Source organism: Cupressus sempervirens, chromosome 3 (genome assembly GCF_028749045.1).
Source record: "Cupressus sempervirens isolate cs-2001-9-10 chromosome 3, ASM2874904v1, whole genome shotgun sequence".
In the NCBI taxonomy this organism is placed as follows: Eukaryota; Viridiplantae; Streptophyta; class Pinopsida; order Cupressales; family Cupressaceae; genus Cupressus; species Cupressus sempervirens.
This window is the reverse complement of record NC_143120.1, coordinates 716,666,064-716,954,421: the sequence shown is the minus strand read 5'-3', so window position 1 is coordinate 716,954,421 and position 288,358 is coordinate 716,666,064. Positions and strand designations below refer to the sequence as shown.

At 35.0% G+C, this 288,358-nt stretch overlaps 3 protein-coding genes across 3 annotated transcripts; 1 reads left to right on the top strand and 2 right to left on the bottom strand.

The window, feature by feature from the left end:
- The first annotated feature begins 65,795 nt into the window (after positions 1-65,795).
- Positions 65,796-255,295, top strand: EBS1 (EMS-MUTAGENIZED BRI1 SUPPRESSOR 1). The gene is made up of 37 exons (XM_089821668.1): positions 65,796-66,259; positions 101,836-102,264; positions 102,433-102,586; positions 130,757-130,928; positions 131,098-131,171; positions 131,280-131,376; positions 131,626-131,738; positions 131,909-132,024; positions 154,812-154,869; positions 159,168-159,320; positions 159,520-159,618; positions 159,797-159,970; positions 183,468-183,536; positions 188,790-188,869; positions 196,078-196,240; positions 196,587-196,727; positions 196,887-196,992; positions 197,121-197,215; positions 197,338-197,462; positions 197,627-197,843; positions 212,174-212,242; positions 212,589-212,731; positions 212,971-213,072; positions 214,992-215,139; positions 215,840-215,896; positions 216,018-216,148; positions 216,285-216,373; positions 216,505-216,866; positions 217,061-217,153; positions 235,376-235,440; positions 235,824-235,926; positions 236,115-236,273; positions 240,594-240,734; positions 240,888-240,931; positions 241,024-241,138; positions 249,649-249,801; positions 254,859-255,295. The coding sequence occupies exons 1-37, from the start codon at positions 66,087-66,089 to the stop codon at positions 255,015-255,017; spliced, it is 4,941 nt and encodes a 1,646-aa protein (XP_089677794.1). The 5' UTR covers positions 65,796-66,086; the 3' UTR covers positions 255,018-255,295.
- Positions 243,256-244,436, bottom strand: LOC149568777 (uncharacterized). The gene is made up of 2 exons (XM_089821670.1): positions 243,934-244,436; positions 243,256-243,791 (listed from the first exon to the last, which is right to left on the bottom strand). Exons 1-2 carry the CDS (start codon positions 244,321-244,323, stop codon positions 243,375-243,377), a joined length of 807 nt encoding a protein of 268 aa, XP_089677796.1. The 5' UTR covers positions 244,324-244,436; the 3' UTR covers positions 243,256-243,374.
- On the bottom strand, positions 244,441-244,957 carry LOC149568776 (uncharacterized). Its single transcript, XM_089821671.1, has 2 exons — positions 244,744-244,957; positions 244,441-244,628 (listed from the first exon to the last, which is right to left on the bottom strand). Exons 1-2 carry the CDS (start codon positions 244,955-244,957, stop codon positions 244,456-244,458), a joined length of 387 nt encoding a protein of 128 aa, XP_089677797.1. The 3' UTR covers positions 244,441-244,455.
- Positions 255,296-288,358: the final 33,063 nt, after the last annotated feature.

Sequence of the window (288,358 nt, the reverse complement as noted above, 5' to 3'; positions counted from 1 at the left end):
GATTGCACTTATCTAGTATGGGAGATTCCACATCTTACTACCTAGACAATGAGTACACTAAGGTACCAAGATGTATGACAGTTGAATAGATGAAAGAAAAGTAGAAGCACAACCAAATGATGATTGGACTTGTATCAGCCTTGAGTTGTGCATAATTTGATGATGTGAAGGAATGCACTACTACTAAGCAAATATGGGACAAGTTGGAAAAAATATATGGAGGAGACAAGAATTTTTTAAGAGCAACTGCCAAAATCTTGAGAGGAAAGTTTGATGACATGAGAACAAAAGAATGTGAGACTATTGAACAATATTGTGGCAAAATCAAAGAAGTTGTGAATGCTATTAGAGGATCTTAAGGAAAAATAATTGATGAGACTATGATAAGTAACGTATTGAGGACTATACTTCCCATCTATGCAATTAGATTATCTTCTATTCAAGAACTAATATGTACACCTGGTAATGATCTAACCCTGGATAGTCTGATTGGTAGACTTATTGCATTTTAATTATCAAATTTTGATAATTATTCCCCTACTAGTGTTGAATCTACATTCAAAGAAAAACTAACCCTTGATGGATCTAAGAAAGAGAAGAAAAGAAAGTATGCATAAAGTGACATTGGGTCTTATGATATCCTTCATGATCTTGAAGCATTATTGGCAAGAAGACTTCCTAGAGGAAAAGGAAAATACAAAGGTAAGCTTCCTATTATTTATTTTAAATGTAACAAAGTTGGACATAATGCTACTAGATGTCTTGATAGAGATGACAAAGAGGAAAGGAAAGACTTAAAGTACAAAGGAAGAAGAGATGACATAATCAATAGAGACAAAAGAGACTACAAGGACAAAGGTTTAAGAAATCTTACTATATTTTTGAAGAGGATGGTTCTGACAATGATTCTGATGATCATGATGAATATGTTGTTTATGTTGCAATGAAAGATGATTCTGATGAAGATGAGAAAATTACATTGATCTCACATGTGAGTAAGAATGATATATGGATAATTGATAGTGATTTCTCACTTCATATGATTGGTGATATAAGTAAGTTTGATAAGCTAGAACATTATAATGAGATTAGTGTTAAGTTTGGCAATGATGCACCATGTTATGTGAAAGGTAAAGGATCAATTAAATAGAATGAAAAGATAAAAAGTGACAATGCATATTGGGTTGATGGTTTGAAATATAACTTGTTGAGTGTGGCAAGGTTGCTAAGTTCAAGCTATAGAGTTTATTTCAAAGATCTATGATGCTACTGGTGAACTTCTTGGAAGTGGAGAACAAACAAGAGGTAACTTGTTCTATCTAGACCTATATGAAGATACTTGTCTATTTGCACAATGTGAATATGTTTGGCTATGGAATAAGAGGTTAATTCATGTGAACTTTGATAATTTGGTAAGTATAAGTAAAATGAAAAGAGTTAGAGGATTACCAAGGCTAAGAAAACTTGATAAAGTGATGTGAAAACAATTTCAAATGGGTATAATGACAAACTCTAGTTTCAAGAGAAAAACCTATTCTTCTGATGATATTTTGGAGTTGGTTCATACTAACTTGTTTGGTCCTATTGGAATTAAAAGATATTGTGGTGAAAAATACTTCATTTTATTTGTTGATGGCTTTTCTAGAATGATGATTTTGATGTTTCTTAAGGAAAAATCTAATGCATTTGAAATTTTTAAGTGGTGTCTTGCTAGAGTAGAGAAATACATAGGAAAGAGTCTAAAATGTTTGAGGTCAAACAAAGGTCAAGAATTCATCTCAAAAAAATTCAGCATATTTTGCAATGACAAAGGAATCAAGAGGCAAATTAGTGCACCAAGGACACTACCACATAATGGTATAGTTGAGAGAAGGAATAGATCTATTATGGATTGTGCAAGAACACTAATGATGGAGAAGAATGTTTGACATAAGTATTGGAGAGAGAGAAGTTGTTAGCACTGTAGTATATACTCTGAACCAAGTACAAGAGAAGAAAGGTACTAATGAATACCTTTTGAACTTTGGTATGAATACACACCAAATGTGAATTATTTCAAAGTCTTTGGAAGCTAGTGTTACATATTGAAAGATGCAAGAAAAGGTAAACTAGATGCAATAAGTGATGTTAGGCATATTCCTAGCTTATTCCACTAAGAGTAAATCTTATAAGTGTTTGAATTATGACACTAGCAAAATTGTGGAAAGTGAAAATGTTAGAGTTGATAAATTTGTAAAGAAAAATAAAGAAGAACGCAATAAAGAACCTAAAGATTATAGATATTGTATCTATATTTATGAAGGTGAACCTAACACCTCGCTTAAACCATAAAAGGTGGTTGTTGAGCATTAACAACCAAGTACTGTCGAGGTTCTGCAAAAGACCTTTGTTGAGCATCCATAGATTGTCAAGCATCGGGCTATAGGAGTCAAGTCATAGACAAAGAGTGTCGACCAGTAGATAGAGATTGTCGAGTATTAGATTCCAATATCCCTGCCTTAAGATAAAATCTAAATAATACATTATAATAATATAATAGAAATAAGATATACAAATTTATATTGTCATAGATCAAAGATAAAAATACATAAATCTTCAAACATAATCACCCATTAAATTGATATCATAAAATATAGATAATACAACTATTATAAATTACTAAGTATTCTTAATATCAACATCAACCCATATAATATTAATAAAGTGACTTAGCTATCAAATAAAGAAATGTGTTAAGTTATAAACTTGCACATTAGTAATTTACTAAGCAATCTAAAATAAATATTCCAAGTGCATTAAAACAAGGGGCACCAATACCAAAGTTCCTACCTTTAGCGTGGTGGGTTTTGAAGTAAGAATTAAGTTGTACATTTAAATGTAAATCTTAAATGGAATGTCAAATGATATGGAGAGCTAAATCAATGTTGTTTGTAATAGGACCACATACTTAGTTATGCCATTGGTCATTAATGAGGATAGTTAGAAATCAAATGAAGACATTCAACTTTTTAGGTGCTATCAAGAATGATATTGGGAGACAAATTTAGATATGACGATAGAATAATAAAAGAGGAAACGAAATAGGAAGATAAATAAATGTACATGTAGAGATGGAAATGTGGGTAAGGCTATGCCATATTGTGTAGAATTTTATTCCTCATACCAATTGTAGCCAATGTTGTTACAAATAAACATAAAATGTGACTAAAAAATTATATATCAATAACATTAACTTTATAATAAATGTAATGCCTGACATCATTGAATATGTAGAATGTGTTTGGCCATGTGATAATGATGATAGATAGTAAATACTTTATTAAATATAAAATCTCTTTATTTACATCAGATCACATTCTCTCCTTTTTAAGACTCAACATATTAAAAAGAACAAATAATTTATCAAACTTAATTATATATGTAATTTTCTTATATTTAAGAGATGTTTTTAAATATTTATATAAACTATAATATAATTATGATAAATATAAATATAGATTTAAATGATTATTATTCATTTTTTAAAAAGTTAACTCAACAACATATTATTATGAGTGTAATTAAATATGAAACCAAAATCTATTGTTAGAAAACTTTATATTTTAATCCAAAAGATATATTTCAATTTTCTATCATTATTTTTTATAAATTGATTTATTACAAATATCAATAGATATCTATTATTTTATATTAAAGTAAAAACTTATAAAATGGTAAAGTGTTATCAAACTATTAATTTTTTTGATGAACAATCCCTTTCTATTAGTAAATTAATATAATAGTTACAAATTCACAAAAAGGGGTCAGGGATACAAGATCACCCCGCGAGAGCTCACACAATCGAAGTTGGATTCAACAACTATTCATCAAAAAAACTATTAATTTCACATCATCTTTAAAAAAATCAAGAGTTTAATTTAAAATCAGATATATTGTTATGTTTTATTAAAATGGACTTCCATTGGGATGCAAAATATGTGCAAGGTGGCATGTTGATTATTCAGCTTTCTTACTAATCTATGTAAAGGCATTCATACTCGTCACTTTCATGTCGTAAAAGATTTGTATTTTCTGATGATAAAATTTTGAATTTCATTTTTTGATGATAAAAATTGAAATTCATCTTTAGTGTATTTCAATCAAATTAAAAGAAAAAGAATTATACTCATGTAAAATGGGGAATGGATATAGATGATTGCCAATGAATCAATTGAGATTCAAACCTAATATAAATTCTTGTGTAGATGTGTATTCTCACATACATTAAATTGATTTTATTTTTTGTACATTTTGCAATTGCACTTTGTAATTAGGAGAATGATGCTTATTGTTTTTTAATTTTAATAGTTTTAAACATATCTTTATAAATGATATTTATGGTTACCAATTTCCCATCTTCTAAGCCTTTGCTAGCTCACAGATTTTCCCACATGCAGTTTGTGGTTGTGATGCATGGCATATTGCATGATGCTCCATTTGTCTTCTCAACCATTATGATAGGGCAACATGCAACAAAATACTTATGTCTTTGTCCACAACTATACCTATGCTAAGTCTGTTGTTGTTGGGTATCGATCTCATCAATAAGGAACTCACTCTACCACCATTGAATTAGCTGGTTTTAGCTTGTCCTCAAATCTCATTGCTAGACTACCACCGCATTGTCTATTGTGGGTAAGCATAGCCCTTGGAATCTCTCAACATAGTTCACAGGATCTCACCTTTAGTGCTTCAAAACTATCTAATTTTCTCCTGTTAGGTCTAAGTTATGGTATGAGTTTTTAAAGTCGTTAACTTGGCATCAAATGACATATCAACAAGGAGGTGCTAGAAATAAACAATCATCAATCAATATATAGTGTTAATCCCTTTCAATTTAACTTTTCCATGAATATTCTTGAGAAAAAACAACAAAATCTCAGTAGGGGGACATATTATATTTTGTAGGGGAACATAAGTTTAATTTAGCAAATTGATTCTTGTGAAGGGTGGGTGGATTTAAGGGTGGGTTGCCAAATTATTTTTATGTAACTATGAAATGAGATTAGAGAATTTTTAATATTAGATATCAATGATTCAATAGGCTATGAAAGTTTTGGTTTTTGTAGGTGCATAAAGAGGAATTTCAGAGTCTAAATCCCCTGACTTGTCAATCAAAATTATTTGTATTCTTGTAGAAGATGCTGAGAGAATGGATAGAAAAGAATAGGTGGAATTGAAGGGAGTGAATAAAAGGGGCAGACGGGATGTATATGTTTACATGGTGTGTGGCTCAAGGTCAAAGGATACAGTAAATAAATATATTCAGCAAGCAGGGTTACTTGTAAAATTACAGATAATGAATGTCAAGGGGTATGCATACTAATGAGCCTCTAAAAAGCCATTATTTTGAGAACCTTTTATCTTTTTTTTAAACAATTATCTTGCTGAAACATTTTATGACTCTATGGTTTAAGCAAACGAACTTATGTTTTTATGAATATATTATCTATATGTTAAGACATGAAGATTGAAATATAGACAGTTCAGATATGTTCTGTTTGCTTGAAACTATGGACTTCTATGGTATAATGAAGGAATATTACATGTTGATAAATGTTTCCTCATCCATGGTATGTTAGGGTAGATTCCTTCTTGTAGCCATAGGATTTGCAAAGAGTGATAGTTTGAACATTATACCTTTTCTAACATTGATGATGAAATGAGTATATATGTATGTGGAAGTTGTTGTGTTCAATGTTTTGTATGTACTTCCTGTACATATTCAAAGTCAGCATTTCAATGCTAAGTCAAAGCTTACTAGATTGATGAATCACCGAAACAAGAAAATTATTGTGTGTTTTTTGTTATGGCAGTGCATGAATATAGCTCCCTCAACCTGCTATATTCTTGGAGGAGTTAAATCACAATTAATGATATATCTATTATAAACTTCATGAATGTGTAATTGATCCTCGTTGATAGAGTGATCATAGAAGTAGAAAGTTGTTGTAGTTTTCCTTTAAATAATGCTCGTTGTAGCTTTGAAAGAAGTTATTGCTGGAAGAAAGATAGAATAGATTGTTTCTTCATAAAGGTAGTGTGTAATCTTGTTTTTAATTAGATGTAATCTCTTAGTATGAATGAATAGAATACCAAGTTCAAGCTTCCATCTTTTGTCTTGATTGTCTTTTCTAGTAACTCATCTAAGGGGGCCCACTTGGTGAGTGAACTTCTTTGTTAGAATAGATTTCATTTCCTTTTTTGTTTCTTTGCAAAGTAGATTTATGTTGTTCCTCTAGCCACTAATAACAGAATCATTGAATGGTTCCTACAGCATAGGTGCATAGATAGATTTATTGTTTACATCAGTACTCTAAGCTTAAAGATAAGATGTCATTTTAGTTCCTATCTTAGTTTCCTTCAACATTCCTTTTTTGTTTTAGTTATAATGACTTAAAGAGGAATCCGAGCATATACTTTACAGCCACCCTCTCAAGCTTATGCTCCTAGGTTGACAAAATAAAATGAAATTAGTATGTTATTCTTAGGAAAACACATAATTCTATCTAATCATATAGTTAATGTGAAAGGATGTCTAATCCTTTGTAACTAAGGTATTTAGCTAACCAGCCATTTTTTGCATCATTTTCAAGGAAGGTACCAATCTAATTCAACCCTGAAATAATTATTTTAGTTTAGATTTCACATTATTTTGCATGCATAGATGAAGAGATCTCCTTGGGACATTTCTTCCCTGTAATATTCAGGAAGACATTTTAATGCTGAACCTGAAGAACCTCATAGTGAGAACAAAGAAGAACCTTTTCAAAATCCATTTGTTATTGCTCAAGAATGAATACCTCATCCTCTGATGAGTCCTTGCATCTAAATGATCTCTTTGTTGAACCTAAATACCAAGATAATCCACTTGCCTTTGTCATCTATCAAGCACTACCACCAATACCCCCTCCATGAATGGCTCAACCTCAACCTCAACCAACATTTTCTTTTCCTATCCCTCCTTGGCAAGGTAACAAAAATTTGAAGAACATACCTACTACTACACTTCCCATATTTTATGGCCTCATCACTGAAGACCCTAAAACCTTTCTCTTTGAGTTTGACATACTATGTAGAAGTTATGACTATACAATTGATGTCCGCAAACTAAAGTTGTTTACTTCTACCCTCAAAGAAGTTGCTCTAAGATGGTTCGTGGGGTTGGGTGCCAATATTATAGTAGATTGGCCTACAATGAGCAATTTGTTTCTCGCAAAGTATAAGGAATACTACAGGGGACAAGATTTGAAAAGGGATGACATTTTCAAGATGTCCCAAAAGGATGATGAAACCTTGGAAGATTATGTTTCTCGGTTCATGTTCAACCTACAACATAATACATAACATCAATTGAATGAGGAATCAAAGAAACATCTTTTTTTGAAAGGTGTAAATGATGGAAGCATTAAAGCTCTAGACCTTATGGCAAGAGGAGATATCACTCAAAAGACTTGGACTAATATACAAAGTATATGCCTGAATTATTTCAAAGCTACAATGAAGAAAGGTAGGGGGCTTAGAGATCTGCCACATAAGTCCAATAGCAGTTTAGGAGTATCCAAGATGGAATTATCTAATTTTTTGTTAGACTTCAAGAAAGACATCATTAATGATGTAGCCACTCAGCTAGACACCATGCAAGCTAGAAGAAAGAAAGATGAAGCTGATGTCATGTTGACTGAATACTATCCACATTGTAGAGAAAAGAAAAAGCATTGTAGATGTAAGTCTATTGCAAGTGTGGAGACATAACCAATGTCAACCGAGTTCAAAGCCATTGATGAAAATGGAAAGGTACTTTATGTCACTCAAAGAAGGCCATGGGCTCAAAGACAAGGTATACCACAAGATCATCTTCAAAGTTATAATAACAATAATCAATGGCAAATTTTTCAAAATACTAGTTTTAGTGGAAATAATAGTTGGCAACAACCTCAGCAAGGTTGGCAGCAACCTCAGTAGGGTTGGCAGCAACCTTAGAATTGGAATACTCAATCTAGTCAGCAAACCCTATTACCACCATCTCAACAACAAGCTCTAATGTCTCCTCCTGTCGCCACTAATACTCCTCCCAAGCAAACCCAACTACTAGTTCAACCTAATCCTAATCCGAATAATACTAAATGGTAGGCTCAACAACAAAATTATGCCATCTCATTGAATGATATTCACCTAAGGTCAAGCACCACTCTTCCTGCACCCCAAAAGCCTATAATAACTGAAGTTGAAGATCCTCTGACTGAGCATACAGATGAGGTAGAGTTGGCAGCAACCTTAGAATTGGAATACTCAATCTAGTCAGCAAACCCTATTACCACCATCTCAACAACAAGCTCTAATGTCTCCTCCTGTCGCCACTAATACTCCTCCCAAGCAAACCCAACTACTAGTTCAACCTAATCCTAATCCAAACAATACTAAATAGTAGGCTCAATAACAAAATTATGCCATCTCATTGAATGATATTCACCTAAGGTCAAGCACCACTCTTCCTGCACCCCAAAAGCCTATAATAACCGAAGTTGAAGATCCTTTGACTGAGCATACAGATGAGTTAGATCAGCAGACCTCTTCTATAACCAAAGAAACTCCATTTCCCCATAGGTTGATAGAACAAAGCTAGCTGACAGAAAACCATGTAATCATTGATTTGCTTAATCAACTAAAGTAGATGACAGTAAAGATACCATTGCTAGATGCTATTAAGGAAGTCCTTGCCTATAGTAAAGCTATTAAGGATGCATGTATTAAGCAACTAGAAAGGAAGAAGAAAGATCCAAAAACCATTCATGTCATAGGATAGTTTTCTAACTTAATGCCGAAGAAATTAACTATACCTAATACTCTGACCCTAAGAGTCTTGTAGTTATAATAAATATTCATGGGATCCAAGTTCAAAATGCTTTGGTTGACCTAGGAGTATCTATTAATGTCATGACAAAGGACGTATTGTCTCGGCTACATATCATTGGCCTCAGAGAGACACCCACCAGACTTCAACTTACTGATAGCTCTACAACTAAACCAAATGGGATGATAAGAGATGTTATAGTCACCTTAAATTCTTTGGAGTATCCAACTAATTTTGTTGTTCTCCCCAAAGGCTAATATGGGAGGATATCCTTTAATTTTAGGAAGACCATGGTTGACCACTATGGATGCCTATATAGCTTGTTGATCTAAGAAGATGACAATATCCAATGGTATTCATACCAAGAACCTAACTTTATACCCCCTTCCTCAACCATTGTTACTAGATGACCAAGTAATCTAGCCAGACTTGGGTGATGATGATCCATAAGTCAATTCCATCCATTAGCTGATGATGATAGGTAAAGAATCATTTATAGCTACTCAAGAAGAAGATGAAATAATTTCATCCATTATTTTGAATGAATATGGAATAGAATTTCCAATGTGTCATCAAGCTAAATGTATCTTAGAAACCATTTTACCATCCTTGAATTCACCACATCATTCAGAAGCTTCACAATTTCTCCATTCATTATTAGCTCATGTGAGATAGATTCTTCTCCTATTGCCCAATTATTCATGGAAGATAAGGTTATTAAGATGGAACTTGGTCCAAACAAAGAACTAAATGTAAACAATGCCTTATCACCCTCTCAAAAGAAAGCTATGTTGCACTTATTGTAGGAGAGTCAAAGTGCATTTGCTTTGGATTATATGAACATGAAAGGATTAGACCCTATGCTCTACACTCACAAGATTTACATCAGCCCTGACTTCAAACCTATTCGATAGCCTCAAAGGATAGTTTATAGTGTCTTTTGTAGGAATTATTAAGTGTTGGTTTTATATACCCCATCTGTGATAGCCAATGGGTTTCACCCTTGGTTATAGTACCCAATAAGGAAGGAAAATGGCAAGTTTGTGTAGATTATAGGGAGCTCAATTCAACCACTAAGAAGGGCCATTTTCCCTTGCCATTTATAGACTAAGTCCTTGACAACCTAGCTATAAAAAGGTATTTTTATTTTATGGATGGTTTCAGTGGTTACAATCAGATTCAAATAGCCTCAAAAGATCAAGAAAAAAAATCTTTCACCTACCCATGGGGAACGTTTTCCTACTTAGTCTTTCCTTTTGGCTTGTGTAATGCCCTAGCCACATTTCAACGAGCTGTCATTAGTATCTTTTTAGATATTTCTACTAATTGTATGGAGATCTACAGGGATTATTTTACTGTTTATGGTACTACTTTTGAAGAAGCAAAAGAAAATTTAGAAATGGTACTCAACAGATCTCAAGACTATAACCTTTCTCTAAATAGTGATAAATGTTTTATGATGATAGAAGAAGGGGTAGTGCTAGGCCATTTCATTTCATCTAAGGGCATCCAAGTAGATCCAACAAAGATTGAAGTCATTAGTACCTTGCCTGTGCTAGAAAAGTAGAAGGATGTACGAAGTTTTTTGGGACATGCTAGATATTATAGAAGATTTATTAAAAACTCTAGTCAACTTGCAACACATCTCTACAACTTGCTCAAAAAGGATTATGAACTTGTATGGGACACTGATTCTGCAACATCCTTCCTACAGCTTAAGGAATCTCTTACCACAACACCTATTTTGGGAGGACCCAATTGGGACCTACCTTTTCACATTCTTACAGATGCCTCAAACTATTCCATTGGTGTTATGCTAGGACAGAAAGTAGACTTAATTGAACATGTCATTTATTTCATCAGTAAAAATTTGCAAGGTCCAAATCAAATTACACAGTCACTAAAAAGGAATTACTTGCAGTCATCTATGCCCTCAATAAGTTCAAACGCTACATTACTAGATATGAAATATTTGTTCACACTAACCATTCTACTATAAAATATTTGGTGAACAAACCTACGATTTCAGGCAAATTGGCTCGTTGGTTGTTGCTCATGCAAGAATTTGACATCACAATAGTTGATAAACCTGGTAAGGCCAATGTGGTAGTTGACTTTCTCTCTCGGTTACATGTCCTTGATGATCCTATAGCCATTGATGATAGTTTTACAGATGAGCACCTTTTTCTATTATCCATACAAAGCCCATAGTATGCAGATATTGCTAACTACCTCACCATAGGTAAAATGGCAGTTCACTTCTCTTCCTTAGAAAGAAAGTTACTAGTAGAGAAGAGCTTTAATTATTCATGGATTGTGGGATTTATGTTCTATACTAGACCTAACTTGATCAAGTCATGTGTAGTTGTCTAAGGAAGGATGACACATATGATGTCTTAAAGGCATGTCATGATGAGCCCTGTGGAGGTCATTTTGTAGTGAAAAGAATAGCCTTCAAAATCTTGATAACTAGGTATTATTGGCCAAGCTTACACAAGGATGCAGCTAGATATACAAAGAAATGTGACAGATATCAACAAATGGGAAGACCCACTAAATCAGATGAAATGCCCTTGCAGTCTCAAGTAGTTGTCACACCCTTTGACAAATGGGGGATTGACTTTGTAGGACCCATTAAACCTCCTTCACAAGGCAAATCCTACACTCTGGTGTGCACTGAGTATGTAACCAAATGGGTCGAGACTAAACCCATGAAACACCCAAGGGATATCAACATAGAAATTTTTTTGCATAAATCCATCTTTATATAATTTGGTGTTCCTAGGCAATTAACATCTGATCAGGGGACTCAGTTCACATCAAATTTGATAACTTCTCTTATGGAGTATAGTATCAGTTATGGTAAATCATTGCCTTATCATCACTAGGCTAATGATTAGGTAGAAGTTACTAATAGGGACATGGAATCCATTCTTACGAAGACTATAGCACTGCATAGGAAGGATTGGGCCACACGCCTTCCTAAAGCTCTCTAGGCTTATAGAACCATGAGGAAGTCCACAACTTATTTTACTCCCTTTGAGCTTGTTTATGGTAAGATAGCAGTAATACCTGTAGAATTTGAATATAAAACATTGAGGACTGCCTTGGAGCTCGAGATAAAACTCACTATTGCCCAATAGGACCGAATCTTGAGTTTAAATGGTCTTGATAAATGGAGGAAATCTAAATTGAACAATATTGAGCTCATTCAACACTAGATAAAATATTGGCATGATAGGTTTATCAAATAGAAAATGTTTGTTGTAGGAGATCGGGCACTCCATTATGAGTCAAAGTACCAACATAACCTAGGGAAGTTCAAAACACATTGGTTAGGACCATATGAGATTGTTGTTGTATTTCCAAATGGTGAAGTTCATCTATCTACCATTAATCCTGTTTGTTGGAATTAACAAGTGGGAAGATTTACTTCTAAGTAGGGGGGTGAATCAGAAGTAACTAATTTTATCAATTTCAAATCCTTTTAACTAATATCATCCACATGCATTTAATTCATCTAATAAACATGAAAGTAAAAGACATGCATAAAAATAGATAACACACAAATTTGGTAACCTAGAAATCCTCCAAAATGAGAAGGTAAAACTGGGATGGGGATGACACCCACAGAATGTCATTATAGCAACTTGTAACTATTCAAGGTTACAATGATTGACCACTTCCAATGGTCTGCCCTGTGAAAGGTCTATCCTATTAAAGACTTTACACCTATTAAAAGTGACTTGGTTAAAGGATTTCACTACCCTACTAAAAGTATGCTTGGTTAAAGGACTTTAGTACATTCACTTGGAATGCCACCTTGTTAAAGGATTTACAAATAGCTACCAACCAACCTAAGTCCATAGGGTTTCCGTATCTAATACAATTGCTAGAAAGTATTAGAAGATTTTGACCTAATAACTTGCAATCCTCAATTGTTGATTATATATCCTTATTCTCCTCTAACTGATCTGATCCTTGCTTGATCTAATATGTCACTCTTTGAGGTTCTGATACACTATTCTTGATCAACTGGATTCTATAATGCTACTTTGTTCTTCGCTAAGTCTTTTTACCCTTCTGCACTTCGCTATAATTCACCCATACACTTCTTTCTCACATATCCTCTCTCTTGCATAATGGGACTTCATCCTCCTTTTAAAGATTTCAAAAACTTAGGGTTAGGTATGAATCTACAATCAATATTAAATCTTCATTTCCCACTCATTTCTTGCACTTTTCCTATTTTTTGCATGCCTTCTCCATTTTTCTTATTGGTTGCATGTTGATTGCATGGGTAATACAAAATATTTGATCTTATCTTCAAGATCCTTCGAGATTCATCCTATGCCAATTCCAAAAATGGTTTACATTTGAGTTTGTGAAAGTACAGACTCATATGTTGATTCTGTGTTACTCAACACTTACTAATTTTTGATGCTCTGCACATATAGGAAAACTGGCTCACTCAACTCCTATAGTAATTTTGTTTCACTTGGCATCTATAGTGACTCGACATCTATAATTTTCTCGACACTTGAACTTCACTCAGCACCTGAAGTTCACTTGGAACCTATTGAATTCTCTAGCTCGGCATACACTATAGCTCAGCTTCTGTATTATACTCAACATCATCTTGAGAACTTGGTTAAGTGTATTGACACTCAAATGTCAAAACCAATATGAGACTAACAATCTCCCCCTTTGACATGAATGGCAAAAATACTTAACTAACATTATGCATTTGATCAAATATGAGTCTACTACATATTATGTTCAACATATGTACAAAGACTTCAAAAACTTGTTCAAAAATTTTATATACCTCAAAATTTTGTAACTCCCCCTAAGCTGATGTGCCATTTCCATTCCTATAACCAAAATTCTTGTGCTAAATGTGTCGCATGCTGATGTATTTGATATTCTTTGCCTTGTCTACCTTTGTTTCTGTATCTATGTACCCTGTTTCTACTTCTTGTACTCTGTATCTATTTCCCTTTCACATCTTCTTACAGTTTTGCATCATTCTTGGCTTTTATTACTTCCTTAAGTTTTGAATGTGAATATCTCCCCCTTTGGATATTCTTTATTAAGAATGTATTATTTCCCATTCTTATTCACATCCCCCCAAAACATTATATCTCTCATTCTTATTAGATGCAAGAATAAATTATCTCCCCCTTTTTTACACTTATGTCAAAGGGTCCTAAGGATGAATAGAATATTTAGCCAAAAATGTTTTATTTACCTCCATAATCATCTTGAGAGAAGCATCCCAATTATCTAAAGCAATTTCCAATGACTTGTGCTGGATGGTTGTCTCTGCTGCAAGATGAGTAAGACCTTCTAAAGTAGAAAGATTAGGGTCTTTCTTTGGAACATTCTTTGCATAGGCTTGTTCTTTATGGAGTACTTCCAGATGTGGGGTAATGGAATATTGAATTTACATCAATTTGGCCTTGCTATTGGCCTCTTCTACTATCAATACAACTAATTCTTTCTGTGTGAAGCGTAGCTGCAAAATGCTTCTCACTCTGAGCTGGATCTTTGGGTAGCTGAGTGCTAGAAATCTTGAGATTTCGTTCCAAGCTCATTATCCATTGGCTAGTTTCTTGTGTGAAATAAGATGAATCACACAACTTGGTGTATAATGAGAAAACATTCTCAAGTATTTCTTCACTTTTTCAATCTTCTTAGCCAATTCTACTTGGGAAAGTGCTATTTCACTTGATATTTTCTCATTTACTTTCATTTGAAATTTCTTTTCTAACCATTCTAATAATTTAACATTAGTGTCAAGGTCTTTGTTCTATACCTAATCCACAATGTTTGTCAATTGCTCCATGATGGGTTCAAGTTTCATCAAGTAATTGCAAGCTGAATGCATCAAGAAATGTGTCTTTAATTTCCACTACTGCTTGCTTCTGCCTATACTCATTTCTGAGTATCTATGTTTCTTCCTTCTCTCAAGTGCCTCTTGCACTTCATTTATTTGTGCTAAATTCATATTCCTTGAGTCATAACAAGGTATGACTATTTCTTCATCAAGTGTAGGGTCTCCATAGTGAAGTAACCTTGCAATCTTGGTGGAGCTCAAGCCTAGTGCTAAAATCTACAATGGTACTGCATCAATGCTCGGCTTCTTAGTAGGAGTCCCTAAGGTAGGCAAGTTCACCAATGTTTGTACTGCCTCCTGCTCCTTAGGGGTTTTCTCCTCTGCTTTCTCCTCTTCTCTACTGCCTTGATCAATAATGATAATTTGAAGAGGTGCACCTTGAGTGTGTGTTGTAGAAACATCTTGCCCTGTTTGTTCCTTTGTTGGCTCCTCGGTAGTTGTTGTCACTTTTATTGTAGAAGCAACCTTAGCAATTTTACCTTGTGCTTCTTGCTCTTTAGGGTGATCTATTGTAGCTATGGGAAGTTGTGAAGGTGGTTCTTGTGTGTTCACCTTCTCCCTAGTGATTTCTACTACAGCCTTTTGTAGTTCATCAACACTCACCAAAACTAGATTTGTACACAATTGTGACTGCAATGTAGTTTGGTGAAGAATCTTCTTGAGATCCTTTGTAGTGAGTGGATTGATGTTCTGACCTGTGGTGTTAGGAACATCCTTAACTATTACTATTTTTTCAGGTGTTGTATGTGAAGGACTTGGTGGTGGCAGTTGGGTGTTATGGATACTCTGTTCAGTTTGCTACTCTTCAATTGTTGCCTTTTCACCATGTGTCTTCTTTGTTGTCTCCTTTTTTGTCTCTTTTTCCTCTTCCTTATCTTTTTCTTTTTCTCCTTCCTTATCTTTCTCTTTTTCTTCTTCTTCTTCATCATTTCTACCTTCAAATGGGTCTTCCTGCCCTTCCTTTACAGTTGTCAATCCATAAATCAGTTTCCACATTTGTGTGGACTTTTGCACAACATCTTCAATTTGATTTTGCAAAATATTGAAGGCTCTATATTTGGGTGCAAATTTGCTTCCATGTTTCTTGCTAGCCTTTGTTATTTGACCTTTTGTAAGGTCTAGCATTACATGAGCCAATGTTGACTCCCTTATTTCTTTCTCCATCTTAAGACAGTAATGCCATTTATTCTCAACCAATGAGCTTAGCTCCTTAGGCATTGAGTTGTCCAGTTCAAGTGCAGTGGTCTTGAACTTAGCCATCATAGTGCAGATGGACTCTTCCACTATGTTTTATTGTTCTTTTGACAACTTATTAAAGTCAATGGTCTTTAGACTAGTTAAATCAGCATCATCTCTAATATTATTGCAAATGCTTTCCAATTTAGATGTAGTAGAACAACTTACCAATCTAAATTGATCTTCATCAAACTCTATCCTTTCTTCGTCTGATTCAAGTGGTGCAACATACTTTCTTCTTTTCTTTTTCTTTGTAGGTCCTCCTATTTCTATAACCTTTTGTTTTCCTACTCTTTTGCCCCTTGAGTTGTAGCCCTAGTATTTGCCCTTGTAGTTGGCTTGGCTGGGCTTGGTTTTGTTGCCTTCTTCTTACCCTTGGGCTATGCAATTAGCTATTTTTGAGCTTTCCTTTTCTTTTTCTCAACCTTGGGTGCTTCCTGCTTGGCACCCTCCTCCTCATCTGCATCCTCCCCCATACCTTGGGTTAAGTCAAGTGGCCCTTGATCTTGTTCTTCTTCATTACCCTCAGCTTCTTCACCTTCTTCTTCTACTACTTCTACAGTGCCTTCCCCAAATTTGGCCTTTAGCTTCTTAACAAGTTTGTCCTTCTTTTTTAGAGTGGAGGCAATCTTTAACTCCATATCCACTTTTGATCTCACCATGTTATAGGTTCCAAAATGTGGTGCATCCTTGTCTATTTCCTCTACTAATAATGTAGTTATTGTTGATGATGCTTCATCCATCTCACTCTTGGTATGGCAGCTTGAATGTATGTATAGTCTATATCTACAAGAAAACATACATTATTTACATGTATCTCTACTAATGACACTAGAATTCTTAGCCTTTACTTTATTGACTTCTTAAAGTCTTCAAAATAACTAGTCATTAAGGTCTCAAAATTAGCTCCCATCTGCTTTATATATTCATTGATTTGAGCTATAATAGACCTATTTGTTTTCCATGCTACTTTACCAAATGAAGGAAACTCATTTTGAACATAAAAGAATGTACAAATCAAAATGGCACCAAATTTACATTGGGCTCCCTTTGTTCTCCTAATAGCTACTAGATTCTCTTGTATCTGTTGTACTTGCAATTCTGCAAGATCATAGATATGATCCTTCTTCACCAATTTGTATCCTACATCCACTGCAATGCAAGGCACACTGTTGAGTCTACTAGATTGGTAGAATTTGTGTGGAATGACTTTGACAGCAAAATCAACAAGAGGGTCTTGGATGGTATCAATTGTCATCCCTCTTTTATTCCACTTTGCACCAGTATTCTTTTAAATTGACTCCTTAGAATCACTCCTAAGGGTCTTCAACCAATCTAGGGTTAGATACCTTGTCACTCTATGAACAATTCTTTTCATGATTTTATTGGGCCATCCTCCAACCCCATAAGCTTCCATCATGTATTTAGCTCAGTACTAGTCTAATACATTCAATTTTGAAAATGGTGAGGAATTCTAGGGCACACATTAAACCCTTCCTCTCAACAATCTAAAACTCTTCTTTCAACACTCCATTAACACACAATTTTTCATAGGCTTCTCTCATTTCCATGTCACCTATGGCTCCAATCTTGCAATTGTAGCATCTCCTTACATCTTGGACCATTACAACCTTGGGGGGTATGACAAATAGAGCTCCAGCTAGGTCGTTCTTATATGCAACCTCTGCTATTGGATGGAAATTAGGTTGTTTGACCTTATTGGACACTAGATGGACTTCGAAAGGTTCCTTCTCCTAAGTTTTCCTAGAGCTAGAATCCATTTTTGCAATTCTAGGGTTTTAACATGAAGAAAGTGTTAAACTGCATAACTCGACACAGACATAAATACCTTGAAATCAATGAGATCGTGTTGTGATGTTGTTGAAATCTTATTTAAGCACTGGAATCTCTACTTTAAACTCACTCTGCACTCTTTCTTGTCTTTGCTCTTCATTCGTGATGAGGAAAAATGATTGAAAATATGATAATATACCCTATTTTCATTTCATTTAATGCTTAGCACATTTATAGCTATCCACTCGACTTCTGAAGGATTCTACATTACTCAGCTTCCATTGCCTTTTCATCACTCGGCTTCCACAAGAGTATTCTTTACTTAGCTTCAACTAAAAATTTCTTCTTCGCTCGGCTTCCTCTACCAACTTGGCTCCTACTAATCATTCGACTTCCACTATTTCGATAGTCAACTCGACATATACTGGATTTTTACTCGGCATCTATGGACAACTCGACAAAATTTGTGAAATCTTGAAATTTTAACTTTGCATCTTCGTTCATGTTCATATTGATCTCTTATTCTCAAAACTTGCTTGTTTAGGAACCGATGTATGATAAAAATGTATAAATCAGTCCCTCATGCCTTTTCTTTACTTAGTTTGATGAAGTGTGACCACCTAACCTGTTAGGTGAAGTGATCCCTTCATTTGATGAGTTGCACCCATCTTTCTTCTTCCATGTCTTATTCATTTCTCTTTTGATGTGTTCAACATCTACCTTCTCTTTACCTTTTTCATTCTTTGAGTTGGGTGCCTTTGACTTTGTTGGGAAATTCGTGCTGATATGACCAGTCTTCAAGCAACTGAAACATGTGGTTTGGCTTAACCATCTATTGTAGTTCCCTCTGAAATGTGTCCTTATGTAATTTTTAAGAATGTGTCCATATTCCTAATAGTAATGATAGCTATATTTGATGTTGTAGCCCCAATTGTAGTGATGACCATGGTTACCTTCCCTTGCTACCTGATTTGGTGTCCACATAGGTTTTGATCTACAATTAAAAGCTTTATGTCCATACTTCTTGCAATTGTAGTAGTGACCTTCACATCTTGGTGTCCTGATTGTCTTAGTCTTGTAGTTATGTGCTTGATGTCCTTGCTTTTTGCACTTATGACAATAACTTTCATTCTTAGGCTTGTCATGCTAATGGGCATTCTTGCTTCTACACACATTAGAAGTATGTCCCTTTTTACCACAGAAATGACAAGTGGTTTTAGTGTTCTTACCTTTGTTACTCCTTTCTTCTGCAGTCTTGGATGACTCTCCTTGTTCAGTACTAGTGTATCCTAGTCCTAAAGTATCATTACTAGATGTTAGTGATTTTAGTAGTTGGTCAAAGTACTTGATGGCCTCATTAGGTTTGTTGAAGCTTTCTGCAATCTCCCTTTTTCTTTTCAGATCATTTTGCAGTTGTTCATTATGCATCTTCAGTGTAGAGATCTCAATATTCTTGACATTTAGTTCATGATGTGCATTCATCATCTAGCTCAGGGTGTCTAGCTACATGTTTGAAATTCTTGCAAGCTCAATTGACTTTTCTTCCAGTCTGTTGGCAAGGTTTCTCTTATCTTCTTCTAGCATAGCCTTGTCTTCAATGACTCTTTTCTTTTGTTCAGTCACTTCACAAAGCATCATGGCTTGTGATTCTTGTTCAAGTTTGAGTGTTCTAATTTCTTCTACTTGAGCTCTATTCTTCTCCATCAGGTTTTTTGTTGTTGCATCAAACTCTTTGGAATCTCCATTTGAAAATAGATTTGAGGTGTCAATCTCCTTGTACTATGTGTCATTCTCAGCTATGGCAATCTATCTTCTTCTCTTTAAGGATTTTCTTAGTTCTTCTATAGCTTCTTCTAAAGCATGTAAAGCAAGTTGTATATCAATTGCTTGATTCTCTATGATCTTCCCAAGTTTGTAGACTTATTTCTAGATCTTTTCTCTAAGCTGTAAGGCTCCTTCTTGTGAGAATTAGGCTCTAATACCAATTGCTAGAATTAACAAGTGGGAAGATTTACATCAAAGGGGCGGCGGGGGGGGGGTTGAATTAGAAGTAACTAATTTTATCAATTTCAAATCCTTTTGACTGAGATCATCCATATGCATCTAATTCATCTAATAAACATGAAAGTAAAAGACATGCATGAAAACAGATAACACACAAATTTGGTAACCCAAAAATCCTCCAAAATGAGAAGGTAAAACTGGGGTGGGGATGACACCCAAAAAATATCACTGCAACAATGTGTAACTGTTCAAGGTTACAATGTTTGACCACTTTCAATGGTCTACCCTATGAAAGGCATGTCCTGTTAAAGACTTTACACCTTGTTAAAAGTGACATGGTTAAAGGATTTCACTACCCTACTAAAAGTAGGCCTGGTTAAAGGACTTTAGTACATTCACTTAGAATGCCACCCTGTTAAAGGATTTACAAATAGCTGCTATGCCAACCTAAGCCCATAGGATTTCCATATCTAATATAATTGCTAGAAGGTATTAGAAGATTTTGACCTGATAACTCGCAACCCTCAACTGCTGATTATAGATCCTTGTTCTGCTCTGATTGATCTAATCCTTGCTTGATCTGATATGTCACTCTTCGAGGTTCTGATACTCTATTCTTGATCAATTGGGTTCTGCAATGTTTCTATATTCTTCACTAAGTCTTTTTACCCTTCTGCACTTCACTATAATTCACCCATACACTTCTTTCTTACATATCCTCTCTCTTGCATAATGGGACTTCATCCGCCTTTTAAAGATTTCAAAAACTTAGGGTTAGGTATGAATCTATGATCAATATTAAATCTTTATTTCTTGCTCATTTCTTGCACTTTTCCTATTGGTTGCATGCCTTCTCCATTTTTCTTATTGGTTGCATGTTGATTGCATGGGTAATGCAAAAGATTCAATCTTATCTTCAAGATCCTTCGAGATTCATCCTATGTCGGCTCCAAAAATGGTTTACATCTAAGTTTGTGAAGGCATAGACTCATTATGTTGATTTTGTGTTACTTGGAACTTACTAATTGTTGATGCTCGGCACATATAGGAAAACTACCTCACTCGGCTCCTATAGTAATTTTGTTTCACTCAACATCTATAGTGACTTGGCATCTATACTTTGCTCAATAGTTGAACTTTTCTTGGCACCTAAAGATTGCTCGACACCTGAATTTCACTCGGCACCTATTGAATTCTCTGACTCAACATACACTATAGCTTAGCTTCTGTATTATACTTGGCATCATCTTGAGAATTTGGTTAAGTGTATTAACACTCAAATGTCAAAACCAATCTGAGACTAACACTATTTGCTTCAAGTTACTTGTCAATGGGCATTGTCTCAAGCTTTGTAATAAACTAGTTAGCCATGAAGAGTTCCTACAACAATTCTAGCATAATGAGGATATTTACGTTCCTGTAGCCAAAGAGTATGGGTCTCTTACCCTATCTCCTGATACTTCTTGACTCCATTCAAGGCATTCATAATAAACACTTTCTTCACATCCATTCCACTTCATCTTCTCTCTCTTCCATTTTACTAGTCTATCCCATCACTCTATCAATTCTAATGATCTTTTCCATAACATCTTTCCTACAATAGTTGTCAGGTACCTATCACATAACTTTGCATGCATTTTATTTTATTTTATTCATGCTTTGTTAGGATTTGGTATTTTTTATAATTACTCTCTTGCATATCCTGGCCTAGCAGGACCCATGCCTTTATTTAGTTGGGGGAGGGAAATATTTAATACTTGCTTTCAAATCAATTTCAAATCACATGTAACTTCAAAAGTTCATTAAAATGACTGGAAATAATTGCATGCTTAATATCACTTGTTGATGACTTGTCCTTATGTGATTGCATCATTATGAAATTAAGGACATTAAAAGTAAGTTACTTAACTTTTACTGATGATTTGCAATGTATTTAGGTGACAAACCTGTACACGAACAAAATTATGAAATTTGATGCAAGAAAGATATTATGTGATATTGTGCATTAAACTCTCCAAGTACACATTGTTTTTCTAAAATAACTAGGGCTTGGGTCATAATATTGTAAACTTTGATTCACCAAACTCTAAAACATCACATTTTTTCACAATTCAACTGGAATTAACCATGGGTGGAGGTCTATAGAGGAACGAGCCAGTTGATTACCGAGTTCTCTCAGGTGATGCAGTCAGTTGTGAAATTTTTAGAAGAAGGGGATGGTTAGATCATTATCTTAGTTTAAAGAAATTTGATGAAGAGGTTGCTTTTCGATTCATGAGCACCTTAAAGGATTCATCGTAGTAGTTAAAGGCTTGAGAATTGAGTTCTTAGAGGAGGTGGTCATAATGATCACCAAGTTTCCCTGAGAAGGAAAAAATTGGGAGAAAGAGTTTGACCTAAAGATAGCTAGGGCACAATTCAATATACACTAGGATACTCCACTGGACATTGATACGAAACAATGTACTTCTAGGTTATCCTTGTCAATAGAGTTTATTCAACCAACCATGTTTATCATCCAGTACTTCACATGTGAAGGATGTTACACATACCTGTATGCCCTACATTTCAAAATTTTTGCTCATCTATGACATGATTACAGATAGGTAAACCTTCCAAATTTCTTGTTTAACATTATTAAGAAGCAAGCTTCTCTAGTGCGGTCAGGAAAAGATCAGTTTGTCTCTCACCATTGCTTAATAAAATTAATAGAAATAGAATTAAATAAGCAAGAAATTGGGTCATGGGAGGACTTCTTGCAGTTAAAAAGGGGTAGAGCCTAGGTTGGTCGGCCCTAGAGGCCAGGGTGTTGGACAAAGGGAAAGAACATCCTCTAGTTTTTGTAAAGTTGTTCCCAGAGCTAAAAAATACTCTTGAAGCATCTCCCTCTAATTCCAAACTGACTAAGAAGAGGATTTACATAGTTGAACCCTCCATTGTTAACAAAAAGAGAAGAAAACATGTAGAAGTTGCTAGTGCTCCTGAGGCCCCATCATCTACTAAGAATAGGTCTCTCACTGAGAAAGACAAAATTAAAATTTTGGAACTTGAAGCAGAAAGGTTAGAACAATAACCAGATGAGGAGAGTAACCTTAATGAAGCCCTACACTCTCAAGAGGAGGAAGACCTAGAAAAACCTCTTGAAGCATCTACAATGGAAATATATGTAAGCAAGAGGAAACGAAAGAATCCTCCATGCTTGTCAACACCACCCACAAGGTAGAGTGTGAGACTCTCCAAGAGTAGGGTTCTTGAAGCCTCTATTCCCATAGTTACTCCTAAAGTTTTTGAATGTGAAAAGGAGTCCTCTCTAGAGGAAAAATTGCAGCAAATTGAAGCCAATGAAAATAAGAGCAAAACCTAGAATCTACAACTGGAACCTGACTATAGTGTTGATTATATGCTTATTAATAGTGACAAGGAGTCTGGTGATCTTGAAATATTTGAGGAGTTTGAAGAAAACCCTGACATTCAAGATATTTGTGAAAATTTTGTAGAATTCCCTTTAGAGAATTATCCAGAGTTTAGACCTAAAATTGTTGAGGAAGTATTGGAAAAAATGGATCAAGAAGGGTTAGATACATTAGCTATAACAACAACTAAATCTAGTAGGAAAGGAGATGCAGAGATAGCAATTGTCATAAGAAAAGGAGAGTGTTCCACACCATAGAGTGTCAAAAAAACTCTCCATTTAGCACCTGAATGGATAGACCTCTTTAATCAAGAGCCATTGCTACCACCTGATATGTCTACACCTTTGTCTACAAGAATTAATTTGTTTCAATAGCTGTTATGGGAGAGAGCTCAATGGAAATTGGAGAAAGAAAAGTTAAAGCATGTTATTAATGAGCAAAGTTGCTAGTTAAAACAAAGTTCAGATCAAAATGAAGTCCTGAATAGAAGAATTGAGTAGATCATAGGATTGATTCCTGAGTTAATGGAATGTAGGTCGCCATCACCAATATATGGTTTATTTCTTAAAGAAAAATTTGCAAATTATAATTAACTAGAATTGTGGAAGGTCTTAATCCCTCTATCTCTACCACTACATGAGTTTTATGATGCATTTCAATATATTCCTATGGCTTTGAAAATTTTACTACGTGAATTTTATCTTCACAATCTAGCAGTGTCTAATGACATTGAATGCAACCCAGTCCTATATGTAGGCGATATGTAGTTAAGAGTTGTAATATCATGGATAAAGAATGAAATAAGTAGAGAACATCAAGATGCACCCTATAGGGAGAATGAAATGATAATACCCTTGTTCATGAGACCGAAAGTTCAACATTCTAGACAAACATATCTATATTGGATTTTTGTAATCCTGCAGGACTTGATAAGGTGAGTTTAGTCAGAGAACGAGCCTTTACAGATTGGGAACAACACTTATCTTAGAATGTTGAAACAACAATTGTTGCCTCAAGGCATTGATGGGTTAGAATGCCACATGATCTAAAAATAATAGAAACCCACTCTCCGCAAAACTTGACTCTTGCTATAATTAGGATTCCTTGGTGTATTGACTTGGGGAGAAATCAATGTAAACATTAGTTACTGTTAAGGTATCAACCCCCAGTTCTCCTGCAGCCACGACTAGCAGCAAATAACAATGCAGAGGATCATGACATGATTGTTGAAGTTCGGCATTGGAAGAGACTCAAGAAAAATTATGGTTACTTCAATTATGTGAAGAATGAGCCATGAGAAAGGACACCTAGTGATTGGAGAGTGCGGGCCCAGATCAAGAACTTCATGATTGCTAGGGACTAGCAATAGATCTGTTGGGGGGAATGATGAGCCTCTAAAAGGCCATTACTTTGAGAAAATTTTATCTTGTTTTTAGACAATTATCTTGCAAAAACATTTAATGACTCTATGGTTTAAACAAAGGAACTTATGTTTTTATGATTTTATTATCTATGTGCTAAGACATGGAGATTGAAATATAGATAGTTTAGATATGTTGTGTTTGCTTGATACTGTGGACTTATATGATATAATGAAGGAATATTACATGTAGATAAATGTTTCCTCATCCATGCTATGTTTGGGTAGATTCCTTCCTATAGCCATAAGATTTGCAAAGAGTGATAGTTTGAACATTATACCTTTTCTAACAATGATGATAAAATGAATATATATGCATGTGGAAGTTGTTGTGTTCAATGTTTTGTATGTACTCGCCATGTATATTCAAAGTCAGCATTTCAACGCTAAGTCAAAGCTGACCAAATTGATGAATCACCACAATAAGCGGATTATTGTGTGATTTCTATTATGGCAACACATGAATATAGCTCCCTCAACCTGCTATATTCTTGGAGGAGTTAAATCACAATTAATGATATTTTTGTTGTAAACTTTATGAATCTATAATTGATCCTTGTTCATGGAGTGATCGTAGAAGTAGGAAGTTGTTGTAGTTTTCCTTTAAATAATGCTCATTGTAGCTTTGAAAGAAGTTTTTGCCAGAAGAAAGATAGAATAGATTGTTTCTTCATAACAATAGTGTGTAATCTTGTTTTTAGTCAGACATAATTTCTTACTATGAATGAATAGAATACCAAGTTCAAGTTTCCATCTTCTATCTTGATTGTCTTTTCTATTCGCTCATCTAAGGGGGCCCACTTGGTGAGTGAACTACTTTGTTAGAATAGATTTTCTTTCCTTGTTTCTTTCTTTTCAAAGTAGACTTCTATTGTTTGTGTAGCCACTGATAACATAATCATTGAACTGTTTCTATAGCATAGGTGCATAGATAAATTTACTATTTGTAGTAGTACTCTAAGCTTTAAGATAAGATGTTGTTTCAATTCCTAGCTTAGTTTCCTTTAGAATTCCTTTTCTATTTTATTTGTTATGACTTAAAGAGGAATCAGAGCATATACTTTGTAGCTACCCTCTTAAGCTTATGCTCCTGGGTTGACAAAATAAAATGAAGTTGATATGTTATTCTTAAGAAAACACATGATTATGTCTAATCATAGAGGCAATGTGAAAGGATGTCCAATCCTTTGTTATTGAGGTATTTAGCTAATTGACTACCTTTTATTTCTCCATAGTTTTTCTCTCAAGCCCGGTGGTGATCACTCCTATTATAGCAAATGCAGCTGCACCAAAGGCTGAAAAGAAGGCTCCAAGCTAGAGGTTCCTAAGGAGAAAAAAATCTAAGGCTCCAATGGATTGGAAGCCCATACCTTCTCATCCTTCCTATAGAATTTTAACATTTCAATGTCGATTTGTGGCATAAAATTTGAGTGATTATTTGGGTCAATTTGTGGCATAGAGTTTGAGTATCCAAGGATTATTTATGTCAATTTGTAGCTGATTTAAGATGATTTGTGCTAGATTTATGTAATTTTTGTTTGTATCATGTCAATTTTCATTGATTCAGTTTTTTTTTTCACTATAGATGATTACGAAAGCCATAAATAGTTTGAAGGATTGAGATGGCTTTAGTCATCATGCTAGTGTGAAGGTTGTGGAAGACAAGTACTTTCAGGAAGAAGCTCTGTGCTTAAAATTCCAAGTTTTGGACTTGAAAATGTGGAGGCCTATATGTTTGTCCATGGAAATGGAAAGCACATGGGTTTTGGGGAGAACCCAATGTGGGATTTGAGCTTTTTTTCTTTTTCTTTTTGTCTGAATTCTTTGTCCTATATTCAAGATACGTAGTACAAGGGAGAATAAAAGACAAAGGATACTCCAAGAATCTCAACATTCATCCACATCAGTGTTCTTGCTATAGGGTATAGTTATTACTAAGTCAAAGCCTCCTTTCAAATAAAATCCAATAACCTAGTCTAGTCTGCAAGAAGAAGAGCATCTCATATAAGATATGGTGAAGTTATAAGATTTAAAAGTAGTGGCTTTCTAGTCAAGAGGCTCTTACAAAATTTGGGTACAATCTTCTCTAACCTACTTTCTAACTTCTTGCTACCTAATTTCAAGAAGAAGCTCCTTATTTAGCTCAAGAGCATGACTACCAAGGGGAATTTCACAAAGATTGTGACTTCTTTCCAATTATCAGAGCAGTTAAAGAGGCCTACAAAGAAGCCTACAACCAAGCCCAAGGTTGCATAAAACCCCAAGCCAATGGTTGTAGCCAAGCCTAAATTCTTCCAAGAAGACTCCATCTACTGCCAAACCCACTGCTATGAAGCCAAAGCTTGTTGCAAAGAAGCCTGCTACTACTAAGCCTGTTGTTGCTGTGAAGAAGCCTGACGATGCCAAGTCTAAGAAGTCAAAGTTTGTCATGAAATCTACCCTATAAAGGGGTAGTCCCCTTCCAAGGTTCTTGTTGCTAAAAAGGTGAAGAAGCTAGTCTCCCTTGTCACCATGGAAGGTGGATGGAACTACTACTACAATTTATGTTTCCCTAATTTAAAAATAGGGATGAAACTAGAAGGAATTCATTTTTGTGTCTTCCAGATGGACTTCTAAACTTTTAGTGGAAGTTTATATAATTTTGTTATAAAGCTGTTAATTTTTGAATTGCTATGATGTTTAGTTTTTTTATATTTTTCTTTAGAAAAAATATTTTTTTCATTCCTCTATCCAATTAGAAAGAAGAAAACTCATATTTTATAATTATGAAAAATAGATATTAATAATGAACTATAAAGTTTCTATTCAATATAACCTAATACTAAATACTATTGGCTGGTCAATTCAGTCAAATAAATAATTGAGAATTGAATGATTTCATCAGTATCTTGTCGTCAGCAAGAACTAATAATTACCACTAAACCTAATTGCACATGCCAAAGGGGCATGATTAATCATAAGGACATAGTTGCGTACTATAAATATATTATATTTGTTAGAAATCTGATTGAAAACATCATTGATGAAGAAGATTGATTCAAAGAGGGAGATTGTTGTTAAAAGAATGTTTTTCAATCATTGTTTTGTCATTGATGTAAAACCTGCTATTTGTAGGAATGGAATTTGCTTATAAGATCCAAGTACTATCACTTAGTTGATTGATGAAGAGGATTTAATCAACAAGATGTAACAAGAGCACCTAAGGGAAAGGTTGAGTTATGATATTGTAATGAAGTGCAAGGATCAGCTAAGACAATGGTTAAATGATGTATTGGTAACATACTTGAAGATATAGAGGTTGGTCACACTTAGAAACATTAGAAGTATAAGTTGTAATAAGGTTAACTGCAAAGCTTAAACTAAGTTCATTAGTGGGTGTCGAGCAAGCTAGTTGAAGCCGAGCAAATTCTCAGTTAGAGTCGAGAAAAAGGAAAATCTAGTGTGTGCCAAGTGAATATCAGGTGCCGAGTGAAGTTCAAGTGCTGAGAAAAGTAACAAGTGTCAAGCATCAGAAAATATTAGTTGGTGCCGAGTAAAATTTAGGTGTTGAGCATCAGCAAAACATAGTTGATGCCAAGTAACACAGTATGTGTCGAGCACTAGTATTTCAATAGTGTTGAACTACTACATTATTGGAAATGACAAAGATTCACTAAATCTAAGCCAAAAAAGTTGTTGTATTGAATTTTGTGAATCGTTTGAAGGATAAGGATGATGAGCTGGTGGCACAAAATTTTATGTAAACTATTTTTGAGAAAATTCAAGAGAATTCTTCATGATGTTTCTAGAAGAAACATAATATGGGTTAGATACAATGAACCCTACCTAATCCATATGAATTAAAATTAAAGGAGGAAAGAATCGAGTAGGAAAGGAAGTTCTAGACTTCTATTTAAGAAGTCATAGACCAAGAAGCAAGAGCTGTTGGAGTGCCAAATTGTGAAGTGGTTAGAAGGGTATCAAGGAGAAGACATCTAGGAGAAGGAAGAATAAAGCACAAAGACTCTACTTCTACAAGTGGTCAAGAAGAGATGATTGCACTAGTAGATTGAGCATGGAGACTCAAGGAGACTAAGCTTGAAAGGAGGGCAAGCTGTCAAGAATTGCAGAGACTCAATGCCAGGCAAATGAAGAAGAGCTAAGAAGAGATCAGAGATCTACAAGTTGAGTTATATTTTGTAATCAGGTCAAAACCCTTAATTGTTACTCTCTAGCAATTGTATCAGTTAGGATAAAAGGAAAATCCTATGGACTTAGGTTGGTTTAATAGCCATTTGTAAATCCTTTAACAGGGTGGCATTCCAAGTGAATGTTCTAAAGTCCTCTAACTAGGCCCACTTCTAATAGGGTGGTTAAATCCTTTAACTAGTTCACATTTAATAATGTGTTGTAGCCTTTAATAGGGCATTCCTTTCACAAGGCATCACTTCAAAAGAGTGAGAACTGAGTAGCATGTTAATGGTGGTTTTTCCCAAATTGGGTTTCCATGTAAATCACTATGTTATGTGTTGATCTTTTATGTGTTATGCTTGCATGTTGATTTACAGTAACTTGCTGAATAGGGAAGTTAAAGCTTCGATGAATGAATGGTTGAATGGGCTCACTACACTTAATGAAAAAGTTTGAATAGGACATTTGGACCTTGAATAACTGATTCAACCCACCCCCCTCCTCTCAGTTATTCTAAATCATTTCTAACAACATCTAAGAAAATAAAGCAAAAAGGGGAAAAATAGTTACCATTGAATATGAAATTTTAAAGAACATATCAAATATAAAGGGCAATCCATAATTGGGTGCACCCAAAGCACAATGGAACGTGGCAACCAAATAGTATTAAATGGCACTTACCATAATGGAGTTAGATTAATATTTGCATGAGTGTTAGGCAATATAAGGATTATCGTAAACTCATATTATATTCAAAAGGAAGATGACACTATGGACCATCAAAAATAATAGATTATAAGAGTAGAAGAAAGCAAATTAAAAGCAAGGCAAATCCATCAAGTTACATGACATGGCAGGAGGATAAGAAAGATAAGGGAAGACCATGTAAATTACATTCAAACAAAATAATATAAATTTTCCAAGTTATCTCAAAATTATAGGAGGTACCAACATGCAAGGTATAATTAGTGATTTTTTAATATTTTCTTATACATACATACATATATATATAACATACCCATAAATAATGTATATCTTGTTGGAATTACAATAGGAAAGGTAAACTTCTTGGGGGGGAGTATGAATCAATGCTTCAAACTTTGACCCATAAAATATTCACCACACATCCATCTCACATATTTAATGATTAAACTAAAATACCATGTAAAGCATGTACATCTAAAGCATGTAAGAAAATAAACATTCACACATATGACACAAGATATGATTACCTAGAAACCCTCTGATGAGAAGGTAAAATTGGGGTGGGGATGACACCCACAAATCTTCGCTAATGCAGTGAAAAAGTTTATCCAATGAAGGTTACAATGTTTTATATTGAAACATGATCTACCCTATGAAAGGTCTGCCTTGTTAAAGGCTTACAAAGATTGCTAAGTCTTACCTTGTTAAAATATTTCAACACCTTGTTAAAAGTGTGCCTTGTTAAAGGAATTCAACTCACAATTAAGCAAGCACCTTGTAAAAGGATTTCAATATAGCCTATTAGGACTACTCTGTTAAGAGATTTAACTAATTCACCTGTTAGAATGTCTCAGTATTGATCCTACGGATAGCACTTTGTTGCTTGATGACAGATCATCTCTAAACTGATGTACTCTTGATCCTTCTTGATCAGATGTCTCTCTATTGTTCACTATTTCCTTCCTCTATTCTCCTTTAACTGATTCTGCAATGCAATTTCAGATCATAACACCTTGGTCACCATGAATGTCCTAGTTTGCACATGCAAAACTCTCCTTGATCATTCATATATTCCCTTTTCACTCTTATTTTTATCATTTTGGGTTTGTCCTCCTTAAGAAGACCTAGGTGACTTAGGGTTAGGTATGAATCAACAATTGTGATTCATCCATTTTGTTGCTTAAACCTTCCCTTTACCTGATTGGATGCATGTAATGTATAGGATTCCAACTTTAGATTTGTCCTTATCACCAAAATATCATAATTCAATTTGTAAGATGGCTCAAAAATTGTTTACATAGTAGTTTGTGCCAGTACAAACAACTATGACAAAATTGTTTTACTCAGTATCTGTAGTCCCTAATGCTCGACATATACTAATTTCAATACTATGACTCGGCATGCACTGCTTTCTCGGCTCCTAAATCACTAGGTAAACATTATTTTCTTGTTACTTGAGTGACTTTGCACTCATTGTTGACTTGGCATGCTCTAACTTATATATGTTGTGCTCAACATACACTACTTGTTCAACATGAACTAATTAAATGGCTTAAAGTGTATAGACACTCACATGTCAAAACCAATATGAGATCAACAATCTCCCCCTTTGACATGAGTGTCAAAAACACTTGGTCATGCATCAATACTTTTATTCTCACGAGCATAACATATCATAACTATTTGGCTTCTTTATACAAAATTTCAAAATATCAATATTTTGCACAAACATGTACCTCAAAATCTTATAACACCCCCTGAGTTGTTTGATTTGTTCTGTACTCAAAATCTTACTCCTATTGAGTAGATGTGCCTCAACTGATACTCTTTCACTTGCTTGCTTTTCTTCTCCCATGCTTGCTCCCCCATGCTCTTACTCTACCTCCCATGCTCTTACTCTATCTTAGCTTAGCACTTTCTCCCCCCTAAGCTTATCTTACTCCCCCTTTTTGACACTGATCTCAATGGGTTATACACTAATAGTGTGTTTTTCCAATAAAGATTTATGGACCTCAAGAATAATCTTAAGAGCAACATCCCAATTGTCACAAGCTACCTCCAAAGACTTAATTTGGATGGCCAGCTTGGCAGCAAGGTGAACCAGGCCATCTAATGTAGAAATATTGGAGTCTTTCTTCATAAGAGTTTCTACATAGCCTAACTCCTTATGTAGAATCTCCCTGTGAGGAGTCAATGTAGTATGGATGCTTATCAGTTTGGCCCTTATGTTGGCTTCATTTGCAAATAGTGTTGCTAACTAACTCTGGGTTTGCAATAATGTCCTGAAGTGTTTCTCACTTTGATCTGGAGTCATGGGCAATTTTGCTCCAAATGACTGAATTTTACTTTCCAAGCTTAGGATGTGATTCCTTATTTCTTGTGTGGAGAGTGTGGGATTACGCAGTTTGATGTACAGAGAGAAAATGTTCTCAAGTACCTTCTTCACACTATATATCTTAGTTGCCAATGCAACTTGTGTAAGTGCTATCTCACTGGATATCTTTTCATTCACTTTATGTTGAAACTTCTTTTCAAACCATTCAAATAACTTTGCATTAGTATCAAGGTCTACATCACTTACCTTTTCCACTATGTTGGTCAATTGTTCAAGAATTGGCTTGGTTTCATCTACAGTAGGCAAACTGAATGCATATAAGAATATGTCTTTGATATCAAGAAAAGCTTGCTTTTGCCTATGCTCCCTTTTGAGTAGTTCTTCATGTTTCTTTCTAGCTAGGGTTTCTTGAAGTATACCCATCTACTTAATTGTTATTGTTGCATAATCATATTTTGGCAAAACAATTTCTTCATCTAGGCTTACATATCCATATGTTATTACCTCTTCTTCCTTTGATGAACTTGGACTCGACACTGAGAATTGCAAAGGTGTTGCATCTATGCTCGGCCTTTGAAGAGTGTGACTAGAAGGAGTTCTGAATACTAGTAGTGCTACCAATGCTTGAATTGTTGCTTTCTCCTTCACTTTGGGTGTCAAATCAGTCTCTTCAGGCTTGTCGATGTTTGCCTCATTGCTTTGAATTGCACCTTGAACTTGTGTTGTAGGTACAAATGAATCTATCTAACCTATTTGACTTTATGTCTCCACCTTATCTTCTCCAATTGTCTCAACCTTATTTGTTACCTCCTTGGTTACAATTTCTGAGATTGGAGTGGCACCTGTGTGTGTACTAACACTAGAGACTTGAGGAGTGATGGTAGGTGGTTCTTTTGTTTTCACCGCCTTCCTTGTAGTTTTAGTCACTAATTTCTAAAGTTCATCTATACTCACCAATACAGGGTTGTCACACAATTTAGCCTGTAGTGTAGATTGGTCAAGTATCTTTTTCAAGTCTTCCTTTGTTAGGGGATTGATGTTCCGAATAGTGAGATTAAAAACATCCTTTACTATGACAGTTTCAATACTTACACTTATTATCTATGGAGAGCCAATATTCGACATTTGTGTATCTTGTACACTTTGTTCTTATTGCTACTCTTTCTTAGCTATTGCCTGATCATCTATATTCATTTTAGTAGTTCCCTTAACTATGCCTTAATTATTATCATCATCTTCATAATCTTCAACCTCAATAGGCTCTTGCTCACCTGCTTTGACTATAGCTAGCCCATATGTAAATTTTCACATTTGTGTGGTCTTCTTTACAACATCTTCAATGTTGTTCTGTAGTATATTAAATGCCCTATATTTAGGAACAAATATAACAACATATTTCTTTATGGCTTTAGTTATCTGTGCCTTACCAAGTTCAGGCATCACTTGAGCAAGGGATGTCTCCCTTATTTTCCTTTCTAAGTTCAAACAATAATGCCACTTTTACTCAACTCTTTCATATAAACTTTTAGGCATGGAGTTGGCAATCTCTAGAGGGGTTGTCTTAAAATTGGCCATCATGGCATATATTGCCTCCTCCACTTGATTCTTTTCAACTTTTCCAAGATTGTCAAAATCAATGTGAGAAAAACTTGATAAAATCTAAATTTACATTCTCACCTAAGTTGTCTAAATCTGAGGATAGATTATGACTCACCACTTGGAATTGGTTGTTGTCATCAGATTCAGTTCTTTCCTCATTAGTTTTAGCCTGAGCAATATATTTTATCCTTGGTATTTTTCTATGCTCCATCGTTTTTCTCTATAGGCTTGGCTTTCTCTTTAGCCTTTTGTGCAATGACACATAAGCTTGCCCTTGTGGTAGGTGCTCTAGGTTTTGGCTGGCTTGGTTTAGCAACCTTCTTAGGTTTTGTCATAGCGTGTGCCTTAGCCTTTCTTTTCTTCTAATCAGTAGGAGTAGGTGCTTCCTCGACTTCTTTGGCATCTTTGTCTACTTCTTCTACAAGTGATGTTGTTACTGTTGTAGAGGCCTCATCAACATTAATTTCGTAACCCAATGGCCTTAACCATTTTACTCTAGGAATTGCTACCTAAACAAATGTGTGGGCATCAACTAGGAAACAAACATCATCATCATATCTTTCAACTAATGATACTGAAATCGTCAATCTCTTCTTCATGGATTGTTTCAAATCCTCAAAATAACTAGTCATTACTGACTCAAAATTTTCACCTAATTATTCAATGAACTCTCCTATTTGAACTGCAACAGATCTATTTGTTTTCCATGTAACAGTACCAAATGTAGGAAATGTGTTTTGAACATAAAAGAAGATATATATCAAAATAGATCTGAATTTACATTGAGCACTCTTTTTTTTCCTTATTGCTAATAGGTTTTCAATTAATTGTTGTAGTTGCAACTTGGCAAGATCATATGTATGATCCTTCGTCACAATCTTGTATCCCATATCTACTACAATGCAGGGTACACTGTTCAATCTACTTGATTGATAAAATTTATGAGCAATTACCCTTACTGCAAAATCTATTAGAGGATATGTGATGGTGTCTATGGGCATTCCTCTTTTGTTTCACATAGCTCTCGTGTTCTTTTCAATGGCTTCTCTAGACTCACTTCTCATCGTCTTTGGCCAATCTAGGTTGGATACCCTGTTACCCTATGGATTATTCTCTTTGAGATTTTGATTGGACCATTATCTAACCATACTGAGCTATCATGAATTCTACTCGAAATAATATTTGATCCATTCAATTTTGAAAACATTAGGGAAATCCAGGGCATGAGGTAACCCTTTCTTTTCTACAATCTTGAATTCTTTCCTTAACACGTCATTTTCACAAAGTTTTCCATATGCTTCTTTGATTTCCATGTCACTAATACTACCAATCTTACAATTATAGCATTTTCGGACATCTTGAATCATTATAACTTTCAGTGGTATCATAGATAGTGCACCGAAGGGATCTTGTTTGTATGCTATGTCTAGAATGGCCTTGAAGACACATTTTTTTACCTCGTTGCTAACCATCTAAATATTTAAAACTTCTTTTCCCTCTACACCTTTTGAACTAGATGTCATTTTACAAATCTAAGGATGATGCTAAGCTCTCCTTTCTTCACACTTCGAAGCTCAAGGAGGAGACTTCTCTTCAGGGTGATTCATGGATGTATAATGAATTAATGGCTCTCAAAAAGAAAATAGAGATAATGCAAAGAGACTTGGATGTTGAATGGACTAAGATTACCCAATTGTAAGTGCATGTCGGTAACATTCTTGATAAGCTAAAAGATTACAAATAGGAACTTCGTCAACTTATTAAGGAAAGTGGTCTAAAAATGGAATAGGTTACTTCTAGTCTTTGTGTAGTGGTAGCTATCCTAGGAAAGAAAAGCAATGAAGAAATTATGTCACCTGGTAATACTAGAGTGGGGAGTCCTTGTGGGCCTAGTAAGAGAACAAGGCAGAGTACAACGAAAAAGGTTGCTCATGCTCTTGGGGCTCCTGTTCCTTCAACTATTGATATCATCCAGAGTACTGTAGAAGCAGGTAAATAGGTGGCAAATATATTCAAGGAACTACTATAGGTACGAGCTATGGATTGGGCATGCTAGTTTCTGGTGAGGGTGGTTTTGCTAGTTTTTTCCTTTTGCTTCCCCATTTGTTTTAAGACTCTAGGTTCCAAGTCCTTGTAAAGCCTGGTTGTTTTGTTTGGTTCGAAATCTTGGTTTCAAGTCCCTATAAAACCTAGTGTGGATCTTTTTTTAACTTTACGTTTTAGGTCCTTGAAAAACCTAGTAGTGCTTTAAATGTTTATCTTTAGTTTTTTGTAAAGGGTTTCAGGTCCCTTCAAAACTTGCTTTTACCATAATGTAAAACATGGTGGGATTAAGTAGATGAAGAGGAATATTTATACATGCAAGATAATATTTTTGAGCCTATTATTGAAGAAGAAGAAGTCTTAGAAGAGGATGATGCTCTTTTAGATGATATTGCAACCACTCTATTGGAGATTGAAAGGCAACTTGAGTAAGAAGAAGATCAAGAGTTACCCACATTGATGATGAATTGCACACACCAAGGAAGAGGAAGAAACCATTGGCAAAATCATAGAGGAAAAGGAAAACACTCTTTAGGAAGAACATTTCATAATCCACAATCTTCTAGGCCACCTACAATGTCCTATCAACCACCATTTTAAAAAGAACCAAAATTTGAAGATTTCACCCAAGATTTTCAAGATTTTAATATGCACCAAGCTACAAAGCCTTTTGAATAGAAATGCCAAAGACCAATCACACTTCTCACTATTCAATAGAAGGGTAGAAAATTCTTTAAGAAATCCCAAAAAGTTCTATTAGGATTGATCTTGTAGTTAAAGCTTTGTGTAATTACCATATATTCCTTGAAACTCCTCGATTGTGAGATCTAAACCTTTTATGATAATCCAACAAGTTGCTAAACCTTATGCTTCCTATTCAAACCTTAGTCATAGTCAATTTGTAGTCAAAATTCAAGAAGAATATAGTGATGAGGAAGAAGCCATTTCCCCTAGTGTATCAGACCCTAATGATGTCAGAATGGTTATGTCTATCTTACCAAATCCTACTCCCACGCTAGAATCATAATATCTAGTTCATCTACTCACTAGAAAATTATCTCAGTACATCCATGTCATCGCTAATGAAAAACAATATGATGCCTAGATAGATACTGGAGCATCCCTCTCCTTTTGTAAGGAACAAGTCTAGGACAACTGGATACTACTTGTAATGTACAATGTGATGAGTTTCATTATGATAAATATAGTCACCCAAAAATAGTCCAGTTAGAACGAAGAAACTTCAAGTGTGATTTATTTTCCATGCCAGAAATGCCAACAGATGTGTTGCTTGGTGGAAATTTTATAGACAAATGCACTTCATGTGGGTTTACAAAAAAGAGTATCATTTTAACACTTCAAAAAGAAAAGATAAGTACTCCTAGATTAGTATACGCTTATGAGAAACTCCCATCTATCAGTAGAATATAAAAAATTGAGCCACTTGCAAAATTAAAAGCTGCTACTATCCAAGATATATGTTCAAAATATCCTCAAAAGTTTTGGCAAAAGGAGATGCCAGAGATTGAAATAAAACTGCAACAAGGTGAAAACATGGAAAGTGGCAAGAATATTCCAATACAAGCACATGACTATGATGATATGCATGAAGCCATTGAAGAGATAAAGAAAGGGAAGTATATTGTCCATTCTTAATTTTATTTTAATTGTTATGCATTTATGGTTAACAAAGAATCTGAAAAGAAAAGAAAAAATAAATGAATGGTTATTAATTATAGACCATTAAATGTAATAACAGTGCCTTTTCCATATCCCATTCCAAACAAATCTTATTTATTAGAAAAGGTTGCTAATGCTAAAATCTTCTCACAATTTGATAACAATCATGATTTTACCAGATTCAAGTAAATAAGGAAGATCAATACAAAACTGCTTTCAGTTACCCTTTTGACCACTATGGATTACAATAATGAACAATGTTATTAAAAAAACTACATAGTTAAATCTTGATAGCAATATCACAATTTGACTTGTTGTGGAAGTTATCTCCTACTTATCAATTGATGAGCTTAAGGGACTTTCTAATGAATGGTTCATAAGGCACAACACTTGGTGAAGGTTATGCAAATGGGGTTGTAAGCAGGGGGTTTAACCATGGATGAAACTCCATAGTTAAGCATGCTCAAGTTTAACTATGGAGGAAACTCCATAGTTGACTCATAAACTACACAGTTAAATCCTAATAGCAATATCACGATTTGACTTGCTGTGGGAATTATCTCCTACTTATCAATTGATGAGCTTAAGGGACTTTCTAATGAATGGTTCATAAGGCACAATGCTTGGTGAAGGTTTTGTGAAGGGGGGTTTTAAGCAGAGTGATTTTAACCATGGAGGAAACTCCATAGTTAAGTGCATTCAAGCTGGAGTATTACTGGGATGGGTGACCTCCCGGGAAGTCTCAATGCTTCACCTCTATGAGCATCACCTAGATCTAATGAGTGCTAAGTGTTCCATTTATTCTCATGGGAGATGGATTCATGTTGAATCATTACTCATGAAATATGAGTCAATGAGTTTGACTAAAAAACTACATAGTTAAATCCTGATAGAAATATCATAATTTGACTTGCTATGGAAATTATCTCCTACTTACCAATTGATGAGGTTAAGGGGCTTTCTAGTGAATGGTTCATAAGGCACAACACTTGGTGAAGGTTTTGCAAATGGAGTTGCAAGTTAAGTGAGTTTAACCATGGAGGAAACTCCATAGTTAAGCACGCTCAAGCTGGACTAGTACTGGGATGGGTGACCTCCTAGGAAGTCTTGATGCTTCACCTCTATGAGCAAAACCTAGATCCAATGAGTGCTAAGTGTTCCATTCATTCTCATGAGAGATGGATTTATGTCAAATCACTACTCATGAAATATGAGTCAATGAGTTTGACTCAAAAACTATACAATTAAATCCTGATAACAATATCACAAATTGACTTGTTGTGGAAATGATCTCCTACTTATCAGTTGACGAGCTTAAGGGGCTTTCTAATGAATGGTTCATAAGGCACAACACTTGGTGAAGGTTTTGCAAATGGGGTTGCAAGCAGAGTGAGTTTAACCATGGAGGAAATTCTATAGTTAAGCGCGCTCAAGCTGGAGTCCCACAGGGATGGGTGACCTCCCAGGAAGTCCCGATGATTCATCTCTATGAGCATCACCTAGATCCAATGAGTGCTAAGTGTTCCATTTATTCTCATGAGATATGGATTCATGTTGAATCACTACTCATGAAATATGGGTTAATGAGTTGGACTTAAAAACTACACAGTTAAATCCTGATAGCAATATCACAATAAAATAATGCCATGTCGAAATAGTATATTTGTAAAATTCCATTCCGATGACTACAACATATGCATTGATACTGAATTAATGTTCACTAATTTAGCATGGATACAAAACACAAACACTTGTAACTAAAAGAGGTAAACAACCACAAATTTCAGATTGACATATGTTACTTATTATTCACAAATTTGCTAAACAAGCTCTTTGAAAAAAAACATCCGCATGCTTATTATATAAGTATGTTTTCTTCTAAGTTGTACATGGGAAAAGTATAACAATTCAAATCAATGATAAAAAAAATACTAGAACACATACTTTGTATCATAACATTATACAATAATACAAACGTACAAACTAAAATGCTATTATAACAACTTCTGCTATGTTTACTAGATCACCTTTAATGAACATTTTATACTGATAAATTAATATTAATTATCATTCTCATTTAAAGACTTTCAAATTGATCTAATTTAATAAAAACATGAAAAATTAAATACACCTACTCACAAATTGGCTATGGACCAACAAGTACTAGTAATTATTATTTCCTACATAACCATTGCCACCATGATAGGTAAAAAAGAGACTAATTTTTTTCTATTTGATTTCTCACAATTCTTTCTCTCGAGATCCTATGCATAGCTCTTGTGCATTGTGGTACAACTAATAGTATAAATAAAAGAAAAGAAAAGAAAAGCAATAGAAAGAGATCCATGAACTAAATCAATAGATCTCTATATGCTAATTGTCATGCCCAAAAATACAATACAAGGGCAAAACACACAATTTTTTTTTCTTTTGAAGTTTGAAAAGATAATTCAGATAATAACACCTGAAGGACATAGGTTGCTAACCTAACGTTTGTTGATAAATCCATTAATTAACTTAAACAAACTAAAATTCAATAAATTAATAGACCTATCTATTGGAAATATTCAGGATAAGATAGGTTACTAAGAGGGGAGGGGTGAATCAGTAACTTATAAAACTTTTAAACAATTCATCATTTTAACCATTCACCATTCATTCATCTAATCTACTGCATAACTGAAAGAACAAACATTCATTGCACATGTACACAGAGATTTGGTGCCCTAGAAACCTTCCAAATAGAAAGTAAAACTGGGGTGGGAATGATGCCCACAAACTATCATCTGATTATTTATAATCGTTCTTAAAATGACAATTAGACTCTTATTGCTTAGTTGATTAATCAATGTAAACAAACCAAATTAAGTTAATTGAAGGATCTAGTACACATTTACCTTTAATTACCCTAAGAAAAATCTTGCCTCCTTAGAACGCTGTTAAAACCTTGTTTACAATAAATTTAAATCCTATTAGCTTTAATCATTATAATTTTGATTAAGCCAGTTATCATTTAACCTATACGAATTAATGATTTGAATGTCCTGAATTAATAAAACTCTAATCTAACAACGTTTTCTTTTTAAATCAAGGTTAATATTAATTTAAACGTTCTAGTCAATTTAAAGCATCATCTACAATTTCTTCATTTATTTATACCAATTTCTTTCTCTTCATATAAGTCTAAAAATGATAATGTTGGAATACTAATTAAATAAACAACAATAACATTTCCTACTAATTGTCTTTAAAAGTAAAAAAAATCTCTACACATTAACACTAAACTATAATGATATTAACATATAATATTATAAAATAAATTTAATTGAAATCTAAAACTCTACTTACACTAGAATCTGAAAATTATTCTAACTAAAATATACTTATTTCAAATTAGAACGTTTTAAATTAGAACTAGTCAAAAATCTAACAACTAATTGCTATCCTATACTAACACCATTTTAAGCATTGGATTTAAAGCTTTAACTAAACAAACTTAGGTGTATATACTAAACTAACAAACACATAAACATTTCTTTAAATTTAAAAACAATTAATTGCACTATTGAATCTGCCTAACATTAACTTAACAAGTCCTAAACTAACTAAACTCTAGATAACACAAATAGCTAAATTGACGATTACAATCTAAAATTTATACCTCACCAGTTAATTTTTAACACAAAACTATACTAACCACAACTCTTAACTACCCAATGATTAAACTAACACTACACTAATTGCTTACCATACCTAACAGGCAACCTTACCTCTAACCTCAACTACACCTCATACTACCCTCAAACCCACCTTGGCATACGTGAGCCACTCTTGCCTTGCCACGCTGCCCAAGAATGGAGTACAACAGGTGGGGAGTGATGAAGCGCAGTGGGGGGGGGGGGGGGGGGGTAGAAAAGAAAGTTTTTTTTTCTTTTGTTTAAAATGTTGGAGTGAGAGTGGAGTTCAATCATGGTACAATTTTCTTCCTAGGCACCTGAACCGCCTCACAATAGGTGTTCCATAGTCATGTGCTAGGCCTGGCTTAGGAATAATCTATTCAAGCTATGGACTACTTTTCCCCTACCATGAGGTGCATTTAGATTGTCAACCCAGGGACGTATACTTGAAATGGTCGGCACAATATATGCACTAGGTATCTTGATGAATCATTATGCTTGTGCTGCAGGAAAGTAAAAATGCAAAGGAAGGAAACTACACTACTATTGTGGAAAGGAAACTACTGAATCTATGAATGTTGAAAACACAATGACAAGATAACAGAGATTCCATCTTGACTCATCCATTAGACTGTTCTCACAGATGCTGCAGGAACGTTCATGAAGTGTGATGCTACAGGAAGGAATTAACTAGCTATGTCTTATTTAAATACTGTTAATGCTAGTAAAACGAATCTATTCTATCCTAATCTAATCCACCTTCCAAGTGGGCCCCCTTGGTTGGCTTCTCTAATCTACCAACACAAGATAGAAACTAAAGAGAACTATTTCATTTTATTAATCTGTCATTACATAATTCAAAATTGTAAAACACAACTTCAACAAACTGTGAATCAGTGTTCTCTTGATAAAACTTATCAAAAACTAAGAACTTCACACAGGAGCCGATCCCAACATATATAGGGAATCTACTCTTTATTACATAATAGAAAAGTAACTATCCTAAGTTAAGTCCGCAGGAGAGAATATAGGAGAACAACTGAAAGCGGAAAGGAAGGATAATGGAATTGAGGAGGGAGCAATAAAGTCATGGCATCCACTTGTTACAACATAAATGTAGAGAAGTTAATGGCTTGTAAAAACTCCTCCTTATTCGCTGCCATGGTTTTTGGAGTGGTTATAACTTCCTTTTCGTGGTTGTTCCTTGATGCTCGTTTCTTCTTGAATGCTGTCAGCAACCAACTTCTGGATTCTTCCGCTCATCCCTTAATCCTTGTCATTAGGTTAGTTATGATATAAGACATATTTGCAAATAAACATCCATCAAACTAAATTCAAGCATAAGAACGCATATTTGGATATTTATATGAAATACTGCAGATTAGATATAATTTAGGCAAAGGATGACATAGTTTTTCTACCCCATAAATCATCAAAGGTTTATCAAACATAAGCTTATAAGTATTAAAACAAGGATGAACAGAGTATCATAAAGTATCTTAAACATAACAAGATAAAGGCATTTTTTAGACTCATCATCTGCCCCTGCTAAACTAATGCTTGTCCTCAAGCATTGCACTTCTTTGTCAAAGATCTGAGCTCCCCAACTTCTGTCTTTCCCTTTCTGCTGCTCTTGAATGTGTAATAGAATCCTCTGGTCCTTTCCCAGTTCTAAATATTTTGGAACTCTATATAATGCTGCTTCCAAATTAATAGGACTGTGTGGCTCTGATTTCTTGAGAGAATCAAGTAATCGTGCCCATCTACCTCTTACTCTGATCATAGCTCTTTGGAACGCAAAGTATGGCAAGTTTTCATATTCGGCATATACTTTGGCTCTAGCAACAAATACCTTCTTTATAATGTTTGGATTACTCTTCCCATAGGTTAATGTAAACCAGTCTCGAAGCATTTCTTCTGGCTGTTTACTTTCAGCCCTCAAGGGTAAAGGTTTTGTTCTCTCCTCATCTCTGTAATTAACCAGTTGTCTATCATAATTCGCCTCATTAGACATCCATGACATTAAAGCTTTTAGATGCACATCCCCTATATAGGGCAAAGGATTCTACTCAGTTTCTACAGGAATGACAAAATTATGAATATACAACTCACACAATAGATTTTGCTGCCATGGTGGTAAGGTTTGATACAGCCCATAAAACGCTTGTGCGGTTTTGAATTCTGCATTTACATTTTTGAGGGTTAACATCAACTGAAACAAAAGATATTGTTCTTCCAAAAAAAAGCATATACTCGAGGAGGTGGTCTGCAAGCAAGAGCTTGATCAGCTAATTTAAGTGCATGTTCCATGCGTTGTTTCTGTCTTTCTAGCTGTTCTTTCAATTCTTCAATCTCCTCATTTTGTGATGTTATGATCTTGCTCATTCTTTTCTTCTCCTCTTTCCATAGTGCTTCAGCAAATAAATGTTGTCCATATAATTGGAAAAGGAGTTTTTGCAAGGTGACGACACTGTTATCCTTTTCATAATCCTTTTTCTTTTTCCGTTCCTGCCATAGATGTTCCGCCAAACTATTGATCCATGTTGACTTATACGGGACTAAGGTAGTATTTGAATCATGACTTTCAGGAACTACTTCATTCTCATGACTTGAAACACCTGGTAAATCCATTAAGGTTTCATTAATTTCTTGCTCACACACTGCAGGAGGACTACCAAAAGCTTCTGTCATCTCAGTGTGAAGGGGAGAATGGTCAGAAATTATCTACACAGGAGACTCTGGAGCAGGTGCTTTAAGCAATATAGGATTTTTAAAAATCTGCCCTCTCATTCTAGGGCTTCTCCGCAAAGGAGTCTCTTCTTGCACTATTGTCTTTTGTCTACTTTTCTATTTCGGTATCACTACTACAGGATTAGTTGCTGCAGGAACCTTCTTTGTTTTCTTCTGTTGCTGAATTGCAGGACTAGGTTTTTGTTTAGCAATGGTTTCTTCTGGTGACTTCCGTTTCCTTTTAGCTTGACTAGTAGTGGGTTTAGGGATGTCCTGTTCAGGTGGAGGCACATTCGCTTGAGTGGAAGCAATTTCTAGTTTAATCCCTTGTGCGTTTTCTGTTTCAGCTCCCTCAATATTTTGTTCTGCAGGCTCACTACTAGGAACTACGTTTTCCTCACCCTGTCATTCACTAGGGTCAACTTGGGGTTGTAGGGTTTTTAATTTCACAAAGTTGTCCCATGTCAAAGGGGATACATCCCTAAGAGACCTTTCTATTAACAACTTAATCAAAGCATGGTGAGTGACAGAATTATCTTTCCCTTTTTGAGTCTCATCTGCACTAATACAGAGCATATTATACAGAAAATTTGGGAGATTCACGGCAATATTGTGCCTTATACAACTAAGCAACTTAAAATGGTGTGCATGTAAGTGAGAAAATCTACCTTCACAAGTAAAATACCTGATGACATGCATTGCTAGGTCAGGGTATGGAGGCGGCAAAGACAATCTCTTGCACCCCTACTTTGTAACATCCAATGGAGGGTCATGTGGGGTCATAAACTGGGCCCTTGCTGACCTAGCGTCATGTGAGCTCAGATAATGCTCTCCAATAGGAGGTAACCCTATTACTTCTGCAATTTGTTCTTTTGTTGCAATTACTGTCAAACCCCACACAGAAGCTTCACTTTCATCAAATGTCCTGATGAATTCTACAGCTGCTTCTTCATCATATGCTGTTAAATTCAAACAATAACCTAACCACCCGCATGCATTGAATCTTCTTACTGCTTCTACATTAGAGAGCAACAAAATGTGCTCGACCGGCTCTTTTCTCTGTAAACCTCCTCCCATTTCTTGAAACTTCTGCTACTCTGTTTCCCTCTTCCTTTCTGAATGCAAACTTCACAACTTTGCATTATTTTTCAGACGCTTCACCGCTTTGTTTTGGCAACATTAATTTCCATAACCAATTGTTATGTGCCATAATTAAACTTTAAGTAAAAGTAAATCATGAATTTTCATAGCAATCGTCCGCAAATATGGTTTAAATGCCAAAAAAAAATTAAAATAGGTCATATCATGGCTTAGCACAAAAAATTTGGCACGAACAAAGAAAAATTCATTCAGAAAGTGGGAGTACAACACTTGACATGGCATACTTATGGCAAAAAGTTCTCATTAATAAAGGGTAATGCCAAGATTTTTGAAAATCATCACAGTTAATTAGGCATGTCATTGGATAGTACGACACTCCCCTACCCCCTGCTAATTTTACGACAAGTGTCCTCACGTGTCAGACTAGTATGGGTTAGGGACTGGAATACACCGTAATTATAAAGAATATGCAGTATTAGATATAATTAACAAAATTTGCAAACTTATAAATGAATAAGAGTTTGAAACTGTTTATACCTGCCAAGTGGATTGTCATGTGCTCCAAAGAAAGGTGGCGGAAATAATGTAAAGGGCAGCATCCATTAACATGTGCAGATTTGATTGAAAACACAAAAACATAAGTATGTAGAAAGTGAGTGGATGGAAGATTAAGAAATGGAGTGAGGTGAGTGGATGGAAGATTAAGAAATGAATGGAAAGAAATATCATGAAAAGAAAATGGACTTTATGCGAACATAAAGTTATTATTATGGACATGCAAATTAGAATTAATGTTGAAGAAGAGCAGGCGAAAGGTTTTCACCTTCGACTGTAGGAAGAGATACTTGATTTGTTGTTGGATTTGGTTGTTCGAACTGTTGCATGAACTCGGCTTTTGTTTGAGGCTATTTGTAAAGTTTAAGTCGATGACCGTTGATCAGCATTTTGAAAGGCAGATCATCAATTGTGGTTAGTTGAACTGTTCCATTGTCAAAGACATGGATGATTTTATATGGTCCTAACCATCGCATCTGCAGCTTCCCTAGCATCTCCTTAAAGCGAGAATCATACAATAATGCCCAGTCACCAGCTTTGAACTATTTGTTGAGGATATGAGAATCATGCCAATGTTTTCTTTGTTTTAGCACCAGTTCAGTACGTTCTAAAGTGGTCTTGCACATTTCATCCAAAGAATTAAGATGCAGGAGATGTTCTCTTTGTGCTGCAGGAAGATCAATATCTAAGGTAAAGGCTGTTCTTAAAGTCTTGTGTTCAAATTCAATTGGAAGCATTGCCACTTTCCCATACAAAAGCTCAAATGGTGTGAATCCGGTAGTGGTTTTTCAAGTTATTCTATAAGCCCAAACAGCTTCTTGTAACCGGCTGGTCCAATCTCGACGATGCAAATGGACTGTTTTAGTTAGAATATTTTCCAGCTCACGGTTGGTAACTTCTGCTTGTCCATTGGCTTGTGGATGATAAGGACTGCGTCTGCGATGCTTGATGTTATACTGCTTCATCAATTCTGAAATCAGGTTAGAAGTAAACTGTGTGCCTTGATTAGTAACTAATTCTCTCAGAACTCCATAATGTGTAAAAATCTCTTCATACAGGAATTCGGCAACTTTTTCATCACGGGCATGTTTCATAGCCTTAACCTCAACCCATTTGGTTAGGTAGTCAGTACAAACCAGAATATAAGACTTCCCATTGGATGGTGGATCAATAGGATCGATGAAGTCCATTACCCATTTGAGGGTTCAAAGGCATTTCATCTATTTTGGTTGGGCGACCCATTCTTTGGCATTGGTCACACTTCCTTGTATGATTGATTGCATCTTTATGAAGGGTAGGCCAATAGTAACCAGTGGCTAAGATTTTGAAAGCTATTCTTTTGGCTGCAAAATGTCCTCCACAGGGCTCATTATGACATGCATGCAAAATATCATATGTCTCATCTTCTCTTACACATCTGCGCATAACTTGATCAGGTCCAATATAGAACAAAAAATTGTCTATCCATGAGAAATGGAAGCTTCTCTGTATGAGCAGCTTTCTCTCTTTATAAGAAAAATGCGCTGGTATCTTATTAGCTGCAATATAGTTAGCAATATCTGCATACCATGGAACTTTAACAACAATATGAAACAAATGTTCATTTCGAAATGCATCATCTACCAGAGTAGTATCAGTATCATGATGATTGATTCTTGACAAATAATCAGCTACGACATTTGTTTTTCCAGGCTTATCTACTATGGTTATGTCAAATTCTTGTAACAAGAGTAACCATCTTGCTAACCTACCAGTTATAGCAGGTTTGTTCATGAGATACTTGATTGCTGCATGATCAGTATGACATAGATAGGATAACCTGTGATGTAATGCCAAATTTATTTAGAGCATAGACTACTGCTAACAATTCTTTTTTAGTCACTGTGTAATTCAGTTCTGGACCATGAAAACTTTTACTGATATAATAAATGGCATTCTCAAGATTTGAGTGTTTCTGTGCTAAAACTGCTCCTATGGCATAATAAGAAGCATCTGTATATATGTGAAAAGGTAGGTTCCAATCAGGGCCTTGTAAAATTGGGGCTGTGGTCAAAAGTTGCTTAAGCTGCAGGAAAGCTTTATCACACTCAGGTGTCCATTTGAATTCAGCTTCTTTTGTAAGCAATTTATACAAGGGACTGGCTATTTTACCGAAATCTTTTATAAAATGCCTATAATATCTAGCATGTCCTAGAAAAGATCTGATATCTTTTAATTTAGTGTGTATGGGTAATGTCTGAATTACCTCAACTTTAGCTGGGTCTACTTGTATACCTACAGTAGATATGAAATGACCGAGTACCACACCCTCTTGCATGAGCATGAAACACTTTTCACTATTTAGTGCCAAATTATGTTCTTGACATCTTACCAAAACTTTTTCAAGATTTATCATTGCTTCTTCAAAAGTAACTCCAAATGTTGTAAAGTCATCTATATAGATTTCCATACAATCATGTGATATATCAGCAAAAATACTAATTACAGCACGTTGGAACGTTGCAAGAGCGTTACAAAGACCAAATGGTAAAACAGAGTATGCAAAAGTACCCCATGGACAGCTAAATGTAGTTTTATCTTGGTCTTCAGGAGCAATACTGATTTGATTATAGCCACTGTATCCATCTAAAAAGGAGAAGTACTTCTTTCCATCTAGTGTATCCAAAACTTGATCTATGAAGGGTAAAGGAAAATGATCCTTTTTAGTAGCCTTATTCAACTCCCTATAATCTACACAAATTCTCCATTTTCCTCCTTTCTTAGGTACTATAACCAACGGTGATACCCATTTACTATTAGATATAGGATAGATAAAGCCAGCATCAAGCAGTTTCTGCAATTCTGTTTTGACTATTTCTCTGAGGCTTGGATTTATCCTCCTCTGAGGTTGACGAAGTGGTAGACAACCTTCATTAATGTATATCCTATGGGTACACAGTGTAGGGCTTAATCCTTTCATATCATCATAATCCCAAGCAAAAGTCTTCTCATGCTTCTGAAGCAATTCTTTTAATTGTTCCATCTGTACGGATGTCAATTTGGGGTTAACATGCAGTTTATGGCCTTTACTAAGTTCAATAAGAATAGTGGATTCTACCATAGCAATTTCAGAGATTGGGCTTCCTTCTACTTCACAGGGAAGTAATGAACACAGATTTTCAGGTTCCTTAAGTAAAGTACAACTTGTATCACACTCCTCATATGTAATCAATTCTAATACAGAGCTTTCAGACACATCTTTTCCTACCACACAGGTGTTGGTAAGGATGCTCTGGATTACTTAATCTTCTTCTTGCAACTTTAGAAAAGACTGCCTATGTAACATCATAAGTTGTACTATGGAATTTATCTCTTCTTCTTCATCTCCTAAATCTGGCCAAAAAGATGTACTCAAATCTGGTAATGGTTGTGCAGGAGGATATAGATCAAATTGCTTGGTTGCTTGGCCATTTGATATGGTCATATTCCCTGATCTGCAATTTATATTTGCATCATCTGTGGCCAACCATGGACTACCTAGAATGATAGGATAGCCAGAAAGGTTTACTTTAGGGGACAAAATCATGAAATCCACAAGATATTCTAGGGAATATAAGGTCACAACAATATTTTCTATGATTCCATCAGGAGTGACAGTAGAACTATCTGCAAGCTGCAGAATAGTTGGTGTGGGCCTTAATCCTTCTATTTGTAACTTCTTCATGGTTTCTTTAGTCATCACATTTATAACAGCTCCCAAATCTATTAAGGCATTTTTAACAAATTGACCATTGATGCTGACACTTACTACTGGACTCCCTGGGTCAGAATATTTTGGTGTAATCAGTCTACCTAACATGATATCAGCTAAATGTCCAACAACATGAACTGTAGTAGGATCCTTCTTCTTCCTTCCAGGTTTCTTTAGACAAGCTTCCCTTATAGCTTTTCCATAAGCAGGAATGTCCTTAATAGCTTGAAACAAAGGTATTCGGACATGCATATTCTTCAACTTGTTAACAATGTCAAAGGGTTGTTCCTTGCTTTGTTCCTTTTGTATTAGTTGGTCTGGAAAAGGAGGCTCTACTGTTGGTTGATCTGGTATTGGTATGGTAACATTAGTTGGGTCAACAGGTTCATCAACCAAAGGTTCTGATGCTGCAGGAGAGTCTGATACTTCAGTTATAAGAGGTGGCCTTGGTGCTGGTAAGGTCGTTCCAGATCTCAACTGTATATCTGCGACATCTAGAGCATAAGCAGGGTACTGTTGGGTATTAGTACTATACATGGGTTACTATAGTTTGCTATTTGGATTTGGCTGAGGCTGTGCAGGTAGCTGTGTTTGCTTTTGAGGTCCACTAGTTGCAGGTGGTGGCATTAAAGCAGGTTGTTGAGCTGGAGGGGGTAATTGTGGAACACCAGTATTTTGGTTAGGCCATTGTTGAAATCCCTTCCATTGGTTTGGAGTTTTCCAATTCCCTTGGGGTGGTTGCCATTAGTTCTACTAGTTAGGCCATTGGTTATTCTGTTGGTTAGGCCAAGGTTGTTGGAAATTTTGAGACCATTGAGACTGTTGTGGGTTATTTTGCCCAGCATTATTCCAATTGGGTTGGTTTTGTGGAGGACCTTAGGTATTGCTGTTTTGCCATTGATTACCATATAAATTTGAATTTTGCAAGGGGTCTTAAGGCAAAGCTTGACATTGAGCCCATGGTCAGCGTTGAGCAACAAAGAATACTTGCTCATCATCCCCATCTATCTTTACATATTCAGTTGGAAGATGCTGGTTCTCCATGCTTGCAACCAATTTACAGTGGCAATCCTTCTTTTGCTTTCGGCAATGAGGACAGTACTCAACTAGTTGTAACTCAGCCTCTGCTTGCTTCTTCTTTGTAGTCATTGTATCCAACTGTGTAGCGACATCATTACTGATGTCTTGTTTGAAATCTGACAACAAATTGGATATTTCAAAATTTGAAATGCCTTGACTAATTCCTTTTGTAACCGTAGAATGGGGTCCTTGACCTTTCTTCATGTTTGACCTTGAGTAGTTCTAACATATCTTTTTGAGGTCATCCCATTGAGCTTGATATACATCTACATCTCCTTGGCCATCAGGTCCAATGCTTCCAAACAGTCTTCATTCACTCCTCTTAGAAAGACTAGTTTTTGGGAATCTTCAAACAATGTGTGCTGAGGATTCTTTTTTAGTGTATATAAAAATCGAGAAACATAGTCTTCTAATGTCTCTTCCTCCTTTTGTGATATCCTAAAGATATCATCTCCTCTTGTGCCAGATGCTTTGCAATATTCTTTATATTTGTCCAAAAACAAGGCTTGCATTTCATCCCAATTTGCAGCTGCATTGGCTCCTAAGCCCATGAACCATCGTAAAGCTGATTCTTTCAATGTGGCTGGGAATAATTTAAGCTTATGGGCATCAGTGTTGTAGTTGAAACTACGACAAAGGATGTCGAACTCAAACAAGAAGGTATCCAGGTCTTCAGTTGCAAGGCCATAGAACTTCGAAAGAGCAGTGGAAGGTATATTCTTGAGATTGGCATTGGTTATGAGACTTGGAAGTGGAAATGGAAAAGTGGGTTGTGCCATGACTGGTGGGACTGGATTATGAGGTTGCTGCTGAAAAGGAAGGTTAGGCACTGGGTGATTAACAACTGGTGGATTCAAGGTAGTGTTATCAAGAAAACTGGTTAATATTTCAGTGAAGGGCTGGAGACCAAATATATCTAGGGATTCAGCTCTTGATGATGATACTGTGGGGAAAACAGGACTTGCATCTTCAAAGGGCAACTCAACTTCTTCTTCAACTTCTTCATTCAAATTAACAGATCCCTGTGGAAGAAATCTGCCATATTCATCTCATCGTCCTCCTCTTCGATGCATGCAACTATAATTTTCACACTGATAAAAAGAACTTAATCTAAAAACTATGACTCAAAAAATGCTCCTAGCTTGACACCATCCCCGGCAACGGCGCCAAAAATGAACCACCTCACAATAGGTGTTCCATAGTCATGCGCTAGGCCTGGCTTAGGAATAATCTATTCAAGCTAAGGACTACTTTTCTCCTACCATGAGGTGCATTTAGATTGTCAACCCAGGGACATATACTTGAAATGGTCGGCACAATATATGCACTAGGTATCTTGATGAATCATTATGCTTGTGCTGCAGGAAAGTAAAAATGCAAAGGAAGGAAACTACACTACTGTTGTGGAAAGGAAACTACTGAATCTATGAATGTTGAAAACACAATGACAAGATAACAGAGATTCCATCTTGACTCATCCATTAGACTGTTCTCACAGATGCTGCAGGAACGTTCATGAAGTGTGATGCCACAGGAAGAAATTAACTAGCTATGTCTTATTTAAAATACTGCTAATGCTAGTAAAATGAATCTATTCTATCCTAATCTAATCCAACTTCCAAGTGTGCCCCCTTGGTTGGCTTCTCTAATCTACCAACACATGATAGAAACTAAAGAGAACTATTTCATTTTATTAATCTGTCATTACATAATTCAAAATTGTAAAACACAACTTCAACAAACTATGAATCAGTGTTCTCTTGATAAAACTTATCAAAAACTAAAAACTAAAAACTAAGAACTTCACACAGGAGTCGATCCCAACATATATAGGGAATCTACTCTTTATTACATAACAGAAAAGTAACTATCCTAAGTTAAGTCCGTAGGAGAGAATATAGGAGAACAATTGAAAGTAGAAAGGAAGGATAATGGAATTGAGGAGGGAGCAATGAAGTCACGGCATCCACTTGTTACAACGTAAATGCAGAGAAGGTAATGGCTCGTAAAAACTCCTCCTTATTCGCTGCCATGTTTCCTGGAGTGGTTATAACTTCCTTTTTGTGGTTGTTCCTTGATGCTAGTTTCTCCTTGAATGCTGTCGGCAACCAACTTTTGGATTCTTTTGCTCATCCCTTAATCCTTATCATTAGGTTAGTTATGATATAAGACATATTTGCAAATAAACATCCATCAAACTAAATTCAAGCATAAGAACACATATTTGGATATTTATATGAAATACTGAAGATTAGATATAATTTAGGCAAAGGATGACATAGTTTTTCTACCCCATTAATCATCAAAGGTTTATCAAACATAAGCTTATAAGTGTTAAAACAAGGATGAACAAAGTATCATAAAGTATCTTAAACATAGCAAGATAAAGGCATTTTTTAGACTCATCAGCGCCCACTCCACAACCTGTCATCTCATTTCCCAAACACTGACAAGGAAATCTGGGAGCGCTATCCAAGAGCATGTAGGATGTTGACTTTGATCTCCCTGCCTGCACGCCAACCAAGGGAGAATAACATAGGTGTTCAAGCATACAAGGTAGCTTTAATGCCAAAGATGGAATTTTAACCTTTTCCCAACACAATTAAACCAACCATGCTACGCCCAAGTTTAAGAGGCAGGGGGTGACATCAGCAACATCATGATGGCACCCCTCCTCCTTTCAGCGCCTAGGTAAGGGGTATAAGGCAAGTGGGAAAAGGGGACAATTGGGTCTTAAATGAGGATGGGTGTTAATGACAAGTTTAGTGGGTAGTCTTGTTTTGATAGGATAGAGTAATTATTATAAAAAGTTGAGTGGATAGAATCCTAGGATAATTTTAGGATATATTTTTGTGCATAATTTTAATCTCTTTCCCCTTTTTAAAAAAAAAGAATCTTACAGAGAATATTCTTTGTTTTCATTTGGTGCAAAATTCACTTGCCCATATAAAATCCAGAGAGCTTATTTTCTCCTAGGACATATTTTTTTAAGAGTTTATACACTATGGCAAGAGAAAAATATATTTAACATGATGGAATTCATATAAATATTTATTTCTCACTTTTTTTTTTTTTTGAGAACTAATGGGAACTATCGATTACATGGCTTAAACAAGGAGTTGATTTATTAGTTTTATCAACCACATAAGATTTAATTTGTTTCCAAATCAACATGAACCAAATTTCAAATTTCAACATAACAAATTTCTTTTCCTTAACATATTTGAAAACTTGAAGATTGCATAATTCAAAAACATCATCGTTAAATCCATTTCTTTTTCACACTCATATGCATCAATTGAACAACATAAGATACAATGCAATGAGGTTTTCTCAATCCTTTCTCTCTATTAATTAACATGGTTCAAGGCTCCATCGAGAAAGAACCAGTAAGAAAACTCGACGTCTTTGCCAAATACATCAAAATTTAAAATACATTTTTACATAATGTTACAATTCCATTGAATTCTCTTCTAGGTCTTTCACAAGAGGTCCTTTTCCAAGAGCTTCAATGCATCAAGAGAATCATGGGAAAGACAAGAACTGACCTGGAGGTAAAACTACATATATGATGAACAATTCAAGCATGCATTCCCAACCCGATTTTGCATAATAGGTTCAACATTGAACCAAAATAGGGGGGAGGTGGATTTTCTCGATAGGAGACGTCAATCACCATACCATAATATAGCCCTTTCAGGGCTAAAATTCAAGAACTTCCGTTCTTCTACAAATGCCCTTTCGAGGCCAATGCAACAAAGATTTTCATTCCTCCCCTTCTACACGAATTTAAATTTTCATACAAAGTATGTGATGACAAGTAGGGGCCCATACACCCTACCCTCTTTCCCTCTTCTCACCATGAGAGGAGACTCTACACTATTGAGGTCCAACTAAGGCCCTTCCCCCATACTTGGCCACTTCTTCCCTATCTAAGGGTGAGTAATGCCAAAACAATCCCCATGAAATCCCCTCAAAATTTCAAAGCAAAACATAAGAATGACATCCAAGAACAAGTTAAGATTCCTCTCAAAACACCCTCAACACACATACAAGCAATACAAAGATCATCACAATGCCTTAAGCATGAATCAAGCATGAACAATAAGAAGAAACATGATCAAAAGAGTGCAGAACCCTACCTTCACAAAAGTTATGGTAAAATGACAAGTTGAGAAGAGCTTTTTCCTTTCTTTCCTTCAATCTTCCAACTTCTCTCTAAAAACTAGAGATTGGGTAACAACCCAAAACTTCTCTAAAATGCCTCTAAATATGACCATAACTCAACTAGGCTTTAGGTAACCCCAAGGTGGAGTTTGAGTCACCAACTCGTGAAGGAGACAAATCAATTTTCCCAATCAATCAAAAGTAGGGTTTTTTAGTGACCCTAAAAGTCAACCAAAGAGGCTAAGGGGGTGGAAAGTACTCCCAACCCATACCCTTACCCCTAGGGCACTTAAATTTAATTTTTTTAGGCCTTAAAGACTTAATAGGAACCAATCAAAAGCTAAGAGAATTTTTTTTAAGACTATATAACAACCTTCAAAGAAAGAAAATGCAAATTAGCACAAATAACAAGGGGTTCAGTTTCGTCTTTCCATTAGATTTTCCGGTTACATATCCTGCACACTAATTGCACACATTAGTAGTTCAAGAAATCACATGCATATATGTAAATTACGTATCAGGAAAATCATGTAAATTTAGAACATCCATCTTTCTAATAATCAATTGTTTATCTCATTCTACTCATACCTTCGACCATTAAAATTGCATAATCAAAATGTTAGTTCTGCATTCATTTACTTCATCATTATACCTGTTCATAAAGCATTAAATGATGAACTCAAATATCTAGAGGTAAAGCATCACACATCATAAAATAGCATAATAATGTTCGGTGCATCAAATAATGTCCCGACATATTGAGTCATGAGAATCAAAATAGTAATGTATCAACTATGCTACGATGGGTGAAGGCGAGGCCTCACACTAATTACGCTGAAGGCATACCTATATTGAAGTTCTCCAACCTCAAAATTCAATCTATGGTCGAAAGTGTTCTATATGTGATGTGAGACGATACAAATGATCACTACCATGGATTGCTCTCTATTTTTCATTCGTTGGTTTTCTCCAAAGAAGTTTTCATTATGTCATCAAAACATCGGCAACAACGCTTTAAAAACAAGGGTGCAATCGACATAATATTCGACCTAACTTTAATAATCCCCCATAAAGGAGAAAGAAGAGCTCATGATTTTATTGGTTTATGTCAAATCCATAGTTATTGAGCTGGTTCTTATATAGTGTAGATGAATGAAGGGGATTGTATTTATCGATCAGTTTTACAGACGCGAGTTTAAAACCTTTGAATGTGAAGGCACAATGAAGCGCAATTAGGCAAGATTGTGTTTCAGAGACGCATGTACAAGGTGAGGAAATTGACACTACAAGTGACATGGATGAGTTTTTTTTCTCTCCTAACATGAATAAAAGAAACACAGATGCAATTAGGCATGATTTCATTTGATTCTTTGGATTACAATAAACAATTTACATATGACACAATGTCTCATAATCATCTGTGTCGATCGCCCCTTTGATGTCTTGAGATGATTTTAAAACTTTTCTCCAAGTCTGACATTTAATCCTTATCTTGCTTAGAATTAGTTAAATACAAATGGTCCTTTTTAAAATCAGTTTAAATTATGAAAACTCATATGTTTTTAATCCTCCCTGATAGGAACCATTTTAATTCTTAATACTTGTTTGTAACAAATCTTGGATCTTGGTTTGGTAGGTGAATGGTCATAAGCATTGTAGTTATTATTGTGAATTGCTCTAATATAGAACTTTCAAAGTTTTGTCATTTGAGAAAATCATGTTTCTTCAGGATGTCATATTTTCCTTGATGTTATTATCTAATTTATTATTTAATTTGGCAAGAACTTTTTAATATTATTACGCCGAGAGGCGTTCTATACAATGGCAGCACAAGTGCCCAGCACGGGAATATGCCAAGATTCCTTGTCAATAAAAAAGAAAAGGCAGGAGTTACAAACTTCTAAATCATAAAATAAAAAATACTCTCGAAATAATAGTTGGCCGAAATAATAGGATGCCAAATGGAGGCCGAAATAATAGGCTCGAAAAAATAGGGCCCGAAAAAGTAAGACCCGAAAAAATAGGGCCCGAAAAAATAGGGGCAAAACAATTTCAATATGATTTTTTTTTTTGTTAAATATAATATTGCATGCAGATTCATGCTTTCTTTTTGTGGGGAGTGGGAGAATTTGAAATAAATTCGTGAAATGTGAAGAGATGTCTGTTGGGGGAGATGAGGAGTCTCTCACAAGCTATAAAAAAAAGGCTCCTCATTTCATTTTCATTTTATGTTTTTGCAGGAAGGAAGAGGTGGAGATCATTGGAGGATTAGATTGAAGTTTTTGAATAGGAATAGATTGAAGTTTTGGAGTAATTTTTTTGCTGGTGAGATTTCTATTTTCTATTTAGATATAGATGTAAACGTAGATTCAGATACAAAATTAGTTATAATATTCTACTTTGATTTATATTTCAATTTCAATTAGTTCCATTTAGATTTCTAGAATTATATTCAAAATTGTTTATGCTTACATTTAATAGATTAGTCTTGCATGTTTGATTTAGATTTAGATTTGCATTCAAAATCTTTTGAGCTATATATTTTATAATACTTTTCATTTGCATATTTTAAAAGTGCATGTTTCAAATTAGTTTTATATTTGCATGTTTCATATTAGTTTTAGATTTGCATAGTTTAAAATAGTTTTAGTTTGCATGTTTTAGATTTGAATGTTTTATAATAGTTTTACATTTGCATGTTTCAAAGTATAATTTTATCATTTATGTGGATGATAATGTTACCATATCAATACAATTTATATTTTATTAAAGTTAATGATTTATTTAAAGTACATGAATCATATATTTAGTATATATTTTATCATTATTAGATTGTAAAATATAGAAAAATCCTCCAAATAATAGCTGGCCAAAATCATATGAAGCCAAATGGATGCTGAAATAATAGGGCCTGACAAAAGGGGCCAAAAATAGAACCCGAAAAAATAAGGCCAAAAAAATTAGGGCTGAAATAATTTCATTAAATTTTAAATATAAAATATTTTCTTTTTGTTAAATTTATTTTTGCATGCACGTTCATGCTTATTTTTTGTGGGGAGTGGGGGAATTTGAAACAAATTCATGGAATCTCAAAAGACATCTATTGGGGGATATGAGGAGTCTCTCATAGGTTATAAAACAAATGCTCCATATTTCATATTCATTTTGTGTTTTTACAGGGAGGAAGAGGAGGAGATTATTGGAGTGGATTAAAGTTTTTGAAGAGGAGTAGATTAAAGTTTTGGAGTAATTTTTTGCATGTGAGATTTCTATTTTTAATTTAGTTTTGCATTTAGATTTAGATTTAGTTATGTATTTAGATTTAAATGTAGATTTACTTTCAAAATTAGTTATAGTTTAGCCTTGCATGGTTGATTTAGATTTAGAATTCAAATTGAATCAAAATCTATTTGATTTAGATACTTGATAATACATTTCATTTGCACATTTTTAATGTGTATGTTTCAATTTAGAATAATATTTGCATGTTTCATATTAGTTTTAGAATTTTATATTTCAAAATGCTTTTGGTTTTTATATTTTAGATTTGTATGTTTCATAATAGTTTTATATTTGCATGTTTCAAAATATTTATGTTTTTCATGTTTCATATTTAATTTTTATCATTAATGTGGATGGCAAGGTCACCTTATCAATACAATTTATATTTTATTAAATTTAATGATTAATTTAAAATAAAAAAATCATATACTTAGTTTATATTTTATCATTATTTAATTAGATTAATTATGTGTCTTATTTAAATATTTTTCACAATATATAAATATTTTTAATTAATGTTTATGTTTGTAATGTTTGAAAAGTGGAAGACAATGCCACCATATTTCAAGCATTACAATTTAACTATTTCATTTGAAATAGTTTTGATTTTATTTATGTTATTTTAAAAATTATTCATTTGAAAGAATTTGTGTTAATTATGAATACTTTTTCATTCTGATAATTTCTATATGTTGATGTTTGTTTATAAGTTTGCAGGTTACTATTTGAGTTATGGATGCCTCGAACAAAGAATCAAACATTATTTGATACTAGCCCGACTACTTCAATAACCTCAAATGATTTCTTTGAGACTGAGTTTGACAAATGCCTACAAATAATTAAAGAGATGTGCACAACTATAATTAAAGTTGTGGAGAATGCAATATTTCCAATTGACTATGTTGGGGAAATAGAAGTAATGCATATGAAAGATGCATAAAAATTCATATGTGACACATCTACAAAAGTGGATGGGTTTCCCTCAATGATGAAAGAAATCTTTCATGATCATTGTTCAAACAAAGGTCACAAAAGAATCCTAATCATGGAAGAATGTGACATGTATTTACACCATTACAAAGATTTTTATTTTTTGTATATGGTTCATTCTTGTCTCTAATTTTAGAATTTTACTTCTAATTAGTTGTATTGGTAGTTTTGTTTCCCCATCGTTCTATGTAACTTTCACGAAGAAGAGAACAAGAAAAAATAAATTTATTATTGTACAAAATATTTCTTTAATGGATGTGGCTACTAAATATGTTAATTAAGAAAGAAAATCATACATTTAAATAGATGTTCTTAATGATAAGTATATTTATTGATTAAAATTCTTAATCATTGCAATAAAAATTGCATTAGCATTATTAAAAATTCAACAATGTATAATGTTCTCACATTATCATGGAGAAATAATTTCCATAAAATTGATTATTATATATTATTTCACACTTTTTACATCATCTAAATAGTTGTGTTGGGACTTATAATTTCCCTTTCATGAATTTAAAGGTTTGCACTATTTGAGTCATTTGTATAGCATATATCCTAAATTTGACCATTGTTGTACTCCAAATACTCCAACACTACACCTAAATCTCATACTTCCCTTAACCATGTCCCTTATTTTAGTGTAACATTTAACCAATTACTAACCTTAACCATAACATTGAGTGTCATATAAATGAAATTGTAAACCTTGGATCCTAACTCTAACTCTTACTCTATATATGACTGTACTAAGCATTTAGTAAATTATATACCTTAAGCTAACCCTATATGTACTAGAACTTAGAAATAATATTATTTTTTTTATAAGTGGAAATATATATATATATATATATATATATATATATATATATATATATATATATATATATATATATATATATATATATATATATAGAGAGAGAGAGAGAGAGAGAGAGAGAGAGAGAGAGAGAGAGAGAGTAGGGGGTTTATCTAGAGAGAGAGATTAGGGGGTGTATCGAGAGAGAGAGAGAGAGAGAGAGAGAGAGAGAGAGAGAGAGAGATTAGGAGTTGTATCTAGAGAGCATGGAGAGAGAGAGGGGGAGAGAGAATAAGAGGTGTATCTAAAGAGCAGGGAGAGAGAGTGAGAGTGAGAGAGAGATTAGGAGGTGTATATGGAGAGCATAGAGGGAGATAGAGATTAGGAGGTATATCTAGAGAGCAAGATGAGAGAGATAAGAAGGTGTATCTAGAGATTACAAAGAGGGATTAGGGGGTGTATCTACAGACTAGAGACAATGAGAGACTAGAGGGTGTATTTAGATAGGGGGGGATATTACTATGGGTAGTTAGAGAGTTGAGAGAGAGAGAGAGAGAGAGAGAGAGAGAGAGAGAGAGAGAGAGAGAGAGAGAGAGAGAGAGAGAGAGAGGTAGTGATTACATTATTAAAAAGATTAATAACTTGTATCACAATAGCACTAATCATGGGCACTATAATAGAACTAACCCACATAAAAATTTAACCCGACAATTACCCTAACACTAAGATAAACTGTAATAATAGCACTAACATCAACTATAATATGATTAATAACCTAGAAATAACCTTAACCACAATAATAACACAAATTCTAATTCTAACTCTAACTCTAACTCTAACTCTAACCCTAACCCTAACCCTAACCCTAACCCTAACCCTGACTCTAACTCTAACTCTAATTCTACCCTTCACCCTAACCTTAACTCTTTATAACCCTAACTCTATACCTAATTCTAACCCTAACCCTAAGCCTTACTATAACCCTAATCCTAACTATTATTCTAACTCTAACACTAATTCTAACCCTAAACCCAACCCTAATTTTAACCCATATTCAAACTCTAACCCTAACTCTAACTCCAACTCTATCTCTAACCCTAACCCTACCTCTAATTCTAACCCTAACACTAACTCTAACTCTAACCCTAACTATAACTATAACTCTAACTCTAATTGTAGCCCTAACCCTAACACTAATCCTAACCCAACCCTAACCCTAACCCTAAACCTACCCCTCATCCTAAACCTACCCCTCATCCTAACCCTAACACTATATATAATGGTAATCCTAACCCTAACACTATATGTAACTCTAACCCTAACACTAATTCTAATCCTAACCCCAACCCTAATTCTAACCCTAAATCTAACCCTAACTCTAACCCTAAATCTGACCCTAACTCCAACTCTATCTCCAATTTTAATTGTAACTCTAACTTGATCCCTAACTCTAACTCTAATTCTAACCCTAACCCTAACCCTAGCCTCAATTCTAGCCCTAATTCTAACACTAACACTAATGCTAACACTAACATTAATTATAACCCTAACCCTAATCGAACCCTAACTCTATTTGTAACCCTTGTGCTAACCCTAACCCTAATTCTGACCCTAACTCTATCTCTAACCCTTCTTCTAACTCTAATTCTAACTCTAACTCTAGCTCAAACCCTAACTCTAACTCTAACCCTAACCTAACCCTAATTCTAACCCTAACTTTATTTGTAACTTTAATTCTAGCCCTAACACTAATTCTTACCCTTACCCTAACCCTGACTCTAACTCAATCTCTAACCCTAATTCTAACCCTAACCCTACTCCTAACTCTAACTCTAACTGTAGCTCTAATTCTACCACTAACCCTAACCTATATATCCCTAACTCTAATCCTAATTCTAACCCTAATCCCAATTCTAGCCCTAACCCTAACCTAATTTTAACCCTAACTATAACTCTAATCCTAACTCTAACTCTAATAATAACTCTAATTCTCACCCTAACCCTAACCCTAACCCTAACACTAATTCTAACCCTAACTTAAACTCTAACTCTAATGCTCATTCTAATCCTAACCCTAATCCTAACCCTAACTCTAACTTTATCTCTAATTCTAACCCTATCCCTAATTCTAACCCTAACTATTCCTCTAACTCTAACTCTAATTGTACCCCTAGCCCTAACATTAACCCTAACCCTGACTCTAACTCTAAACCTACCCCTAATCCTAACCTTAACAATATATATAACTCTAACTCCAACCCTAACCCTAATTAAATCCTAATCCCAAGCCTAACTATAACCCTAACCCTAAATCTAACTATGTAACTCTAACCCTAACCTTAACCCTAACCCTAACACTAACACTAACCTTAACCATAAACATAACTCTACCCCTTACTCTAACCCTAAATCTAACTCTACCATAATTGGACTCTAACCAAAACCCTAACTCTAACTTTAATCCTATCTCAAACCTTAACCCTAACCATAACTCTAACCTTAACCTTGACTCAAACCCTAACCCTATCCCCACTATAACCCTAACCATAACCATAACAATAACTCTAACCTTAACCTTAACCATGAGTATTACTCTAACCCTAACCTTGACCATAAACACAACTCTACTCTTAACTCTAACCCTAACTATAAGCATAACTCTAACCCTAACCTTAACCATGAGCATAACTCTAACTCTAGATCTGACTCTACCATAATTAGACTCTAACCCTAACCCTAACCTTAATTTTAATCCTAACTCAAACCCTAACCCTAGCTCTGACCTTAACCTTGATTCAAACCCTAACCCTAACTCTAATCCTAGCCTTACTATAACCCTAACCCTAATCATAATCATAATCATAACTCTATCCCTAACGTTAACCATGACCATAACTCTAACCTTAACCATAAACATGACTTTAATATGAACCTTAACCATAACTCTAACAATAACCATAACCATAACTCTATCCCTAACCTTAACCATAGCTCAAACCATAACCCTAATGCTGACCCTAACCCTAATTCTATCCCTAAGGTTAACATTAAATGTAATGGTAACTTTGTCCCTAACCATATATCTACCTATGACTATAACATTTTACATTACAATATCCCAAAAATAAAATATATATTTTTTATCTAAATTAAACTCCTTATATTAAATTTAAAAAAATATTTGACTCAAACCCTAACCCTAACCCTAACCCTATCCCCACTATAACCCTAATTATAACCATAATGATAACTCTAACCCTAACCTTAACCATGAGCATTACTCTAACCCTAACCTTAACCATAAACATAACTCTACCCTTAACTCTAACCCTAATTCTAACTCTACCATAATTGGACTCTAATCCTATCCCTAACCCTAACTATAAGCATAACTCTAACCCTAGCCTTAACCATGAGCATAACTCTAACTCTAGATCTAACTCTACCATAATTGGACACTAACCCTAACCCTAACCTTAATTTTGATCCTAACTCAAACCCTAACCCTAACTCTAACCTTAACCTTAATCATAACCCTAACCCTAATCATAACCATAACCATAACTCTAAGCCTAACCTTAACCATGACCATAACTCTAACCCTAACCTTAACAATAAACATAACTCTAATCCAAACCTTAAACATAATTGTAATGATAACCATAACCATAATTCTATCCTTGACCTTAACCATAGCTCAAACCCTAACCCTAACTCCAACCCTAACCCTAATGCTAACCCTAACCCTAATTCTATCCCTGAGGTTAACATTAACTGTAATGGTAACTTTGTCCCTAACCATATATCTACGTATGACTATAACATTTTACATTACAATATCCCCAAAAAAATATATTTTTTAATCTAAATTAAATTCCTTATATTAAATTTAAAAAAATGTTTAACTCAAACCCTAACCCTAACCGTAACCCTAACCTATCCCCACTATAACCCTAACCATAACCATAATGATAACTCTAACCCTAACCTTAACCATGAGCATTACTCTAACCCTAACCTTAACCATAAACATAACTCTACCCCTAACTCTAACCCTAATTCTAACTCTACCATAATTGGACTCTAACCCTATCCCTAACCCTAACTATATGCATAACTCTAACCCTAGCCTTAACCACGAGCATAACTCTAACTTTGGATCTGACTCTACCATAATTGGACTCTAACCCTAACCCTAACCTTAATTTTGATCCTAACTCAAACCCTAACCCTAACTCTAACCTTAACCTTGACTCAAACCTTAACCCTAACCCTAACCCTAACCTTAGCCTTAATATAACCCTAACACTAACCCTAATCATAACCATAACCATATCTCTAATCCTAACCTTAACCATGACCATAACTCTAACCCTAACCTTAACCATAAACATAACTCTAATCTGAACCTTAACCATAACTCTAACAATAACCATAACCATAACTCTATCCCTAACCTTAACCATAGCTCAAACCCTAACCCTAATTCCAACCCTAACCCTAATGCTAACCCTAACCCTAATTCTATCCTTAAGGTTAACATTAACTATAATGGTAACTTTGTCCCTAACCATATATCTATGTATGACTATAACATTTTACATTACAATATCCCAAAAATAAAAAATATATTTTTAATCTATATTAAACTCCTCATATTAAATTTAAAAAAATATTTTGAAGCATAATTTTATAGTAACTTCATACAACTCTAATTAAAAATTAATTAACAATTTTATAGTAACTTTATCAAAATAAAAAATAAAAAGTAAATATTTTTCCTATTGCGCCGCGACTGCCACTAGCTTATATATACCTCTATATATATTACGCCGAGAGTAATCGTTCTCGAGGCGCGTATTTTTATTTTCATAAATCCCAACTTTGATTAAAATAACTTTGGGATTAAATAAAAATAGGCACCTCGAGAACGATTACTCTTGGCGTAATATATATAGAGGTATATATAAGCTAGTTATATATCTTTGGTATGTCATAACATGTTGGTTTTAACTGGAGGTAGTGCAAAATATTGATGCTTATTAAAAAAATCTAATCTAGAGCAAGTTATTGAAAAATACAGGTGATTTAAGATTGTCTATAATTATTAAAATGTAATTAGTAAGCATGATACATGTTTTATTATGATGTTGGTCGGCTTATTAGAAAACATGATATTGATTGTTTGATTTCTATTTTGAATTTGATATTTTGAATTGTTTAAATTCAATTCAAATCAAACTTATGCAACTGTTTATTTTTTTTTTTCTAATGAATCTTATAAGGTGAGGGTTAAGCTTAAGATTGAAGTTGGGTTTAAGAATGTGATTGGTTTTATGGACAGTTATGGTTTTTATTAAGGCTATGATAATTATTAATTTTATTCCATCATTAGAGAGTTGTGCATAAGATTTACTATAATGGATAATAGTTATCTTCCTAATTGAAAATTTTGTTTAATTTATTCATGTTTGGACAAATCTAAGTAAATGCATAGTTATTAATTTGTATCTAACATTTTTCTATTCAGACTTCTCCAGCACAAACATTATTGACAACCAATTGACGATCAAACATATCTATCCATCAACATCTTCAAGATTTTAAAGTTCTAAAATTAATTTTAATCATATTTACATTACAAACATGAAAGTTCAACCTATCATATGAAGAGATGATAAAAAAACTACATAGTTGTAATCAAATCAAAATAAAATAAATTAGATAATCAAAATAAAAAGATAAAAAGAATTAGGCAAGAGCCTACAGCATAATGGGAACTTGTGAGCTTCTCATATGGGAGGTCTTGGGTTCTAATTTGCTTAACACATAAAAATAATTAATTATAATAACTAATCTAGGTTTTGGCTGTTTACTAATAATTTTTGTAATGGATAGAATTCAAGGTTTGATAGGGGTTATTGTGGATCATTTTATGATGGTAAAATCATTGTTAGGGTTGAGACTTACATAATTCTTATCATATTCTTAGGGTTAGGATTAAGGTTAAGAATGATAATTAGGGGTATAATTAGAGTTAAGTTTGGGATTCAAGTTGTGAATAAGAGTTTAGAGTTTTGAGCTATAATTATGGTTAAGATAGGTGGTTCCATCATGATTATAGATAAGATTCTTTTGTTAGAGTCTAGATTAGGTTTCATGTTAGATTTAAGATTATGACTAATTTATTAATCTAAAAATATTAACTAAATAGTTTGTTTATGACCTTATTAGTCCCACAAATCTATAAAAACAACAAAATGAGACCTTATTAGTTTCTTAAATTCTATTTGCATACATATTGCACCTTAAGGTATCTATTTGCGTACATATTGCACCTTAAGATGCGATTGCAAACTATGACACAACTAAGGTTAATCATTGTCCCAAGAAGAACCCTAAAGCATATTTGCGTATGACCTTATTAGTTTCTTAAATGTCTATTTGCGTACATACTGCACCTTAAGGTGCGATTGCAAACTATGACACAACTAAGGTTAATCATTGTCCCAAGAAGAGCCCTAGAGCGAGAAGGAAGAATTACACCGTGCCCCGCTCGGAAAAGTCGTCAAAGTTGTGAGGTCAAAGCTGGAAAAGTCTCCTCTATTTCTGATCATCTCTGATATTTAGTGTACTAATAAAAGCTTGTCATTTCTTGGATCCTCGGAGTTTGGGATACTTTAAACCCTAGTTCGACTGTTTGCTGATTCTTCAATGCTGTCATGAGCGATCTACAACACTGACAGGGCCGCCAGTTTGCCCCGGAAACCTTAGTTGAGGCAAAATGCAGGGTTTCATGAAAATTATGGCGCAATCTAAGGTTTCCGTGTTTCTGGTTATTCTAGCGATCCTCAGTGGAATTTGGGGTGTGGCGGAATCCATGCATCCACAGCCGAAGAATGTGCAGGTGTCTCTGCGGGCAAAATGGTCAGGCACTCCGCTACTTATGGAGGCAGGGTATGTATCATTTTCTTAATATTGATCATATGACCAAATGATCCTTAGCATAGAGTGAAGTGCATCAACAGTCTTTTAGTTTGATTTAGGTAAACGAGTAATGTATTTAATAACAATTATCTAAAGAAAAACAATCCTAGATAAGTTCTGACAAGAAGGAATATTGCAGTTTATGCGAGTCCTTCTCTTTAATTCATGGATCGCAGAAGCATAAATCTCCAACAAATATTTAGTTGACGCACAACTCGTTTAGAGACTTTCTAAACTTTCGTACCAGGTTATGCTTTTTTATGTGCTTGTGTGACGATATGACAATCTTCTATCGCGTGAGAGATTTCTGGAAATTTCTGTGTGAATTATGTAAGTGCTAATTTCTGTCAATTAGATAATTTTTTCACAAAATTCGGAGGAACTAGGTTAGCCAATTAAAGCTTTGAAAAGACATTACATCAGTTTTCTTCTAAGATGTGTATAAAGTTGTTGGATTGTGACAATATAGCATGTCGCTTCGTTGAATTCATTTATCAGATTTTCGAACTTCAAAGAATTTCCCAGTATTTGATCGATGAACTAAAATCACCACTACACAAATTTCCCCGTTTGACAATCCGTCGTAATTATTAAAAATGTTCAGTGTAAAAATTAGAGAAGAAAGATATGGGACCTCACTTTCCGTGCCAGCATTTCAGAGCAATGATGTAAGATATTCTGATTGTAAGTTAATTGTCATTCATCCTGCTTGCATGTCACAAAGAGTGGCCTGAAATACAGATCTAAATTGCTATTCTATTATTAAATTATTTCATAGCTGAAGATGTCTTCACATTGATATATTGCGGAAACTCAAATCTATAAAAATTGTATTTGTTGGAAATTACTTATCTAATCAAGACATTGGAAAAAATAAATTTGCTTGAAATAATTGACGAATCTGTTGGTTTGCCCATCCGTTCTTTCAGATTTCCCTACGAATGAGCCTAATTCTATAATAGATGTCTGAATCAAATGGCCGACAATTATGAGAATTCCTTTAAATCAAGGAATTAATCTTTCACTTTGGGTTCTGGAAGACCCAGGTGGGTAAACCCTTTGCAATATTCATATATTTCACACAAGCAACAACAAATATTGCTCACTAGCAGATATCTCTCAGTATGCAAATTAGATCTTGCACTTATCCACTCTAGAATTGGCTTTATTGTAATCTATTGTCTTACTGAGAGACATTATTAAAAAATCTATTCCTACAAAACATTAAAGAAAAGATTCATTTAAGATTGATTGAGGGTTACTGAAAATTTGAATTGTATCAACCAGTGCCCAAGTCCAATGGCAACAGAGTCATCTACATATGAACAGAACAGTAACTGTGTGTAATTTTCTAGGTGCTGATGCATTGTTTGACACCTATCAGGCATCAAGCCATGACCCATGAAACCACTATCATTCTCTCCATATTGCAGCAACACACAATTTGAATTTAATCTCTTATTGGAAAAGAATTCACGCATTACAGAACTGTGATGAATTCACAATGACAATATTAATCCATTGTGAATAGATTATGTCACACAACATGAAGAAAACAGAACAGGAGATGAAACATAGTGAAATTTGCATTAATTCTATTCCATATGCACATTACAGTCCATTTGAAACATAACTTGTTGGTAAACAGATTTTTCACTGCAAATGCTTCTTCGTAAATTATCCTGTTTGCCCGAGGAGCAGTGACAACCGAACCTACAGTTAGATAGATTGAAGCTTGATCACTATCAGATTCCAATCTTCCTCTGCGTTTGAGAGGGGCAGCTCCCTTGTATGATAGGCGCATTTGTATTTCTGTGTGCTTTTCACCTGGAAGTACATAAAGGAGACAAAACAAAACTAAAGAAAACGGTTAAGATAAACCCCAATAACAAACATACGAATACTACTTGAGATTCATAATATAGAATGATTGAAAAGGGGTTTAGACACAAATGCAATGATGACAAAATAAGAACAGCAAGCCTTGACGTACAAAAAGTTAAGTAATTCTGATAGACTCTTATCTACATACCAAGAAACAGATGCATTTTGCCAATCCGATTACATAGATGAGAAAGACCAATGGATTCCAACAACACATAAAGAGATTACCAAATTGACATACGAAAACTTAGTAATATCAAATCATGAACACAATTGAGGCATACGACTAAAAGTGTTCTTCATTATATCTTTGAAGATGTACAAATGCAAAGACACTTTATACTTGATAAAAATCCAAAAGTCTCTAACAAAAATTCTCCATAGTTTCCCCTTTGCCAAAAAGTCTCTCCCTTACATTACAAATGAGATTGTATTTATAGACTCTTCCTGATAACCAACTTGTAACCACTTAGTATAACCACTTAACTTCTTCTTGCAACTACTTGGGATAACTACCCAGAGTAACCACCTAGGATAACTACCTAGAGTAACCACCTAGGATAACCACCCAAGTGATCACTTTTTGTAACTACTTAAGTGACTACTTCTAGTAACTACCCCTTATGAAAACCAAGTTATGACTTTTCTAACTTTTACTAACATTGATCCCAAATTCTAACTTTAGCTACAATAAGTGAGACAAGTCACTTTTTGAAATGATACTTTACAAGTTGTAACAATGAAGAAGAGTTCAATGTTATTGATCTTGTTGAGGTAGTACTCATCTCCATATGCTTCGTGTTTGCTTTTTGTCACTTCAACAATTCATCTTTCAAGGAAAAGATTTCCAATGGCATTTGATAGGCATCCTTTACTTTCAATGATTTTATACTTTCCACAAACTTGTTTTATTTTGAAGAAGTATAAACTTTGAATACTAATAAGAATATAACATCTCGCTTTCCGATGAAATTGCATATGATTGACTTATTTTATTGGATTTACCTTCTTTTGGAGCTCTTTTTGTTACTCGACCACTTGCATAATCAAACCCAATTTTTATACCGAATAAGACCATTTACATTTGATAATCTCCCTTTGTAATATCTTTCTTTCTAGTCCTTCATTGTAATTTTTGGAATAGAAAGTTTACTTCTTTTAAACTTTTCTTTGCAAAGTAGATATTTCCTGGTTTAAATCTGAATTCTGCACTTCATAATAACTCAGCTGAAGTTTTTGACATACTATCATCCATATGTATGCTTGGCTTTTGATAGTTCTTTATTGTGTTGCTCATATCTTTTACACCATATAAGATTTTGGAAATCGGTCCAGTGAGAATTTAGGAACCTGGATTCCAAAATCATTGATAGCAAGAGGTGTTCTTTGTTGAATTTTGAAGAGGCTTCCATATATCCTTTTGCTATTTTATCAGGTATTTGAAGAAGTTGTTGATGAAAGTATCTGTGGCTTGCATATCTAGAATGAACCACCAACTATTCATTTTTACCATGGCATATCTAGGATAATGACACCGGTTGCTGGATTTGGCTTTACAACCATTCCTCTTAATTTCTAAAGCTTGTCAATTCGTCCATTTTAGTCAACTCTTTCAACCATCGCCTTTGATGAAATGGAATTCCTTTGATACATTGTAGAATGATTGGTGGTATTCCGCAACTCTAATCTTGTATTTTCGTTGTTGACTTTTCATCCATTGTTTTAATTTGTCTACCAGTTTAGGCACCTTATCTATGCATCTCATCACAATATTCTTTCAATCATTCTCATCACCTGTTATGTTCTCATTTTGTTGCAGCATGAGCGTGGAATTGTAAACACCATTTTTCAATCCATGGTGCCAATTGCATCTTATCCAAATGAGGAACGTGGGTATTTAAAATAACTACCATGTTGTCTTTGTTTCCTATCATACCTTTGGTCATGAAGCCATGTCTCTAATAAGAGGAAAATTCATTCAATCGGTGGTTTAAAAAAATGCATTAACTACTTGATAAATCTCTCTCCACATCCAAAGCATCAGATTATAAAACTTGGTGCAAAGATCGATATTGATCGTTCAATCTCCATTTGTAATCAGTGTCATTCCAGGCCTTATTTTGTCTCATTTTGCTATCGGGTCTTTGAAGGGATTTATAGAACCTTATCAAAAGGCCACTTAAGTATTGAATGTCACAATTATTAATAAATTGGTCACCATTTGGATTTCTGACTTCTCCATCATTTTTTACAACTTAGATGGTTACTATTGTTAGGAGGTTGGTGCTTCCATCCCCTCTAGGTGAAGGTACCGTTCAGCATAGACTGATGGATTTGTGACATGTCCTTAACTGCCTCCCATGGATCCTTGTCTCTGGCTGTTGTGATGTTCATTGACAGCTTGAGCTTTTGGTGCAATGGCAACAGTGATTCCAACAAGTGGATTAGAGCACTGGGTTATGGGTTCAAATCCCTCGGGGCATTCTGAGGGGGGGATTGTTAGGAGGTTGGTGCCTCTATCCCCTCTAGGTGAAGGTACCGTTCATCATAGATCGATGGATTTGTGACATGTGCTTAACTGACTCCCATGGATCCTTGTCTGTGGCTGTTGTGACATTCATTGACAACTCGAGCTTTTGGTACAATGGAAACGGTGATTCCAACATCTATAACCTATTTTTTATCTCTTTGATCTTATCCATTTTGACATTGGCAATTTCCAGATTTGGCCAATTCTCCGACCTAAGAAGTACTCATCAACTCTTAAAGAAACTTATGAGACTTTGCTAAATGATTGATTAACAACTTTCTTTCCATATAGATTTTCTGTGGGTTATCATTAGTCCACCACTTTTTCTCTATACAAGTATTCCACCATGCATTTTGGAGTTGCAATGGGAACATCTTCATAAAATATTTTGCACTAATCGGTTATCGGTTTGATCATTTGAGGTCTGTGAAGCAAAAAGCTCAAAAATTTTCATGTTTAAAAAACATGGGTAACACTTGTTAAAACAATTGCATAACCATTTTTAAAATCTTAAACTACCTAGTATAAACACATATCCAAAATGTTTCTGAAATAAAGAGCCCCTTGTCAATAAAATTCTGATTTCCATTTATAGTTGTAAATGAGTTAACAGGCAACCATTCGTATCCTCATTTCATCAACCATAACAACATGTTGAACAACCAAGAAATTGTCAATGAGCTCTCGAGTGAAATAATGTGAACAACTTAGGCCAACCATTCATATCAACTTTTTACTTTACCTCAGAAGTGCGTCAGAACACTTTATTGACCTTAACAAGTGACCAAGTTGCCAATTTTCTGTAATATCCCATCCCTGATAGTATATTTACTTCTATAATCTTTGCTTGTCATTGTTTTGAGTTTAATGCTTTCGATATATTTGCAATGTTTGATACATCAAAATAAAAGATATTGCAATAATAATTTCAACTAAAAAACTAGACATTTCATAGGGAATATACAACTGAAAATCCCAAATTTTTATATCTGCTCAGATACTTAGTATTTAACAAACTTTCGATAATTCAGTCGATAAAATATCCCTTATATCTAATTCAACAATGCCAAGAAAATCTAAGAGTTACAATTCCTTAACTTATAGGTAAAACATGCCTTGAAGCCCTCTACCATTAATGGTTGCTAGAATGAAATATAAAGTTTGCAGCAGTCATACAACAGAGAATATCATCAAACTCTGTTTAATAAATGTAAGCAATTAAATCATCAAACCCTTGAAATTTTATGTAGACCATCACTTTTAATCCGGACATAAATGATTCTCATGTGCCAATGAAGAAGGCACAACCAGCAATGCAGAAATTTAATAGTGCTTATCTTAAATAACTTCCATTTTGTTCTAAGTAACCTGTGGAAATGTTGATAAAACAACTACAATCAAGCACAATGTGACTTTTGAGATAAAACCACTAACTAGCAAATCCTAGGTGACCTTTCACACACTTGGAATGATTGAATCAAAGAGAAGCTGTGGTCTCCAAGACCAATTTGCAGCAAAACCCTAGGTATCACCTCCAAAATGCCAAAGCACAAATCCAAATGTTGAAAATGATCAAATAATAATGTTAATTTTCTTTCTAATGTGCTTTTATAGCCCCAATCTCCTTAATAATATTTAAATCTACTTTTAGGTTTTTGATAAAACTTTGTAATAAGCCTTTAAACCATTTATCCATCCTCTTCTTGGCATATCCAGCTAGCAGTGGCTGTATGCTTTTAGGGATGAGGTTAGACTCTCTATTGGGGTCAAGGGGTCTTACAGTGGAGTTGCCTTTCTGGTCAAAGGCCACCTTTTCAACACAACTTTTGTGGTTCATTCTGATAGTTCTGCCAGAATCATGTGGATCCACATTGGTCAGACAACATCACATTACAAGGATAGATGAATCGCAGTTTGCTATTTCCCATTGGCTTTTGTGTACTATGCAATTCACAGTACGGAGGGCAGTGACCCTTATGAAGACCTACATGAGTACATTACCAAGTTTTCAGCCATGGGTGACATCATCATTCTGGGGGATTCTAAAGCACAAGCCATAGATCTTTATACCATCCTCTGCGACCATGTATTAGATTTAGTTTGTACAACCGAATGGAATCTAGGCACCATGGGTTTGCAGTGTTTCTTAGAGGACAATTAGGGACCCCTCATATGGCCACCATCTACTATAATTATGTGAGTCCTTAGACTTAGTGATCTTGAATGGGCTTTTTTGCTTTTCTGGTTTCAGTCTTGCTTTTCTAGTTTCAGTCTTTTCACCTATTGGCCTTATTGCGATGACACAAGCGTTGTAGATTATGCTTCCTTCATCCCCTCTATCAACCACTTCACCATCTCTTGCTCCCTTTTGGCTGATCACGCCCTCCTTAGCCTTACCCTTAGGGGCTCCCCTCCTTCTCATCCCCTTGCCCCTTCCTCCCTCTTGAGGCTACTCTCCCCACCAACAACTTTTGCTTCATTGAGAGTGACCATGAGCTCTTTGTCCACCACCTTAGACGACTCCTCCCTTATGATTCCTTCATCAATAATAGGGATGCTCCCTCCATGTTTGCGTCGCTTGCGACCCCATAGTGGGAGTTCACGCTCTTCTCCATTTCCCACTGCACCTCTTCCCTTTCCCGCAGTCCCAAGTGTAGGAGTACCTGCCCCATGAATCAGTGGTTTGACGAGGTTGCAACTCCTTTCATCACTTGATTTGCTCGACCTTCTCCCCTCCCCCCTTGTTCATCCAGTTGAGGCTTGCCTACCACCACTTTCTTCGCCACAAGTGGATGTTCTTCATGATGTAGTGTAGATTCCTTTGTGTCTCTGTTCCAGTCTCTGAAGCTCTTATGACACACCATGTTCTCTTGCCACCCTTTACCTCTCTCCACCTTGGATCATAACTCCCTTGCCCCTCACCTCCACTCTCAATGAGATCCTTGATTAGTCCCCTATCCACCTCAGCTCCCTTGCTACCTCTTCTCTTTCTCCAACTTTAGTGAGGCAATCGAATGCATGAATAGTAGTAGGATAATGAATGAGGAAGGGTTCCAAGTGGAGCTCTTCAAGCTTGGTATTACAGTTTTGGGTTCCTTTCTCAAAACTACAGGACCATTATGATTGGGCATACATTTGCCAAACTCTACGCCATTGTGTTGAACAATAACTTATCTAGGGAGCTTGATTAGTGACATTGCTGGGGTAGGGGGCATGCTGGTTTCCAGAGATTTTTAGACCATGTAGGGGGCATGCTGGTTTCCAGAGATTTTTAGCCCATGGACCATATTTTGACTCTGCGAACTATCATTGAGGAGGCTTGGCACTGCTTGGCAAAAGTTTATATTTGCTTTGTAAACTTTCACAAAGCTTTTGACTCTATTCCTCAAATGACTTTCTTTCAATGGATTAGGGACATTGGGGATTTTGAGACTATTGACAATTGTCATGAGTTTTTATGAGATTGTTGTGGATTGGTTTAGGACTCCATAGGGGTTCTCAGATCCTATTGTAAGCATTATCGAGGTGAAGTAGGGCTGTCCTCTCTCCCCGGTTAGAAGCTAGGGTTGTTGTTGCACCAAAAGATTGACCTTTTTAATGCTTGATACAACCACTAGACTTGTAGAAGACATGAGACAGTTAAGCCATGTTACGAACCTCACGAGGGATGCTAGCCCATTGTCAACAATCCCCCTCTCAACATCATGTGTTGCGACCTGCGTGGATTCAAACTTGTGACCAAGCTCTAATATTACTTGCTAGAAGCTAGGGTTGCCATTGCACCAAACGATCAACCTTTTGATGCCCGATACAACCACTAGACTTATAGAGGACACAAGAGACGAATAATCTATGTTGTGAACCCCCTAAGGGATGCTGGCCCATTGTCAACATCTCATACTCTTTTTAGTATCTAAATTAACAAGTTCGAGGCTTTCCTTAAAGACTTCTTGCTCCTTGGCGATGGTTGCTGCTTAGACCATGATCTCCATTTCACTGTTTGTCAACAATATGGTTCTTTTGGCTTTTTATTAGGAGGGGCTTCAAGGACTTCTTAATGGGTTGGCTTAAAATGTGTAGTGTTTGAAACAATCTTCATATAGTGGCGATTTTTGGTAGATTTACATGTCTTGAAATATATGTATTTACTCTTAAAATATGTGTTTCTCTCCTAAAGACTTTAAGTGGTGATTTTTCGAGAGAGCATATGTTATGACTTCCCAAATATGCGTTTTGACTTAAACACGCCTTAACCCTCCTAGGTGGCGATTTTTGGAAGAAATGCATGCATTATGTGACATTCTAATGCCTTTTTAAAAGGCATTTTTAACTCTACGCTTCTCCAATAAGAGTTGGATGACAATTTTTGGAGGATTTGCATATGTTATTGCATGTGTTTTGCAAGAAACAACCTGTTTTGGGCATGATTTTCACCAAACTCTTTGTATTCTAAGGATTTTTTGCATTGAATCTATTCAAGAAAGCGTCCTAAGGTGAGGGTTTCAAATTCCAGCTTGTTTTTCATCATTTTAACAAGCCAATCTATGCTCTAGACGCCATTTTAATGTCTTTGCATTTGGAGTTGCTAGGTCAAAGTTTGTTCCACATTTTGGGCATTGCATTTCTCTAACCATCTCCACATGTCCAAACTCGAACCATGTTGTGTGGATTTCGAAATCTATTTAGGTCTTTGGCTTGGGACAAATCTAAAATCCTAAATTTCTTAGATTTATTTCAGATTTGCTCAAGTTTTGGATAAAGAACTTGTAACATTGTGTTTTCCCGAGTCTAGATTAACATCTAACATACTCAAAGAATACAGTATCTACTTCGTTTCATAGAAAGAAAATTATATCATTCACGCTTATGTGAATAAGATTTTATCGTTAAAATCAGTTAAACAAAATTTCTTAACTTTTAAACTTGAAATACCATCAAGTGAAATTACTATAGAAATTGAAAATCATATACTTTGGAAAACTGAGATCGAAATCAAACTAGGGATGCTTTTGCAACCACCCGGGTTAGTCCACAAATACACTATAACAATTTCATATGATGACTATCATCTACAAACCGCTACCTTAAAATCAAATGATAATTACAATTAAATACCACTATATTTTAAATTAGGGCATCATTTACCTTCAGTTTATTTAGGGCTTTTGATACTGCTATCTCACTTAGGGCTTTCGCTACACGAATTCAACTAGGGCTTTAGATACTGCTATCTCACTTAGGGCTTCTAATACCACAGATTCATTTTAGGGCTTCCGCGACGACGGATTCAATTTAGGGTTTTTGCGACGACGGAATCAAATAGGGCTTCAAATTCCTTTCCTTCCGATTGCTTAACTGTGACAGTAACTCAAGGTTAGAAATATACTTATATTTGATAGCCATATAAATGAAAATTAATTCATGATTCTATATCTTGCATCTAGGTGTAAAATAATGGTAACAATAAATTAGCCCAATTTAATCTTACCTCATAAATAAAAATGATAATACTTGTTTCTGATAAACAATTGAATGCATAGCTTATATCTGTCTGACGCATGTTCAACATCTTGGGAGAGGTGAAACATTGTCAGGGCTTAACCACCCAACCTCAGACCACAACATATCCCCACACGATCTCTAACGAGAGAGGCCCTCCCTACCCGGAATTGGTAGGGGTCATCTTGCCATCCACTGGACATTCTAGTGTATAACACATCATACGACTTGGCAGCAAGAGTTCACAATAACAGGAATATCCATGAGCTATTAAATAATTCATATTAAATGATAAATATTGATATGTCATAACTGATACTGATTCATATTATTGATGATTCCTTTCTCACACCTCATCACCCATCTTCTTGTCTACACAGCCGGGTGAGTCCCAGGTATTTGGAATTCTCAGAGCGGACGACTCTGTCAATTATTCAAGAAGATTACATTCATCTAGCACTTCACACTTTGTTATTATATAATTATGTTCTTTCTAGATCTCAATATTGACAACAATCTTCATGAGTGAAACATGCATGAGCTAATGTTATTATTTATCATGTTATTATATTATTCTGATGACATTCTTGTTTATTGTAGATTCTCTGCACCTACTCACCTTTCTCAGGCCATCAAGCCAGTGACTCCCTGGTGCTATCAGATTAAATTTACTGTGATACTTCGCACCTTCTTCACCATATTCTGACATTTTGCCTGGTGAATTCCTTGGTGTTCACTTAATAAACCAGATTGTAAATGATTTAATCTATAATGATAGATTTCAAAGACAAAATGCAAAAGATTTCATGTTCAGTTGTCCAAGAAATTACAGACTTGGGCATAAATTATCACTTTGCTATTCATAGGATAGTCGGTAGTCTTTTCCAAGTACACCACAACCTTGAAAGGGAAATATAAACTATTATCATTGCTTATATCACAAAAAGAAAGACGACAGATTCTAATGGAAAACAATAGATTTCAAGCTAATTCCGCTATCTTAAATCTCAAGGAAAGTAGATGCACTTTGCAATTGAGAAATTGATGAACCTAATTACAGTACGGGTTTCACATATTTCTAATGAAAATGCCCATATTCTAATCCGCTGGTTCTACAGTAATAAAATAAGAAGGAAAGCATAAACAGATTGATGAATCGGATTAGAAGTCTTACGTGACTCCTTCCTTGTCACCTAATTCTGAGAAGAACTTGCACTTATGTAAACCGCTGTCTCAATCAATCAGCCATGGATGATGGTATCATTTTAGAGCAATGCAAGATAAGCCGCTGAACTGGTTTAGTCGCAAAAGCCAAAAACAGGAATCATGATGGCTAAGGAATTAAGAGAGCCGATCCCCAAAACTCAGAATTACTCCCTCACATTGAATGCATAAACAATAACGTATAGACGGATGAAAAAGGAGAAGTTATGGGTTGCACAAAGGTAAGAGTTATATCAAAATACAATCAAAGAGACTATTAAAAAGAGATGCTTGGCTCTTCGGCTACCATCAGTTACAAGAAGCCATTCGAAAGACTCTCAAATCGATTTAAAGAAGAAAAAGAAAGGAGGAGGAAAAAAAAGAGAGAAAGAAGATGAAAGGTTTTATTATAATTATTAAAACCTAATATGTACAAGCAACAACACTTAATTAATTATTAAATTATAATGGTGCTAAATCATTTTATATTTAAATGTACGTTTATAAATAATTATTAAAAACAATATAACAAAAGATAAATTAAAATCTTTTAAGATACGTTTTATATCTTAACTCAATTATTTTAATTAAATTATTTATTTAAATAACTCATGCAGTTCCACAGATGTAATCTATTTCAAATCGCTAGGTCCTTTACCCATCTACCCAGTGATGGTGATTGCCCTGCCTAATTCTTTTTTGACAATGCTTCCACCCCTTCGACATGCTCCCTGCAAGGAATTTCTCCATAGTTAAATTATAAATTCTATAATCATAAATAATCATAATAGTTAACCTTTCATCTTAATTCCATGAATTCGTGATTAATGATCAACTAACATGTCATCCTCACTTGAAACCATAACGACCAACTATCTTACCACTTCGCCAGATTATATCAAATTAAACTGCCAACTGACTTCATGCGAACCTCAATGGCTATATTTCAAGCTAGGTCAAAAATTGGGATGTAACAAGACTTGTCGTTCTCATTCTTGGTGGAATTAAGGTAAGATTTCCTTGGTTATTTTTCTAAAGGCATTTGTATATAGTTGTCTTGAAAGTTCTTGCAAATCTTTGTCATTTCCATTTTCAGATTTTCATCTCTTTTTATGTATATGAAGTTGCTACTTCAATCTTTCGTTCTTCTTCTCCAAGTTGCATATGCAAGGTCTCATCTTTCTTGCATATGCAATCGGGTGTAAAATCCCGTTCTTAAAAGAAAGACGAGTTCATTTTTCTTGCACATGTGAATGCAAGTTAAAACCCCTCCATTACACAGCTAGGACTTTGACTTGTACTAGGCTTACATTGCATCCCATATATGTGTGCCCATAATATTGATAAATTGATAATCATAGTAGAGAGAATATTCATAGGGAATATACATATCAAACAATCTTGTATATATATCAAAATTTCTTAATGAAAACTCATAAGGTCAACTCCTTGACACAACTCTTCCTTTCACACACTATGATCTTCCAGCGCCCGTTCCTCTCCAAGCAAAAATAAATATACTGTCTCCTGTCCTCTATTCAAAATATAATATTCAATCTAAGACCCTCCAATAAATCTTCCGGCAGTCCAAAATTACACAACTCGTTTCCACTTAACAACATTTTATTTTTTTGGCATGAGTCACCTCTTATTCATGCACATAATGGAGTTTCCCAACATTCATAGTGTATAAATAGTTATCGTAAGACAATATAATGAGATTCCCCAAACATTAATGTTCTAGGAAATAGAAGATTGCTCAGATAAATATAAAATCACTTGTGGCTAAGCTCCATTCAGCATGTACGTTTGATCAAATTTTACGATTGATGAAAACACACTCGTCACACAAAAGAATATTAATCAAGCAAAGGAAAATGGCTTTTCAAACAATAAAGAAGAAAGGATGCTAGTTTCAAAAAAATGAACTGAAGTTATGAACTTAAATGGCTCCATATAAAATAATCAATTGTGTGCACACTTGAAATAAAAGGATGTCTAGTCGTAGCAAATAATATACATGTCAAGACCGAGTCAACGTAAAGTCAGGAGCAATGAAGGGAGGTACTAAAAAAAGCAAAGAAACTAACCTTTCCTTTAGGTATAAACATACTAGAGCTTGTACGAGCTACATTGACAACATTGTCACCGGAATCATAGTTTGCTATAGTGGATCTTGCAAGTTCCGACTTTGCAAGAGGAACCAAATGGTCGTAATCTTTGTGGGAAAGGAACTCTCTATACACAAAATCCCTAGGCTTCATGGAATTTATTCGACTCTGGTGGGGTACACGACAAGCTCTTGTTTAGATAAATTCAACAATTGAGTTTCTACCATTCAGAGAGTCATTGTCCAATGTCCAAATGGCATTAACATTTAATGCTAATAATGTCCATGTAAGTGCAATCCAGATCTCCTTCATTTGTTTTGGTACTACTAAAATCTCGGTATAGGGTTTGGGGATTTTGGTTTTGAGCAAGAGCCTCTCATGTGATCTTAACGAGAAGATATGTGGGAAGTTTCCACGAATCTATAGTGTAGAATGAGTCTACATCAAACCTATTTGTTGATGACAAATATGTATTGCTAGAAGAAGATAGAATGCATCAAACTTCAAAAGAGAGAGCACTTCATCGCATACAAATTGCCTAATAAAAAAACTAGAAAACTAGAGAAACTCCCTTATTGTTGTTATCCAACTTGGCTCTGATACCATGTTAAGTTTTGCCCAGAAATAAAGATTTGCAACAAAAAGAAAGAAAAATAGATGCAAGAGAAATACAAGATTATCGTGGGAAAACCCTTCTTCTTGAAGGGAAAAACCTAACCACACCACAAAAGTATCACTTTTATTGATAATAAAATGTTCAAGTGTACAGTGCTTTTTGCTTGATACAATATATATAAAGAATAGAGAAACTCTTCATTACACAGTTGAAGGTCTCTTCAATTTTCATATATACAACTCTTCATATTTCCATACGTATGCCTATTCGCATGACACATGTTTCTAGATATTATCTCAAATATTTATAGAAATGTCCTCTTTAGCTGAAGATGACCATAGCGGTCATAATGATCATATTTCTATTTCATAAAATCAGAGATAAAGATCTCTATTGCAGTTACAATCTTCAACATTGCATTCTTTCCTTCTACTAATCAAATGGTAATAGGATTGAAATATAATTCCTGTATACAACTATTAATGTTTTATATATATATATATATATATTCTAATTAATGAATATATATATTTATATATCTAATACATATTAGGATGAATTAAGATCTGTGATCCTAATAGGATACGGATATAATATTCTGCAATTTGCCATTGATTACAGATAAATTACAATGTAATGAGTCCTACTAGCTCACTTTGAAACTATGCTAAGAAGTCTTCATTTTTTTGTTTTGAAGTTCTATAATTTTATTGTTTCAAGAATATGCCTTTTTTTGGGTTTTCAAATATATAGAGATAACAACTTGCATAGCAAAACAGAATTGATGATAACTAACTCCAATTTTCATTTGTTTACTTCTAGCAAATGTTTACAATGACAATGAACTTCCATCAAGTTTGCGTTATTAAAAAAAACCTGGCAGAGATAGTGTGCAATGTGGGTCTTTGTTGTTGGTAGATATGATTAATTGTTGATGTTGACAATTTAATCACTGCTCCAAGAACCAGATCACAACCCTCTAATTACCGAATGTCACCTCAAGAAACACAGCCTTGGTATGATGTCGCCATCTCAATGTATGACACAATAATACCATAAAAAATGATCTATAACAGCAGATTAGTGCTCAGCTCAGGTAGCCACTCCAGAATTGCAAATGCCAGGAGTATATGTTCACAATCTTTCGAACAAATTCCTTGCAAAATTCTAGAATTACTCGCAGCAGTTATCAAATCAGAAAACACAATTCATTGGCAATGAAAGCCAAGTTAAAGTGCGTAACCAGCTGGAGGAATTTCCCAATTTCTCAAACCCGGACCCGAAACCCTTGAACTCTCTCAATTTGCATAGACATAAACACAATAGAATGAATCAACTTCTTGCAAGGAATGAAATTTTATAACATTTTAGAGCCAAGGTTTATTCTTCACACCAAACACCATGTAGCTTATTGGTTACACCTTTCACTTAAAGGCGTCAATCCTTACAAAGCAATTTTATGTTATAATTTAAAGTTGTCAAATAATAAAGTCATTTTATTAATTAAACTCCCCCATTGCTCCAAAACTAACCTTTCCACTAATATATTGGCATCTTGATACACAAGTTTCATGTTTCATGTGCCTGTGAAAACTTTTCGTCTCAATTCCAATGATCTATAACCCCAAGGTGCCCATTAAACAATTTCAATTAAAATAACAAGCTTAGTAAATATAATTAAATTATAACCCATAGTGCACCCAACTTGCAAAAATGACCTAGAAACACCGGAATTGAAAATCTGATGGCAAAGGAGTGATCCCAGTGATAAAAGATGATGAATAGTCTTGATAGTGTGACTTCCTAAAAATAGACACTCCCTCCAAGATTCTTGGAGCCCAAACCAAAATTCAGAAGTAACATTTCAAAGCATCATATAATTCATCTAAATCATCTGAGCTCATTGGAATCATCTATTGACTTACTGCAATAGTAAGTTCTTTAAAATGGAGCCAAACTCACAATTGGCCACTGGACAACTAACTCCACAACAAGGTCCTCTAATACTAGTTTCAGCCTACAAGGACCCAGTGATAGGCTAAACCCAACAACTTTGATGCAACTCAATAATGGGGACATTACAAAGAGTATATAATTATACTGTCATATGATACTTGCTAGCCAAATAATATAATTCTCTTTTCATAACCGCAATTGATGTGTATTCTAGTGTTTTGAATACCTTGTATAAATAATAGTTCCTATTCCATGGGGATCACCTTGTGGTGTAGTTCTGTTGTGGTTACACTGTTAATGGTGTGCAACCAAGGTTCAAATCCAAAAATAGTGTTAATGCTGGTTGGGCCCACATTGTTTATCGTGCGTGGAGGTTGATAGGTGCACATATATGGTGAACTAATTGAGATTCTAGTGTTCAGGCCAAACGCTGATGTAGATGGAGATAATGATGGTCAACCCTCAAGATCGTCGATGGGCTAGGAGTGCTCGTTGACCATATGTTGGGTGTGTTGGTTGTGCCCCTCGGGCTTGGCATCCCTTTTGGGATTCCACAATCACAGGTCTTGGGTGTTGGATTCGGGGATGAGGTCCTCTGGATTTGTGGCCTCACTGGTTTGTAGCTCCAGTCAAAAGCGAAATATTACCTGATCATAAAAATAATAATTCCTATTCCATGATAATGCCTTTTAATATCTTGTTGGCAGATTGGTAAGTCATGTTGGGAAAGACATATACAAACATTAATATCAACTCTCTTGAGTTATTGGTGAGGCTTGTATTATTTAGTAGTCTTGTCTAATAAGAATTGCTTCCTTTCATTAAGAAATCACTTAGTCTTTAGATCGAGCCCATTCATTAATGGTGATAATGGATTAGCTTCATGTTTTTTAATAATCCCCTTTTGATTGTCAATGACATTAGTCAAGTTGCTGCTGCCATGATTGAATCACCATCGCTTATATCGTAGTGTTGCTTTGTATATTCTTTTTGTTATGGTTATCAGGATCTCTGATAGAAATAATAGTAGAGATAATGTTGACTGTGTGTTTGAATCTGCAGAATGGTATTCGATCTTGGGATTAAACAGCAGTAGTGCTGAATATGACTTTTGTAACAGTGATCTGCAGGTTGCTTAAGATCAGTCTTCTTCTTCCTTCTGATCGCTGATAATTTGGAGAGCCAGATGAATGCAAATGATCCTGTAAATTAGATTTGATGATAATACTTTGAATGATATTAATGATGCCAATGAACCAATCGCTGGGTCAGAGATGCCGGTAATTGATGTCCTTCCTCAGTGACCTGCTTCGCCAATATAAATCATTCGGAGAGTCATGACCCCGAAGAGTCATGACTCTACGTGACCTTTGGCCACGTAGAGTCATGCCTCTCCAGAGGCATGACTAATACATAGCAGGCCTTAAATAAAACAAACAAATCATAAGTGCGCTCAAACACAAGGAGCCCGATAATGTGTTGATAAATTATGACAGCCGATAAGTTAACTGCCAATGATTATCTTGATAAACATATACAGTCACACACACACACACAGATATATATATATATATATATATATATATATATATATATATATATATATATATATATATATATATATATATATATATATATTGATAATCAGCAGTAACAACTTATCTGTTAATCATAAGCACAGATTAGTATATCAGATAACCATTGTTTACTTCCACTGATACTAAAACATCAACACTCCCTCTTTAGCAAGGGAGAAGTAATACACCATTAGAGTGCTACAAGTAATCAGTAAGAATCAGATAACAAAAAATATCATGTTATCACCATGTTATGAATACTATCATAATGTATATTCTAGTTATTTGAAACAGTATCATAATAAAAAAATATTTCCTATGATCTCTACTTGCACTTAAGCAATGTCTAGAGATGTCCATAGTGATTATATAAAATTCATGATCTCTAATTGCACTTAGGCAATGTATAGAGATGTCCATGAAAATTTGTTACTCATGATCTCTACTTGCACTTAAGCAATGTCTAGAGATGTCCATGATAGTAACATAAATTCGTTATCTATGATCTCTAATTACCTGAAGTAATGTCCAGAGATGTCCCTAGTAATAACATAAGATTTCATGATCTCTAATTGCTTGAAGCAATGTCTAGAGATGTCCATGAAAAATTTGATGCTCATGATCTCTACTTGCACTTAAGCAATGTCTAGAGATGTCCATGATAACATGATAGATTTGTTACCCATGATCTCTAATTGTCCAAAACAATATCTAGAGATGTCCATGATAAAAGGCCTATCATTTGTAAGATCGTCACCTTACAATGATTACCTTCTGTTTATATATGCCAATGAAAGATCCTCACTTTTCATTACATATCTGAAACAACAATTATATATAACCAGATATAGATTGAAATTAAATATTCAACATATCAAGTTTACCTTTGAAATGGTTCAATTTAACATTTCCCTTTAGAACTTCTTCTCATAGCGAAGATATCATCCACAAGGGATTGCATCTCAAAATTTCTCCCTCTGAACATTGATCCTAGGAAGTCAGGTCCTCTAGCTACTTCCTTAGAAATTCTCGTAACCCAAGGATGCCTGTTGAACTTGCTCCGAATCAATTGTTTGAGTTCCTGGTGATAATTCATTACTTCATATACTTAGAAGTAGGCCCATCACATCACGTTTAAATTAGGAGTCACCCACATGTATTTCTGGACTCCCATCTGAGTATCAATCTTTTAAGCTCCTATGTTGCCTTAGAATGAGTGTCATACTCCCTCTCAATGTAGAAGAATCTCATAATCTCAATCATCAAGGATGTTTGCTTCAAGAGCATCACTTTATCCATCTTGATCATTAGGGCTACTATCATTAGATTTTAATCTACACAATATTTGTGAAGTACCAACCTTCCTTTCTTGTAAGAACATCTTTAGACATAAAGGAAAAGATCAAGACAAATAACCCTTATATAGTATGTATAGAATCACAAATAAGAGAGAGACTATAAATGAGATAAATTCAAAAGATAAGAATATTTATCTACCCAAGAAGATTCATAAATTGTCTTCTTAGAATATTTGAGAATAGAGCATTTCCCTTCTAATGAAGGTTCAAGTGGGAATGGAACATTGACTATTATTCCCCTCACAATGTAAAATTTCCACTTATTCTTATATTGTTTTGTATCAAATATAACTCTTATGTCAAGTATCATTTATCATTTATCGTAGATGGTTCAAACGAAGTCACTACTTTCATATGATGTACACAAGGGTATTAGGATCACAAGGTTGCATGAATTATAGTCCTTTGACTGTCAATTTATCGATCATTTAAGATTATATCACAACATGGTTACTCCCTCTGAATCAAATAAGATCAATATCATTGACGATTGATAAAACCATATCCTCTATCTGTTCTCTCTCTTTTAAGGTTGCCTCTAATGAAATGTTAGACTCCCAGTGATTGCCTCTAACAATATCTACCTCTTATAATATGTATTAAAATAAAGAATAAGAGAGAGACTTACATAATACTCAAGGATAATTCTTGTTTACCTTATTAACCATCTTGTCAAATAATGGTGGGTATCTGCGAGAGTTTGCACATTAACATTCTTGATACAAGTTGCTCCAACGAAAATGCCCATATGCATGAAAATGCCTCTAATGGGAATGAAACATTGATTAAGGTAGTTATACACCCCCTTGCAATGTAGAATTCCCATATTCTTCAATCAATATGAACCATCACTTCCACTTGTAGATGAATATCCATTGTTATATTCCTATTTAGTCGTTGTGGATGGTTCTTAGGTGTCAAACAATAATGCCCTCTAGATGCTTTCTTTTATTAAGCTCAGTTCTCAATCAAACTGTAATTTAACTCTAAATTATTGTCATAAATTATGTTCCCATGTTATGTTCACCATCATTCTTGGGTTTGAATTAGGGGTCATAAACATAAACTTTAACTTTGTCCTTTCTTAGAGTGGGGTTGTTTTTATTTTTTAAAATTTTTTTATGAGACTATTTTGAAGTATCTCACTCCTTGTGAAATGACAAAAAATTTATATACTTGAGGATCCTCCAAATTTTCCTTAAAAATAGAATGTTAGAATATATTTGCAAAATCACAAAACAAAATACATTTCATAAATGAATAATAATACTAATAGAATAGTGCTCTTAAAATATTTTCCCTGGAGAGCACATTATCCAAATGTTCTAAGGAAATATTCCTATTAATTATAATTCAAATTTTCATAATATCTCATAGGCAAATAAAAGTGTGAGGATATTATTCCTATTTAATTCCCTTTGCAATAATTTCTCAACATTTTTTACTATTAATTAAAAATAAAGCTCACATAAGCTCATATTATTTTCTTAATCAAATAGCTAAGTATGATTAGGAGATTCCTATTTAAATATTGAGTAACCCATATCTATTAATCTATTCTTTATCAATACTAGATATATTTGACTAACTAGTCCCCAATTTGTTTTTACTTAATTATCACATTCACATAAAGATATCCATAGTAACTTACCTCCGTTGATTCTTCTTCTTTGTTCTCTTAGTACTCCATAATACCAATCTTTCCTCCTATGTTGGTGGTGTAATTTATGACTAATTGTATCAAACATAGATTTCACAATTCTTCTGGAGCTCTTAACACCATAATGCCACTCATAAATTCAAGGGTACTTATTTCACTTCTTACATTTATTTCTTTAGTGGGATGATTAACTTCTTCTTATTTGACTTTATCCCATTTCCAACCAATATCTAATGCAATAATTTCTCATCTTTCCTCCATATTCGCTGATGCCCATATAATTTCTCTTTCCTCCTGAAGAATATTAAACTTAGGAGCCTTGACTTAATTTTATAGCAACTGTCCCTTTTTTTTTTCAAGATAGAAACATATCAACATGGTGACTATATAACAGGAATTGTGCAAATCTCTCTCTGAAATTCCCCTTAGGGGAGTCCTGATATTAGCTCTTGAATTCACTGAGTTCCCTTCTCATGATATTAGACATTCAAATGAACACCCTCTACCAGGCTTTCACGTGGTCTCTATTTCTTATCCATCCATAATAATTATTAAGTTTTCTCCCTTCTATTTGATGATAATCACATGGGCTGGTCAATAGTAAATTTAATAATAGATATCTACCATATTCAATGAAGATGCCTATTTCTTATTCTTATTTTATATTCTCGATATGATAGGAAGTAGATATGTCTCTTCTTTTCTTCTGAGGTGGCAAGGAGGTATTTACTGGAATGTGTTCCATTTTAAATACTTTGTGTTCACCATGTAATATGGTTCATCTTTTTCTTGTTTCATCATCAATTGTATTCAGTCAATACGGACCAGACTGGAAAAAATCAGGCGCATTGTTACTGCACAGCTCTTCACTCCCAACAGACTGCAAGTTCTGCAACATCTCAGAAGAAATCAAATGTTTCAAAGCATTGATTTGGTTTTTGAGAACATGAATATTTCAAGTTTGGTGTTTTATTTGGGTCTGAATCTGTTGAGCAACATGATCTTAAGTAAAGGTTTGTTTGATCCCAACAATCCAGAGTCGGAAGTTTTTCAAGGACGCTTTGAGGAATATGATTGAAACTGTTGTATTTTCTAGACACGGACAAGGATTTTCTAGACACTCTGCTTGATTCCAATGGCAATGACTTAACTCTCAGGAATATCCAAACTGTCATTTTTGTGAGTACTTAGATTTGTTTTCTTCAATGATCCATTCCTTTCTCTTCCTTTATTTCTTATCAGAATTGCTCTGATACCATGTTATGGTTTTCAGGATCTCTGATAGAAATAATAGTAGAGATAATGTTGACTGTGTGTTTGAATCTGCAGAATGGTATTTGATCTTGGGATTAAACAGCAGTAGTGCTGAATATGACTTTTGTAACAGTGATCTGCAGTTTGCTTAAGATCAGTCTTCTTCTTCCTTCTGATCGCTGATAATTTGGAGAGCTAGATGAATTCAAATGATCCTGTAAATTAGATTTGATGATAATACTTTGAATGATATTAATGATGCCAATGAACTGATCGCTGGGTCAGAGATGCCGGTAATTGATGTCCTTCCTCAGTGACCTGCTCCGCCAATATAAATCATTCGGAGAGTCATGACCCCGAAGAGTCATGACTCTACGTGACCTTTGGCCATGTAGAGTCATGCCTCTTCAGAGGCATGACTAATACATAACAGGCCTTAAATAAAACAAACAAATCATAAGTGCGCTCAAACACAAGGAGCCCGATAATGTGTTGATAAATTATGACAGCCGATAAGTTAATTGCCGATGATTATCTTGATAAACATACACAGCCATATATATATATATAGGTTTGATAATCAGCAGTAACAACTTGTCTGTTAATCGTAAGCACAGATTAGTATATCAGATAACCATTGTTTACTTCTACTGATGCTAAAACATCAACACTTTTAACCTTGTGATCATTTTATATTCTCTCACCATTGGTTTTTATGCATTTCCAAATTCATTACAGCCTTCTTGGAGCCTGTCATTTGTGATATGTGTCTTCTTTTTTGAAGGCACATTTGCCCTTCATGGATATAATACCCACAACATTCCATCCACATACCATTGGCTGGACAAAACTTGTCAATCCTACAGAATTCCTATATTTTATAGCATTTCTAATAGCTTTTTTAAAAGCCATAAAATATTACACTGAAATAAGATCTGAAATTAACTATGAAGATAAATCATTACAGCCTTATTTTTCAAATAAATATGAAATACCTCTATCACAAATTTGCTCGGTAGTGAACTTTGTTGCGAATCCACCACCAAAGACGAATTGCATTTTTGCCCAATCCTTTGAGAAATCTTCTTTCGGTCCCCAGGTTTTAGAAACTAAAAGCTAGAGCTTTCTAGACTTCTCCAAGAGAAAACATTAACCAAGTATAAACCAAGTATTTTGAGAATGAGCTTCTCAATATTCTTTAATAGCACATCTCCGTGAATGTTCTTTTTCCCTCTGCTTGCTTCTTGATATTCCTTTTCTTTGTCTCTTTATTTCCCCTCTTTAATTAAAATGGCTATTAATTTTTCACTAAGCTCCGCTGAAGTCATATTAATACTTCATTAAATAATTAAATTAAACTCTCATGATTTTTTTTTTGATCAGTAAACGGCTGAATCCAAAACTTTTATTATTAATTATAAAGTATATATATGGTTCTTTTGTTCAAATGGGCATTGGTAGGAAAGAAAGGAGTCAAGAAAACCTCCAGTCTTGCCCAAGGACTTATGTTCATTAAAGATACAAAACTTAATATAGTAAAATTTGCCTATTTACAAAATTAATGAAATTTATAAGGATTATTCCTCAATACATATCATTTGAGCTTTTCTTTTTTATGTTTCTCTATGTAAGTTCCTTTCCAGTAGCTAGAATTCACTGCTTTGACTTCATATTTGATTGTTTGACTTTTGCATACATATACTTTCCTCTTGACCAAGATTGTTATTAGAAGTAATCGATAAAAAGTCTTATAATATTTATTAAAATAAAATTATGTTGTGTATCTTCCTATTGACAAAAGAAATTTAGTCTAATTGTATTCATTTGTGATTACACTTTTAGCATTATAATCTATTGAATTGATTTAATGTTTAATAATGTCTTAGCTATTGATGAATTATCTGTGCATTGGACAATACCTTCAAGCTTCTATTCTTCTTTAAAGTTATGATTTGAATAATTCTATTGAATGTTAATCCATGTCTTTATATGACCCATTGATTTGTATGACTATATTATAATTAGATTATTGATCTTTGAGTATTATTCTAAGGTTATATGTTTAGGATTAGGTGACTTAATTATTCTTAAGCAGAAAATCCTTACCATTTGCTCCTTTGTTGGCTAATGTATTTGCTTCTTTATTTCCTTTTGGATATATATGTTTAATACTAATTTCTTCAAATTTATCAACTATCTTTAACTCGTATTTTAAGTTTGGAATTTAATATCCAATTAAGAGTGCTTCTTTTCCGTAAGGCATTTAGAATAATTTGTGAATCCCCTTTAATGACTACCTTTCCTTAGTGACCGATTCGAGATACCAATTCGGTTTGGGCATGTGAATGGGATTCGCGGATTCACGATTTTTTTTTTCCAATTAGGATTCGTGAATATATATATATATATATATATATAGTTTTAGAATTATATATATTTCTCTCAATTTCTAGTAAATACAATGCATAAAAGGATCATTTTAGGATTAGAAAGCAAAATAGTATTTGAAAAAGTCATATTAAATTTCTTAGACCCACTTAAAACTGTCGATCCTTAAGGATTCGTACAGATCTAGGCAGGATCTTTGTTTCACCCAGTGAATATGTTTGGATTCACAGGCCACGAATCTAGAGGAATCACTATGTCCGGATTTGCACGAATCCGGATCCGGATTGGATCCAAATTCGGATTCGTCCTCTAGGGCATGAATCCGGTAACTAAGTAACTTTCTAATGTCGGATCCGAATTTGGATCCGTCCTCTAGGGCACGAATTTGGTAACTAAGTAACTTTCTAATGTCCATTTCCAAGCTAAGGTTTAGACCTTCGATTTAGGTCTCTATTTCCACTTGATTATTAGAGAGCATCCCTAAGGGCTTGACACACTTAATTATCCAAGAACCTTTGTTAGAATGTATAATACATCCTAATCCATTAGAACCTAGATTGCCTCTTGAGGCACCATCAAAATTAAGTTTCGCACATCCTATTGGAGGGGGTTCCCATTTGCAGTCTACCCTGGCTTGTTTATTTTCTTTTTGAGTAGATCTGTAAAAAACAGATTTTCATAACAAAATAAAGGTGATTTAGGAGGAGTTTTCCTCAACTAATTATTGAACAATATACATTGAATTCCTTTTCATGAGACATTAACTGCTTTTAACTACCAACGAGTAGTTGAGATAGCAAGGCTGAAAATAACTGTAACAATGATCAATTGAAATAACTGTAATAACGATTAACTAAAAATAACTCTGATAACGTTCAACTGAAAATAACTGTAACAATGATCAACTGAAATAATTGTAATAACGATTAATTGAAAATAACTATGATAACGTTACACTGAAATAACTAAAATAATGATTTAATTGATATAACTGAAATAACGATCTAATATCTTTCCTTACATACAAGTAAAGTAAATGCAAATTATGAAATAGAAAGGAGAACATATGAGAGTATCCGGTGAGTCTTTAATTGGTTGTGCAAGCCTCGACTTTCAGTAAGAGGAGAAGCATTGACTTAGGCTTAACCTCCCAACCTCGAGCCATATTTATCCCCACACAATCTATTGAATTAGAAAGACCCTCTCTACCTCGGGATCAGGCTTGGGATGCTTTTAGTCCAACGACATAAGCATTTCGGTGTTTAGATTGTCTGCACAGTTATGGACGAACATGTCTGAGTAACTGGCTCCATTGACATCAAGTGATCATAGATGGCAAACATGCTTTTAATGACCTTGGCCAAGGTTTTCTGATGGGTTCAATGACTCGATTACCACCGCTCGACTTGACAATAGGGGAACAATAGTATAAACAAGCATGAGCTATTAAATGAAATTAATTTAAAATTGTTTTGTCATGTCTGATTTTTATTTCCATGTTATTGCTAATTCATCTCACCTCTTTACCTTTTCCATGGCTATACAGTCGGTGAGTCACAGGTGCTTGAATCTCAGAGCTAACAGCTTTGTCTATTGATCCTCAATTGATATAAGAATATTATATGTTTTTGGCTCATCATAATCTGTAATTCTGAGAAATGTAATCTTTAAGACTTGCAGAATAAATATCATTTGATTCTAACTTTCAATGGTATAAATATGATATCATGTCACGGATACTTGGCTTTCATTCATTATAAACGACTCTATCCTAGAGAGGGTCTAACCGATGATATTTAAGCAAAGATGATTTGCATCATAGTTTGAAAATTGTATCTTACTGCTATAATAATCGGAATACAACAATATCAGATAACAAAGCACATTGCAATACTTGGAATATAACCTGGTAAAATCTGGAAGAAAATGGGGTCTTGCTGGATGCTATCAATCAGCCCAGTCTTCATGGAAGAAATCTTTAAGCTTAATCCCAATGTGATTGTCAATCACGTCTTCAACAAATTATCAATATAAATGGCAAATTGTGGAAGGAATATGCAATGATTAACAAGTGGTAAATTGCAGAGATATCGTGCAATATCTGCAGAGGTATCTGTGATATAGAAAGAAGTCGGGTGCTATAAAGAAGTCGGGTGGTATGAAAAGGAAGTCGAGTGATATATTTTATGCCTTTCGTCTCTCTTGGCTTGATAATATAAAAAGGTATCAAAGTCTCTTTGGCTTCCAAGAAGCCGTAACTCATAAAGAAGAGACTTGGCTCTGCCAATAAAATATGCCAAATGTTCATTTTTCGTTTTTTAGCAAGAAGAAATGAATAAATATTGAAAAAGATTTGAAGGTTATAAATTGAGGATAAATTATAATTTATATCTATCTACTGGCACGTAGATATACTTATGAGGTGGCATCGTATTATTTATAAAAATAATATTATGGTGTCACTTTATTCCTATATCTATGTGCACGTACATAGGTATACATTATAATGATGCGTTGGAAAAATCGATAAAAAATCATTTGAGGTATGCATTATTTTTAATTAAGATAATTAATTTTTTAAAAAATGTTTATTTAATAGTTCATGCAGGTTCATCGATTGTAACTTGTTGTTCAAGTCGCTAGGTCCTTAACAAGGCAATTAAAGGTCATACCTGTCAACCTCATAATTGGACTAAGCAAGTATCCCATTCCGTTGATTCCGTCTAGCAATGCTTCTCCCTTTCATCTTCTTCTGCAATCATCTGTGCAATATTTCCACGATAATAACAATTTCCATAATAATTCCAAAATAATATAGATAAAGAATTTAATTATTAACCATAATTCCAAATTCAAACAACTGCTAATCATCACATGACAGTTAATGAATAACGACCATCTTCATTAAACGGTTAACATAATGAATACAACGGATATATTTAACCATCCTCTTCACTCGATTATGAAAGAAAATCCATTCAATCTAATGGCTATAAATAAATTTAAAATTAGGTCAAAATTTGGGATGTAACAAGATCAAAGGTGGGTTAATAAGCTTAAACCAATTTTTGCACATTTTTGCATCCCACTTAGAAAAAGAACCTTCTTCCTTATGACAGTTTTTGAGATTATTATTTTCGACCTCTATGATACATGCTTCTACTTTACTTAAAAATGAGCATAAATCCAAACTTTCATTAACAAATATTCTTCTATTTCTCTCCTTCCATATTCCTCATAGAAGTATGGATGAAGATTTTTTTGTGTAAATTATTGTAGACCCTAGAATACCCATGTTTGGGCCAACTATTTAGAAAATTCCTTAAGTTGTCGGGAAATGCAATTGGCTTGTTAAGCATTTGACATAACCATTGTTAACATTTTCTATCAAAGGGGAATTGGAACAACAATTGCTCAACCGTCTCAGATTCATTTTCACATAAAGAACATTTGGAAGGCCTCTCAAAGCCCATCTTGGTAAACCTATCAGCCATTAGGATTCTGTTTTGCAAAGCAAGGCCCCTCAAAGCCCATCTTGGTAAACCTATCAGCCGTTAGGATTCTCTTTTGCAAAGCTGCCCAAAGAAAGATACCTGCCTTTGGAAGACATGCCACATCCGAATAGAGGTTGAATGGAATATCTATCTTTTCCCATTGATGAGATTTAATTATCATCTCATATCCTCTTTTGACACTATATTTTCCGTTCTTTAAGGCACCCCAAAGTAATTTATCCCTCCTGTCTTTGTGATTAACTTGTGTATTTTTAAGAAATTGTTCAAAAACTTGTTTTTCCTGAGTTGACAATTTCTCCCTTCAATGGATTCCCACTTCCAATCTCCATGTTGTTGATCATTAATTATATGTTTGTGGTCACTTACATTTAGTCTCCACATATCTGTTAGAGTATTTTTAATATTAGCTGGTAGGTTAAGGCTATCGGATGGTGGAAACCCATCCCACGAATCTTTCCAAAATAGAGCATCCTGACCTTGGCCATGTCCCAACTAAGATAATTGGATATAAGGGGACAACATCGCGTCATGAAATTCTAGGTTCTTGATCCTTTAGGCGGGTTTCTAGTTTGGAAAAGAGATCAAGGATTCAAATATTTGAGAAATAATTTTTTTGGTCATTTACTTTTGTATTCTTGATACGTCCTCCAAATTAGTTTTGCTCCTAGCCCTCCATATCTTTGTGTCTACATATACTGCCCCATGTGATCAATGCTTGCTTCTTCTTCTTTTCAGTACCTTGCCAGAAGAACTTCCTTAACTTGCTATATACGTTTCTTTATACTCCCTTGAATCCCACATCAACCTTAGAATGATGTTTCACCAATCTGCTGCACTACTTTGATATAAATATTGCTATTCCTCAATTTGTGAAGCTACTTATCAAAATCTTATTAAATAATGTACCAAACATACCACTGCCAGGATCCGAAATCATCACGTTGTCATAACTATCAAATATGAAGACATAGTAGTATCTCAAGGAGTTATAAACACCGAACAACTCTTTAACTTTAAATGATCTCCCATGGAAGTGCAAAACACCCAACATAGGCACACAAGAAATCATATCAACACATCATAAGCTGCTGGTGTAAACTAGAACAACTCTCAGGTCTGAAAAGAGAGCTGAAATCAATGCCATGTAATATATCCTGCCAAGGTAACTCATAAAGGACGACACTAACAAACTCTCTGCCAATCATGATTTGGGGCAACAAAGAATAATCAATCCAACCTAAAAGTAAGAGTCTCAATATCTCCCCTCATGAAATTCCAGACAAGAATCTGATCCATTACTCTTGAGAAAATGGAATAGACAAGAATCCAATCCATCAATATTGAGAAAATGGAATAGAAGTCAACATAACAAACCTTGACATCAAAAAACCAATAATTACCTTTGTACTCAACCACTGAAAGCATGGCACTAACAATTAATCTCCAATTGTGAATATCCCAATAAGCCCAACTTACTATTATCAATGCAACATCATTAGAATGTACACATAATAATGTACACATAATAATGTTATGAAGTGATTGTAGTAATTCAAATTTCCCCATGTGTGGAAGTGAAGAATAATTGAGTTCTGCACAAAGGATGTCCCACAACTATCTGCACTGAAATCATCCAATACATAGGAATCACGAGTACTTAAGTAGTTGAAAATCCATCTCCTATCAAATCATATCTACCATTTATCATCAACCAGAAACTACTCATCTACTAAGCCAAAGAATCCATCCAGCTCATATGTAGATCAGAATTGAATTCTTACGTAGGCTGATCAGTAAGCGGGCAATAACACTATCTCTAGAAATTAGTACACTCCTCCTATCTTGTGACTAAACCTCATCACTAGGAACTGTACCTAAGTTCCAAATTATGCAATCAATTCCATTATCATCACTAGGTTCTGAAAGAACCCCCATCTAGCTGAAAGAATGAATTATTAAATGTCTAATCAACATCCACCTCAAGCAAACAATTGTCAACTGAATATTATCCAACTCGTACTGAATTTCTGGCCAGCTCAAAATTTTATTACATGATCTTTTGGGACAGTTATCCAAATCATAAGTCTATTGTATCCTGTCAAATTCCTTAATCACTTCCTTGAATAAACTCAGTCCTTCCTCTGTTTTCTTGCTTGTTGAAATGATTAGTGATTACTATATTTTTTACTTTCTGAAGAGGCATCTGCGTATTATCCTATATCTCTTGTGTATTGTTAAGCTCCCTTGCGAGCTTATTAATCTCATCCTCTGTTTCCTTCTATTTATAAGTAAAACAAAATATATTAATAATATATCATTATATTCATAAAATATTTTATTATTACTAGAGCTGCTAGGAAGGGGAAGAGGAATATGTAGACTATTTTGATATTGTACTTGACATTTGTATTTGCTTATATTTTTATAAAGACAATTTGCTATTTTTAGGTTCCTTTAGAGTCTTGACTGTGGATACCATCAACATTTCACACAAGGATGCGATTTTGTTGCATATTTTCATTTATATTTATCTAGATCAGCTTGTTTAGTTTGATTACTCATTAACTGACTCGTTATATGCATCTCATCATTGAGTTTTACAAAAAATGAATGTATTTCCGATTAAATTTAAGCTACTTTTCAAGTTCCTGATATGTTCCCAAGAAGTTTCTGACTTTACTCCTATATTTCTCGATTTTAGTTTTGTCCTTGGTGATAAGTTATCTGTAACAATATTTTGGATTATTGTTGAGACCCTCTCGAGTTCTGCACAATGTCAATGATGAAGAGTGACCTAGAAAAGAATAGAGAAGGTTGTCCCCTCCTTCAGAATGGTTTGCAACAAGAGAGAAGAGCCTGCTACTGACTATACCACTAAGATGAGTCTGCCACTAACACTCTTGGAATTTGCAAAAACTGCCCTTTCTTGTAGTCAAAGACAAACAAGAACATTTGCTACGATTTTGAGGCAAAATCGGTAAACCGTCCAAATTATTGCAATTGAGTACACCAAAACTGACTACAAAATAACATGATTTGAAGTTTACAAAGTATCATTTTTTTGGGAAAATGACAAAAATCTAAAAAAAAAAGAATCCCTGTTACATTTCAATTTTAAAATACTCCTTTATAATGATCGTTGCAATTTTCAGTTCATCAAGGACGATGAACCTCAAGGGGAATGGTAGGTTACATCCCAATTTTGACCCAGCTTGAAATATAGACGTTGAAGTTCACATGAAGTCAGTTGGTAGTTTAATTTGATATAATCTGGCGAAATGGTAAGATAGTTGTTATGATTTCAAGTGAAGATGACATGCTAGTTATTCGTTAATTGCGAATTCATGGAATTAAGACGAAAGGTTAACTAATATGATTATTTATAATTTATAATTTAATTACAGAGAAATTCCTTGCAGGGAGCTTGTCGAAGGGGTGGAAGCATTGTCAGAAAAGAATTAGGCAGGGCATCACCATCATTGGACAGACAGGTAGAGGACCAAGCGATTTGTAACAGGACTCATCTCTGGAACTGCATGAGTTGTTAATAATTAATTAAATTTAATTAATTAAGTTTAAATATAAACGTATTCTTAAAAGATTCTAAATTATCTTTCGTCATAATAGTTTATATATGTGCATTTGAATATAAAAATATTTTGGCATCTTTATATGTTAATAAATTAATAGAATGATGTTTTAAAAAAAAAAATACTTATAAGATTTTAATAAATTTTCGAATTATAATAATATTTGTGTTATTTTCACTTTCCAGCTCTATTGTTTCTAATTTAATATTCTTTAATGTTAGCACTTAGTCATCGATTTAAACATTAAATAATATTAATAGAACTTTTTCACCTTTGTTCCAACGATTCATTTTTCCATTTGATGGAATTCAAAGCGCATTTGAGTCTTGTAACGGCAGAAGCTAAGAAGCCATTCATTATCTTTTTATATGGTTGCCTTGTTGTTTTCAGACATCACCAACAGGGACACCTGTCTGTTCTTGTTTTTGCCATAGTCTTAGAACCTCACTATTTTGCAACCCGAGTTTGTCTATTTGCCTTGTATCCTGTTATATCCGTCTCAAGTTCTTCTTTTGCAAATACGTTTAACACCCTACTAAGATCCGTCGTCCATTTTGCAAAACTGGTTGTTCTTGCCTAGCGCGATATCATACCTCTGAGGTTACATGATATCATTCTGAATAGCCAGGAACAATCGGTTTTCCCGGGTCTAATTTTAGATTTAACATAAGCATAGAATTCAGTTATAACTTCGATTTCATAGGAAGGTAGTTACATCATTCATGTTCATGTGAAGAAGATTTACCGTTAAAATCCGTTAAACAAAATTTCTTATCTAATTACTTGAAATACCATTAAATGAAATAACTTCAAAAATTGAAATCACATACCTCGGAAAAATGAGACTGAAAATCATCTAAGTATGCTTCTACAATCACCCAAGTTAGTCCACCAATACACTATAACAATTTCTCAAATCGACTGCTATCTCAAAAATCATTTGATGAATCTCACTAAATACCTATATAACTTAAATTAGGGCATCACATATCATCTTACCAATTAGGGCATCAATTACCATTGGTTTATTTAGGGCTTTTGGCATTGCTTTACCACTTAGGGCTTCCACGACCACAGATTCAATTTAGGGCTTCCGCGACAACGAATTTTATCCAAGTTTTCTGCAACGACGAATTCAATTTAGGACTTTTGCAACCACAGATTCAAGTAGGGTTTTCGATACCACGGATTCAGTTAGGGCTTCCAATAACACCATATCAATTAAGGTTCCAACTGTCACGCAATCAATTAGGGCTTCGGATTTCTTTTCGTTCCGTTTGCTTATCTGTGACAATTTCTCAAGATTAGATAATTACTTATATTCAATATTCATTTATATGAAGTAAAATGATGATAACAATGAAATACCTCAATTTAATCTTACCTTCTCATAAACAAAAATGATAATACCTGTTTCCGATAAACAATTGATTTCATGGCTTATCTTTGTTTGATGCATATCTGACATCTTGAGAGAGGTGAAACATTGCCAGGGGCTTTACCACCCAACTTCGGACCACAATATATATATCCCCACATGATCTCTAACGAGAAACGCCCTCCCTACTCGGAATTGACAGGGAACATCTTACCATTCACTGGGCATCATGATATATAACACGCCATACGACTTGGCAGCAGGAGATCATCATAATAGGAATATGCATGAGCTATTATTAATTCATATTAAATGATATATATTAAAATGCCATAACTGATAATACTGGTTCTTATTGTTGATGAATCTTTCCTCATGCCCCCTCAACCTCATCAGGCCTCCAAGCTCGTGATTTCCAGGTGCTTGTTTAATATTAATAAATTCACTCTTGCAGGGTATGAATGTTTGTAATACATTCTGAACTGAATTAGTTAATCACAGTTTTTCATTGCATATCCATATCTTTTATACATGTTTAATACTTTCTTATGAATAAAGAAACATTTATGGTTTAAGGCAGTTTTCCAAGCACTAGAATTCTTTTACTGACCACCTCGATTCAGTTTGCAATTATATTAATGAAAAAGAGACACATTGAACATTCTTGATTCAACAGTTGCATTAGAAAGAAAAACACGATTGGCCATTCTAAATTCGGCAACATTCTTACTTGTCTCCTATGCTTATATATTCAACCAATTTTCAATATATATATCCTTGAAAAACAAATTCTCAACACACACAGATACAACAGATGAACTTATCCAACTTGCGAACTAGAAAAGAACAACTCATTGCACTCACTAACCATCAACAGATCTTTAGATCGGTGTCTCCTCAGTGCCTGAACTGTTACATCTTATACCTATTCATAAAATTAAGACTCTACATTCTCAAAATTTCCTTGGTATTCATAGTTGATCATTATAACTGTTTGTTTGTTTTGAGAACATAGCTTTTCATGACAAAATCTACAGATTTAAGACATACGTGGTTTGATAAAGGTACAGTCTGTATTCAAAAGTATTTTTGAATTAAGTGATGGCAATCGGTAATATCAGACAATGAATAAGATGAGAACATAAAGTTTATTTATTTCCTTTATCGGCTTCTATCATAATCATCAACTACTTTATTAGTAATCATGTAAACAAGCTCTGTTGGCATTTTCTAATATTCTGAGCACAAGGTAAACATCAGGACTCTATTCTGTGCACACAACTCTTACATTTTGTATCAACCTGACCTAGAAAAGACAAAAAAACGTGAGTAAAAGAACTTAAAAACAATTTAGCACATCCTTACTTGGCTACGGAATACTGTGTGCCCTGCTTTGTGAACTCTTCAAATAACCGCTGAATCCGCTATTCAGTGATGCGCAAGATTAATCTTGTGTAAGCTCAGAGGTATGATATCATGCTAGGAAAGAATGATGTTGCAGGTGATAACGTTTTGCAGAATGGACGACGGATCTTAGTAGGGTGTTAAACGTATTTGCAAAAGAAGAATTTGAGATGGATATAACAGGATACAAGGCAAATAGACAAACTTGGGTTGCAGAATAGTGAGGTTCTGAGACTATGGCGGAAACAAGAACAGACGGGTATCCTTGTTGGTGATGTCTGAAAATGACAAGGCAACCATTTAAAAAGATAATGAATGGCTTCTCAGCTTCTGCCGTTACAAGACTCAAATGCGCTTTGAATTCCATCAAATGGAAAAATGAATTGTTGGAACAAAGGTGAAAAAGTTCTATTAATATTATTTAATGTTTAAATCGACGACTAAGTGCTAACATTAAAGAATATTAAATTAGAAACAATAGAGCTGGAAAGTGAAAATAACACAAATATTATTATAATTCGAAAATTTATTAAAAATCTTATAAGAATTTTTTTTTAAAAACATCATTCTATTAATTTATTAACATATAAAGATGCCAAAATATTTTTATATTCAAATGCACATATATAAACTATTATGACGAAAGATAATTTAAAATTTTTTAAGAATACGTTTATATTTAAACTTAATTAATTAAATTTAATTAATTATTAACAACTCATGCAGTTCCAGAGATGAGTCCTGTTACAAATCGCTTGGTCCTCTACCTGTCTGTCCAATGATGGTGATGCCCTGCCTAATTCTTTTCTGACAATGCTTCCACCCCTTCGACAAGCTCCCTGCAAGCAATTTCTCTGTAATTAAATTATAAATTATAAATAATCATATTAGTTAACCTTTCGTCTTAATTCCATGAATTCATGATTAACGAATAACTAGCATGTCATCTTCACTTGAAATCATAATGACTATCTTACCATTTCGCCAGATTATATCAAATTAAACTACCGACTTCATGTGAACTTCAACGTCTATATTTCAAGCTAGGTCAAAATTTGGGATGTAACAATCCCTAACAGAAAATTCCATGCGAATTGCAGAATATTAGAAATTTGTTGAGGTGAAAAGTTGACCAAAACCTAACACAAAATTTGAGGTGATAAATTGATCAAAACCAAACAGACAGCTGACACAAAATCAAAGACACAAATTAGTATGTAAAGCATTGTTTTCCTCTACATTTATGATGAAGTGTTAGAGATTGTTAGTATACATTTCGCTAGTGTTTTCATTGCATTTCTAGAGGAGTAAACACTTGGATATTTGATGGATGTTTGCTGCAATTTGGCTTTCCAAGCTCAGAATGCATATCTTTCATTTTTAATTTCTTAATTATAAATTGTTAAAGAATAGAAAAGATATATTAGAAAAGGATACATGTTGAAGGAATGACATTTTGAATAGATCACTGACAGATCTGTTCAAATGAATCTTCCTTACAGAATTTTTCTCAATTTGGATTTTCCATTATGTTTGTAGCTCTTAACTTTTTTTATTGCTTCTTTTGTGTTTCAGTCTTATATACATTATTGATGAATCAATACCTTTTGTTGTTGATTACAGTGAATTGCTGGCAAATGAACAAAGGGATCTCTACTGGGAATTTGTGAGACGTTGGCTTGAATCTGATCATCATCTGGCAGCAACAAATGCAAGAGATTGCTTCCAAGAGATCCTGAAACATGGAAGCTTCCTTCTAAGCGGAGCATTGGGATCTTTTTTTGAATTCTCTCTCATTCTTCGATCAGCTTCTCCGAAATTGGTGCTTTACCGGCAGTTAGCGCAGGAATCAATATCATCATTTTCGCTGTCACAGAAAGAGCATGAAGACAAAAAAAATATTTCTTACCTTGACATGGAAAAAGAATTTGATAGATGGGAATTGAACAAGAACCCAAATGCTCTTGATGGGAAATGCTGCTGGGTTGTTCTTGGATCAAATATTTTGTTTGATGTTTCTGAGTTATCTGCCTGGCTTAGTGTTCCAAAAGCGTAAGTCATGTGTCTTAATGTTCTACATAATTTGAAAATCAAAAGAAGAAATTTTTTTTAATGCTCAATGCAATAAATTACAGAACTATCTAGCGATTGAGATTCCATGAGTTTGAGATTCCATGTCATTTTAATGAGTTGATTGAGAATAATTTCTTTTAATGGCAGTTTGGAAGATTTGACAGAAGAGCCTGAAATTTTTGATTTTGATCATATTTATCCGGAATCAAACAAGAGGAGTCCTACTGCGATTTTGTATGGAGCTCTTGGGTCGAGTTGCTTCGCAAATTTTCATAAGATCTTAGCTGAGGCATCAATAAAGGTTGACTTTTAACATTAGAAAACTTACAGTATGTTATTTCTGCTGTGTTTTACTGATAACCTGAAGGAAAGGTTTTAGGGTCCTGAGGTGGGTTTATTTTACAAAGTTTTGATTTCAATCCATGTAAATTTGTGGGTAATACCTGTTGGTTTATTGATGGTTCCAGAGTAGTATATGATGCTTTAAACACTGATTCATAGCCATATCTTTTAGTTATCGGAATTTCTCATATAAGATTAAATTTCTGGTGAAACAGACATTCTATCGTTTGCTAGTGATGTGCTTGGTTAATGCATTGTTTTGCTCTCTGACACAGGCTAGTCTGGTTGGATCAACATGTAGATCATACTAATCATCAGGAGCCATTAGAAACAGCTTATAGGTTAACAAAATGTTTAATTGTTGGACAATAATTTCCTCAGGTCAAAACCTTTCAAAAAATATTCAAAAGTTTTCCATTTATTTTAGGAAACACGAGAAGACAGATGAAATCAAAGACTTCTGCTTGAAGAGCTGGTTTCATGTTCATCAAAGAGGTTTCTCATATGTGCCCATATGGCGAATTTTTTAAAGACTGACATGACTTAAGCTTCTGGATTTCTTGTTTGCTGGTTAAAGACTAGTTGGAATCAATACTATATAACAAGGTTGAGAAACTTCGACTTGGCAATAACTCGTCTGGCCCAAAGAAATTGAAAAACTCAGCAAAATAATGGGCACTTTTATCGAACATTTAAAAATATATAATTTCTTAAAATTTTCTAGAACACACATAGACCAAATCTGTAGAACATATACTGATTTGAGAGATCAACCATATATTAATCAAAATTTTAAATTTTAAATTACATTTTTATATTATTACGTTTAAATTTTTACATATATATAAAATTGTAAATATATATAAAATATTAAAATGCATAACTGTACAGACAAGATTTTTTTTTTGATTGGTAACAAATGTACAGACATAAGATTTTTACATGACTGTAATGTAAATAATAAATATATATAAGATTAAAAATATATTGGTGTGTAGATAGTTATTTTATATTTACATATAATGGTATATTTTTAACTTTTAAAATTAATAAATTACAGACATACAATATAACAATACAGATATTCACAGGCAAGAGCCTACAACACAATGGTAAATTGTGAGCCTCTTATCTGGGAGGTCTTGGGTTTGAAACTACTTGAGATTAACTAATAATCGTAATAAATAATCATAACAAATAATAATTAACCTTGGCTTCAGCCTCTCACCAATTAAAAAAAACAAAAAAACAATACAAATATTCACACACATTCAATACCAATATATTACAAAATACAAACTATTTTCCATGTAATAAATAAATTACAGACAAACAATATATTTTATAGTTTTTGATCAGACAACATATTTTATATTTTATATTTACATATAAATAATTAAAAAGCTCCAACATTTCAGTTCAAATTTTTGGAAAAGTTAAAACAATTTTTTTAAAATATACGAATATCTTCCCGAGGCGATGTTGGAGACAATTATAAAATTCTTGAGATTGCGCTTTTCCCTCGAGTCAGTTTTTTCTTTAGCTGTGTTTTCTTGCATTTCCTTAACTTCCTTCCACCTGTGTTCACAAAGTGGCTTCCTTCGAAAATGAAGCTGCTGTGTTTTCATTTCTTCCACACTGAGCATTGTCTTCTACCTGCATCAAGACAAAATGACAAAAACACTAACTTTTGTCTGTCTTATTTAAAATTAAATAATTGCACTTTATTAAATGATTTTTGTTCTAAATATCATGTGTTTTGGTGTGTTTTTGAGGGAAAACCGCTGGGATGTTGTGGAAAAAGTCAGATTTGATTCAAATGGTGATTAAATTGTTTCTGGTTTTCTTTGGCAATATCTCACGAGATTTGCGATTTCACAGAGATTTTCAACTATGCTATGTAATGTTCAAAGTTAAAATATTGGGTGATTATCTTTTGCATAATGATTGGTGGGAATAACTACCAAAAGCAAGTTGTTGTTAGCCAAGTCACAAGGTTTGAATTCAAATTCGAGTTCGTCGGTCATAAAATTCGAATGAAATTTGGCAAGGGTAAAAATTTGGAAAAAAAAATTCGACATTAAATTTTAATTTTATGTATTTTTTAGTATTAGTAATATATCTACAAAATTGTTAGAATAGCTAAACATTGCTAAATAATTTATCTAAATAACTCAATCTTAGTTAAAAATAAATACTGTTATTTGAAATAACAAAATTATATTATCATAAAATTCGGATGAAGTTTGGAAAGAGTACAAATTTGTTGAAATCTGAATCTCATGGATGAAATTCGACGAATCCTGTGACTTAGGTTGTTAGAATCAAAATTTCAAACCTAGCTGCAGTGTTTCCAAAGGTTATTAAACAACCGAATATTTATAAAATTTACTTCTCAATCTTCAAACAATAATTGAGTATATCTCACTCAAGATATTCTTCTTCTTCTTTTGGTATGCCATTTGAAGTAATATTGTCATTGAGAATTGCTATGGAGAAAATACAAAATATAAAAGAAAATTTGTCTGCGAATGTGTTAGTTAATAGATTGTCCCTGTTGATGTTCCTTGGTATTCCACTCTAATGCCCAATTGATAGGGAAGCAATTGTTGTTCAACAATTGGAACACCTTGGTTGCACTTGGTACAGCTCCCTTGCGTATGAGATGTGCAATGAATTTTGTTTGAATCCTAACTAACATGGGTATGCTCCTAACCTGAGAGGAAAAGAGGGAGTATCCAAACCCTTCATATCCTTAAAAGGTTTAGGAAGGAAAATTGGTCTGCAATTGAATATAAACCCCACTCACGACTATGAATGAATTAAATTTCTAAATCTTTCTTCTAACTACACATGCAATTACGATACTTCCATGTACATGATTTGATAAATGCAATTGATTACATATACACATGCGAACAAATGGTGAAAGGAACACAACCAAGGCACAGTAACTCTCTTATTACCATTAACTTCAAATCAAAGAAGGTTCAACTTCACTTCAAATTCAAAGTCATTCAACTCAGTTCATGTTCATTTCCCATATGCAAAAAAACACAAATATCTAACTATTTTGAACAACAAACAATGGTAAAACTCTCGAGTATCACTCAGTTGTCTTAGCAACTAGGGGGAGATTTTCACACTAAAAATTTGCTTGTTCTTTTCATTGATTTTCAAAACATTACATATAGACCATTTAACTTCTGACCGTTACCAAAGATAGCATCTTCGAGAATATATAAGAGAAGTCCCAGAATGGGAGGGGGATGACACTTGTCATTTTGGAGAAGAGCAATAATTAAGTCTGGGAAGCTGATACGTTTCAACTTCCATCATTAGCCAGCTTGGCACTTTCTTGAGTCACCTTATACTTTTCATAGCCCCTAAAGATGGTTGCAAGATCCTTGACATTGGGAATCTGCACATTATATGAACGAATCATTCAAAAGTTGTAGTCCATGGCTCGCCCTTTTTTTGCGTTGGCCTGAGTTTGCAACTTCTTCGACACCTTTGTCTTGTCAACATCCCATTTATTGTGGTCAACTTGTGGAGTTCGAAGATGTGAAAGTTGGCGGGGTGCTCCAATTCATTTATGATATCTTGATATGTAGTCTTCATATGCTTGATGTCAACCACCTCACCATCTTTGCTTACATGAGACTTTGTATACTCTCTCTTTTAAATTCGAGGGATCGCATCCAATATAATAGAGTTTCATCACTTTTCTTCAGGATCCTTAGGCTGATGGCATTTTCAACCTTCAAATTCATGACCTGGCAGTAGAGGAATCTCTTGGGAGAAGTGCTAGCGAGGTGATCAATTGCCTGATATATTATGAAAGTCTTTTATTGGAAGCTTTTAGACGGGCTTTAGATATCTCCAACTCTTCGAGCTCCTCGTCTATATGCTTGTTAGTGAACTTCCACATCCCAAACATGGAGTCATGTCGGACAAGCCCCATGTTACGTGCCCATACATTGAAATCTGTAGGGGAAAGGGATGCCATATCTTTTCTCCTGGGGCCTGAGCTATCTCCATGACAATATGGCAGTGTTGGTATCTTTCCCGAGAGCAGCCAAGGTGCGTGACTTCTTCGTTTTCTGAACCGGGGCGGAGGGTCATGCTGTCTGAATAATTAGATCCTTGGTGGGAGCACTTTCCTTTGGTCTTTTCCTTTTCTTTTCTAAGGTACCCTCTAGCCATGATTGTGCGGCTAGGACGTTGAGCGAGGACTGGAGAGAGTCCGCATCGAAAATCTTTCTTGTCACGAGAGGGGTCTATTTTGCTTGGAAGAGAAAGGGATTACAACAACGGTTTTAGTAGAAACACTAGTGGTGGGAGCTTTACCTTGGTTGCTCGGGTTTTGTAGTTCATGTTGTTTCATTTCACGATCATCTCCAATAAAAGGTTGATCGCCATTAGGGTCCATCTAGATTGATCACTTGAGCACTTGCATCCTTCTCCGACTTTTGATCCTTCCCCTTGTTTCCTTCTTTGTCCTTTTTTGCTTAGTTGTCCCAATGTTAGGGGTCGGACCACCTTCGCATGTTGGCTAAACAGGGATGTTCTTCTTGGGTGGCTGGTCTCCTCCACCAATAGTTTGTGCGGGGCTTGGTGCGAGAGATAAGGTGGTAACAAAGTTAGCTGTGGCTGCAACATGGGAGACTTGTGTAGGATTGGAGGCAGAGGGCTATGCGCTAGTTCTCTTCTTCATTGCTTTGGTCCACTCTACCCACTTATCTGTTCTTTGAATGATGCCAACCATCAATGCATCCAAGGTTTGAGCTGTAGGTTCTGCAGGTGGAGTAGAGTCAATAAGAGTATCTATGACCTCCATCAAGTATGTAGACAACTAAATATGTCGCCCGTCGTCTTCAATCCCTTCAACATCGGTTTTCACTTTGTATGTTTCACTTGTTGAATTGTCAACCTTGGAATAGAATCTCTCTTTGCTTACCAATTCAGTGATACAATCTGCCAAATAATCTTTGAGCTCAAGCATGTTCCTAAAGCTTGATCCTAACTGTAAATTTTCTCTAACATAGTTCATTAGGTCGAACTTGAGCCTTAATACTTTGTAGGACTCCATCTTATACTTATCTCTAAATGTTTTAAACATGTTTTTGGCATTTGACCTTGATGCACACTAGAAGGCTCCCACACTGATAGGAAAGGGAATACCCCCTTTCGTGAATCTGAGCATAGAGTGTTTACTTCTAGAATTTGTGAGGACAACTCCACCAAAATGATTCAATCATCTGGGTATTGTGGCAGTTTCCACGACAATTGATTGAATCCACCTATCCCGATATTAGAGAAAGAGGGGAACTGGATGAAATAGATGACAAACTGAGTGACAACGGAAATAGCTTTAGGAGATAACCTCCTTTCCGAACAACCTTGCAGTTTTGGAAACGACCTCATGGTGAAGGCACTGTTCATCCTAGGAACTCCACATAACTCTTATGTAGATGGAGATTAGCGTAGAAATTATATGCTTGAATCTCCTCATCAAATTCTTGGACATGGGGCAAACCGAGCCATAATTGGATGGAAGCTAGTGCATAAATAAAAAATGTGGGCATAAAGATTTGCCTTTGAACTTTGGCAATCTGCAACCACAAGGCTAACTAGTCGCTCGGAATTTGCGCCCAATCTATATATTCATTGTCCATGCACACTACTTGCACCAATTAGTAATAATGTTCAACGAAATTCAAGGCATCTTTGTTGCCCTTCAGTTGGTGCAACAAAAGTAAAATATCTATGATTTCCTACTTCAATTTGGTGCCATACAAAGTCTTTGACAGCTTGCTTTTGTTCCCCTTCGGCGTCTAGAACCATGTGGCCAACAAATTCCATTTATTCACAAACTTCTTCTCATTAGAGCTGGACAAATAGTTCCAAAAATCCATTTCGTTAAACACTTGGCGTGTAGGTAGTTGGAAGCAATTCTGCATGATGCTCCTATCTATGGCAAGCAACACCTCGTTAGTGGACATTCCGATTTGGTGTGTGGATGGGTCGCATCGAGTTATGTACTCGTATGAACTCTAGAGCTTTTACAACCACTAGGAAACATGTAGCCTTCCACAAGACCGCCCTTAGTTTTCGGATAATCGGGTGTAGGGGTTTAGAGTCCAACCTTCTATGTAGATCACCTAGGTCGTAGAACCACAAGTGGGTGTCACTTATGCTCTTCAACTCACTATCCATCCCATTCAAATTATCATACCCTGTGAATTTGGTTGCCGTAGCTCTGAATTTATAGCAAATTGCAGTAGCTTTACTTTGTTGTGAAAATAAAAGATGCTTGTTTGAGAAATAATGATGAGATCTCACCAAATCTGTTTTATAAACTTTCCTTATGAGATTTTAGCTCAAATTTCCTACGCCGCAAGAATGAAAGGCATTTGCATTAAATGGGAAGTGACCTTTTTTGATTAACAATCAAATTCACGTTTAATGCCTAGTGGTTAATAGCTGGAAAGTGATGTCATTGAGTCACATCACTTAAAATTCACTTAAAAGTCAAGTCTCTTCAACATGGGAGCAACAACCTATTCGCTTTCTCGATTCCAACTTTAGCTTCTAAGTTGGTGGTTTCCCTTAATCATGTAGTATCCTGATCTTGCCTTTGCTTATACTTTTTGGCAAGGTCACCGGGAGACGGGGAGACTTTGAGGTCTCCGGTACTGGTACTGGTACCGGTACGGCAATTTTCCAAATAGGAGACGGGGGTACTTGGAGACGGCAATTTTTTTTTTTTTTTTTTTTTTGTAAAATAAATTTTTAATAGTTTAAACTTAAAGAGTCTAATACTAAAAGTAAATACAAAATTTCAAAATTTCAAAATAGTAATACCGTAAGACTAAAAGACTAAAGTAAATAATAAATTAATAATACTAGTGTTGTCACATTAAAAATTAAAATAGATTCATAGAGTCAAACTGTCAAAGATTATAATAATAATAAGCAGTCAGATACAAAAGTACATTACTGAAATAGATTTTAAAACCTGACAAATTGGCATTGCTACAAAAAATTCGTGAAAATTATTGAATTATTCAACATCAATGCATGCATAGAGACACACTTAGGATTTCTATTTTCTAACTAAGAGTTAGGATTGCTTAGTTTAAAAGGGAGTAAATCATTTTGTAATAGTGTTTTTTTTCCAGTTACACAGATTCAACTAACAAAGATTCCTATATTGGTACTAGGATATTGCCAACAGCAGATAAACAGGTACGAATAACAAATACGACTTATACATCAAACTGAAACATGATATCCTCTTGAAAAAACAGAAATATGGGACCAAATACATTCATGTTAACATACATAAAACCTCTAGTCTATCACTGTTATCGCTGAGTCTTTATCAGCAAATAGATGCTTGGTTTTCATGAGGAATAATACTATTACCAAGCATTTGCATATCAGATTTCTGTAACATACGTAATACTATCTTCTAATGCACTAACAACAGTTTTTGCACCCTAATTCCTCAGCCGCATAAATTTATGTGATTTGGGATCTTTACTGCAATCCTGTACAGCTTCCAATATGTTGTCTTAGACTTGTATCGTGTTCCTGTAGGTCATGTACATCACCAAGCAGTTGTTACGGAATTCATATAGTACCTTAGATTTTTGTATTAAAAACATTTAAATGAGGGCTAAAATATATAAAATTATTTAATATTATATTTTACATTTATATTTTATCAGGAGACTTCGGGGAGACTTCACTTTTTGGATTAGGAGACGGGGAGACTTCAGGAGACTTCGTCATGAAGTCTCCAACCTTTTTTGAGGTCTCCGGAGACGCGAAAAGTCTCCGAGACGTGTCTCGGTCTCCGAGACGCCACTTTTAGGGGGGAGACGGGTCTCCTGGTAACCATGCTTTTTGGTGAAGTGGTAACGTCATGGAAGCCATTTGCTTACTTTTCCACAAGCCTTTACTTTATAACATTCTCAACTTGCTCACGACATTGCATAGGAAGAAGCACTTTCCTGAAAACACACCCTCGAGCTTTTGGGACCTATTTCCCCTTTAACTTCTTGCGGGGCCCAACTGGCCTTCAAGGCGTGGAGTTGCACCTTGTTAGCCATTTTCCCAAACTATGGGGTGCATCCATGGAATCTCCGTAGGATATTCTCGTGCATTAACTTAGTCTTCCACAATCCAAGTAAGAGTTTGCATTTGCGGGTGCAAAGCTGGTCTATGATTTCTCCGATTGCGGGAGAAGCTTGAACCATGAGAATCTGAATTCTTGAATGCTGATAATGATACACTTGACTTACTTTACTTCTCATCGGGGGCAATCTTAAAGACTTATCCTGCCCAACTAGGCCTGAGAACCACACAAGTTACTTGAACACAAACTTTTGACCCAACTCATGTGATGCGGCCAGAGATGAAAAGGGAGAAGGGAAAACCCGAAATGCTGATGAGAAGAGATTTGACTTTGCCTATGAACTAAACTTAAGCAAGACATAGACTTAGACATTTGGGGCTCAAATTAGACAAGTTATTTCATGCAAAAATGATAAGAGACTGAAACGAGGGCAACATAATGTATACGAGGAATGTTACACTTCAAAAAGCATTGCAATTGAAACATATTTCTATTTCTCAATATGCTTCACTATTGGGAGCCTGTGCAAATAATTTAAGAAATATAACACATTCAATTTTCCTACAAATCTATGATGTGTGGAATATAAAGATTAATAAGCTTAGTTATAAAAACTATACGTAAATAGAGAATATTATAAACATGTAAAGAAAATAACCATGTATCAATGCAGATTCCTCTTACATTATTTTACTTTGAAAGCAAAATACTATTGGAATGTGGGGATGCATATCTGGATAGATTGGAGGTCATGTATTTGCCACTTTGGGACCATGGCAATGCATTAAGTCAAGCTGTCCCAGAGACTATGGACCCAAAAACCCTTCAATCCTTTTGTTGTGTTTTGAAAAGTGATGTCAGATCTCCCTAACAGACTTGGAGATGTCAAGAATCAAGACACCTCTAGATAGTTAGGCGTGCCAATTTTTTGTGGTTCATGCTCCGTCATCCTTGAGATGGCTTGGGGGATGTTTATGCATCCTCTATTGATTGAGGGATAGTGGGAATCCCCAACAGTGGCCAACCGTTGAAAATCTAAAAAGCAATTTTAGTTTCCTTTTATGTTCCATGGTGTTTCAAAGATAGGGATGATGTGACGACCTGAACACTTTTTGGACATGATATTTTGGGCGCTATTAAATGGATTGGTAGTATGACTATTGGGATTTAAGAAATTCATATATATCTCTAAATCTGAATGTTGCATGGACACAAATATGGAATTTGATATGAATATGCCTATTTACCAAGGCAGCTAAGATAGTTATGTTTTGATACAAGTTTCATAAAAAACACATAAATATGGTGCACTTTCTTACAAACCTGTTGCCTGCATTTTTAAGAGGGCCAAAATTTAAAATTTGAAGGTATTTTCCTCTTGTATGTAAATATATTGGAGCCATTAACTTTTTGCGATTTTTTTCCAAACTCTACTTTTCACCAAAAATGTTTTCCCAAACTCTTATTTTTCGCAATATTTTTCCAAAATTCTAACTTTTCACAAAAGGCTTTCCCAAACAACTTTTTGCATAATGTTTTCATAAACTCCAACCTTTTGCGAGCCATATTTCCAAACCCTGACGTTTTGCATGAGTTTTTCCAAAACACAAACTTTTTGCATTTTATTGTTCAAATCTCAAACTTTTTGCATGAGGTTGGTCAAATCCTTAACTTCTTGCATCCTCTAGGTCGAATTTTGAGTTCTATTAGTAATTCAAATTTTATTTTTCTAAAAGTCTAGTTCAGCTTTTAGTTTTTTAAAAGTTAAAGTTGGTTGCAAAAGCAAGAATAACTACTACACTCTAGCTTAGTTGGTTACCAACCCAAAAGGGTAGTTACAAGTCAGTTGTTAGAGTAAGCTCATAAATGTAATATAATAAGACAAATTGTAAAGTAAAGGGGGAAACTTTTTGAAAAGGGGGAGAAATTGTGCAAAATTTTGTAGAGAACTTTAATGTTCACTCTTCGTATCCATCTAAGGGCTTTTGGACTTGTATATTTTCAAAAGGATAACAAGGAATCCATTTGATTTGTATGTCCATTATCCTTTGGGAATTTTATATGGTATTCGTATGAGTACTGTTGCCTCTGTTTCTTGTATTTTGTTCTCTCCTTTTTGTACTTTCATGTGAAAAATTCTTAAAACATAGAAACACTCACATCATACAAGGGAGCTGCCCCTCTAAAAAATAAAGAAAGATTGCAATTAGATAGTGATCCGATTACAATCTGTAATATTCCTTTCCAGATATTTTCCCAATAACCCTTGGTATAAATATGCAGTTTCCAAAACGAACATAAAACCAATACTTGATACAATTTCCAAAACTTTAATAGATTTATAACCAGCAGATTTGAATACAAGAAAAAACTCAGAAAAGTTCGTTTATTTCCTCCAATATTCAAAAAATGCATAAACAAACCAGGAGTTAACTCAGATAACCATCAAATGCATTACTATATTTTACAACAACAATACAATAACATGCAAATATCCAAATGATCCAATCTTACAAACAGTAAAAACAGTCAGATTGACATATGTAGATAAAACCTGTAAGAAGGCTAGGTTTGCGTCCAACCTCCAAAAGTTTCTTCAAGGGTTTGCATCTTAGAAGAAATAACCAGCAACTGTTTCCAGCTCTTAGATTAATATTTGTCTTCAATATTATAATCTTCATATATCCTCTTATGTAGAGCTCATTGTACCTTTATTACTTTTCCCAACGAGATGCACGTGTTGGATACAATTGTTCAATTGTGTGTTGTCTTTGATGTTACACAAATGTCATATCAGTCATCTGACAGGGTCTACCGAGCTCAGTTGGTCAGCAAGACAAAAGACAGAATTTATCGAGCTCAGAAGGTTAGCAAAGAAGGTTTACAGTATCTACCGAGCGTTCTCAAGCTTTACCTTGTGTATTCAGTTGTTACCGAGCTTTCAAGGTCAAGCAAAGAAATTTAGTTGGTATCGATCTCATTTGGTCATTAAAGGAAAATATGACAGAAAATAGTTCTTACCGAGCTCTCATGGACAGCGAAGGAAATTCAGTTCTTACCGAGTTCACTCGGCAGCCAAAGGATTTCACAGAAATTGCAGCGTTAACCAAGTTGAGATGGTTAACTTAGGAAAATGTTTCTGGAGCAGTGTTTACCAAGCAGCGTTGGCCAATGAAGGATTTCATTATTTTGTGAAATAAAGTTTATTTTTTTAATGTAATATTTGTAGCCGACTGATGTATGGTTTATTGGTAAATGTAACTTGTGAATGAGCCGAATTTATAATCTAAATGGTATATATAAGAGGTCAAGTTGCGAATTCTAAGTGTGTGATGGATTTGATGTGATATGAATGTGAAGAAGGACTGATTATTGTGAGAGCAAATTTGAAGGATGATCAGAGATCATTGAGGAGCAACAAAGCTATATTTGATCAAGAAGGATCTAATAGTGTAGAATAGAGATCGGTAATCAACAAATTCAGTTGCATCTTATTTAGGTCAATTCATTGTTACTTTCTAACCATTGTAGCAGTGATTTCAAAATCTCTTAACAGAGTTGGTTTAACAGCCATTTTGTAAATCCTCTAGCGAGGTGATAGTTCAGTTGAATTGTTCTAAAGACCTCTAGCAAGACCACTTTTAACAAGGTGATTAAATTCTCTAACAGGGTCACACCTAACAGTGTGTATTGAGGGCTCACTTCAGAAGAGTGAAAATTGGTAGCTAGTTACTTGGTGGTTTTTCCCATATTGGGTTTCCACATTAAATCTGGTGTCTCTTGTGTTCATGTTATTTATTTTTGCATGCATGCTAACAATTATAAATGTCTAAAGATCAGTAACAAGTTAATCTACTGAGTTACAGTATTTTTGTGATGTGTTTGCCGAGTGATAGCAGTAACTGGTTATTTAAGACATCTAAGGGATCAAGATTTGTTTGTGTAATAGCTGATTCACCCCCCCTCTCACTTACTTTATCTATAATCCCAACAATTGGTATTAGAGCTCTTGGTGCTTACAAGAAAAGATTTCAAGGATCTAAGCTAAAGATCAGGATTTCTTACAAGAGGGAAATTCCAAGACTTAACAGGGACAACTTTTCAGCATGGCAGGGATTGATGAGACTTCATCTGGCTTCTATTGGTGATTTAGGGCTGAAGTGCCTTGATGAAAAATATGCAAAACTTGCTGGTACATTATCTGTCAATGATATTGCTAAAAAGAAGACTCACAACAACATGATGATAGATATTGCATCTGCCCTAAGTTATGAAGAATTTGATGACATCAAAGATTGCAAAACTGCCTTTGAAATGTGGAACAAGCTGAAAGAGATCTATGGAGGTGATGATAATGTGAGAAGAGCTAAAGCAGAAAGTTTGAGAGGACAATTTGATCAAATGAGGATGAGAGAGGATGAAAACATAGCAAAATATGTTGAAAGAGTTAAAACAAGTGTTAGTGCAACCAAAGCATTTGGAGGAGATATCAAGGAGGAGACAGTTATAAGTAAAGTTCTTAGAACTCTACTTCCTATTTATGCAATCAGAGTCTCTGCAATTCAAGAAAGAAGATGTGAAGCAAATCATAAGATAAATTTAGAGGCCATAGTTGGAAGATTGACTGCATTCGCGCTAGACAACTATGATAATTATGTTCCAGCTGCCAAGAACATTGGATCAGCATTTGAAGCTAAGCTTTAACTCAAGGAAAAAGGCAAGAAGATAAAGGATCCTCAGTTAGATAGTGATGAAGAATAATAACAGAGTTCAAACAGTGATCTTGAGGTGGTTGACGCTTTGCTAGCAAGGAAATATTCAAGAGGCCAAGGGAAATACAAAGGTAAGGTTCCTCTAATCTGTTTTTCTTGTGAAGAAATTGGACATATTGCTGCTAGGTTCCCAAATAAGCAGAACAAGGATGAGAAGAAAGGTCACAAGTGCAATGGCAAGAAAGACTTCAAATCATTCAAAGATAAAGATAAGAAAACGTGTTTCATGGCTAAAGATTCTAATGATTCTGATGATGAAGAAGAAGATGAAATTGTTTACAGTGCTGTAAAGGATGAATCTGATAATGATGAAGAAATGACACTTATTTCTTATATAAGCAAAAATGATACATGGATTATAGATAGTGGTTGTTCTCATCACATGATTGGTGATAAAACTAAGTTTGAACATTTTGAAAACTATGATGGTGGCAGTGTGAGATTTGGTAATAATGAACCTTGTTGCATAAAAGAAAAATGACGAATCTCTCTAACCAAAGAACTTGTATGTGACAATGCATATTGGGTAGGACTAAAACGCAATTTGTTGAGTGTGGCACAACTACTCAATAATGGATTCAAAGTGGAATTCATGCATGGAAAAGCAAGACTGCTAAATGGCAAAGGAGAACTGATTGGATCAGGCACTCAAACAAAAGCTATCTTTTTTTATCTTGAACTTGGTGAATGTTCATGTTTTATTGCTCAAGTTGAAGAAAGTTGGTTATGGCATAGGAGGTTATGTCATGTGAACTTTGATAACTTGGTAAAAATAAGTAAATTCAGGAAAATAAGAGGCATTCCTAACATAAAGAAACCTGAGTTTGGTCTATGCAAGAATTGTCAAATTGGCAAGATGTGAAAGACTAGCTTTAAAAATAAGAATTATCAGTCTGAAGAAATTTTAGAAATTGTGCATACTGATTTGTGTGGACCTATTGGCATTGAAAGTTATACTAGTGAAAAGTTCTTCATTCTTTTTGTTGATGATTACTCAAGAATGATGACTGTCACGTACCTAAGAGAGAAATCAGAAGCATTTGAAAAGTTCAAATGGTATTTGGCCAGAGTAGAAAAAGAAATAGGGAAAAGACTGAAATGTTTAAGGTCAGACAGAGGTGGTGAATTTATTTCACACGAGTTCAATAATTTTTGCATTGAAAGGAGAACAAAAGACAGGTTTCAGCACCTGGAACTCCTGAACAAAATGGAATAGCTGCAAGAAGGAACATATTTATTATGGACTGTGCAAGAACCTTAATGATTGAAAAGAGCATTGCTATCAAATACTGAAAGGAAGCTATCAACACTATAGTTCATACCCTGAACTGAGTACAGCTGAAGAAAGACTCATTCAAAACCCCCTATGAGTTATGTTATGCCTACAAACCCAATGTAAGTTACCTAAAAGTATTTGGAAGCAAATGTTACATTTTGAAATAATCTAGAAAAGGTAAATTTGATGTAAAGGATGATGAAGGAATTTTTTGGGATATTCTTGCAAAAGTAAAGCATATAGATGTTTGAATTTGTCTACTCACAAAGTCATAGAAAGTGCACATGTAAAAGTTGATGAGTTTGCAAAAAGAACTGAAGAAGAAAGCAAAAGGGAACTTGAAGACTACAGGAGATTTGTTTACATTGAATCTGATACAGTGCCAAATACACCTGTCAATTAGGTATTTTCAACTCCTGAGTCTTCAGTAACCGAGTCGCAAGAAGTTCAAACCGAGCTAATACCTACCGAGTTGCAAGAATTTGAGTTGCAAATAGAAGCTACCGAATCAACAACTACCGAGCCCGAGCAACCAGAACCAGAACTAGAACCAGAAGTTGAAGCACAAAAGGATAACAATGCAAGTCATTCAAAAGGCAAGGAGCCTGTGTTAGCCAAGTATGTCAGGAAGCATCATGCACCAGATCAGATCATTGGAGATAAATCGGAAGGAACAATGACAAGAAGTAATTTGAAAGGCACTTGTTTATGTGCTGATTTTGAACTTAGAAATGTCAAAGATGCATTAGAAAATGAAAGTTGAATTGAAGCTATGAATGAAGAGATAGAACACGTAGAGAAAAATAAAACATGGACTCTTGTACCTAGACCTAAGGACAAAAATGTGATTGGAACTAAGTGGGTATTAAAAAACAAGTTAAATGAAGATGGTAAGATGTCAAGGAACAAAGCTAGATTGGTATGCAAAGGATACTCTCAAGAAGAAGGTGTAGACTATGGAGAGACTTTTGCTTCTGTTGCAAAATTAGAAGGTGTCAGAGCCTTACTTGCATATGCTGCATACAAAGGATTCAAAATTTATCAAATGGATGTTAAGTTAGCATTTCTCAATGGCATAGTGGATGAAGAGGTTTCTATTGAACAGCCTGAAGGTTTTGTTGATCCAGATAAGAAGGACATGGTCTACAGATTACATAAAGCATTATATGGTCTGAAACAAGCCCCTAGAGCATGGTATGGAAGACTGCATAACTATCTTATTCAGATTGGTTTTCAAAGAACTAATGATAATAGTAGCTTGTACATCAAGGAAGGACTAGATAATAAGATTGTTTTGCAGAAATATTTGTAGATGATACTTTGTTCACAGGAAATGATGATATTTGTAAAGGATTTTCAGAACAAATGAACAAGGAATTTGAAATGTCATTGTTTGGTGAGATCAAATTCTTCGTTGGTCTTCAAATTCATCAAAGTAAGAATGACATCTACATCACTCAATCTAAATACATCAAGGAGATACTGAAAAATTTTGGTATGGAAGACTGCAAACCAGTTGGAACTCTTATGTGTACTGGATTGAAACTTACCAAGGATGATGAATCAAAGGAAGTGGATCAGACATTGTATAGATCTATGATTGGAAAGTTGCAGTATGTAGTGCACACAAGACCAGACATTGCCCGTGCAATAGGAATTGTAGCAAGATTTTCAGCAAAACCAAAAGAAAATCACATGATGGCAATCAAAAGGATCATGAGATATTTAAAAGGAACTGAAGATTATGGATTATGGTATAAACCTGGAGGAAATTTGGATTTAAAAGTATTCACTGATGTAGATTGGGCAAGGAATGGTGATGACAGAAAGAGTACAAGTGGAGGAGCTTTCTTTCTTGGAAAGAGGTTGGTTTTTTGGACAAGTAAAAAGCAAAACTGTACATCCCAGTCCATAGTAGAGGCTGAATATGTTGCAGCAGTAGTAAATTGCTCAAACATTGTATGGTTCAAACAATTATTGGAAGGCATGAAGCAAGAAATCAAGGAACCTGTTGTTATATTTTGTGACAATACAAGTGCAATTAACATATCCAAGAATCTAGTGATGTATTAAAAAACCAAGCATATTGCTATAAAGTATCCCTTTGTTAGAGAATTGGTATAGGAAAAGGAAATCAGATTGGAATATGTCCATACAAAGGAACAAATTGCTGAAATATTCACAAAGCCTTTACCCAAGGATGCATTCTTGTATCTAAGAGGTAAGTTAGGGCTCATTCCCTTATTTGAAGTTCACTAAAATACAGTTTTAGTGATGCATCAACAGGAACAGAATTGAAGATCTATCAGTTGATGCAGCAAAGTAATGACGACATTGCATATGAATTAGTACATAAGGTACAATGCTATTCATTTGATTTGTGTTGTCTTTGGCATGTGTTGTCAAAGAGGGAGAGTTTACTGTCATATCTTTTTGAAATTTGCAAGAAAAAGAGAATTTATGTAAGAGGGAGAGATTACTATGAAAGAGGGAGATTACTGTATGAAATGTAAAAAAGTGAAGCATTCTGTCAGTAAAGACTTGTTTTCAAATTTCATTCTGCTATGACATGTTGTGTTGCCATCAATGCCAAAGAGGGAGATTGTTGGATACAATTGTTCAATTGTGTATTGTTTTTGATGTTACACAAATATCATATCAGTCATCAGACAGAGTCTATCGAGCTTAGTTGGTCAGCAAGACAAAAGACAGAGTCTACCGAGCTCAGAAGGTTAGCAAAGAAGGTTTACAGTGTCTATCGAGCGTTCTCAGGCTTTACCTTGTGTATTCAGTTATCGAGCTTTCAAGGTCAAGCAAGGAAATTTAGTTGTTACCGATCTCACTCGGTCATCAAAGGAAAATATGACAAAAAATAGTTCTTACCGAGCTCTCATGGATAGCGAAGGAAATTCAGTTCTTACCGAGTTCACTCGGCAGCCAAAGGATTTCGCAGAAATTGCAGTGTTAACCGAATTGAGATGGTTAACTCAGGAAATTGTTTCTAGAGCAGTGTTTATCGAGCAGGATCGGCCAATGAAGGATTTCATTATTTTGTAAAATAAAGTTTATTTGTTTAATATAATATTTGTAGCCGACTGATGTATGGTTTATTGGTAAATGTAACTTGTGAATGAGCCAACTTGATAATCTGAATGGTGTATATAAGAGGTCAAGTTGCGAATTCTAAGTGTGTGATGGATTTGATGTGATATGAATGTGAAGAAGGACTGATTATTGTGAGAGCGAATTTTGAAGGATGATCAGAGATCATTGAAGAACAACAAAGCTATATTTGATCAAGAAGGATCTAATAGTGCAGAATAGAGATCTGTAATCAGCAAATTCAGTTGTATCTTATTCAGGTCAATTCATTGTTACTTTCTAACCATTGTAGCAGTGATTTGAAAATCTCTTAATAGAGTTGGTTTAACAGACATTTTGTAAATCCTCTAATAAGGTGACAGTTCGGTTGAATTGTTCTAAAGACCTCTAGCAAGACCACTCTTAACAGGGTGATTAAATTCTCTAACAGGGTCACACCTAACAGTGTGTATTGTAACCTTTAACAGGGTTGGCTTCTAACAGGGCTCACTTCAGAAGAGTGAAAATTGGTAGCTAGTTACTTGGTGGTTTTTCCCATTTTGGGTTTCCACGTTAAATCTGGTGTCTCTTGTGTTCATGTTATTTACTTTTGCATGCATGCTAACAATTATAAATGTCTAAAGATCAGTAACAAGTTAATCTACCGAGTTATAATATTTTTGTGATGTGTTTACCTAGTGATAGCAGTAACTAGTTATCTAAGACATCTAAGGGATTAGGATTTGTTTTTGTGGTAACTGATTTATCCCCCCTCTCAGTTACTTCATCTATAATCCCAATAGCATGCTCATTCAAGCAATGTGGGATAAAACAACTTTTTTGTCCTTTAGTCACTTAAGTGAACATAGTACCTTTTTAAAATAAAGTGACAAGTTAAATGAATTTTAATAGTCACTTAGTCAGTAAACCATATAGTCATCAGGCATTAAAATAATTGACCAAATAAACTTTGATGAGCATGTGCAATAGCTTGTTGGAAAGCTCTCGGCGAGACACTTCCAACCCAACACTGAGGTACCAAAAATACTGAGCTCTGATTACTTACTAAAAATAGTAAGTATTTGGACAACTTGCCAAAACTGCTTTGATGCGTCTAGAACTGGAAATGTCTAGGCCAAATCTCGAACTAAACCCTGTAAAGAACCTTTTCGCCCTCAAAACCTAGGCGAAGTGAGCTGGCCATACAAAATTATAATGTCTCAGAAAAAAGGGGACATTACAAGGCCTCCCCTCTCAAAGATTGCTTGCCCTCAAACAATCTGCTCATACCTATAGAACCAAATGCCAGGATCCCATACTCACCTCGAGAATGCAGTTTACTCCTTGGTCGATGTACCCGGCATGCACCTTCCCAAACTCAAAATGGTGAAACAGTACAATAGGAATCAATGTGTCAAATAACTGAATGCCAGGATCCCAAGTCACACCATAAAGAGACACCAACTGCCATGTGCTGTTGCCCTGTGTGCCAATACCCTTAGTTAGGATCAAAGCCTCACTCCATGAGTGACCTTGTGAGTCTCTATTATCAAGTGAAGATGGGAGCTCAACAATATACCAATATCCACCCCAAGATGATAGCAACCAAACTCTCCAACAAGCTCTCTGATAAAAAGCAATACATAGGGATGCTCCACCTAGATCCCAAGTGAGAACTCATGCGTTGTTTGAAATACCATTGACCAGTTCCTGTAACATTTGCACCGATGACAATGACAGATCCGGCCAATCTAACTCAATCACTATATCATCCAAGTGAAAACGGAGTAATCTTGATCTCTGGATCTCTGATATGTCAGAAAGCTGAAACACACAGATCATAACCCTGTGATTGTGTAGCAACACAACATAATCCGCTAGATGTAAGACACTAATAACACTTGGATCCCCAACTACCCAAGCAACATGATCCTGGGTAAATGAAAGAGTGGTGGGTGAGTCACCAACATGATGAGTGCTAACATTGTCTTCAATACCCTGCTGAAATAAAAATGTAGACACCTCAAGTGGAACGTAGGGTAATGTGTGAACTCCCCACTCACCTGCAAATAACTCGTTGACCCTGGAAGGACAAATAGAATCAACGAATATATTACCAACATACACAGGCAAATCATTGATAGTGGAAATATACTAACAAGAAAAATCACCAATCAACAGGTAGGCCATGGCGATCTCGTAAGAGCTGAGTGATAAATCTCTGGGTAAGCAGAAAAATTCCTCAGCACATGCTAACGATAAATCTGAACTTCCTACCCCACCATAAGTACTTTCACTGACGTTTTCATAAGAGGATGGTTCTCCATTAATTGAAATTTCTGAATTATCCTCACTTGTTGTATCACTAACCATGTGCTCATGTGAAGATGTACAGCTGCTGACATAAAAATCAAAATTTTCAGATTCATCAACTTGCTGATCCATAAAATTTTTCTCACCCTAGAAAGTCTCAAATGGGAAACACGTGGTTGAATTGCATTGTTTGCCTTCACATCTACCCACTTTATGAATTCCTTCAATGATTTGCGTGATTTCTTATGCCCTTGAACCTTGATTATCTTTCTCATAAGTGGCTGCCTCACTCGTTTGTTTTTTAGCTTTGTGGATGGAATAATGTGTTAAGTTCAGTTGAAGGCATAGCTCATCTACCTCACTCTCCTTGTCCCCTCCAAATTTTATTGCTAGATCTCTATCCATTAACAGTTGTAGGTACTCATATTTTATCATTTTCAACGTTTCAAAGATAGTATGTAAAAGAGGACTTGTGACGCCACATACATTCCTATATCTCTCTTCTATCACAACCTTCCGCATGAGATCCTCAACCAATTTGAAAGAATCATCCATTCTTGTCAACATTTGAACAATCCTATCCTCTTTGACCAAAAACATGTCCAATAAGTCAAGGAGTGATAATGGTTTTTGAGCATCTCCTTCAAACACAAATGGGTTGTTCTACATAGAGTTTTCTGATTTTTCATCATCTAGGGGAACAACATTTTCAGGCATATCCTCTATCTCAATGTGTGTTAGATTAGCTATCTTGCCAACATTGCGGTCCATTTGCTTCTCCTCAAAACTTGACATAATATTCAGCCTATTATCATCGTAAAATTCATCTAGTTTAATTTCCATGTCCCCAAATAAGATGCTGGAGTTGCCAACGTTGGCGGTTTGGTCAACTCTACTACCTGGGCCATTAACCTGCTCATCAGAAGGACTAGTCTAAACAGCTCCATAAGATACTTCTGTTCCTCAATTACCTGTTAGTATACTTGTGCCATTATTAGTACTATTGTTAGGTTGATTGATATCTTTCCTATGCAATTCTTTGTAACTATCCTTTGCAAGGAGATCTCGAGCCAATTCATAGTATTTGTTTCTCATCATATCCATCTTGTTTTGCAGCTCTAGTTGACAGTCCACATAATCAATCAAAGGAAATTCTTTTTGAAGCTTTGACGACAATTTGTTATAATCATCGTACAATCTTCTCACTTCAGTTTTACATTCATCAGGATCCTTGATTTGCCCATCACGAGAGTACCTTGAATTGTTATTTTTTTTGAAGGTTTGTTGTAGCCATGTTCTCCAGTTTTGCATCTTCAATTCTTCCTATCTTTCTATGCTTGTATTGAAAGACTGATCAAGATTTGTTGTACTGCTGCATATTAAATAGCTACCGAACTGTTACTTGTGGATGACCTACACTGAGATATGACCCTATACTGATCTCACCTAAATTGATCAAAAATTCCTGAATGATTTCAAATTTCTAACTTGGTGAGAGCATATAGTTGGAGCAAGAACTGCTTCACCTAGGTGTGCTCAAAAGACCATGGCTCCACAGAGAATTCCTCCTTCAGCTACTTCTTATGTTATTCATTCAAGAATACTGTTTGATCATGAATGAGATTTATTTTAGATTCAATGCAACCAATTTGAGCCTCCAATGCAGCAAGCTTGTCTGACTGCAGTAATCTTACTGTACTTCTTTAATACATACTGCTGATCTATGCATGAAGGAATTTGTCAAACTGTTCATATGCAAGTTTTAATAATGTTTCTATGTATATGTCTGTGATGAGTCTCAAAATTTCATATTGCAAGAACACCGGAATTTTGTCAAACAGTTCTTAGACAAACTAAAAATATTCTGATTCTAGTAAACTTCACCAGTTCTAATCACAAGTTCAGAATTTGTATTTGGTAATTTTATCAAGGGGCCACTAAAGTCATATATTTCTAACAATGAGTTTGAGTTCAGAATCCAACACCATTGCTCAGAATTTTCTCTAACTCATAATAGTTTAAGGAGTTAAACACAAATATTCAGTCTGAGACCTTGCATTGCCATGTTCATTACTTCACAAGGACAACTACAGTCAATCTTTAGCATAAATGGAGTGTAATGTCAGAGCAGAAGTTTTTGTCAACAAAATAGGAAGTTAAAGAAACTCTGACCCGTATTGGCACTGTACTGGACTAGTTTACTCACACTGCAAATATCAGAGGCCTGTAGCAATAACTCTTTGTTGCGGAAATCATGCTACTATCTTCAAAATTGCTGTTAGAGGAATTAATGACTACCACACGGTACCCGATTTGGCCAATGAAATAATACTATGATTAAATTTGAATTGCCTCAACCCAACATTTATTACAATGAGACTACATTTATTCTACTTAAGAATTTAGGACTGGCCTCACTGATTAATAATTCACTCCCAGACCTGAAACATTTACGGCAAAGATATCACTTCAAGCAAGAAACATCTCCTCAACTTCCAGCCCATAATGGTTTATGGCATTACAAAACATTGGTTTGTCCAGAATATGCTTGCCAATAACAAACTTTTTTCACGGCAATGTTTAAAAGTTTCTTCACAATATGAGCTCACAGCGAGTGCAAGGAATCTCTTAATCGAACCTTATAAAATTTCTATCAAACTTTTGAAATGACGGGACCCAAACCACCGTCAGTTACAACGGGTGCTTTTGTTGTTGGGAGGATGCGAATCAGCGGCAGTAGCACAGACTACCATAAAGAATCGTCCTGGTGATGGGACAGATCATGTTACCTCTGAAAATTCCGTGTTATGATCTGACCTCGAATTAATCTGGAAGCAACTCATGTTTTCATGTCCCGACTGGCACTGAATCACAACCCCGACACAGTATTGATGGCAGCTTAAACGTCTGTTGACTCAAATGTGCCCAACTCGGTTGGAATATCCTTAACGCAACCTAGAATTGAATGTGAAGTCGGCGTCCAATGCAATCATTGCTGAAGTGAAGCCATTCACAACATAACTCGTACTGTATTTTTGACTCGTGATCACCCGGCTTGCCCTCACAACTAACCCGATGTGTTTATTGTCTCTTCTACCCGCGGCACCACACGAATCTTTCCCACTCACGTTCTTCCAATGACGCCTGTAGTAACTGATGTGTATGCTGTTATAAATCTAGCAACCCGTATGTGTAAACGTATGACCTCTCAGTTGCATTTTCCAGCAGTCTCTCACGTGGGTCTATAAAAAATGATAATGCCTAGGCGTGCCAAATAAATACACAGACTTACTTGAGTGTTATGCTAGGAACCAGACCCTCCAGACTTACAATGTTTCCATGCTTTGCTGATAACTCAACCAACCCGCCTGCTTTAACACCTTATGTCCGCTTACAGTATGGCCGATTGCGCCCCAGTTCTTTCCAGCTGGTCACGAATATCAGTAGGTCAAATATTGGAAAATGTCACCCATGTTAAATGCCTGTGTTTGTATTATAAACCGCAGCCCAAGTTTTAGATTTCAAGCGCTAACTAGAACCCACTCTTTCACATGTTGCAGGAAGCACTTGAAAAAGATAACTTACCACGTAGGAAATGATATTGTAGTTTTTCCTTAAGCCAATTTTGCAACTCGATAGGAGGTACCAGCTGTTAATAATTGCAAATCTAGACACCTACGACTAACTAAAAGTATTCAACTATATCTTTTGCACAGACCAACTGCACATACCTCACTGACTTCATTTTTCTTCTAAAACTGTGTCTTCATAACTTGCCTACTTTTCTGCCCAATACCACTGAATACTTGAAGAAGGAAGCTGGGGTATCGTTGAACTCCCTAGAACACTTCCAGACTTAGAGGGGTTTCGTCCTTCCAGTCTAAAACCAGTCACAATAAGCAACCAGAATTCAAGAACTTTCTTTTCATAAATTCTTCTGTATGTTGCGTGATTCCAAAGGATGGTAGGATTCTTGGCTCTGATACCACTGTAATATTCCTTTCGCGATATTTTCCCAATAACCCTTGATATAAATGTGCAATTCCCAAAAACGAATAGAAAACCAATACTTGATAAAATTTTCAGAACTTTAATAGATTTATAACCAGCAGATTTGAATACAAGAAAAAACTCAGAAAAGTTCGTTTATTTCCTCCAATATTCATAAAATGCATATACAAATCAAGAGTTAACTCAGATAACCATCAAATGCATTACTATATTTTACAACAGCAATACAATAACATGCAAATATCCAAATGATCCAATCTTACAAATAGTAAAAACAGTCAGATTGGCAAATGTAGATAAAACCTGTCAGAAGGCTAGGTTTGTGTTCAATCTCCAAAAGTTTCTTTAAGGGTTTGTGTCCTACAAGAAATAACTAGCAACTGTTTCCAGCTCCTAGATTAATATTTGTCTTCAATATTATAATCTTCATATATCCTCTCATGTGGAGCTTGTTGTACTTTTATTACTTTTCCCAATGAGATGCACGCTCATTCAAGCAATGTGGGATAAAGCAACTTTTTTGTCTTTTAGTCACTTAAGTGAACATAGTACCTTTTTAAAATAAAGTGAGAAGTTAAATGAACTTTAATAGTCACTTAGTCAATAAACCATATAGTCATCAGGCATTAAAATAACTAACCAAATGAACTCTGATGAGCATGTGCAATAGCTCGTTGGAAAGCTCTCGGTGAGATGCTTCCAACCCAGCACTGAGGTACCAAAAATACTGAGCTTTGATTGCTTACTAAAAATAGTAAGCATTTGGACAACCTGCCAAAACTGCTCTGATGGGTCTAGAACTGGAAATGTCTAGGCTAAATCTCGAACTGAACCCTGTAAAGAACCTTTTCGCCCCCGAAACCTAGGTTAAGTGAGCTGGCCACACATAATTATAATGTCCCAGAAAGAGGGGACATTACACAATCTCTCCAATTGTTGGTACAATTGCCACTGCTCATAGGGCAAATAGTGTCAACTTTGAAGATAATATAATAGTGACAAAATTATTCACCAACAAAACCCAAATCCTTGTAAATGAAATGCTGTTGGAGATTAAAGAAGTTTTGGGCATTGGTGGGTGCAATATTTGTATTCTACATGTTGGAGATTGTAGCTATGATAGAGATATTTATCTTTGGGTGTTAATAACGTTATGGTCACTTTTTGCTGAAAAGGACTTTTATGATAAATTTTAATAATAAACATAAAGACATGGGTCATACAAGAGGCGTTGAGGCATGAAACAGAAAGAGTTGTATTTGGAAATTCAAATAGTCATGTTTTGAGAAATTAAAGAGACCTTCGGTTGTAACGTGAAGAGTCTCTCTATTTGTGTTATATATATATATATATATATATATATATCACATCAAACAATAAGCATTATACACTTGAATGTTTCAGTATCAATAAAGTGATCTTTTGTTGTGTGATTGGGTTTTTCCCTTCATTCTAGAAGGGTTTTCTGAGGGTTTGTGTCTCTCCTTTATCTATTTTTGGCTATTCATTATTGTTGCTTATGATTGATTTCTGGGCTAAATTGATTTCACTTGTCTTATTTTTTAGTCTATGGATTGAATATAATTTGGCTTTATTTTTATTTGGGGCTTCCATTCGTTCATATTTCTATCGGCTAAGATATTTGTGATTGGAGTGGCAATATCTTCTTTAGTAGTACAATTTGCTTTCGTGGAAGGTGTATTGATGCTCATATGTAACCGACCATGTTGAGGTGTTATCAATGTTGAGTGCTAAGTTTTTATTGGTTGTGTTACTGAAGTGTTCTGGCTCTTCTGCTTGTTGTTGGCATTGCGTGTCTTCCTCTTTCCATGGATTCTTTTTTCGAGTGTGTTGTTTTTCTTGGCATTGATGCCATGACATCAGTTTGCTTCCTTGTGGCATCATTGGCATAGCTGCTGATGCCTCCATTGGACCATAACTTTGTTACCTTTGGTCATACTTTCCCTCCGTAATGTCAGTTAGTTAAATCCCTCTTGTCAAGTAGTGCAAGCTAGGAGTCGTGTGTGATATTTTGACATTTGAAATGGGAAAGAAAAATCACTTGAAGACATTTATTTTAATTTTTTTATAAATACCTTTGAGCAGAATTATTTCTGTCGTTAATGTCAATTTAATACTTTGACTTGCTGGTAACGTCAATCCATTTATAGGCTTCAAGAGTTCTCTTGAGGACATTGAATATCAAACTATGGTCTCTTCAGTGTTGAGTGTGTCTTGTTTTAGCATTGGGAGATAGACTGCAGGAGATACTTGGAATCTTGTTTTTCTTCATTGTCATGACTGAGTCAGATTTCCATTACACTACCAAACATACATGATACATGTCATTGCTCTAGCTCAGCAGGAGGATGTTCAAGAACAAGAGAGTCTGCAGCACGCTCACAGGAGAGTAAACAGATCAAGAATTGGATGATTTTATTTTTCATCACGCAAACTGCATGGGATTGTTTTAAGAATGTAGTGGAATTTTTTTGAAGGAGGAAATGAATCGTCTAGAGTTACCATGGCATAGGAAAGCTTCATGATGACAAGGGATGATGAAATTTCTGTGAGCATCAACAAGCTGGAAATTGTTGTACAGATTAGGCCTTATAGAAACAAATTATTGAGCTCCATTTTGTCCATCATGGAGTGACTTGGCTTCATTCACGTCATGCTTATGTTGTCACTGTCACTGTGATCAGAGTGCCTTGAGGAGGACCATAAATAATATGTTTTGGCTTCATACGTGATTAACTGGCATGTCATGCAGTCAATTGACATTATTTCTTGCCAGTTCATTTGTTGGAATTACTGGTTCTGTTATGAAGATGAGAAGTTCATACGGGCATTGAAAAAAGGTGGTGCATATTCATGAGGAAATGTGGCTAAAGATATATTGTTGGTTGCAGAGATAAGTATTGCATGAAATTGCAGAGATAAGTATTGTATGATTATTATTATTTAATTGAACTAGTATGCAATTTGTTTTGGTCTCTCCAATAGGATGACCTTATGAGTTACTTTAGCTCTTTTGGTTGCAGAGGATACAACAAGAAGAAATGAGGATATTGTATTGATGATTCATATTTGATTTAGAGGGAGATGTTCAGCCTTAGAGGGAGGTTACATCACTATCATTTTTGTTGATCAAAGCCATCCTTGCTAAGAGGGAGCCTTTATTGAGAGGGTATTTCAGTCATTGTATTATGTGTTATTGAACGAGTTTCCCTATTTGTGATAAGCTATTGATATTGTAGGATATTGAGACTCTTGATGGAAATTAGTCTCAATTGTGATTTTCCTTCTTGTTAATTATGGATTCTTATTTATGTGAAATAAATTAAAGTTCTAAGGTCAACTTGATAACACTTTGACCTATGAGAGATTCATATTGAGGATCATGTAGAGAGAGTCCATGATGTCATCACGTTGAGAGATTCCGTGATGGGAGTTGGAAGTCATGTTGAGAGATTCCATGCTTGTATCATGTTGAGAGAATCTATGATAAAATGCTGGTTGTAAACCTTACTAACTTGTCATGTTGAGAGATTCCATGATAACATCATGTTGAGCGAGTCCGTGATGAAATGTGATTGTGATTTTGCAGGTTTGTCATATAGAGAGATTCCATGACAGCATCACATTGAGCGAGTTGGTGATGAAAGCTGGTTGTGTTTCTTGTAGGGTTTTCATGTCGAGTGATTCCATGAATTTTGTAGGATCTATGTATTAGATTTTATAATTGACATTTTGGTTGCAGCCTTGTGTGATTGTTTAGCTAAATATCTCTCTCTCTCGCTAAGAGGGAGTGTTGGAGATTGTAGCTGCAATAGAGATCTTTATTTTTGGGTGTTAATACCGTTATGGTCACCTTCAGCTGACAAATACATGCACTGACGCATGAAACATGAAGAGTTGTATTTGGAAATTCAAAGAATCATGTTCTGGGAAATTAAAGAGACCTTTGCTTGTAATGTTGTGGACTTTCATCATTATTTTTATGCTTATAGGTTGTCCATGAGTGGGGGTGCATGGTTTTTTACAGGTGGTTTTATGTCTCTTGTTTTGAGAGACCATATAGGTACTTCATCCCTTGACTTCTATAAACTGGAACCATTGGTTGCTAGATGTTATGTTGTTTTAGAGGCATTCATATGGTGCTGTGATGCCATCGGAGAACAGAGAGTTAGTGTGTTGACATACATCCTTTTGGAAATTAATAACATACTTGTCCTCTTTCTTGTGTGGAGTTTTTTCCTGAAAGGGATCTCCCCATACATTCAGTGGGGCCTCTGGTTTGCTGTTTTTCTTTCTATCTTTCTATTGCTGATTCGTGCAATCAATTTGTAATCATGTTTGGTAATCTTTGATGAGTAAACAATTTTCAAACTTACATAAACTTAAGTAATACTGTATTGCAGTAGTTGCATCATGTTTTCAACATTCGTCACTATTTATAGCTGATTTAGAAAATTCTATTGAACTGCCTTTTTTTGACCTCTAGTGTTTCTGTCGTCTCCACTGCAGGGTGAAGTGCAATATATTGTTCGACCTGTGATGCCTTCTGGATGCGAATCAAAAGCTGAGTACTGCTCTGCTGTAGGAACAGGGAACACATTGAATCTAGGTGGCTATGGTGTCGAACTTGCTTTGAAAAACATGGAATACAAAGCAATTGATGATAGCGAAGTGAAGAAAGGTCTAGATATGATTTATTAGTCTATAAACTACACAAGCATAGTATCTGGATATTAATGTTAGATAAAGTTGCACATGTATTAAAATTTTAGCTTTGTGGAGGATTATGTGATATTTTGACAATATTATCCTGGTAAAAATCATTGCTAATATACATTGTTGTCAAACAGGAGTAATCTTGGAAGATCCAAGAACAGAAGAACTCAACCAAGAAGTTAGAGGATTTATATTTTCCAAGCTTTTGGTGTGTATGCTGTGGGTTTATATGATATGGTCACTGTACAGTTTTATTGTATGTGATCTTAAATTACAAATCCTACATGCATAATTGATGTCACTTGACATTTTCCAGGAACGCAAACCTGAATCAGCAGCAGATGTGATGGCCTTTCGTGATTATCTACTCTCATCTACAGTGTCAGATACCCTTGAAGTATGGGAACTGAAAGGTAACAATCTTATATGAATTACAAATTACAATACTGTTTATTCAGAATAATCTTTGAGGCATCAGGTACATTAGAATCATTTGATAGTTGGGTCATCACTGTTTATTTGTTGATTTTCCCCCTCCTCTTCTATTATGGGAAAATTTTGCACCCTTCCAATTATCTTTGGTAGCTGAAAATTGACCTATAATGTTTCTTCAGGGTATTGATATAATATCTCTACTTTTATGTGTATTTTCATTTTTGCAGATCTAGGATATCAATCAGCACAGAGAATCGTTCAGGCTTCAGATCCATTACATACCATGCAAGAAATCAACCAAAACTTTCCAAATCTTGTTTCTTCTTTGTCACGCATGAAGGTGTGCTTTGACAGTGCACCATATAGTGTAGTTGGAGTCCTTTTGAAAGAATGCTATCTTGTTCCAAATGTTTTAACTTTTGAGAATTATCTTATATTTTGTGATGGTTTTTAAAGGAAATATATTGTAAGAGAGTTTTAAGAAAATAAATGTTTTTTTATGGCATCCAGCTTAGTCAATCTATCAAAGATGAAATCACTGCAAATCAGCGGATGGTGCCTCCAGGAAAAAGTTTGATGGCAATAAATGGAGCATTGATAAGCACAGATAATATTGATCTTTTCTCGTAATGTTCATAGCTTACTTTGTTATTTTGAGATTTTCTTAAAGATTCTAAACACACATGATATTATATTTCTTTTTGAACATATTCTGGAGGAAGGAGCAATAGCTTTACTGTCATATGCAGCACCGATGCTAGTTGAAAAATGGTTCTATGATGTAGAGTTTAAATTAACATTATGGTTCTTGACTTGACATTGAGAATTTTATTGATGTATGGCCACATAATTAAGCATTGGGACAGTGAGCATTCTATAATTGTCAGAAAACATATATAAAGGAAGCCTATCCAAATATTTAGAATACATATGGACTTACCAATGAACATACTTTCGTATAAAACACATTAGTGGAGAAAACTTATAATTATGCAGAATAGGAATGGAAAATTTTATTGTAATTTTATTATACATACTCCTAGGTCTAGATAATAATTGACTATGATAAATAATCCTTATCTAGATGCATTAGAAACTGAATAGTTGTTTTGATAATGATCCAAATAGTCATTTTTTGTTGTTAAATATATACTTCGCATTGCATTTCCTAATAAGAATCGGGTTCAGTTTTTCATTTCGAACGTACTCTGGTCTATTTCCCACTTGACACTGGAATAAGAGTGCAAGGGAAAATAATAAATATCCATACAAAGCAAATAAATTTGCGGTAAAACTTATTGGCTTGTTTTTTTTTTCCCATATTACAAACTCTTCATTCATAGTTAGTGTGAATTTCCATTCAAGACAAATGAATTAGTGGAAAATTTCTTTTGTAAATATTGAATCCATCAATCATATCTGAACCCCTCAATTTAGTTTGCATTTTGTACCTTCCTTGCATATGTCTAAAAGATCTGTCAAATATACTGTCACGTTTTTGCCTTGAAGAGTTATACCTTCACCATCAGTTTTTCAAGTTCACCCTTGCGCATGCTGACACGTGTGAGAAAAAAAATGTTTGACCTTCATCTTTTATTATAAACAATTACAAGTCAGCTGTTGGAGTACGTGCATTGGTGAAGACATTTTCAGACATTGACTTGCAGATTATTCAGCAAGCCCAAACATATGAATCCACAAAAAGCCAGCAAATATCAACAACTTAAAAAATATGTAAATTAAAAAAGAAGTTGCTTTTTTCTTTGCAAGATTCAACTTCAAATTGTATTAAATCAGTAGAAAAAACTACAACGAAGTGTTTTCTACTAGGCATGATTCTTGAATACTTGTGGAATACACAATTGCATCATCCCTAGATGTGATAGATGGTTTGGTTGCAGGTGATTCCTACGAGCTTTAAGGTTCACTATGAATTCTAGTAGTTTGTGCCTTGGCTCTATCTAATTTCTTTACCTTTAGTGATAATACAAGAAAAATGGTTTCTTCTTGTGTTTTTTCTTAGATGTTTTAAATTTTTTTATTGCTAGATGAGCATATTTATGACGACAAATGACCTAAATTAGGTCAATGGGATGAAAAAATACATTAGTTTATAGTTGAAAGTTTTAGAAATAGAATTTCCTAGGAAAGGAAAATAAAAGGAACCAAAGAAATTCAAACAAAATATAGTAGTGCAACACCAATGCAAGTGATTAAAAAACTAATACAAATAGCCATGTGGGGTGAAACAATCTACAAACGGTAAGAGATAATAAAAAAAGGAAGGATATGACAAATTTTTTAATCAAATATCTCTATCGAGGCCTTGAAAGGAGGGCTTGCTAGTGCCATTGTTAGTTGCCACAAAGGGATTGGTACACTAATTGATAATGCTCGTGGGGGAGTGCAAAATGCTTGTGGGGGCAAGCATGGTGGTTCAACAAGGAATTGAACTACTGCCTTTGAAGCTTTCATAACATCCAGGCCAACGTAAGACTTATAATGTTGCACAAACATGTAATATGTGTTCCTTTGGCCTAGGGTGATTAGGAAGTAGTATATTCATGACATTTTAAAGTAATTTGTAACTTGTAAGCCCATTTAATTAGTAGTGGTATATTGGGAAGACATTGTGTCATAGGTCTCTTAATCTCCATGTGCAAAGTAGTGCTATCTAAAGGTCAATTGGCTCGACTAGTCTATTTGAGCTAGAAGAAAGAGGTGATCAACATAGGGGCTATTGGGCTTATCGTGAATGGCGATTGTCCCTTGAAATGAAACGACCATGTACAATTGGCCTAAATATTTGAAGAAAGTAGATAGACCTCAAATCTAATAATGAATTGTGCATCTAAAAGTGATTTTTTTTTCTCACTATACCTCTTGGAAGGAGTAAAGACGGTAGATCCAGTCTTGGTAGTTAATATGATAATCACTCTCAACTTGTAGCTAGTGAAGGAAAACCCATATTTGGCTAAAGGAAGACCTCAACCTTTGGGGAAAATGGCATCGGAGAGTGAGAATGATGAGTGATATCATCCACAAGTTTTAGGAGATGTTGTGTAAAAGAAAGGCTTTGGGTTGAGTGGTTTAGGGAGAGAGTTCCAAATTACATGGATGTATTGTCTTTGGATATCCTCTTTGGTAATAGTAGCGATGGCCTATTTTGAGGTAGGGTGTCCACGAGGAGTGTTCAAGGAATGCTTGAAACGTCTCAAGTCTATCAATAGAGAGTCAGATTGATATGAAGCAAGCTAGTCTATTAAAACTAACAAGGTTGCATGACGTAGGGTCAAGAAACAAATTCCTCTTAGAAGAATAGAGAGCATAGTATGGGTCTCAGTAATTTTGAAGATAATCTAAAGGTGCAAAGGTTGAATGGAAAATTGGGCTTGGATAATTCATTAAAGAATAGCTTGTTTGTAATGGATCATGTGTTGCAGGATGTGAATTTGGACCCTTTGAATACGAGCCTAATCGGTGGACCCTAAATTAGGGCCAAAATGCTAGACACTTAAAAAATTGGAGGTTTTGAAGATTGTATCTAAAAATTGTCTTTGAAAGGGTATCTTCGAATTGGATTTAGAAAGACTAATGCTGCAAGTAAGGAGAGAGGGATAATCCTTGCAAATGTCTGAACAAGATGTAGGTTTCATGTTAAAGGATTGGTTATAAATGATATTCCCAAGCAAGTGCATGTTGGTTAGATCTCCAAACATTCCACATTAAAGAAGAATTGGAATCTGGAAAAAGAGCATTTTAGATATGATGAAAATTGTGAAAGAAGTTGGTGAAACTCATAGATCCTAGCTAGACCATCGAGATTTCACTATAGGCCATTGAGAAAATAGAGAGAACATCATTGAGAAAAAGTAGCATGACTAGAACAAACCTACGCAGGAGATAGCCATCATCAATGTTGGTATGCTATTGAATGATTAGCCCCTTGACAAAATATAGAAGATAACATTATTGACAAAAAGTATATATCAATCCCCTTGACTAGAATATTTGGAATGCTAATACTACTTATTTTTGGGAAAGCAAATGTTTTGGAACTATTCCAAAGGAAAACTGTTTTGTACTTACAATGGATTGTGGAAATCTGATTAATTTAATTGATATGCTTCATGGGAGGGAACTTTGATTTAAATCTAAACAGCTAGAAGTGCTTAGAATCAAGCTCATTTGTCTCTGGCCCTCTTCTTCATCCTGATGATGGATCATTGTGTGTGATCCGAAATGCTGATGATAAAAAATTCTGCACACAATCGAACTCCAGAAAACTGTTTTGCACCTATAATGCATTGTTGAAATCTAATTAATTTAATTTATAGCCTTCATGGGAGGGGACTTTGTTTTAAATCTAAACAGCTAGAAGTGCTGAGAATCAAGCTCATTTTTCTCTAGCACCCTATTTCATCCTGATGATGGATCACTGTGTCTGATCGGAAACATTGATGATAAAAAAAATCTGCACACAATCAAACTGCAGAGAACTGTTATGTACTTATAATGGATTGATACCTTTCCTGGAAAGGAACTTCGTTTTGAATCTAAAACAGCTAGAAGTGCTGAGAATCAAGCTCATTTCTCTCTAGCATCCTCCATCCTGATGATGGATCACGTGTGTGATCTGAAACATTGTCATAGAAAAAATATGCACACAATCAAACTCCAGAAACTGTTTTGCACTTATAATGGATTGGGGAAATCTGATTAATTTAATTGATACCCTTCATGGGAGGGAGCTTTGTTTGAAATCTAAACAGCTAGAAGTGCTGAGAGTCAAGCTCATTTCTCTCTATCACTCTCCTTCATCTTGATGATGGATCAGTGTGTGTCAACCAAAACGTTGATGATAAAAAATATATGTACAAAATCAAACTCTAGAAAATTGTTTTGCACTTATAATGGATTGTGGAAATCTGATAAAATTAATTGATACCCTTCATGGGAGGGAACTTTGTTTTAAATCTAAATAGCTAGAAGTGCTGAGAATCAAGCTCATTTCTCTTTAGCACTCTCCTTCACTTGATTATGGATCACTGCGTGCGATCCAAAATGTTGATGATAAAAAAAATATGCATACAATCAAACTCTAGAAAACTATTTTGCACTTATAATGGATTGTGGAAATTTGATTAATTTAATTGATACCCTTTATGAGAAGGAATTTTGTTCTGAATCTAAACAACTAGAAGTGCTGAGAATCAAGCTTATTTCTCTCTAGAACTCTCCTTCATCCTGACAATGGATCACTGTGTGTGATCTGAAACGTTGGTGATAAAAAAATATGCACACAATCAAACTCCAAAAATATGTTTTGCACTTATAAAGGATTGTGGAAATCTGATTAATTTAATTGATACCCTTCATGGGAGGGAACTTTGTTTTAAATGTAAACAGATAAAAGTGTTGATAATAAAGCTCATTTCTCTGTAGCACTCTCCTTCATCCTGACGATGGATCATTGTGTGTGATCCAAAACGTTGATGATAAAAAAAATGAACACAAACTCCAGAAAACTGTTTTGCACTTATGGATTGTGGAAATGTAATTAATTATATTGGTTTGCTCTGCTCGATCAAGAGTGCTGAACTACCAGTAACAATCAAAGCATCAACATATTTGACAAGTAGAAGAATATCGACACCAGTAGTTTTGACATGCAAATTGGAATTAGAAGTACTCTAAAAACCCTGATCACCAAGGTAGTTATCAATCTTTACGTAGCAAGCCCCAGGAGTCTGCTAAGGCCATAGAGTGCTTTCACCAGCTTGCATACTTGGTGTTCTTTATCAGCAACCTTAAATCCAAGAGGCTGCATCATATGGACTTCTTCCTATAATTCACCATTGAGGATTGCACTCTTGATGTCCATTTCATGGACTTTCCAACCAAACTGAGGTGACATGGCAAGGATGAACCATATTGTTCTCATTTTTGTTGTAGGAGAAAGGATCTCCTCATAGTCGATTCCTTTTTTCTATGAAAACCCTCTAGCATCTTGTTGAACCTTGTACTTATCAAGGGATCTATTAGCCTTGTACTTAACTTTATATACCCACTTGCAACCAATGTGCTTCTTCCCATGTGGAAGACCAAATAGGACCCCAATGTTATCTTTTAGAAAACTATAGGGTTCATATTCTGTAGCTTGTTTCCTTTATGTATACCTATAGCCTTTGAGTAATATAGAGACACCTAGACACTGTGAAAATTGGCCATAAGTGCAAAATTAACTATATTGTGTTGTGTACTCTTGTTTCTAGATAATCCACCCTTGATGAGCTCGTCATCATGGAGATCACCTATGGTCTTGGCTCACGAAATAGGCTAGAGAGTAAAAGTACCAGCAGCTGATTCTTGAATAGTTCGAACATGCTCAATAGGATGTAGATCAACATCTTCCCAAGGAAAGTTGGGTTGAGCAATATCATGCTTGGGAGACAACACAATTTTAGAGTTGAGTCATATGAGATCCTCCCATCAGATTGACCCAATGGAAGACTAACACCCAAATCCTTATCTACAAAGGTTTATCCTCAAAACTCAAAATAGGAGAAGATAGTTAAAAAGGCCCTTGTTCTTTGTCAAAGGCAACATCCTAGGTGAATATGAGACGGTTAGTGTCTACATCGATCAATTAATCAATATGCTTTGTGATTTTGATTGTATCGTCTGGGCATGAGCTTTTGGCTCTTGGAATCTAGTTTTGTTTGCTTGATATTGGGAATCCAAACATATGTTGTAAGTGATTTTAGGCATCTTACGAAACCAGGCTTACACTTGAGTCTTCTTCTTAATAGCTTGTATGGGAGACCTATGTAGAAGAGAGACAACATGGTAGACTTTTTTTGCACAAAATTACTTTGGAACACTTCTATGTTCAACATAGAATGAACAATCTTAGTGATTGTGAACTTTTATTGCTTAACCAAATCGTTTTGCTAAGGGGTTGTAAGCTGATGCTTGATGCCATGATTTGCACAGAAGGTGGAGAAATTAGTAGAACAAAATTCTCCCTCCCAATATTTGACCTAAGAGTTATCATTTGATGATCGAACTCTTTTTCTACTAGAGTCTTTAACTTCTGAAACATGCTAAACCCCTTTGATTTTTGATTAAGAAAATTCATCCACATTTTTCTACTAAAACCACCAATTAATAGAATATACGTGAACTTAGTAACTAAAGGAGTATTCATTGGTAATTGAAGGAGTACTTATTGGTTCACACACATCAACATGAACCAATTGTAATACCGTGGAAGTTGCTTTCCAGGTGTTGTAGTTGCAGCTATTAAACAAATGACTTTTCTCCAATTGTATGTTGGTCAAAGAATCCATCTTTCACTCTTTTCGAGGCAAAAAAAAGAGGTAAACAAAGGAGGCTTAAATTCTAATTGCATGAAAACTTGAGGCATGGATCACAATGCATAGAAAACAGAGCTAGGTTGCAAAACATATTTCAAGACAAATTTGTCTACTAGTACAACTCCCAATGCAAGAAAAATAAGTCTCAACCATAATTACAAAGACCTAGAATCCCTAGGTCGTGCTAGAAAAATCCAAAATTTCGAATACAAGGAGAACAAGAATAAAAACCCAACGCTACAGATGAGTGGAGTTTAGAAAAATGTACAAAAACAATCGAAACTAGATGAAACAAATAAAATAAAAAAATAGTACATTTTTCTTCAAAATCGACTCAAAGAAACTTAGGTTGTCACTGAAATACTAGACGATGACTTAAAAAACAAGATAACAGAGGTTTCTATGTGCAGAAGTCAATCCCATCAACCAAAAAAAAGATGGTCACACCCAAACACAAAAATTCTAGGAACAAATGACGTGAGCTGAATATGAACATGGTTGTCAGGTTTGAGAAAAGAAACACTTGAACAACATGAGCAACGAACCTTTTAACAAAACAACACCTTCAAATAGACTCATGATGCCTTTAAATGCATGGTTTTTTTTTTTTTTAAATTGACCCTATAACACACATGGAAACGAATCATCTACGTGGACTTTTTAAGAATATGAAGCCACAATAGCACAAAATTTCTCACAGAACGAACAAAGGCATACACTAAGGATAATTAAATTTTTGTTTTGAGGATTTTTACGATTATAAGAATTTTCAGAATAATCATCTGCTAGTTTGACACAATGTTACAATGGTAATTGCTTCATATTATTGAAAGAATATAATGCACATATATAGATGATTACATTGATGTTGTTTCTTAAAGAAACAATTAAACACTAAAGACTAAATTAGAAACATAGCTAATTTATCTCAAAATACATTATTTACCATTAAATTATAATATTCACATAATATTTTAGTAATGGGGAGGTTGGTATGAATGATTGGTTGATGTTGGCGAACCTTAGCTACGATGGTGAACATTAAGGTGGTGTGGTGATTAAGTGGGAGCCATTGGGATATAAGGAAATCATATACAAGGAATGAAGATTTTTGAGTGAAAACATACTCCATTATGCTTGCACCCTTCCCATAGGGAATGTATGTGAACTTTAGTCTAGAATTGGGAAAACAAGGGAGCTCATCAAGAATACTAGGGTTCAAATGTTTCAGCAATAAAAGATGCCTTCTATAGGTTATGATTGCAATAATTTTTATAGATACTCTTTGTAAAAAATAATGTTATTGCTAATTTTGGAGTACTAAGATTGTTAAATGTGGTATTGCAAATTATGGAAAACCTTGCAAAGTTGTTGAGAATTAAGCTTTACCAATTAGAATATCATGTTTTTGAGCTCCTCCAAACCATTACCAATAAGCCCTGATTATGTAGCATCCTGATTGATTTCTACTAGTGCATTACATCCCATTATGATATGGAATGTAGGTGTGGTCAGTGGGATGCAAGACACCATGTACAACCATAAACTTTTGTTCCTTCATTCTCTTCCTTCTAGTATGAAGCTATAAGTTGACTAGTTCCTCTGACTAGTAGATCTAGAAACCTATGATAACAAAGGAATAGCTAGAGGAGTTAAAGAAGTAGGCTCATAAATAGTCCACAAAATTGGGCCATGTTGTGTCATAGTTTTAGTTGCAAATTTCGTTCACTAAGTACAAATTATGCTGCCCTCTATGGAATCAGACTTCTTCTAGATAACCCTTATGAGGTCTGCCTTCAATCCAGTATTCAATATAGGTGCAATTTGACTAGGCCTTTGTATGTACCTCTTTAGGTTCAATGCATTGGTAGCCATGCTGATGGAGATTGAGCTTATCCCATCTATGATGAATGATTGTTTGGAAATTTTTACTGTAGAATTGCAATGTGGGGTTCTATTGCGCTACTACTTTCATTTGTTCAAGCATAGTCTCTTGTTGTAAACAAAATATTTCTTCACCGCCCTAGAAAAAAACATATCTCTTTATCACATCCTTCACCCTCTTCCCTTGCTTTGTCTTGGATTCAAATGACTAATTCTATTGTGTTATCATAGCTATTGGGTGCAACTCCTCTTGTAACTCAAGCATCCTCTCTAAGAGAACGAAATACGATGCATATTTGGTTTGTACATGTTTCAAGAATGTCTTCCCAAAGAAGATCCTAAAGAACACATTTGCAATGTGATTGTTGAATATAAACATTTGCATCTCTAGCATCATTAGCAATTGTTTTGATTTAATTGATTTTTCCCACGACCTTGAGTGCATTATAGATGGCATACTCCTAACACGGAGTCCACGAAATGTGTTTATAAGCTGCCTCAATTAACTTTTATATAGCATTATGCACATGGGTTGTATTTGTCATTACTTGGATCATATTTTGTGGCCCAATCTGATATGACATATCAAATGTTCTGAAACTCAAAATCAACATCCTTGCAATGCCTTGAACAATCAACTATTTTTTAGGCAAATAAGAATTTTGAATAAATGTAATTATGACATTGATGAGTGTATGATGCGTAATGGCCGCTTGCCCAACCATGACTATACTGCATTCACTTGTGACCCAAGATTCCTTCATTTTTCAATTAAAACAATAATCTTAGTATAGTTCTTATCTAAAATTGTAGTGCCTACTTTAGTTTCTATTGGTGGCATATATGATGGTCAAACCCTTGCTATCTTTGCCACAATCTTCTTATAGTAAGGAGAATGAGCTACTTGGAACGAAATGCCACTAGTAAAGAAGAATTTGCTAATGGCACCATCTACCTCATTCTTCGATTGTACAATGAATAAGTTTGGTAGTGGATTTGAAGCATTGCTTGTCATTGTATGTTTTCACTTAAGCTCTATTACCTCTTATCTACCAACAAACAATAGAGTGCACAATGTTTTTCATGTGTTACGCCTCAAGAAGGTGTTAGGACAACACATGTTGCTCTCTTTTGCATTACCACCCTTGTATGATGAGGGTTGTTGGTGTTAGTACCTGGGGCAATTCTTGATTCTAGAGAGATACATCTTTGGAGATGAGTCACCAAAGAATATCTTGTGAAACAAACGCACTTGTCGGTGGAGGATGCTTCTTGAGATTCAAAAGATATTTTACATCCATTTTTGTAATTGCTTGAGGACAAGAAATCTTAGGAAGGGTGGATTGTTAGGCCTCCTTTCTAGTTAGTATGATTTGTTTAGGGATTAGGTGTAATAACCCAACTGGCTCACACTGCTGTAATGTTTGATAAGACTGTTTTTGTTTTGAAATGTCTTGCAATCTTGTGTTTTTTCAGAATATATGAATGTTTTGGTGTATATCAAATACTAGAATTCTCAGAACTAATAATGCGAAATATCAAATTCTAAACAATCTTGCAATTAATGACTTGCAAATTTATTGTTTCACAAATTGAAAATAACAATTGAATATAAGGGGAAGCTGAAATGTTTGATATAATTCCAATTTGCAGCAGACTGAAGATGTTCCACCTTGAGCTTTAAATGACACCAATTACAGCCTGTATAAGAAAAGCCCACATCCTTTAGTAGTCACCAACAATGCCAACAATGGCTCCAATACTGCAGCCCTTTAAATTCCTAGATAATGGCATTAAAACCAGACTTCCGATCAGTTTCTAGATGCCCAGATTTGTGATTGCAGCAGCTTGGGAAAGCGCCAATAATGACGTCTGAAAGCTCGAATTTCCTTCACAAATTCAGCCAGCTAAACCCTCTCCTTAGAAACAGTAGCAACGATCAAGAGGAATGACAAATAGCACAATTTGCCAACCAATCTCGGAATAATTCTCAGAATTGAATCTACAATACTTCAATTGTAGATCCCGAACCCTTATATTTCAGCAAAGGCACAAAAATCAGAACTTCAGAAGTGTCACAAAGACAACAAAGAAAGATAAGATAATCAAATAATTGGATGCTTTACTCATCAAATGGGCTCATATTTATAATCCCCAAATGGCACAAAGTTTCCCAAATGAACTTTACTTAAGAAGCTTCCCACACACTACATTAAAACAGAATAAAGTGCCATTATAAACTAATTTATTAATTGCTTTTGGCTCTGAAGATGACCTTTTCCATCATAACTTCAAATTCTAACATGTAAGGCCACTGTTTCTTGTTCCCATGATTTAAAACTTTTCGTCCCGGTTCCAACGAGCTATGATACTGAGGTGACCAACCAACAACACTATCAAAAATAGCAACCTCATCGTATTTATATGAATAATAATAATAATTCACCCGTCTTGCAAAAACAACTGAAGAGGCATCAGAATCAAAAAATGGACAACACCAAAGTGATCTTGATGATGAAAGATGATGAATGAACTTGACGGGGTTACTTACAATAAATAGATGCTCCCTCCAAGATTCTTGGAGCTCAAACCAGAAGCTCGAAATAAAAACTGAGAGCATCCTCCAAACTCTCTAACACAACTGAGCTCATCGGAACCAACAGATTGACTTACTATAAATAGTAAGTCCCTCAAACGGAGCCAAAACATACTATAGGCTGCTGGAAAACCTATAACCACACAATTGAGACCCTCAAAACCTACTGTCAACGCATGAGGGTCACGATGGTGAAGTAACCTGGAACTTGCTAAAAATGGGGACATTATTGTCCTCCCTCCCTAAGATTGCTTGTCCCCAAGCAATCCCAGAGCAAAATAAACATCACAATCCCCCTAGATCCCAAAGGTAGAACTACATACTATCCCTGTTGTGTAGAAGAAACTCTTGTAGCATCATCACCCAAATAATTGATATGAATGACAAAATTATCTGGAAACTTACTATAGATGCTGATGGTGATGACAACTCATTGGAACTCAATCTAATTGAAATACCAACTTTGTCCACACTTGAGTCCCATCAAACTGATACTCACACCCAACTGCATTGTGATGGTAACAACCATAGGTAACTAAAACACTACTACCAACTCCAACCTTTGCCAAATTGTCCCAAGTGTGCAGATATTGCAAGGGGTCTAACTTGCAGCTGTCAATCCCATCTGCAAAAGATGGTGCTAACCCACCTCGTAATAGATGGTATGGGACAAGCAATCGCGGAGAAAAATGAACATCATAATCCCCTTGGATCCCAAAGGTAGAACTGCAAACTATCCTTGCTGTGTAGAAGAAACTCTTGTAGCATCACCCAAATAATTGATATGAATGACAAAATCATTTGGAAACTGACTGTAGACGTTGATGGTGATGACAACGCATTGGAACTCAATCCAACTGAAATACCAACTCTGTCCACACTTGAGTCCCCATCAAATTGATACTCACACCCAACTGCATTGTGGAGATGGTAACAACCATAGGTAACTAAAATACTACCACCAACTCCAACCTTTACCAAACTGTCTAGGGTGTGTAGATACTGCAAGGGGTCTAACTTGCAGTTGTCAATCCCATTTGCAAAAGATGGTGCTAACCCATCCTTTAATGGATGGTATGAAACTGGAGCCAACCCACACCGATGTGAAGCCAAGTCCTCTACCTATGGGTCAAAAGAAAAATGATGAGCACTCCTCATAGTGTAGTGCCGATAAAAACTCCCAATCTCTGTCAAAGGCTCATCATCATCGAACTGGGAATCAGAAGATGACTCCAATCTCTGACTTTGAACTATTGGTCGGGCAGGATCTTGGGCAACCCTCTCAGCAAACCCAACCTCAAAATCCCTTTGGGGAAGCATAACAGACAGAGAATCTACAATCTGTCCCACCAACCTCTGAAAAGCATGAGAGCCTCAGATGGGAGTACCCTCAAACACTCTGTAAGAATCCTCCCTCACATCCAAACTCTCCAAAAGATACTCCATGAAGGACTCTGTGCAGTAGAAGTTATATATGGAAGCATCCACCTGCTCCCCTGCGACCCATAGCTGATCCCTTTGAAAATGTGACACTTCCAACTGTCCAATGCTATCAGTTGTATGGGATGAAGAAATAGATTCGCTTCTAGCAGAAGGAAGCAAATCAGCATGAGAGCCCAACTCCCCTGATACTCTCATCTCATTTGTATCTACTGCACCCATATCCTGGATGGATGTGTCGGCCACATCATCACACGTCCATCATCCCCAACTGTACAAGCAAACTCACCACCAACCACAATATGCAGCTGAACCGAATGTGGGGCTAGTGTGGTCCGAACATGCTCCAACTCCATGGTCACCTCATCCAATCGTGACTGTGACGTTTGAAGGCCCACTGAGTACATTGAAGAGAGTCCATAGTCACCTCAAGCTCTTGGGTGAGTTCCAACACCTCCTCCTCTTTCTCTAACAATGTCTCATGACAAGTGCTACCCCACTCCAGAAGGTAATCCTGATCAACAAATAGCTGGGAGTAATTATGCTTCAAGATCCTGACAGCCTCTTGAAGTGCATGAACCTTTGCTAGAGAAAGAGTACTATCACCGCACTCATCAGACATAGGAGCACCCCAACCAAATGTAGCTAGCATTTGATGGACAACATCATGATGCCCAAGAGTTGAAGAAATGTCACTATCACTCATCTTTAGCTGACTGTTGACATGATGTCTTTGTAACCCCTGACTCCTATGCAATCTCTCTGTTTCACTAACTGCTCTGTGATAGGAAACTAAATCAAAACTACCCACCACAAGATCACTCATACGTGTTCCATCATCCTTGCACAACTCATCTGAAAAAATGGAAGCCCTTGTAATTTCAATCTCCTTGCATGTCTCAGTGTCCACCTCAAACCTAAGATCATGTGAACATCAATCTTGGGACTCATCAAAAACCTCCTCGGAGTCATCACTCAATATCTGATAAGGGATATCATGCCCGGTCCAGCTCATAGTATTATTAGATGTGTTCATACCATCTTTATCCACGTCTCCCGACTTCGCTGTAACACAAATATTACCAACATCATAGTTGGGTGACTCCATATGTGCCTTGGTCCCATCTAAGGAAGCAACTGCCACCTGTACTAGAGCAACACTACAGTAGCTGACATATAAGTCGCCAATAACAATTCCCTCCTCCAGTGAGTCTGACAAGTTAGTGACAACTACATCATCAATTGCCTCTTAACTAACCATAGCAACTACTTTGAGAGCCTCAACTTGCTGAAGCTCAGTGCTGCTATCCATCATGGGCTCATCCACATGTCCCTATGAAACTAGTCCATCATCAATACTACGGATAGGACTAGCAGGTGCCGTATTAAATGAAGGAACATCAGCATCATGGACACTTGTCGGGGAAAACTCAAGCTTCCTTTCTTGCAACCTCAATGTCGGCCTTCTAAAGGTGGAAACCATATACCTTGCTGCCCTCTCAATTATCATTGGATCTGACAAGCTCAACGCCAGCCTCTTTTGATGAAGCTTAAGTTTCTCCATACTCTCCTGCAAAGCATTCATTTTTTCGCTAACTTCCTCATTACTCCATCGATCTCTACAACTGCCAGTCCATAGTTGGAGAATTAAAGTGCCGGTCACTCTAGCAAACAGATCTGAAATTCTTCAAAGCCAGCACTGACAAAGTAAAAACTGAGCCCAATTCTTGTAGGCTAGTTGGAAACTGCTTTGATGCCACTGTAATAATCCAACTGGCTCACACTGCTGTAATGTTTATTAAGATTGTTTTTGTTTTGAAATGTCTTGCAATCTTGTGTTTTTTCAGAATATATGAATGTTTTGGTGTATATCAAATACTGGAATATGCAAGTAAATAACTCACAACTAATAATGCGAAATATCAAATTCTAAACAATCTTGCAATTAATGACTTGCAAATATGTTGTTTCACAAATTGAAAATAACATTTGAATATAAGGGGAAGCTGAAATGTTTGATACATAGTTCCAAGAATCACGGTGATTCATGCGATTCGATTCAAGCCAAACGATTTTTTGTGAATCGGTGAACCGAATCAGTGATAAAGGGTTTATGAAATAAGTTGCTCACTAAATTTCAAGGGTTTTTTAAATTTGCTGATTCGTGGGCGATTCAATTCCGATTCATGGCCGATTCATGGTTCGATTCAGCCTTTGCTGATTTCGATCCAATTCTGATTCTTGTTACTTTGGTTTGATATAATACCAATTTGCAGCAGACTGAAGACATTCCACCTTGAGCTTTAAATGACACCAATTACAGCCTGTATAAGAAAGGCCCACATCCTTTAGTAGTCACCAACAATGGCTCCAATACTACAGCCCTTTAAATTCTCAGATAATGGCATTAAAACCAGACTTCTGATCAGTTTCTAGATGCCCAGATTTGTGATTGCAGCAGCTTGGGAAAGTGCCAATAATGACGTCTGAAAGCTCGAATTTCCTTCACAAATTCAGTCAGCTAAACCCTCTCCTTAGAAATAGTAGCAACAATTAGGAGGAATGACAAATCATATACCTTAGAACAATTTTCCAACCAATCTCATAATAATTCTCAGAATTGAATCTACAATACTTCAGCTGTAGATCCCAAACCCTTATATTTCAGCAAGGCCACAAAAATTAGAACTTGAGAAATGTCACAAAGACAACAAAGAAATATAAGATAATCAAATAATTGGATGCTTTACTCATCAAATGGGCTCATATTTATAATCTCCAAATGGCACAAAGTTTTCCAAATGAACTTTACTTAAGAAGCTTCCCACACACAATATTAAAACATAATAAAGTGCCATTATAAACTAATTTATTAATTGCTTTTGGCTCCGAAAATGACCTTTTCTATCATAACTTCAAATTCTAACATGTAAGGTCACTGTTTCTTGTTCCCATGATTTCAAACTTTTCGTCCCGTTTGCAATGAGCTATGATACCGAGGTGACCAACCAACAACACTATCAAAAATAGCAACCTCAATGTATTTATATGAATAATAATAGTAATTCGCCTGTCTTGCGAAAACAACTGAAGAGGCATCAGAATCAAAATCTGACAACACCAAAGTGATCCCAATGATGAATGATGATGAATGAACTTGATGAGATTACTTACTATAAATAGACGCTCTCTCCAAGATTCTTGGAGCTCAAACCAGAAGCCTGAAATAAAAACCAAGAGCATCCTCCAAATCCTCACTGAGCTCATCGGAATCAACAGATTGACTTACTATAAATAGTAAGTCCCTCAAATGGAGCCAAAACATACCATAGGTTGCTGAAAAGCCTAAAACCACACAACTGAGACCCTCAAAACCTACTGTCAGCGCATGAGGGTCGCGATGGTGAATTGACTAGGTCAATTGCAGGAACCTACTAAAAATGGGGACATTACATTAGGCCATCACTTCGATCCTTGTGGGCTAATACATTAAATGGTTTGAGGGTCTTTGGATCGTTGTTACTTTAGTAGTAGGGACATCGCTTCTCATCAGAGTGTATTTGGATTTAGGTCGAGGACTATGCATTTGATTTTTGATTCATTTGAGGGACTTAGTAGTCATAGTAATCTTTTTAATTTTGCTTGGTTACTAATTTTGGGAGGGTACCTAGACATTTGGCATTTGCAGTGGATATCTCATTTCCTAATTGACTCCTTGGAGGGAATCTAATGACTTAAGCTAATGTTATCTAATTATTTATAAAGTTGCACTTTATTAATACTTGTTATTTCTGGAGGATCGCTGCAAATGTTATAGCAATGCTTGTTCGCTTTGTGTTTTTTAAAGGCAGCGATATGTTGTTTTTGTATAGAAAATAAGTCAAGAAGAGACAAGTCCATTCATGTGACATGTCTATTCATTATTATGTGATTGATATAAATAACAATTGTACTTATGTGTGTGTGTGTGTGTGTGTGAATAATATCTCGAGTCATTATTATACTAATTTCTCTAATATTTACATATTAATAATATTTCTATATATATATATATATATATAATTATATATATACATCTCATATATACTAAATATATATACCTATCTTCACTAGATTTGACTCATGGGCTTATTCGACTGAATCTACCAAACATCAACACTCTCTCTTAACTAGGGAGGATACCGATAAACACAAGATTACCTCAGTGTAAAATTAAGAAATACAAGTTTATTGATATCCTTGTTCAGAAGTTATCCAACTTTTAGATATCATCTCATGCTATCAAGAGCAATGGCCTCAGAATATCAAGTCACATGATATTCATCAAGTACTCAAAAAATGTTCATAAATAATGTATCTTCAATAGTACTTACCATAGAAACATTCATGGTTTGTTTAAGGAACTTAATCCACCATGCAAGATATAATCTATCTTGATATGTCTTAGATATCATAAGATGTTCATTTTAATAGAAGGCCACAGACTATTTAAGGATCTTAATCCACTGTGCAAGTTATCATCCATTATGATATACTTAGACATCATAAGATGTCCATCACAATAGAAGGTCAGGGTTTGTTTAAGGAACTTAATCCACCATGCAAGTTATAATTTATCATGATCTACATAGACATCATAAGATGTCCATCATAATAGAAGGCCATGGTCTGTTTAAGGAACTTAGTCCACCATGCAAGTTGTAATCTATCATGATCTCCTTAGACATCATAAGTTGTTCACCATTATAGAATATTAAGTTATTGAAAGATTTTCACCTTCCAGTATCTTTTACAAGTGATAATCATTTGGAAGCCGTAATTTCCTCATGATGTGCACAGGGGGTAGGCCCATCAAAATCATGCAGTCACACACATGGATTATCAAACTCCCTCGGAATTTCAATCTTTTGAGCTCCTTATCTAATGTTGCCTCTAATCAAGAACATCTTGGAGAGAAAGGAAAAGATCAAGGCAAATAAATCTTATTGTACGTATTGAAATACAAATAAGAGATTAACTATATTAAGAATACAATATGTAGAAATTGTACTCAAAACATGATATTTATGTAGTTAGTGGATCAATGCCCTCTGATAGGTTTATCTGACTTGACATAGAAGTGATTCTACCAATGGCTTCAACCATAGTTTGCAGACCCGGACTTGGACAGTGCTTGGCAAGCCCAAAATTTTCAAGTCAGCAAAAACTCGGCATATAGTCAAATAAGAACTCGGGAAAAAATCGGCGATTTAGAAAGTACTAAAATTTAAAATCTCTTAAAGAAACATATATCTTTTATAGAATTCAATTACAAAATGTATTAAATTAGAAACTGACATCTCAATAGAGAAATTGTGTAGTTTTATAGCACTAACATCACGTGAAAAATGCATCTTATCCAATGTTTTCCCTGCATCCACATTTTTATCTGCATTGTTTACATCTATAAATTTGCAAGAATTAAACTTGAGAGTACTCGCCCAGCAAAAAAAATGAGAGACTTGGCAACTCTAAGAGTACTCGCAGAGTTTGCAAATTATGGCTTCAACGACTTGGCATAATCCTTCATTTTCGTAGTAACCAATAACAAGAAATTATAATGCCACTTACTATCATAAGTTAATGCCACATCGACAATTGTGGTCAGTTCTTTACTGAGGGTAGTGCTATATTTTATATTAGATTCTCCATATGAATTCCTCCACTTAAATAGGGATGGGTCCATCTTCAGCTCTGAAATATTCGCTGGCAATTGATGGTTTCCTTGTTCTGCTTGCCTGCGAGATTACTTTCTCATTTCATTTGCCCTTTTCATATGTCTTTTCATTGTTGTTTGTGTAATGCCTGATGTTTTGTTATTTGTTCTTTGTTTTATCCCTATATATTTTATTATCCTCCCAATTGGAGATTGGCAACTGTCCATAACATACCCTTAATAAATATATTCTCGTGCCAAATACTTTATCAAAGAGGATTTAGTGTTCGACTTGGAGGTCAAATAGAACTGATTCGTTATCTTTACTTCTATCTCCCAATAACATATATGCATTTGTGTGCAGGCCATTCCTATGTAATTGTTCTTCCCCATGTCCAGTGTAGATCCATTGTTCTGATTTATATTACATGCTCCATTTTAATATGTATATTATGTACAACATAATATTGATCAGTCTGCTGCTGAGTGTCCCTTATATGCTAAGACACCTGATGTTTCCTTCCCGTCCTTTCTTTCTTCTTCATTGATCGATTTGTTAGCCAATATTGGCAGAAGCATTATAAAGAAATCTGGAGAGCAGACATCTTAGTAATGTAGGACTACAAGCTTATTCCTCTCCCCAGAAGTGTGTCTTTGCAGGCTCACGATCACACTGAGGTCCGAGTTTGACATTTTTTAAACTAAAAACTTGTCAGTCCAGTTTGATGGACCATTGTGATCCCTTCATAGAGGCAAGACGATCCCTGCACTAGATTGTGTGATCTACCTGCCAGAAATTATCTGCGATCACTCAACACGAGCAGCACCTAATCTCACAGAGTCATCAATATTCCAAAATTTTATGACATCTATCTATGCCTTATATCTGCTTCTACCAATATTGTCCTTTCTTGTTCATTGATAGAGCGATATAATATGCTCAAGTTCAAAACTTTCTCTGATACCATTTTTTTTAGAGGATCACTGCAAATGTAATAGCACTGCCTGTGCGGTGTGAGTTTTCCAAAGGCAACGATCTCTTATATCTATATTGAAAATTAGTCAAGGACAGACATGTCTCGTGAATTTCCTGTGAAGGGACATGTCTATTCATTATTACACGATTAATATAGTTGACAATTATAATTATGTGTGTGTGTGTGTGTATAATATCTCTCTCATTATTATATTAATCTCTTTAATATTTATGTAATAATTATATATTTACATATCTTTACTAGATTTGACTCATTGGTTTATCCAACTGATGCTTCCAAACATCAACTATAATTTATTATAAAAAGCTAATTATAAAGTTTACAAAGCAATGGGGCCAAGGACATCATTAAAGAGCTTTAATTAAATTTATTTAAGTTGGCACCCAAGGTCAAGGAGGATATGATTTTATATTATAAATTCAACTATGCAACAAAAGCAAATGTATATTTAGTCATTAAAATTTTAGGGAGTTGATTGAATCAGATTCAAGAATAAATACAGAGAATTGTCATAGGCGGCCAATAGTAAGAGATCAGAGCCTTTTGGAGCAGGTTTTATAGAAAATTCAAGACAGCCTTATTTTGTTTCAAACAAATTGTCAGACCTGTGCCTAGGCGTCTGGCCTCTTGGGCAGATCGACCAGCATTTGATGCTTCCTTTCAATTCAGAATTGGTAGTCTAGAAGGCTATGTGCATTGTATTGTTATTTTGAAGGGGTTCTGGCAAATCCCCATGAGCTGCTGCTGGACTCCAGGTTCCTCTTAGTTGCAATTCTATCTTAGTACAAATAATGGCAATTTCATGCATTAAAATTATCTTCTAATAAAATAGAGTAATCTCTTCCTGGGGAATTGCAAGTATTTAGATGTCATTTCATGTATTGCTCATTTTTAAAAGAAAAATAAAAAATGTATATTTCAAAAATAAGCTACTGCATTATTGCCTATTATTTGCTCTACATTTTCAACTCTTATCTCCATGACAATTTACTCTAACGTTAGAGTCAAAGTTTCAGCAGACTGTTTTCAGGAATACTGCATTATTCTTGCAGTAAACAAATAAATTAATGATGATGTAGCTTTTGCCATCTGTCCACCCATCAGAAAGAATAGTGTAGCCAAACTTTTTCCATTCTTTCTATTGCTCTTTCACTACTTCTTTTGCCCTATCAATTGCATTTGTGAGCAATTTGCTAGTACAAAGTGAAACTAATGTTAAAGTACACAATTTTGATTTAAAAAAAAAAAAAAATTTAACAAAAAATAGTACACAATTTCCAGTGGTTCTTCCGGATGGTTCAGGGCTCACATTCTCCTCACACTGTATCCATTGATTCTGGACTACTTCTTGCCTGTGAGGAGTACTAGTCTTTACTTGATCTTGCTTGTTCTTTCTGTGGACACTGTTTGATACAGTGGGCTGATGGTGGTTGCCTTGTTGTAAGTGTCAGTCCCTTAGACCCTTGTGGTCCCTTGTTGGACATCAATAAAATTATCTTATCATATCTTAATAACTAATCACTATAATTAAAATTAAAAGAAAATTAATTTAGTCTACACTCTAAACATCAAAACTCAACATAAGTTATCAATATTTGAAATTAAAAGTAAAATGTTAAAACATTTAAAAACTAAAATAACTGGACTAACCACGTGCTTAAGTCTGCACAAAAAGACACCGTGTAGACTTTTTCCACCACAATCAATGCAGTAACCGAATGAAGCCAATATTGAAAGAGATGTTGAGGTACCAAAAATCAGCACAAACAAGGTTTGTTTTCCAATGCACCTCCCAATTCTATCCAATCACCATTGATGGCTGTGCTTCAAGTGTGTTTTAGTGGAGAAAATAATCACCTATAGATTGTGGCACTGATGGTGGTGCTCAACTAGAAGTAGTAGAAGTGGTGACTGAGGTGATGGTGATTTGTGAATATGTGGGCTGCAAAGAGAGCACACTATGCTCCCAAGTGCTTCTTCTTCTTCAAGGTTGAGCGTAACACTTTGAGATTCAACTACCTTTGCTTTCGTAGCTATTTTTGCCTTTCCATTTGCAATTTTTTCTTCTTGGGCTGAAAGAAAGACATTAGGTATTTTTATTTCCTCTATAGTCCCACCAAATATCCATGTATCATGTTTAGTGATGCTTGCAAGGCAATATTTCAAGCGTTTTATGCCTCCATGAATTAACTTTTCATACTCAATGCAAATTACAATATTAGGTTCTAGTCCTTCAAAGACATATTCTCAGGCCCTATCTCTAGCACCTTTAAGACTCGTGCTCACATATTCATATGGGCATGTCTACTGAGTTAGATCCTAAAGCTGAACCAGCTGTAGATCCTTCTCTATTTGTCACCATTAATCAATTTACATGTACAAATTGAAACTAGAAGTTAGTAGTTTAATAACTAATTCAGCCAACAAATTGAATTAGTTTAAATAATTATAGACATAGTTGAAAAAAAAAAATGAAAAAAGTGTTAGGGTCTGATTTTTTAAGGAAAACTTGAGATTCTTGAGAGAGTAACGAAAAAGTCAATAAAAACTGTCAAAATTGGTGTTAAATCTTGTTCATTACATTAAATCTTGGTTCATTACAATCTAAAGCAATTTAGAGTACTTAGGAAATGCTGTTACTGAGTTTCTATAAATGTAGATGCAACTAAAAGAAGAGAAAATAATTTAAAAAAAGAAAGAAAAATCAGAAAACCTACCTCAGAATCCAATTTTGCTTCAAATCTACTAAAATGCTTGTAATTGACTTTGCAATAGCTTGAGAGGCTGTTTTGTCTCATGAGCAGCAAAGATGAACCCAAAATAATGAAATGAAACTTTATTTTTCCCATCAGATCCTTTTATGCTGCTACAGCCGAGATTTTGATTCCTACTCGCTGAGTTTTTTTTTTTCAAAAACTCGTCAAGTTTTTGTGAAATACGCTGCGAGTTTTTTTTTTTGAAAAACTTTGTGAGTGTTTGGGCAAGAAAAAGTCCTTATTTCCTGCAGATGAAAATAACTCATATGAGTTTTTGTCTTGCTGTCTAGTTTTTCATGTATGCATATAACAATGCCTTATAAAGTCGTTATTTCTTGACGATGAAAATAACTCATGAGTTTTTGTCTTGCTGGCAAATTTTATATGTATGCATATAACAATGCCTTATATTTCAAATCATCATTTCTCGTAATCAGTTTATATATATTTTGGTATTTATGTTTGAAATTCAGTATATAATTACCTTCCATTTTGGTGTTCAATTGAAATAATATTTCTGTTCTGAATATGTGCTTTAATTTTATTTTTTGTTGGAACAGCCACAAGTTATTATCTCAATTTTAATATCATTTAGTTGTTTTTATTTGTTTATTTATTTATTGATTATTTTTTCTGGTATGTGCATGTGCTGTCACTATTTCTAGTTTGTTGGAATTGATTCATGGAGAATTGTCCTTGGCTGATCAGATGGCTGATGTTACGGTAAGTTTCTTTTGTTCTTACTTTATTTGGAACATATTATTGAATGAGTGGGATGACATATTCTGCAATATGGTCCCTATACTAAAAATGTTAAGCATCTTTTTCAACCAAAAATATCTAGAATTTGCTTAGTCATAATAATGCCTAGATTTATTTATTTTTTTCATTCATCATGGAATAAATAAATAGATCTTCTGAGAATTTATACATCCTTTCTTTGCAGACAAGCATAAAAGGAAACATATGATTTGGAATGAAGTTTGAATCAGAACCCAAGACACAAAATCTGTTGAATTCCATTGGAAAAATTTGAAGTATAGCAAGTTTAATAATTCAAACTAAAATTTATTGAAAATTGTCCTCACAATTGTTTTAGTGATTCCTTTGAGTATTATCAAAAACTAAGTTTCCGGAACCAGTACAGGCATGGATATGTGCACAAGAACCCAGTATGTGGGTATGTGTAAATTTTCTTTGGGTTGGGGTGTGTATACACAAAATAAAAAAATGCAGACTTGTAATCCTCAATTGTTTGATAATATGATACTTTATTATTGATCAATGCCACATCCCAAAGATAAATATTTAATTCCAATTTGAATTGATAGTTCAGATTTTTAATATTAAGTTAAATGCCATATTATATACTCTAGGTTCATGATTTAAATGAAACTCATTACAATTACAAAGTTGACAATAAAAAATATTAATTGTCTTTTATCTTTAATATAGTCCATCAATCATCAAAAGGATTATAAAAAAGTTATCATCAATTGCATTTTCAGCTGCTGCAAGTTCAAGATCATTTGAACTCAAAGCAGTGCCACTTACACTATTTGCACTATGTGTAGGTATCTCATTATAACTCATAGTTAACTTTATCAAGATCTAAACTGATTGCATCCAAGTTGGTTATACTCCAGGGCTGCATCCCAAGTCTTCGCTGGCCCATCTTTCTATCGGGGATCCTTACATGATAGAAGACGCAAATTGGAAAGCATAAAAACCAAGTCTTCTGCTTGTTTTGCAGCCAATTAGTTATGCTTTTTAGTTTGTTATTGGCTGTTACAAATTTTTCAGGACTCTAACAATATGTGCAGAGGATGGTTTAAGTAGGCTGTGCTCGTTGGTTTTTTTGGCTGTTACAAATTGTCAACACCATAATAATCTCTCTTTTCATCTCTGTTAACACCAGAACGCCGGTGGATGAAAGGGATTAATTTGCAAGCCTCTTCACCCGTGGATTTGCAATGCCTTTTCGCACACCAGAACCAACCCTTGGAATAGCCCACTCCGACAGAGACTCCAGCCCATAAAGCAAGTCTGCTTCGAGCAAGAACTTCATTACCCACCAAATATCTGCTTCCGTCTCCGCCAATTCTAGACCTCAAGCTAGATTCAGAGACAAGATGTCCATGCTGGAATTATAGTGATGCCTCACATCAATGAAATCTTCAGCCAACACCTCATGCATGACATTCAACAAATTTGCCTCACAACAGTCGAAGAGATGCCTCAATTGTTGAGCCATAACTAGCCCAAAATGGGCGACTTGTTGCCGAGTTGTTAGCATAGTAAAATTTGCTTCCATCATGGGTACATCACCAAGGCAGTCCTCAAATCATAGAATGAAGCCAAAGGACACCTGCACACCTTTAAAAGCCACACCCAAACCCTCTGTCACATCAGCACATACCCTGCAATGACTGTTAATACTCCTGTCAGCCGCCAACAGATGAGTGGTATCACTCAATGGAGGGGAAGATTATGAAAATCATTCTCTTGTACTTCCCCTTCATCATGAAACATCAATGCCTATTTTGGGAGGGCATCTACCACCTCATTACCAGATCTTCTTACATGGATTACACAAAACTCCTCAAACAAAGACAATTCCTTTTGGATTGTAAGAATAAATTTTTGCAGGTGCCAAGCTTGTGCACTACCATTAATGATTGGAACAATAATGTTAGAGAATCACCTTCCTAGTGAATTCTTGAAATCCCTAAGTTTTGACCTAGTTTAACAGCATGAAGAGCTGCCATTGCCTGAGCAACGTTGTTAGTCGCCTTGGGAATCTTCTTCACATCCAAAGAGAGAACATTTCAAAACCAGTCCCTAGCAATAAAACTGATTCCAAAGGGCCCTGGATTGATCTAACCAATTGCCATGGTTGCATCTCACCTCTTTACTTATCTTTGTCGCTGGATTAGCCCAAGTCTGCCCATTAATAGGCCATGTGCAATAAGAAATTAACTGAATAAGAAAAAGCATTTAATTAATCTTAGAAGGATTTAGGATAATCAAATTGTTAAACATAATTTAAATATGATTGAAGGAGGGAAATTTGAATTAGAAGATCATTGTAGTTTAATCAACTACTAAAAGTATGAAATTTTCAATAGCAGGCGATGGACATTTCTCAATGTCCACAGTTAGTTTTTTTTTGTTAAATGAGTTACTATTGTGCACATGTGTTTACTGATGAAAGATGACGATCTTTCACTCTTATGAGATGTTAGGTCTCTATTGTGAGGTGACGATGTCTACAATAGATTGACCAGTTATCATAGACTTCATTAAATTAATAAATTGTTGTCCCGGAATAAGCCGTATAGTATGATAACAAAGTATCATGATTGACTTCAAATTGTTGTCCTGGAATGAGCCGGAAAATCATGATTATTGTGTTTTATGGTTTCATTGTCATCAACTTATTATTCTGGACTATGCCAGAAAGTCTTGACAAACCTAATAATCATAATAGACTACCTTAGTCCCAAATCGAGTCGGAAACCATGATTCTATTATTTGGAGATCAAAGTGAGTATCTGATTGAATATATATTTTGTCCTGGAATGTGCTGGAAATCAGATAACTATCACACCTATGTTGATGAATATCATAATGATTGATGAAATCTAGATCACCATCGTGAGAGACAATCATACCCTCCCTCGCTAAGAGCGAGTGTTGAAATTGTAGCAGCAGTCGGATATCTATTATCTGATTATGACTCAAGATGTGTTTCACAGACTAACATATTAATGCATACATATATATGTAGATCTACATATACATATATGCAGTCATACATTGTTCTGTTTGATTGTCATATTGGTTCGATCTGATTAAATCAATATTGTTGTGCTAATAATCATTATATGCTTCATTTTGCAAACTGATAGGATCAGGCAACTAAGGATACAGTCACACGATCCTTGGTGTTCGAACTGTTATCATCAACCACAAGTAAAAGTAATCTGAGATCAGTGGTTGTGATCAAGAGTATGTACTATGAGATCGCCAATTAGAATCAGTCAATATGATGATGATCCATCAGTTGTTATGATAATTGTTAAACATGATTAGTGTTGATTGTTGTTTGATAAGGGTTGTCCATTGTATAGACATGATCCAACGGGCCCAAAGGGCATGTAGAGTCATGTCTATACAACCGGACATGACCATTCAACACTATACGTATATTGAAAGTGCAGATCGATGGAAACATATTACATCAACACATATTATTACCTTTGATCTGCAAATAGTTATCCACCTGTCACATATAATAGAAGTTAATTGATTGCTTGAAGATTCAGAATTAAGGAAAACATAAAGATCCTAATAGCATAGTATATATCTCTGCAACTATTCCTTGAGAGCAGATTTTGCAAGTATTGATATTCACAGTGAATCAGTTATTAGAACTGAAAAATAAAACCCTACCTCAGATCTATATTCCTTAACAATCAGTACCTATATTATCCCATCCATATTTATTCTTTCTATATTAACTTTGCAATTCGTAAAAGATCTTTTAGCAGCTTATCCATTCTTGCTTAAATTTAGAAGCATATTGCCAATCATAAGGAAAGAAAATAAAGAAATGACAAAGCCTGCAATTAACCAAAGGCAACCAGTTGAAGTTTGCAACGGCGAGTTACAATGTAAAGTATTATTTCAGGAAGGAATTCCAGGAAGGAGAAAATATTTTCTGTATTAAACTTTTAAAATAATCCTTTTTTGGATAAATTCTGGAATGGCATAATGTTCTTCATTAGTGTTCTTTATTGTCAAAGACGAAGAATTACAATTGGTTAGAGAAAGTGATGACTACTGTTTTGAAGTTTACCATTAAGGTTATTAACTTATTTGTATTATTATTTCCTTTGCTGAATGGATTATTCATTATTGTATTCACAATTGTTCTAGTTTAAGAGTTCAGCATCGATCTTACATATTACTTATGGGAATAATGGGAAAGTGGCATGGTTATGATTTGTTCTTTGTAGGTTCCTCAAACAGCTATAAAGAGTTTATTGCATACACATGCACCATCAGAACAGAGTTCTTTGCGTGTAGATTTCCGGTCCATACATGTACACTACCTGAACAACCTTGAGGAAGATTCAATGTATAGACGGTGGCGGAGCAACCTGAATGAGGTTTCAGAGCTTTTACCTTTACCTCTGAATCTCATTACATTTTCTTTTAGTAGTGTGCAGTAGTTTAGTTTGCATGCCCGTTCATCCTTTTTTTTTAAATTTCTGACACGATTTATACTGGACATTAGAAGTAATGGTTCATTGTTTTTTCATTTCTCATGTTTTAACTCTGATTAATTAAATTCTCTAAATGATTCAGCTGCTCATGCCAGTCTTCCCTGGTCAACTTCATTATATTCGCAAAAATATGTATCATGCCGTTTATGTCATTGATCCTTCTACTGGAGCTGGGCTGAAGGCAAGCCCCTGATTTGACTGGTTTTATGGATTGTATACCTTTATTTTTCTGTTGATCCTTACACGATACATAATCTGTTTTGATATGGTTTATTTTGTTTTTATTTTTTACTGATACTTCTAATTGCACTATGTGTTATAATGTTCACATTTTGATTTCATTTATCTATTGCCTGTAGGTTGTCAACAGTATACTGTATATGTTTGAGAATAATGTACCTATGAGGTTTGGAATTATCCTTTTCTCATCAAAACTAGCTGCAACAATTGAAGAAAATGATGGTGAAATCCCTGAATATTTTGACATGGAGCAGAAGATTGGACATACAAATGATGATGATATGGCCAGTTTTGTAAGTATAGCTGCTCCTTTATAAATCCGTGTAGCTAAAGCAATCAAATATTTTCCTTGCATGGATGGGTTTTTTGTTGTAGTTTATATAGAAATATGTGCATTTGTTATTTTTTGTTTTTACTGTGAAACATTCTAGGACCTTTACCTTTTATAAATATAGACTTTCTGAAGTAAGCTTAGCAGTTAAATTTTTACTTAGTTATGGTTTCTTGCATACTCTATCATTGAAGCAATATCTGCTCGCCCTTACATAGAATGAAACAGATATCAAACCTTTCTTCATTGTGTAACAGAAGCAGTAAAACTAAAGCTAAAATGCATACAAATTATGATATTTTCCCAAAGTAGATTGACTATCAAAGATTATGAATCCTGAAATTGCTAAAAGTGGGAACAGTATTGAGTACTGTGCCATGTGGTGGTTGTTGGGTATTTTGCTACTACGTTGTACCTGAGCATGCTGAATCTTTGCAACATTTTATCAACATTTTTTGTGCTAATTCACGCTTTTTTCACCCATGCTACCGCGATCATTATTATGAGGATAAGCCTGTTGTTTAACTGTGAACTAAAAATGCCAAATTCATCCAAAATCTTCCTGGTTCAATCTGGGTTTGCCCTGGTTGAAGCAAAATGTCCCTGTGTTCACCTAGGCACATTGGAGGGCATATACTCAGCTAATCTAAAGTCCGTTTTGCCGAGACCTGCCTGCACCTAGGGTCGAGTTTGTATACATGAAGTGTTTACAAACTTGACAGATCTGGGAAGGTGTTTTGGCAAACCAGTATTTTAGGTTTTTTTTGTGAGTGACAACAAATATGGGCAAGTTATTATTCAGATACTGAAATGTTAATTACATTTGTATATTGCAGGGTTATCTGTCCTTAAATAATGAAACATGAATTGCCATTCAATATGAAATAGGACCATCAAATATAACTGTAATTTAATATGAAAGCAGATGCTTATCAGCAGTTTAGAATCAATGTTTCACAGGCCTAAGAGAGGGTAGGGACCAAGGTACTAGGTTTGTGGATTGTAGGAGGGCAGCAGTGCAAATATATACAATATTAAAAAAAATAGTTATGAAAAAATCTGTAAGGTATAAAAAACTTTGAGATACTTAAATATATTGCAGCGAATGATGAAATTGCCAGATATCAATACATTTTTATTATATTCAAAATGACGATTACTATAAAATCTAAAATACAATTACTTACGTATCTTCATCCTAGCTTTCCTAGTTAAGCACATAATTTTCACATTTGTGATAAAGATCATTCCTTTTGGTGATTGTGGAGGTAAAATTGGCAAAGAGGATTAATTTTTGATAGGTCTGTAGTAGTTAACAATAGCCACCCAGTATTATCAACAAATGAAATCATAGCTTGTTTGTAATCTTTACATTAGAAAATAAAAGAGATGAGGTCACTGCTCTCAAACAAGTCGCAGTTGGAAAGAATTTAGAAATATTTAAGAGTTTAAAACTAGTTTTGTCTTCATGTGAAGTGCTCAAATATCTGGCTTCATTAAGGATTCGATGCCCAATAGATCAAAGAAAATAAAATAATTCAAACAATTAAAGATGTGGCATGACCCCAAACATGCGATGTGGTCCCAAGGGAAAATTTCTGTTTTAGAATTTGAGGATCTTCCCAAGGAAGAAAAGAGTGTGTCTCTTGACATCCTCAACTCATGGAGTAAAGACAAAGCACGAAATATGTTCTCCGACTATAGACATGAAAATATTAACTTGAAAAGCCATGAAACATACACAAAGTTAGAAAGAATATTTAAACTGGTTAAGCAGTAATTTTGGTAGTGCAGGATCATGCGAGCCTTGGATGCTTTTTCATCAGACAGATTGGGTAAGTGAATTTTTTCACAAGTTAAACGAGCAGTGAGTTTTTGATGAAATTGGGAACTGAAATCTGATGTTAGAGAACCCCAAATGTATGCATTCAAGCTGCTTCATTTGTTGCCTTTTTCCTCCATTTGATGAAATATACATGCTATTCCTTTCCGATGATTTTCTTTGTTACTTAGGAATTTATAACAGCTTCAAACTCATTACTTTCCCTTTTAGGTAATTGCTGCTCCCATTCTTCGCTTTGCCTATCAAGATCTGGACCTTTACCTTGGCAGTTTGCATTGCATAGTAATGATGCAAATCAACAACACTGAAAATAAATTAGATATCTACACCTTTAGGAAGCTCGAACTCATCGGCATTGGACGTCCACTTCCTCAAAACCTTACATGCTCCAGTTTTCTTCCAAATTGAAGTTCATGCTTGTTTCTCTTAAAATATGTATTTTAAAAAAAATTCATTTTATTTTTTGCTAATATTCTTCTCAACTCCCTTGTGTAACTCAAGTATGTATTCAACAATTTTTTTTTCCGCAAAAAGGATTTTTCCACATAAATCAGTTATTATTCTCAAAAGTTATCCATCCGAATAAGGAAAATGGTTTTAGCTATACTTCTGTTAATTGAGTTGTTAAATACAAATTCATTCTGTACCAAGCTCAAGTCCCACTAAGTGGGTTTCTTTCCTACCAAATATTTACTAGGTCATCTAGACTTCTATCCCACTGGTTTTTCTCACCAAGGTGCAGAAAGAGTGACTCACAAATTTAGTGCCCAAGCGTATTCTCTTTGGCAATCCACGGAGTCTAGTTACTTCCTCACAGTACAATGTGACAACATGAGTGGCCTCACACAAGTTTTTACATGGAAAAAAACATGCAATTTTTGATCATATATCTTCTACCACATAAATGTAACCATCACCTCTTTGTGTCTTTGGCAGCTTAAGAGTGAAGTCTATACATACACCTTCCCATGACCTCAGTAAAGGTTGATATAATTTGGTTTTTTTGTTCCTCCACATATGGTATGTTACAAACTCTTTAGTGCTACACTATGCATTTCATACTCTCACCCTTCTATGGCAAATATTGATATTTATTTACCCGTACTAATGTTTTTTCCATGCCAAAATTCTCAACTTTGCCTGCATTGTGTTTTTTGTTGAATTTTGAACCAGAACTAAAATAATCAGTATAACACAAACTTAATGCAGAACAATCAGAAAAACACAATGCAATTATTCTGGGAAAAAACACCATCTGTAAAATCCCCTTCTGGCCTTGTACTTATTTGCTGATTGAAAATGAGAGATGTTTTGGATTTTGTGTTTCTCTTTCTGATTTTTTTGTATTTTTTTGAAATAAGAATTGCAATCATTAAAAAAACAATCTCAGACTACTCAATCATACCAACTGATGTTTAAAGTTAAAATAATTGCTTTATCAATTGCATAAAATACTGGAAATCAAAAAGCAACACTTAGCACCTGATTGTAACGGCAATTAATCTTTCAAGCTGATTGGCAATTCCCAATCCAGATTTTTGATCTAACCTCCCAATGGACATGATACATTTTTTGCAAGAAATATTCAGTCGCCTCTTACCCACGTTAATGGCAGATTATGCAATATTATTCCTTGAAGTCAAATCGCAGGTGAGAATACTTGGACGCTAGACAGTAATTGTACACGCATTTACCAATATGCCAATCGCAGGTACAAGGTGAAGGATGTCTAGCTTGCAAAGTCATCTGCGGCTGATAGGGCAGACCCCACACAACTTGTAATCAAATGCAGATCCAATGTATAATGTTGTCCAGTCCAAGGAGAATGTAATTGGCCCAGAACTCACCAAACTTGCACAGAAAACGCTGCCCTCCTCATATAATTCAGCAGTCTTTAATGCCAGATCAAATCGCTATATTGCAAAACACAATATAATGAATTCAGATGAATCTCTTCACAATGTTCAGGCAATCGTCAGGAAACAAATTCTCATAAAATCAAATAATTACCACCGAACAAACTCCTCCTTTAGACACAGTAAAACAATTGTAAATGCATTTCCACCATCCATAGTACTAATCCTGTCCTTCTGGATTTTTGATTGTGTAATTTGTGCGAGTCTTTTTTGAGCCAACATTTCGGGTCACACTCTATGAACCATCATCAGGGCAGTAGAACAGTAAAACAATAAGGAATGATGGCAGATTGCTATACAACAGCAGTAATTTGCAATACAATCTTTAGAACAACTTTCAGCTTCAGACCCCAATAATTCCAAAATTCAAACTCCCACCCAAATTTCAAGATAATAATAAATTAACACAAATGATATCTCCCAGCCACAGATAAATACAACAAGGAGATCCAACCAATGACTAAATAACTTTACCTCAGTAGTGATTCCAGATAATCTTCAAGAAGGGAATTCACAATACCTCAGCTGTAAATTACCTGACACTTCTCAGCATCAAAACCCTTATACTTTAGCAAGGGCACAAAAAATTAGAACTCAGAAAAAAACCACAAAGGCACAAAAAACAAATATATATTCAAGTGTGTCTTTCCCAATGCAATAATGTCTTTCCCAATGCTATGAGCTCTCATTTATAATCTTCTGTTGGCCAAAGTTTCCTAAATAACTCCACCTTAGAAATTGTGGAAGTTTCCCAAAAGAACTCAACACTAAAAACTTTCCAACATGCTTTTTAGAAATATCTCTTAATGTCATAATTATAATAATGCAACTCAATGATTAATAAATAAATAAGAGCTCATGCAATTATTACTTTAATAACTGCAGGTGATGACCAACTGCTGAAGCCACCCACTGCATTGCCAAAAATAGCAACTGCAAAAAATAAACTTACTAAAAATAGAAAGTTCACAACTGAGACCCTCAAAACACCCTGTTAGCTCACGAGGGTTGCTATGATGAGCTTACTCCATCAACTTCATAGACCTGCCAAGAACGAGGACATTACAGTCCTCCCTTCCTAAGATTGCTTGTCCTCAAGCAATTCAACATCATTCAAAAACCTCCACCGGGATCCCATAAGAAACAAGTGATGCCCCTGTCGTCACTAAGCCAACAGAATGCCCAAACCATCAACTAAACCAATAACATGACCTGCAACACAACACCAAGTACCTGTGCTGGTGATGTAAAGGTCAGAACATCACTAACAAACAAATCCTTAGGAGATTTCTACACACTCTCCTTCATTATGCCTACCCAATCATCCTGCATGAGTCAAATACCAAACTATAAATACTCATCACAATATAAACTTCATCGACATCCTCATGTTGCTATGATGAGTCATCCTCAATCACATTAGTGTAAACCTACATACCACGATTCGCTACTCCCACTGGCCTTAGTGCACAATTATGACCTTTAGAGAAAGGCCCTTGCACCAAAAGCAAAGCTGGCACCTCCTCAAATCCTCTCTCAAAGTGACATCAAATCTCCCCACTGACTTGCCCTTGTCCTCAACAGCTGGTGGGGACTCCTCATCATCAAGTGGAAGAGCAGAAGATTTCGAAGCAACTTTGCCTCGAGAAGAGGATTCCAAGTCCTGTGCCTTCCTCATTGCTACCTGTAGAGAAGATGGGTCCAATGACTTCACCAATCCGCGGAGTGGCTCAGTTAATCCCTCCATAAAACATTGCTTGTCTATGCTCTAAAATATCATAAACCATGACTGAAAGCCTCTGAAACTCACTTATGTAACTCTCCAATCCACCAGACTGCTTCAGTTGAGCCAACTAGCGAAAGTACACCTTTGAATCCTTCCTATCAAATCTCTCGATCAAGCGATCCACGAACTCTTGATAAGAAGTGATCTGATTATGTTGCAAAGAAACTAACCCATGGTAACACTAGTCATGGGCAACTCCATCTAGATGCAACACTCCAAATCTATTAGTGTCCACCTTTGACATAGGACTCAAAGCCAAATATGTGTCGAGCTTATGAATCCAAGCTTGAGTTGTAATTCTCCTAGTACCATCAAAGTGCTCCAACATCATCTTACTGGCAACTTGTTGTAGCTTAGTCTGTTGGGGTCGTCTCTCAGGTGCCGACCTCGCTCTAGAATGCTCCCATTTTTGAGTTAGGAACCTATCAAAATTCAAATGATCTTTAATGGCCTATGGTAAGGCATCCCACTCTGTAAAGCATGCCAACACGTCATCGGCAAAAGGAGTGGCCTCAGACTCAATACTGACCACATCTACCTTAGGTTTTAGAAATGCGGGCCTTTACAGCCTATCATGAGTACTAGTAAGTTTGTCAACTCTGTTAGCTAGTCCACCACGATCCTCAACTTGAACCTGATCTGCAACTCTGTACTAACACCATCTCGAGTTCTATCCTCCACTCGAGATCTATAAGAACCAACAAAAAAATCTCGAGCTCTCTCCCTACTTTGTCCTCGAGGAAGTGCTATCTGTTGCAGAGTATTAGACAACTGTTGTAGTACATCTGTCATCTACTATTGCCCGGTTGTAATATTCCTAAATGCCTGCAGGGCATCTTTATCAACCTCAACATTTGTGGGTTGTAGTCTAGCGCCACCAGAACCACTCGGACTATCCATTGAATCAAACTGAATCTTGAGCTCTCCTAATCTGGGAGAGAATTATGTCCTCTTTGGGTATAGTGCATACCCGACACAAATTTCCTGTTGTCAGCCATGATAGAAATAATGGATCACATACTAACCACAAACAACTGATTTGGATCTGCAGATGGTGTAAATTGAGCCCATCTCCACTTAGGCGAGTGATCATTGTCAACCTCAAAATCAATAATATGCGTACTATCAATAATACACACCTAAACATCTAAGGTACTACTACTAAGTGCCTCAGTAGATCGTTCATTTATCATAGAGGTAGCTGTAGATATATCATTGCACACACCCTCATTACCATTGCATCCCTAGGCAAAGAAGTACGCCCTCTGCGAGTATAATATCTACCTGGAACGAATCGTCTATCACCATCCATAATGCTGGTAACCAAATCACAAAATCAATCTAAAATTTTTTAAAGTCAGCACTGAACAAAATAATAATTGACCCCAATTCCTGTAGGCTGGTAGGAAACCGCTTTGATACCACTGTAAAAACCCCTTTTGGCCTTATATTTATTTGCTGATTGAAAATGAGAGATGTTTTGGATCTTGTGTTTTTCTTTCTGATTCTTTTGTATATTTTTGAAATAAGAATTGCAATCATTAAAAAAACAATCTCAAACTACCAAATCATACCAATTGATCTTGAAAGTCAAACTGATCGCTTTATCAATTGCATAAAATACTGGAAATCAAAAAGCAACACTTAGAACCTGATTGTAATGACAATTAGTCTTTTAAGCTGATTGGCAATTCCCAATCCAGATTTTTGATTGCGAGCATAATCAATATGATGAGATGAAACACCAAATGGTGAAACTTACATCACAGAAGCAACGATACCAAGAGTTGCGATGCCAAGTTAATAAATTAATAAACGTAGAAAGACTCCATCGCCAATAATGTCATGTCAATAGACACCTAGTGTCCACATTAGTAGGAATATAGCTTGATGCCACGAATAGAACAGACCAAAAATTATAAGCATGAACATAGACAATAACCCACTAGAACTAGTGGAACATAATATAATGACATATAGTTCAATGAATAGAAGCCAAAAACACAGATAATAAAAAATGAGGAAGTATTCAAGTCTTTAAGAAGAATGTAAGAATTTTGAAGAAGTACACTCTAGAGATGGAAAACTCGAGCATAGTCAAAATTCGAAAGTCATCACAGGTAGAATAATCTCTATTGCAGCTACTAAATTCAACACTCCTTAGCAAGAGAAAGATCGTCATAGTGCTTTTTCATGGCAAGTGCACATAGCTGCGACTAGAAATAGTGTTAACAAAATCTCATCACAAATTTTCTCAAATATAACATTGTTATCTCAACATTACAATTTTCACCATAACTACTTCTAGACGGTGAAATAGAAAATTATAAAAATAAAGTCATGGAGATACACACATGACTTCCACTATGCCTACTTGCAGAGGGTGGATCCACGATGACTACTCGCAGAGGGTGGAACTAGGGCTTTCACCTTAGATTTCTCCCAAAGAAGAATGCATTTCCACCATGCTTACTCATAGATGGTGGATCAAGGGATTGCACCTCCATCTTCTCTCACAGAGAAGAACTAATTAACAAGGGATTGCACCTTGAACTTCTTTCACAGAGAAGAACTTATTAATAAGGGATTGCACCTCGAAATTCTCTCATAGAGAAGGACTCATTAACTATATGCAAAGAATCACAAAAGCTGAAATTCCCTCTTAACAAAAGCATCATTCTCCACTATACCAAGATTATCCCATAAGTAGAAAAACTTCACTCTTGCAAGTGGTTTGGTGATAATGTCTGCAATCTGCTCCTTTGAAGAAATATTCTTAAGCTCGATGACTTTTTTTTGAACCATATCCCTCAAATAATGGTATTTAATTTCTACATGTTTTGTCCTACCATGAAAGTTTGGATTAAGTGAAAGCTTCACACAACTTTGATTATCACCCAATCAAAGTAGGCTCCAAAGGCTGCCCAAATAGATGAGCAAGAAATTTAGGAAGCCACACAACTTCCTTTATAGTCATACAGGCTGCAACATACTTTGCTTCAGCTATACTTGGAGCCACACAAGATTGTTTTCTGCTGCACCAAGAAACCATGGTTGAACCTATGCTGAAATAACATCCTGAAGTACTTTTTGTTAGAAGCGCTTAGCTGCCCTATCTAAGCAATCTGGTTTGCAGCCCACAGCGAATAGTGTGGAGCACCTTGAGCAGATAGAATTTTCCATTTATGCTTTTTGATAGCATCGTGCTTTGGATAGAGTAACCATTAAGGGAGGGTATTATGATAATAGATGGTTTCTATTATCTCTGTTTAGTATCTAATGGTTAGCTATTACTATCTTCTGTAAATATTAGAATGTTTCTAATATTTAGTTTTCTGTTTCTAGAATAGAATGTTTCTATTCTTTACGACTATTTCTTAAGGAAACATCGTTCAGTCTCTTGTATAAATTGATCTCTTGATCACTATTAATAGCAAGTGAATGTTTTCCAATTACTTAGTAATATTAACTCTAGAATATCTTTAGCTCTACTTTCACCACTATGAAAAGTGCTCTTAGTATTCTTACCTAGAGTGCATCCCTTGTAATCTCCTTCATGGTTTTGGGTCAGCTTCAGAAAACCAACCACAATCTTTTTCATTGTGGCCAAGTTCTGAAATTTAAATGCCCAAACCTTGTATGCCAAAGGTCGCTTGAATTTGAAGTATCATGTGCAAGTGCATAAAATGGACAGGCTGAAAGCTTGTAGAGACTATCATGACGGACTTCACTTTCATGAGATGATTGAATACCGGAGTTCTTTTTCGATACCAAGCTTTTAACATCAACAAAAGCAACATGAAACCTTTTGTCTTATGCTGATATAGAAATTTGATTCCTCTTTATGCCAGGTACAAACAGTACATCACTTAAATAAAGACGAATTCCGGAATCTAATTAGAAGGAAGTAGAACCAACACTTTCACTGAATAACTTGCATCATCACTAATTATGATTTGCAGGTGAGAATCTTTTTTTGCTAAATTAATTAGGTGTTCTTTGTAACCAGTAATATCATGAGATGCATCAGCCATGTATCACTGTTTGTAGCTATATTGTTAGAAAGTGTCAATATAAAAAGAATCCCTCAGTACTTTCACCTGACTCCTTTTGAGGAGATGAAATTTGGACATTTGTAGCAGCAACTTGAGTCTTTGGTATAGAATATCAATCTCTAGCAAAGTGTCCATACTAGTCACATCTGAAGCACATAAATATGAAAATATCTCTTTTCCCTTTCTTGGGGTCAGAAGCTGACTCAATTTTTTTATTTCAGAATCTCTTGAGGTTTCCATTCTTCCCTTTTCCTTTTAAAGTGTGAGCTGCAAGAACATGATCATCTTCATGATGATTTTTACAACCATTTCCTCTTGCTTCTAATCTGCACTCTTCTTGAATGCAATCTGCCCTTAATTTGTCAAATTTTGAAAGCTCACCTCTTCCAGACTTCCACTAACACCCTGAATGAAGGATTCCCAAGAATGGTGAGGCCCATTCATATCAAGCATAACGAGATCTTTGTCTGGAAATGTTTCACCAATTGCACTAAGTTGATTCTTCAATTCTGTAATTTTCATAATGTATGAAACAACAGATTCACCCTTTGACGTCTCGATGGAAGGACTCTACTAGTATAACATGCAAGGACACCAATTTGCTCAATTTCCTATTATTGTGGAATATAACATGTAACAAGCAAATGGGTATGCTTGATATTTTGTTCTCACAAGATTCCATGATTTGGATATCTTTAGTTTTGATTATAAATTGAACTTTGAATTATTGCTGATTGTTGGCATTTGAAAATATTGCATTTGGAGAGTTATTCAGTTGTTCATTTATTGCAATATACAGTGTAATGTGGGCATTTGGGGATAAAAGGCCTTCAATTTGGGGATGGTGGGGGAGGACAGTAGGGGGTGTGGGTGCTGTAATATACTATACTGAGTTGCCGATTCGAATTCGGGGATGGGTTCGGGTTCGGGGTTCGGTTCGTGGGTTCGGGCAATTTTTTTTTTTCCCCATTTGGGTTCGTGGGTGGGTTTGTGAGGATACACACACACACACACACACACACACACACACAGAGAAGAGAAACTTGCATAGTTGCAAAACAAAATCATTTCACAATATGAACAATTGTTGCTTGATCATTGATCAATGCCAAATGCCAAAGGGTTTTGGGTCCCTTCAAAACATGATTTTACCTGAATCTAAAAACATTAAATACTCGCTCATTAATCTATCTTCATGATTGTAAAGAAAATTATACGTTGAATTACTAAATTGCAAAACATAGACTAGTTCATCAAATAATACATTGAATTACTAAATTGCAAAACAAAGACTAGTTCATCAAATAATAAAGTTTGAAACATGATGATAGATGACAAGTGTTTAGTAGTTTATCAATAATCATAGTATCAAATGCTCTTCAAAGGTCAATTGGATCATCATAAAATGAGAGATCAATGGCTTCATCCCCAACTGCAACTATATCTAGAGCTTCATCATTTGAACCCAAACTGGTTCCACTAGTCTCATATGCTGCTATATCATCGTCCTCCTCCTTGACATAAGGGATTAGATGAGTGAAATGTTTTTTAAATTTTTATTAAATTCCTTTGAGAGTTACAGAAGAAAACAATTTAAAAAACACACTCTTTAGAGTTGTTTTTAGGCCCGGGTTTGCTGTGGGTTCATCTGGGTTCGCTCCAACAAGGACCCAGACGAATCCACAGTCAAAACTAAGGACCCTACCCGGACCCGCATCGAACCCGGAGGCGAATCCGGGGAGGAGGGGACGAATCCGGCAACATAGATACTATACATATGGTACTTGAAATGTTAGTTAAAAAAGACATGGAAGTTCGGTTTAAGATTAGAGGCGGTGGTTTAGCATTTATAAAAGGACAGGTTAAAAAAATGACATATGGCGATTTTGATAACATTTAAGAAGTGCCGGATAATTATAGAGTCATTAATCTTAAGTGCTGGTGATAATGAGATTAAACGGTGCAATTAAAGATTAAGATAAAGGTGCATAAGATTATAATTATTAAAATGAAAGGACATTACTTTAGAGATGTCACTTTTGTCTAAAAGATATGACCCTCAGTTGAAATTAAAAGAAATTTATAGATCAACTTTTCAGATTGAAAGCTATTGTGGAGAATCATGTGTATAAAGAAGGTGCAGCCCATTAGTCAGAAAAAACAGTAAATAGAATGTTAAGTACAGAAGTCTGAGATATGTGTCAAATAGAAGATGATAATTAAGCTGAAGTAGTTTTGATGTATTGAAGAATAATCAGATTTTTTTATGTCAGGTTTGAAGCTTTGATATATAAGATCATTACAAATGTAACAGAGAGGTTATTAGAAAAGTAAAAGTTTAATCATACCAGGAAATAAGTGTGAATTGAATTGAGATATGTGTGTAAGCAGTTTGAAGAGAAGCAGAGAATAAATAATAGAAATATATAATCAGATATTTTAATCTGATGTATATATTTAATCAAAATGATAGAAGCAGTTTGAAGAATATTAAAGAAGTAAAAGAAGTGATTGAATATATATAATCAGATTGTAAATCTGACATATATGTATATATAAAAGAGCAAGTTTTGCTGATGAGAAGAAGCTGATGTAAAAGACAAGATAAAAGAAGAAATTTAAAAGAAACATATTAGTTGACTTAAGGAAGAAGAGAAATAAGAAAAGAGATATAAGAGGGTGGAAATTAAAGAATTTGTATAAAGTTAAATATCAGGTTGAAGAAAAGAAATTAAAGTAACCATCATCAGTTGGGCAAACAACATTAATCAGGTGGAAAAGCAATAGGTTGAAGCTTGCGAAGTGTGGTAGTAGGAGCTTCCAGTGGGTCAGAGCCTGCGAAGTGTGGTAGTTGGAGTTTCGAGTGAGTCGGTGCTCATAAACATAAGAGGTCGTAGCTTGTAGTAGGTTGGAGCCTAAAAATCATTGTAAAAGAACAATTTATATAAGAAAGCATTTATTTGCCATGGTTTTCTCCCACAATGGGTTTCCACGTAAATCTTGTGTTATTGTGTCCACGTGCATATATGTTCATTTCAGCATTTGAAGTTAATTGTTTGGATAAAAGTTTTAAATGGGCAAATTCATTATTATATTGATTCACCTCCCATCGCAGTATAATTGTGTGCTCTTCAATACATACATAAATATGGTAATCTAGTGTCTTTGTGTAACAATGAAGAAATATTCAGTATGAAAACATAAGAGACAAAACTCACATGGGCATTCCATCCAACATATGCATTTGCATAATTTGGAATGCTTTGTGACATTTTTTGAGTCCCATAAAATGTATTTGAAAGAAATTTGTTGGATTTTAAAGAATGAAATCCATAGATTGATCTAATGCTATGTTTTGAAGTCTCCTATGGCCTGAACTCTGCTAGGCATAAATTAGTCTTCTAATTGACAGCAATAAGAAATAGAACTACATTTGTTTATGAAAATATGTATTAATAATTATATTATATAATAAAATTATTAATTAGTAAATATATGAACTAGGTAAATCTAGATTAATATTGGAGGGATACCTCATGATAAAGGAACAATCTAGCAGTGGTAGGTTTGAGTTACACGATTTGAGGTGCATGTGCAAGTGTTTTGTGATATGGATTGATGGCAATGGTTCTATTCTCAAAGTTAAAGGAATGATATAGTTGCACTTTCATGTTCCTGAGAAGAGATGTTGGTCGTAGTTTCCATTGAGCGTGCTTGCACGTGTCTTGTTTCACTTGGTCCTTGTCTCTTGTGTGGGAGGTGGTTTATTCTTGAAGCTGATTATTTGTTAGTTTGTGGATTGTGTCTTCCTAGTTCTTACCTTTCGGCTTTAGCTTTTTTATTGTCTTTGGGATAGTGTGCCTATGGTGTTAAGACTGAAATATAGACAATTTTATCTCAATCAATTGTGGCATATTGGAGAACCTTCTTCACAACTTCAGCACATTGGAGAATCTTCTTCACGTTCTTTGGAGATCGATATTTATAGCTTTCTTCCCTCACTCGATATGTCACATTGCTTGGTTCAGGTTGATCATGCTTATGTGATGGCTTCTTCGAGCTTGGAGACTCCCTTTCAATTTTTAGAGGCATCACTTATATTTGATGATAGTTGTGGCAACAATGTGGTTATCTCACCTTTGTCTTTAGAGATTGTTCACAATCAGTTTCCATTGGTTCCTTGTTTGTCACCTTCTACTAAGATTGGGCATGTTACCAATGGTACATGGCATCTTCATCATCCAAGGACATGGCAACACATGAACTGATTTCAAAGACATCATCATTATACTGATTTACACTTGGTCTATCTTCCCAAGGGGTAAAATGTTGTTTGTGGGAATTGGATAATTCGTCTTGAAGTGTTCATTTATTTAGGATATTGTTCATTATAGGGGGGATATCATTTCTCCTTCATTACTTCCTATGGGGGATACATGATTTTATATACATGATGTACATACTTCTTGGTGGGGAAGGGGTGGTGGGGGGGGCGGGTTCATATATCCATGCATCGTGTTCTTTTCATCTCTTTTTCTGGGAGGAGCTTGTCCCACAAGATTTTCTCCCTTTTGCCACTTTATGAGAGAGTGCATTGGTAGCTGAGATCCATCTTGTATTGTCATCGAGCATTGTGATTTTAAGAGCATTCCCCTTAAATATTCTGCAAATCCTGAATCAGACTTCTATTTCCTTCCTTGATTGCTGACAATGGTCTTCTAATAATCTGAATATTGATGAAGTTGACACTTATAATTCTGATCAGAGAATTATATATTTCCGCAATAGATCAGTATGATATTGCTTGACGAAATAGCCTTAAATGTGAAATGTTTGAAGAACACTGAACTTCTCTAATGCCGGTACAAGAAGGAATAGTCGACTTGATCTGATATTAAAAGAGAACATCTCTGCACTATAAATTGCTGGATAAAGATGCTTGGAGGAGCAGACTGAATTATGTTTATGTGCCCTTCAAAACTGCACCACTATCCTCTAAATATCTAGACTAGGAGACGTGACCCTTAAAGAGCATGTCTCTTCCCTAAGTTGGCTTGTATGACTCCTAAAACTGGTGATATGCAAACTAATCCATCATTAGTGTTAGATTCACTTGTTTAGTATTAAATAATTTTGGAAAGTCACTGCCTAAAGAGAGAGGTAGGAACACATACATAAGGCCATACGTAGATACTTAGACTTAGAAGAGCAAGTGCGATCTGCACTTTCAAACCTAGAGATTATCGGGTTATTAAACTTAGCACTCCCTCTTAACTTGATAATCACACAAACAAATATCGGATCTAGCAATATCAATACAGATGAATAAGCAAGAATTAATACTCTATATCTGTCTGAATCTTCTTAGCATGTGAAATCATAGAACACATAATACAATGTCATATCACTAAATCTGTGATATGACAAATCACTGCTACTAGTGATAAGTTATAGGATATATCTGAAGGGTAACTTTCTTCAATTATCCAAGTTGTGACTCATAGAACCTGGTATTTCTATATCACAACATGATCTCGAGTTTAAGATCTACCAAAATACAGGATAAACTTGGAGAATACTAAAATTCTTCCTTTATCCAAATTGTGACTTATAGATATAGCAATGTCTACATCACAATACGATCTTAAACTCATCTATATCTTACAGTAGAACTCTACTATTTAGCACATTATCTAAGAGATCGTCACCTCTTATAATGTCTTTTATACAAGTGTTCATTATTTTAGAGATCGTCACCTCTTAAATAATGAATACAAATGGTGGAGCCCATAATAGTCAATAACTTGACAAAATTATTTTATTAAAATTTAAAGATTACAAATGGATTACAACTCAACCATACCAAGTCTCCTCCTGAAGTGTTCTATCTTCACTTTAGATAGAAGTTTGGTAAGTATGTTTGCTGTCTGATCTATAGTGCAAATGTATTCCAATTTTACAAAATTCCTATCTATCATATCTCTTACATAATGGTAAGGAATTTCAATATGCTTGGATCTGTCATGAAAAATTGGATTCACAGAAAGCTTGATGGAACTCTGATTATCACAATGAATAATCATAGGATTCATGCCTTGTCCAAATAATCCCACAAGTAACTTCCTTAGCCAGACTGCTTCTCGAGAGGCCATTGTTGCCACAATGTATTTGGCTTCTGTGGAACTCTGAGCTATTGAAGACTGCTTTCTGCATATCCAAGATATCATTGCTGATCCTAAATTGAAACAACATCCTGAAGTACTTTTTCTGTCTTTAACACATCCACCCCAATCTGAATTAGTGAATCCATGAAGTCTAAGGAAACTTTCTCGTATTTGAGTCCAAAATTAAGAGTGCCTTGTAAATATCTTATAATGTGTTTAACCACAACTAGGTGAATCTCCTTTGGTTCACACATAAAGTGGCTTAAGGCATTAACTACATAGCAAATATTTGGTCTTGTATTTACTAAGTACATATGGGACCCAACCATCTATCTGTAGAGAGTAGAATCTATGGAAGATGGTTTTGTTGCTGCTTCCTTAAGTTTATGTAGATTAGTCTCCATTAGAGAAGACATAGGTTTGCAATTCTACTTTCCAAATCTCTTTAAAATGTCTGATGTATACTTCCCTTGATTAAATATGATATTGTCAGAATTCTGCCGTACTTCCAGTCCTAGGAAGTAATGGAGGAGTCCCAAATCTTTCATCTCGAATTCTCTAGTTAGGTCTTTCTTGCACTGATATATGAGATGATCATCACTTGTTATTAGTAAATCATGAATGTACAGTATCAAAATTACCATATAATTTTTATCTCTTTTGTAATAGAAATTGGGATCGGCTTCATTTTTGGAGAATCCTAAGCCGGTGAGATACTTATCAATTCTTTCATACCAGGCCCTCGGAGCTTGTTTAAGCCCATAGAGAGCTTTCTTGAGCCTGCAAACAAAAGTGTTAGGATTATGAGTTTCAAATCCTTCAAGTTGCTCTAGATATACTTCTTCTGAAATCTTTCTATTTAGGAATGCTGTTTTTACATCCCTCTGATGTACCTTCCATCCCTTTGACGCGGCAATTGCTAAGATTGCTCTTACAGAGGTATATCTGGCAACAAGAGCAAAGGTTTCTTCATAATCAATCCCTTCTTTCCAAGAAAATCCTCTGGCTACAAATCTGGCTTTATACTTCTCAATGCTGTCGTCAATAGCATGCTTTATTTTAAATACCCATTTGGAAGAAACAATAGATTTTCCTTTAGGTCTTGGAACAATTTCCGAAACACCATTTGTCATAATAGATTGGTATTCTTCTGTCATAGCTTCTTTCCAAGTTGTATGTTTAATAGCATCAGAAGGATTAGTTGGTTCTGATTTGGATAAATCACTTATGTTTGCTATATAATTAGAGAATCTTTTAGGTCTTTTACTTTCTCTGACTGTTCCGGAAGGTGCAACAAAGTCTTGAGCTGCTTTGATTGTTTTAATGGCCCAAAGTGGTCTTTTCTTTGAATTTTCTTCAAGTTTCATATTTTGAATTTTATCTTCTATTTCTTCTAAGTTCTCCCTCTGGGACCTAGATTCGCTATTTCTTTCAGAAGTAGATAAAGGAGAAGGTTCATCAAAATTATGGCTCTTTTGAATGCAAGATCTTCTTCAAAGATTACATCCGTACTAAGTTCAATACTTTTCTGTCTAGGTATGAAAATCCTATATGCCTTAGATTTTCACTATACTCTACAAAAATACCTTTCTTCTCAAAGGGTTTTAACTTGGTTCTCATTTCTTTTGGAACATGGATATATACAGGGCATCCAAAAGTCCTAAGATGACTTATATTGGGCTTAACTTTAGTAAATACTTCTTTAGGAGTTTTGCCTCTAAGGTAGGAGTGAAGGCTTCTGTTTTGAATATATACAACAATACAAGACGCTTCTGCCTAAAGATAATATTCCAGATTTTGATCAAAAATCATGTCTCTTGTAGCTTCTATAATTGTCCTATTCTTTCTTTCTGCTATGCCATTTTGTTCTAGATTATAAGGAACAATGTACTCCCTCTTAATCCTTGATTCTTTACAAAAACTTTTAAACAAGTCTGAGGTATATTCTCCTCCATTATCAGTTCTAAGGATTTTGATTTTATGCCCTGAAAAGTTTTCAGTTAATGTTTTGAATTCTTTAAATCTCTGAAGGATTTCTTCTGATTCTTTGCATTTAAGAAGTAAATCTATGTTTTTCTAGAGAAGTCATCTATGAACAAAATATAATACTAGAATCCTCCAAGAGAAGAAACAAACATAGGTTCACATAAATCTGAATGAATTAATTCTAGTACATTATTTGTTTTTCTAGTACTATCATGAAAAGGATTTCTGGTGTTCTTATCTAGAGCACACCTTTTGCATATACTTGAGTGGTCTTTATTTAATTTAGGTAACCCAATAACCATCTTTTCCATAGTTGATAATTTTAAAATTTAAATGCCCTAATCTTTTGTGCCATATTTCATTTGTCTTCAACTTCATGGATTAAGGCTTGAATAGGTCGACTAGATTCTGTATTTAGTTCATACAAATATCCTTTTCACTAACCAATCAACTTCGCTTTCTTGATTGAAGAGTTCTTTGCCCAAGTTATTACTTTACCGCCCACAAATGCAACATTATGCCCATCATCTTCAAGTGCTGTAATTGAGATTATATTTCTTTTAATTCCTGGTATGTAGAGTACACCTTTGAGAAGAAGAGTATTTCCTGATTTTAGTTTCAAGGTGCAATTTCCAATTCCTTCAACGGAGTGTGTTGAATTATCACCAATGGTAACTTCATCGTTAACCTTATCTGATAAAGAGTCTAATGTTTCTTTGTATCTCGTTATATGTCTAGAAGACCCACTATCAATTACCCATGCTATTTGAAATTTCGTTTGATAGTGAGGAGTACAAAACATGGTTCTTAGGATCATAAGTATCTTCTTCCCTAATAACATTTGTACAGTTTGTTTATTGTTTGGAATTTTGAGGATAATTAGATTTGTAGTGTCCAAATTTTTCACATTTGAATCACTTTATTTTAGATAGATCTTTCTTGGATTTACCATTTTTTTGATTTCCCTTTTTCTTCTTGAAATGCTTCTTCTTGCCCTTGTAGGATTTTGTATTAAGAACATGAAGTTCTTCATCTTCTGTTTTCAGTTTCCCTTCTTTCTTTAGTTTCTTGGATTCCTCTTGAAGACAATTATTCTTAAGTCTGTTAAAGTCTAGAAGATTATCTCTGGCACTTATTCCTTGTACAAATGTCTCCCATGAATTTGGCAATCCATCTATAGCCATAAGTGTTAATTTTGTGTCACTAATAGTGGTTCCTATACTTGATAGTTCATCTCTAATGCCGGAAACTCTTAGGAAGTAAGAATTTATCGATTCTCCTTTCTTTATCTGAATGTCATTTAGTTGACTTTTCAGTGCGAGAACCCTAGTTGCATTGTTTACTTCATATGCATTTCGTAATGCATTCATCATATCAAAGGCAGTTTTATGTTTTGTAAGCATAGGTACAATATCATTTTTTACTCCATCTAAAATGATTTGAATGACTTTTCTATTTCCTTTGCTCCAGATAGATTTGTGAAGTTCAATTGGAGGTTGTTTGGATGCTCCATCAACAAACTGTTTTACATCATTCTCTTCAAGAATCATCATGATTCTGAATTTTCAGGCTTCAAAGTGTTCTTTCCCATCAAACCTGTCCTCGGGTCTAATTGTGTATGCCATTGTAAATAGAAGATAGTTGCTAGATATATATGGAGTCTGATAATTGAATTTTGCAAAGCCTAGGTTTGACTAAATATTCTGCAAATCCTTTGAATCAGACTTCTATTTCCTTCCTTGATTGCTAACAATGGTCCTCTAATAATCTGAATATTGATGAAGTTGACACTTATAATTTTGATCAGAGAATTATATTTCTCTGCAATAGATCAGTATGATATTGCTTGAGGAAATAGCCTTAAATGTGAATGTTTGAAGAACACTGAACTTCTTTAATGCCGATACAAGAAGGAATAGTTGACTTGATCTAATATTAAAAGAGAATATCTCTGCACTATAAATTGCTGGATAATGATGCTTGGAGGAGCAGACTGAATTATGTTTGTGTGTCCTTCAAAACTGCACCACTATCCCTCTAAATATCTAGACTAGGAGACGTGACCCTTAAAGAGCATGTCTCTTCCCTAAGTCGGCTTGTATGACTCCTCCAAAAACTGGCGATATGCAAACTAATCCATCATTAGTTAGTGACTAACACATTGTGTTAGATTCACTTGTTTAGTATTAAATAATTCTGGAAAGTCGCCGCCTAAAGAGAGAGGTAGGAACACATACATAAGGCCATATGTAGATACTTAGACTTAGAAGAGCAAGTGCGGTCTACACTTTCAGACCTGGAGATTATCAGGTTATTAAACTTAACATCCCCTAAGTTGTATTTAAGTGGGGGGTGGGCGGTGGGGGGGGGTGTTGGTGTAATTGAAATTCACTAATCACACTTTTAAAGCTTAATTAGGATATGCACTTCATAGTAGTTTGGATATGAGACACTTGGGAGTTTGCACCTTTTTAACACCCGGTGTAGGAGAAATTCAACTTTAAGTGGTGATAGTTATTACATTCAACTTTATGTATGAGATTCACTTTTAGTGCTCTTATCACATTATGATCCTCCACATGTTGCCTATACTTCATTGTACAATGAAGGGCGATCCACTTGCGGTGGAAATGTGATCCCACCTTGTATGGGATATAGCTTAAATACTCCTTATCATGGTTTCCTATTGCCTTGCGTATATAAGCAAACTCTTCTACATTGTAATTAAATCCATCAGTTATCGTATTGCATTCTACCTAATTCATTATTGATCTAGTTGATAATATTATTTCTCTCTTGCACTATTCATTGGGCTTCTAGATCCTGGCGTATTGCCTTAAGAAAATTCTTATATTGAATCAAAGCAATTCTAACAATAGTGAACCTAGAAAAGAAAAATCACCATATATTTTTTATATTTCAAAGCTCGAATCAGATGTTGAGGATTGCAATACCTTGTGACAAAAATCACAAAATAGCCTAACTTTTGAAATCTGGAAATTTGGTTAGTGTTTCAAAATTATACCCATTCCTGAATTAGTTTCAAACATCGCTTATTGGTAAAAAATTACAGGAAATCCTAGATTGCCATTATAAGTTGTCATGAGGGCAAAATATCGCAGACTGAAATTGGAAAATTACGGTGTGAATATTTTTGCAAATGCTAGAATCGCACAAGAAAATGATGTGGAATGGGGTTTTCTTGTATTTGTTTTGATCTGAGAAAAGAAAGCCCATTCACGAGACACAAAATATGGTGACAAAATACTCCCGTCTTGTGATTTCCATGCTTAGATAGACATGACTAAATCTAAGGATTAGATGCAAAAGAATCACACTTAAAAGCCACAGCTCAGTGTAATGTCCCCTTTTTGGGACATTAGGAATTTTGAAGTTAAACTCATAAAATATTAAATCTGACTTGTTACAGCTGCCTACTTATTGATTGATGATTTTATTGTTCTACATACTTCGGTTATCAAAGGCTGCCCTGCTTGGACTATTAGTACATTTTCAGATTTGGCTTGGCCTATAGGGTTAGTGAGTTGCATGCAAATGAGTGCGAAGTACACATGTTGCGATATATTTCATATGGGATGTTTACCTTTCCAATTCTGCGACATATTGGTGGCAACATTGTCATTCTTGGTGTATCCAAGTTATGACAGCGACATCTTGAGTCATGGTCAATTGGTTTCCTTGCATATGGGCGTTGTGTTTGACATCTGTTTGTTCCGCTAGCTTGGTGGTTCATTGATCATCTATTTGTACACTAACGATCATGCTGATAGGTTGGTTTGGGATCCAAGTGTTAACAAGATGTATATTTTACATTTTGTGGATTATGTTGTGATGCTACACAGCTGAAGATTTATGATTAGAGTTGCATAGCCTATAGTTGCAGTGGAGATTTAGAGATTGACATGGAATCCATGATCATACTGATAATTGGGTTGCATTCTCACTTTTGGTACACAACATGACAAGTCTTTGACTTTAGAGTTATCAGTTTGGGCTATAGTGAGGCTAGCAGATGGATATAGGACCCCGATATTGGCTTATGGATTCATGATTGGTTTAGGGAAAACAATCTCGAGGAGCGAGGACTTGTAATGTCCCCTTGTTGGGACATTAGGAATTTTGAAGTTAAACTCATCAAATATTAAATCTAACTCATGAGAGTTGAAAGAAAATTAATAAATGGGTCGATTTAATATTGTAAAAGGAGTTAAAAGGGTGACAAAGAGGGAAACTGACAAAAAGAGAGAAGGCAGCTGAAGACTCACCGTTGAGCATTAAAAGAGAGACTCTCATTCATTTTCTGGCTACACTTGGATTATTGTTTGTTTTGGAGAATCTGGATTTCTCTTAGAGAAACATTGGGGGAGTTCACATCTTCCATTTTAGACCTTAGGATGCAAACCTTCAAGCCATCATTGCTGGATTGGACGTAGCCCTGGTTCATCATTGTAGTGGAATTTAAAACAGAGTTCATGCTGGGTTTATACTTTATAGGTTCTTTTATATGTCACCAACTTGACTGTTATTGCCATTTGTAAGATTGGACGCTATGCATATTATTGAATTGCTGATTTATAATACAATAACAAATTTGATGTGTTAAAACTGAATATTTTAATGAGTCTCATTAGTTCATTTGCTGGTTTACATTGCTGGTTGGGTTTGCTTGAGTTACCTATTATGTGCTGAAATCTGTTTATGAGAATAATTGGTACAATATCCATTTGGGATATTACATTGGGAGAAACAAGAATGCAAACATAGGGAAAGACCTAGAAATTTGCAATAATCCCTACCTCGGATTTGGAGTATATTGCAAATAAATAGTATAACATAGGGCTCGCATCCCCCTCCCAAACCTCGAAGTACCCATCCCCAAGACGTCCCCGCACCGGTTACTTGAGTACCCAAGTACCCCCTCCTCCACCATTTCACAACCATGCCACCATTGGGATGGGTACTTGAATTTCTATTAGAATTTTGATATTGGAATGTTACTATTGGTTATGTAATATGTTACTATGTTGAATGTTCAATGGTTCTAGTTCATGTTGCAATTTTGCTATGTTCAAGTATTTTAATTTGGTCCTATGAAGCTTCAAAATTTTCATTACAGGAAAAAATGCCGAGAAAGTTCCATACCCTATACTAAAAAACTCCAAAAACATAATGTAGTTGTATTAACAATACAAATGGAATATATAGAGTTTTACAAAGCTCTAACCGAAAAGAAAATCCATCTAAATATAGACGACTAAAATAAAACTGAATAATAAAAAGCCTAAATGACAATTGACTATAATGCTAAAATAACAGGCTAAAGATAGCTAGAATCGAGGATACCAAAAGTAGTCTAATTGGAGTTTATAAATTTTTGAATTTTGAATCTTGATACTTCTCAATGTTCAGAATTCAAGTTCTCTATGACTCCTGTGTTTAAATTTTGTTTTCCTTATTAATGTAATTTGTATGAGTATCATGATTTGTGCAAGTGTTAAATTTACTAGTCCTAAAATTATTGTATGCTGCAAATTGATTTCAACGTTAGTTCTATGAAGATCAATATTGATGTGCTGCACTTGTGATTTCACAATAACCTAACAACACTTCACAATGTTTTTTATATGCTTTCTTATTATATGGCTGCACCACTGACTAAAACATTGTTTTTTTTCCTTTACCTTGCAGATGACTTCTTTGTTCCTTTACATCAAGGAGAACTATGGGATAAAAATGGCATTTCAGTTTTTGAGCAATGTATGCTCCCTAGACATGCTTCCTGAACTAGCATATTCTATAAGTGTGAATAATTTGTAGTATTATGTATCTAGGTACATTGGCACAATTGTGTATATTTGAAGATCAGTCAATAATAAAAAAGGTTTATTTTTATTATTATTATGCTTTTATTACACCAAACATTAAGCTTACTGAGTTTGAGAATGTGTTATTTTGAATGGATGGTTTCACCCACTTCCTTGGAAGTTGCAATTCTTTGAGGGTTTCATCCTCTGCTTCTCCTATTATAATCTATTATTTTTTACATATTTATGAACAGAATATCAAGATTATTTTTTCTCTAAATAATTTATGTTAGGGAATGAAAGGCTGGATACTATAGCATCAAAGTGAGGGAAGCTGGGAAGCAAAGATTTACCTAGTCCAAAATATACATTGATTTATCCATCAACTTTATCATTAGCTTGTTCTAGAAGACATACGAATTCCTTATGAAACTGGCATAATCCAACAACATTTCTTACTTCCTTTCTAAACTTGGTCAATTCTTGGCTCTGTGAAGATGAAGCTAATGGAACCACTATATGAGTTTTGGGCAGTTTTGAGTTTTTTTATTAGTAGCCATCATTACATTAGGCATCATCCAAATGCTTTGTGATGTTGAATCATAAGTTGGCCTATCTTACGTAGTCTCACTAGAGATCATGCATAACTGGAGGAGAGGGAGGAACCTCATTATCTGCCACATCTTTTTGTGGATCAAAACTAGATTAACCCCTGCCTGTGTTTTTTGAAACAATGAGATGGTGATGAAGTTTTTTGTTAGTGTTGTAGCTTCAGTCAGAATGATTTGATCAAGATAAACTATTTTAATCAGTTACCTTAATTTCTAGTTAATTATTCTTGACAAATAATTATTAGACAATTAACATATACGTATACATCCGCATACACATACACATATTCATTAATGATTGTTAATAATATCTAATAAACATAAATCAAGAGAGATAAAATGATTGAATTAATGTGTGAAACAGTTTGTAATTATATCACATATATTACTGATTTATTGATGCAGATCGAGTTACTTGTAATCCCCGATAACTACCATATAAAACTGCATTATGATCCCTGATCACTAAAACAGGTCGATCTTAAATGAAATGGCATTTACATGGTTTGTATGAATTGACACATTTGGAACAAAGGACATGTTCCATGTAGGGTCTCCACATGGGACATGTCTGATGGAAATATTATTTTTCATTGATGGCAAATATGAAATGAGTTCTTACCATGCAAATGAGAAATCAATCATTGTCATTAATGTCTAAAGCAATAAGGAAGTCATTAAAACAATCGAGTAATGAATAGAAGATATCTAAAACTGATCTGGCCTACACACAGCTATGGTAGGGATCATGTGAACAATAAGATATGTGCAATTTGTGAAGAAGTCAATTCAAGGGTTAAGCAATATGTCAGCCTATCTGAATACAAAAGCACAAGGGTAGAATATTGACTTACCAGAATAACAATTATCACATGCATTTAAATAAATACTTAGCAGATAGATTGCAAAACATTGAAGAGAAAGACTAGCTTGTCAACTTGCCTGTTGGGAGGTGCCTGCTTTCCTTCATACCTTGAGATGCTTTTGGGAAAAATAATGGACAGAAACAACCAAAAAATAAAGAGACATATTTATTAATCTGAAAATACACAGATACATAAATATTAAATACATGGAAAAGACATAATAATATAGCTGCCTGTTAAAGAATGAAGAAAGACATATAGCAGTGATGAAGTCAATTGTTTACATTTCAAACAACAGTAACCTTGTTTTAAAGTCAAGGGATGGAAGCGACGGCGAATGAACTCCATATTCTACAGTGAACAATAATGACGGGAGACCTTGGATACATCAGTGATAAACTTCTGAAGTTACAACAATGGTATATCCACTTTTAACGCACGCACGCAGGCATACACACACATATGATTGCAGCGATTGAAACTGTAGCAACAAAATCAGAATAACTGCGAATAAACAAAGGAGTGGACTTATTCCATATTCCATACTGTGTAAAGAACGGCACGATGAATGTTGTAAATACAAAATTTTAGTTTGCGAGTTGCGGTATATTAATATGTCAGAGCAGCAATATACATAACGGCAGTCAACAGCTTTGTATGGAAAGAAACCAAGCGACAATGGAGTTAGCCCTTGGGTGTTGAAATAGATGAAAGTCACACCAGGAATCCACATCTTTATGGATTACACAGATTCCAGATGCTAAAAGACAATTATCAATTACATCAATATACAGTGATAAAGAGGTTTCCGGATAATAGCATTTTAGAATATACAGTAACGTGGAATGTATGCCATCAAAGATGATAGGTCCAATTCAAAAATTTAAGAGTCAAACATTAGTCCAGAGAAACCAATATTTGAAACAGTATGATAGCCGGAAGATTGTAGAGAATCAAACGACATGCTATTTGTGAACATTAAAATAAGATTTGATTAGAATATATGATTTTTTAAGAAAAGGGAATGACTTTTCATTTGAAAGGTCACATCTGCCCTTATAGTTAAAGTATAAATAAGGGATAAGTTATTTGTAAAAAATAAGTGAGAAGTGAAAGATGAGAAGAGAACAAGTGCTTCAAAGAATAAAAACATATAATCAGATTAAAATTCTGATATGTGTGTGTGTGTGTGTGTGTGTGTGTGTGTGTGTGTGTGATTGTATGTATGTTAGGATATGTTGGTTGATTAAAAGAAAATAAGAGAGAAGGGTCTATGCATGTAAAATTCATGCACAAATAAACTGGATTGAAGAAGAGAATTTTGTGCAATTAAAATATCCCTCATCAGTTGTAAGAGCAACAAAACTAAGGTGGAAGAGAAGTTTCGTCAGCAGTTGGAGTAGGAGCTTCTAGTAGATTGGAACCTAGGAAGTGTGGGAGTTGGAGCTTCCAGTGAGTTGGTGCTCATAAACATAGGGGTTGGAGCCTGTAGTAGGTTGGAGCCTACGCGTCATTGTAAAAGAACAAGTTTATATAAAAACTTTTACTTGTCATGGTTTTTCCCACATTGGGTTTCCACATAAACATTGTGTTTTTGTGTTCATGTGCATAATTGTTTATTTCAGCTTTCAGTGAGTCGGTGCTCATAAACATAGGGGTTGGAGCCTCTAGTAGGTTGGAGCCTACACGTCATTGTAAAAGAACAAGTTTATATAAAAACATTTACTTGTCGTGGTTTTTCCTGCATTGGGTTTTCACATAAACATTGTGTTTTTGTGTTCATGTGCATAATTGTTTATTTCAGTTATTTGAAGTTAGTGTTTGAATAAAAGTTTTAAACTGAAAACATTGTTATTATATTGATTCACCCCCACCCCACCTTCTCAGTATAATTGTGTGCTCTTCAATGTCCATATATATATATATATTACTGCTGCAATTGAATAACACAGAAATAACAGACAGTGAGATTAAAATTACAGCAGTCCATATCATATATAATAAATCAGTATTATATCATTAGGACAAAAATCTGATTCATATATAGAAGCATTGTCGTCATAATAAATTCAAAGTATACTTAGAGGGTGGTTGTCACATAAACTTGTTTAATCAGATAATTGATGTATCTGATATGCCAATTATCTGATTAATCCAATCATCTGATATCCATTCTCATTTGATCATCATTTGTCTCTCTTGTGCTATCTACTGAGCTTCTTGATCTTGGTGTTGAATTATTGCCTTAGGCAAATTCTTGCATGGTATTAGAGAAATACCAAATTCTTAACAGTATCAAAGCCTAGTTTGAATTAATATCAAAAGCATATACAACCTCAGAAAAATCTAAAATATCATCAAAAGAAATTTGCAATTAATTAAGCAATCACGGTGAATGGAATTAGATGTGAAGATAGACTTGAAGGTGCTGCAAACTTTGTCTTATGGAAAATTAGATTAATGATCAGAGAACAAGAACTAGGTTCATACATGGAAGATATTGTACCAGTAAACTCAGTAAATTATCATTTAGTCCCTGTCATATCGAAATTGGACACTGTCATGCCATGTTTACCTTATTTGAAAACCTGTATGAGATAATTAATACTAGTCAAGCCCTTGCATTGAAGCAACAATTGCATCATATAAAAATGAATAGGGGTGAAACTATTACTTCTTACTTTATAAAAATAACTGAATAAAGGGACCAATTATTATCTAGAGCAGAATAATCTTATCTTGGCACTTAATTTAGATTGGTATTGGCCGCTGGTAAAATTCAGGCATTGTTTTGAGATTTTTGAAAAATCTTTGGCCCAATGTCCAAATTGTGTCATGTTCCAGGTTTTATTAAAGATAGCTGCAATTTACATTTTTAAAGTTCATTTGCAAATGTTGGGTTTGAACAATAATTGAAATAGTCCTATTTGGTAAACTGGAAGTTCCAAATTTTCATTCCATGCGTTGTCATTGATTTGTAATTTGGTTATATCTATGCATGATTTCAAAACAACATAAAAAATACACATTCCTCATAAACTAATCATTCAGTTCTCAGAGAGATTAGAGTTAGAACCAGCTGGAGTGCTTACGAACATATCCATCAAATTTTTCATTGCTGATTGGTGTCTGCCTAAGTAATATTTATGTTTAGTATAAACAATGTTTGGACTAAAAATCAAATATGAATAATGTAAACATTTCTGAAACTGAATCTGGAAATTGATCTTGTAATTGGAGAGTGTTTTGATGACTGTTTGCTTGCTTATTTATTTATTTTTGGTTTCTTCCATATTCATAATATCTCAAACAAAATTCATACTTTATCATATGTTTTATCTTGAGTTCTTCCTTGTATCTGCTTCATTTTTATAAACTTAAAAGTGTCAAGTTTGTCATCTGGCTAGACCATTCATACAATCATCTTGGTCCATCAACTTAGACCATTCATACCACTTTCTTTTATCGGTGAACTCTCTGATGAAGGGCTTATATTTTTTCTGGAGCTCTGGAATCTAGGCCCACTCTTCTGACATTAATCATATCAAGGCAATTGCTAGAATTTTTGGTTTTCTTAATACTTGCTTAAGAAATCAGATGAAAAGATAAAGAGAAGTATCTAATATCTGAGTCTTGGCACTATATTTTAGTAATCGCTTTAACTAGGTTGAGCATCTTAAGGCAAGCATTTTTTAGATATTTTAACTCTCCTATGAAATTATATGACAGGTGAATAATCTTTGGGATGCTGATGAAGATGAGGTTGTCGGAATAGGTGATGTGGAACATGCTTTTGTGGAGACTATAAAGTAAGCAAACACACACAATTGTTTTCCAAAATTTATTTGTTTACTATTTTCTCATCCCAGCTGTTTCACATCTATGATTTCTTGTTGCTTCATCCATGTGCATGTGAATGTGACTGAAATCCCCAGATTAGGTATATTTTGCTATGATATGGATATGATATCTACGAACTGGTTCTATCAAGGTGTGCAAATATTTGGAATATTGTGGAGAAAAAAATGTGCTTTGAGTGCCAACAATGACTAGTTTTAGATACTTTCACAAGGGAATTTGTTTCCGAGGTCCACACATCATATAAATCTGTTGATGATTGTAGCTTCGGTTGGATAAAATGAAACAAATCTATTAAGTACACAAACACACACACACACACACACACACATACTTAGTATATGAGATACAATATGTGTACTAAATCAAATATAATATATATAAATGTCTATACTGAAGAAGTCCAAATGCTATCTGTGGTTAATATATATATATATATATATATTAAAGGAAGTGCTTATACATAATATTTCACCGATCATATAAATGAAAGTGAGCAAACAAACAAAATTAGTTGACCAACAAATGTTGACCGAGCAGCATGATTAAGTTGGTTTGTTTGTATTAATGGGAGTCTTGACCCACTATGGATCACGACTCCTTCATGGGGTCATGATCCACCATGGATCGTGACTCCATCGTGGAATACATTATACACACACGAGGAAGAAGCCCCGGCAACTCTGTGCCAACAGCTGCTTATTTATTTCCTTCTCTTGAAACCTACCTGGTCTCTCTGCAGACTGACCCCAAAGGAGAAGAATGTAGGGGGCCCATAAAATTCTAGGCTACCCAACGGGAGGTGATGAGGGGCAGCCATGAAACCGGAACGGAAGGGGCCCCTACAATAATATGTTTGGGGGTGGCCAATCAGATCGAGTGCCCTGTAATGGGCCTATTGCTGCTTAAGAAAGAAAGCCCTACAATTCAGACAAGTCACTGCAAACACATCAATAAAACATCTTCTCAAGTACTTCATTTGCATCAGCATTTATTAATTCAGTCTATCACAATAAGATATATATATAATTAATTTAGTACAGTCTGCAAACAGACTTATAATTAAGAGAATTATATTTAAGATTGATAAAAGAGTATCGACTTTATATAGAAAATAATTTGATCATCAAACTTTAACATGTACAGTCACACGTGCACGCACGCACACACACACACACACACACACAGATGCCCACATGCACACACGCACGCGCACACACAGTTACATATGTATATTGCACCTAAGCAAGAATAATTGTTCATTGAGTTTGAAAGCATCCTTTCATCATTCAAGTTGATTGTTAGCGTCTAGTACATGTTGGTCTCATATGAAGTTCCTTTTATACTGGCATACCTATTAAGTCCACCTTTTCTGCCTTTCAGTGGTAAAAGAAAATAAATGTCTAGGAAATATCCTTGCCGTGCTGCTTAGGAGATTCATTGTTTATTATTAACATAATAATTTTACTGGCACTGGACAATGTCATTGTAATTTTGCATATTATATTGACTTAAATAGAAATCCTATTTGGCTAGGAATATCGTTGCCAATGCTGGTTAGGAGATTCATTGTTTATTATTAACATAATAATTTTACTGGCACTGCACAATGTCATTGTAATTTTGCATATTATATAGGCTTACAATAGAAATCCCATTTGGCTATCCACAAAACAAACTATATGAGAAAAACAGAGTGGAATCTCAACAAAGGAAACAATTTTCTTAATTTAGTTGCTAGTTGGAACCAACAATGTGTCAACATGAAACCGTTACAAAGTTATATATCCTATTAAACTATAATATTTCTAAGACACTCCCTTAATGACGAAGTTGGATTCCATCTATGTCCTATTCATATATTCTTACATGATAAACAATATTCTTAGACATCTTGAGGAATCATTGATTTTCAAAAAAGCTGAATTTGGCATAGTGGGAGCAAGTTGCATCGCTACCAACTTTTGCACAGCCACATCACCTTTTGATGCCGTATTGATAACTACCTTATATTCTGCTTTAGCAGAAGAGAGGACAACTTTATGTTGTAACTTGCTTGGCCGTGAATCTTGTTTTTATAGATTCAAGTAATATGAATTTGGAGGAGTGCTAAGAAAGAAGGTCAAAGGTTGACCGTTCCTTGAAATGATAATCAATTGATTGAAAATAAAGTAATTACAAAGGAGATGAAGACTCTTTAAATAATGAATTATAAAAACCAAACGCTTGTTAATAGAGACTGGAAACAAGAATGTACTAAACTATCTAACACAAAAAATAGAAAGGTGCTAATTAAACTAACTAGACATCTTAAGAGACTCAAATGATCATTATGAGGTAAATAATACATTATTATTCTAATACTCTCTCTTAACAGTCCATTTATAAATTAACTACCCTATAAAAGACTTAACAAAATCTGCAGATCATTTGGCCATGGATACATAGATGGCTGCCCCTTTCTCTTCAGAATGCTCTACAACATGAGCCTGATGCTGAGACCCTCCTTGGTGCTACAGAATTGTTGGATATGACCAAGTTCACCATAATCCTTCCAACATGATGTTGGCTCACAAAGCTATCCCTTCCTTTATCCAGAGACACTGAGATCTGCTTTAAAAAGCTATAAATAATTCTGGAAAACAACAATTTTGCCAAAAATTGTCAAAAGCAACAAAACCCACAATATTGTAAAAATATATCAAAAGCTTAATCTCCAGTACATGTACAGGAACAATTTTCACCATTGAAACCCTAAACACTCTGTAAGAAATAACTATCTAAAAAAAGAGTTATAACATTTTTTATGGAGGAGGAAAGCCATGATTTTGTAAAAAACACGACTTTGCAGGGTAGATGAAATCTTTAAGAACTAGGAGTCACAGACTATAAGAGCCGTAATTTGCATACAATCCAAGGCGCACAATTTGCGAAAGCAGGGCTGATAAAAAACCTGATTTTGCCCCAAAAAACCCTTGATTTGGCATTCTTTGAAATCTGCAAAAAAAATAAATAAAAGAACTTATAAATCTTCATTTGCACTTTCAGAAACCCTAATTGCTGAAACTTTTGATTTTTATTAAGAAGAATGAAAAATTACTTTTTAAAACTTTTTAGGTTTCTACATAGTTTTTCATAAAAATTGTTTAAAGGTCTTGAAGTTTTATTCTAGATATAAAACTACAAATTTAAAAATTCGCAAAAAGATGTAACTAGTTTGAAACTATGTTCCCTTGAATATCCGGGATGGGGATGCGGGGCGGGTTTCCAAGAGAGAAAATTTTTATTGGCGACTTTGGGGACGGGGGGAAGGGGGGGCAACAAACAGGGATGGCTATATATATATATATTTTAAAATATACACTGAAATTTGCTAATATACATGTCATTCATATGAAACTAAGCACAAAGCATGTCATTTAAACATTATAGAACCTTAGCATACACCATTTGAATGCCATCTAGGGAATATTACCCAATTTCAGTACTTAATTGTCAATATGCATTTCAATATGTGAACAAAAACATTCAAATATAAGTTTAGGAGTGAACGATATCATAAAAATCTGAAAATCTAAATATGCCCAAAGGCTAGAGGGCTGCCATAAAGTATCAATGTATCATCATCATGTTCAAGCTCAACATAGAAAACTGAAGCAGACTGCTGCTCCTATTGCCCCTGCCACCATGTAGGAAGCAAAGTTTTTATTTTTTTTTGGTTTCGTTTTTTTTCGTATGGAAAAAATTGGGGACGGCCGGCTGTCCCCGGTATGGTCAAGGGGCGTTTGGATGTCCCCTTTCCGTACCCGGGATGGCAAGCCTTCCCTCGTTTTTAACCTAGGCGTCACTGAGTACCCGAAACATCTCCTTCCTTTTTTGCACTTTTGGGGACGGCTGGGGGACGTCCCCTCGTTCTAGGGACATCCCTGTCTCGGAAATATGGAGATTTTTGCCATGAAATGATAATCGATTGATTGAAAATAAAGTAATTACAAAGGAGATTAAAGCTTCTTAATTTAGGAATTACAATGAGAATGTTGTTAAAAGAAACAGTTGTTAAGTGAGAGCAGATGGATCATTAATGTTGCAGTATGTACTGAGGACTAGACTGCAGATATTCTAATAAAATCTTCAAGTCTTGACAAATTTGACAAATCTCAAGATAAACTTGGTGCAGTTGATAGATTAACCACTAAGGGAGGGTATTGAAATAGTATTGTAGTTTTCAGTTATAATGGCTGTTAAGTAGCATGGATCTTTTCTGCAAATGTAATAATATGACCATTATGATTGATATGTTCCAAATGCAGATTTGGATATCATATAAATATGAGAGGAGACATGAAGAGACATGTCTCCTAGGTTTAATCATCATTTTATATATATATATATATCCTACAACACAACGGTAAATTGTGAGCCTCTTATAAGGGAGGTCTTGGGTTTGAGTCTACTCAAGCTTAATAAATAATAATAATAATTAATCACAACACATAATGATTAATCTTGGCTTCAGCCTCTTACCATTTAAAAATAAAAATAAAAATGATCAATGCTGAAGCCTTATGCTTGATGAAGAATGTGAATTTGCACACAGAGAAATGAAATGCTGCCTCCTGATGGTCAGACGCAGCCATGTGGAATGAGATGCTGACCATGTAATTTGGTTGTAGCAAGAAACTCCAGATGCTGCTGTAGCAGATTGCAGCCCAATGAATACTTCTAAATGGCAGTTATACTGATGATTCTATGCAGAAATCCAAATGACTGATGGCTGTCTAACCTATCTCCAATTTGGAGCAACAATTATTATTGGGTCCTCAACAAACACCTTGAATTGTCAGCTTGAAAATGCAGACCAGAAATCAGTAAAAGACATGATTCATTGGCAATGAAAGTCAATTCAAAGTGCAGACCAGATTGGTAGAAATCTTAGATTTCTCCAAACCCTACGACAAAACCCCTGAGCTCTCCTATTTTACGAGAACATAAGCATATTGGAATGAATCAACTTCTTCCAAGGAATGCACTTTTATAACATTTTAGAGCCAAAGCTTATTCTTTAACCAAACACCATGTAGCTTATTGGTTACTCCTTTTGCGTAAAAGACTTCATTTCTCATAAAGCAACTTTATGTTATAATTTAAGGTTGACAAACAATAAAGTCGCTTTATTAAATTAAAAACCCACTGCTCCAAAATTAATCTGTTCACTGATAAAGTGATATCTTGATGCAGAAGGTTCTTGTTTCATGTGCCCATGAATTAAAACTTTTCATCTCGATTCCCATGAGCTATCACACTAATGACCATTAAACAATTTCAATTAAAATAACAACTTTAGTAAATATAATTAAATTATAACCTATAGTGCACCCAACTTGCAAAAATGGCCTAATAACATAATTTAAAAACTGATGGCGCAAGAGTGATCCCGAAAATAAAAGATGATGAATGGTCTTGACTGGGTGACTTACTGAATATAGACACTCCCTCCAAGAATCTTGAAGCTCAAACCAAAAGTTAGAAGTAAATTTGGAAGCATCATATAAATCCTCTAAATCATTTGTTGACATATATAAATAGTAAGTCCCTCAAAATGGAGCCAACCTCACAAGTGACCACTGGAGAGAAATAGCTCCACATCTAGGTCCTCTAAACACCCATATCAGCCTACAAGGACCCAAAGAAGTAAATTTGAAAGCATCATATAAATCCTCTAAATCATTTGTTGACATATATAAATAGTAAGTCCCTCAAAATGGAGCCAACCTCACAAGTGACCACTGGAGAGAAATAGCTCCACATCTAGGTCCTCTAAACACCCATATCAGCCTACAAGGACCCAATGATAGGCTAAACCCATCGACTTTGATGCAACTCAAATTGGGGAGATTACATTAATGCATGTTAATCATTGGAAAATGGTAACCTCATAGTGAAAGGCATGACACTATGATAATAATATATATTAAGTCAATTCTTTAATCATTCTCTAATACAGCCAAGTGGGTAGGGAGCTTACACAAGTGAAGGGAGTAATTTGATTACTCTGACGCAAAAGAGTTCCAATAAGGGTGAGAACCATGAGGGAGCCTCGGGCAAATTGTTTTCGTACTTGAGTAGTAGTATTTTGCCATCTGCTTTAGGGTTAGTGATTAGGAGAGGATTAAGGAATTCAAACTTAAGTATGTATTGTTTCTAAAAATGATGACATATGATAATTATTGAGAACTGACAATCTCTTAGCCTGAAACATTACAAATTTCCATCCCTATATATGATTCAAAACGTTAAAGGTGAATTTTAGAACAAATTATGTAAGACCCTATTAGGGGTCATTACAGAAAACACATGGATGGAAAGTTGACAATGATGTGATCAGGATATGTCAAAATTTGACATTCTTCAGCAGATCTTTGAAAGATACTCTACACTTATGAACAAAATTGGGCGCGCAGTATCTTAAGCATTTAGGTTGTATGGGTGCTGTATTTCTGTGTACATGTGCATTTTAGCAATATTTCTCTGTACAGTATGTTAGCATTTAAAACAAGAAGTATTTTAAGGATTTTCTGCACCAAGGAATTGCAAAGATCACATGATATTGTTGCTTTTGATGCTGCATGACTTCAGTATATCTAAATCTTGCTGCCAGGAAAATAATCCAGAGTCTAGAGGTTTGTTCAAAAACTACTGTAATGTATAATCAGGGTTTACCTCTTATGCATTTCCAGGCCTTTTGTATTTCAGTGCAAATCATTATTTTGAGTGCATGATAGCTTTTGAATTAGTTTTGAATCGCATTTAAATTAGAAAAAATTGGTTTGAGAGTTGTAAATATAATATACACTCTCTTTTCCATGGCATTTTGTTGCATCTAGTGGTCTATGCTTGTAGTATAAAAGCTGGAAAATATTTTATTACATATTCTTTTGTGCTTGTTTGTCTTTACTTGCCTGTAGAATTTTGTTTCATTTTTATATTGAAAATTCTACATTTCTTAATATTCTCTATGTTTATATTGAAAGTTGTGTTATATGGATGCAAGGATCGTACGATCTATTTTTGTTGCTCCAAACCTTAAGGTTTGCAAAAAAAAAAATGTGGAGATTTATATGTGATTTAATATTCTGACTAGTTTTGTGTTTCTATGCAGATCGAAAGCTGATTCACCACCACAAAATATCTTGTTGAGTTTGGAAAATGAAGTGAATTTTAAAAGCCCGGCTTATCAAAGTACCTTATTTGTGTTCAAGCTGGGGTTGTCAAAAAACCAACCCTTTCTTCTGATGAATGGTCTTGTTTACCCAAATAGTCAGGTATTTCATTTTCTTTAAGTCATACCTCATTTACTGGTGATTTAAAGAGGAACTTTATCTAGGGACAAAGCATTGTTTAATTATGCTCAAATTCCATATTATTATGTAATACTTACACTGCCTTTTTCTTATTTTTCTATTTTATATATATGCGACTTTGATGGTCGCATGTGCACATGCTTCTTGACAAGTTATTGTGTGTGAATGACTGCCAAATGCACGTTTTCTGGTTAAATACTGTTTATACTTGTGTTCACATAATTCAGTATTTTCTGCTTATGTTTTGATATGTTAGTACTTATGCTACTCATGCACATCTTAAAGTGTTAAATATTCCATGACATAGGAACCAGATTCAGCCATTCAGGCTATGAATGAGGAGCTTGTAAAAATTCAAGAAGGGATCTACTATGGGCATATTAGTTCCAGTACAGATATTTTGGAAAAATTCCTTTCAGAGAGTGGTCATCCTCGATACAATCCACAAGTAAGCAAGGATAATGGTTGCGTAATTGAGAAACACAAGGCAGGATAAGGATGTTGTTTAAATATTCCCAAGTTTTATTTAATGTAGTTCTACTCGTGCTTGTGAAGACAATGTCTTACTTTTGGAGTGATTTATTTGTATTTACAATGATGTATGTAGATCATTTATAGTGGGAAGGGACATCAGAAGTTTGTGTCACTTTGTGCGTCGGTTGCAAAGAAGGATTCTGTAATAATGAAACTTCAATATCTACATTCTCCAGAAAGTAAGCTAAAGCTATTTACTTTAATTGAAAGATGTTGGATGTGCTTAATAGGCAATTTGTACATGTTTAACAAACTGCACTTGGAAGCAATAACTAATTATTTTTCTCCGCCTGCCTAATTGAAATAGCTGAAAATGATGTGAAGCCTGTCACTCATCTTCTGGCTGTTGACCTTACCTCAAAGAGAGGGCTGAAGTTTCTTCGCAATGGGATTCGCTATTTGGTAAGCTTGTACAGGGCGAGCTATATGTTAAACCTCAGATTCAATGCAGTCTGTATCACTGCTAAATTTCTAATTTCTGGTTTCCATGCAAGAGTTTGACTCAACTTATAAATTGATTGCAGTTGGATGGTTCAAGGAGGGCACGTGTTGGTATACTATATAATATGGATAATTTAGATTCTTTATCTGAGAAATCTCCTCCTTTTCTTCTTATGAAGGTTATTGATTCTGCTGTATCCTCTGTCAGGTTAGTTGTGAGTCAAGTTGCATTTCATTCAATGTTGTGTCAAAATTATTTGTTAGATTTGAATCTTTAGTGCTTTGCATGCTACTAGTACAAAATGAAAAGTTGGTGCAATTGGCTGGCATGCATTCTCTTGGCTAACTGATTCATGTTACTTTGTGTGATAGGGATCATGGAAAGGCCTTACACTTCTTGAATCAGTTAATTGTTTGGTATGAGTCTCAACATATATTTTCTTCACAAGAAAGTGATCCCAATGTCAGTACCTTCATTGAAGAAGTTTCGAAGTTGGCCGAATCAAGTGACTTGAAGTCTGAAAAGCTGAAATCTGAGCTATCAGTAGGCACTTGGGATATTTTAAGTTTCAAATACTATTTGCAAACGGTATGCTGACTACTTGAACCTTTCAAGTGGAAAATATTTTTTCAGGGTCACTCAATATAGTTGTTATAGGATTTGATTGTGTGAATGTTTATGGATTACAACTGGTAAATCATGTCTTATAGTTATGGCAAGAGGTGTAACTTCAACTGCAATAACTGGATTGTAATGGAGTGGGTGGATAATAATAGTCCCTTACAATAACTTTGATGACACCTGTCAATTCCTCCTTAACACCCAAATGTCCTTAAAAATTAATATCATTATTAATAATTAGTGCGATAATGTCTAATGCTGCATGATATTTCGGGGATGGCAATTGTGAGACTGGCATGTAGTGATTGTTTTTTTGTGGGAGGCAGTATAGAATCAAAATTCAAGATTAGACATTGGACAATGTTGCATTTATTGATTTAAGTATAGCAGCCAAAGTTTCTGATTACAGTGCTTAGTTTTTTCATTATGAAAAAGAACCTGAAGGATATAAATTATAAATTAGTATGCAATGACAACATACATTGCTTACAGCTGTATGCTTCTATTTGGCATAAGCATGATTTGAATTTCACTTTAACAATGCATCACAAGGATATGCCTATGCTTGAAAAACCCAAGTCTCAGAGATGGGGATGTCTCATTTGTGAGACATGGGTAACAATGCACAAACTCCTAGCTGTCCTGGAAACGTGTGAATCCTTGAAAGTTGCAAATTTTTCTTCTCGCTAAAAAAATGTTTTAGAAATTGCTTTTAAAGCTTTAGAATGTCATATATTGCATTAATTAAATCATAATTCAAGTGTTACATATGTCATACTACCCTCAAATGAATAAATGATAGTCACATAGAATCTTGGAATGGGACCAAAGAGTTGGATTTGAGACAATATAGGTTACAATCAATGCTGGGGGTTAATGGAATGTGCCCTTGATGCATTTCATGTTATGGTTTAGGTTAGGGTTGAGTTTCATAGCTCCTTCCACAAGGACCAAATTAAGGTACTTGAAACCACATGGACCTTAATGGCACACATCATTATTTGTAACTTTAGCACTGCACTTTCAGCCATAGTTCAACTTCTCGTTCTTTGCCACTTGTCGGCGAGGCCAAAAATTTTTTTCTCAGCAAATATCGGAGAGAAGTCGGCAACTTCTCGGGAAAATATTGGGAATTAAAAAATGACTTTTATTTAATTAAAAATGCATTTTTTCACAAAATTCAATAAGTAGATGCATGTATTGAGTCAGTACATGAGTAAACAAACTAAACAAGATGATCTAGATATATATAAATGCAATAAGTAACAAAATCGCATCCTCATGTAGAATGCCAATGTAGTCATAGACTTTGAACTCTGAAACAAGTTACAAATAGTAAATACCGAGTTGTCTTTGTCAAAATATAAGCAAATACAATTGTCAAGTTCAATATGAAACTATTCTGACTCTACATCTTCCTCTTCCCCATCCCAGTAGTTCTAGTAAAAACTATGGGAGAGGGAGGGGGTCATTTGCTTGGAAAGAGCTTCGAATCCAGTTTGAATCCACTCCTAATCCATTGGAAATCACTACAAATCAATGCCAAACACTTGGTGCTGCTCCAAAACCCTTCTCCTCCACCCAAGACGCCAAACACAACAAATGAAACAATGAAATGTTGTTTTTTGTAACTGCAGGTTTATACTAGACACTGCCGTGAGAAAATTCCAAGTTATTGTGAGAAATTGGCGATATATCACTGACTTCTCGCCAACTTCTCGCAGCGGTAAGTTGAAAATCTCGGCACCCTAATCTGGTGATAAAAACTAGAGTTTTCTCGCCGCCTAAAACTTCTCGCGAGAAGTTTACTTATTGGTGATAAAACGGCGATATTTTAATCTATGCTTTCAACTTTTCTCTAATACCAAGTCATTATTTCTAACCACATATTTATTTTTCATCCGTTCTCTCAATATGATTTTGTCACATGGTTGTCAGAGACAATGCCCATGACATATTCCATGTGTTTCAGGGTAGAGTTGAGGGGTAAAGTCACCTCTGCCAAGAACAAATTAACAGCATTCACGACCACATGGACCTTCACGGTACACACCATCATTCATTATTTTTTCATCATAATTCCATGTTTTCTTTAAGACTAGGTCCTCATTATTACTAATCACAATAACAGTCAGTGTGATTCTTCTTGCAAAGAACTTGTGCCTTCACTCTAAGACCAATCACATACAACTTCAATATTATTTCATATTCACAGTGTTAGAGGGTGGACAGTTGAAGTTGGATAAGATACATACTAGCTAAAAATGCTATATATATGTTGACCAAGACAATAGCTCTAGAGAAGCTGATGTTGTGTTTAGTTCTATTGGTCTTCAATCTTGATCATAGTGGAAATGAGAATCAGTCCAGTCTAGATGCATCACTCTAGTGGGAGCTACAAGGGAGGTTGTGTTGCTACAGGATCACTCTCCAAGGAAGAGATTGTTTGTGTCGAGCTTGATCAATCTCCAAGTGAGAGATTGTTTGTCTGTGGTGACTTATCAGGCAAGTACTATGCACTTGCCATGTATTTTTGGGATTTTTATAAAGTTGGGTTTATTTTGTCGATTGACCTTGTAAGTTGCCTCAAAAGACTTGATAAATGAGTGATTATGTGTTGTGAATTCATTAGATTGTAATTTTCTCTTTGTTGGACAATAAAATAAATAGATGAATGTTTCTCTAGTGGATATAGCCCATTTTGGGTAAGCCACACATATTGGGTGATATCTCTCTGTTATTTGTATTTCCGTCCTCTCTTATTGTTGAAACTTGGGAATATATGTTTGGTTGTTTGTTTTCATTGATGTCAAATATTTGGTTCCAGAGATGTTTGCGTTTTCTCAAACATTGTGGTCTGACAACCTTCTATACTTGGAGAAATAAGATTGCGTGCTAGGTATGATAGTGTTTTGGAACCTTTAGAATAGTGCAAGCAGTAGAAGACATGTATGTTTTCAATGAAAGTCAAGGATACATTCAATATTACAAAACAATGGAAGACAAGTATGCGTTCAATATTACAGAATAGTTGAAGACAATTATGTTTTCAGTGATACACAACTGTGGAAGACAAGGATGTATTCTTGAGATTGTATTTAGTGCTTCAGAGTTACTTTATTGGGTCCAAAAGTCTTTGGTTCTGTTTGGATATTAGTGGTTTAGTAACAATGTTATGTAGTTGAAGATGATAGTTTTACAGTAATAGATGCTGCAATTGTACTTTCTGGAAGGTTTCTTTTCTAGAACTCAAGGTTGAAGATATGCAGATGTATTTTGTATTGTATTCAGATTATTCTCTTGGTTGGAGTGTTTTTTGGTGTGACGGAAATAATGTATTCAAGTGTTGTAGTTATCTTCATTTTGCAGTCTAGTTTGGAAATGTGTTGTGAGGGCTTTGGACATGGGTGGTTGGCAAGTAATATTGTTTTTGACATGGCGTGTGGAGGTCCACATATAATTGGCAAGTTAGGTGTTTTTTAGGCTAGAATGTTTCTATACCTTTGAGATGGCTATGGAAGTTGTTCCAATAATTGCGGATTTGGTGTTGGGATATGTTTAACATGTTCGTGGTCCCCTCTTTCTTGGAGTGGATCATGCTTCTTGATTTAGGTCTAGGTTATACATTAAATGTTTATCTCTTATCTGAATGGGTTTGTGTTGTGTATGACCCATGCCTATAATGCTTATCTCTTATCCGATTGGCTCCATTTTATGTTTTGGTCTAGATGCTTTTGGCATGGGACATTATTGCATTTTGATATTGCCATGACCAACTCGTAAATTAAATTGAAGTCACCTTTGGCATGGCTGACCTTGTAAAATTCAATGATCTATCTTGTATATAAGTACAGTTTGTGTTTTGGTAAAATGCAAGTGTAGTCCAAGGGGCTTAGCTTGGTTGAAGCAATGAGTTTTCATTGTGGACACCGTGGTTCAAATCCCAAGAGGGAAATCTTTGTGGAATTCTAAGTTGTGACTCTTGGTCATCATCTCATTGTAAAAAGTGGATTCTAAGTTGTGACTCTTGGTCTTCCAATTGTTATTTCTAGTGTGATTGCTTGTAAGGAGCTTGAATAAGTTGTAATTGTTGCTCTTAAGGAGCATTCGATTTGTATATGATCTTAATATTAAAATGCAAGTGGGAGGCAAATGTGGGCAAACTAGTGAAGATTTACAAGGAGAGTTTCAAGCGAGTAGAAACCAGTGAAGGTAGCGACCATGTGACAAAGTTGTACAATTTAGTTCCATTATTAGGAGAATTTCTCTCTTTATCTATTGCTAAGAGTTGTATGTACCTTGTCCCTACGATTATGAGTCTTACATGGACAAATTCTTTACAAATTCTTGCTACTTTGGTATTGTGCCTCAGTTGCAAGTTTGGAGCAGTGATCTCCTATATGCATTAATTGTTGTATTTTCTACGAGCCTCTGGTTGCAAGTTCAAAACAATGAGCTCCTACTATCTTTTGTAATTACACTATACACATCAGTGAGTTATCTTTGGGGGCAACTGCTCACTGTTGTTTTCCCATTTTGGGTTTTCCACATATAAAATCTTGGTGTTTATGGGTTGTTAGTTATTGTTACATCCCAATTTTTGGCTCCTTTTGAAATGTTCATATAACTGTTGAGGTATCATGTGAAGTCTGTTGATAGGTAAAATTAGTTACAATCATGTGAAATGGTAAGATGGTTAATCGTTATAATCTCATATGAAGTTGGCATGATAGTTACCTCTTATGATGATATTTTAATGCTATTTTGGAAAGTTGGTTATTTATCAAGAATTCATGGGAATTCAAAAGGCGGTTAGCTATTATGGTTGTTTATGATTAACAACTTGTTATGGTAATATGATCTAATTGTGGAGAATTTCCTTGTAGGCAACACTTCAAAGGGGTGGAAGCATTGTCAGAAAAGAATTGGGCACAAAGGCACCACCATCACTGGGCAATTAGGTATGAATCTTGAATCACCATGGCTAAGGGAAAACGACTAGGCAAGCAAGAGTGTAAGTTGGGCAATACCATGAGCTACTTGGTCAAACATATTAAAAAAAATATAGCTATCATTATCAAAATTCATGTTCAGAACCATTACCTTTGTTGTTCTATATTGGTGTCTTCATTTTCTTCATCATTATACACACACACACACACACACACACACACATATATACACATATACACATATATTTATAAAGGTATGATGCCACCATGATATTAAATCTCCAAGCTCGTCTCTATTAACAAATGTATAAATATATACATGCACATATATATCGAGAGGATATGAGGTTAAGATAAATCATAATTCTTTGAATTACGCATGTATATAGATATACGTATTTTAATAATCATGACATTGGCCATAATGATAGCATGATGACATTATTTTGAAAACAACATATATACATTTTTATAGATATTTGTTTTAATAAACTTCTCAAAGGAACTCGTTAATATTAAAAATTATAACTCTCTAAGGCGTTGAATGCACATGGTGCTCCTTGAAACTTTGAATTGGTGAACCAAGAAACCAAAGTTCTTGTTTTAAATTGCCACCTTGGGCTGTGGCTTTAAGCTTTCTTTGTCTATTTTGCCAAGTTAGGACTCATCTTTTCTTTTCCTTTCCTTACAAACTGCATTTCTTTCTCTATGGCTTTGTTCTTTCCAGTCGGCACCTTTTTTTGCTTGGCTCCCATTATAGAGTGTTATACCAAGCATTGTGATTATACAAAGAGCACAATTCAAATCTTGGAAGCTTGCCAATCGGGCCACCCAAATTTTGAATTGCAATAATCAGGTTATGTAAATACTTCTATTCTTGTCATTTAGATACCAGAACCACGATGCAAGGATTGGTTTCCTAAAATATGCCATTGCTTTTCCTCAAGCATATTTGTGATGCAAACTGATTTATAATGTCAGAGTATGTCTGCCGAGTTTCTTTATTTTCTGTAACAAATGTCTATGGCGAACTGATATAAATTGATCAAGAGAAGTATGTCTCATATTTTGAACAATAATTCTTTCCTTTAATCTAATGATACAAATGTCTATCCTGAGTCTCAAGACGGCTAAATGCCAGTAATTAATTTTCATCTCTGTATTGGTTGAGTGACAACCATGAACTGCAAATGGAAGATTTCCATAATGATCAAATGCCTTGGACTCACTTGGGCTTGATGGCCATGAAAGGGGTGAATAGGTGAAGAAGGTTCCTACAAGGGAAAGAAATAGAAAATCAGAACGTCAATACTTGATATTAAGATACGTTATATAACACATCCAAGTAAGCTCTTGTTTGTCCAATATGTACCTTGTTGTCAAGTTGAGTGGTGGAATGAAGTACCAAGATGCTCATTGGCTAGACAATGTGTTCCGTGTTTAGTCTAGGTAGGGAGGGCCTTTCTTGAATGCGATTATGTGGGGATATTATAAGGGTCCGCGGTTGGGAGGTTAAGCCCTTGACAATGTTTCCCCTCTCCACAAGATGTCAAGACATGCACTAGACAAAGATAAGCTATGCATTTGAACATTTGTTGGTAACAGGTAATTTACTTTTATGATGTTTATGCAAGTAGAGGATATGATGGATTGATTTATATCATCAATTCAGTTATTTCCTTTAATGAAAGCAACTTTTCTCATCAATGTAATTGGTAACTAGTTAGATCGGTTGATCTTCCCATTGAACATGGAATATATCTATATGCAAGAGATGGGGTTATCTGATGGATTGTTATTTTAGTCTTTTCTTTTATGTGAATAATGAATACAAGCATATCTTCTAATTGTATGTTATTGCCATAGTTAGCAATGGAAAGAGAAGGGATGATACAGTGGTATTTGATGCCCTAAATGATATAGTGGCATTTGATGGCCTAAATGATACAGTGGTATTTGATGCCCTGATTGATACAGTGGAATTTGATGCCCTAAATGATATAGTGGTATTTGATGGTATTTGTCATTTCGATAAAGTGGTATAGCTATTTGTTCCTAAGCAGTATATATGGACTAACCTAGGTTTAGTAGAAGTGTCCCTAGACAGATTTCGGTTTTGAATTCTATGGTATGTAGATTTCAAATTCCTTGTTAAATTCATTGATGTTGTCTTCAATTGTTGTTATGAAATTTCTGTTTAACTGATTGTAACCATTAATCTCATTCACATGAACATAATTGTTTTAATTACTTTCTCATGAAAATGAATTAGTAACTGTATTTCTATGACATGCTAGTTGTTAGTTAATACTTGAGAAAAATGGATGTTACAGTTATATGCATAATTTGCTTAATATTTCATGTGGTGAATATTGAAGTTAGTTGTTTACTCTTGTGTGATTTTGGTTTATGGTGATGCACCACCCCCTTGCAGCATCCAAAGTGTGTTCAACACGTATTTCTCATTATCTTAAATATTGTTTATTGCTCATATATATGCCTAACAAAAGACATATTTTTTTGGGTGAAATAAGACTATTAGATATCGAGAAATGGTGTGAATTGTTCAAATCACATGAGTTCTATTTCTAACTTGTTGATAGCTTTTGGAAGGCAAACTTGTTGAGTACTTGACTAGAGTTACTCTTGGTTTGGGGTACTAGGCACATTGAGTTGACATGGCTAGCTGTTTAAGTGAGACCTCTCTAAGAAAAAGAAGGGGAAAGGATTCCAGGATCTAGTGATATAAACCCATTCATGCATTCTATGAGGGTTCATGTACTCCATATTATGAGGCTTCCACCTCTGTCAATTAGAACCTACACAAGTGAAAATTTTGAAACATAAGAGTTACCAAATTCTCATGTTGTTTTAAATATTTTATGTAATTACAGAAGCTTAAGGAAGAATTCAATTCAATGCCTAATACAAATTATCTGGTAGCTTTCTATACTTCCTAAAATATTGGGTAAAAACCTTTATAACCTCTAGTTTCTAAGACAAGGGCGATAAGGTACATGAGGATTAGTTTTGGAAATGATAATATTTTGGGTCATTTGGAGAACGAGGGATGTTTTTAGAAAAAGGGGGAAATCTGAAATATGCAAGGAAGTTTTGAATATGCATATGATAACATTGATTACCATTCATCATAGGCATTATAGATCCTTAATACATAACAGTTGTTTTTAATTGAGAATTCACATGAGAGTCAAACAAACTAGCAAATGTCAATTTAATCACTTTCACAAGTCATTTGAAGACTCAAAGTTCCACCTTTGTGGACAATATGGAAATATGAAAAAAAAGTAAATTATTGCCCCTAATATTTATCTCCCTACCTTGCTTAATTTGAAACCAAAGTCCTTTGATTTGTTGCCACTGTGAGGATTTGCTTTATCAATTTGTTGCCTTAACCTAGGTGGTGTCTTTGAGATCAACATCCCATGAAAAGCTAGTTTGTCATCAATTTTGAGTTTGATGGTGCTAAATTGGAGAGCATTATGAGAGGTAAGCCAATTCCTCTTGATGGAGTGGATAAATTCATATGTGGACCAATACCTCTTTATAACATATGAACTAGCAACCTAGGAAATGTGGTGAAGGGTAAGGATCCGCAACTGTGATGTATTTTTTTTGTGCTGATTCTGCCATCTAGTAGGCTAGCTTGAGTTAGCCATTTAGACTGATTTATTCTCTTTTTCATATGCAACTTTAATATATGTGGTCCTTCATGTTGATAATTAAGTGGTCACTTTTTATAATTGGCCCTCTTAGAATTCCTAGTGAGATTCAATATTCTAACGTTAGTTTTCTGCTTTTTTTTCTCTGAATCTAATTTATTTATTTATTTTCTTTTTCTTAATCTGTAATTTTTTTGCGAAATTGATTTGACTCCACCAACATTTGTGTGGGCTAGATTAAATGTTTTATTCTTTATACTCTCAAATGCACTGGTTTCAATGGTTACTCTTCTTTGAGAGTTATAGCTTAGAATAAATTAGAAGTTGATTGAAAATTTCATAATCCTTCATTGCCAATGAAGTAGGCTGCAAAAAGAATTAGTTTCATCCTCTGAACTTGACTGTAACTCCTTAATTCGTTGGTTGTTTTGTCTCATTGGACCCTTATTCTCCATCCATTCTCCACTATAATGCAAACATTATGGATCTAGGGAAGCTACTTTCTCATTAACTATTTGATTTTTCAAATCAATTATATATTTCCAACCCTTATTCTTGATGAATAACTTATTTAGTTTTCTCTTGTGATTGACTTTGGTTGCTTCTAGGCAATCCTTCCCAATGATGCACTTTCTTCCTTGATGAAATAACCATAAAGTTGAAAAAAAATGATTGGTGTCCTTTTCCATTCTCAAGGATTTCCATAGTTATCCTTAAGAAAATTACCGGATAGATACTCCTACCTGGCATATTGTTCTTCTATTGCTATTGCAAGTTTTCATACTAGTTCTCGAGCTCGTTGCTGGTATGCATAGGCATCTTCTTTGCTAAGCTCGATTGGGATGATATCGACTGTCTCCCTCCTTATTAGTTCTCACTGAATGCCCCTGCTCATTTCATACCCTCATGACAGGAGTTAAATGAGCACGTAAGATTGAATATTTACAGATAGTAATTATCCCTACCTGGACTGACCCTCCTGATGGCTTACGTCCAAGGATGGCCTTCTATGCAGAGCACTTTCTGGAGATCAGTGATGTGATTATTGTTCGTCCTAGTTACCTATGTTGATGGTGGTGTCATGCCTTGTGTATCTCCCTGGGGTCTTTCGGAGTTGGTTCTCATCATCTTCGGGCTCAGACCGACCATCATATTGATAGTGGAGAATGGATCTGTAAATTGTGTATTTAGTAGAGGTCGAGATGGAGACTCACTTTATTTTCTGTTGCCCTATCTTTTATGATATCTGAGGGAGATTTTATTGTCTGTGTCTTGCGCTCTATCTTCAGGAGGCTACCCTACTCTGTGATAGTACTTTATAGTTACTACTTCCTCACCAACAGACTTCTGATCAGCTCATTACTGCCTTTTTTGCACCCTTATCTCCTTTGCAGGGTGTGAAAAGGCCGACTAGTTCTACTAGTTATACTAGCCACTCTAGTTCTGTCAAACACCGCAGAGGCGGTCTCTTACGTCAACAACACTCCTCCATGAGCCCTCAGAGACAATTTAGGGTTCCTGTTCGTTTGCAGTCTTATCCTTCGGTGGCTGATTTCTTTTTGCCAGGAAAAGACTCCTAGTCTTCGTCTTGGCCTCTCTCTTCGCCTCTGTCTTCTTCTTGTTTATTGTTGTTCGCTTTTTCTCGGACATCGTTTGGTGCTCTTGCTGTTGTCAGCTATCTTGTTGTAAACTCTTAGTCCCACAGACCTTTTGTGGTCTTTTGTTGGACATTAATATTTTTATCTTATCTTATCTTATCTCTTCGTCATTTTAACATTGCATGGATCAGTTTGCTACTCGAATAAGGATTCCTTACAGCATTTGCACATCAACCTTTTCCCGAGGGGAAATCTTGTGGTTTTGGGGAAAAATGGTAGTTGGTGGGAATCCTAAGCATGAAGGATTTCCACCAAACATTCGAATTTTCTCACAATTCTTTTCCCATCTCCCAAGCATGTAAACTTTTATCATTTGGACTTAAATTTTCCCTCCCAACTGGACTTAGGTTAAGAAAATACTTAGAAAGGACACCGAAATTCTCAGACAAACCTTGAGCAATCGTTACTTCCCAACGAGCCAGAAATTGCCCAAACTCACCCCTGGAACAAGAGAATTGAAAATGTTGCCAACTCAAGCCGCTTAAGATAACAACCACTACTTGCTAAAGCCTAAAAAGGCCCCCCCCCCCCCATTCGCAATGGGGTGATGGTGTGAAAACCTCACAGCACTACTCTCCTTGAATAAAGAGTGCTTATGTACAACTATTCAAATTTTATGACCAATAACTTGGCAAGTCTTACAAAACTTCTTTCTAGTATAGCTACCTTTTATGTTGCTCCTCAATTTTGTGCTATTACATTATAGTTCATTAGTTCAATTGTTGGTTTCTTTCTCCATCTTTGATTCTTTCATCATTCGAAACATGTCCCTAAAGAGTGCTTGTATTGTTTCCGACTCGTTGTCGGTGTTGTCATTCGAGCATTAATCTTCCTCTATTTTTCTCTTATTGCACGAAGACATGTTATCTTCAGTTTAGATGTCCATTTGCTCAAGTGTAGGCTTCCAAATAAGAGACGTGTGGTACTACCTTCATCTTGTTTTCCGTTCGATAGAAGCAAACCTTCATTAGACCACCACTTTTTTAAATAGTCAGTTCTTTGGCATTATCAAGCTTCCACAATCCATTTGTATATGTAATTTTGCTTCTGGATTTGATTGTGTGAGTGTTTTTTAGCATCAGTGTTTCGGATCACACTCTGTGATCCATCATCAGGATGAGAGAATGTAAGAATGTAATGGTGGAATGTGCAAACTAAGCCTTAAGAAGGAACAGTGGATGGGGGATGAGGCACAAACATCAAGGTGGGTAGGGGGGAAAAAAAAACCAACAATAAAAATAAGGCTAATTGAGACCATAGGAGGAAAAGTCCACAAAATCAAAAAAACTTGAAAAAGGGGGAAGAGAATCAAAGGTAGACTAAAAACCAACCAAAAGAAGCGCATAGGTAAATATAGTGTATAAGATTAATAAAATAGATGTAACACACACACATATAAATTATAAAACCTCCACTTATGCATAATGACTAATATCTAAATGAGTAATAATAATCCATAATGAAAGATATGACAAAATGAAAACAAAAGCCATGAGAAGGAGAAGCCAGAGGGGGGGTAGGGGGAAGACAATGAGGTGGGGAAGGGAAAGGAGCAAGCCGGACAAAAACCAAAAATGCCAACGCACCACCTAGGGGGGGGAAGGGGGAGGCACCAAGGGGGAGTCACGGATGGTGGTTGTTGAAAGAACTTAGAAGAGGTTGCCACGACATGCTTATAGACTACCCATCATCTCGGTTTATTTTGATGGGATGGTAGCTGATTTCAATAGCCTCCTTAGCTTCCTCTTGAAAAAGTTATCCTCCTTGGCAATAATATGGGCACTCTCCAAACATATGTGATGTTTGGTAGAAGAGGAGTGCTTCGCTAAAGCAGATTTTTGGACTCTATCATGCTTGATGTCCACACAATGCTCATGAATTCTAGTGCGGAATGAATGACCAGTTCGCCAATATAGGGGGCACCACAAAAGCACACAATTTTATAGACTCCTGATTCTACAAAAGAATCTTTGGGGTCTTTGAGAGGGGGGACACAGTTTCTTAACCTAGAAAGGGGTTTAAAAACAGTGCGAAGGCCCTTTCAAGCAAGGATTTTGGCAATCTTTTGGGAGATGCCATCAACAAAAGGGATAGAGACAACCGAGGGAGGGGGATTGGTGGTGGGTATGGGGCTGGAAGATGAAAGATGGAGGAACAAAGTTGCTTGAAAAGTTTTTGTATTTTTGGCGTTTCGAGCAAGAAGTAATTATGAACACCCAAAACCAGTCGTAGAAGCATATTTAAGGCTCCTAGATTGACTGTAAGGAGATTGCAAGGCGTTTTAACATTCTGGCAATGCAAATGCAGTGACAGTTTTGTGACAAAAGTTGTCCAGTCCCTCTGCAACATGAGCAACTCGTGGATTTTGGATTGAAGTTGGATTTTTCCTGTTGTAGATAGATAGAGTAGAACATACCTTCCTTTGTGTTTTGATGTTAGCATTTGTATAGTTTTACCTTGCCAAATAAAATCCAAACCATAGACTGCTGTTCTTTGGCAGTGCTAGGGTTTTAATTGAAATAATGCCTCAATCCTGAAATTCCACAGTGGGATTTTCACAGCCAGTGGAGATCTTTAAGTAGGGGCTATGTACATTCTTTTTCAGTTGGGCACAAGTCAGAAAACTTAAACAGTGAATTTAAATGCCATGCCCTAGGCAAGCAGCATGCTAGCCCGACCAGGTTTTTTTGCGTAACAAGCATCAAAACTTACAGGGGTGGATTGAATTAAGTTCTTCTATAACCAAGGAAGGTGGACAGAGACCAGAGGAGTCCAAGGGTAAGAAATCAAGTGTAAATGAATCCTTTTCAATAACTATTGGCAAGCATTACCAATCCTAACCTAAATAAGCTTTTTTGGCCTCAGTTAGGGTGTCAGACCTGTACGGCAGAAGGGAACCTAAGAGCCATAAAATATTTTAGCCCATCCAAATGGGCATTTGAAATGATCAATAGTTTGGGGGGTTATTTGAGGGAATTTAGAAAGAAGTCTCAAAAACCAAGAATGGAGGTCTAATTGGTGCTCTAGCCTAGTAGCCCTGTTTTGTAAATCTTGCAAGAAATGACTGTAGGATCAAGAACCTGATTAGTTGGACTGGGTACAATGTGCAAAGCCATAAAAGAGTTCATTCCACTCCTAGTTGAAGTTTGGGTTACAAAGAGGCATGTTTTGGAGGATGAGGGCTTTTAGGCCTATTGACCAAGGAGAGAGAACAAATTGGTATGGATCTTCTAGGATAGAATCACAGAAGCATGTTTTCATTCCAAATCTCATCTGTCCAAGAGACAAATTGCATGAAGAAGAAGACAGAGAGTGAGTAGGTAAGGTTCCATAAGAATCCTAGAAGCTCCCTATCAATCGACCATGCCAAACTTAGGTTACTTGTAGATCCTTTTCAAAAATTAAGCTTCAAGAAACTGTATGATTGCTTCCAATTATTTTTTTACTTTGTATAACTGATATACTGATATTCTATTTTTACATATAGGTATTCTTTATTTAAATATTATATTTTAATATTAGTTAATAATAATAATATCAACGTTATTGCACTTGTTTTATTATAATAATTAATGACTAATTTTTAATTATATTATATTGCTCTCTATTAAGATAGATGTATGTAAGATATCTGTGCTAGTTATTTGGAGCGTTTCATCTTTAAGTATTAATTATTTTACTATTTTTACACTACCCTTCCTCCTGCTACATTTTTTCAAATTTTTTTTTTTTTGGTTCTTAACCCTTTTATTTATTTTCAGTTTTAAACCCAGGTGTTATTTGTAAAGATTATTCATCTGGTACATTCACCACTTTTGATTTGTAATCGACTAGTATTAAGTACTAAAGTTCCTGTAATTCTGAATGGTTTTAATAGGATTCATATGTTATCATTTGAATGGCATATCTATGCAATAAACAATCTGTTGTGGATTATAAATTATAAGACATATTGTACTAAACCTTCTCACTATACTAAATATGCATCTTTTGATGGCATACAGGTGTCAAGATTTCTATCACTAGAGTTTGGACTGAAGCCAGGAGATATTGCCATTATTACCAATGGAAGGGTAAGCTTTCATATATAGTTAGAGACATTTTTTTAATGTTTTTCATGAATTGTCTGATCAAACTCATTATCACAAGTCATTAGCAATAAATGGAGTAGTTTGCAGTCAAACCTGATTCATTAAAGAATCTAATCTTGTCTTAGTGTTGATATCTAAATTAATTAGTATATAAAGAAAAATACAAATTTAATCTTATTGAAAGTTTTCGGTCTTTATTGTCTATTTTTTATTTGTTCTATATTAGTTATATTCATTAGACTGTCTGATTAAATTACTTGTATATGCTTTTGGGAAAAGCACGTCTGCTGTCTTTTGTCTTTTGAGAGTAACAAGTCCATTGGGGCAGGTGGTTTTTCATGGTGAACAAAGTTTCTTCAGCGATGATTTGAAACTGCTGGAAGCTGTGGAATATGATAGAAGAATCAAACATATTGCAACTGTCTTTGAGAAAGTTGAATGGGTTGGAGTAGAACCTGATGAAATAACAAGGTATAATTTATCTTCACTGTGTATAACTGTGTGAGTGAGAATTGCATGTTGGCGTTCTTTATTAATGGTTGTAGGAATGCGGGCAATTTTGGTATTTAGTCTGGAATACTTTATTGTTTTCAGTTTCCATTGCATTGATACAATGCTTTTGTTGAGTGAAATTGTTTTTCTTTCTTGTTAGAACAAATATTTTCAAGTATATATGTGTGATTTATTTTGTTCTCTCTTTTGTCTAGCAGTGATTTTATTAGTGACAGAATAATGGCAATTTCATCTGCAATGGCTGCTCGATCGCGAAGCTCTGATGTGGCTCGTTTTGAAATTCTGAATGCTGAGCACAGGTAATTTTCTTCTATTTACAAGAGCTGTGTCTTTGGCATAAGACTCTAGCATTCCTGTTGAATGCATGTGTATATATTCTAGGGAAACCCAGCTATTTGCATTGTCAATTCTCCTATTGGAATGCTTGCTTATTTATGAAATATTAAAATTATTAAGAAACACTCTATTTTCTGTGATGAAGATTTGCAGCAGGTGATAGAGAGCATCAGTGTTCTTTGAAAGGAATCATTGATTTGATTCTAATCTTCTAGATTCTCAAAATACGTCATTTATCTGTCTATATGGGATTATTTTGTGTATGCCTTGAGCTAAACTTGAACTACTGTAATGCGTTTTATATTCTTTAAAATGAAGGAGCTGTAACATTATATGTTCATTTCCTTCAGAATTACATGGACATGGATATAAATGTTTTTCGAGGTTCTGTGTATGGATATGCCTAGATATTGAAATCATAAAATACAAAGACAGATCTTAGACAGACAAAAAAAATCTGTAAGAATCTCACTTGAATTATAGTATAATAGACTCTGTTGGTTGTCCAATCCACCTTCAGCAGTTCCTAAAGGCTTTTTAGATCTTATGCACATTGCAGTTGAGAAATTGGCCAACAAATAAGAGAGATCCCTTGGACCCTTTAAGGCACATTGGTGGGTTATTGGCAGTAATTACACACAATGCACTACAGATGCATACTTTTGTACATTATGACAAGGATTAATAAAAATGCAAATATATATGCTATCTTCCTTGTAACTTTTACATTAGATAATTTATAGTTCTTTTAGATTTGTCATTTTAGAAATGTTTTTGGACTGAAAAGAATACTAAGAGACGGATTGGTGTGACTTTAGGGAACACAGAGTCATAACACAATACATCTATTTATTTTAACAACAAAAAATTCAGTCATTATTGATAATTCACTTTTAATGTAAACATTCAAACTATTTACCATGATATAATATCATAATTATATTAAGAAAAAACTAACATAGTACTCCAACAGAACAAATGTGCACAAAGAATTTGTAATCTTTACTTATTCATTTCAGAGAAATATTATATTATAAAACTGGGGATAACGATGACTATATGCCATGCATTCAAACAATTTCATCCATAAATGAGTAAATAACATAGTACAATATAAACTACTATAGAAACTGCAGCAATATATTTCCTATTACAAACTTGACCCAACTTTCATATCCCTCTTTTTACCATGTTACTATAGAGATAAATCTTTTTATAGAAGAAATATTTGTGAAAGCTCATGGACAAGCAATAAATGTCACCTAAGAATCAGTGTGGTGAACTCTGATGCAGTTGAATAGATGCACAGAGTCATGAACTGCTTAAGAGCAGTTCATTTGAGCCTATAGGCTGGTTGAAGAATTACATAGAGCTTACTCGTTCTTGATCCATGTTGAAGTGAAACTTGCTGCTTAGAGTCATGTGAGGAGGAACAAATGTGTAGGAGTTTCAGTTCTGGTTGCTCGGACTTTGGTGAAAACTGTTGGGAGTTAGGGATGACATAGGAGTAGATATCTGTGCCATGCTATATAATGAAGCCATAAATTTTCCGTTTATGTTTTACTCTGGCTGAATTTTTCTGTATATTAGTCCTTCCAGACCTTATATAATAGCATATATATATATATATATGCTCAACACATGCAATGGGGTGCTATTGTCATCTATTGAAAACGATTCCATATTTTTTTATAGCATCTCATCTTGTATATTCATATTTGCAGAAAAGTGAAATGTTGGTTTATCTAAGAATCGTTTAGTTTAATTTCTGTTATATTGAAAGCTATTGATAAACTATAATGAATTGAGAAATTCAATAAAATAGTTATTCTTATTGTAATGGCATTGATTTCGATGAATCACTTTTCTTTTGTGTTGGTAGTGCTATCATCCAGGGGAAGGAGAATGCTTACATACATATAGATGCTGTCATTGATCCTTTGAGTTCTTTTGGTCAAAAGATTGCTCCACTCCTTCGACTACTGGAGAAATGGTTCCAACCTAGCATGCGGATCATTATGAATCCCATGGTAAGAACTTTGTGGTCAACTGATCATGTGTTTTTTATGCATGGGGATATGTAATCCGAATGATTTTGTGATTTAGAGAGCGAGGTTTCTGGAAGTGAACAAATCATAGTAAGGCATTGGGCATGAATTCAATATAGAAAGGTGCTATTAGAAAAAGGACATGGGAATGGGATGCTCAGGCAATTAAAAATAAATATAAAATCAAAATTTTATGTTAGACACAGTGCTTTGTTTCATTCACAGACCAATCACACCTTTTCTTATCCATTTATTTTGACTTTATTCACGTTTGAATTTCTTTTGAATGAATAAAATTCTCCCTACGTGTAATGGAAAGATATCTTTGGGTGTAGACATCAATGATCTTAACCAGTAATGAAGGCTAGCAAAATTTGGTTTGATAGGGTATGATGATTCAAGCCATCATATTGATAGTTTTGTTTTGAGTTAGTTGTTAATACATTACCAGTGAGAAGTGGTCAGAAAGACTTGTATAGGTTGCCTGGAATCGAATTTTCCTATATTTTCCTTTATTGTTCTGCTGCATTGAATATTTAATTTTATAATTGGTTACTTGAATGCATAGGATAAATGTAGATGATAGTGTGGGTACCTGAGGAACTATGCATGGTATGAAAAAGTTTCATTTGTTTCAGCTAGTACCTCATTCTTAATGCTTGATTTGCATTTTTCTTTCCAGAGCTCTCTAGCTGATCTCCCACTAAAGAACTTTTACAGATATGTCACTCCAACAAAGGTGATCTATTTTGCAATTGCAACATATTAAAGCCATGAAGAGCCAGATGGTCTATTATAAGAATTCCCTTTTATCTGAAGTTCAAACTGACTATTGTTACCTATTCTCAATTTTTATGCAGAATGATTTCAGTGCTGAAAGTTCATTGATAAATGGTCCGACCGCATGGTTTTCAAACATGCCCTTGTCTAAAACACTAACCATGAATTTGGATGTTCCAGAGCCATGGCTTGTTGAGCCTGTGATTGCTATGTATGTACAAAATTTGATCATTTGTAGCTTATGTCCTTGTCTATAACTGGGAATTCGGAAAATGGTTATTCCTGTAAAATTTGGTTACAGTTTTGAGCATTATTCATTCCTAATTTAATATGTTCTATTTGTACAGTCATGATTTGGATAATATTGTTCTTGAGAATCTTGGAGAGGCAAGGACATTACAGGCTGTATTTGAGCTGGAGGCCATTGTTTTAACTGGTGAGTTTTAATGTCATAAAAGTATGACTGGACTAAAATGCTTGGGAAGTCTTTTGTGAGGGTTATTTCTGTTTGATTGCTAATTGACATTATATTAGTAGCATCTCAACAAGCTTGCTCTATCCAAGCAGGTCATTGCTCAGAAAAAGACCATGACCCTCCTCGAGGTCTTCAATTACTTCTTGGAACAAAGCAGAAACAACATATGGTTGACACTATTGTAATGGCTAATTTGGGCTATTGGCAACTAAAAGCTGCTCCAGGTGTGTGGAGCCTTAGTCTTGCACCTGGAAGGTCTGCTGACCTCTACACTTTAGAAGGACCACATGAAGGCACTGAGGAAGGTCCTATGAAAAAGCTTATAGTAATTGATGACTTAGGTGCACAGTTAGTACACCTTGTAGTGGTAAGAAAGAAAGGGAAAGAGAAGGAAAATTTACTTAGTGCTGTTGATGATATTGATGATAATGGTCACTCTGATGAAGGAGAGCAGGTGCCGTATTTTCTTTATCTATGAAAAACTTAATCCAAACTTGTGATTTTTTTTGAAGTTTGGATCTTTAGAATATAATGTCGTGTTTTGGGGGCATATCCATTTAAGTCTAGCAGAAAATGTTGCTATTTATAAAACCAAAGTCAAATAGAGTAACAAATTGTTTATTTTTTTGACTGAATACTTTGATTCAGATGAAGCAGAAGGGATGGAAGAAAGGACTACTGAAATGGGCATCTGGTTTAATCAGTGGGGAAGGAAATGATAAGAGAGATAAGGACTCAGATGTAAGTTTTTTGCATCCATTTAACACATGACATCCAATTAATTGTCACAAAAAATGTTTACTGATTTTTTAATGTGATTGTTAATAAGATGTATTATACTCTATCAATAGAATGACAGAGTATTGTATTACATGAGTTTTGGCCCTAGTACTAATTGAGTACATAACTTTTATAATGTCAATGGTGTTCTAGAATAACTTCCTAGCCACTATAAAGTCATTATTCTTCTAGAATATCTTGTTAAAGCTATGAAATCATCATCATGTAATTTATATGTGATCTAGACTACATATGTTGTTAATGGCCTAAAATTCATAGTAGCATTCAGGTTTACTTTCAATCATTATGGGGCAGAATTACTGAGCTTATGCAGCTTATATAATATAGTAATAGGCAATGGTATGAAAGGGTGGCCAAACTCAGGAGGCATTACATGCAAAACTTATAATGGCCAAAGCATTATTAACTATGTTATTTGCTCTCAAGCCCACACCAAAAGAGTCAAAGAGATGGAAATAAGAGAGTGCTTTTTTGAGCTAAGGTCAGACCCCAATCCAATTTTCTTAAAACTGGCCTTTTTAAAGGAGCAGCAAGGAGAAGAAACACACTTTAAGCAAAAGAAAGGGTCCTCACATGGTAAAATTATAATGAATCAGGAAAATCAGAAAATATTTAATGATTCTTAAGGCATTAGAAAAGTGTAAAAGAACCAAGCCCAAGAAAGAGGCAAAAAATACTTTCCCAACAAATCTGTGGTTTGTCGAAGAATGCAAGTTGGCTAAGAGAAAGTTGAGAATGAGCATGAATAAAGAGAGCAAAAAAGAGTATGAGGAGATTATAAGAGGTAAAAAAGAGGCTTTTGTGAGAATGAGAAGATTGGAGCTGATCACTTTAGGTAAGCAAAACCCCCATAAATTCTGGAAGGAATTGCAGCAAAAGAGAAAAGAGTTAGTTAACAATATCACAAGGACCCAGTGGCTTGAATACACAAGGATGTTATATGAGTGCAAAAGGACAAGCATAAACCTCCGATAGTCAAGGCTACAAATGATCTTTTTACTATGGAAGGCATCTTCCAAGGCATAAAGAAATTGGCAGGGGGAAAGGCCCAAGCCATTGATGGGCTGCACGCTGAACATCTAGAATGGGGCAGTGGTATCTTGGTTCCTTATATTCACCACATCTTTAATGATGTCATTAAGAAGGGGTTTCTTGAAAACTGGACTACTAGCATGGTTATGCTTCTCCATAAAACAAGGTCATCAATAATCCGTCAAACTATCTAACCATTATGATTAACCCCCTCTTGGGCAAGCTCTTTGGTAGCATGGTAGAACGCAAGATCAGCAAGTGGGAAGGTAAAAGAGCTAAGGGGCAGGCAGGTTTTAAACCAAAACACTCCACTGTTGATCATGGAGTATTGCTAAGATTCTTGGTTGAAAAGATTTGGAACACATAGGGCAAAGAGGCCTTTTGTTGCTTTGTCGACTTTAAAAAGACCTTTGACACGGTGCCACGTGACAGGCTCTAGCTTAGAATGGAAGAGCTGAAAATTGCCACTGAACTTAAGGCTGCGACACAGGTAATATGAACAGGTCATTGATAAAATCAGAACTATGGAAGGGATGTCAGATAGCTTTGGCAATGACATAGGGGTCAGATAGGGATGCCCCCTTTCACCTACCTTTTTTGCGTTATATATTCACAAGTTAGAAGAATGTCTAGAGAAGAACAATGGCGAATGGGTCCTGCTGGCTAAGTGAATGTCTAGAGAAGAATAATGGCAAATGGGTCCAGCTGGCTAAGTAAGTGATTAAGTTGCTTCTTTATGTGGATGACCTCATTTTGATTGCTAAAACTATGGATGGTCTGAGGGAACACTTGAAGGTGCTTGCGACCTTCTGTCAGGTGGTCGGGATGCAAGTGAACACTAGCAAAACCAAGGTGATGATCTTTTCTTTGAAAAGAAATAAGAGGCAACAAAACAATTTTCTTGTCAATGGAAGCCCATTAGAGATGGTGGATGAGTACAAGTACCTTGGGGTCGATTTTAACAAGAAGCTTAGTTGGGAAACTTGTAGAGCAAAAAGAATTAAAGGAGGATAGAAAGCGCTATATTCCTCACTAAATAGATGTAGGAATGTCGAACTATGGGATTGGAAAACCAAAAAAGTGCTCTTTGGCTTGTTAGTTACTCCAATGATCCTTTATGGATGTGAGATTTGGGGTGCAACATGTCGGATCAGACATGGAGATAGGTAGAAAGAATCCAAAAGCATTTAATCATCAACAGTCTCAAAATTAAAGCCATGGTTCTCTATGAGATCCTATTGGTAGAAACGAGTATCTTCCCATTAGAGGCATCAACAATGATTCGGTTATTATGCTACTTACAAAAAGCCCAAAGTATGGAAAGCCATTGTTGGCCTAAGGTGATCATGAAAGAGAGGTTGTATGGAAGAAAGAAAACGTGGATGAAACAAAATGTTAAATGGAATATCAGTATACATGAATGCCCGAATAACAATGGTGGCATAAAGAAGTTTGTGAAGGAAAAATTCAAGAGTTGCATATGGTCAAAAGAAAATGGGTGCAAAAAAAGACTATTATAATAAAGAATTTAACCTAAAAAAGGTTAATGAGGAGAAAACATACATAGGACCAAATATCAAATGGAGAGCTAAGATGCTCATTGCACAACATAGGATGGGCTCTCATCATTTGAGATGTGAAATGGGCAGATGGACTATACCCAAGGAAGAATGGGGGGAGAGAATGTGTCTGTTTTGTAACACGGGAGCGGTTAAGACCGAGGGACACTTTCTCATGGAATGCCCTGCATACAATGACATTTGTTCCAACTATTGGGATATTGTAGCAAATTGCAAGTAGATACTCTTTTTGAGGAAGAGCACTTTTATAGGACAGCAAATTTACTGGTCAATATTCACTACCGAAGGGCAGACTTAGAGAAGCAACTTCAAAAGGCCTAATTTTTTTTATCATGTGGGAGTGCTTGTCTTTTGTCTTGTGGGTTCCATAAGCTGTTTTGGCTTTGCGGACGTTATTAAAATTGTAAATTCATTTATTCATTTCATGCTAAATTATCAGTGCTTTTATAGAAAAGTCTTAAAGTTCACATCCCCAGGGAATATTTAAGTATTGAACTTGAAATCAGGTAAAATACTGCTTGTGATATTGCTATCAGGATTTAACTGTGTGATTTTTGAGTCAAACTCATTGACCAATGTTTCATGAGTAGTGATTCAACATGAATCCATCTCTCATGAGAATAAAATACTGCTTCCAACTTGGATGCATTGTATCCAAATTGTTGGCTTGGATGGAAGATGTACCCCTTGGTCACAACATTTTATATGAAACTTTTCTTGAAGAGGGAAACAACCAATAAGAAGATATTGTAGTTATAATCTAATAAAATTTCCATTTAGATGGATGATTGATAGCCATAGTTGATTAATTTCAAATAGTAAATTGTGTAGAGGAACCACTTTATTCATTCTAGCAAGAATGATAGCTATTTCAGTTGTTTCTATATAATTGTGACATAGATAGTTCTATACTCAAAAGACATGTTTGTAGGATCTGAAAGATAAAATAAGAGCTACCTCAATTAAAGGGAAGTTAAACTAATGAGTTCATGTCTACTAATGAATTAACAAGCTAGTAATTTTAGATTAATCTAACTAAAGACAAGAGCTGTATAAATGTAAAAAGGAAATAAATTAAGCTAGCAATTATGCTTATGAAGAGAGAGGTGCTAAAAATACTAATAGGATTATGAGGTGCAACCTTGATAAGACAATTGATGATGCCAAGTTGGAAATTGGCTACAAGAAAGGGGACCGGAGGTTTTTGTGCAGTGACTCAGCTAGGGGTGTGTTTGTTAGCATGAATGCTGCTGGTATTCCTTTGGGGGAGTATCCTAAGCATTGGAGAGCATATGACAGTATTGACATGTTGCATTCATGGCTATGTTTGTCATTGATGTCAACATAGCAGTAATTCTATGAAGACTGGCAGTGTAACAAATAGAGATCATGATTGTACGGACAAAGTTTTGATTTTCAGGTGATGCTAGGTTAAGGACATGTTCTAGACTGTGTCCTAATGATGGGGTTAAGCGCACGTAAATAAGTCGAAGACATGCGGAAGTTGTAAGTGATTTACTGAGAGTAGTATGGAAACATAGTACTTGAGAAGCAGTTTCTGATGATCATATTATATCTTCTAACATAGATATAATCTGGAGATGCAAAGTTAGATGGTGATAGAAGATAGTCTGATGATGACTTCAGCGAGTGCGCAAGCCCTGAGGTCGCACATGGGAGAAGTTGTATAGACTGTGAGCCGACAATGCTATGTAATTGTGAAATAATTAATTATCTTATTGAGCTCCTATTATAATTAAGTGGGAAAGCCTCAAGGTCGGCCCAAGGAATTGTTTTGAAGACTTGGTATAAAGGAAAGTATTTTCCTTGTTTGTAAGTATGCATTGAGATGTGAAATATTCAAGAAAGTGTGAATAAGAGCAGAGTATTTGGTAAATGTGAGTGAGCAATCCTAGGGATTATTGAATGCGAAGTTTATGATCTGGTATCAAGATCAGAAGGAGCAGAAGTCCAGTTGATAGGACAAAGAAAGAGGAAGGAGCAATACAATTCAATTCTATTATTCTGCAAGGAATGATACAAAGATCATTTGGACAATGGGTTCATTGGTCTTTCCCCTGAAGCTGTTTGGACAGTGGGTCCATTTGCCTTATACAACTCCTAACAGGGTTGGAATCTCCTAACAGGGATTCAAAGTCTCCTAACAGGGATTGATATGTACTGAATGTTTTTATAGACTCCTAATAGGGTCCATCCTTTAACAAGGAATATTTATATTAGTACATCATCTTGTGGGTATCATCCCCACAGGGTTTACCCTCTGATCAAGGGTTTCCCTAGTTAACATATCTAGTGTTATTGTGCATGTGTATCTTGTTGTGGTTTCTGATTATATTGCTCATAGTAATGACAATATGGTGTTAGGAATGGACTCTAAGACTAATCTATTGGATCTTGAGAAGTTAATTAAGAAGCAATCTGCATTTAGAATAAGATAAAATGTTTCAAGCGGTTAAACTTAAAATCAAGCCTTTTAGCTAAATGTGCAGTTGAATATATTTTGTGGGTGGACAAAGCCCAATAGTGTCTAAAGCTAAGAGCTAGATAACAATGGCAGCAATAAAAATAGCATTAAATATATCTAAAGGGGATCTTTATTAAATGTGTGCAGAAAAATCAGGGTGATAAGATAACCAGTATTGCCAATGAAAATAAATAGTATAATGGTTGTCATAAAAATAATGCTAAAATAAAGTGAGAATTAAATTCTGTTCTCTTAGGAGAAAGAGGAATAATAGTATATTAGAGGCTTATTAACAAGAATAAAAGATTATTGCCTATCCAAGATATGGAGAAAGCAATAATACAGAGATCCTGGATGTCTATGAGATCGACAAGAAGAAAGGTTTTTGTTACAGTTGAACCATTGTCTGCAGCCAAGAGCCAAAGAGAATAATGATGTATTGTAATAACCCTGTTTGCTAATATTTTCCCCTTCTTACTCAGGTATTTTGTCACACAATTTGCATACTTCTGAGTTTCCTAAGTGATTTGTCTGCAGGGTGTTTGTCTGAGTTTACAACAGAGTTTACCACAATAATAAAGCTAATATGCATTAACTTCCAAGGAGTCCGACAACTGATGCACTAGTTTGGTATTGCCTGATAATACATAAATGCAAACTCTATTTGAATTGAAAGACTGAATTAACATATAATTTTTTGAATAGCAGCAAGAAACGGGCTCTTTAATCTGTCTCTTGATTTGCTGCTCCCCAATTTCTTCTTCAACAAGTCCCATCTTTAATATTTGAAAATTCAGTTAGCTTTTCCGGCTCCCCAGATTTTTCTTCAAACAATTGCCATCTCTTATAACCGCCCATCTTTTTGTTACCTGGTGTTGAGATATTCACCAGCCTGGGAACCAAACCTGCAATTACAAAGATGCTCTATCTGATCACAAGTCCAGAAACTCATGCCCAGGTATGACCCAATAATATGTAACTCGACATCACATTTCCAAATGAGGATTTCTAGTGCTGACTTCATGAACACAAATACCAATAAAACTGCTGACTTTTATTTGCTAAGTAAAAATGTTTCTTGTCCACCATGACTGATTAAGAGAGAAATCTACATATACAGCAAGCTCCAATGTAATGGTAAGTGATGGTGGTATGCAAGACTCCCACAGCAAAACACTCAATATTAAGCTTTATTTCACCTTAATACATAGCTCTGATCCTTTACAAAAATGATAAAAATCCACTTCATGATAAATATGACTCAAACATTAAAAACCACCACCCAGCATGAAAAGTAAAAAGTGAATCTTTATTTGAGAGTCCACAAATCATTCTTTATTTTAATAAATCTACAAACCAAGAGGATTAAACATTACTTCATAATCTGCAATTTTGTCTGCACTGGAGACTACACAAAGATTGAATGGTCTTCCAGATGCTCTGTGAAATATCAGAAATGAAATCTCCCACAATTGTTTAGCAATATTTTCAAATCCTGTTAATTTGTCTATCCAAGAGACTTCAAAATTCTATAGTTATCTGTGAAAAGCTTGAGCAAGTTTCCTGAATGAAATGTCCTACTAGAATTGGGTTTCCATCCAACGCCTGAGAAATCCGAAGGGGTTTGTCCTCAGATTTCTGAAACTGATTGCCACAAGTTCTCTGACTTCCAAAGAAAATATCAAAACCAACCATATCTAGAGTGATGCCCTCGTTCTTTAATAACACACCCTAGTGACTCTTTGGTTTCCTTTTATTTGTCTCTTGGTTTTTGTCCTTTTCTTCGTGTCTTTATTTCCCTCTCTCGTATTTACATTTGAATTTAGGGAAACAATAATAAAGTGACTTTATTTAATTTTCCCTATACTTGTCACTAAAGTTACTTTATTACTTTATTTAAATTTTTATCATTACATTAAAGTTTTTGAAAAAATAGTAAATTTTATAACAACTTGCATTAATTATTTAATTTCTATTGTCTAAACAAAGGGGACATTACAGTCCTACCTTCCTGGAGTTTTCTTATCCTCGAGCAATCTTGAATTTGTATGATAATAGTAGAAGATCCCATATATGCCCATAGAATGCTTCACCGTATATGTGCTTTACATGTCCAATACATCTGAACCCTAAAATTGTGTCAAACCTTGTCGTAGTGTGAAAATATCCGCATACAATCCACACTTCATAGAAATTCCATGAATTTGTCTTCTGAAAGATAAAGTAACTCTTTCCATTGAGATGTACGTAATCCTTTGCAACAGCCATCCTCCATTTCTTGTGTATCATTGATGATGTGATAAAATCATCTATACCTGGTCTAAAGGAAAGGTGATATGCATATCTAAAAATGCAATCAATGTGAAATGTGTCAGTTGTATACAGTGGAAATTCTGAACAATTACCAAGTTTCTGTAACTTCCTATCCTTATTGTATGACTCAGCAGATGTGTCATGAATCGAATTATAAAAAGGTAATTTTATATAAAAAATGAAAGGTCTTTCACCATGCAAATTCAGATTACCAAGGCCAACAATATTGTTCTCATGATGATTTCCTTAAGAGGCTATCAACATTAAATTTCTCCATGACAGTCAAGCTGCTGCAATCCTTGAGTAATTTCTCTATATGCTTCTTTTTCTCACTATGATTCTGCTGCTCCATTTTGATACAATCTGAAGCTGTAAATCTGCTGTCCCATGAAGCAAACCTGTCAATAATGCGTGTTCCTGTATCTCATGTGATTCACCAAACACACTAACATGAAAATTTTCAAGGCAGTTGGAACGTACGTATGATATCAACAATATTAGGTCTGAGATCTGATCTCTAACCACTACAAGAATGTATATGTTGTCATATTTGGTAGTCTTATTGGCATTCAATTCCCAAATACTATAGTGACTATCTCGTGCATACCAAACCATACAACCAGTTTTCAACCAGATTGTATCATCTAGAAATTTCAGGATCTGTGGGGCTTAAGGGAAGCCCAGTGAAGGAGAAAATAAGTTGACAAGATTGCGTATGCACAAGAACCTGGTGTTGAAGCAAGTAGTTCGAAAGCTTGGTGTCTTTCTACATGCAAAGAGAAAGACACCTTTGGACTGTAAATCCAAGAAGGTGGAGAGATCCTAGGACTCCTTGAAGAGATAGTAGAACTTCCCCCTGATCTTATAATAGATAGGACAAAATTATATGAACTGCTCCTTAGTCTCAGGCTCTCTGATCTGTAGAGTTGGTTGACCCTATACTCTCTGTCAAGTTGATGATCAGTCTCGACAAACTTTTTACAAGCTCATCACATCCTTCTTCAGTCTTAAGTCTCCTGCCCAAGAGATGAAGCGGTTGCTTGGCCATTCTATGGATTGCACGAGGTCTATGAGGCCCCATAGAGGATACACTCGACAACATCACCCTATCTTCAACGGATCTCTGAGACCGTTTGGGGTTCACCCTCACCCCAAACCGTATCCTTTAATTTTAGACTATTTCTCGACTGTGAGGAGTGTTTGGCCTTTTCTTGTTCTGTTGTTTTGGTCTCTCGTATGTTCTTTCCGTGGACACTGTTTTCTGCTCCTGCTGCCTTGCTGTACGTTTTTTAGTCCCTTAGACCCTCACAGTCTTGTTGGACATTAATAGACTTATTTTATCTTGACTCACTACAGCATAAATACAAGGAAAAGCAGAAACCAATGACACCTTTTTCCTACTTGTGTAGAAAACTGCATAGATGATACACCTGCTGCTACAGGAGCCTTATCTCAACACCCAACAGTAACCATTACTTTGTTCTGGAGCATTGAGTTCATATGTTACTTTAGTTATGTTTTTCATCTTCCTCTGCAACTGATTTTTTGTTCTCGTTAAATCTTGTTTGATGTTACATAAAGTTGTAACAGACCATTCTCCAACAACCAAAATAACCACGCCACACCAAGACAATATGTTGTATGTGTCAAGGTTGAAATCCAAATAATATTATGTCTGAGATGAATCCCAACCAATATATGAACAACTGCACCCCTTAACTATAAATCCTCTGCTAAGACTGAACAGGTGTGATACCAAACAGCAGGTCATGGCTCTTGAACTAGTTTGAAAGTGTATATCAATGAACTGCTTGGTGCCTGATAATACCAAACAGATTGCTACAGGAGACATGCTTCATGTGAACTCCCCACCACATCAGGTGAATTTGTATGCCAAATAGAAAAACTAATAAGCTCCCCAATTTCTTCTTCGAACAACTCCTATTTTCAATAATTTTAAAATTCAATTAATGGTTCCAGCTCCCTAGTTTCTTCTTTGAACAACTGCCTTTTTTTGTAACCAACCAATTTTTTTGTTACCTGGCATTTAGATATTCCCCAACTTGGGAAACAAACCTGTAATTATGAAGATCCTGTAATGGGCACACTAGAAATGCCCAAAAACTAAACCATTGTTGATAGGAATTTTGTCAAACAGTTTGCATCTCCTTATTCCTCCTTTTACTAATTGAACCCCTTATGACTTTGGAAATGATACATTTATATTGTTTGCTTGCATGGAATTGAAAATCACTCAACATGAACAAAAGGAAGTACAGTGATATGCAGATTGGAAATTATATTACAGCTGATAAGATGTTATTTTCAGAATTAAATAAAATCAAATACATGGTAGATTATCAACTCACTAATTGTTCCACTAATATTGACATAATGTTCCAGCAAATGTTATTTAAACTGCTGCTACAGTGACATGAATTGTGCTGCATGAATAGTGCCGCGTGAATTGTGCCGCATGAACAGTACCCATGTGAACAGTGTTGCTTCAGTACTTTGTCTTCCAAACAGTCTAATATCTTCATAAAATCATTCCTTAAAAGTAGTATAAGCATCTGATGAGTAAAGAAGAAGATGTGAGAAAAACATCAAATCTGCAAATCTGCCTGATAATGAAGCTGATAACAATGGATTCCAAAGACCAAACTCCAAGGGAATGACGTATAGAATGTCACAAGAGAGGATAAACATCCTCTAATGCCAATAACGGATCTGCATCTCACATATCAATTTTCTTCTCATATTCAACCTGTCGAATGAAGCCACTAACGCTCCCTTTTATTCATTCTCCAAGGGGTGATTCAACTCTCATAAGTAGTGTGGGATAAAAGATGTGCAATATTAAACATATTAAAATAATCACTTATGTCTCCCTTAGGCGCCCCTTTTGATTTGCACACATTCCCATAAAGTTTAATATTAAAGTGACACTTTAATATTTTACAACTATATTAAATGTTAATTTAATAATACTTCAGGCATAAAAATATATTAGCTCTCAGACTCTGAACAACACGATTGATAGCTTGTCAGAAAGCTCTCGCCGAGGAGTATCAAATCCAATCACCAAAACTAGCCTCCCCTATGGCCTGCTGACTTACTAAAAATAGTAAGTATGCTTGAGACTGAGTAAATCAACTCTATTTTGGCCTAAATTGGAGATGACTAGGCTAAAACACTCTGAGATCCCTTGAAACCCTTCGTTAGCCCTCAGGACCATGTAGAACTAGGCTAATGCACACACACTTGGTCAATTGCTAAAGTGGGGACATCACAACCTCTATTTAGTCATATGTCTAGAAACTCACTCCTAGGAAAGACCCAATAATATGTAACTTGACATCACATTTCCAAATGAAGATTTCCACTGCTGACTACGCGAGCACAAATGTTGATTAAATTGCTGACTTCTATTTTCTAAGTAAATATCTTGTTCTCCACAAGGACAAATTAAGAGAGAAATCTCCATATATGGAAATTTCCAATCTAATGAAAAGTGATGGTGATATGCAAGACTCCCACGATAAGACACTCAATATTAAGCTTCATTTCACCTTAATACATAGATTTGCTTCTTGACAGATATCCACTCCACAATACATATGACTCTCAAACATATAAAACACTGCCCAGTAAGAAAAATAATGAGTGAAATTTTGTTTATAAGTCCACAAATAATTCTCTATTTCAATAAATCTTCAAACCAAGCTGATTAAACACTAGTTCCCTTGTGTATTCGCCCTTGTGTGTTCGCATCAACAATTTGTTGATGACTATTGTTATGGGGGAGGCTTCGGTGAGGAATGCTAGGAACATTAAGATGGCTGAGTGACTATGAATTGGTCACTGGTCAAATCATTAACTGGAGTAAAAGTGTGATTTATTTTATCAATGCTAGTGGGGCCACACAAAATAAGATCAAAAAGATTATTGGCTGTGAGAGTGGTTCGCTGCCTGGAACCTATCTGGGTTTACCTTTGGGCTTAACCCCTCCTGACAACTTTTGGAACTTGCTGATTGATAAAATCCACTTGAAACTTGCTGGTTGGAAAGTCTCTCCCCTCAGTCAGGCTGGTAAGGTTATTGTTCTGAAGTCTATCCTTCAAAGTGTCCCGCTCTATGCCTTGAGTGTTTTCAAAATTCCAAGAAAGTTTGCCCTTGCTATTCAAAAAATTCAGAAGACTTTCTTGTGGACTGGTACAGAGACTAAAAAAGACTCCCTCTTATTGCTTGGGAGAATGTTTGTATACCCTGGGGGAAGGGAGGGCTTGGTTTGTGAAGGGTTTCAACAATGAATGAACTCTTACTGGCTAAATTACTTTGGAGATGGCACAAGGAAGGGGGGGAATGGAGGAATATTTGGGCTAACAAAATTTAATAGGGAGCACTTTGATTTTCAGCATTTCCTTTCTATTGATGTTGATCAAGGGGGTTCTTTGATCTAGAAGAATGCTCAGAAGTTTAAACATATTTTAAGGAAAGGAGTCAAATGGAAGGTGGGAAATGGTAGGAAAGTTCTTTTTTGGGAGGACATTTGGATCTTGGATCGCCCTCTTTGTGCTGATCCAAGGTGGAATAGGTACATGGAACATTGTAAAATTCTGTATGGAACTTCTGCGAGTGATTATTGGAAGGATGATTTGTGGGTGAATCTTCATAGGGTGGACCATAACCTAATTGAGCTTGATAAGTGTTTGAATGCGTTCTTTCTAAACCATGAAGAGGATGTTCTGATTTGGAAAAATGATCCCAGTGGCATGTACTCTATAGCTTCAGCGTTTGCTAACTCTTTTGATGATCATGATGAACCTTGTTGGGCTACAGCTTGGGTGAAAGGTTTGACTCCCAAAGTTAATGTCTTCTTTTGGATTCTTTTGCAAAATAAAATTCTTACTCTTGATAATCTTATGAAGAGAGGTTTCATTATTGTTAATCGATGTGTTCTCTGCAAGAATGATGGGGAATTGGTGGATCATATTATGCTGCATTGTCCCTTTACCAAGATAGTTTGGGATAAATTTTGGAGCTCAATGAATGTGGATTGGGTCTTCCATGCTACCATCTAGCTTTTCTTTTCTAGTTGGAAGGCTCCTTCCAAGAATGCTTTGATTATTAAATTGTGGGACTTTACTCTTCCTTATATGTGTTGAGGCATTTGGAAGGAGTGTAATGATAGGATTTTTAGAGGAGTGGATTCCAGTCCTACTCAAGTATTCTATAAAATTAAGGTCTTGATGATTGAAAACATTAAAATTTGTGGTTTGGGACAGCAACCTTGTAATGAGTGGGAAGAAGGGGTATTTAATAGTTGGAACATAAGGAGTTTGGGTGTGAATATTAAGGATTCTAACCCAAGGGATAATGCTAGATGGGACAGTCCTCCGGTGAATTGGTTTAAAATAAACTTTGATGGGGCGTCGAAAGGGAACCCGGGTAAAGCAGGTTGCGGAGTTGTTATCAGAAATTCTAATGGAGATTTTGTGGGAGGAATGGCAATACCATTAGGGAGACAAACTAATCATGTTGCTAAAGCTTCTGCTACTCTTCATGGTCTTATCTACGCCAAAAGGATGAATTTGAAGAACATATGGGTTGAAGGTGACTCCCTCAATATCATTAATTGTTTAAATAAAGCTACTCAACCTTTGAGGACTATTTCTAATATTATATCCAAGGCTATTAACATTATAAATTCTTTCCAATCATGCATTATATCTCACAACTTTAGAGAAGCAAATTGTTTAGCTGATTGGGCTTCGAATGTGGCTTGTTTAAGTCATCACAATATCATTTGGGAGTTGTATGAGACCTTACCTTCAGATGGTCACCATCATATCGAGTATGATAAATTGAGATCTTAGCAAAAACACTTTTATTGTAATGGTGTCAGTGAATTGCAATTATGAGATTAACTCCTTTGGAGCGAGGTGGGATATGATTATTAGAAAGGTGGGCTTTTCTCATGGATTTTGGGTTATTTTTTGCATTCCTATTTTCGATAGTGGTGTGGTTTTTAGTTCCAGAGCGTTTTGGGGTTTTTAGAGAACGAAAACTAGCGATTTCGGTGCTGAGAAAATGGGGGGAAAAGAGGAAAAGGGTGGAGCTGCCTAGCTGCTCGGAGTGGAAGAACAAGCCGGAGGTGTGGGACATTCTGTGGAGGGGCAATTTCACAAGTTAGATGGAGAGGCTTAAAGTTAATAATCTGGCAATTACGCACCAGTTCATTAAATCCTAGAAGGATGGCTCTGTGATGGTTGGGAACCAATGCATGGATATCACTAAAGAAGTTATTGCGAAGGCGACGGGGCTGGACATGGATGGGATTAATTTTTATCGAGAAAGGAAGATTTCGGACAAGGCTATTGATGATTTTGTGGAGACTGAACAGTAGAGAAATCGTCTGGTCAAAATAGGTAACTCGTATTATAACCTGGCCTTTGTTTCTTGACCATGGCATTTTGTGCTCTTTGTGATAATGGAATATCTGACTTTAGATGGGAGATTCACCAAGCTGTATGGGTATCACTTCATGTTGGCAGATCATTTCTGACGTGATGTGAAGATCAATTTTCCTTTTTATCTTTTGTAGTCTCTTAGTATCTCCACTCAGGCCATTCAGAAAAACCCGAATGGAGAGCATGTCTACCATGAGGATCTCATGGTCTTGATTATGAATGTGTTAAAGTCTAAAAAAATTTCGAAACTTAGGATTTTGAAAGGGGCTGATCAGGATACGGAAGGGAGCATCCTGGATAAGGGCTATGATTCAGATACCCAAGATGAAGCTAAAGGGGGTTTGGGAAGCGTGAAAAAGGGCTCGGGTGGTAGCGCAAAAAGGAAGAAAAAGATTGTTGAGGATGACGACTCTGACCGGGAAAGTGATTTCGTGGAGGAAATTGTGAGAGACCATTACAACAAGAGGAGTGGAGGCAAAAGAAAGAGTAAAGGTTGTCAGGATGATCGGGTCTCTCCTTCTGATGACGAGCCTTTGGCTCATCGGTTGGAAAGGAAAAGAAATTCCTTAAGGCGGCAGGAGGATAGGAATAAAACAAGGAAGATTGGGGATTCAGACAATGAGGATGATGGAGATCAGGGGTATATGTCAGATTTGGGTGATAATGCCGAAGGTGGGCTTGGGTCTTCCAAGGGCTTATTTGGCAACCCAGGTTCAATTCAGAGGGAGATAGGTACCCTTAAGCAACAAATGCAGCTGCTAGGCAAGGAAATGGAGCAACTCAGTAAAACCTCCAGAGGGGAGCGAACATTGGGCCAACATATTGATAAACTTTCGGAAGTTATTGGGAATGCAAAAGAGGTGAAAAATCTCATGCATAAGATACCACTGCTTGAAGCAAAACAAAGGGTTATGGATAAAGAGATAAGCAGTATTCAGGGGAAGGTATCGAAACTGGAAACAAAGCTAGGCAATCTGGATAAATTGATCAAACAGCTGGCGGACAATGTGAGTAACCTCTTGAAGAGGAATGAGAGTGACAAGGGCTAGGATTCTCCTCTGGGGACTGAGGCTCAGGGACCAAGCAAACGCACCCGTGCTCACTCTAAGAAGAATGAGGAAGTCAGTAAGAAGGACGAGGTGAAGGTTGCTGCTGAAAATATGCAGACTCTGGTGGACCAGGCTGTTGACCTGATCAAGACTTCTTAGCTGGTCGGTTGCTGTTCTTTTGCTGTACTTTTGCTGTTTTTTCCAGCTCTGTTTTGTGTGACCTCATGACTGTTTTTGTTGGAGGTCTGTTTCATGTTGTTGTGCTTATTCTCTCTAATGTTTATTTCTAGACTTCTGTTATTGTGAAGGTTTTGGGTCCTTTAAAACCTGTTTTTACTTAATCAAAACACTAGTTCCCTGATCTACAATTTTGTCTCCAATGGATACTTCACAAAAATTGAATGCTTGTCCAGATGCACTATGAAATATCAGAAATGAAACCTCCAACAACTATTTAACAATAATATCAAATCCTGCAAATTTGTACTTCACTTTTTTTATGCTTATTTGTGAAAAGCTTTAGTGAGATTTTTTAATGAAACCTCCAATTAGAACTGAGTTTATGTCCGATTACTGAGAAGTTGTAAGGGTTTCTGTCCTCAAATTTCTGAAACTGAAAGCCAAATGTTCTCCAGCTTCCAAGAAAAATACTAAAACCAACCTAGACTCACATGATCCCTGCATTCTTTAATAGCACACCACAGTGACTCGGTTTTCCCTGTGACTGTCTCTTGATTTTACATTTTCTTTCTCTTTATTCCCCCCTCTGTTAATATAATTTGAATTTAGGGAACTAATATTGAAGTCACACAATTTTATTAAATTTTCACTGAACTCATCATTAAAGCCAGTTTAATACTTTATTAAATAAATTAATTCATATTTTCAAAAAGTAATAAACTTAATAAAAACTTAAATTAATTATTTTATAAATTTCTATTGTCCAAATAAAAAGGACATTACATGTGTAGCCAACAGGAAGTAAAAGATAGGGACAAGATTTGAAGAGAAGCTTAGAGATAGAAAACTGACCTAAAAAACAACATAAGTTACTTTAGGGGATTATCAATAGAAGGAACCATTGGGAGCAAAGAAGATGGTTATGGAGAGAGCTGTTATGAAAGTCATGTGAAATGAAGTTAGGAATAAGGGTTTGTGAACAGTTGTAGAAATCTAAAATGCCAGGGACAGATTCACCCTTAAAGGACATCTTTGCACTTGCGTTCAAGTCTAGTCATAAATAGAATGATAAAAACACAAAAAAGGAGGTATGACGCGGTAAAGTATAGCAGCTGGTGAGGAAGAGGCTTAGCAAGTGGGCTGAATGAGTCCTGAAATATGTTAAGGGTATGAATTATTCAATTATATATATAGATAGAATTTATAGTTGACTTTTCTTAAATGTTATACTAATTTAGACATTTAAATTAAGTTTAAGGGATTTATAAATGTTACACTTTGTTTGATGTAGAAAAACTAGCTGGTGTAGAACCGACACACTTTCTTATGATGCCATTGATATTCCTATAGCAGCTAGTGACATCTTGCTATATATGTTCAATTCTTTAACAAAAAATGTAATGTTTCAATCTCATTTGAGTTGCATCAGCTTGTAGATTCACAGAGGTTTGACAAATTTATTCATTTTGATTAGTGAAAAACAAGTTACATTAGACACAGAGAACATAGAAGCTTTCAACCCTGGTTTCCTCCATGTTCTTGGCAAATGTATCGCCAGAATAGTCTTTGCAATACTCTTTTCAACTGTTTTCCTGCAGGAAGTACTCTTCAACTACTGTTCTCTCACAAACATGGTTTGAAGGTTGGGTAATACAATTGAAATATTCTACAAGGCGAGGATATTACTGGTAAAGCATGTGATTCTTGTAAACACAACCTCTTTGCCAGTACCGTATTCTCTCATTAGATTGAAGTCGTGTGTGTGTTATTCTAGATGTATGTAGTAACAGTCCATTTCACTTTCCAACTCATTCTTCACTCAGCTTGATTTTTTACCATGTCCTCAAGGGGCAGGTCAAGAAAGTAGGTTGTACAAGGGCTTCCAATAAGCTGAACAAGGTCTTCACATATTTTACTTCACTTGAGGCATCAAATTACATAAACTCATCAACTGTTCTTTTGCAAGAAGTAAAAAAGTAACGAGTGTTTTATTTCTAGCGTCCATCCACCTAACAGAATGTTACAGCCTTTTCTTTTCCAAAACTGTTTTTGTTCCTTGACCATCTTGTGTGTCCTGGACCCAACCCTCTAAAGAATTGGTCACTCTCAATTTATGATTTCTTGGGGCCTCCAACCTCGTACTTGCCACAGTAAATGTAGTAACCAGTAGCTCCACTAAGATTATATGGAATGTTAATGTATTGCTAATTTGGCCACAAAACTACAGCTCATTATGCATTTCCCTGTTACATGTAGTTTGTTCTGATGAAGGACTGATGAAGGTTGTTCACCAAGAGTGTTAAGAGGAACAAAACAATAGAACTGTGGCTGCCCGCATTACCTGATCCTATATATAATATAAGTGAACCAAAGGAAGAAGAGCCCCCATATCTCTTTTAGTTTTTGAGCTTGTAGAAGTGTGACATGGGGTGATGCTCCCATTACCCTTATTGTGTGGTTTCACTTTGCTTTTTTCTGGTCAATTGCCGAGAGTTTTTGCCTCATTTTAAACCTTTGAACATGCTTCAGTACATGGTTGTACATATTGGCAATGGATTTGTGCAAGGTGATATTTCTGATCTTAATGTTTTGCATGTTTATCTTTTGGTTTAAAAGCAGTGTAGATTCTGGAGTACTTAATTTAATTTGCACCCTCTGTGTTAAAGTTTAAAATTAATGTGAGCATTTCTCCAATAAGACCCAATTTTGGTGCATTGCCAATATTTAACATGCAGACAGGTTACTTACTTTTTGATTATCAAGATATTTTTAGCTTATTAGTTGGTTAATTGGCACACCACGTCAACTCTCATAAAAGTTGAGAACAATTTTCTTATGATGATCTCTGTGTTTAATCCAAATATTTTGGCATAGTGGTTACCATAGGTTCCATGTACGCAGTTCCTTCCTTTCGTTTATTACTCTAGTTACACTAAAACTAAATTTACTTTGGGTATGCTTAGTGTTATGTATCCAATTTTCTAAATATTTTTGTCTGGATTTCTTAAAACTTAAAATTTTTTATGATGTGGAAGAATGTTTCACTACAGGCGCATAGAGAAATCAGAAGGCATGGTGATACAATCAATATTTTCTCAGTAGCTTCAGGGCATTTGTAAGTTTTCTATTGGATCTTTTAGTCTATCTCTCTTGAACTCTGGTTGAGATTCTTCAAAAGGTTTGTTGGAGCGTTCTGATAAACTTTTGCCTCTAAACACTTTCAGCACATTCAGAAATCTTAAGTATTTTTATTTGTTGGTTGACATATTTTAGCCTTCTCTTGGTTTCTGCCAATATTATCTTTGATGGAGAAACATCTTTTGCTAACTAATGTACTTTCTCTATTGTATATCAGTTTCCTTATTTTTATTCAGCATTCGTTATGCTTTGGTGATGCTTTCAATGAAATCACTAGCAAGAACTTTGAATTGATAAGTAAGAAGTTGCATGGTTCAAAAATTGCAGTGGAAGGTTTTAAAATGATACTGGTTTTTGCAGGTATGAACGTTTTCTTAAAATAATGATTTTAAGTGTGCTTAAGAACACAAATCGACCAGTGAAGTTCTGGTTCATTAAGAATTACCTCTCCCCACAATTTAAGGCAAGTATTTGCATGTGTATCTGTGGAAGTAAGCATTCATCATCTGGACATGCTGCCACTTTTTATTCTTGTTATATGATTAACAACAAGATTTTTCCATTAAGAAATATTCGTTTTTGACATGAAATCATTCATATCAAATGGTGGAACTGAAAACATGGAACTTATATTGACAATTTTTTTGGCAGGATGTTATACCACACATGGCAAATGAGTATGGATTTGAATACGAGCTTATTACATACAAATGGCCTACATGGTTGCATAAGCAGACAGAGAAGCAACGGATCATTTGGGCATACAAGATTTTGTTTCTAGATGTCATTTTCCCACTTTCATTGAAAAAGGTACTTTTTTTTTATGAATACCTGTTAGGGCTGTTTAATAACCAGCTACATGGGTTGAATTGTTTAATATTTTACACCTTGGATTATTTCTAGGAAATATTTCTGCTTGAATTTATAATTGTTGAATCTTAAATTCAATGCAATATTGGAATGCTTATGCGTTGAATCTTGTTGATATGTTACACTAAATATTGTGAAGTTCTGAGTTCTTAAATATATTTTATGCTACCATCTCTAGAAAATGGTCTTCTAGACCATTGTCTCCAATATCTTGGAGTCCTTATCCTGGAAACACTTTAGGACATAGGTTTATAAAGAAGCACACCTTTATGTTTCACCATTGAAGTTGGGTCCATTTTGATAATGTTTCTTCTAATGCTATTGATAAAAAGATTATACCTATAAGCTTTTGGAAAGTTCAATTCATATAATTCAAATTTTTTCTTTGTTGCATTCGATGAGGTGGGCTTAAACCTATAATAATGATTATATTCAAAATTTGAACAGTACTCTAATTGTTTCATAATAGTTTTTTAAATTTGAAAAACAATCTTTAGAAAAAACAATTGTTGTGGATTTCAATGGATGGACTAGAGATTGGCAAACCCCCATCAATGATTGGGTGACGAATTTGGTTTGTACGTCTGAGTTGGTTCCATCATCCTTGGGTCTTTTAATGTTTCTTAGAGGATTCAGATGGACCCCTCACAGGGTACAAGTGTCATCTTCTACAATTATGTGAGTCTTAAGACTTAGTGATTCTAAACTGTCACTCTTGCTTCTCTGGATCTAGTCTGTTTTCTTATTGGCCTCATTGAGGTTGTTCAAGCGTGGTGGACTACACCCTCTCCTATACCCATGTCATTCCTTCCATGAGGTACTTCACCATTGGCCACCTCCTACTTGATGACAGTGCCCTCCTTAGCCTCACCATCAGGGCGTCCCCTCCCCTCCCTTCCCCTTCCCCTAGAGCCACCTCCCACTTGCACTTACATTTGCATCAATGATGGTGATCGGGAGCTATCACCCATCACCTTAGACGACTTCTCTCCCCATATTCCTCATTTACTACCAGGTTTGCTTGAACATGGCGTCCACTTTGTTCAATTGCCTTGCCACTATTATTTGGGAGTTTTACCTCCTCTACTTCAATCACCACATGACCTCTTCTTCTTGCCGCCCCAAACGCACGAGCACTTGCCCTATAAACAATGGTATGACGAGGATTGCAAATTCGTCCACTACACCTTACGCATAGTCTCCCCCCTTCACAACGCTTCATTCATGTAGATGAAGCTTTCCTACCACAACTTTCTTCATCACAAGTTGCACACTTTCATTGTGTTGCACTGTAGATTACTCTGAGCCTCGCTTCTTCAGTCCTCTTAAGTCTTTCTAGCACACCCTTTTCCTTCATCATAGCCCCCTCCCCCCACACTTTTGACCATAGGTCTTTGGTTGTGCACACCCCCACAGACGATATGGTCCTCGTGGCCTGTTCTTGTGAGGGCTTGCAACTATTGCTTGATGGCCTTACCTCCTTTTGTGACTCGCTATAGTTGGTCGTGAATTTGGAAGACTTGGGTGAGGATCTTCAATTGCCTGAAGATCTTTCACCTCCACTTCTATTTCCAAGGTGTAGAGGTTGAGATTTCGTCGTCTTACAATACTCTAGGGGTCAAGCTTTCGAATCTGGTTTCAACATGAAACCAACCATGCAACCCCATGTCAACAGAGTGTATGGTTACTTGGTTCTTTTAGAGAGACACTGTTTTCAATATCACTTTCAAGACACCACGTCCAAGATGACTCTCTTGGACACCTTGATCAGATCTATCATGCTTTATGGGTCTCTGGTGTGGAGGCTCTCTCTGTTGGAGTCGCATTGGGTTTTGGTGGAATGGGTCCAAACCCTTCTCCTTAGGGGCATCATCAGATGCAATCAGTCTTTGCCTCAAAGTATAATTCTTGCTAAGTTTGGAGCCCCCCCCTTTTAGGCTCGGTACTATCTTTGACCTAGTTTGGTTCCTTCACAGTATTAGGTGCTTCATGAACTCTTTAGAGGGACATTACAAATATTCTTACTTGGCTTATCGCTCTTTAGAGCCTATTGCAAGTGTTGATCCCTCTAGTCAGATTCATTGTTGGTTTCTTTTGCGCTCGATATTGATTGAGATTGCCTGCCTTTCTCCTTTCTAATATTGTTTGGATGCCCTCACTTGTCTCCTTCCATCACAGCAAGAATTGAATAGGCACGTTAGGATGGACTTCTACAAGTAGTATATCCTTACCACATGGGTCAAGCCCATCAGGGATCTTCATCTGAGGATGGCGCTTTACGCTGAGCATTCTATTGATATTCAGAATAGGATTGTTGTGCATCCTTCATAACTTTGTCATCTATGGTTGTATGTGCTTTGCATCTCCTTGGGTTCTTTCAGGGTGGGCTCACATAGGCAACGCATCCAGCATAACATGAGATTTACAAAGAGAATTGAATCTATTGACTCTGTGACATGGGGGAGATAGAGACAGAGACACACTTCGTCTTCCATTGCCTATCTACTATGAGATTAGGGGGAGATAATGTTGCTTGTTCAAAGAGATCCAGTCTCTCATCTCCTTCTTTAGGTACACAGACCAATGGTGTCTTGCACTTTTTCTCTAGAAGACTACGAGGCTACTAGACCACACCCTACAACATTAGACCCGTTCAAGGCAGTACCTTTACCAGCTTATCACCTTGTTCTTCTTGTTGGCCCCCTTGGCTTGTGGGATTAAGTGGTCACTTAGTCCCTCCACTAGGTATATCAGTTTCGTGAGGCCCTATAGGTGTTACACGTGGCAGCAGTCTTCCTCTTTCAATTGACATCCAAAGATGTCTCGGGGTTGCCTCTCGTTCCAAAGCTTATCCTTGGTCCTTGATTTCTTCTTGCTGGCTCAAGGATGTTAGCTTGCTGGGTTCATGTTTCTGCTTCTTATTTTGTTGTTTTCCCTCTTTCCCCAGGCACTGTTTGGTGTTCCTGTTGTAGACTGGCCTCCTGCTGTTCGTGGGCAGTCACTTGGACCCTCTTTGTGGTCTTTTGTTGGACATTAATAATTTTATCTTGATCTTCATTGATTATATGGAGAAAGGGTGATACAATGAAGAAACTCTTTCTAGGTTACTTCTAGGTAAATCACAATGCTTTCCATTATTTTTAAAGGATTCTGAAGTCCCCAGCTACAAAGTCTCATGTTGATTGTTACCTCCAACTAGGTTCAATTTATCCTTCAACTGTGATCTTAGGTTCAATATCAGCGTTTTCACAATTTTCTAATGCTTCACTTCTCAATTTTCTGCAATGTTGAATTTCTGTAGCACGAGTTTATGTTGTTTCATTAGTTTTGCTGGTTTTTGAATTTTTATTGTTTTAGTATCTTTAATATTCTTAGAAGATTGACAAGTTAAGCAGTGAAGTTTGTTATGGATGAAAGTCATTGATCTCCATCAATTCAATTCACTGAATTTTTGATATAATTGAATTTTCAGTAAATGAGTGTCACCCTTTGAGTAAGGGCTCCAACTAGGGAAGAAATCCATATCAATTTTCATTGTTCATTAATTCTATTTGTAAAACTTTGCTTGATCATTTTGTTATATTCAAACATAGGTTATTCTATTCACTTGGTCAGCTTTTGATGTTAATTAAACTACTTATTGGATTTTTTTAATCAATTTTACACTATTATATTGATACTGTAATGGTTTAACCAATGCATACCATCAATGTCTATTTCAAGTACCATTTAAGCAATAGAACAAGTATAACTTATATTTTTTCTGTGTTGAAAATATAGATAAGGATTGTACTATTCACAATTGATCTGTATTTGTTGGTTGGTTGGTTTGAGCAGTTTCATGCATGTATTGCATCCATTTGGGTTTTGATTAGTAGGAATTTCCATGCTAAATGCTAGTGCCTGATTTACAGATTTATACGCTCTGCCATGTGTTCTGTGTTTATAATTTTTTTGAGCATGATTTTTGAGAATGGTAGATTTGTTTTTGATGTTGTTTAAGTTTGAATTTTGCAAAAGGTTTTTTGTTGCTGTTCCCCAAATATTTTTTGTGGCTGTAGAAACATGCTTGAATGTGTACTAGACCAATTTATGAAGATCTGGAGAAAAATAACAGAAAAAAATAGGTTTTAGATTTTTTACCATTTTATTTTCGAGTTTTGAAAACTCAGTTCTTCAAATATAAACTTAATTGCTGACTTAATCATAGTTTACCATAGTGTGATTTATCATTTAAGAAAGCTATGGAATTGAATACAGGTTATTTTTGTAGACGCTGATCAAATTGTTAGAGCTGACATGGGTGAACTATATGATATGGATATTAAAGGAAGGCCTCTTGCATATACACCTTTTTGTGATAACAATAAGGAAATGGATGGCTATCGATTTTGGAGACAGGTCTCTATTTCTACTTTAATATTCAATGGGATTCCTTTTTTGTAGATATTGTATGTTGTCAGTCTATAGTGAAGATTTGCAAACATTTTAGAAGCTTGTAGTCAAAACATGTTCTTTACTTTGACTATGTGATGTTTTTGTTTTATGGTTAAGGGTTTTTGGAAGGATCACTTGCGTGGTAGGCCATATCATATTAGGTATGCAAATTTACCTTTATCTAAGTTGAATTAAAAAAAATGCACATTATACTATGAGAGGTTAAGCAGTCACCTCATTTTCTGGTTAGCAGTGCCTTATATGTGGTAGATTTGGCCAAATTTCGTCAAACTGCTTCTGGAGATACATTGCGGGTATTCTATGAGACACTCAGTAAGGATCCCAACAGTCTATCGAATCTTGACCAGGTACACTGTATATCACAAGTTCTTATTCTTTTCTTTACAATAGGAGTACAAATGTGTTAAAAGAAAAGTTAACACTGGACAACGGCCTTTGTAAATCTGTTCTGCTGATATTTTGTTCAAGTATTAATCTTTTGTTATCAGTTTGTTCATTTACATCCATTCGTGATATCAATGTTGTCATTGATCTGTTGGAAGCTTAAGGGAAGTAGCTCTATTCTCTTTCATTGTCAAATATTTAGTCTTAGCTTTTGTGATAAAGATTTATGGCATAATATATATTGGATGCACATCAAGCAAGTTGAAAGTGTGTACTCAGTTTATTCTCGTTGAGGGGACACAGCTTGCTGGACAATATGCATGCACAGCAATATTTTACTTGACATGCTCAAGAATAATGAAAACTCGCAAGTTAGGAAAATCCTTTTAAATTTTACAAAACAGATGCATGACTACAGTCATGGGAATTCTCTAGAGTATGTAAAAGATACCATAAATTAAGGTAAGTACCTCAAGTAGGGACATTAATTCTCAGACTGATTTAGTTTGTTAGAGTATTAGCTTGAGACACTTGCTCAGGCCTGCTAGAGAAAGAGTACTATCACCACACTCATCAAACATAGAAGCACCCCAACCAGATGTAGCTAACATCTGATGGATAGCATCATAATGCCCAAGAGTTAAAGAAATATTACTATCACTCACCTTCAATTGACAAGTCACATGATGCCTTTGTAATCCTTGACTCCTATGCAAGCTCTTTGTCTCACTAATTGCAGTGAGATAGGAAACTGAATCAAGCCTCTCCACCACAAGATTGCTCATACATGTGTTATCTTCCTTGCACAATTCTGCATCCGACATACAACTTCCATGTGCCTCAACAAACTCCTCATTCAAAGAAATGGAAGCCTTTGCCGTATCAATCTCGTCACATGTCTCAACTTCCACCTCAATAGTAAGATCTTGTAAGCATTGATCCTGGGACCCATCCAAAACCTCCTTGAAGTCATCACCCAATATCTAAGAAGGGGTGTCATACCCAATACATCTCATAGCATCATCAAATGTGTCCATACCAAAGAAACGTGAATCGGAATCGGCAAGGCCGAATCGAATCGTGAATCGGCAATGAATCGGCGATGAATCGGCAAATTTGAAAAAACCCTTTAAATTTAAAGATTTTAACAATTTAAAACTTATTTCATGCACCCTTTATTGAATATAACTTAAGCACACTATAACATCATCAAATAGAAGTTAAAACTTAACATACATAAACATGGAACATAAAATCCATCACATACGTAACTATGTTATCTAAAATGTAAATTGTAGGCTAGCTGAAGTAAATAGAAATCAAATGATCATAATGATTTAAATCACAGAATGTATGTAAGATGATCCATAAGACATCAAATCATAAATTTATGTAAGAATCTAAGATGAAGATCCATGAAAGTTTGAAACATGTCTATCAATGATTCAGTATCAATATCTGTAAACAAAATATAAAAAGAAGGCTCCAGCTCAAGCCTCAGGCTCATAGTCATCATCATCCTCAACATCATCCTCAAGCTCGGCTACAGCCTCAGCCTCAGCCTCAGCCTCTGAGTATCCAGTCTGCCTAGTAGCAAGGCGTCTAATGTAGGTCCTAGAGGACTGTCGAGCCATATCTCCCGCATATAAGATGGGCTCACGAATGTCGCTAGGGCCTGTGTCTGTGCATGCACGTGTGCGTCTACCAATGCCAAAGAATGTGCTCTAGCTGCCTTAGCCTCTATATCCACCTGGTCAATCCACGCACGGTCTTCCTCAGTGAAGACTGGATCTACAACCTCTGTGAGCCACTCTGATTCTGGATCAATCTCCTCCAGAATGATCGGAGAGGAGTCAGTGCCCAAAATCTGTCTGATCCTAAGACGGAGGTTGTAATGAACGAAGACAAGATCATTCAATCTCTGCACTGTCAACCTGTTTCTCCTCTTCGAGTGGATGTGCTCGAACATGGACCAACTGCGCTCACATCTAGAAGCGCTGCTTGGCTGACTCAGAATACGAATGGCAATTTTTTGAAGTTTTGGGGTTGTGGCCCCAAACATTTGCCACCATCTATCTGAAATAAGGGAAAATAAAAATAATTAGTCTCATTTACAAATTACAAATTACAAGTTAACTCTAAAATTACATAATCAACTTTAAGTTTAGAATCTAGATTCATGAACATTGAATATATTATTTAATTTTTACTTGGCTGTATTGTTTCCCGAGCATCTATGGCTACCCTGCTAGAGAAAAGTGGCCCTTCTTTATTATTGAACTTATCAAGCTCAATAATTGCAGCATTGCTATCCTCATCAGTACTCAACCTCTGGATCACTGTATATAATCCGGTGAGAACCTCCTCATCCGCCTTGAAGTCAGGACGGAAACGAAATGCCGAATTCAAAAAGTAAGCTGCTGCATGGATGGGTCTGTGGAGCTGATTCTGCCATCTCCTATCAATGATGTCCCACATAGGGGCATACTTCTCCTGCACTCCTGCATACTGAGCTCTAATGGCCTCCTTGGCCCTATCCATGCCCTCATATATGTAGCCCATAGAGGGCTTCTCCCCATCAGCAATTCGTAGGAGAGATACAAGAGGCTCAGTGGCCTACATATAAAGTAAAACAAAAATTTGAGTCAAAACTTAAACATAGAATAATTCAATAATATAACTTTAGGTAAAACTAAATCATTAAACAATTAGCATAGTAAACTGTAAAATATTAAATGTTAAATTGCAATAAAATTACCTTAAGGATTTCTCTAGCAGGTTTCCAAAAACCATCATCATCAAATATGCAATCCACCACATCTATCCCTGCAGTGGTCATAGCATAGGAAGATGAAATCCACTCTCGCCCAACAAACATGCTCCTCAAATCATCCCTTGATGTCAACAAGGACTGCAAGGTGATGAAATTCGAGGCAAACCTCGTGATCCCTGGACGAGCTAACTCTTTGTCTCCTGTGTACTTCCTCATTGTGCTAAGGACAAATGAATGATTATAAATAAACTTGCATATGTTTTTTGCCCTTTCCACACATGACTTGACCTGCTCAAGTTTGCCAATTTCCTCCAACATGAGGTCAAGGCAATGTGTTGCACAAGGGGACCAAAATATGGTGGGGTGCCTCTCCATCAAAAGTTTGCCTACAACAATTTTAAGATAATTAGAAATTCAAATTTCAAACATGTTAGAACTTAGGAAACTTAGAAATTCTAAGTTAGAATTAGAAAAAGTTCAAAATTCAAATAAATTTATTTTCAAAACTTAAAAAGTTAAAAGTTTATCTGCAGCAACATAACTTGCTGCATTATCCATCACCACTTGTACCACATGTTGTTCCCCCACCTCTGCTATAACTTCCTCAATAACCTCACATAAGTATGTGGCATTTTTTACATGAGCAGAAGCATCAATGGATTTGAGGAACATGGTATATCCTACAAGTAACAAAACAACGAATTATAATTACTATTAGCAATCAACAAAACAAAATTTGAAATAGTAAATCACGATTCAAAATTATGTATGTAGAAAAGTAGAATGATCAATCACCTCCACAGGATACAAGAAAATTGAGGAGTGTTCTTCCCCTCCTATCTGCCCAACCATCAGTCATGATGGTGCAACCCTTTTCGATCCACTCCTTTCGGTTGTCCTCAAGCTCATGCCTCATATCCTCAACCATTTCCTCCAGGAGGTATCCACTCAACTCAGCCTCAGTTGGGGCTTTAAACCCCGGACCACAAATGGTAACTGCATCTATCATGTTCTACCAATAAGGAGTCCTGTCACAAATAGATAATGATATTGATTAGAAATTTAGATGTCAAAAACTAAAATCATAAAACAAGTAGATATAATTAAAGTTTTACTTTTACTTTTAACTTTAACTTTGAAGATAACAAAGAAAAAAGAATCAATTACCTGGCTGCAATAAATGGAATGTTGCAAAAGTACCAGAATTTGCAAATCTCTTTTCTGGCAGCATCATGAATCTCCTTGTTCAAACCCATGCCCCCAAGCGTGGGTTGGTAGCCAGGAGTAGTGCGGGGCACAAAGTAACTATCCATTCTGCTTTTTCGCACTCTAGGCCGCAATAGGTTGGTGTTGGACTCTGTCTCAGTATGAGACCGACTACCACTAACACTCACATGAGCACTAGCACTAGGATGAAAAGGAGGCCTAGAAGAACCCTCTCCAACACAACCTACGGATGTGGAAGCTGATGCAGATGCACTTGCAGATGTAGATGCGGTTGCGGATGTGGGAGCACGGGAGCCAATACCTCTTAACCCTTCAAGTTGCATTTTCTTAGTCAACTTGTCTTGTTCAATTTTTTCTAGTGCCACTAAACAAGAGCGTTTTGCCTCAGCGGTTTGTTGAGTGCAAACTGTGACATCATGACCAGGTATGCCAGCAATGTGGTATTTCAATCTATAGATACCTCCCGAATTTATTTTTTCTTTGCAAAATATACATTTTGTTTGATATTTGGTTCTCCCAGGAAACTCTTCATTATATTTTCAGCATTCATCTTTTTTACCCATTGTGGAAATTGGAAAATGAAAGCAAAGGGCTGCTGCAATAAAAAAATTCATGTAAAAAATCAAAGTTTGCAACTAATAAACAAAAACTACAAAACAACAAACCCTAGTTTGCAATTTAGTAAAAATAAAAAACATTCAAGATTTGCAAATGAACACTAAAAAAATTTAACAAAAAATGCATACTACACTAATCTGCAAAAAAAAAACCAACACTTACCTCTTGCAAATGAGTTGAGGAGTGTTGATATTGACTCCTTAATGCTCCCAATGCAATTTATGGCCTCCCCAAATGGACTTCTGATCTCTTTGGTGCTCTTCCTTCTTGCTGGGTGGAAACCTATGGATTCTCTTTTCTCTTCTTCTCTCTCACTCTTCCTCTCTTCTACTCATACTAAGCAAATAGAAGGCTCTTTAGGGTTATAACAAAGAGGAAAGTCAACTTAGAAAGCAAATAAAACATGTTTTTTTTAAAAATTGAACTTTCTATCCTTGCTGCCACGGCCGATTTCTGGAGATTCACGATGGCGATTTTGGCGATTTTTGCCATGAATTGCCGATTTTGGCGATTCAGGCGATTCACAAGAAAAAATCGCCACCAGCGATTTCCGATTCCAAAAAAATCGGGAGCCATGAATCTTATCGCGATTTCAACGATTTCATGGCGATTTTTGGAACTATGGTCCATACTATCTGCTTCGACATCTCCTAACAAAGCCTCAACTGTGGACTCCTGACTCTGCACACATGACTTGCGAATTAGTAATGCTAGAGCATATTTGTTGATTTCGTTGAACCACCCACATCACCAACATCAAAACTGAGTGACTCTATACGTGCCTCTGTCCCACCTGAGCAATAAACTGCCTCTTGCACTACAACAACACCATGAGATCTCACATACAAATCTCCAATAATAATCTTGTCCTTGAGAGAGCCGAAACTAGCAGTGGTAACAACTGCATCAATTGTCTTTGCACTATCTGTAGCAATTGCTCTAGGAGCCTCAACCTGTTGAAGCTCGGTGTTGCTAAGTCCATCGTCAACTCTGTAGATAGGACTAGCAAGTGCCATACTAAATATATGTACATCTGCATCAGGAACTCCTGTCGGGGAAAACTCAAGCTTCCTTCCCTACAATCTCAATGTTGGCCTTCTAAAGGTAGAAACCATACACCTCGCTGCCCTTTCAATTGTCTCTGGATCTGACAAGCTCTCCCTCAATCTCTGTTGATGAAACTTAAGTTTCTCTATACTCTCCTGCAAAGCATTCATCTTTGCGCTAACTTCCTCATTACTCCACCAACTTCTAGAATTTTTAGCCCTCCTATGTCTGTCCTGTGAGTTCATGCGCTCAACTGTGGTGGTGAGTGCCTGCAAAGCCTATGCCATTCGCATTTGTCCTGCAACCATTGCTCTGAAAATTTTTCTTGTTTCCGGATCCTCATTCCTATTGTCTCTTGGTGGGCTACGCTCTTGCCTATCACCTATGGTGTCTGGCTACTTGATAAAAACTTGTTCCCTGTCAACAAAGCTTTCCTGATATTTAAAAATCTATGAGAGCCAACCTCAGGTGGCATGTGATTGCTAAACCCTTAGGATGGTAGGAATTTAGCTATGATACCAATGTAGTAACCCCAACAAGTTATAACTTCTTCAAACACCAAAATCTTCTCTAGTTCAATTTGTTCGACATTTTGTCACACTTTGCAAGCAAGCTCTGATACCGATGTAATATCCTCTTACAAGGAACTAATATGCAAGTGTAGTGCTTTTGGTATTTCAATGCAAATATGTGGAAACTAGATATGAAATGCAAAACAATTAACATACAATAATGATTGCAGTAATGCCGAAATTTGATTCTGAATTATCACAGCAAAATCATATGCTTATGAAGTACAATGATAACTACTAATAGTTATAGGAGGAACTTGATAATAGTGATGCCCAAGAATGGAAATGAATCGAACATAGATACTGCAGCGCGGCATCGTGCATGCGTACTGTAATAGCCAAACGCTATTCTCCAATTTAAGCACAAATAGAACTCTTGAATTGAAGCTCTTCTGAATACCAAATTCAATGGATATTTCACCACCTCAAATGGTTGCAACACTGAAGAGTTGACGTTCTCCAATGGCCGACTGAAATCGGAAACTTTAGTTTCTTCTCCCAACTTAGTATCAAAGGCAATTCACAATAATCGGATGATAAACAATGAAGCTCTCGCCTCTATTTATACTTTTCCTTCACCCTTCTAGAAGGAAATAAAATATTTATTAATTGTATTTTCTAGAAGATTCCCCCTTCCAATAATTAATGCACTCTCTTAAAGCTTCTCCCTTGCCATACAATAATTAATTGTGCTTCTAGAAAATTAAATTACTAGAAGCTTCTCCCTTCCAATAATTAATACACTCTCTAGAAGCTTCTCCCTTGCAATACAATAATTAATTGTGCTTCTAAAAAATTAAATTACTAGAGGCTTCCCCCTTTCCAATAAACAGTGCACTCTCTAGAAGCTTCTCCCTTGCAATACAATAATTAATTGTGCTTCTAGAAAATTAAATTACTAGAGGCTTCACCCTTTCCAATAATTAATGCACTCTCTAATAAATTAAATTAATTAAATATAGTCACCCTTTTTTTTTTCAAATGACTTTATAAGAAATTAATTTAATCAATTTCTCCTTATTTCTCCACTTCGCCTTCGGCGAACGTAAAGGCTAAGAACTCCACTAAGATGCTAAAAAGATGGGGACATTACACTGAGTGAACTCGGTAGACACTGACTTCCAAATTTCGGCAAACTCTGGAATGCTCGGCAAACATAGGAAACTTTCTTCATCGCCCAAGTGAGCTCGGCATACACTAACTGGCAATGATATGACATTTTGTGTAACATCAAAGACAATACACAATTAATGAATTGTTTTCAAGAATTTACATCATTGGAATGGAAATGGGTTTGACAGAATTGGCCATACATAAACACTTGGACTGAACTGTTATGTATTTCTGAAGATTATCTTACAATTATTGAGATGTAATAATGCTGAGATATATTCCAGATTGCTTTGGCTATACATCAACACATCGACCGAACAGCTTTGTAAGATGTAAAATTGCTGAGACATATTCCAGAGTGATACAAGAATCGTTGAAGTTCTGCTGCAATTACTAAGATCAATCAACAAGTACAGGTATGATAGAATAAGCATTTCTTGACATCAGTGACATCTAACATCCATCCCAGTGATGGCTAGGTCATTCCCGGGACTGATTGGCATTCCCAAGTCCTCTATTGTCATGAAAATGATGTTTTGGAAATGTCATCTCTTTTGAAAAAACAAGAAACGGAATTCAGGATAGGAAATTCCTGTCCTGCATCCCTGGACTGTCCCTGGGACAGGTGTAGTAGGAAAATGACAGGGAACACATTGTTGTGGAGCTTAGGTTTCTGGAGTAAAGATGTAGTGGAGCAACGAATTTTGTTAGAACAATCAGATATATATCTCCTTTGTAGTGATTCTAACGCCATTTCATTTATTCATTTCATATAACCCTGTTGCATATAGACTAGTGTGTAAATAGAAGTAGATAGAAAATTTGATTACTTATTTGAAGTGAAACTGGCGCACGTAGAAATCATGAAGTAAAGAAATTCACAATTTTTCCTGTATTATATTAACATATAGGTCTTTTATTGACTTTATCTATTATATTTTAAAATTCCATTTTCAGGTTAGTTACAATTTTTTTTTCCTGTATTTTAATTATTAACATTGCATGCCTAAAATTGTACAGTTTTGAATTGTTACTCGTTCTTGAGATCTTTTTATAAAGAGAAAAACAAATGTTTACATTCTTTGGCTTAGAACACTCACAACAGCTGGATTGCCTATTACAGGACCTTCCAAATTATGCACAACATACAGTACCAATATTCTCTCTGCCTCAAGAATGGCTATGGTGTGAATCTTGGTGTGGAAATGCTACAAAGTCCAAATCCAAGACAATTGATCTGTGTAATAATCCAATGACGAAGGAGCCTAAGCTCCAGGTATAATCCTTTTTCCATGTGTTCCTTGGTCTATGGAATCTGTTGATTATGGTCTTTTGTTACAATTAGTTTGACAATGAGTACTCAGTAATATGCACCCTTTTATATAACTATGTTGTAGTGATACTTTTGAGAGAGAAGGGAAAAGCAAACTATTATAAGCTCCATTATAACATGTTGCAGGGAAACTTATTTTCGTACCTGAAGTAAAATGGCAATTCTTATTGGGATCGAATGCAAACTAGATTAACATAAGTCATTATATTATTTTACCATATTGTAGTATAATGTTTCTCCACAAACACTTTAATACTCAAAAGATCCTTTTCTTTTGGGATTATTATCATGTTGTAAATGGATATCTCAAGATTCAAGAACTGTTTCAATCTGTCTGGCTACAACAGAAATGACTTAAGTTGATTTTGAATTGGACATTCCACTCTTTTTACTGCTAGGTCTATTTCTTATAGCGACTGTTCGCTATTTAGCTAGGTATATTATAATGTTTTTTTAAATGATTAAACTGCTCTGTGTTGCTAATTTACTGAGAAATGTTAATTTGTTTATGTAATCTTATCTATATTTTTCACACCCACCATATTCAAATTCACACTTCCATCATGTATAAACTTTTTTTTTTCCACTGGAGCATGTACATCAGTAACAGCTTCCAAGAGCCTTAAAAATAAGGCTGTTCTATTAGTCACAGTAAACGGGCAGGCTGCCAGAATGGGTGAACTACCTGGAATTTGAACGGCTGCATATTTGTGTATGGGGAGGTAGATATTAGTATTAAATTCATGACTAATTTATTAGTAGGCATTGACATTTCTTTTCAACACCAATATTAAAAAGCATACCACGAGCTGTTAATAGAATGATTTGGCCATACCATTTGGATATTGATAATTTGATGGTCACCCCTGCTCATTGGGTGGAAATTTTATGACAGTGTTTCATTGATATTGCCCCTTCTATGCTATGATCGACCATTGCAAAATAGGAAATGCTGAATATTAGTTGTACATGAGCTATCATCAGTTAGATTGTTGATGGTCTACTAAACAATTCCACTTACATCTACTACAGTACTGAAAAGCTTTGACTGTATTTTATATTGAAAAATGGAAATACAATCAGCAACCATAAAATTAATCCCCTGCCTATAATTGGAAGGAACAAAGCCTAAATGTTTGCCAAAAATTGCAATTACCAAGTTTCATCTTTTCTAATTGAGATTATTTGCCCTTATATAGAGGGTGATACACCATAAAGGGTCAAGTAAAACAGACTTTCATATGTTTCAGCAAAGTTACAAAAAAGCTTAGTTTACTACCAGGGGTAATCATGAGGTAAAATTCTGTAAGAGAGTGTGTGTGTGTCTGAAGTACTTAAAATGCCAGTTTTGTGCCTGAGAAGGGTTGTGACTGATAGGATGGTACAATGAAAAGAATGAGAGCTAAGCGTGAATTAAAGATTGGTTTTGGATTAGAAGCTAGGTGTACTTTATTTTCATGAGGCACTAGGTCAAAAGGTGGTGGCATGCTTGGTGTTGATGCCCTTATGGCATTCTTTTATTACCAATATCACCTATATTATTTGGCGGCATGGCATACACATCTTGTCATTGAGCTATATTTTATGCTAGATGGTGTTTTGAGGTGCATGTGTTAGCATGGCCTTAAGAGCAGGGAAAGGAGAGCAGAAAGACCATGTAAAAGAAAAAAGAAGATTAGAGCAGAGGTAGAGTTTGAAATTGATGAGGAAATCCAGCTTTGTTGGGTTGAGTGGCACAAAAATACCAAAGCAGTTTACATATTATACTGATTCCAAATAGTCAATTTAGGATTACACATTTGGATCTTGTGCATTTGGTCAGTCTTTAAGTTGTACTTACTTTCTTTAAGTTTGTTTAGGTTACACCAAGATGTAGATAAGATAAGACAAGTTAAATTTACTATGTCCAACAAAAGACCACCGAAGGGTCTATGGGTTTGAAAAGCGTCCAAGAAGAAAGACAACCAGCTACAAAAGCACTAAATGGTGCTAGGAAAAGAGCAAACAAGAAATAAAAGAAGCAAGGAGCCACAATATAAGGAGGCAAGGACTAGGGGTCCTTCCTCAGCTGAAAGAAGTCAAGCTCCGAAGGTTATGGACTAGGGTGAGCAAGGGCCCCAAGCCACCGCCAAGAACTATGTGGGGGGGGGGGTTGCTGATGACTATAACCTTCATCCCACGAGCAAGGACGCAAGAGAGAAGAAATTGGCGATGAGTTGTCTGGAGGAATAAGAGCTACAAACTGTGGTCATGGAACAAAATAGTCTCTTTGAGATACGATGCAAGGCACCTTTGGTCAGTGTAGCTGAACATGGTCATGAGGGAATAAAATGTGCCAAAAGAGCTTCGGGTTGCGAGATAATGTGTTGCGAAGGGAATGACACTGAGAAGCAATGGACGACCATTTCTTGTAACAGAGGAAACAAGTGTAAGAGTGATGCATATTGGTGAGATCATCCGAGTTGGACAAGAAGGTAGAGTGCAAGCGGTTATGAAGGATTTACAATCGTCATCAAACCGACAGTTCATAGTGTAAGTGCTATGATGTAAGGAAGGATGGCGGGGGTAATGGAGGATGGAGAGGAGAACAGACTCCAAGATTGTTGAGGCCAAAATGTTGAACATGGAGGAGACCTAGTCAGATCCAAAGAAACCACCAAGGGGAAGAAGTCGTCTTAGATGGATGAGGAAAAAGTCAACATCACTCTTAAGGAAGCGGAAGCAGATTGAGGTGCGAGCAAGCATTGGTAGGGGATGGGTGGGGGCGGGGGGACAACAGGGGGAGAAGTGAAGCACAAGGTTGCGGAGAACATGGTCGGCCAAGGGAAGGCGAGTAACAGTGAAACTACGAAGGGAATGAAGGAAGCACAAGCAAGGGCATAGTCCACAACACTAGCACCACTACAATGGGGCCAACAAGTGAACAACTCAGAACAATGGAAGCAAGAGAGGTCATTCAAAATCACCAAGTCGGAGGACTCACAAAATTGGAGGACATGACCACCAGAAATAGAGAGTGGCCCCTAAGTGTCCTCTGAGGTGTGCTGAAGCCCCAGGCTAATGTGATACGTCTCAGAAGTACAAGTCCAATCAAAACAATGGCCATGTATAGGAGTCTACAAATCTTTGGTCTAGGCATTAAAATCTCCCAATAAAAATGATGTCACCAATGGCCGCAAACTTGGAGGTGCCCTCAAGCAAGTCCAAGAACGGGTAGCCATCCCAAACACTGTGAAGAGCATATGGAGAAGAGGTAGGTGGAAAGTAGCACAAAACAATAAAGGTATCCCTCTAATGCTGACTAGTAGGACTGATACGAATCTACAAGAATCTGGCATAGATGTCAGAGTGAATCAATGAGGTAGCACTGAAGAGATCATCTTTGATGAAACAACCCACACCCCATGAACCTTGAACTTCACTAGAAGCACGTACCTCTTCCCTGTAAATAGATAATCACTGAATACAATATGAGAGGGATAAAATAGCATTAGTGGTCGAATAGGTGCAAGTTTAATCCATAGAGTACTAGTAATTGGATAAGTTCTTTTGTTGCCATTGACTAGAAGTGTTTCCAACTAGGCAATCATATCGGAATCCTGTTTTAGTAAATACTAAGTTAATATATCCTGTAAATGCAAAACTTTGATGCCTTTAACAAGCATACACAAAAATCAAATAAGAATATGTGCAACATCCACGCATATCTAAAAAAGAAAACTAAAGTTGAACAGCTTGTAAAACTATAATGATAAAGTATCATACTATCAAATTATTTAGACTTACAGTTCTGGATATTTCTTTAATTTCTTTCATAGTGGGAGGGAATCGAGAACTATCAGGGGCAGGCTAGTTAAATGTGGTATCTTGAATGAAATGGAAGATTAAGCATATCCTAACTAGGCCACTTTTCCCCTATTATAATCCTGAGTATGTTACAAAGAAATTTATAACCATAGTCTACTACTTTGAGCCTTAAATCAAGACCAACAATCATGCATGGAAAAATTCTCTTGGAACAAAAGAATGATGAAAAATCCTTTAAACGTGGTAGACATTTGTTATGTTGTGAAGAACTCTTTGCCTAGATCATACAAGCAATCACTTGGATATGTCCGAAACATCTTAAAACAAGTAGACACTTTGATATCTTAAGTAGCTTCAATGAATATCAGCATAATGATTAAAACTCTTCCATTGCATATATCTATAGGTAACAGTTAGTAAATGGATGAATAAATTATAATAGTCCTTAATATGCTTCTGAATTGAGTTAAAAATTAGACCATCTTCATACAAACTGAAACACATTGTCTGCTACTAAATACTTAAATCCCATGTAAATTATTATAAAAATATATGCAGTAAATTTGAAAATTTTGTTGGGTTGCCTCCAAATATGACGTATAGTATTGTCATTTTATGATGTGCTTTGTCTTTGATTTTTTTTTTTAAACCGCAACTTGTTTCCAGTGGAGACATTGTACAGGCGAAACAAACTTTCTGTGAGGCCGAGTGTTTCAGTTCATTTGATAAGCTATGCCTATTTTTTAGTATTAGATGCAAATATGTCTCACATAAGTCGGGAACACGAGTTCGTGATGAATGATTTGACAGCATTGTTTTGGTTGGAGAAGGATATGACATCTTCCTCCGGACAAATTTACAACAGTAATGTTCAGTAGCTTTCATCTAGAAAGCTAAGAAAATGCTTTTGCAGCATTTATGGCTACTGATTGTGAACTGTCCTTGTAAAGATTGGTCCGTAGTCTTGCACAGCTTGGGACTTTCTAGTGCTGAATTATTATACGGTTCAAATTAAAATGTATGAAGTTATTAACAGAAATTTTAGTGGTCACGTATGCAATGTATATTTTCTCTTTTGTCTCACAATTTTCCTTGTGTCTTAAATTTATTTTCAAGTAATAATGTTGAAATCCTTGATTAACAGGAATTTTGAGATCTTAGTTTGATAAAATCTCATGGATTTTGCATTGCAGGGTGCTAGGCGTATAGTTGCTGAGTGGCCATCACTTGATGAAGAGGCAAGGAAGTTCACAGCAAAAATATTGGGTGAAGAGCTTGGCTCCCAAATCGAAGAACCACAACAGGCTAGCCCTCAAGATTTCAGCAGCGATGATGATCATGATGAATTGTAAAATTATTTTCTTTGGGTGATCACACATGGAAGAAATTTTGTAGCTAACTATACGAGTACAAATCTCTTCTGCAAGATAAGAAGAGTTTGTTTTCAATTTATTAGCCTTTTCGATTTTTGATTTATTTATTAGTTTATTTTGAAGGCAAGATGTTTTATGGAGTCCTCTGTACTGGGCACTCCAATTGGCTGTATTTCTTGGCCATGTACATCTCACTGACCCACTCCGGGCACTAATGGAGGTTAATATAATTTCATTTTAATGTTTATTAAACACAAGGATCTGCCTTCCATATTCAATTTAATTTGTCTTGTGTAGTTATACGCAAGGTACATCTTATATTCTAGCTATCTAGTTACTAATGCATTTCGTCATCTACTCCTTGTGTTTGGCCTTCCATGCCTTCACATGCTTTGGAAGAGATAAGCTTGTGAGATATCATTTTGATCAAAGGTAGCATCTGTTAACAAATTTTCTCTTAGAGAACTAAGGATATTTGATATAAATTGACTTGGCTAAGCATGGAAGTTATTTCAATGTGCATCAATATGGTTGAACATATATATACACACACCTTCCAATATCATATGCATTATTCTATTAATATATGTTAATGTTTTATAACTTTAGTTGGATAAACCTATGAATAATTCTATATGATATATATATATATATATATAGACATGTCACTTCAAGGAACATGTCTCTTCCTAGGCTTTTCTCAATATAAATGGAAAGAGATTGTTGTATTTGGAAGTGATAGAGAAATCACAAATAATGTTATTTCATCTATAACAATCATTTGCATTTTAACATGGTATCAGAGCCAGAGCCTTCTCTAAACCCTAAACAACTTGAAGGTAGACTAGGGAGGATGTCAAGTGATTATCAGATGTGTACAAAGAACTCCACACAACAACACCATAAAATCATCCCAGTTCCCTTTGTTCTTGACAGCAGACACATCATAGATGTTTGATTGCTTGTGCGTGATGGATACAACTTCTCCCACCTCATCCAACCCTTCCTCTCCAAGCCCATATTTCACATGGCTCATGAGATCATCTTTTGTCACAAACATGACTCACATCTCATCTTGATTGGATTTGAATACCATATTGGATAAAAAATGTTACAGACTCAGTATCGGTGAGGAAATGCATAGAGGGCATGAGATTGTAGTCCGTGTGCACATATCTTGCATTGATAGAATTTGCCCCAATGGAATATTTTGAATTCATACAGAGATCTAAGATTGATGAGGAAGAGATTTATGGAACATTTGCCCTTTGTCCAAATTGGGCCTATGGAAAGAAAAATGAAGCCTATGAAATTATCATCTACGAAGTTAGGAGGAGAATAAATGCCCACCCAATCCTTGGCTGAAGGAGAGGATATGTCTTCCCATCGCAAGCTATCAAAGATATTGTTTAAGCAAATGTTAAAGACTGATCATATGGAAATATAAGAAATGATATTTAAAAGGGAGACTTATTTTAATCAAGACAAGCAACACAAGGTAGAGATGGAATAAGGAAGTGTGATTTGAAGGAGTGGATTACAGAATAGTGATAAGAATTTTTTTATATAAAAAAAAAAGACGAGATAGAGAACATCCTTGAACATAATATTTAGAGGCAAGTCTGGATAACAATGACAGTCTATAATAGGAAGTGGTTCACCCAATCCCTGGGCTACATCCACTAACAAGAAGTCCAATATTATTATTATCCAGTGATTAAAACCTGATTACAATCCATAATCCCTTACAAGTCAATACTGCCGCAAGAACCAATTTTTGCATCACACATTTATGAAAATCTTTGACCCTAAACCTTTTTATACAAGTTTTTTGCTGCTTACAAAATTAGGGTTAGAATAATAGAAAAATAGTAGCCGACGTCTTTTATAGTATAAGGTCATTTTTGGCTTCGTGAAAACCCTCGCGAGGGTGTTGCCCCTCGACTCCACCTTGTATTGCGACAAGGAGTGTACTAGGGGCACTACCCCAGGACCCCATCTTGTACCCCTGTAGAAATAATCTGGAGGGAAACCACATCGAATAAACCTTTGAGTTTGATTAGGCTCCACATCGCAACAGTTTGTAGTGGAAGTATTACAATTATCACATATTTTGTATGGTTGAGATTGCAATCAATAGCACCAATACTTTGAACAAGTAGCAGAGTGTCTCACAACTCTAGGTACTTATAATGGCTCATTGAATGAGTTATCAAACATTCGATTCAATTTTTCATTAGAAGAGGTAGTTTTTGGACATTGTAAATTATGTGATGCAATGAATTAATAGGGAAAGACAATATAAATCTATATCCAAATTCAAATTGAGCATATTTTGTGACTAAGCATCAGAAGTTATATCCGACATCATTCCACATATAAGTAGAGTTTGGCCCATTATTATTGAAACATTATCTTAATCTTTAGATCTAATGACAGTTGCTTATTAGATCAGAATTCCTATTCTTTCATTTGATCAGCAAGACCTTCCATCTTTGAGTTGTGTACAATTACACCGTAGATCATAGACTTTGTCATATTGATATTAATAGGGCTTATAAACAAATAATAATTGAAGAGATTCTAAGAAACTCCTAGTGTTGGATATCATATCAGTTATGGTTCTATATATGAGGGAAGTTATCATAATATTTTATACATTCACCTAAGGCTACACATTGGGAAGTGTCTTAGTACTACAATATGGTAAATCCCAAAAGTGGACATTACAAATTCTAGATGAGACGAATAATGTAGTAGAAGCAACTATGGCACTGCATGTTGTTAGACTCAGTAGAGTTAAGGGGTTTCAAGAAATCACTTGAAAGGTGATTGTCTTATAATTATAAATGCAATCATGACTAGGAGTGCATAAGCTTGGCACCTGCAAAAAGACATCTTTGAAATCAATAAGGAATTATCCTTTTTTGAGGACTTTCAAATCACCCATGTTCGGAGATCTGGGAATGCAATGGCAAGCAACCTTCAAAGGAAAAATGGATAGGACAGGAGTATGTGAGTGGCTTTTAAAGGTGGGCAAGTGTCTTCTTTTCTTCATACTATGGATTGATTCATTATCAGACTATGCTAATCTACCCATCACATTGCAAATTAATTATCTGGGTGAAAGTGGCACTATCATCTCCTAGTTTGAATCTCTATTTGGTCGGCACATATTGGGGTGCAGATTGCCGAGTTGCAAATACCTCAATGTCGATGAGGTCATACAACTTTTTCACAACTCAATTGTGGCAAGCGAGAGATCAATTTATTCTTTGGATCAAGAAGTCCATGAAGGAGTCAGGATGTGCATGGATGGTGTTCACATTGGGGATGATGATGCTTGAGGATTTCTCAATCAAAGCTAAAATTTGCAAGGAAGATTCTCTACTCTTTAATCTTAGGGGTTCGTATATCGCCTAGAGGAGCTATCCTTTGTCTATAAGAGGACGGATCAAGAAGCATAAAAGATTGCATTTAAGGAAGGAAGAATTTGATTATTACTACTATGAGGTTGAATTGAAAGTTGAAGTTTACTTCAAGAGGAGTCCAACAATCCAATTATAGCTGACCTTGGACAATGAGAGGGAGCATATAAAAGATACGCCACAATCAAACTTTTGATGATTTTGGTTGCATGGATTCAGAGGGAATAGATCATGTCAAGATGGATTCTCCAGTGATATGAAATTATAACAAATAAATGATTATGATTCATGGGATAAAGTTTTCATGTATGTAGATTGGAAGGCTTTATGCTATCAAGATACTTATTAAACTATGAAAACATGACACAACTTGTTGCCAGGAGGTTAGAAGGATGATAACAGATTCAGAGGAAGTTTGACACTTCGTCAGAGACAACCTTGAACTAAGAGGTCAAAGAATTTTTATCAGACTTGGGAGTTTTGATACTTTATTATTAACATTGACAAGGAGGTCAAAAGGTTAGTGTTTCTTTGTGAAGAAGAATTCCCAAGCAAAATGCTTCGTAATACATTCTTGTCTATGAGACATAACTTTGAGGTGAAAACCTTATTCTCTAATATGATCCATGGTGGATGTCATGACAACACCACATGATAGTATCCGTAGTGACTTCATGTGTATGAGAACCCTTGTGTGTACATAATGAGGAAGTGATGACTTCCAAATGATTATCACTTATACTTGCAGAAGTCATTGGAAGGTGACAACTTTACAATAACTTATATCATGATATACATTTTGAGTAAATGTTGAAATAGATCATGAAAGACTTTATCTTGTAAATCAACAACTAAGTCTTGGATGTCATTGAATTGAATGTCTATAAGTTGTTTGTATAGATATATGATAGGTATTTGGTGAATATCTTGCCTTGATATTTTGATAGGCCATTACCGTATTGAGTACTTGGTGAATATCATTTACTTGATGTTCTGATAGGCCATTACTTGGAGTACTTGGTGAATATCATTTGATTGATATTTGATAGGCCAACACTCATGTTACCTAATATAATATCAAACAAGTATTTGGTGAATATCATGTATTGATATTTTGATAGGCCAATACCCATATGATATTATATAATGGAAGTTTCTAATCAAAGATTTCCTTGACGTGGTTTCCTAATATTACCAATAGTGTAATATTTATCATATGTTTATCCTTCCTAGCTAAGAGGGAGTGTTAATGTTTTATAGCTTTAGTTGGATAAACCAATGAATAATTCTATATGAGATATAATATTTATTATTATTATTATATTAATTAATGAATAGACATATCCCTTTGAGGAACATGTCTCTTCATAGGCTTTTCTCAATAGAAATGGAAAGAGATTGTTGTATTTGCAAGTGACATAGAAATCACAAACAATGTTATTTCATCTATAGAAATCATTTGCATTTTAACAATATAGAAGTGGAAGGGTGCTTCATTTTTACACACATATAATCTAAATGCACTCCTACTTTTATGCTTTGGCTCAGAGAGATGCCCCACTAGTTGAAATTAACACAAGAAAAGGGGAACAATTTTTTTGTTGCTATGGATGATCGCCACATTCGATTGTAACTCTGCCCTTATTATTAGGGGTGTGAATACACTTTTTGGAAAATTTACATCAATGGGTGTGAATGATTCAGATGAGGTAAAGGCGCATGGAAAGGTTGGGTAAGAAGTCCAAGGTTGCAATAAAATAGTCTCTTGGCTCTGTTGTACTGGAATTAAAACATTTGCCCGATTTGATTGAAAGGGAGTCTAGAATCCTATTCTTGCGTGCATGTGGGAAACTCGAGGTTCATAATCTCAATGCAATAAGTGGAAAGGAAATACCTACATTCTTGCATTCTGAATTCACACTTGCAAGAGTTGAGTGTTAGGCTTGTCATATCAAATATTTTTGTTTAGACAAAATTATGATAAAACTACAAGTGAAGAATCTAAAACAGCCTAACAATAATTTTGGTAGGTATAGGTTTATAAAGTTTCTTTAAGATCAATCTAGGTTAATCCTTAAAAAAATCACACAAGCAAAATTGATATGGGTTATTTAATGAGTGTTAGAAGGGACTTATTAATACATTCAAGAAGGTTTGATAGTTTCATATTTCATAACTAACAGTTGCACGTTTATGCATCATGAAGAACAATGTTCAAAAGATATTGTCTTAAATTTGTCATAGGTAGTCTAAAAGGTTATCCCAAATAACACACGTAACATTTAATATCAATATGAATTGAATTCAGACATTCTATTGATACACTAGTAAATGTTCAAATTCTTTAATTTTTAATTGCGGTTTCAAAGAACTTTTTTATTCAAATAACATTCAAATCACATGTGACTGTTTTAACAATTACCCAGTTGGATCTCATTAAACATCAATTCTTCATATCAAAAGTTGCGAGCACAATGTAACATCACGACACATTTTAAAATATTATATGGAGTTATTGGAAATCTATCAATATGAAACCATAATTAAAAAGTTCAAATAATTCAATGATATAATGAAACAACATAGTAACTAATAAGTAAAGATATAAAATGACCATCATAAATTTAAAAAAAATTATGAATTCCAACAATAAGTAGATGTTTAGAGAAAAAAATAAATGTTAGTTTATATTTATTATATTTAAGAATTATATATATATATGATTAAGGAAAAATCCACTATATTTTTTTGTGAACATGAAAATAAAATATGTTTGATTTTTTTCCTTTGGTGCATTTTGTCTGGACATTAGCCAGCGCCATCATTATATCCATGTGATTCACCCAAAGAAATAACAACATATCAAAGATAAAATTGTAGACAATAGCAGAAGAACACTAAGAAACACAAAAAATAAAGAAAATAAATGATATACCAATTGGACGACCTCTGCGAACTTCAACTACGCCAATTTTGTTGATCTCTTAATTGTAGATTCATGGTGGGCATTGATTATTGTTGATAGAATTCATTAAATATTGCAAGACATGTACCTTTGTTGTAAGATAAACAACATAATCCATTATTTCTATGAGAAAAAATAAAGTACTCATTGATTTTCCACCTAGATTTGATTGTACTACGAAGTTTGAGCAAAGACATCTTGTGACAATACAATTGAATGTTACAATAAAATATTTTCATCATGCAAACTATAAAAATCACAACCCTAACAAAAATTAAAAAACTTGCCACATTAAAACTAAAATGCTAAAATGCTAAAATAAATAAAGGAAAGTTTCATTATTATTGAATAAAATTTTATCATTGGGAATCCCTTAAAAGTAGGTTTTAAGTGTATTATTCAATTTATTTTTTACAAAGTTAACATTGACTAGGAAAGACAATTATCCTAGAAGAGTCTTACAACTTTTTCAACAACAAAATGTATTTCTTGGAAGAAAGCCTATCGACTTAATTAAATGTAGGTTGGTAAACATGAATAATGCTACCTAGACCTATAAACAACAAGGCAGTGCTTCAAATGATTCCTATAAAATTTCTAATCTGTAAGGACAAGATAATAGTTGGTATTTGACGTAAAAAAAAAGTATATACTTTATAGTGGGACATGTTTGAGAGGTGGGGACAAGTTCATGTTAATGGATTTGTGCCATAGATGTAAAATTGTACCAAAAGAAAATTGTAGATTTTTGTCTCTTCAATTTGCTTGATGCATGCTTATAACTTTTGAATTTCTAAAGATCTAGAGGGCATGAAAATATGCACAAGTATACAAACAACAATAGACAAATATACATACACTTATAGGAATGCTTAATAAGATCCAAATCCTTATTAATCTTCAATTAAATATGTAATGTATTTGGTTGCATGATTATTTGACAATGTAAATTAATTACATTGAATGCCCTTACTAGGGCCAAATGTTAATTTTGAAATCTGAATCTAGAAAGGATGAGTCAAGAACCATGAGCATATCCTTCGGGTTGCCAAGTTGTCTTTTAATATAAAATGGACTACATCAAATTTGGTATTGCATGTAATGAAATATGCATGCATAGGTGATGAATATGTAGACATGACAAATGCATGGGGATATATAAATGTAGGATGGGAGTTAGTGATAGATATATAGGGATACATTTAATTGATATGTGGCCAGGACAAGGAAAAAGATTAGTTATTACACAGATTTATTCTTTGGAAATATTATATAAGGGCACTCCCATCAATGAGATAATACTAGATTTCAAAATATTATGTATATGACATTTTACTAGTAGATGGCACAATCATTTTGGAGTATGTTAATCCTAGAACAATTATACATACTAGCAATTGTAAGCTTTTGTGCTTCCAACGATGAGTCGATAAGTGTTTAATAATATTTTTTACAACTATAATTTGATGTGCATAAATTAAATTAAATTAAAATTATTTTTTAAATTTAAGTTTTTTAATGAACCAAATAAATATTATCTATTTAATTTATCATATACTTTAATAAATTATCATCTAAAAAAATATATTATACAAAATCAATAGGAAAATAACATGAAAAAATAACACGTATACAATAAAGAGCAAAAAAAACTAAAATAATTATAAAAATCAAAAACTAAACTAATTATAATGTTTATCGACTTAAATATATGAATAATATAATCATTTAAAAAAAATCTACTAAAAAATAAAATAATTTGAATTTTATTGACTTAAATATATGAATAAAATAATCATTTTAAAAAGTCTTATAAAAAAATTCATTAAGAAAAATTAATTCAAAATTGGTTTTTTTAAAAATCGGTAAATGACCAAAGACTAGATTCATTATTGTTATTTGTTTTAATTATTTATTTTATGTGTTAAGTGAATTCGAACCTAAGACCTCCCACATGAGAGGCTTACAAGTTACCATTGTGTTGTAGGCTCTTGCCAAATTCAAAAGAATAATTTGAGAAATATTGAAAATATATTAAAACATAGCAACTCCTTCCACAAATATCCTATTTGCTAAACTAAAAATCAATATTTGAAGTAAAAACATAAATTAAAATGACTTAAAACTTAAAACTTCCATCGATTTTAAAAATCAAAGCTAAATAAACAAGAAGAAAAACAAGAGTGAAAAGTGTAGATAATAATTAATTATTTAATTAAGTTAAATAAATAAATTTAAAAATAAGAGTTTTGATTAAGTAAAAACAGGTTTTGAAAGGACCCGAAACCTTTTACAAAGGACAAGAAAGATTTAAAAATAAGAGTTAATAGTAAAGATAATAGCTAATTAAGCTAAATAAATAGAAGTATTTAAATAATCTATGACATATCTTATTATTTTATAGTTAAATAATAGCTAATTAAATTAAAGAAGTAGAAAAAATAAGAGTTAAATATGGAATGAGATGAAAATTGGTTGGAAAATAATTAATGGTGGGTGCTGACAAATTTTCGGCCAAAAGTCGACAATTTTCCAATCAATCTTTTTTAAGGGAACAAAGTTCCCACATATAACCTATAGACTAAATAAAAGGACACAAATTCATAAATATTCATGAGAAGTGAATATTGTTACATTAAAAGATATTGCTATAGGTCCATATAAAGTAATGGACCCTATAAGGTGTCATATAGATTTTCCTTACATGCTCTTCACTAAAATTGAGGATAAATATTTATATGCAATACAAGAATGCACAAAACTTACTAAGAAAGGATTAGCCATAGGCTATCACCTTGTAATTGGTTATGTATTTATAGAATTTGAAAAGTTGTAGAAGGAAATAATATATATAAGAGAAGTATATTGTAAGCTAAGCATATAATGATGTATTTATGTAATTAAAAGTAATGATCGTTGTCCAAGGGGTTTAGCTTAGTCAGTTGAAGCAATGAATTCTCATTGTGGACACCCAGGTTCAAATCCCAAGAGGGACATCTTTGTGGGATTCTAAGTTGTGACTCTTGGTCTTCTATTGGTTGTATTTGTCTCATTTGTAAGAAGTGGATTCTAAGTTGTTACTCTTGGTCTTCCAATTGTTGTTTCTAGTGTGATTGCTCGAAAGGAACTTGATTAAGTTGTAATTGTTGCTCTTAAGGAGCACCCGATGTGTAAATGATCTTAATATAAAAGTAATGATCATTAAAATCAAAAAATCTTAACATAGAAAACATTGCAGATAGGATATGACTCTAATAATTGGTTGTATTTGTGTGATATGGAAAAATTGTAAAAGGAAAATATATGAAAATTAAATATAAGTTGTATAAACACCCAAAATTGTCACATGCTTGCGAGTCTTTATTAATTACTAATTAATCCTCATTTAAATATTTTAAATTTTTTAAAAATTAATCAACTTTGTTTTTCTTAAAGTCTACCATTGCATCATTTAATCATTTTCCTGATATTTATTAAATAATTAACATTATTTAATTGGTTAACCTTTTGTTAAGCGGTCTTCATCATTTAATTACATTTAATTTCTATAATCCCATAATTTAAATAATAATTCCAAGTCATTTAATTTTTCTAATTAAATTAATTTCTAAAACTATTTTAATTTCATTTCAATATCAATCAATTTCATCTCACTTCTAAAATTGAATTTTTAATTCTATTTAGATTTAAAAATTAGGAAAACAAATTTATGTGTTCATTAAATCTCAAAATTGCAAAAATTCCTCTAAAATAAAAATTCATTCTTACTCGCCCAACAATTTTTTTGACACAAACGATTTGAGGTGACAAGAAGTCATTTGAGAGATACACAAAGCTGTACAAGTTGTTTTATAACTTTTACAAGTCAAGTAACATTGGCAATTTTGCTTCCAACATATAAGAAAATTTAATTTATGGTTACAACCATTGGGGAAGGCACGACAATGCATAAACAAGGCCTGGAGGACACAAGGCAAAGTTAATTAGGCTACAAGGTCTAGTGGGCACAACAAAAACATTATTTTTTGTATTTTAAGTTTGATATTTCTTTAACCCACCTATCAATTTGTTGTTGAGTCTTGGATACCCACTTATGCTTCAAATCATTGATTAGTTTTAAATTCTTGGTTGATTCCTTAAACCCTCTACATCAACGAGCACCCAAGGTATCAACATGCCTCTATGAGGCAAAATATGAATCTTTTGTGTTTTGATGAGGCAATGTCATAAATAAACTTGTCTTGCGAAGGAAAAAGTTGTCAATGATTCTTTCATGACATTCTATTTTGTAATAAGGTCAACTTGGCATATATTAGACACATGTAATTATTTTTAGGTTGTTAGAAGGTGTTGTGTGTAGAGAGGGAAAAAACAAATGACCTAGTCTACCTTATCATGTAATTTACAGTCTTAGAAAAGAGAAATCAATAGTTTTTCATCAAGTTGTTTTAGAACAACATATAGCAAGGTTGAGATACATTATAAATATCCCCAATGGGTGTCTAAATGTGCTCTTATTCATGGTACAATCCCAGGTTGTATGAAGTTATGGTTAAAAAATCCCATATAGATTGCCATTAACATATAGGTTATGAGGCAAATTTGGTTTGGTCACATTATGGATGATTCTTGAGAGGCCAAACATCTTGGTCAGAAGTTGTCAATAGATAAAATGTCATTAGATCAATCATTGAGTTGTAGAGAAGTTGTTTCATGTTGTGGCGGTAAGAGCTATGAGGGGTTGGTGTAGTGTGTGGGGGGAGTTTTTTGGATTCTTTTTGAAGAGAGTTGATAAATGTTGTGAGGAGTTACTTGGGACCTCTAATCCAACAAATGATCCTTTCTAACAATGATCTTTATGATGTGGAATGACGATCCAGGAAATTGCTTTTGTGGCTAAATGTGACATGGCTAAGAGAGCTTCTGACTGGAGACTAACTTTTCTATTTGAGAAGTTGTTTGATATCCCATTTGGTTAACTCAATCTAAAATGCACATACACTTTTAAAATGCATTGGATATTTATTAGTGTTTCAGAGTCATATAGGGTCAAAAAATGCAAAAGAAACAAAGTTTCACAAGTAGAAGCTACAATCTCATACACAATTATTAGATTATTTACAATAGTTTTTTCACTTGATGGGCCCAAATTCTTTATGATGGGCCTAGATTTTAATATTTCTCATCTTCTCAACAAATAGTTGACATCTATCTATCACATTTAAATTCTTAAAAAATAATCTCCAAATGTCTTGTCAATCATTATTTTCAAAAAATTAGTATCGATATCAATGAAATGGTTAGCTTTCTATGCAAATTCTAGGGAATGTTCTCAAGTGTTGAGTGGGCTCAACATTGGGAACATCAACAACATTAGTGATGAATTTTGTACCTTTAACCAAAGATTATGCTCCTTGGATTTGAGATGTGAAAGATGAAACTTTACCCACTTGAGATGTAAATGGTGTGTCTTATACATGATAGGATGGTGGCCTTCACATTGAGGTGTACATAATGTCATGCCTTCAAAATGATACAATGGTGTCTTGACACCTTGGAATGTGGAGAATGGTGTGCCTTCAACATGGTACGATGGTATAGCCTCATCTTCAAATATAGAGTATAGAATGTCTTCACCATGATATGATGGCGTACCTTGAAGATGGGATCTCATAGATGACATGCTCCCATTTTTGTAATTCAATTGTCTTGCTACACAACAGTTTCTCATTCATTGCCTTTTTGTTTCCAATTCCAATTTTCTCTTACTTTCTATTGACATTTCATACTCCTCTTCCAAATGCATCATATGTAATTTTCTTTGTTTACAAATATTGTTTTTTTATTTCCCTATTATTATTTTTCTCAACTTCATGCTCATCTGGTGTTAGTAATTTTTCATTTTTCCTTCCAATGTTGATGAGTTCTAAATGCATGTATAAGAAAGAGAAAGTTGACAATTTCTATTTATATGCAATGCACCTTCCACTTGGAATTGTTCATTATAATATTCAAATTATTTTTATACTCTACAAAATCTTGAGCTTCCACATATCTTCCTTCTAATTCAAACATGAATTGTCAAGTAAAATTATATAAAAAAGACCATATTCTATCAATTGTAAACAAAAAAATGTTTATTCGCATTTCACTTCTAAAAATTTAAAAACTTACCTAAAATGATAAATTTTGCTAAAAAAATTTGATTGTCCCACTTCTATGTTGAATTTTGAACAAAACAATGTTTGCAATTTGATAGAATATGATTTTTGTGAGTATCAACACCACAATAAATGCTTGTTTGTTGGATAATGCACAAGAACCAAACAAAATATTGAAAATGAGGGCCTTAATCACATATTTCTTTCTTTTTTATGATTTTAGTACATCCCATATATCATATACCATACAAGCACATGTCGTATATGGCATATGCTACATGCACAAGTAGATTTGGTGTTAATTTTTTACCTTATGCCATTTTCCATTTGATTTTAACTTTTTTTTTTGTCAAGCTCCCGAGTTGGGTGAAAATTCAACCAACATGAATTTGTTTGGTTGAAATTTCGACCAACATGGATTATAAACAGAAAAAGTGAGAAAAGTGCATGGGAGGAGGAATTTTCACTACATCTATTCACTCGTGAGCGCGGGAGGAGGGATCAAGATACAAGTGCATCACAAATTTCCTTGGTAAGTCATCGACCCATGCCATTTCGAATGCAAGTTAATACAAAAAGATGCAGGATTTTGAATGCAGGTGATCTAATCACAAAGAAATCGAGATCATTTTTTATTTTAGTAATGGTAGAAAGCAATGATTGCAAAAGGAGGTTATAAGTTGTAGGAGTTTATCTAGTCTCTTGTTGCTGCTACTACTATTGTTGCTATTGGATCTGCTATTACTGTAGGATATGAAATTGGATCTACTTCTATCGTAGGTACCCTTGCCTCTGCTTTCGCAATGATAGGTGATAGGTGACTACTTGGTTGCTTGTGGTAAATGAACATTGACCATTGCTTCCACCTATGCTTTTCTCTACTACTAGGATGTTTCCTTTGCTTCATGATCTCAATCTTTATCACCTTAGAAAAGTGGGGAATCTAGATCTTGGGGGAATGGACCAACCCTACTTGTGTTCCCCATTTTTTTCTAGGCGAGCTCTTAAAATATAGGGGGGAATAGTAGGGACAATAATCAACCCTTACAATAATATGTCTTGGGGCCCTTATGCTTACCCATACAATAATCTATTTAGGGGCCCTCACCCTCACCCTTAAAATAGTGGGATGGGGTGGGATTATAAGTTGCAGGAGGTAGAAAGAAAGTGAATGCCAAACCCTCAAGTGAATGGTAGAAAGAAAGTGAATGAAACATAGCCAAACCTTGGCAATCATGAAATGAAAAGAAACAGAGCTTGAGGGAAAAAACTAAAACCCTATAGGTTTACCAGCTCATACCCGCAAATTAGTGCCTCTTATCTATTTTGATTCTTATGCTAGATCTCATATGATTTTTCATTTTAGGAGCTCCTACAGACATTTCAGTGTTGAGCAAGTTTCAGGCCACATTCATAATAATAATCTTGTTTTGTTTTGTTTTAATCTTGGTTTTATTGTCTTTTATATCGTTATTTGAAGTTTGGATATTATTAGATTGCATTTCAATTTTGGGTTTGAAGATCTATTAGAAAATGTGGCTTCTATCTAAATAGTAAGTGATTGCTTTCTCAATCTTGCAGTTGTTTCATCAGAGTTGTTTGCAAGGAGGAAATGAGTTTTTATACTTTTTATCTATTCTCAATTGTATAGATGGGTTAATAAGTTTATCATATATATATTACACTCAAATTATTGCTGGAGAACCATAAATCAATCTATTGAATTTTGAGATAGATAATGTAGACTAGATCTTAGTGAGTTTGGGACTATTCAATCTTCCCATTTGTGATAAACAATTACCATAGCAAGTTTGGTAATCTTAAATTACATTAGAAATAGGCAGAACAAACTCTACCATAATGATGTCCCCCATAATTTTTCCCTCCGTTGAAAAACATTTTTTTGGTGACAAGCTCCTTGTAAACTATGAAAGTATGCACATAATTTATTCTCTGATATGAAGTGTTTGTTTTCTTTATGCCATACATTATCTTCAAATCAAATCTCTTTAACTATCCCATACATTATCTTGCCAAATGAATTTTCTTTAGTTTGAAGAGATGTTATTAAATGGATGGCAATACTATTATGGAAAATCTCTGGATTTTAAATTAGAGTAAGGTCACTAGACCTATTTAAGTTAAATTTATCTATCATCATTCGTCATTTTTTGATTAATATTTCATAGGTGGTGATAAAGACAATATCATGCTAATTTTTGATAATGTAACTGTCTATTTGTTGATAGGAAACTACATAGTTACACACACACACACACACACACACACACACACACACACACACACACACACACACACACACACACACACACATAGAGCTATGGCTGCATTTATGTTGTTTGATGTGAACATGGGAACAGTTGAATGGTGTGACAAATTTTTTCCTTTGATGTTCAATCTTCCTAATCAATACCTCTTGTAATGGCTATAATTGATGGATGATTATGATGATCATTTGAGAAATACATAAGATGATAATCTTGACATGCTTGCTAATTGATATTTCATGGTTAACATTACCATTTATTGCAAATTGGTTTGGTAATTGATGCTCTATTTGGTTATCTCTACAATGATAATAATTGTTGGATGATTATGCTACTTGTCTTATCATGTTGCTTGCTAACATTATTATATCATCTTTGTATGACTAATGATAAGGATTTGTATTCATATGTGATCAATGGATGGATGCTATGATGTGACAACCATATCTTCATTGGGAATCATAATTCATGTTTTCTTGATGATGATCGATAAAGGATGTCATCTTAAGGACATGACAGATTATGGAATTATCATTTATTACTAAAGTCATGATTCACATATTGATAAGGTGGGTGTCGAGCATCCAAATGATTGTTATACTTGATAACATGCGAGCTTAATGTTTGGATCATACTTCAGTTCTGTGTTGACAAAGGTACTTAATATCTTCAATCAAGTGAAGATATATTAAAGTATACTTGAAACCAAGTGAAGATCAACTAACATACCTTCATTAATTAATCAATTTCCTTCATTGTAGGTCTAGAATGATGGGATGATATTCTATGGTATAGGTATGAATCTCTAGAGGAAAATTAGGTACTCAATCTTCCACCTTCAAAAACTTTACCACTTGCCTCATTTTGGGTCTTGCAGTTGGATTTAGATGGGAGCACCACAACCCTATCCCTACCAATTGTTCCATCTCATCCTTCACAAACTCCCAATTTAACTTTATATCTACAACATCCAAAACTTTTCCTTGACCATAGAGATCCCATTCCCACTCCACAAGCCTCATATGATTCTCTTATAAGATCACATCTACTACTCTCTTTCCTATAGCAATTTCCAAGGCCACTACCAAAACTATAAACATCTGATTTAGGGCTTGTTCTTCTCGTCATCGCACACTTGGTAGCTAGGTAACTGAGGGTTCCAATAGTAATTGTAGTATGAGACAAATTATGGTGCTCCAACATCTGGGCTAAATTGAAGTATTAAAGTCAGAGCTTTCATCTCCTTTGTTTGATACAAATACAACAACATCGATTTACATTAGCAAGCATCTCGTGCATGTATGCAACTTGGGCCCAAATATGCATTAAGAACCAACTCAATGCTAAGGTGAAGGAGTCAACACCTGATAAAAGCAATTGTTCAAAGCATCTCAAACTCACCAAATAAAAACATGGCTAAGCTCTCAGAAACTACATAACCTTTCACTCGAAGAATGTTCCTCAACAAGAAAAAGTGATCATATATTTGAAAAACAATAGTCACTAAGATTGCAAACACAACCTTACATTTGAAGACCTAGAATTATTCCATTTCATTCATCCCAACTTCTCCAAACAACCAGTGGGCTCAATGATTAATCCATAAGAAAACTCACACCAATGGATTGGAGCTACACCATATCTTTTCCTTCAAGGTTTGTGTCTTTAAGGAACTTTTAGTTATAGGGAATGTAATAAGAGTGTGTTCCCAGAGAAGTTTTCTAGAATGATCTCCTTTTAGCAGTGATGCTTTTTGAAAACCACATGTGCGCAAGAATGTATGTTGCATCAGAAATGGGTAGTGATGGGTGGAAACAAGGAAAAGTTGCCCCATGTTATTAAATAAAGTGGACTTGTTAAATATAGAGGCTACAATCTTGTATAACAAACATTAGGAACTTGACGTTAAGTAATTGGTCGAGAATAAATAAACATAATTTTTGCCAAACATTAAAACACATAATGTTACCACCCAACATCCCTTTTGAACAAACATTAGCATATTGGGATGTATAATAGGATTGTCAGTGAATATCTTACTAAATCTAACAATTAATCCTCTATTTTAATGGTGGCTGCTTGTCAAATTCTTTTGTACAATTGTCTAGGGGCTCCTCATTGTTACTTTTGTTTTGTTTTGTTTTGACTCTTAGTTACTACAACACAAGTAATTTTTTTTTTTGTTTCATAAATAAGTATTTGAACTTGTTCTTTGAGAGCATGATGAAATTAAAGTCAACAATTCATAAACTTGGGAAAAGGTTATTCAGTTCATTTGTCCTAGAGTCTCTTGACTGTATTCTTTTCTACATGTTAAAATAGTCTAGCAGTTTGTCGATTGCTCAACATGTTCTAGTTTAAGTTGCTTTCAAAATGAAGTAAAGTTTTTAATTGTGGATTCATAACAAAGATCTATTGATATCATAATAATTCTTGCAATATATAAATTTTAGATTTTATAGAGAATCATTCATAAAGCATAGGACACAACTCATGCTTCAAGGACACTTGGTACAAAAGAGGTATATTGCAATCTTGACATTTTATATCAACTTTTACTAATTAAATTATATGCATGTATACTTTTATTATGATATATGTGAATATATGTTTATATGTTTGAGAGAGGTGTTCTTCATTAAATTTATTTGTTACCAGTGACCTCCAATTGATATTAATTTGATAATTTGGTTCATTACTCTGGATAGCTAATAGACACTTAGATGCTTTTGATAGTTGTTCATCAAATCCGAGGCTAATTAAAGAAATAAATCCAAATAGAAATCAACTTAGATTAACTAATAGGGACCAAGAATTCAAAATATTAAATTTATTTACTCAATTAAATGCAGGAAAATAAATGTATTTGTTACAAGAATATTTAGCTATGTTACTTGTTGCAGAATTCTGTTTAGGTGTCAGAAATGCTTGTTTGGCTCTAAACCTATGCGTGGACATTTCATTGCATGGACATGTCTTATGAAATATGAGTTTAGAAGTTGAGGATTTGATCCAATGTGTATGATAATGTATCAAAAGATTTGGAATAACAATCTTGGGATCAATGACAAAAGGGATTTGGTATGGGATGTTAGCCAATTTTTCACAATTATTCACACAATTATTGAGATAATGTATCATTACATTTATGTATGTAATCAAGTTGGGCCCAAAGATAAGTGTAGAGAACTTATATGCATTTTTTCCATTCTAATATGTATTCATCTCTTATGAATCTTGATTGTTCACTCAGGATTACAAGTTGTTTGTCTCCAATGCTTCTCTGGGTATTATAGTCATACTAACACTTAAAGGAAATGATGAAAAATAAAAAATACATTGAAAAACATAGAAAAACAAAGTTGAACTTCTTGTCATCTTGTATGTTCATCTGAATAGGACTAATGGACTAATTGATGATTTAATTTTTTTCAACAGAGAACAATATGACAGTTTGTTCAAATAGTTCTTGGATTCATCACTGTGTTGAATGTATTGTGTTTTTTACTCATTTAATACTCTGATTTTTTCATTGTTGGAAGGGTTAAATAGATGTATTTTCAAAGTTACTGAGTACTTGTGGTTCTTTCAAGTTGGTGAGTTCTCCAATTTAATTTGCAAATCTTTGTAGATGAGTTTCAGAGGAAAAATCTCTTGATTTTAATGTTGAGTTTCATGCAATTATGAGGTTAAAATCTCTATGAACATTGGTTATCTTGAAAATATCAATTAAAAGAGTTTTGGAAAGGTGACAACAATGTAAGTATCTTCCTTTTCAACTTTCTTAGATTTGTAAGTTAATTTTTTTACTAATTTCTAAATGTTTTATGTTAGAGGCTCTTGTGCACTTCAAACAGTTAATCATTTTAGGGTGCACCAAACTCCAAATATTTCCAATTCAATAGGACGTCTTAATGTTTTTAAAAAGATAGTATTCATACAAGGCCACAATTTAATAAGCATTCTAGAAGAATTTGGCCGTCTTCAATCCTTTAGATAATCAATGTATAGGACGTTGTTCATTTCCATTTATGCTCCATATATAGGTATATTACATCTTTAAAAAATATTAGGTAGAATACTTTTTAAACATATAGAAGGTATTATCTCTATTGTATTATGTGAATGATGTGAGATACATACTAGAGCATACAACATTAACAATTTATAACTCTTTCATCAACATTTTGTACAACTTGCAGTATGGAGGAACCAACTTTGGTCGTATAGTAGGAGGCCCATTTATTACTAGAAGTTATGACTATGATGCTTCAATCGATGAATATGGTATGTTATTTCTTATGGATAAGGCTAAAAGATTAATGTCTAGTCTTTTTAATGGGGATGTTTTTGTATTTGTTTTTGTTATTTTAATATATCTCAATAGTTCTTTGCATAACTGGAGATGCTAGAGTTCAAATTAGTGTTACTGCAAAAAGGAGTGATGAACACTTTGAATTGTATCAAGGGAACAATGGCAGTATTTATAGAGAAAATGTTGTTGTAACAAGTCTCAAACCATATACAAGGTTTCAATCCCAATCAGTGAAAGAAGGAGAAAGAGAGAGATGAGGTTGAAGTTGAGGTTGAGGTTGAGGTTGTAGCTATGGTTGTGGCTATGGCTGATTGTGTGCCTCAGGAAACATGACCTTCTTCTCCCCTACCTCCCATTAAACATGATGAAGTAGTTGTCAATCATGATTTTTTTTCAATTCACTTAACCAGTTCCTTTCCAATGTGGGCTCCAAATATCATTAAGTTTTGTATTGTTTTTCTTTTTCTTTTTTCATAGTTTACTCCTACTATTTTAGTATGTTTAAGTTATATCAGTGTAGTGGATTCAAGATTTTATTTGGGTGCACTCTGTTGGATTTTTTTCTCATTCTATGAGATCAATTCATCTTCCATTTTGAAAGATAGTTATGGCTTTGACACATTATACATTAATGTTTGGGTGAATTTTGTGAAAAGTAGTAAGTTTGATAGTAAAAACCAATTGAATTATTTCATTAGGTTATTGCCCATAGTTGTTTTTTGTAGGGTAAAATTTCCTTTTTAACAAGGTTATATAAAATTATATAATTGGTTATAGAAATTTGCTAGTTGAACCTTGGTTTTATTCAAATTTAAACTCCTTTACAGTATAATTTATTAATGAACACCTTATATATTGATAGAGGAAGGTAATAGATAATATTACCCACACCCAAGTCTACACCCTTGGTTTTATTCAAATTTGAACTCCTTTACACTAGAATTTATTAATGAACACCTTATATGTTGATAGAGGAAGGTAATAGATAATATTATCCACACACAAGTCTAATATGATTTAAGGTAATCTATTTTGAGCACTAGTTTGATATTGAGAGTTGACAAGAGTATGAAGTTGTTCTAGATATATTTTGATGTGTATAAGATAATACTTATCTAGTTGTTGTTTTCTAGTTAAACCTCTATATTGTGCAGTGGCCTACTAATGATTTGTCTGATATAATATTATAGTACTAGTGCATGCTTATTCTAGTCATTGATGGGTCATGTACACTCTTCACTGAATGTGTGCTAGGTTATGAAGCCTTTCCTATTTTAATTCATCAAATATATAATTGATAATCCTCCTTCAATCTGCTAGCTTATATATATAGATATCTATTTATATAGATATAGATATATTTCCTCCTCAATATGTTCCAAAGGACTCTTGATTGATAATATTAAGTGAACTGGTGAATGCACTAGTATTTGTGTTTTGCACTATCACTACCTTGTACAAGTCACGTTATTTGAAGCACCAAGGGTGTGAACATTGTAACCCTCATTCGAAAAAACATTGGTGGGTTCATATGAAATATTTGGTTTAGATTTATTGTTAGGGGTGGATGTCGTAACTGACCTGGATGTTGTGGTTAGAAGTAATTCCACCAAACATTTAGTGGATGTTGTGAAACCCTACCTTGACTTCTCTATATATTTCTTCGATGCCTTGCCCCACTCAAACCATCAAATAAGCATTGGAATCCATCATTCTATTGAAAAAATATTGGTACAAGTATGAGAATGTGTTTCAATCATTTTTTTGTCACTGATGTCAAATCTACTACTTTCTGGTAAGATAATTGAATAGATGATTTGAGTACTATCATTTATTTGATTGAAGAGGATTTGATCAAATGAGGTAAAAAGAGCACCTAGAGGAAAGGTTGAGTTATACTATGGATAAGGAGTACAAAGATCAGTTAAGACAATGATATTATAATGCATTGATCATCTACTTAAGGTTGCAATGGATGGATACACTGATTAAGTTCAGAAGAACAAGTAAAATGAATTGTGTCTGCCAAGCTTAACAATCTACATAGTTGGTGCTGAGAAAAATTAGTGTAAGTTGAGTAGAAAACTAGTTAGAACCAAGCAAAGTCAAATTCTAGTGTATGTTGAGTGATACACTATAAGCCAAGTAAAGTTTAGTTGATGGCAAGCACCAATAAATTTTAGTTCATGCTGAGTGATTTGGTAGTGGATGTTGAGCAATGTAGTTTGTGTCGAGCCTCAAAAGAAAATTAATGATGAGTGCCATCATTATGAGAAAGATTGTTAATTCGATGAATCTGTGCTAACAAGTTTAATTTCTTGGATTGTGTGAACCATGTGGAAGATAAGCTTGATGAGTTGGTGGTACAAAATTCAAGATGAAGTGTTTTGAGGTGAATTTAAAGAGGATTGAAGGAGAACTTTCTAGAAGGGAATAAAATGAAAAAGATGGGTAGATTCATTGAATCCTACCTATTCCTACCTAACCCTAAAATGGGTGATAAAGGATGAATGATGAAAGATCTAAATTTTCTATTTATAGAGATGGCCAGTTAGAAGAAAAGGTTGTCATGTGCGAGAACCTAAGGAAGACAAGGAGTCTAAGGTATTGCTTCATTTAGTGACCTAAGAGAAGATACTACTATTAGCAAAAAAATCAAGAAGGCTTAAGGGTATGGATGCTTGAAGGGTGGACAAGCTATTAGAGATAAAGTGTGTGAAAGTGAAGCAGAATGGAGAACTAAAACAAAGATCTATAATCTACAAGTTGTTGCGAGTTGTTATTAGATCAAGCCTTACTATTACTTTCTAATCATTGTATCAGTCCAAGGTAAATCCTTTGGATTAAGGTTGACCTAAAAATCATTTGTAAATCCTTTAACGAAGTGACATTCCAAGTGAATGATCCAAAGTCCTCTAATAAGGCTCACTCCTAATAGGGTGATTGAAATCCTCTAACCAAGTCACACTTAACAATGTGCATTGTAACCTTTAACAAGGTTAGCCTTTCATAGATCATAACTTTAGAAGAGTGAGAAATAGTAGCATGTTACTCGTGGTTTTTCCCAAATTGGGTTTCCACGTAAAATCATTGTGTCAAATGTGTTATTCAATCTGTTATATTTTATGCTTACATTTTTGCAAAGTTGATTTGACAGTAACATATAAGTTTAAGTGATTATATGATCTAATGGATGCATGCATGATGCATATGTTTTATGGATATGGGTTCACTAAGTCATGAAAAATTTTGTTTATACATTTGAACCTCAGATAGCTGATTCACCCCCCCTCTTAGTTATTCTAAAGAATTCCAACAATTGGTATCATAGCCATTTGCTTAAGAGGACTAGCTTGAAGGCACTAGAAGCAAAAAGATCAAGATGTCAAAAAGAGAGGTACCCAAGCTTAATAGAGATAAATTCCTTGGATGGAAGAGTCTGATGAAGCTATACCTTGGAGGTCTCGGAGATCATGTACAATCTACCATCACGATAGAGCATGTTGATCCTACTAGAGCCCTAACTGCTAAAGATTTAAAAAAGAAGAAAGAACATACCCATGCAATGTTGGAGATTGCCTCTACCCTAAGTTATTGCATTTTTGATGACATATAGGGTTGTGACAGTGCAAAAAAAATGTGGGATGCTCTTCAAACTATTTATGGAGGAGACACAAATGTTCTAAGAGTCAAATCTAAAAGTCTTAGAGGTAAGTTTGATGATATGAGAATGCAAGAAAGGTGATAATATTGCTCAATATTGCTCTAGGATAAAAGATGTTGTTAATGCAATAAGATGAGCTAATGGTAAGATAGATGATGAGATTGTACTAAGAAAAGTTTTGAGAACACTACTACCCATTTATACTATTATAGTTTCTATAAGAAAAGAACTAAGATGTCTACCAGGTTCTAATCTGACTTTGAAGGTCTGGTAGGTAGGCTCACTATTTTTGAGCTATCTAAATTTTATAACTTCAAACTTGACAATGTTGAATCTGCTTTCAAAGCCAAACTATCATTGAAGGAACCTAATGAGATGAAGAAGCAAAAGGTAAAATATGTTTCCTTAACTAGTAAGGAGATTTCACAGAGGAAAAGGAAAATTCAATGGTAAGTTACTTATCATGTGTTTCAATTGCAATGACGTTGGTGATATTGCTACTAGATGTCCAAAGAAGAAAAATTATAAAGGTGGAGACAAGTACACAGGTAGAAGAGATCAAGACAACAAAGATTACAAAGACAAAGGCAAGAAGTTTTGCTACATTGTTGAAGAGGAAACTAAAGATGAATCTAATGATCATGATGTTGAAGTGGTGTATGTTGCAATGAAGGATGATTCTGATGAGGATGAGGCAACTACATTGGTGCCTTGTGTGAACAAGAATGACAAATGAATCATTGATAGTGGATGTTCACATTACATGACTAGAGATGAAAGTAAGTTCATTGCCTTGAATTATTATGATGGTAATAATGTAAGGTTTGGTAATGATGCACCCTATCTGATAAAAGGAAATGGTTCTATCAAACTCACATAAAAGATTTCATGTGAAAATGTTTATTATGTTGAAGGACTTAACTATAATTTTTTGAGTGTGTCACAACCGAATAGTTTAGGTTGTAAGGTTGAGTTTGAGAACAAGATTGCTAAGATATATGATACTGATGGAAAACTAATTGGAAAAGGCGATCAAACTAGAGGTAATCTATTCTACCTTGATATGGAGGATGCTACTTGTTTAGTTGTATAATTTGATGATCTATGGCTATGTCACAAGAGGTTATATCATGTTAATTTTGATAATTTGGTTAGTTTCAGTAACATGAGAAGAGTCAAAGTTCTGCCTAAGTTGAAGAAACCTGACAAAATTATTTGTAAATAATGTCAGTTAGGAAAATGAAAAAGTCAAGTTTTAAGATTAAGACTCATACCTCTAAAGAAATATTAGAGATTGTTCATACTAAATTGTGTGGACCAATTGATGTGCAAAGCTAGAAAAGAGATAAGTACATTATGCTATTTGATGATGATTATTCCAGAATGATGGCAGTTATGTTTTTGAAACATAAATTTGATGCTTTCCAAATGTTTAAGTGGTACTTAGCAAGAGTTGAGAAGGAAATAGGTAAAGTATGAAATGTTTGAGATCTAATAGAGGAGAATTTATATCAAATGAGTTTGAGATGTTTTGTAATGACAGATGAATCAAAAGACAAACATATGCCCCTAGGACCCCTCTACAAAATAGAATTTCTAAAAAGAGGAATAGATCTGCAATGGATTGTGCTAGGACACTCATGATGGAAAATAATGTTGCTTTGAAGTACCAAAGAGAAGATTTAAGTACAACTGTCTATACCATAAACCGTGTGCAAGTCAAGAAAGCCACTCATTCAACACATTTTGAACTATGGTATGGATACTCACCCAATGTAAAATATTTTAAGGTATTTGGAAGCAAGTGTTATATTCTCAAGGATTTCAAGAATGGTAAATTAGATGAAAAAAGTGAAGTTATAATCCTTGGCTATTCCACAAGAGGCAAAGCATATAAGTGTTTAAGTACTAACACTAACAAAGTTGTAGAAAGTTCAAATGTGAAATTTGATGAATATATAGAAGTAGATGAGGCTAAACTTATGAAGGAACTAGAGCAATACAAATCATTTGCATATTTTCATGAAGGTATGCTTGTTGATGAAGATTTTGTAAATCGAGTTGCCAATCAACAACAAGTTTCAGTGACTGTTGAGTCACATACTATGAATGTTGAGTTGCATTTAGGAATTGAGCAACATTTAGGTGTTGAGTTACAAAATGAAGTTGAGGCATATCCTAATTTTGAGGTTAGTGTACATGAAAGAAATGTTGACCTACTTGATAGAGATGTACATAGTCATTTAGAAGTTGAGAGGCCAAATGAGGAAAATAGAGTAGAACCAAGATTGTCAAAGTATGTCAAGAGACATCATCCTATAGCACAAATAATTGGAGATAAAGATAGAAGACCAATGACAAGGAACAAGTTGAGAAATGATACATGTTTTCTTAGCACGCATGAACCTAAAACAGTGAAAGATGCCTTAGAAGATGTAGACTAGATTAAAGCCATGAAAGAAGAGATTGAAAAATTGAGAAAAATAAGACGTGGACTCTAGTTCCTAGACCAAAAGATAAAATTACGATTAGCACCAAGTGGGTGTACAGAAACAAGTTAGATAAAAATGGTGAAGTCACAAGGAACAAGGCAATATTAGTTTTTAAAGGATATGCACAAGAAGAAATGATAGATTATGGAGAAACATTCACCCCAATTGCAAGATTGGAAGGAGTAAGAACTCTACTTTATTACTCTACATACAAAGGTTTCAAAGTTTATCAAGTGGATGTTAAGTCTGCATTCTTGAATGGTTTATTAGAAGAGGAGGTTTATAGAGAACAACTAGAAGGATATGTTGATGCCAACAACAAAAACATGGTATGTAGACTACACAAAGTTGTATATGGTTTGAAGCAAGCACCAAGAGCATGATATGAAAGGTTTCATAATTATCTTGTGAAGATTGGATTTGAGAGGACTGGTGATAACAAAAATTTGTACTTGAAGACAAAGAAAGGAAAAGGTATTTTACTATCTAAATTTTTTGTTGATGATATCATATTTAGAGGTCAAGATACTTTATGTAAAGCTTTTACAAATGAAATGAAGAAAGAATTTGAAATGTCTATGTTTGGACAAGTCAAGTTCTTTGTGGGTTTACAAGTACATCAAATAAAATATGGTATATACATCACTCAGTCAAAGTATGTAAAGGAGATATTGAAAACTTTTGGATTGGAAGATTCCAAGCTAGTAAGCACACCTATGGAGATAGGACATAAATTGTCAAAGAATGATGATTCAACTAAGGTGAATCAAACATTATATAGGTCTATGATTGGCAAATTACAATATGTAGTACACAACAAACCTGATATTGCATTATCTATTGGGATAGTTGCAAGATTCTCTACTAATCCCAAGGAGAATCATTTGATGGTTGTTAAGAGAATAATGAGATATATAAAAGGCATAGAAGATTATAATCTATACTATAAGAAAAATGAGAAATTTGAATTGAGAGCCTACATTGATGCTGATTGGGCTAGAAATATTGATGACAGAAAGAGCACTAGTGGAGGAGCATTTTTCTTAGGAAAAAGGTTTCTTACATGGACTAGCAAGAAATAAAATTGCATATCTCAATCTACTATTGAAGCTGAATATGTTGTTGTTGTAGTAAATTGTACAAATAATACAAGTGTTGTAAATATATCAAAATACAAGTGCTATAAATATATCAAAGGATCCTATGATGCATACAAAGACTAAGCACATTGCAATGAAGTATCATTACTTGAGAGAGTTAGTTCAAGATAAAGAGGTGAAGATGGAATGTGTTAAGACAAAAGAGAAAATAGTTGATATCTTCACAAAAGCATTACCTAAGGATGCTCATGAGCATCTAAGAGGTAAACTAAGGGTGACACCCCTATCTAAGGCTATTTAAGAAGCATAAGAAGTGTCCTACATCAAACAAGATGATTGACATATGTTACACATTGAAGTGCCCTACATCAAACAAGATGGTTGACATATGTTACACATTGATGTAGTAGATCTTACTTTAGGAGCTGCCTAAAGTAATTAAACAGTTGGAGCTACAAATCAATCACAAGCCAGGTGATAGAGGGAGAAACTAAAAATGTTCATATTTGCATATTAAGATGACAAGTCTTTGGAATTATTGTCAAAGAGGGAGACAAAGACAAAGAAATATAGAAATACAGAAAAGAAGAAACATGGAATATCTACTCAAAGAGAGATAATGCTTAGGGAGATATAAGAAGTGATCAAGAGGGAGTCATAAGGATGAGTTGATTGTCTGTTGATCAAAACATAATTTTGTAACCTATACAAAAGATGAAGTTGCTGATAGAGGGAGAGACTTTAATACAAGGAATTCTTTTCTTTTTGGTATCATTGTGTTGGAATTACAATAGGAAAGGTCAACTTTTGAGGGGGGGGGGGGGGGGGGGGGGGGGTGTGAATTAGTAGTTTAAACTTGAACCCATAAAACTTTCACCACACATCCATCTCATGCATTTAATCAGTAAACTAAAATAACATGTAAAATATATACATCTAAATCATGTAAACATTCCACACATAACACCGATATGATTACCCAAAAAACCTCCAAGTGAGAAAGTTAGATTGGAGTGGGGATGACACCCACAAATCTTCACTACAATAGTAATAAAGTGTATCCAATGAAGGTTACAATGTTTTAACCATGAGTCATTATCTACCCTATGAAAGGTTTTCCCTATTAAAGGCTTACAAAGACTGTTAGGTCTCACCTTGTTAGAGAATTTTTGCCTTGTTAAAGGAATTTAACTTATAACTAAGTAAGCACTCTGTTAAAGGATTTCATACGGTCTATTAGGACTACTCTGTTAAGAGATTTGACTGAAATCACTTGTTGGAATGTCTTGGCATAGATCCTGCAGTTGGGACTTGCTTGCCTAATAATAGATCACCTCTAAACAATATCTTCTTTATCCTTCTCGATGAGATGTCTCAATGTTGTATCATTTTCTCTATCCTCTATTCTTCTCTAACTAATTCGGTAATTCAATTTCACTTCATAACTTCTAAGTCACCATGAATGCTCTGTTTTCACATGCAAACTTCTCTCTTTGCTCCTTCAATTCCTTACACACTCAATCATGAGGAGTTTAGGGTTTCACCCTCCTTAAGAAGACTTCACTAGCTTAGGGTTAGGTATGAATCTATGGCTGAGATTCATCCATTTTAGTGCTTAATCCTTCCCATTCTCTGATTGGCTGCATGCAATTGCATAGGGAATCCAACTAGAGATTCGTCCTTATCTCCAAAATATTGAAATACAATCTTAAGTTGGTTGAAAAATGGTTTACATAGTTGTTTCTCCCATTACAAATAAATATGTGAAAACTATCTTACTTGACATCGGAAGTATTTGATGCTCGACATGCACTAATCTTTATACTATGACTTGGCACCTGCATTGCTTGACATCCATTATTTACTTGGGTCCTGAATCACTCGACATGGTCTATCTACTTGGCACTTGAGTGACTCGACACATGAGTGGCTCAGCACTCACGGTGACTCGACATGTATTACTAGTTCAACATGAACTAAGTAAATGGCTTAAGTGTATTGACACTCACTTGTCAAAACCAATCTGAGATCAATAATCTCCCCCTTTGACATAGTGTCAGAAACACTTGAGTATACATTATCATCCTTAATCTCTCAAGCATAACATATCCATGACTCGGTTTACATACAAAATTTCAAGATTTTGCAATAATTTAGATACCTCAAAATTTGATAATTCCCCCTAAGTTATATGTCTATTTTGTAACCAAACTTTTGTGCTCATTCTGAGTAAGTTTGTCTCTGTTGATACACTTTGACTTCATGCTCTATTTTCTTTCATGCTCTCTCTTAGCTGATATCTCCCCCTTTGTTCTTATTCTCCACAAAAACATTTCTTCCTGCTACTATGCTCTCCCTTTCTTATTCTCCCCCTTTTTGACACTTATGTCGAATGGGCTATAGACTTATTGTGTGTTTTTCCAGAGATGATTTATGGACATCCATTATGATCTTGAGGACTACATCCTAGTTATCACATGCAACATCCAATGACTTGATTTTGATTGCAAGCTTGGTAACAAGGTAGACTAGACCATCTAAAGTAGAAAGATTGGGGTCTTTCTTCAATAGAGTTTTAGCATAGCTTAGCTCCTTGTGTAATATTTCCATATGTGGGGTGAAAATTTCTTGTATGCTAGTCAATTTGGATTTTATGTTAGCCTCATCTGATCTCAATATAGCTAACTAACTCTGTGTTTGAAGCAATGTCCTAAAATGTTTCTCACTCTAAGTTGAATTTGTTGGTAGTCTTGCACCTAATGTAGATATTTGGCTCTCCAAACTCTAAATATGACTTCTAGTCTTTTGGGTGAAGAGTGTTGGATTGCAAAATTGTGTACAATGAGAATATGTTCTCAAGTACCTTCTTCACATCCTCTCAAGTACCTTCTTCACATCCTCAACCTTAGTTGCCAATGCAACTTGTGTAAGTGCTATGTCACCATATATTTTCTCATTCAATTTGTTTTGGAACTTCTTTTCTGACCATTCTAATACTTTGGCATTTGTATCAGATTCTTTATTACTAACCTTCTCCACTATATCTATCAATTGTTCCATTAGTGGCTTGGTCTCTTCAAGAGTTGGTGAACTAAATGCATCTAGAAAGATGTCCTTAATATCTTGAAGTGCCTGCTTCTGCCTATGTTCTCTCCTAAGCATTTCTTGATTCTTTTTCCTTTCCAAGGCCTACTATAATATGCCTATTTTTTCTAATGTCCTAGTATCATAATCATGTTTTGGTATAATAATTTATTCATCAAGGCCTATATCTCCATAATGAATTATCTTTTCAACCTTTGATGAACTTGGCCTTGGCACTGAGATTTGCAATGGAGTAGCATATGTGCTCAACATCTGAAGAGTTTGTGTGGAAGGAGTGCTAGATGTTGGTAAAGCTGCTAGAGCTTGGATGGCAACTAGCTGCTTCAACTTTGGTATTAGTTTTGTCTCTTCGATCTTACCTTGGTCTACCACTATGACTTGACTTGCACCTTGTTCTTGTGTTGTAGGTGCAGATAATTCTATCTGTCATGTTTTATGTTGTCCTGCAATGGTTTCTTGCTCTTTTGATGTCTTCTTCTCAATAGTATCAACCTTGACAATTGTATCAACCTTGGTAGATGTAGCTTCTGGCATTTGGACCAAAGGTTACACATTAGTAACCAAAGACATAATAGAAGGTGGTTCTTGTGGATTCACCTTTTCCCTTATAACATCAATTACTAACTTTCGTAGTTCATCTATACTAACCAAAATAAGATTGCCACAAAGGTTGGCCTCCAATGTAGATTGGTTTAATATTTTATTCAAATCTTCTATAGTAAGAGGATTGATGTTCTAAGCTGATAGATCATAAACATCCTTGACAATTATAGTTTCAATTGTCTTAGTTGTGTCATGTGGAGGACTGACACTCGGCAATTGTGTGTCATGCACACTCTGTTCTTCTTGTTGCCCAGGCTCAGCTATTGCCTTTTCATCTTCTTTCATTTATGTTTCTCCTCCAACAATATTATCTTCTTTATCATCATCTTTAGCCTTAGAAGGTTCAGGTTCTCCTTTCTTTATTTTGGTCAACCCATAAATGAGTTTCCATATCTATGTTGACTTCTTGACAACATCCTCAATATTATTTTGTAGAATGCTAAAGGCTCTGTATTTAGGTGTGAACCTAACTACATATTTCTTTACAACCTTAGCAATTTTTCCCTTAATTAACTTAGTCATTACTTGGGCCAGTGTGGTCTCCCTAATTTATCTTTCTAGATTTAGACAATAATGCCTTTTTTTCTCAACTATGTCATATAGACTCTTAGGTACAGAGTTGGAAAATTCTAGTGGTTTTGTCTTGAATTTTGACATCATGGCAATAGGGCCTCTTCCACTTGTTTTTTCTCCTCTTTACCCAATTTTTCAAAATCAACATGACTAAATCGTGATAGATCTACATTTTTCTTAACATTTTCACATAAATTTTCAAGATCTAAGAGAGGATTGTGATCACCACCTTAAATTGGTTGTTGTCATCTGAATCTATTTTCTCTTCATCAGAATCTAGTTGTGCCACATACTTTCTTCTTGGTCTCTTTTTCTCTTGATCTCCCTATTCTATTTGCTTTGTCTTTTCCTTGGCCTTTTGTGTTGTAGCACGTGTGCTAGCTCTTGTTGTAGGTGCAGTGGGCTTTGGTTGACTTGGTTTGATAATTTTCTTAGTCCTTTCCACAGGTTGTGCCTTGGCCTTCCTCTTCTTTTACTTGATAGGAGTAGGTGCTTCCTTAGCTTCTTCTCCCTTGGCACCTTCAATCTCCTCCTCTTCTTTATCTTCTCCCATGCCCTATGTCAATGCTAGAGGTTCTTGTGCTTGAGTTCCTTTATCCTCTTCATCATCTTCTTCTTCTTCCTCTTCCTCCTCAACACCCTCTCCAAATTTGGCTTTTAATTTCTTTACTAGCTTGTCGTTCTTCTTGATAACTAAAGTAGTTTTTAGTTCCATGGTGATCTTGGACTTTGCCACTTCATAATTTCTAAAAAAAATTGTAGTCTTGTCTACCTCTTTTGCTAGTAGAGTTGTTATAGCTATAGAGGCATCATCTACATTTATCTCATAGCCTAAGGGTCTCAACCATCTTACCCTAGGTGTGGCAGCTTGTACAAATATATAATCAACATCCACAAGAAAACATACATCATTATAATGTTTCTCAACTAAAGATATTGGTATTCTTAGTCTCTTGTTCATTGACTTTTTGAAATCTTCAAAGTAATTAGTCATTAAGGATTCAAAATTCTCTCCTAGGTGCTCAATGTACTCACCAATTTGTACTACAACTGATATGTTGGTCTTTCATCCCACAGTACCAAATGAGGGGAATGTGTTTTGTACATAAAAGAATATACAAATCAAAATTGAACCAAATTTTCATTGTGCACTCTTAGTTTTCTTGATTGCTCCAAGGTTCTCCATTAGTTGTAGCAATTGTAGTTTTGCTAGATCATATGTATGATCTTTCTTAACAATCTTGTATCCAACATGCATAGCTATATAGGGTACACTATTCAATCTACTTGATTGATAGAACTTGTGTGATATTACCCTTACAACAAAGTTAATAAGAGGATCAGTGATTGTGTCCATTGTCATACTTCTTTTGTTCCAAACAGCTCCAATATTCTTTTCAATCATTTCCTTGGAATCACTTCTTAGTGTCTTAGGCCAATCTAGGGCTGGGTAGCTAGTAACCCTATGAATTATTCTCTTAGTAATTTTAATAGGTCTGCTCTCCAATGATAAGGAACCATCATGGATTTGGCTAAGCACTATTCTGATCCATTCTATCTTAAACACATTTGGAAAATCTAGGGCTCGTGTTAATCCCTTTTTCTCAACAATTTTGAACTCTTCTTTCAAAACACCATTTTCACATAACCTTTTTTAAGCACCCTAGATTTCCATGTTACCAATGCTTCCTATCTTACAGTTGTAGCATTTTCTCACATCTATTACCATTCTTACATTTGGTGGAATCATCGATAATGTGCCAAAAGGGTCTTGCTTATATGAAATGTCAAGAATGGCTTTGAACATGGGTTGCTTACCTTCATTACTCACTAACTAAATGTTTGAAACTTCCTTCCCTTCAACATGTTTTGAACTCGATGCCATAATGCAAAACTAGGGTTTTCAAGAATTAAAATTGTGTAACTCAACTCTTCATAAATACCTTATGAAATCCGATGAACTAGTGTGAGATCTCTACTAAAATCTCTTGCAACTACTTTGAATAGATTTCTAGATCACCTTCTACTTTGCTCGCTCTTTGTTGAATTTGAAATGATGAAAAATGAGCTAAAATCAATCAAATACCCTTTGAAAACCTTGCATTTAATGTTGAGTGCTTACATAGTTGTAAGCTTGGCATCAACCAATTTCAGGTTCACTCGTCATCCATTGACATTTCCATCACTTGGCAACCACTACAAGCTCGACATCTTCTAACATTTCACTCGACACATATAGGAAACTTTTCATGCTTGGCAACAACATGAAAAACTTAAAGATTTTTCTTGAATTTCTAACAACATCTTGTATCTTTATTCATGCTAATGTAGTCTTTTCAGTACTATCTCCTTTTGGAATTAATGTATGATGTAGCCTTTAAATATCAGTCCCACATACCTCTTGATTTCCTATTTTGATGAGGTGTGATCACCTAACCCATTGGGTGAAGTGATCCCTTCTCCATTTAATGTGTTGCAAACATCTTTCTTTTTTCATGTCTTATTCATCTCATCTCTAATATGTTCAACATCTGCCTTGCCTTTTCCTTTATAAAATTCACAACTTGGTGCCTTTGACCTAGTTGGACAATACCTACTAATGTGACTAGTCTTCAAATAGTTGAAG

What these genes read in the sequence shown, in the direction of transcription:
- LOC149568776 (XM_089821671.1), bottom strand. Translation starts at nt 244,957, where the DNA reads ATGATAGATGCAGTTACCATTTGTGGTCCGGGGTTTAAAGCCCCAACT. An exon ending in TTTTCTTGTATCCTGTGGAG is followed by an intron (nt 244,629 to 244,743) that starts GTGATTGATCAT and finishes TGTTACTTGTAG; the next exon opens with GATATACCATGTTCCTCAAA.
- EBS1 (XM_089821668.1), top strand. Translation starts at nt 66,087, where the DNA reads ATGCAGGGTTTCATGAAAATTATGGCGCAATCTAAGGTTTCCGTGTTT. An exon ending in CTTCTTTGTCACGCATGAAG is followed by an intron (nt 131,739 to 131,908) that starts GTGTGCTTTGAC and finishes TATGGCATCCAG; the next exon opens with CTTAGTCAATCTATCAAAGA. An exon ending in GGTAGGCCATATCATATTAG is followed by an intron (nt 240,932 to 241,023) that starts GTATGCAAATTT and finishes TCTGGTTAGCAG; the next exon opens with TGCCTTATATGTGGTAGATT.
- LOC149568777 (XM_089821670.1), bottom strand. Translation starts at nt 244,323, where the DNA reads ATGGAGAGGCACCCCACCATATTTTGGTCCCCTTGTGCAACACATTGC. An exon ending in CTGCTAGAGAAATCCTTAAG is followed by an intron (nt 243,792 to 243,933) that starts GTAATTTTATTG and finishes CTTTATATGTAG; the next exon opens with GCCACTGAGCCTCTTGTATC.